The sequence below is a fragment of the Python bivittatus genome, unplaced genomic scaffold, assembly GCF_059951505.1.
Source record: "Python bivittatus isolate LINGU-HERP-01145 unplaced genomic scaffold, Pbiv_v1 ctg000480_np1212, whole genome shotgun sequence".
NCBI classification, from domain to species: Eukaryota; Metazoa; Chordata; class Lepidosauria; order Squamata; family Pythonidae; genus Python; species Python bivittatus.
Genome location: NW_028277075.1, coordinates 74,941,119 through 75,152,215, shown reverse-complemented (window position 1 = coordinate 75,152,215; position 211,097 = coordinate 74,941,119). Strand labels below are relative to the sequence as shown.

The following is a 211,097-nucleotide window of genomic DNA, read 5'->3' as shown; positions in this document are numbered from 1 at the left end:
AAGGATCAGGGACTGAAGAATAGCCTTTTTGGGGGAACCTGTTCTGAACTTCATGAGTTTGAAGAGAAGTTTATCACTGCCCTAGGTATTTTGCCACTTTTAGGGGAATCAGTAGTGTATAATATTCCTCTTTAAGACCACCATTTCGGAAAATAACTACTCAAAAAAGCCGTATGTTGGCAGAACCAATGTACTCTGATAGTTCTTTTCTGTAGAGAAGTTCATAGCCAGAGCCAAAATTCCTATCTTACATGACTTTTCCTGAACTCTGTCCACGAACAGAATGCCTGCTTGTTCACGGTTTCAAAAGAGAGCCCTGGTGACAGACAGACAGAGGTGAGGCAGCAACACAGAAACACTGTTGAGCTCCTAACGACTACACAGCTTGTGACCTTTGACTAACCTGTCAGCTCCTCGTGTGGCAGGATATTGAACCGCATAGGTAGAGAACAGGGCAGGAAAAGACCATTGCTGCTCTCTAAAAAATTAGACTACTCAAACAGAGCTCATTGTAAACAAGAAACCCTCAACCTGCTGAAAAAAACTTAATGGGCAATCTGAAGGGTAAAGTCAAGACAGGACTTGAAAGTCTTTCATTTAGAGCAGTGATCTCAAACTTGCAGCCTGCAGACAGCATGTGGTCCTCCAAATAATTTCTTGCCGCCCTCGGTGACTCTCTCCAAGTGCTGAGGATGCTGGACACAGCTGTGCAAGCTGTGCTACAGGGAACAGTCCAGAAAGAGAAGTGGCTTGGCTGCTGGGACCTCATAACTCACCATCGCTTGATTCAGCAGGTCTCCCAGCACCAATGGGTCCTGGTTGGCCAGGCCACACGATCAGTATCCTGAGGCCTCCTATGCCAAGGAGTATTGCTCTTTGGGAACTTCTCCTCATGCTCTGTGGTGGGTACTGTTTTTGAGGCAGCACTAGGCTGTCTGGGGAAGGTAGGCCTGGAGGCTGCAGATGCCCAAGGGAGGGAAGGAAGGAAGGAAGGAAGGAAGGAAGGAAGGAAGGAAGGAAGGAAGGAAGGAAGGAAGGAAGGAAGGAAGGAAGGGAGCTTCCCCATGGCAAGGAGTGGGAAAGACAGCAAAGCAAGCAAGATTTCTCTCCTACAGAGGGAGGGAGGAAGGAAGGAAGGACAGACACTGCCAAGCAAGGAGAGATAAGAGAAGCAAGAAAAAACCAAAGGAAAGAAATATTTCATTGCAAAGGAAGAAGAAACAAAGTAGGATTTGAGCAGCTCTTATTTGGAGGGTTTCCTAGATTATTGATTATTTTATGATTATGTACCATAATCATAGTGTCAGCTCTTAGCAACTGCATAGCTGGACCTTCGCCAGGACAGTGTGTCCCCAACCTGGCCCTTCAGGTGTTCTAATAGTGTACACATGGCTACTGGTCATCCTCTTCTGTTTCTTTCTACCTTTCCCAGCATTATAGTCTTCTGAAAAGTGCTGGGTCTTTGCAGACTGTTTCCAAAATATGATAATTTCAGCCTGGTCATTTATGCCTCGGTTGAGAATTCTGGATGTTCTATGATCCATTCGTTTGTTTGTTTTGAACGCCTAGGGTATTCTCAGGAGTCTTCTCCAACACCAAAAGCATCAATATTTTTCTATCCTGCTTCTTCAGAATCAGCTTTTGCTGTCATAGGAGTGTCACAAGGAAACCATTGCCTGCATGAATCTGATCTTTGTAGGTAACGACACATCACAGCATCTGAATATAATTTGTTTCCAAGGCCTTCACTGCTACCCTACCAAGTGCTAGTCTATGGCATGTTTCTGACTTCTGGTTTCTTTACTATTGATAATCACTCCAGAAGGCAATTCTGTTGCTGTACCTGTTGTCATTATTTTGGTCTTCTTTATAATTAATTAGTTCGCTGTGCTCCTTGACTTTCATTATTAGACTTCGAAGATCATTTGCATTTTCAGCTATCAGAGTAGTGTCATCAGCATAGCAAAGATTATTGATGGATCATCCTAGATATGATCTTGAAAAAATATTACCTATCAATCCAGTAGTTAAGCCAAATATTGGCGCTCTGATTAATGAAAAACACTGCCAGCTAAGTAGCCCAAGGGGAATGGCACTGTTTCACAGGAAAGTTTTGCAGTTGTTTTTTTTAATCCGCACTCAGTCGTTACCGACTCTGTGGTGACTGCTTTGGACGAGTCCTTGCAGTTATATTTTTTAAATTCAATAAATGTATGTTGAATGGTATATCGTAATTCTCTTCATTTCTGAACGACTAAAGAGATTCCTATCAATGTAGAGAAGGCTTCAGTATTACAGTCCTCAGGCTAATGAGCTAGTCCTCATGTGGCACTCACGATGACAATTTGATTTAGAAATTGCCTCTGCAGTTTGGTGGTTCACTCTGTGGAGGAACAGTACAGAGAACCATCGGCCTTGGAAGAAAACCCACTGTGGGAAGGAGGTGGCTTTTCTAAGCAAAGCAAAGGAAGAACTTGGTCAGGCAAAAGGAGATACCATACCCTGAATCTTGTATAGGGCTGGAGATCCAGAAAAGTCTAACTCTGCTGCCATCTACTGCTAACTGGATTCTTGCAGACCAGATCTGCTAGCCCTATTCTAGGAATCTTCCCCCCGCCAGAAAAAGGGTACGTGATAATTCCCCATCGCTTTGGGATTTGCATGGTCAAACCAGTAGCAACAGCAGCAGTAACGGCAAAAGAAAACAAATGCTTCTGATTCAAGACACATTGTCAGAACCACTGCAAGGCAGCTCCTATGCACTGACCTACGGAACTGAGCAGAAAATAGAGATATTAGACGATTTGTTGCCAATTTTAATTCTTAATCATATATATCTTGATTCAGGATCTCCATATGTTATCTTCGGTCAGCGGAAAAAGCAGCATACACAGGGAGGAGGCTTCCAAAAACTAAACTGGATTAACTGAAGCAACTTCAATTTACATTTAATTAATAAAATACAACATGATGACTCCCTGTATGTTAATTCATTTTCTTTTTTGGTCACATTAAAAATTATAATTCTGTGGCAGCTTTGGGATGGTAGCAAATGAGGGGGACATTCACCTCTGGCATCAAATGAGCTGCAAAGCTACAGATGTTCTGAGAGCTGTTTAAGAAATCATTTTTCCAATAGCTTCAACTATTGGGTGGTTTAAAAAATTTAATACTGTAAATAAAATAAAAATTAAAAATTGCTGCTTCTTCCCTGATGTTAGCTCTAGTTCCCACTTGGGGGAGCTGGTGCTGCAACAATAATTTTTCCTGGTGATAAATTCTAAGAAACCGACAGTTCTGCTTGCTCTTTATATCAATCTAACTTTGATTTTGGATACTTTACTGGCATAATAAGCAAATTTTGACAACTTATATGGAGAGGAAAAATCAATAATCAGAACACGTGGCCCAGAAAGGATAAGTTGTTGGAAGTATATGTCCCAAAGTCTCCATTGTTTCTCCTCAAAATTCTTCTCTCTTTCCCATATATACTCAAAGCCGAAGTGCAGAATTTACATTTCGCAAGTCTTTTTTCAGCCCTCTTCAACCCCAGCAGTGAGTAGTCAGAGAAGTTGTTACAAGATAAGGCCATTTTGTAAAGCATCCTGTCCACTTCTGAATGCCTCCAGACTGTTTTGAAACCAGCCTGTGTTAGTCTCCACTCCTGATGACCTTGGAACATTGAGAAGAGGCAATCTTCTCAGTGTTTCAGCAGACCAATAGGAAGATAAAAAATTATGACTTAGTCAGTGCCACGCCCTCTGAGTTATTTCAGCTCTAGAAATCACAAAAATGCCTTCATCCCTGGGGAAAAGCAAATAAATCACACACACACACACCCCTTTATGATGTGCGTGTGTGTGTGTTTTCATTTGGCAGTTTCCCAAGAAATCTAAGCTGTTGGTATAATGGGAAGCCTGTCTGATCATTAATCTGCCATTCTTTCTGTACATAAATTCCCACTGAATGCTGCAAGGATGATGTACCACCATAGTTCTGCAGACAGCATTTCCCCCCCTAACAGCTGCAATCATGGCTGTGGGTTGCAGTGTAGAGTCTCTACACTGTGTGTGTAGCAGGATAGAGAAATGGCTTGCTTGAGTCCAAAGGCTGTGAGGTGGGGTGAGTCTGGTGCATAATGTTGATTTAAAGAGAGAAAGTCATCTTGGGTAGTTTATAATAGGAAATGTAAAACTGAATAGAAAGGTTGCCCCACCCTCTGGAGCAGCATCCCACAGAGAGACGTGTACAGTAGTCCTTGTTTAGCGACTGCTTCGTAGAGTGACCATTCACAGTTATGACAGTGATGAAAAAGTAACTTTGTGACTGATCCTCACATTTATGACCTTTGTGGATCTGTAAAGCAAAGGAAAGCTGAAGTAAGATCGAAAGCACTGTTGTGGTTTCACTTAGCAACAGCTTTGCTTAACAACAGAGTTACCAATCCCAATTGTGGTCACTCAAGTACCACCTGTAGTGCCCACTAACCTGGGATTCCAGAAAGCCCTTAAGATCTGTCTCTGGTCCCAGGCTTGGAGCTAGTATGTTTGTCATGTTTTTATATTGTTATGGTTGCTTTTTAGTCCAGGCTGTTATGTTTGGTTGTTATGTTTTTAACTGTTTTAACTGTATATTTTGATGTTGTAAGCTGCCCAGAGTCTATTATTATTATTCTAAGTTGCCCAGAGTTGTCATTATTTTTATTATTTAAATAAAAATAGCTGATGATAGGGTTGACTATGAAATCTCGTAAAGAAATCTGAATTCAGGTATCAGAGCAGTAGGGTAAGACAAGAGGTCCAGCTAACAGGAAAACAGCCTGCCTCCAAGTCATAGGTGTCCATTAGAAATCACTATGATATCATGATGTGATTATTGGATTTGCATCAGTCACATCCCACAACTGATTCAAATTGCATAATTGCATCATTTGCATGATGATGTCATGATGCTCATGATATCAGTTCCCACCCATCTGGATACCCATGCTCCAGCTCCATATTGCTCAAGCACTGCAACTTGCTATAGAAAAGTTTAGTAAATTGAGTTCAGCCACAGCTGAGCCATTGTTAGACACAATGGTCTGTGTGGCATTGATGTGAGACTGGTACAAATGCGACATGCAGAAAGACTCAAAGTTTCTCTTGAAGGAAAGCTCGATTGTAGTTGCTTTCATGATAACCTGTTTACTTACAGATAGAGGCTCTTCCTATCTGTTCTGCAGATGTTTTGGACCCCATCATTCCCAACCTATGCTTGTTAGCATCTGGAGGTTAAACCAAAATATCTGGAAGTTCATAAAAGCAAAGAAAATCTGGAATAGAGTACATGAGCTTTTTCAGTTGCTGTAACTCTCATGCCACAAATCTTAACCCATCAGAAGCCAAGTTCAACTTTCACTATTTAAACAACAGCATGTGCAATGGGTTTGACTATCAAGATTTCAGTATGGATACCACAGTTCCCTCAAGCTGCAATTCACAAAGGGTGCCAGTGGTTGAGAAGGGAATATTGGAAATTATGGAGAATTTAGGCCCTCTAACCTGGATCTAATACATGCTAAAGAATGTCCAGCATATCTGGGTGAATTCACAGAGAATTAGTAATATTTTTCAGGACTCAAAGGTTGACCCACCCACCCAGTATCCTACAGACAGTGGGTGAATAAGAGCCGATGCAGTATTCATTTGCTTCTTGATTTCCAATGTTCTAATTGGATTAAAGAGGGCAATCTGTAGCACAGAAAAAAAAGTAGGATGTTGACCTGGAGTTCGGGCATTTCAGCTCCAAGAGTAGCAATTCCCACCTCATTAACTTTCTGTTGTCTGTCCATTCAAAGGGTGCCTTAAGCTAGCTCATCTGTGGTTACCCCTTTATAATTCCCAAAAGCTAATGGTACATTTAAGTCAGGAGAGAAGCAGAGGGCAAAGTGCCACTCTTTGAAGAACTCAGAATAGCAGACCAACCCTGAAATCCAATCCATTTCAAGCTGAGAAGTCTGCCATCAAATGTTGGAAACAGCGTGTGCACGCGCGCACACACACATACATGTTATGCCCTGCCAGCTTCCATTCTCTGGGACATCCCCTGCTGCCACTCAAGTTGTCATTTCAGCTGCTAGATCTCCATGACAACTAAAGACAACCAGGGCAAACATCAAAGAGACAGAAATAGGCCACACTGCTGTTCATTGCCCGAACAGCAACCAGTGGGCTCTTTCCTTCTGAAGAAGAGGAAGGCAAGAGTAGCAGAATATGAAGGTTCTAAACAACATGGCTAGGACTGAAGGGTGAAGAAGCAGGCCTTCCCTCTTGCTCCAACCTCTGAGCAGTCCTACAAGTGATGCTAAGAACAATGCAGGTCTTTCTTATGCCATTTGTCTATGAATGTACAGTGGTGCATGAAGTGCTAAAGATTTGATGAAATCTAAGGGAACAGCTAGAAGATGTCTTTGTCTTCACAGTAAATGTTCACATTCCAAAACCTGTTTTAGTTAAGGCTGAAAGATGCAACTTTGGAGAGATGCTTGTAGATACTTTGCTTAGATTCCTCTTTGCACCTGGGTCCCTCTCTTGAAGACGGGCTTGTTCAAATTATGAAAAGATAGGTTGGGGTAAACAGAAGAGAGGGAACACAATATACTGGACTTTAAAAGCATTTGCATTTGTGATTTAAACTGAACTGCTGATTCCTGTAACAGCTGGAAAAGCCTTTCTCTCCTGGAGAAAGTTCTCTTGGAGAACTCATGAAAAAAACATTCATGTCATAGTCAATATCCCTTTGAAGTCCTCATTTGGTTCCTTCTGCAGAATTGCTGTGCTTCATGGTTCTATGGCTTGAGAAGGGGTGGAATACAATCCTTTGTGCTTCTAGCATTCACACCAAGTCCTTCAAATGCAGCAAAACAGGCAAAACACAGTCAGGCTTTCAAGATCGATGTCTGCCCTTTGAGGTGGGCCAGGTCAGGAAACAGACTCCATAAGTTTGACAGGAACTGTATTTATTGATGCAGGCAACAGAAACACAACTTTGAAAGCCTGGCAGTGTTTTCCCTTCCCTCCCTCTTATATAACCCAATAAACTGGGGTGGAACCAGTCTGAACTTCTTTCTAACCCTTTCTCTTTTTCCCTGGCTTAAAGGATGCTTTTCTTTTTGTAACTGCTTCTGCTGATTTTTTCAAGTTCATCTCTGTGGCTCTCTACAGTCCTTTACTTCTCAACTACTACCTTCCCTAGTAGTGGAAACATCTGTTATGTATCAGAATATAACAAGGGCTTTTCTGCTTCATCCAGAGAGGCATTTACTCCAGCAACCTGACCTGCAGTAATCAACATAAGATACAAGAGGTTATGTTGTATTTTAAATTAAATTAAATTAAGTTAAATTAAATTGAATTGGTGTTGTAGCCACTGCAGGATCTGAAACCTGAGACAACAGATCTTCAACAGGCCCATATCCTCATAACTGCTTAGTAATACATGTCAGGTTTGCACATTAATCCACGACTAGTTTGTGACTAGATGCAGTTTTATTCTGCACAGACCTGGTGTTTACCAGCAACAGTTTGAGTCCAAGGCAGTCTACCACCTGTGTGCAGGGTTGGAGCAACTAGAAGGGATTGTATCACTGTGCGGGCTCCTCTTTATCCTGCAGTGGTCTCCTAAGTGGACATCATTGAAACGTTTGTGTGTGGGGATATTGGAGATTGAACCTGGGACCTTTTCTGTGGAAGGTGCTCTCCTTTTGAGCTTAGACCCTCTTGCCTATGGCCCCACAAAGCTGAAGCTGAGGCTCCCCAAATGTATTAGTTAATCTTCTTTAAGACCAATAGACAATAAGGTTGGACCTTTCTAACTCTTCATGTCTGAGCTTTGGGATTTTCTATTCCGGAACCCTTTTCCTAAATTCATTGTTGGATGAGCTAAAGTGCAACAGTATTTGTTGACTAATGATTTTGAATTGGGGATAAGCAGTGCTTGTAATCAGGAGGGAGGAGGGTAACATCTCCAGATTCAGTGCAAGCTTTAATACCCCGCAGAAGAGCTAAATGGGGAATTATAAATTGTGAGGGATGAGGAGCAGCTACATTAGCCCCAAATGAAAAGGAAAATTCTGGAAAGCATTGGGTAATTGATGGTGGGCATTGTCTGTAAGATCTATATTGTACTGTTTTGTACAATGGCTTCATTTTATGCTTTAAGGGTTTTATTGTTTTTAATTGATTTTGTATACTTACTGTGGATGTTTTAAATCTGCAGTGTGGCTGTTTTATTATGGAAATGTTTTTATTGTTGTGAATCATCAGGAGTCCTTAATAGATTACAATGGTACAAAAAAATGTAATACATAATTAAATAATAAAATGAGCTTCCTTCCTTATCATCCCTCTGTTGGCCTCAGGGTTACCCTATTTGCTGACACCTTTTTTTGAGAGTGGAGACACAGTTCAGCCACTTTTCCATAAGCAGGGGAACAGCTGAACCAAAAATAAATGGTACAGAATGATCTTTGTCCTAAATTATGCAAATGTCTCATAATTTCTGCTTTCAATATTAATAACTATAAATAATGTTTCTTATTTAGTCAGTTACAGATTTATATGCCCCCCCCACTTCAGTGTCTCTGCATAGCTTTCTATATAACCACTGTAATATGTTTATAATTTCTGCAACTAACATTAATTAGATTTAAACACTTTAAAACTCTAAAAAGATTTAAACACTTTAAAACTCTAAAAGTCCTGGATGAAAAAGAACAGGCTTGATCACCTTCCTAAACTGTAATAATGGGGGGGGGGGGCGGTGAGGTGGGATGGGGTGTCTCAACTCCAACAGCTATTTATTCTGTGGAGCCCACTATATTAATAACAGAATTTGCTGTTTGTGTTACATCTATCCATGGTGGCCCCTGCCATGACTGAGAATAAGGAGACAGCACAGAGGGATGGAACAGTCCTGCATGTCATGGGCCTAAGATGTTTAATGCTTTATAGACCAAAATGTGTCCCTTGAATTGGGCTCAGAAAGCAACTAGCCATTTCAGTGTGGAGGCAATATACCATCACCACCCATGCGGCCACATTCCATGCCCACTTCTATTTCCAGCATATCTTCAAAGGCCACCCCATGAAAAGTGCATTGCAGTAAACCAGCCATGAGTTTACCAGTGCATGCTTTGAATGAAATCAGGTCTCTGTCCTCCAGGTAAGCTGATGCTGGTAAAAGCCATCCCATACCCCTGCCACTGTTGCCATGTGGCTATCCAGTATCAGTGCTGGATCCAGGAAGACCCCCAGCCTGTGAAGCTGTTATTTAAGGGGGAGTCAACCTTACCTAGGCGTACCACCTGCACCCTGAAGTCCAAATCAGCCACAGTTCTTCTTGTCCAAATCAGCTTCAACTTGTTCTCTTGTACCCGGTCCTTAACCATACGGAGACATGCGCTTAGTCTTGAAACATCCAGCCCTGACCTCACGGGAAAGAAGTACAGCTGAATATAATTAGTGTTCAGATAACAATGAGCTCTGGACCTGTAAATGATCCTTCCCAGCAACGTTATGTAGATTGTAGGTAGCATGTGAGAGAAGATAGAACCTCGCAGGACCCTGGGGCCTTGTGCGGATGTTTCTCAGTATCACCTTCTGATAATGCCCAAAGAGCAAAGAGACAAGCATGGAATCACCGCAAAACAGCAACTTCTGCTCTCAATCATTTGAGTGCTCCCTAAGGACACTGTGATCAATGGCGTCAAAAGCCACGGAGAGATCCAGAAGTGTCAACTGGGGCGTGCTCCTCTGTATTTCTCTCTCTCTTGGCATAAATCATCATCCATTGGGATGATGAAGGGCTGAACTACACCTCCTGCTTGCCCCGGTGTGAAGATGGGCCACCTACCATTTTGGGAGAGCAGGAATAGATGACATCATCCTCAGCCCACTCCTAGACTATTGGGAAGGTAACCTTCACTTGAGTTTTCTTCAGAAAAGTAGTGTTTTTTTTTTCCTGCCAGCACAATGACAGCTGTCTGGTCTACTGGCTGTTCTCCATTCCTTTCCATGTTATGTCATGTGCCTCCCTACCAATTGGCTGGTATGTGCTCTGGTGGGTATGACCCACCCAGTCCTGGCTTTCTGCCCTCCATGACCATTTCATACAGAGTTGCTGGGTGCCTGCCATGAAAAGCTAGACATTTTTCTCCCAGATTCAGTAGTGGAAGGGTGAAATGCTGACTGTTTCTCTGTGCTTTTCTAAAAGCACAGTGAAATTGGCAAAAGTTCTGTGAAGATTCCCCTTTTAGCCTGATATAAAACTGTTGTTGTTTTTATTGGCCATTGAGAGACATATCCACAGAATGGAAAGCCATTTGTACCTGCTTTCCTGGCATGGATGGAAAGGGAAAGGATGTAGGAGAATCCACCAACTGGGGGACATGTTTTCTGGACAGAACACATGGCCAGTGCTGTGGCTAAAAGTGGAGGAAAATGTTGAAATCCAGAAAGGGATATCTTAAGTTGGCTTCATTTCTCGTCAGTTTAAGCATGGGAGACAAGTGGCTGAAGGCTGCCATGCAGAAAAGCCTCGCAACTGTCTGTGCCAAGTCTCCATCTGAACAGGGTCTAGATAATCAGTTCCTAGAGCTTCTGTGCCAATTCCTTCGCCATCAGCTTGGCTAAATATAGAATATTGGATACTAGCCTATAGTTGCTCAAACTGGCTGGGTCTAAAGATGACTTTTTCAATACTGTAAAGTCCACCACCACCACCTTTAAGATTGCAGGAAACTACCAGTCTCAGAAAAATGTTAATAATGTCACAAATCATTGGCAAGATAAACTTTAGAGCCTCTTTTAAGAGTAGTTGGGCAGGATCTAACAGGTAAATATGGTACAAATTGATATTGGGATTGTTCAAAACACTAGAAAGAAGTGGTTTGCAAAATGCGTTATGGTGAACTAAACATTTCTTTCTGAAGCATTAAAGCAGCAACATCCTTTGAAAGTTTGTGAAGCTCCTTTGAAGGCTGTCCCTGACTGTCTCCACAGGCAAGCCCGGACACTCTTTCCGCCGACACTACCAGAGCAACAAAGCAGCTGGGCATGAATACACTGTGCAGACAGCCAGGGACAATCTTCAAAGCAGCTGCAGCAGCTTTGCAAAGGATGTGGCTGTTTTAATGCTTCAAAGAAAGGTGCTTCGTTCACTTTTCGTTCATTTTGTGAAGCACCTCTTTAGGATGCTTCTAATGTTTATAGGTATATGATTATTTGGAATTTTCTGAGCCTGCAATGTATTTCTTTTGTATTCACTGAAATGAGCTTGCTTATCAAAATAAATCAGATTCATGGTTATTAATGACTTTATCATAATTTGAGAGCTATGTAATAATGTATATGTACATTTATTAACTTGTATCTTGTACTTAAATATGCTATATTATCTGCTGAAAGCATAAGGGCAGGACCAGATACCCATGTTACCTGTCTCTAGTATGTTTTTTTTTTTTACTGGTGACATCAGTCTTTAGTCGGGTACTGCTTCTGATAGACCCATCCAGGGAAATTCCATTCTCGACTATGACTTTCTGCTCAGTGTGATAGCCATGGATCTCTCTCTTAATGGGAGCCATTAAGCTCCATTCTCCACCTGTTGTTTTAAAAGATGATTCTGATCAAAATTAATGGGATACAGGCATGCTGCAAAACATAGCTCTGACCCCCAGTATCATCTTTGCTTTCAAGAATGCCTCTGAGTCCTACATAACTCCTTTAGATATTCTTAGAAAATAAAAATGGCAGATAGCTACAGCCCTCTATTTTGTTTGGAACTGTTCCCATCTGCTCCACATCTCCAAATAAAAAGTAAGCCTGGATAAGGAAACTGAGTAAATTACAGGTAGTCCTCATTTAGTGACTGCCTCATACAGTGACAGTTCACAGTTATGACAGTGATGAAAAAGTAACTTGTGACCAATCCTCACATTTATGACCTTTGCAGGTCTGTAAAGCAAAGGAAAGCTGAAGTAAAATTGTAAGCACAGTTGCATTTTCACTTTGTGACCACTTTGCTTAACAACCAAGTTCCTGTTCCCAATTGTGGTCATTAAACGAGGACTACCTGTGGTATTTTATGACTAGCCATATTCACCAATGCAGCCATATTGTGAGAACACCCATGATAGGTTCTCCAAATTTCAAATGTACCATAGTCACATTTGTAGAGCTTGCCTATATAGCTACCATACATGTAGTCCTCACCTTATGTCCATTCATTCAGTGACCATTCAAAGTTATGGCAGCACTGAAAAAATGGACTTATGACCAGTCCTTGAAGTTCTGGCTGTCACAGTATCCCTGCGGTCACGTGATCACAATCTAGGCACTTGGGTGCCCAGCTCGCAATTACAACATTGTAGTGAGTTGCATCACGTGATCACCATTTGTGACCTTCCCTGCCAGCTTCCCACAAACAAAATCAATGGGGAAGCCAGCAGGGAAGGTTGTAAGTCACCCCAGTAAGTCACTCCCACTGTTTTTTCTCTCAAGGAGCCCACTAAGGAGTATGAGATCCCAGGGATCCCAGAGATCCGTAGTACCCCCCACCTGCCCTCACTCTATAGGCCTCTGCTGGCCCTCCCATGGCCTCCACCAGCCCTCTCATGACTTCAGTGACCTGCCCACCCTCCCTAGTGCCTGCCCACACCACCACCCTGCGGCACCCTCGCACCCCCTCTGTGTTCCTTACCTGGACTCCTGCCTCTTCCTGCTTAAGGACCTGCATATCCTGGGTTACAATGGTAACCACAACTGCTGGGATTGCTGTCACTAAGCATGCAGTCACATGATGTAGTGCTTTACAACCGCATCGCTTAGCGACGGCAATCCCAGTCCCAATTACTGTCGTAACCTGAGGACTACCTGTACTTGATTTCTGACCCTTGACGTGGTAATTAAGGCACCCAAACCAATTGAAAATGAATGGTCTTGGCAATGAGGGATTGGAGGGGAAGTTTATCTGGGTGGGTGGTGGCTCTTGGAGGGAATTCCTAGAGTTTGCCTCTGAATGTCTATTCAATGACTTGCTGATTCCCAGGTATAACAATTCCAATGGGAAATTCTATTTCCGGGGCTCTACCACCCTGGGTTGATTGGCAGCAGCTGCTGCAGCCTCTCCCTACCCCGCCTCTGCCCTGGTGGCTATTTTGAGAATGGGCAAAGGCAGAGAAGCTGCCCCCACTTCCACCAACCACGGCTGTCCCCTATCTGTCACTAGTCCAGAGTCATCCAGAGACCCCTACTGTGATTCTGAACAGGCTAGCTAACTACCCAGAGGGACACTTCAGTAGTGTTTGAAACAAAATAAGGGGGGTCCATCCTGCTTTATGGAAGTGGTGAAATAAGGGACACCTGTTCAGCAGGAAGATAAAAGGTATCTGGCAACTTCAGCAGTTCCATGCGCATACGCGTGCACATACTCGCATACCAGTTTCCAAAACATAGCTATCACCTCACATAGCAACCGACTTCTCTGTGTCCTTGATGTCCAACTTTTATCGCTTCTTCCACAGGCTGTTAAACAGAAATTGCTTCCAGGAATGCCCTCTCCTGCTTCTCCACCCACCCAAAATAATCGTCTGTCTTTGGATTATCCTTCCTTGCTTGCTCACTTCAGCTTTTTCATTGTCTGATGGACCCCTTCCTAACCTAGTGCTGGGAAGATGCTTTGGACAAGAGTCATCATCCCTGGCCATTTGCTGATGGAGTTGTAGGCTCTTCCCAGACTGAATTTGGAAAGAGAAACGTGTGCAAGTTTTGTACAATTTCTTACCCTTCTGCTGCCTACTTGTCTCCCTGCCCAGTCCCTTTCTTCTCCTGAACTTTTTCATCTCTACTTTTTCATCCATCAGAAAGAGGAACATAATCTTTTCTTCCCACCTCAGATGGCAGTGGTGAGCCCCACCTATGTGCCTCTGGATACCAAAGCGCCCCCCCCCCAATGAAGCAGACAACTTCTTCTGGTTCAAATCCATTGTGGTTTCCCTGCTTGTAACAAGTACATTTCTTGATGCAGCAGAAATATTTAGGACTGATTGATACCATGGAATCAAATCTCTTGAAGTAACCAATGAAGTCTGTAAAATGTGCCTTAAATCCCAGAACACAAGGAGTTTAATATATCAGGAAACAACAAATAATCTTACTAAAGCAATACAAGCTATGAAGTCCTGGACAGCCACAGGTCAGAGAATCTGATCCAGGTGGATTCCAGGAAGAGAGAAAATACAGCTGTACTGAAGATGTGAGCAAAGCAGTTTGCAAACTAAAGCAGGACATACTTGAACCAAATACTGTAGCTGCGAAGCGTTTCACAGATTTGCTGGCTTTTCTGCAGCTTCTGGAATTGTGGCAGAGAACACCCAAATGTTGTAGCTTCACTTTCATAGAAGGAGGACAGGTTGCAGGATGCAATGGGCTCTCTGTGATGTGAGCAACCAGAAGCGAATTTGTTTAGCGCTTCACTGAATTCTCTGCCTCTCAGGGCTGTCTTGGGGTAGGAAGGGCGGCATTACTTTGGGCTTCATTCATTTTCTTGGCTGGCAACTTCTTGAATGCCCTCTGTTGTCCTAATGGAATGTGACACTTCTGTGGTGGTTCTGCCAGCACAGCTGGGAGTTCAACTCATCTCTCGCACTGAATACAGGCTCAAGACTGATCAGTCCAGTGTGCACTTTTATTTAATTTTATGTATTTATTGTACTACCCAGCTGCAATCAAATGACTCTTGGCAGCTTACAGGCTGTATAAACAGATTAAAAGATCCACAATGAGGTTAAAACCAGTCATAACAATGCTAATGATAACTACATCAGCCCCCACCTAAGGCAGAAAAATTATAATGAATAAAATAAACAGAAAGCAAGATGGTATCACATGCAGACTCAAGGAAAAGCTCTCCAAAACAACTCAGTTTTTAACATTCTGATTTTGGGGTCAAATCTTACTATTTTATCTCTCTTTCTCTCTATCACCAAAGACCAAAATATCAGATTCAATCTCCTCCAATCAAGCAAGGTAAGACATTCCACATCATCTCAAGTGGCTTGTTAAGAGTGGAGTCATTCAATTGAAACACCACGGATGATGCAAGGGGTCATACAGAAAGGCATGTGAAACAGTCTCAATTGTCCTGTCTGAATGTGGAATCTTATTACCTCTTCCCTCTGCTACTGTCAGCCTGGTGAGGTAATCTGGACAGGAGGCACGACCAGATGGACAAATTCTACTTTATTGTTAGGTTACATTAACAGGATCTTGCAAGTCTAAACGTACATTTCTCCCCCCTTGCCTTTGCAGCCCAAGAAACTAGAGAGGGCCCCTTCTGTGATGGGTGCCCCACTCACATTCCTTTTGCGGGCCAAGCTGCCTCTTGTCCAACTGCTCCCCTGGTTGTGGTTCTTTTCCGTGTCTCCCATGGTCATTCCCACATACTATTACATCCACTTATACATTCTGCATATCTGGGCAGGTTTCAAAATGAGGGAATATAGAGCATAAGGTTTCAAATACCTTTTTCTTGGTGCCAGTTTCTTTCTCATTGCCTGCCTAAGCTTTACCTGCATGCCCTCTCCAGCCTGGCAGCCATCAAGTGATGGTGTGTGTGTGTCTGTGTGTCAAGCAACTATCCCAACTATCCTGGTATTTCACAACACCCAGTGATCAGAGGTAACAAAGCTACACCATTTGCACAGGTAAGCCTGCCCCCGCCCCCAGCAAATGGAAAAAAACCTTACTTTTTAAGCCTTTCAAACATTTTTATTTTAAAGTTGGAATAGGACACTTTCTGCTTGGTTGGGTAATTTGGAGGTTGCTGTGCTACCATATTTTCATCTTATTTTGCCCCAAAGTGAAGCAACTGCAGAGGTTTGATGCTTCCTTATTACAACCTATGGCTCCTTTTTCCCAATTGAATCTCAGATCACCTACAGTGCTCAAATAGCATCATAGTGTATCCAATAGGAACCTAATCAAGAATGAACCCTAATAGTGGATTATCTTAATCTATTTTCACAAAATGTTGGTGTTTTCTGTATCTCTTTGCTGTCGGCCAATCAACATCCAGTTTTCTGCAACCCAGATTCCACAGTCCTAAAGAAAAACAAAGGTAGCCCTTTCTTACCTCTCTTTCATGTTCTCTGTTACTCTCTCACATACTACACACACATAAATGGGCATGCATACACATAGTGGGGGGAAAGAATGACCCAATTATGCAGAGTATTCTCCGGGATACTCAGTTTCAGAAACCATTCTCTTCCAGACACTTTTTTTTCCCTATGGAACTAATTTCCCATCTTACAGCTCTCTAAAAAAGAGATGGAATTTCAATAGGTATTTACTATTCAATACTACAGTACTGTATTTTAAAGCTCACTAGCCCTACTTTAGAGGAATCTAGACACGATCTGATTTGGACACATGTCACAGTTGTTCTGGGAAAGCAGATATAGAAACTCAGATATCTATTTAGTTGGCCTCATGCCACATAATAATCAAGTCACATTTTCCAAGGCATAGTATTTCAGTTTCATTATCCATAATAGTTTCTTCAGAAACATAATGAGTCAGTCGAACAGAATCCATCTCTGGCTAGAAGTGAAACAGACTTTTCCATATCACAGTAAAGGTACATCATGAGCTTTGGGTCATTTGATACTTCAAGCATAAGATCTTCAAATAACATAGGGTGTAAATTCACAAGTCATTCAAACAAAATGGCAAGTTCAGAGGGGCTGTGATCTCATGAAACTAGGTGGTTTGTGGCTAGTCAGAACACATTTCCAATAAAGAGAAAGCTTTCTGGTCAATGACTCTCAGCACTATCATATCATCTTCTGTGATTTGCCCTTTTCTCCTTAAGAGATTGTTTTCTGGTTAGAAAGAAGATGGAAGAAGCAGTAGGTAAACAATAGAGGATTAAAAATGGCAGATATTATCTGGACTATTTATAAAATTCTGTGTTTGAGGCTGGATGATTGCACAAGAAAAATGTTGTCCAGGGACTCTTTATCGCAACCAGGTTAAAATATTATCACCAAAAAAATTATAATAGCATAAAAATTTGCTGCCTCCAGCGGTGAGCCATATCCCGCCACAGGGATGATGCAGAAAAAAGGTGTTGTCCTTATTTATGCTGTAAAGGACAGGAATTGGGGGACTCCAAAGGCTTTGTTTCCTTACCAGCCAGAGGGAAAACATTCACCAGTTGCTCTCCTTAACATGGGATGGGTCTAGGGCAGAAGGTGAGTTTTGACAGGTGGCAAGGCTGGTGAGTTTAGACATTTGTCAAGATTTACTCTGGTTTTGCACAAGTGTTTCGCATGGGTGTGTTCAAAGGGACCTTGACTAGTACTTCTAGAAGAATACTAAATTCATCTTCAAAAGCAGCCCAAACAACAGCTGATGTGCACGTGTCTCTCTTTCTCATTTCACCATGCAGCCCTACCACTGCTGGTCAGCTGCCATTCAGGCTGAGCTGGAGATTGGCTTGGAGACCTGGCAGGTGTTAAGAGAGAGAATAGTTTGAAAGAAACTGGACTCTCCTGGTGCTAAACCAGAATGTCCCTGGAGGAGAGTACCCAGGGACCAGGGGAAAGGGGGCATGTCCACACCACCCTAAAATGGTCAATAGGCGCTGGCCTGTTAGTCACCTGTGTTAGTTACAGAAGGGTTAATGAAGTATTACAGATTGTACCCACTGGAAAAATCGTGTCACGATAAGAGGGAAAACACTACTTTAAAATCAGAGCATCTAAGGGCTTGAAGCTACTCCTTGTATGAGCTGAAGACCAGATGGTGACATCATACAGAAAAGAGGTTTCCAGGGCATGCTTATGCTGATGAAGTGCAAGTGAAAAATGCTCCAGAAGCATCTTGTGGGAATAACATTTAATTTTTTATTAAAACAAATATTGAAAAAAATATTCAAGCTGGTAAATAATAGTGTTGTGCTGCACAGAGAAATGCATTGGCATTTCAGCAAACACAGATCTTGTTCTTAAGGATGTAATTCAGAAGATGGAACATTAATTCACATAGATGAATTTGGATTTCTCCTACTCTGGACATATTTTGGGCTGAAATTAACAGAATTGTCAACATGGTTTTAGAGTGACTGCTTGTTTGCAAAAACATGTATGTTCTTCTATATCTTCTATGACAGGGTTCCTCAACTTCAGCAACTTTAAGATGGATGGACTTCAGCTCCCAGAATTCCCCAGCTAGCCATGCTGGCTGGGGAATTCTGGGAGTTGAAGTCCACCCATCTTAAAGTTGCTGAGGTTGAGGAATCCTGTTCTATGAGATATGACTTCTATGACTATATCTCTAATATTTGGTATATATCAAGGCCCCTTTACGCATGGGAGATGGACAAAATAATATTCATACATCAATGGAGAAATTAATGATTTATTTGGTAATATGTGAGCTTTGTTAACATTTGAATTTGTTTTTACCAACAGAAAAGCAAGGAAGAGGACTTTTAAATACATTGGTAAAATTTTCTGGAGTTTTGTTTATAATATAAATTTCCAGGCCTTCTCCCCTTTCTTTCTTCCCCATTTTTCTTTTTCTTTTTAATTAATGTTATATTATATAGAGGTCATTTGTCTGAAAGAATTGAATATGCGTGTTCATATATCATTAGGCACACTGTTTGAATTTTTAATACTACTGTTTCTTTAAAAATGCTTTTAAAAAATGGCAAAACAGCCTACACAGGATTAATTCTCGTGGAAGCTTGTTCATACATGAGCAGAATCAAGGGTGGGGCAATTTGTGACATTGACTGAAGCTTCTTCCCCAAGCAGTTTAGAAGCAAGTTTTGTGCCGCTTCTTGGTCACCACAAGTTCCTGCAGTTTTCTTGGCAAGATTTCGGACATAGTTTGCCATTGCCTGCTTCTAGGGCTGAGAAAGAGTGACTGGCCCAAGGTCACCCAGCTGGCTTTGTGCCTGCATTGGGCAGGGCACTGGACTACAGCAGCGTGTCTTAAAGTGTGTTCCAGGGCCGCCTGGGGGTCCCCCAAGGCTGCCTCAGGGGCCCACGAAAGCCAACCTATGTTGAAAAATCATACATATTAAAATCTCATCAAACAATTTGAGAAGCAGCAGCAGTGGAGGTGGGTTGGTGAGCCAGCGGCAGATGGCAGATCTTGACATCAGAACCATGGAATGGTGTAGTGGGCTGGTGGTGGAGGCTGGCAGGGCAGCGGATCAGCTGTTTTTGGTGCAGCTGACTGGTGGTGTTTGGCCAACCCCTGAAGGTGCAGCGTCCCAGCGAGGTGGAAGTTGAGTGGACTGTAGCCTATTTTCCATTCTCCATTTTGTGGTCTACTCTGGGAATAGGACAGCAGTTGGCTGAGCTGTCTGTCTGCAGTGAGGTGGCTGTGGCTATGGCCCTGGGAGTAGGAGTCCTGGCTGAATGGAGGACTTGGATGCTCAGGTAAATGGTAGAAGTGGCAGCAGGAGTGAATGGTGGTGCTGTGGGAAAATTGACGTGTGTCCTGTGGCTGCCACCTGTCCAGCCACATGGTCCAACAGCCATCTTAGTAGCTTCTTCTTCCCTCTTTGTGGGACTCAGGTCTTGGATGTGATGAACCAATAGATGGACTGTTTTAATTTGATTGTGGTGGCTGGCGACCTGAAAGGAAGGCCTGGACCATTGAGGATATGGTGGGTTCTGGACTGTTTTGTTGGAGCGGGGCCTGGATGGGACTGGTCTTGCCTTCTGCCCTGGATGGGAGGCAGTGGCAGGAACCAGTCCCAGCCTGCCAGGCCTATGAGATGTGAGATTCCCAGTGGCCCCAGTGAGAACAGGGTGGAGTGGGGGGCTAGGGGAGGATTTGTGTGGGTAAGGGGTGGGAAGTGCTGCTCAGGTTAGCTGTTGAGTGGTTTCAGAAGCACTGGTAGCCTGGGTGGGGTCTAACCCATCCCCTGTTGTTTATTGTTGGGTAGGGTGGGCCCTTTTAGCTTGGGGATGGGGGGAGGTGGGGAGGATGAGGGGGAGGATGTGAGGGTGGCGCAGTTATGGGTGTTTCACATTTGCTGTCAGCCCTTCAAGGTAGTCCAGACAAGAAGCACAAATCATGGATACTAACACTACCTTTATTGTGAGGTTACAGTAACAGAATCTTGTAAGTCTGAAAGCCCTTCTCCCCTCTTCTGCTTTTACTTTCCAGAAAACTAGGGAGGGTCCCTTCTGAGGCGCTTCCATGACCCTTCTGTTTCTGTGGGCTGAGATACCTCTTGCATGCCGGTTGTTTAGACTGCGGCTCTTCCTCCTGTCTCCCAAGGTCACTCCCACATATCATTACATCTGCCCATATTTCGCCACTTTAATATAAATCTTTTAAAATAAACAAATATTCTATGAATGCATCAATTTTAATTTTTATTATGATAAGTATCAATAAATATAACCCACACACATACAAAAAAAACTCTTTTGGGGTCCTCCATAATTTTTAAAAGTGGGAAGTGGTCCTTGGAGAAAAAAATTTTAAGAAACACTGGACCGGAGGATCCTGTCGCTTTCTAGCCCTTCCATTCTATGACTCTTTGGTTCATAAAGCTCCTTTCTGGCTTTTGACCACTTTCTTTCTGAGATAAGAGGCAGCCACTATGATCTAAGGGCCAGGATTTAAAACTTCTGTCATGCTCCCTGACAAGAATGATGCTGCTTCTGGCTTATTTAAGCAGTATGCGTAATTTCAAAGAGATGGAACATCGGCCTGCTGTCTTCAAACTTGACTTCTTTTCAACTCCTGGTTTGCATTCCTTTTAGAGACATGAAAGTACCATTAAAATTTCCCTAAGTTGGAAATGTCTCTGCTGCCTTGTTCTCTCCTCATTATTGTCGAAATGTGAGAGTCTCTGAAGCCAGAGGAGACACTAGAGAACATTTCCCAGTCATTCTTCCCTGCAGAGTTTCCACAAAGAATACTGTCCTCCTGTATTGAGGGGTGACTACCACTTTACCTTCCTGCATGGGCAGAAAAAGAAAACAGGATTGGTGATCATATGCTTTTCGCTTTTCCTCATTGATTTAATGATTGGACCATTCAGAGACATCTGCAGGATTGTCATCAAAATGACAAAGGCAATGTCATGCTGTGAGTTCCATCCCTTTTGTATGTTATATGACAGGGTGGAACCTGCATCATGATGGGACAACTCTGCTTTCATCATTTGCCCCCTCCTTGGACAGCTCTGGATCCATCTATGCTATGTGCTGTTTTGAATTATCTGGCAAGGAGAACAATTTTATGCATATTAAACACTATATTCACTCACTTTGATGCATATTTAAAGGTCAACACAAATGATGGAAAAAGTACAGAAACAACATCTCTAAAATGGAATAGTAGTTGTAGCTAGAGGCTGTGGTGGACCTCAGGTTTCACAGCTCATGCAAAGGACTGTGAAATATGAATCACTAGGCGCATACTAAGAGTGCTATGCTGCAGATGAAATGATACTTGACCCATTTTCCCCAATCTTGTGCCCCCCAGATGTGCTGCAAATACAGATGCTAGAACTCTCATTCAACATGCCAAGAATCTAACGTCCCTCTGTCACCTGTTCTTATCATTAGAAGTTTGTCATGGGGTAATAGAGTAATGCCATTACTCCTAGCTAACCTTGGCTGGTTGTGAAAAAGCTAAGCAGAGTCAGGCTCTGTTTTTACTTGGATGGGAGATCTTCATGGAATCCCAGAGCTGTAGACCACACTGGGAAGCTGAAAAACTTCATGGAAGAAGGCAATGGTGCAGTACTTCCATCCTTTTGCCAAAAACCTTACACGGACATGCTCATGACATCACTAAGGGTCAAGCTTGATTCCAGTGAGTCATTCTTTGCTAATAGAGTGGTAAGCCATTGATATTGACATGGTTCTCCCATCTGTTGGTCCTCCAGGGAGCTTAGAGCAGAGAAGTGTTTATTCTGTAAGTACAAGGAAGAAATAGTTTCAGTGGTCCTTAATGTAATCACTTGCATATTTTGTAGGTGCATCACAATTCTTCCATCGGACATCTCCGAGGTGCAGCTCTTAATCCGCCTAGGTGGCAGCCCTGAGGAGTCTGAGGCCTGAAGTCATGGCCATGGGGTCCCTTAAGATATGCCACTGCTAGCAGCGACTACACTCCTTGCAGCATTTGCTGGCTGTCATCCCATTATACCATCCCCAAGATGGGCACATTAACCTTAATCCTTCTCCACAAATCAGCCCCCATCCTCAGCTGAAGGCAACCTTTCCGCCTGGTGCTGGGACCCGCCGCTGGGAAGGGATTAATTCCTCCTAGCTCTCGTTTCAAGCCTCTCTCTTTGCCACTTCTCACAGTCAACCCTTTCACACCTCTTGACATGTCAGCTTTCCCTAACCCATCAGGGGAACAAAAGTAGAGTTATATAAGGGGGTTTACTTCCATCTCTCTCTCTCAATAACCTTTCTAGCTTCTTGGGATTCTGACACCCCACGAACTTTTGCTTTTCTTAAAGGGAAGCACATTCTATCCTGTGTTTAAAGATACTCATGCCATTTGTGAAGGACAGCAAAAACAGCAAAAATTGTGACTCTCGGTCACTGGCCTATATCTAATTGGGCAAAGATAATGCCTCCTTTTAAATCAGAGCTAAGATAATATCAATAGAATCCAAAAGTTATACCTTACCACACATGCTGGCTGGGGAATTCTGGGAATTGAAGTCCACACATCAAAGTTGCCAAGGCTGAGAAACACTGCATGAAATGAGAATAGGGAAATTCACAGAGAGGGTTGACTATATATTTTTAGACATATTCAGGATTAAATCCCACCACCCCCAGTGCTGTGTAGTGTGATACAAAATCCTTTGCCTTTATATAACATCTCACAACATTTTATATTATTACCCTATTTTGCAGGTAGGGTTTGTTGTGGCTGGGAAAGAAGGGTGCTGAGGCCTTTCCCCACTATTGAGTTCCTGCTCTCAGCTCCTCCTGGAATCAGAGTAAACACTGCTAGCCTCAAATGCACTGTTCCCATTGCCAACCCCTATCCTGCCTCTGTCCCATTCATTGATGAATGGGGTGCTAAACAGGAAAGGCAGCAATGGTGAAGGAAACAATCAGCCGCTTTGCTTATCATGCGCTGTGTGTGGATAATCAGGGAGACCCTTTGGGTAGTGTCAGAACCAGTGCAACAGAGGCAGGAAAGTTCATGCTGGTGTAGTTTTAGAGCAAGCAATCTATCATGGATATCAGAATGGATAACATTGCCTAATAGCAGAATATCAACTATAGAAGGAACAGGCTTAGCTAATGGGCTTCACAGATACTCATTGTATAAGGAAGCCAAAGAAGATAAGAATCTGAAGGGACAGATAAGTGAAAGTCGGTTAAAAAATTGGAATTCCCTAAAAGCAAAGATAAGTCCACCAGTTTCACCACTAGCATCACCATCAAATGCTTTCTGCTTCCAAGATAACCACAGTAAGAAAGATTGTATTACATATGCCAACATGATACATCTGGATACAAGAAACAGATTAACAATAAAAATTGCTTAATGAAAGAAGAAATCTACCATGATTAATATACTGGCAAATAACTGGGAAAATACAAAGCAATCTTAAAGAAGACAGAGGGACCTTGAGGAAGATGACAGAATGTGAAATACTTATACAGAATCAAGTTCATTTTTTAGGATGTATTTACAAATTGGTACTTAAATATGATACAGAGACAGAACAAGTTAAAAAAAACCTGTATGATAAAATAGATGCAAAATTTCAAAGAAGCAATAACAGTGGATCAAAGGGAATACTTACAGAGTGGCATTTTAAGGCTACCTTCACTCATGGGTTGTGAGCAACGAGGACATCACCATGAGACCCAGGGAGAAGATTGGAGTTATTCTAAACTGCAAGGGGGACAGAGTCGGTTAAGGGTAGAACTCCCACATCTGTATTGCAAAAATCCAAATGGCTACTAGATGGCAGCAAAGAGCCATAGACTTCTAATTCCTTTGCTGCCATCCAGTGGACCTCTGGATTTTTACAGTCCAGAATCATATAAAGGAGTTCATAGTAGAACTGGGATTTTAACTGAGAACTTCCTGATTAGAATCTCGGTCTCTGCATGTCTTTGCTTCACTAACTTTTAACACAATACCTTTACAAGCATTTCTTGTACTTCTGAACCAGAAACATAACTGCTACCAAGAAGTAATCTATGATGTAAATTGCATATAGGAAAATAAGAGGAAATAAGGAACCATCAACCCAGCCTTCCTAATAATTCTCTTCAGTACAAACCACTCTGCCCAAGCGAATTCTCTCATCATGATGTTTAGAATTCAACCATAGAATGGGGGATAATATAAATATTAATCAAACAAAGAGTCTTAAAAATATGGCTTAAGAAAACTAAATGATAAAAGAGCAATCTGTTTAAAAGAGACAACTGTTAAAGTCCATACAAGGCAATAAAATTAATTCCAAGAAATCAAGTCAGAATCTCCTTTCATGTACATAAAATCCTTTATTTATAATTAAACAACTCCTTTTTGTTCTTCTTTTCTAGGTTAGACTGGTTTTCATTGCCTGAACATTTAAATGTTGCTAAATCATTGAACATATCCAGAACTTGTTGCTTAGGTATGCATAGTGGCATTCAGCAATATCAGAGGAATCCATGACGGTACAACTTAACCAGCACATAAATCATAGTGGGAACTGCAACTCACAAATTAATTACCACACATCAATACTATTGCCTTGTTTAGTTGCATCTCTTTGCTTTCGTGGCACTGAGTAATGAAAAACACCAAGAGCATGAGTGCTGGTAACTATATAAGGATGCATTTTGTTGTAAGGCAAATAATAAACTTCCATCAACTCTCTCATGTTTAACCAGTGTCCCAGCTCGTATTTCTTCTGAAAGATTCCCTTACTTGTGAAAGCTGTATTATTAAAAACAATGGCTATCTGATCTTTCAGACCTGTGATTTCTTATTAGAGGGACTTGTTTTTGGAGCCTAGAAGAAGAAAATATGGTAAGGGGGAGGTGAGGAATTTTAGCAAGAGGGCACGCAGAGGACAAGGCTTGAAGGAGCTTGTGGAGAAAGAAAACATCATGGATGAAGGGAAGGGTGGGGGTGTTCATGGGAGTAACTTTCCTCCATCTCCATTACTTCCACCTCACATACAATGTTGGGATGAGGCCGTCCTCATTGGGAAATACCTTCCCTTTTACAGTAAGGAAGAAGGCACCGGCTGCCCCAGGGGGATGAGCTTAATCTTAGCTTTTCTTTGGAGGTGCTCTAGTTGATGGAGGAGAGAACCAGAGGAGTCAGGATGTGAGGAGGCAATTAGCAAAGTGTCATCACCTCCTCCATCACAATTGCAGACATCAGGGAGAATGTTAAATATGCTGCAGAGGCTGGGCTGATGCACAGCACTCGCTCCACAGCTCTTCTTTTGAGAAAATGGCAATATGGAAGATTAATCCAGGACTGCATTAGCAAATCGTACAAAATCTTTGCTAACATATTGACTCTTGACAGTGTATATTGTAGTCTTTACCTCTCTTCTAGGTTTTGTTGGGCAGATGAGTGAGGAATACCTCCCAAGTAAGCAACCCGAAAGCTCAAATTACCAGTTTTGGACATGTTTTCTTGAATAGCCATCTTCTTCAGAAAACGGGGAACTGAACAATTCATTGGATATCACAAATACAGAGAAGCAGAGAGAATACTTCCACGTAGTACTGTTTCTGCTCCAGATCCCCCCCAAACATTTCAAGCAGTCTTGATATATATAGAATAGCAATTCTGTAACTGTGGGTTTGGAATCCTATGGAGAGTTGCAAGCATAGTTGCAAAGGATTCTATTTGATCCAGCAATAAAAATAAGATAAAATAAAATAAAATAAAATAAAATAAAATAAAATATGGGAATACTAAGTGTGTGGAAAGACCAATGATCCAAGCTTTCATTGTACCAGCATGAATTTACTTAGTGGAAGATTTGATCTTGATGCTTATGAACTGGGACAGGCAATGTTTGGGAGCGTCAAAGGCTCCTGTCTTTCTGGATGGGCACAGGATATCTGATGATATGGTGACGTTACCAGAAGGAGAGGCTTTTTTTTCCCAGTGATTTTGGGGAAGTTAATTATGTGAATTAACCCTTCAGGCTGAAATTGGCCTGAAAAATAGTGATTTCAACCCATTTTGAAGACCGTGGGAGTAGTTTAAGGATGGAAATGGGAAGAGTTTGTTGTCCCTTCCCCAAAGCCTTCACCCTCATTCTTACCCTTAATTTTGTGGAGCCCAACAAAACAAAATCCATGTTGCCTAAATTCCGCCATTTTCTCCATGAACCTCTGGGGCATGACCTTAGAGTGCTGGCAGGTGGGGTAATCAGGTTGCTGGAGGCCACAGGCAACCTGCAAATTACCCCCTCCTGTTTATGAACACTGTTTATCCCATATGCTCTTATCTACTATCTTCTTCCACTACAACTATCATCACTACAACTTCCACTACATAGAAAACTCCACACTGTGCTGCTGGGACTCCACACTATTGCAGAAGTCAGCCATGTGTCAGGGATAAGGCATCAGCAAATTTCCTGCATTGATACAGAGTGAACAAAGTGTTCCTTTCATATTCTGTATGAATCCTGTATGAGCAAGATGTACAAAATAAGTGCAGCAAGAGTGAATGAAGAATCCGTAAGCCATTCCATGAACTAAAGGGAAGATTCAAGGCCAAGTAAAAGGATGTACTTTTCCTTCCATTTCACAGACAAATTACAGGATTCACTTTCTTAAGGTGTGGTGAGAGCTGCCAGTTTTGCTGGCCTTCAAAAAAGGACTAGGGCCCTTTGTGGAGGACAGGGAGGCTTCAGTTCTGGCCTCAGAAAAGCTCTTGGCTAACCTCTTGGATCCACAGAACCAGAAAAAGCAGTGGGAAGAGGCCCTCTTGCTTCATATCCTGTGAGTGGGCTTAAGTAGGAAATAAGGGCAGAATGATGCTGGGAAGCAGGGAGGGGGAGAAAGCAGGGAGAGGGAGAAAGCAGGGAGAGGGATGGGTGTGTTCAATGTGAAGGGGGATGCATGAATGCCTGAACCTCAACAAGCTGAGCAGCTGTCAGGGCTGAAGCAATGGCATCCTGAGTCGTCCTATGAGTGAGGAGCAGAAAACGTTGCTCCTTCCTCCTGGCTCTGAATAGCCTCTGACAGCTCAGGGCAGCAGAGCTATTTAGGTCTTGTGGCTACTACCTGGGAGAATGCAAGGAGGGGGAGATTCAGGAACTTCTGAATTGGCTATTCGTCGGGCTCCATTCTGGATGCCGGATAAACAGGGTGATACACCTCAGCCTCCAATGATCATGCTGGGCGATGATCAGTGGTTCAGCCTCCCTGTAAAACTGCTCCATCTAAGAATGGCATTACAATGTGTCCAGGAGGCCTGGGGGTGGGGTATCCTTCTCCTGCTTGCTGGAAAAAGCTATTTCAACTGTGGTTCAAGGGTAACAGAAGTGCCTTTTGCAGAAAAGTGCCTCCCACCACACAGGGGGCACACCAAGCCAACCTTAGCTGATCAAAAAAAACCTAAGCAGCATCAGATCTCCTTAGAACTTGGATGGGAGGCCACCAAAACATCTCAGAAGTGTAGGCTAGACTGGTAAATCGGAAGGCAGTGGCAAATCAATTCTACATTTTTGACAAGCAAACTACCCAAAGCTATTCATAAGTCTGTAGCTTATTTTACTCATCATCAAAGAAGTTTACTTACTCTCATTTCAGTTCCACCCCAAAGGCTGCCTAGGAGAATGTACAAGTCCAACATCCAGGATAGGCACTAGTTGTCATCACTCTGAAGTTAGGAAATGGTTGCAGAGGCCCATGTGCTCCATTCTTTAGACTTGAGCTATATGTATATTTGCTGGGATTCAGCTTTTCTGGGGAATCTTTATTCAGTGTCTTTTATAAATACGTCTCGATTTGGCTTCATTCCAGCAAAGGAGAATTTGTTTGCCAGCCCAGTCCTTTAGGGGGGGTCTTCGTGTCTGTGTATGCGTGCGTGGTGTGTATAGAGGTTTGTTTTGGTTGGCTCTAGAGGACTATAAATGCCTCTTAATACATCTCCTGCTCTCTTCTGTCTCCAAAGCATGGGCATTAGGTAATTGTTTTCAGATCAAAAAAGTGTTTCCATTTACCAAGGCTATCTGATTCCTATAGCGATCTCTCTTCCAGCCCCTTTCCACTTTTCAAAGGGAATTTTCTATATCCCCAGTTTGCTCCTTCATATCTCTTGACCATCAACCCTTCTGGAGCTCTGAGCCAATTTCTAGGCCTGAGAAAGGACTAGCTGCTGTTGCCAAGCAGAACCAAAGAGTGACTGAGTCCCGTGATTACTTGCTGGCTGCTACCATTTATCTCCCTCCTCCCTTACTCAACAGAAGAATCTACAGCTGTTCCAAACTGGGAACTGGAGCAGAGAGAGGGGAAGGAGGGGGCAGTCGGATGATGTCAAGACTCAGGGATACAAATAGACAGAGCTCCGACACTCGTCCCGACTCTAACTTCTCACCCGGAGCAGCTGTTGCCTTCCTGCCTGTCCCATCAAGCCGCCACCATGAGCCAGTCCTTCTCCACTCAGAGGGTCTCCTCATACCGCCGTACCTTTGGCGGGGCAGCTGCACCTTCCTTCCCACGAGCTTCCTTTGGCACCAAGGGCTCTTCTTCCAGTTCCGTCTCCTCTCGGGTCTACCAAGTGTCCCGGGGTGCTCCAGTGCCCACCCTTTCTAGCTTCCGAGCCAGCTACTCAGCCCCACTGCGTTCTGCCTATCAAGGTGCCGGTGAGGTCCTTGACTTCTCCCTGGCTGATGCTATGAACCAGGAGTTCCTACAAACCCGTACAAATGAGAAGGTGGAGCTGCAGGAACTCAATGACCGTTTTGCCAATTACATCGAAAAGGTCCGTTTCCTGGAGCAGCAGAATGCCCTCATGGTGGCTGAAGTCAATCGACTCAAGGGCAAGGAGCCCACGCGCATCGCTGAGATGTATGAGGAAGAGCTGAGGGAGCTGAGGCGCCAGGTGGAGCTGCTGACCAACCAGCGATCACGTGTGGATGTGGAGAGGGACAACCTGCTAGATGATCTCCAGAAGCTGAAGCAGAGGTGAGACTGAGGTCCATGACTTACTCCCATATTTTTTTCTCTAAGCTCATTCTTGTCTATTTGCATTTATTGTAAATCTAAGGGTTTTTTTCGTAGCCATGAAGAGGTTCACTTCCCTGACCAGAGATGGAGTAAACAGGAAAGGGTAGCACAAATCACAGCAAGAGGGAGTGCTCTTTCAGCCCTGACTTCCCAAATAGCAATGCAAAAGCTCGCTTACCAAATGTCATATTTGCCAGGCCCTGGATAAACATGCATTGCCCGTGCCACTGAGCAACTTTCACCCTGAAGGTGCACTTCTCTTCAAGCTTCTTGTGCTCTGCCCTGATGTTGCCACCATGACTAACGCTCAGGGGATATTCTCTCTTGCTGGGCCTATGACAAAATGCATTCTTCAAACAAGGCTCAGATTATGCCCAATCACTTCCCTGACACACCATCCTCTATTTATAAAGCTTTCCATCTTTAGAAATTTAAGAAAGCTTTTTTGGTCTAAAATAGTCATCTTAAAGAGGAAGGCTAGTATCTAAAAACCTAGCACTTAAGTCTGATGAGAAAATATTTGTAAGGTTTATTTTGGCACAGGGAAGCATGCTTGTTCAGAAGTCAATGTTCAGTAAGGTCATCAACCCAAGGAATCCCTGCCTTTTTTAAAAATTGGATTAAGAGACTAAATTATATTTGTCAAACATTCTGTTTAGACTTGGACCTCATGGAAAATTAGGCACATGTAATTTTACTTTATGCAGGGAGTCGATAAGTCTTCATTATCAAACACTGGGGTTTGGTTTAAATGGGAATATCTTTAGCTTAATTCCATGCCAGTTATGTCTGTTTTTCCTTTTCAGTTGCATGGGGGCGTGGGGGGGATGGGGTGGGAGGTCTGATACCCTAAACAATTGTTTGCAAGTTCCTATCAGATCACCTCCTGACTTACCTTTTGCTAGGTTGAGGACTACTTATGGTTGTCTCTTTCCATGAGGTCACTCTGGATTTTTTCCCTGCATGATGCAAATTGTCTATTTATGTCCCAACTAAGCCCCTGACTTGTTCAGGGTCTATGTGTCACAAGCATATGATGATGACCTATCTCTATGAGTTTGTCTAAGGGCTAAGTTGAAATAAAGAAAAATGATATTCTGAACTTTAGGGATCAGGTGGGTTCTAAAACTTAAATTAATTAGCTCCAAGTGAGAGCCAGAAACCAAGTCCCTTCTGGGGCTGCACATTAAATATATTAAAATATATTAAATAAATTAGTGGTTTGGTAATAGAATCCCTCTTTTACAGTGCCTTCATAATTTAAAAAACTGTACAGTAAAGAACTGAAGCAGGTGCAGGTGTCAAGATACCATGTTATCCAGCACACCTTCCAACTCTATAAATTTTTGTACCAGAACTTCTCTTCTACTCATGAGAAAAAAATCCAGTTTCGATTTATTAGGAAAAGTAACTCCCCTGGAGGTCATTTGATCCTGGTCTTCTCTGTATTTCAGCCAAGACCCCCTACAGTTTGTACCAGTATAGTTACAGCTACCGTAGCCCTAATGATTATCCTCAGCTTGATTTACATAATAGCTGGGTTCACGAATCATGCTAAGTCATGGTTTGCTTTCTCTGGAGGGCTCAATAGTTGGGTTCACAGGATGTGCCCTGGCACACCTCATACTAGCAATGGAATGGGATTAATGCTATAACAACAGGAGAGAGATGAAAATAATTCAACAGCTTGTGAAAAAACTGAATTCTTCAGTAGGAGGGCTCTATGTATCCTGCTTCTGGAAGGACAAGACCTAGTCCTTCGCTCTGTGGCCAGTCCTCTTTGAGGCTTTCTCTTCTCCTCCAGATTTAGCTCCCTTGTGATTGACAGGGCACAAGTGGACCCTGCCGGAAGAAGGCAACAGTGAGACAGCAAGGTTGAGCATGTTGACAGGAAGTGTGGGTAGATAAGAGAGGAGAAATTCAGACAAAGAAATCTGAGGGGCAAAGTCTTTTAACCAGACATCTCTTGAATCTGTAAGCAAATGTGCACTGAATTTGGGAATCATCATTTTAATCCTTGGTTCTTTATAGTATACACCAACTGTGATCTTTGACTTGAGTGTATAGTGCTTGGAGAGAGTTACCTATGAAGCAAAGGAGAGCTTTGGATTATAGCAAATTGAGGGTCCCAGGCTTATAGTGATGTAGCAAATTGCATCACTTGTCCTTGTGCTCTTTCCCACCAAACCACATAAAAAGAAATGGAAATGGCTACCAAAGAGCCTTTCCTAATTTTGGGTCCTCAAGATCTGTAAAGACCATATCTCCCAACATCCTTGCCAACTACTAGACATCAGGGGGGCATAAGATTGGGTAAAACTGATGCAAGAGTCCCATATAGAAGACTGCCTCTGCAAGCCTTATCACAAGATTACAACAGCTAGAACTAACTGCTGTTGAAATTGTAGGTTCCAGTCTGGTTTAGGATGTGAGAAGCTTGGACAGTTTGGGATTGGAGGTTTGTGGGTGCTGTGTTTATAAACACAAAAATGCAGGAATAGAGATATGGAATACAATAGTTGAGAATATGGAAACCTGTGACCGGAGTTCCAGAACTCCAGGGCCATGATTCACCAGCTTGTCTTGTATCCAAAACCCCTAGCTGATCGTTCCCAGTCTCAAGCCCTACAAAAGCATTAGATTGCAGTTCCTATTTCTCCAGCAACTAATGACTGTTCTGGCTGATTGTGATAAGACTTATAGCCCCAAATTCTGGATGGCCCCTATCTGAGAAAGGCTGACCTAGGTGATGCCATACTAGTCCCATGCCAAAATATCTGGAAGACAGATCCTGTATTTCAGCATCTTGGTAGCATTCCATCTGTCTCCGATCGCCTTATATATCTTTCATATCATACCATCTCCAGAATCCCAGGCTGAGGGTCCTCCCAAGAGTTTTCATGCTGCTTCTTTGCAAGTCTCTGGCTCCTGCTCCAGCTTTTCTCAGTAGAGCAAAGCTCTGCTACCCTAAAAGGGAAAGGGGGAGTAAGCATTATCCATCAGTGAGCTAATGCCTTTGTGCTTAAGGCTTTGACTAAAACAGGCAATGAGAGGACATGTTCCTGCTCCATTCCCAGCCTGGCCACCAGCCAGATCCCACCCCTACCCCCTGGAATGTAAGAGAATTGCCCATTCCTGGTGCATATCTTACTCTAGTGGCTTGGGAGAGTGTCAGAGGTTTAGGGTGAAGCACTGGCCTTGGACTTCTAAGGCATATGAAAGGCAATGCTGTTTACGTAGACCGGTGAGTGATTTACCAGTCTGCCTAATACCTCTTTTTCTGTCCCATTTCACAGGCTGCAAGAAGAGATTCATCTCAAAGAAGAAGCAGAGAACAACTTAGCTGCTTTCAGAGCTGTAAGTCCAGATATTTCCTCCAGTGTGGCTGGGAAAGTGAGCAAAAGGCTTGTGAAAAAGCGACATGAATATCACTTTTCCTTAAATTATGGGTTCTCTCCCTGAAGGGTGCTTGCTTAGCTTTCTTTGGCCACTTCATACCTGACAAAATATACTGTTTCTTTCCCCCACCATTTTAGCATCTTCTCAGATCATTTCCAAAGGGGTAGACAAAACTGGTATTTGGATTTCAAAATATAAACCCTAGACAGCATCTTCAGCTATTGGAATTATTAGGATTGTAGTTCAAGAGAAGATTTCTGGAGAGCATCAAGTTGCCAGCCTTCTGCAGCTACTCTGGAATGGTTGCAGTGCCCCTTACTGTTTTGTACGTAATGTTGTGTGACTTAGGCACATATGATCTTTGAGCATCATGTAGCTGGCCCCTCTATTCTACATGAGATGATGTTTTGAGTCATTCATAATAGGATGCGTATGGCACAGGGAGTGGCTGAAGTGCTCCTACAGGGATATATACAATGGGGCAGCATTTACCCTGAATTTCAAGGAACTTGGAATTGAGGTTCAAGCAACTGCTTTGCCATTGGCATGGCTGCCAGAATCTGGAGGGATGTTAGAAAACGATAGTAGCCCTTTTGTTCAAGGATCATGTGAATTGGTTCTCAGTGGGGTCCTTCCCACTCATTTCCTGGGCTTCCGGAACTTCCCATATTGTTTTCATTGGCCAGATTCCCGGATGATGTTGGTCAAAGATCAGAGGGGGGTAGTTGCAACCTCTCAGCCTTTTCAGAAGCACACAGTTAAATAGCAGTTGAGCTCATTTCCCCATTCAGTGCAATTGTGCTCGTCTCATGAGGACCAACCTCTTGCATCTATTATTCCTGCTGAGGTCATACTCCTCTTTTCTCTGCCATTACAGGATGTTGATGCAGCCACTCTGGCCCGTATTGACTTGGAGAGGCGTATCGAATCATTGCAGGAAGAAATTGCTTTCCTCAAAAAAGTGCATGAAGAAGTAAGCAGCTGTCTTGTACATGTGTCTTAGTACTTCTCAAAATGGTGGCTTCCAGAATGGAAGGAGAGGTAGGGCTGCTGAGGGGGATGGTGGGAATCAAGCCCAGAATTTAGCTATAACAGCAGCTTTAATTAAAAAATGGAAGATGGTATAATGTATCAGAGGTTTCATGTCCCCAGGCCAGCCTTCTCCATCTAGGTCGCACCACACGTTTTGGTACAATGGCAAAAACTAATCAACCACAAGTTTCCTAACATGTTGGGCAAACCCCACCAGCATGTTACGTAAACCAAGCTAGTGTTGTTAGTTTATGGTTCAATGTGTTGTGTGAACTGGTTTACCAATTTAGTAAACCAATGGTTTAATCCATGATGGATTAGTGTGTTATGTGAAAATAGTTTATAACTTCCCGAAAGATCATGCTGGAGAACATCAGGTTGGAGAAAGTTTTGTTACAACAGAAAGCCATTTTTTGCAATGTAGCGGTTCCAGATATTTTTGAGTGCAAGGACTTTTGTGCCTAACCAGTATGGATTAGGAAAGGTGGCTAGTAAGCCTCTCCCTACTGCATTGGCCTGATGGTACACTATCATTGGCTTCTCCAGGAAATTAGAGAATTGCAATCTCAGCTGCAAGAGCAACAAATCCAGGTGGAGATGGACGTGTCGAAGCCAGATCTGACAGCAGCACTGCGTGACATCCGTGCCCAGTATGAGAACATTGCTGCAAAGAACATCTCTGAAGCAGAGGAGTGGTACAAGTCCAAGGTAGGGTGTAACAGCAGCATCACTTGACTAAAAAGCTGGGGGTGATTGGGACTGGTCTTCATTCATGGGATATTGATCCATATGTGTGCTTTCTCTGCTCCTCCTCCCTCTACATACAGGTGTCTGACTTGACTCAGGCGGCAAATAAAAACAATGATGCGCTTCGCCAAGCCAAGCAGGAGATGATGGAATACCGGCATCAAATCCAGTCATTCACCTGTGAGATTGACGCACTCAAGGGCACGGTGAGCTGCTACGCCAGATTAATAATGGAGTCAAATTCAGAATACAGTTCTTTGCACTGAACCATTTTAGGGAGGAAAAATGTTCCTCTTCTCTGTGCTCATTGATGCAAATGCAAGGGGTGTATAGACAAAGCAAACTGCCAAGGGCGGAGGCAGCTGTAGTTCTGCACTGCTGTCAGATGGAGATGCCATTCACAGTCTCTCAGGGAGGCTAACAGAAGATCTGTTTTACCTAGAGAAAGTCCCATGGCCAGCTGAAGACCCTCATGTAGGCTGACTGGTAAAACTTCAGCCTATGGTCTGAATCAACATGAAGCAGTTTCTTATGTCCCTCTGGGTGGACTGGGGGGCTCTTTCTTCCATTCAGCAAAAAAGGGGCTGCAAATCTCCTCCTTTCTCTCTCCTCACTGTTTTCCTCCTTTTGGCTTCCAGAACGACTCTCTGATGAGGCAGATGAGGGAGATGGAGGAGCGCTTTGCTGGTGAGGCTGGCAATTACCAAGACACAATCCAGAGGCTTGAAGAGGAGATCCGGCACTTGAAGGATGAGATGGCCCGGCATCTGCGCGAGTACCAGGACCTGCTCAATGTCAAGATGGCTCTTGATGTTGAGATTGCCACTTACCGCAAGCTGCTGGAGGGTGAAGAGAGCAGGTAAGCACCGTCTATACCTGTGTGCCTTGTAAAGTTCGCTTAATTCCATCACGGCTGATGGATATTTGTTTGGGGTGGTTTTTTTGGGGGGGAGGGAGGGATAATAGCAGGACTTTTTTACAGCTGACTGGGAAGCCCTGGTGTATCACTGCAATACAAAGTTCTACCACAATGCTGGACTGAGTTCAGACATCTCACTAGGCCAAAAAGTGGTTTGCTTGGTTTTGATTTATTGTGAGAATTCAACCATGGTAGTTTAAACCATGGTTTATGGTTTTGCTTGTTGAACCTATACAGTTTATACAAGAAACCCTAGTAAAACAGACATGGCTTATCACAATGTCTCAACTCTGCCTTTGTGCTAACAGCAAAAGAATAACAAAGAAGGAACTGTATCCTTCTGTTGTGACATCTGATGAGATTAATCTTCTCTTAGGAAAGAAACAGACCAGTGAGTCCCTTGGAGTCAAACATTATTTTTTCTTTTGTCTGGGCAGTTTGGCCTAATGGGACCTATGTTTTACAATAATGCTGAGTTTGCATGAAGATGCAATTTTAGAATTACAATAAGACTGGAATCAACACTTCAGGAAGCCAGCCAGAAGAGTACAGTTTGTTCAAATTTAGTTTTTTTTTAAAAAAAAGGACCATAGGGAATAACGATGGTTGTTGGGGGGCTGCTGTAGAACACAGAAAATCTGAAAGCAGAAAAAAAAGACCGGGCTATATTAACCTTCCTTTCCCTTCCCTTCTTTACAGAATTTCACTGCCCATTCAAACATTTTCTGCAATCAACTTCCGAGGTAAGTGACATGGATCTGGCCTACGTGGGTATTGTGTGAAAAAAGCAGGATATGTGTGCATGTAAATCATGTGGTTATCTTGCATGCTAAAAAGGAGCAGGAATGGAAGGAAACCTGTCCCCCAAGTCTCACTTTAGAGTGGTGATTCAAATGAGGATGGAATTACCTGTTTCATGCTTAACATAATCTATTCTGCTTGTTCCCAAACAAAATCTTTTTGGGAAGAAAAGAGGGTTTTAAAGGAGGCCATTTAGAGGCAGGGGAGAAAGAGGTTGCTTTTGAATTAAAAATGGTGCCCTTGCCTATAACTATCCCTCCTGCCTTGGAGTTTCTGAAATGGGCCTACAATGACAAATGGGTCTGAAACCCTACAACTGGAACAAGGAGGGCTAGGTTTAGAACAAAACAGTCAGAGAAAGGAAGGATTGTACATCCCAGCCTTCTTCACTCCAAATCATTCCCCTCTGAAGCTGTTTGTCTCTACAGTTGGTTCTTAGTTTTTGGGGTTTTTTTGTTTTTTGGCACCAGGCATAATATGTAGTTCCTTCCAGAAGTGTATAAGGAAGCTGAATGGGTCCATTCCTCCCCTTAAGTTTCTTTCTAACATGTTTGTTGGGTTGAGACATCACAAATGGATACCATTTAAAAAATGCAGTATGGTGAATGCTGTAAACTAGTGTTGCTCAACCTTGGCAACTTGAAGATGTGTGGACTTGAACTCCCAGAATTCCCTAGCCCCCAGCTGGCTGGGGAATTCTGGGAGTTGAAGTCCACACATCTTCAAGTTGCCAAGGTTGAGAAGCACTGTTGTAAACATATATAGCAGTAACAAAACTAAACAGGATAGCTGCTATCTTTTCAGCGTTGTATCAAAACAAGAACAAACTCTTTCTCATGTCCAAAAAGAGTCTTATAGGGCTAAGGTGTAATGCAATCAAGTATTTCCTAAGCCTAAGTATTATAGCTGCTGTAATTCCAGTTCTGAATCCAAGCTCTGCCTTCATGCTGAAAATGTATCTAGGAGAGCTGAAAAGCAGCTTGGAAAATTGGTTTACTTTGACATAAATGCCCACTACATTATAGACACTGTTCAGTTAGGTTGGCAAGAGCCCATGGGTGGGGGGAGGGGACATGAAGTGAACATGGTACCAATCTCCTCCTAAGTCTTGGTGTGAGCAAATGATGGAGAACAGCGAGTCTGTGTTAGGAGGAAAACATCCATAGCCACAGGGCCTGTGCTCCAAATTCTTTGGATTCTGTTTTCTCCCATGACGCACATGCCAGAGCACACCCATCATCAACTGATGCCTCTTTCTGTCCTACAGAGACCAGCCCAGAGCAGAGGAGCTCTGAGGTCCATACCAAAAAAACAGTGACCATCAAAACCATTGAGACACGTGATGGGGAGGTAAGCTGACAGCCCATGGGCACTAATGAAAATCAGAAGGGGGCAGCAATATTGCTGCCCAATAGAAAAACCCAGGAAAAGTCACTAAAGATGGGCTTGAATTTGTCATTCCTTACCATGAGCAGGGGTAATATTCTAAGTTGGGAACAGCTGACCCTTTTGATGCAAGACTTACTGAGAGTAAGGAATGGGAGACGCATCTGCAGAGGCATAGCGGGCTGAAGTTATTTTCTTCTTCTTTCTTCCGTCCCTGTAAAGCAGAAACAGGGAAGCAGATGGTGGGACCAAGCAAAGGGCCCAACTAGTTGGGAGCAGGCCCAGGAGGGTGAGACATAGACAGGGCATTCCTTAACTGAAATCTTTGTCTCTCTCCAGGTGGTCAGTGAAGCCATGCAGCAACAGCATGAAATGCTGTAGGTCGTGTAACTCCCAGAGTGGCCTTGGCCCATCTCAACCCTCTCCTTCTCATGTGCAAAGATCTGGGGATGCTGGTTCCCACACCCTCTCCTGCACACCCCTTTTGTAACAGCACCACTGGAGAACCTCACCCGCTCAACTGAATGTACAAGAAGCTCTCTGTTCCCCAAAGCCTCTCTCCTTCAGCTCTCTTTCTGCTCTTCCTATCTCAGGAGCAGGCAGGGGGAGGGCAGAAAGAGAGATGCAACTCTGTGTGTGTGCGTGTGTGTGTGTGTGGTGCGTGCATGCATGCGTTAGAGGTGAGGCTTCCTGCCACTGTACAGGGTCTGACCATTGCCTGAGAAGAAAACTCTCATCTGCCTTTACATGTGTCACGCATGCCCTGAGTCACATATATGTGCTCTGATAGTCATGTGTAGCTACAATCCCAACCTGAGTGCGGGTCCCTGCCCCTTCTGGGTCCTTCCACTACAGCAGTCATGAGACCTACCTGCAGGCCATGGACAGACAGAGGAAAGTGGGAGGAGACGTAAGCATAGCCCAGAGAATGAGGCTGAGTCACCCGCCAGCCTTGCCTCGGGGACCAAAGCCAGAGAGTTGCCCCTGCCCCCAGGGAGCAGGACTCCTTGCTTGGGGGTGGGTGGGTGATGCTTGCACCTCTAAGCTGAGTGATTGTCTGTCCCTCTTGCCATGCTACTGAAGCTTTTTGGACAAGGTTTCCCCCTTCCCATCTAAGTTGGGATTTCCTACAAGTGTAGGCCAGAGCATTGGGAGAGTCAGGATCCCTAAAGGAGAAAGTGAGTGAAGCCACTTAGAGTAGAAGACTTGGGCTCAGAAGGGGACAAGCCCCCCACGCCTGCTGTGAAGTGAAGCTCCTAGTTTGGGAGGTGGGGTATAAAGGCCGCCAGGGAGAGGAGCAAGATGCCAGAGGGCAATGCACCCACTAGTACAAGCTTCCCTGCCTTGGGTGTGATCCTTTCCCCACATCCCAGATCTGTCCCACAGGGACTGCTGAAAGGGGCTGTGAAAGACTTGTGGACAAGAGAAGAGAAGAGAAGGAAGTGGCAGGTGATCAGGTGATGGATATATGGAGAGAGAGAGAGAGAGCGAGAGAGAGCGGGCGTGAGCGGGGAACGGTTTGTAATTGTGAGTGAATGGAGAGAGAGGAGATGGAGAGAGACTGAATGCTCCTAGCCCTACACCCCAACACGTATCTGGTCCTGCGAAGAGATAAATAAACTATGCAGCACAAAACTGGTTGTCTATATGTTCTTCCTTTGCTGCCCCTGGCAGAGCAAACCTGATTCACTTTATTCACTCCCACACCGAGGAGGAGGAGATGATTCAGTGTCTGGTCCCAATAGGCTTCTATGTGTTGTGTAGCAGAAGCATTTCTAATGCGTCCCGCTTCTCTTCCATTTCTGTGGTATGTTCTTCATGATCCCATTCTAAGCTCTCCAGGTAGCTCACTGTCCTGTTTGCTATACTGTACATCCACAGCTGCATTTTGGAAACATGCTACCACCACAGTCTCTCATGTATGGAAGGAGCTCCTGTACAGATTCCGCTTGGCACTGGCTTGGAAACCCAACCTCCTGTTGGTGCTACAGAAGCAGGAGAAGGGGCACTTAAAAGTGGTGCTTAAAGAGTCATGAACGTGTTTATCTAACCATTGGTTCTCTTCAGCAGACTTAAATTCTCTTCAGCACCAAAAACATCCCACGTAAACCCACAGGGGTTGCAGCTTTGTTTCCCCATCTCATTTAAGCCTGTGTTAACACAGCCAAAACTAACCAGTGGCCCTAGCCACGCACAATCACACTGAGTATGCCTCAGCCACATTCTCCAGGAAGTGCCTACTACCGCATGAGACTCTGCGATTACTGATAAGTAATAGGCAGGGACCTACGCAAACAGGATCTTTTAACTAAGGGCTCATGCACATGTCCCTCTAACTGTAGCTTGAAGATGGCTTGCTAACCATGGTTTAAGATCCTATGCCCATGGTGCTGCCCTCATCTCATTCCCAGCCCAAACCTGAGGCTGGCCAGTTGATCCTGTGTTGTGGGTTCCGTCTTCTCCTGACACAAGCTTTGCTGCATGCCTGATGTCTGGTGTTTGAACAGTAATACTGAAGAAAATGAGTCAGAAGCTGAGATCTGCCCAGCCCTTATTGGCTGCAGCACTTGCACCCTTCCCCTCCGTTTGCAGGCCACTGCCCTGCATGGCTATTTTGAGCTCTGCTGCTGGACAGACATGATGCCTGACTTCTGCAGGCAGCCATGTGAGTGTACTCATGTAACTGGTCCAGTTAAAATATCACTTGGCCATCTAGTGGTTGTCTGGATTTTTGAAGCACAGTTATGGTAGCTCTGCTCTCTGTGTATTTATTTAATCTGCTATGGGATTAATCAGTCTGGTATAGTGGTTAACGTACCAGTAGAAATTGGGAGTCAGTGAGTTCTGGTCTTTTTTTAGGCACAAAGGGGTGACCTTTGAGCCAGTCACTCTCTCTCAACCCTTGGAAGGAGGCAATGGCAAGCCACTTCTGAAAGCTTGCCAAGAAAACTGCAGAGGCTTGTCTAGGCAGTCACCAGGCGTCAAGACTGACTTGAAGGCACCAAAACAATTTGAAAAATGGGATTAGATGGGTATTTTCCTCAAAGGCATTTTCAGTTTAAGAAGGATTTCATGGATTCCTACAGAACTAGATTAAGAGAAATGCATGTCTTTATATTTTCCCTTAGTTCTCTTTTGCGTTATTCTTTGTTTTTTTTATTTACTGCACCATCTCCTTGGACAAGATGTAATAATATTAGCATTCAGAGAGAGCCTTGAAAGCATTTTGCATATATCGCTTGATTTCACACACACTTTATTTAACCATAATTTACTAAATAAAGCAAAATACACTGGCTTTGCACAATACATTAAGCCATAAACCATGATTTAAAAAACACAATAGCTGGGCTCACACTTCGTGGTATGCCATTGGCAAAACAGATTATGCTTGTTTAACCACAGTTTGCTGAATCAAGGTTGTATCATATGCTAAGCTATAAAGCAGTGTTTACAACTTATAATACAGTAGCTGGGCTTAACGTTAAACCCAAATCAAACCACATTATGGTTTAGCATGATGTATGAATCCAGTATTGTGCCTAGAACCCAAACTAATAAGTTTGCAGTGCAGGGGTTTTAGTATTCATGCACTGACTATGGTTGGAAATTTACCTGTTGTATTTTATTTCACCAACTTCTTGCTTCCTTATCGGTGTGCTGAATGAGCTTTCCACAGCTCCGTTCAGCCACTCGAAAGGCAAAAGTTCTCCTCTCCAGCAGGTGGCAGCATCGTTCAAATCTTTCCATGATCCAGCAGTAAAACATGCAGCGGAGCTCCACTATGTAATTCTTGTTGGTTTGTCTTTTAATGGATAATGTCAAAGTGGTTTTTCTCTGAATAATTTATAAGGCCGTCGGCTCTCCTGATTCCGCTGTCTAGAGTTTGGGGTTGCAGAGCACAAAGCCCAGGACTGGAAATTACTTACTCTATCATTCTGCCAGGGTTAATGCAACTCATCCTTTGTGTGATCTGAGCCTTAGGCTCCCCTGATTTAGCAGAAACGGTCAAGTCTTTAGGCCAGTTCTAGCTGACAACTTTTCTCATACTGTGTTTATCTTTTTCTTCAATTCCACTGTCTTCTGCAATCTTCCATTTTTTCCCAGACCTTGCTTGCTTCTCTTACATACTGTAAGTGTGCTGCTGCTCCGAAGAGCTACAATTAGTGCTTGTGGTTCTCTCCCATTTATTCAGCCATCACAACAACTCTGTAAGGTGGCTTAAGATGAAAGAGGATGACCAGTCCAAGGACATCCAGGGAGCTTCGCAGCCAACTCTGGATTTGCATCCGTCTGTCTCCCCAGTCATAGACAGACCAATGTGTTCTCTTCCTGGGTGGTGGTGGGGGTCTTTCTTATCTTCTTTCCTCCACACAAATATCGAACCAAGACCACCTTTATACACTTTGCTTCAGACCATACCATCCTCCCCCTCTCCTCACCTGGACACATAGACCTCTGCTACCTAGAAGCCCTCCGTCTGGTGTGCTTGGCAGGATCTTCAGTGCGGATAAATGTTCCATTTGTCCAGCAGAAAGCTGGCCCTGCCTAAATAACTCTGGTTATTCAACCTCAGATCATACTTTTGTCTGTTCTAGATCCCCTTTACCTCACCCCATGATCTTGGAGAATATTTGGCACAACTGTGTATGAGAGCCAGTCTGGTATAGTGGTTAAGGACTAGGAACAAGGAGACCCAGGTTATAGTCTGTCCTCAGCCATGGAAGCTCACTGGGTGATTTTGGGCAGTTGCTCTCTCTTTCAGCTCACCCTACTTCATAGGGTTGTTTCAGGGAAAAATAGGAGGAGGGAGCACTATGTACACTGCCTTCAGCTCCTGTTACAAAAAGTGGGGTATAAATCTAGTAAATAAATAAATAAAATTATATGGAGGGAAAGGTGGGCTTTGTTTAGAATTTGGGAAGAGATCATTTCTTCAAATATTTGCACTGAGGCCATGGAAAGGAGCACTTTATCTCCGTCTTGCATTTGAAGTGTCCATAGCATGAATTGTCTAGAAACAAGGAAGGGAGGACCGAGCCTAAGAGGCCCTATGTCCCTCAGTCCTAATTTGGAAAACTGTAACCCCCACCACCACCACCAACTTTTATCTTTGCTAGAGGATCTGATCCACTCCAGTCCTGCACCCAGCTCTTCTCAGCTTGGGTCAAGGAATGTGACATGTCAGAAAACAGCTGCTACTTGGGAGGAAATGAAGGAGCGAGAAACTGAATGTGGGCTGGAGACATTTTCACTGTGGGATTTCCCTTCCTCTAAAAGGGGGGATAATGTGGTGGAATGAGGAGTAGTGGGACCATTAAGAGCCAGTAAAGATGTTAGAAGTCACAGCATGAGGGCCTGGGTGTTGAGTGAACTGGGCGGACTGTGCCCTCTGCAAAGAGTCTGGCTCCCTCCGTGTGTTAGGATGGGCTGGCTGCAACCTGAGACCATCCTAAAAATAACCCCCTGCCTGGCAGCAAAGCAACCTTCTGGGACTTGTCCGGCTGGGTGGGCAGGCACCTGGAGCAGCGTCAGTGCCCCCTGGCAGATGCCCAGCAATTGGGGGGTCTCACACAGAGAGGGTGAACATCAAGGAAGGGAAACAGCTGCCGGGGGGCTGTGCGGGGCCCTATTTGGCTGAGAGATTGCAGAGTCCTAGGTCGGGGGGGTCTTATGCAACATCACTGCAACCAAAGGCCGTGTAAAAGCCGGCGAGGCCGTAAACTATGCAGAAAGCTCAGGGACAGAATACTTTCCTCCAGGGCACAGAAGGAGCTGGGGAGACAAGATGGGCCCCTGGCAGAGCTTCTCCAAGCCCTGCCATTCCTCCTAAGAGAGCCAAAGTCACAGCGGAGCAGGGAGGCCCTGCAGCTCCAGTGTTTCTGCAGGGGCTGAAAGACACGGCTGTTAGCATCGGCCATGACTTCCTGCTGGAGGTGGTCGTGACTGGCAACCCCCAGCCGTGCCTGACCTGGTACAAGGAGAAGCTCCCTCTTGCCTCCCTCCAGAAGAAGGACAAAGAGGAGGAAGAAGAAGACTATGGCAGTCTCCAAATCTGCAACAGCAAGGTGGCTGACGCTGGAGTCTACAGCTGTGCGGCCAAGAACGAGCACGGTGAAGTTGTCAGCACAGCCACCGTGACGATCACCGATATGGAAGGTATGGAGAAAGTGGGACGGGGGTCTGGTGGTGCTGCAGGCCCGTGCCTGAGTCCTACCTGGGCAGCGGCTGCTGCATCAGCAATTAACACTATGCTTCCCAAGGGGGAACAAGCAGCCCTGCTTTTCCGAGGCACTCAGTTCTTCAGCCCTGAGAGCATCTGATTCCTATTTAGCAGGGCTGCAAAGCAGCCTGGTTTACACGCCAGTGCCAGGGTGGAAAAATAATCACCGAATGCCTCTGACCGTGTATCAAATTCATCGCCCTGGTCAGTAGGTAAGTGTGGCTTCTCCCAAGGAATCAGAGAGTTGCAGGTTATTTGGTCCTTAGATGGATGTGTCTGTACTTCTTTCCTTGAGAAATTAACCCCTGGCATAAACCAAGCACAGGGCAGGAACAGGGGCTTCTGCAGATCCTACCCGACTGAAGACTTGTCATTAGCTAAGCATGGGGCCTTGTGACATGGGCAGAATTGTGGTGCTGGGAGGGGAGAGGAAAACCTGAATGCACGCAGTGCCTGGGCTTAATTCAGCTGAAGACTTAGCTTGAGAATCTCTACCCTTAATCTCACCCCTCGCCTTTTATTAGAGAATGAGAATTAAACGTAAACAAGTAAGTGGAGAATAACACCCCCATCTAGCAGAATCACAACTGCTTCTTAGGATTAGGGTAAAAACCTTCAAAGCTAAATGGGACTGGGGAGTCCTCTCCGTTTTGAAATTAGGGATGGCGTGGTGAGGCTGTTAGGGGCCTTAGAAACAGGACGGGGATTACATAGTGTAGGTAATAGCAAAGCACACCTTTTTGTGGCACAGAAAATGGGCCAATATGAGGGGCAGTAGCCAGTCACATTCTTCCCACCTTCCCAAGTTAGGGCAGCAATCGTTAACATCTGAAACCTGAGTCCTTTCAGGAAATTAAACCGCCTCCTGTCCTGCCAGCGCACTGCCACAGAGGCTGGTTCTTACTTTGTCATCTGAATCATCCCCTCTTCCCACATGGATTTCACATGATCTGGTCCTGCCATTGTGCTGAGGGCATGATAGAAACTGCGACTAACTACCCAATGGCCCCTTTCCTACAGACTTGCAAATCTGTTTGTCATTGCATACAAGATGGTGGAGGCTTCAGTTCAGAGGGGCAAATTGTAAGGTGGAAGTTGCTCCTGATTCAGCATGGTCCAGTAAGAGACAGTGGGGACGCTCTATTATTCTGCGTTACAGCTCTGAGAAACTTCTGCCAAAATCTAGGGCTAGATTATGAGACTGACAGGCAGAGGGAGTCCTGTTTCTCCAATCAATAACTAAATAGAAGCAGAAATATTTCTGGGTGTAATTTCTTCTCTCAGTGGCACATAAAACAAGAGAAGACATTTGAGTTGACATTTCCCTCTCCAAAACAGAAGAACCCTTGTAAGTTCAACCAGCCTAATTTTGATCTGTTGGTGAAGCTGCTCCAAGTTTGGCCACCTTGGTGTATTCCATTCCTTCCCAGGGGTAAATCTACAATATGTGTTGTAATGCATTTGGATTTAGCACCCACTCAAGATTGTATTTCTCTGAGCATGGTCCAATGAATCAGAGAATCACATGGCAGCATTTTTTTTTTCTTTCCAAAATGGAACTGACAGTCATTTTGTCAAGCAGGTGAAGGTCATATCCTGTATGGATGCAAAAGGATCTGAGCTGGAAAACCCTGCCAGGTCTAAGGACTGTATTTGCATGATATGCTGAACCACAACCAGCCTAACATGCTAACTATAGATACATATGTTGTGTGAACACAGCCAACAGGTTTCAGAAGGCTATTTCTAACAAGGATATCATGGGCTTGTCTACATGAGAGCCTTACAAGTCTAATCTATGTTTAGTATTTGCAAAGATAACTACTGTACGATCTGAACATTCTCAGATTGTCTCAGGGCCTTAAAACAAGCAAAGTTCAAATCCTCAAATCCTCACTGCTTTATGTTTTATGGAAAGTTTAACATTGCAGGTGGCTTCTCAGACCCAACTTTTATTTCTACATATGCCCAAAACTTGGAGGAGAAGGCAACCATGCAAACATGGCCATCTAATCAGAATCTGAGAAATTCTGGTTCTATGAACATCAGCAACTGATTGGTTGAATACAGCTAATTCATAGAATGACTAAGACAGCCTTTTCGTAATGAAAGGCTGTCATCTTCACCATCACATGTCTAGTGCAATGCCAGCAATCCATAGAAGGCCCAACATACCCAATTGCTTCCCACTAAAGAGGGAAAGACCATGCAAATTATAGGACTATCAGATCTGGGATGCAAAAATTCAGGTCCTCATCAGATGGCAGCAAAGAGACACAGAAAACTCCACTCTTGCCTGCCATCTTGTGGCCCTCTGGATTGTGCAGCCTGGATCTGGGAGGCCTAATGCAACTCCTCTTAGAAAATGAAGAGACTTGTAACTCTTCATCTGTGTCTTGCATTTTTCATACATTATTTTTAATATATGATCCTGTCTCATGAATTCATGGTATGGTAGGCAAACAGGGCAGCTACACTTCCTTTACTGTTCAGTGGGAAACCTGTATTCCCCCCACCCCTAAGGTTTCTGGACAGAGATATCTGCGGAGGTGAGGGATCAAGGAGGCAATGATGAAAGCAGTTGTGCTATAAGCTCTGCCCCATTTGTATACAGGTAGTCCTCATTTAGTGATTGCCTTGTTTAGTGACCATTCACAGTTGCAGCAATGATCAAAAAGTAACTTTGTGATCAGTCCTTACATTTACAATGTTCGCAGGTCTGCAAAGCAAAGGAAAGCTGAAGTAAGATTGTAAGCACAGTTGCAGTTTTACTTAGCTATCGCTTTGCTTTACAACTGAGTTGCTGGTCCCAATTGTGGTCACTAAATGAGGGTACCTGTATGCACTAAGACATCACATGCACATATGAAAGGGGTGGGGGTTGTGTTGCAATAGTCCAACACTACTTTCATCATTTGGACAAAAGGCTCCAATCCTGCGGATGCCTCTGTTCCCAAATTTGTGTTGCTGAAACATGGCTGTGCAACTTTTTATGCTGAAAGACAGAGAATTAGTGAAGGAGGATAAATGGCTGATGAAAAGTCCTGATTTTAGGAAAGACTATTTTTGGTAGTGTTAAGAGTGGATCTTGGGAAAAACTGGACATGGAAGAAAAGGAAAGAAATGAAAAAAAACTACAGTGAAAGTAGAACAACTGCAGGAAGAGAAAATGAACCCTGTATGGAAAAAAATAGTAAAAGATAGATTGTGGAATGAATGAAAAATGGAAGTAAGGAACATGATATGGACGCTGCTTGGAACAGAGTGAAAGAATTATGTTATGAAGTGCCCCAGAAGCATGTGGAGTTATGCTGATAGAAAATATGAAAAAGGATGCTTGGTGGAAAGGTCATGGATTAAAACTCTGGACAGTTTGTCCATTACGTGTGTGGTAGAAGAAGCATGGACCATGTCCTCCATCATTAACACAGACGACTGTGGATTTGGTAAATGTGATGCAGTGCAGAGTTGCTGCATTCTTAGCTCATAAAAATGTCTTCAGTATGACTAAAACCTGCAAAAACCTGGACAATCAGTTAGATGGCATCAAACTGATACACTCTGATTGTTGCCATCTAGTGGTTATCTGGATTTTTGCAGCCCACATCTAGTAGCCCTAATGTTTGGGATGATTTAAATGCTCCAAGTGGTGAAATAGTATAAGAACACTAGTCTTAAGATAGAGTAGCTGCTTGGCAATCTGACAAAAAGGAAGCTAAGAACATGGAATTAACATACTGGGTATATCATAAAGCAAATAATATATCTCACTATTTAAAAAAAACTTTTTAAAATGAACTTTACTGTGGTATGTACTGTATGATACGAATAGTGTGCATGAATGTGTGTTTGTATGATTAGAAATATTTATTTCTGTGAAATCTATTCTGCTACCAATGGAGGCAGAAATAGTGGAATTTGGTATTTTCTGCTGTCTAGTGTGAGAATTGTTCTTGGATTAATTTATGTGAGCGTGATTTTCTTTTGCCACTGACTAATCTACAAATGAAGAGGCAATATTTAAGGTGACAGCACTGCTCCCCATTTGCTTTGGTCCTAGTAGACAAAAAGCTATGGTCACCTCCAGACAGGAATGCAGGCTCAACAAGGGATCTTGATGAACCTTCTCCCCATCCCTCAATGATGCTGTCATTGAAAGCAAGACATTCTGATCTTGTCCTCTGGAAGGGTGTCTTTCTCCCAAACTTGATGGGGATAGAAGAGAGCCCTAGACCTTCTCTGCCTACCATGGGGCTGCACTGGCTCATCTGGGTAAAGGAACCAAACATGCTGCAATACTGGCATGCTGGTATCTGCAGTTTTAAGAGGAATGGAGACAGGCAAGGGCATGACTGGCACAAGTTCATTTTCTTTGACTTCTCTAAAGAGGGAAAAAGGGTAAAGGCACCAACCTGGGGAAAAGAACAATGCTATCAGTTACTGCCTGGCAGCCAAGAACTGATTGACTGGTACTCCTTTGTCCTCAGCTACCCGCAGAAAAAAACCTTTTAGGGCTGATTGGCTGCTGGTTCCCCGCATGCAAACTTGATCCATCCTTGTGGCATCCCAATTGCCAGAAAGGTCTCAAAACAGCTCAGAACAAGACTGAATGGGATACCCAATGGAATTGGAAGGGCTTGGACGCAACAAGGTTCAACAAGGACAGGGAATTTGTAAAGTTAGATGATGGAGCAGCAGGTCCACATCAAAGTTCATTGATAACAAAATCAGCTGGCCTTTATGGTGCAGTGGTACCTGTTGGGCTTTGGCTGTGGTTATGAGAGGCTGCACAATCCTTGCTACATATCCTTACTAAACTAAACATTGAACTGAGGAAGTATGTGCAGTAGTCTGTTCCTGAGATCATTCACATAATGGTCCTATACAGGCATCAACACTGCTATTAGGATAACATACTTAGAGTTTTTCACATTTATCCATTTTATTTTATTTTATTTTATTTTATTTTATTTTATTTTATTTTATTTTATTTTAATTATTTAATTTCTGTAGCAACCCGTCTCAACCAAATGACTCTGGGTGGTGAACAATTCTAAAACAATAAGAACAATTAAAAACAATGTATCTGTTTATGTATGTATGTATGTATGTATATCAGCTGAGAAAATTATTATGATAAGACAGGGCCCTTAACATGTTCGTGGCCCCAGGCCCGAGCACATAGCCAGGTCTTTAAAGCCTTACGATAGGCCAACAGGGTTGGAGCCATCCAAAACTCTGAAGGGAGGATATTCCAAAGGGCAGGGGCTACAGCAGAGAAGGCACATCTCCTGGTCCCTGCCAGCCTACATTCCTTTAGTTATTTTCTACATACCGAATACTAACATGAAGGAAGGGGCAGCAAGATCAACCTGCTGACTCCAGAGAGGATGTCCTGCATTGTGTTAGACATGCTCCATGGACAGGCTTGCTTTGCTGCAGAAACCTGAGTGGGGCTGGGTAAGGTACACATTGCATAGAAGCCTATATGGGGACAGCTTGTAGGCATTTTTTATGTGTGCACATGAGCACTCATATGGGCCATAAGAGTGTCCTCAGTAATGCCTCCCCATTATGCAGTGATGGTCACAAATCTTGGGATGACCTTATCCTGTCATTCATACCTCCACCCGTAATACTGAACAAGTAAGGTATCTAGAAGAGCCCACTATGGCTCTCTGTTCAGAGAACTCCTAATGGCCAAAATTGCATTTGAACCTTAAGCAAAAGCTGAAGAGAAACAAGTGTTTCTAATGTCATGATAGCCCAAACGTAGCTAGCAGTAGCCTCTATAACCAGCAACTACCTTTTTGGCTGGAAAATATCTACGTTCATACAGGGAAGGAAGGCCATTCTGATCACAACTGTCAGTCAACTCTGTAGACCAGGACATGAGAGAAATCTTGCATGTAAAATTCCCAAGTTCCCCCATCAAGGCCTCCATAGAAACAGTGAGGAGATCAGTACATACAGAACATCTGCATCAGTACTTACAATAGATGGTGAGAACAAGGATTTTCAAAGTTAGCTACACAGAAAAAGGAAGCATATACAGGGCAAGAGTAAACAAATTGGTTACAGGGTTATCCCCTATCCACCTTGCATCCTATCCCTCCCACCACACCACCCCAGGTCTCGCTGCTGCTGCTGCTGCTGCTGCTGCTGCTGCTGCTGCTGCTGCTGCTCCTCCTCCTCCTCCTCAGGGGACCTTTGGCTCATTGTTGACTCCTGGCAGCTGCCTAGACTAGTCCTTGCAGTTTTCCTGGCAAGGTTTTTTGGAGGTGGTTTGCCCTTGCCTCCTCCCTAGGGCAGAGAGAGAGTGACTGGCCCAAGGTCACCCAGCTGGCTTTGTGCCTAAGGTGGGGCTACAGCTCACGCTCCCCAGTTTCTAGCCTGGTGCCTTGACTACTATACTAAACTGGCTCTCTTTGCCTCATACAGCAGCCATTTTAGTTCAGAGAGAGAGCTACTTCAGATCACTGGACAGTTCAGATAAAATAATGCTCAGATAAGAACATGAGAACTCATTAAAGAGAGATGGTAAGTAAGGTTCAAAGATAGTAGTCTGTCCTCTATGCCTTGCTCTATTATCCTCATTATAAATATTATAGCTTTGTGGAGCTGTAATGCTAATGATGTATCTACTCCCACCTTGCCTACTGAATCCTACATTCCTAGGTAAAGTAGTGAAGGCTGGAGATTATTAGGTGAAGTTTGCAGAATGAGGAGTGGAGGTGGGACTGCTTTACAAATTGTGTCCGTGCTTGGCAAGGTAGAAGTGAATAGACTAACAGACTCTCCTCCTGCTTTTTGGGTTGTAAAGACTAGCCCTTCTTCCCAGCCTTACTGCTACAGCTTTATGGTTCCTTGGCTGACATTTCTTTTACACTGATTCCAGCACCTTCATTAAAAGCCCCAAAGCCATTAAGACAACTTATAGAAGGCCACTGGGACTCTGGTTTTGTGTGTGTTCTATTTAATACAATACTCTGACTAATAGCTACTGCTTCACACATGGCTTGTTTTATATAGGAGATTGCATCTGTGAAGGAAATTGCTTCTATATAACACCATACGTGGAAACAAAGGCCCAGCTTTCTGTTTTGCAAAGTGTGTAGGCAATAGCCCAAAACCCTATGGCCACTGCAACATAGATTATTCTGAAAAACACGCTCACATATGGCAATGCATACACAGTTTCACTGCAGTGTGCAGTGTTAGCTACGTAGGAAATTACTTCACACAGAAACAGTCTTAAGTGCCTTTTCTGGGGCATTCATAATTTCCACCCTGCCTTGATCTATACAACAGAAGACGCGCTATAGGAATACACACCCTACTCCGCAGGTTTAAATTAGTGGGTGGTCACGCTTAAGGGACTGGGCTTCTCTCACCTTTAGCAAAGGATTACACTACCTATTCTTATTACCAGATACTGACTCCCACAACGTGATGGCCACTAGTTGTCCTCTGGATTTTTGCAGCCCAGATTTCCTAGTCCTATTCTGGAGCATCCATGGTTTGAACCAATTTGTAGGGATCAGAAGGAGGGGGTCATGGAGATGAAGTGCCCTCCTGCCACTCCTCCCATCATTCAAAAAGTTCCTCTCTTCTTCATATTTGGTCTTCCCAGAGTCTATTAAACATCTGCCAGTCAGGAAAATACTTAGACCATCAGCTCCAAACTGTTCTATGGAGCATCAGTGTTCTGCAGGAGCTGAATAAGTGCTCCGTGAAAAAGTTAATTGATTCTCTGGTCGCCTGGCAACTGATAATTTTGGGTGGGTGCCTGAATATAAAAGCCTTTCTCTGTATTAACATGTATCTATTCCAACAATATATGCAAAGCTCCAGGATACTCAGTGGCCAGATAAATTTTGAAAAAGCTACTTTATATGATTTGCATATTTTCTCATAACTTCATATGTAAATGACATTTCTTAAGACCCTTCAACTTTGGGAGAGTGTGAAATGAGGAGGTCTTGTTTTAATTAGTGTGGTTGTGTGTTTTACTTAAAAAATATCCTGGGGTTGGAACAATTTTCCATCTCATGCCAGACTACTTTATTCAGAAAAACGATTCAGTGCAGAAGTAACGTTATTCTCCTGGCTGCAGGCAGAAACCTGGCTTACACTGATATCACAGGGTAATGCTGAAGGTTCATTGATTGTGCAGCGGCACACCATTTATCCAAGTGTAACAATTACTTTCTAAATCAGGAACATTTAGTCTGGCAAGGTAAATTCATTTCCAGCAGAGGATACTCTGATGCCATTTGAATCCAGCAGAGAAAAATAACTAGCTGCTGTTGCACACACCTTTCACTTTGAACCCAGAGAAATAAAAAAACTTAATTTGTGGAAGATACAAGCTTCAGTTAATTCTTAGCTATTAATATTTCCTGGGTATTCCAGGTAAGAGTGAAACCCATAATACTTTATGTGTTAGAAATCTCAGTATTCTTAACAATCTGATCACTACGGTTAGCAATAAACCCTTCTCTCTATAAGAAAATACAAATATCTCCCACATTCATAGGAAACACAGAGCAGAATTAAAAAAAGAAAAAAAGAAAAAATAACTTTATTAGCATTGCATTAAAAAAACATTGTAAATGTATATATTTAACCCTAATCCTAATAATAAAAAACCCACTATGTCTATTTTACAAAACTGCGGCTGTGTTTGCACGACACCCTTAACCAGAATGGTTATAGCCCCAGAATCTAGGTTTATACACCACATTTAACTAGGTTACTGAATTGACCCATGTTCATAGTTTGCACAGTACTTTGAACCCTGAACTAACTTCCCCAGATCATCTGATACCAGATAATGAGGTAAGTTACTTACTTTGGTTCCAGCCAGGTTAGACCAGCTGTGTTGTGTGAACATAGCCACTCCTCTAGAAAAATGATCTCCTCACCTTTCTTTCCCTTGTGAAGTCAAATCTCCTCCTAGGGGACCAGTCAACACACCTCAGTTATTTCTTCTTTGTGTGTATATGTGAACATGCGAGCCAGGCAATTGAGTTTCCGTCACTCTTTCCATTTATTTATATGACTTGTATGCCTGCCAAATCAGAAAGACTTAAGGTGGGTTACACTGAAAACTTAATGAAAGCAAACAGTCAGGATGCAAGAGGTATAAAAATTAAATGGCACTATGGGGAAGTACGTTTAAAAAGTAGTTGCAGCCATTCCTCACCAGTCGTTGCCCAAGAAGATCACCAAACACCTTAGGTTTTCAATGCCTTTATAAAGCAGAGCAAGGATGGGACCTTTGGCAGGATGAAATGCTCCATACCAACTCATTCATTCTCAGATCTTTCTTTTTTGTCCTATGATCTGGATTCCCCATTATACCCCATAGTCCAGTGTTTCTCATACTGACTGGGGAATTCTGGGAGTTGAAATCCAGACATCTTCAAGTTGCCAAGGTTGAGAAACATTGCCATAGCTGCTATGTTCTCCCCCTCCCCCACCAGCATTCCGTATGTTATTCTAATGTAGCACCTTTCTCCCAATGGATCTCTGCTCCTTCATGTTCTCTCTTTCTTCTACTCTTCCTTCCGTGTCTTAGCTCCTACTTTTTCACATTTCCTACATATGAATAGTGGAAACTGGGAATATCATGGTCATTCATTTAAAATATTGATTTACACAAATAATATGGTGCCAAGGGAAGCAACTGGCATGGCAGGCACCTTGGAAGTCCTCTGAGGTAGCCATGGTATTCATGGGTACCACACTGGAAATTCTTGTGCAATGTTTCATTGTGAGCAATTTATTTGATGGGGAAAAAATCAGAATAATTGCCCCATGTTTATAGTGTTATAGGGTATCATCCCAGGATTCATAATTATATACACATAGTCCAGGTTAGGGTGTACACTGGAAATGAAAGTTATCTAAGCTCCAGATGAGCTACAGTTAAGCACACAGAAGGCAACAGCTGTGAAGCTAGGAGTGCCAAAGGAGGAGGAAGAATTGTGACCCTATGAAGGGAAAAAGGGCATTTCCACATGGGACTTTTGCACTACTCCAGAATAATCTCTGAACCTGTGTTGGAAAGTGTGAGACTCAAACTCTCAAGCCTTATATAGCGTTTCTGATCCTAGTAGGCCAGCCTTACAAGCATCATTTAAAATGTGTCACATTGGCCCTAATAACTCGCACCCTCTTCTGTTTCAGCCACCGAACTCATTTATTTCTGGCTTAGCTGCAATGTCTCTGAATTGCACTAAAGACAATTTTCCTGTATGAAACATTGAAGCTCTGCTGAGGTGGTGGTGGGTCCTTTTTCCCTTTGTCAAGAACTGCCTTGCCTTGCCTTGCCTCGCCTCGCCTCTTGGGCTGAATCTAGTCTTGTCCACCCCTCTTTCATAGACTTATGCTGAGATGCTATTATTTCATAGGTCTTTGAAGAGTAACAGAGGAATCAGTTAGACAAGTGCATATCATGTAACATGTAAACTAAAAAAAAACAGATGGGCCAGGGCATTAACTAAAGATGTGTTTTGCCCTTTCTTATTGGTCAGCTGGAGAGAGCACTGGCTGTCTCATTTTCAACATTTCAAAATCAATAGCAGTGCAGATGGCTGTTGGTTGCCTTCAAAAAGCCTTTGAAGGATTGTACAGTGGAAACTAGGGCAGTGTAGAAGTGCCTTGTGACTTTAGCCAACTTAGCGTCCAAGTTATTTATAAGTATCCTCATTCAGACATAATGAATAAGGGCAGGGACTCTGGTCTTCCACAATATATGGATTAGCGAGATGATGCATTTAATTGTATTTAATTTTTTTCTAACATTTTAAAGTAGCTAAGCCATTTCAGTTACTTAGCAATTCTTAAAATAAGTTTACTATAGGTTGGAGAGACAGTGGTTTAATGAATATAGAAAGGTGCCTTATAAACAACCATGAGGATGTGCAAAAACCTACGTTGTAAGAATGTTGTAAGTTCTGGAGGACTTTGGAACATTCTGTTCCTCCTCCAGACCATGCCAATTCAGCTGTCCTGGGGTGGTCCATCAGTTTTTCAGAAATTAACCCTCTGAATCAGAACTGGCATTCCAGATATGGTGCAGTGCTAAAACAGGCTTATTTAATCTGGAACAGTTCAGGTTCAGAGGATTAAGTTCCTCAGATGAAGAGACCAACCCAGAACAGCCAGATTGGTGTGGTCTGGAGGAGGAATGAAATGTTCCAGAATTCACATACCTGAGCAACCAGACTCTTTGTCAGGCCAGCCCATTATGATCTTCTCTGATTAACAGTGAGTCTCCAGGTGAGGCTTAGGGCCTTTCCCAGCACAGGTTTTTTAAATCTTGAGATGACATCAGATTGAAAGTGGGACCTTCCACATGCAACTCAGCTGCATTATCACAGAGAACCAAACCTGACATAACTTAACTGTGTGGTTAGCAACCATACTGCAGTTTATTAAATATAATACTCAGTATGGGGGAGGGGAGATTTTCATTGGGACTACAGGATGTGTGCAGTAGAGATTTAACCCTTCTTTCTCCTCCATGATTATGATGTTATCTAGATGAAAATCTCTCCTATGCAGACTATTAAATTAAAAACAAAATAGTCTGAAGGTTCACAATGTAGATAAGATATTGTCTCATTTGGCCCATAACTATGATTCCTCTCAATAATTAGGTAATCTAAGGAAGTCATTGCCTGGGGTGAAAAGCAAGCCATGGGAGGCCTTCCCTGGTATAGTGCTCCACACCTCTTCATCTTAATTGAGTGGTTAGCAGAATTATTTTGCTAGATCAATATTTTTAAGCTATCTTTCTATCTTTTCTATATGTGTACTCAACCTCTCACTGATCTGTGGCTCCACCAGCAATAGCTGATGTTCTCATTTTGCCTCTCAGCTTTTTCTTTTGCCAGGACTCACCTGACTTTTCTTTTTTCTCTCTTACTTGGTACCCGGCCATTGGATCTACTCATTCAAGTACCATCCTAATGGGCAAACACTGCAGAAACACCTAGTCCCGTGCTCGGTCCTTTCAACCTTCACTCTTCACTGGCTTAGTTTAAGAAGAGGGGCAGGAAGCAGTGGCATGCACGCTCATCCTTAATTCTGCACTCAGGACCACAGTCCTTCCTAATATGCATATCCATGGGAAAAGAGATGATTTTGCTATCCTATACAGCAGAATGGCAACATTTCTGGCAGGATGCAGAGATGCCAAATATAAATTGATCTCCTTAATTCAGTGTTTCTCAACCTTGGCAATTTTACGATGTGTGGACTTCAGCTCCCATAATTCTGGGAGTTGGTCCACACATCTTAAAGTTGCCAAGGCTGAGAAACACTGCCTTACATTCTTGCCATTGTCCTATAAGCTACCTTAATGTGTGCATGTATAGTGGGGCGGGGGGGACACTTCCTCCACCTGCGTTTTTCAGGCTTTAGCAATGAGTGAAAGAGAGAGAGGATTTTTGGAGCATAATACTGGAGTTAGATAATTTTCCTGCCTCCAGTGGCTCCACAATCATAAATGAAGAATATATCACTGGACAGTTGCCAAGTTGTGGACAACTGCCAGCATAATAAATCCTGCAGGTTTTTGCTTGCTGTAAGCAAGGGATAAAACAAACACACAGACATTCACAATATGTAAATATATATGCACGACTGCATATGCAAGGTTTTTTCCCATCAGGATTAAGGACTTTAACTGGGGAGATGGGATCTACTTTTGAGGAATATCTGTCTGCCTTTCCCTGCTCGGATAAAAAACAAAGGCCTCCATTACTACTTTAAAATATATGATTTTAAAATGTGAGATCCCATGGTAAGTATCCCACACCATGGGGACTTCCAAACAACCAGCCTTTCTGTCTCCCAGCCTTCCTGAATTCTGCTTAGAACATACCAGTGATGGATCTGGGCTGTTGTAATTACATTCACATCTATTTAGACATTGGGATACTATGAGTGTGGACACTTTGCAACAGTTGCAGGTCCGTAGAGCTTGTAGAAAATACCAACAAATAAGTGTTTGTGCTTTCTAGCCCAGAGCTGAGTGCAGAGAACTGTCAGCCCATCAGAGCTTGCTTGTGGGCCAGTACCTGAGAGCCTCATCCTGATCCCACAGGTCTGTGGGCCTACTTACAAGCAACTTTTCCTTCATCCAAATAATAGAGGATAAAATGCTAATATTGTCTCACGTTTCTGAGTTTGCAAACCTCCATTGCCTTTAAGATGCCTAATGCTCACGTGCTAGTATCTCCCCTGCCAGCACAGATGGAACTCCAGGAATGGTGAGGTGAGATGAGGTGAAACAAGAACACCTCCCATGACAGAACCAACCCCCCCGCCCCCCTCTTCAAGCCCAAGGCAGTACAGTACGATACCATTTTTGAAGCAGCAGTGGCAATCTTGAAATGGCACTTCCCTCTCTAGCCCAAGGACGTGTCAAAATTATTTGCAGTTGTAACCCACACCCCCCCCAGCAACTTTCATACCATCATAATTCCACAGTCCCACAAAGATAATTTGAAGCCAGCTGTTTGAACATCTGGTCTTTGACTAAGCTAGAAGGGCTGAGAACTGGCATGGGACACCCAAACCCCTGGGGCATTTCCTCGAGTTGACAGGAGAATACAAAAAGTGGCATTCAGTCACCTTCAAACTGCAGCAGTTCCTACCGTGTCAGTAGCAAAAATAATCTCACTCCCATGCAGCACTAAATGGGGGGGGGAATGCTAATACCGTCCTCCCCCCCATGTTTTCAATACATCTATGTCCATTTGCAAATTTTCTGAGTGGTTGCTATGAGGGGAACCTACCCAGCTGCAAATATGCTTTTCCTTCTGTTTCTGTTTAAAAGCCACTGGAAACAGAAAGGAGAACGTGTTGTCATTTTTGCAGCCAGGTGATGCTCATGATACTTCTAAATGCAGATGTTGTTGCAGTAGCGGAAGTGGAGGAATGTTGCCAGAATTGATCTGGGTCTTCTGACACTTTGCAGAGCCTTGCAATTTTTCCCTTCTGCAGCAGGGAATCAGCTGTCTTGATGCCCTTTACATTGTTGTTGAAAGACTGCCAGAAATACATTACAAACTGAAACTCTGTTGGAGGTCTGAGGGTAGGAGAACAGAGTAATGGTTGCATTGATTTCAGGTCAGGGTGGTGGGGTGAGGTTTCTGTTAGTGGGGAAACAAGACTGCCCCCAAAACTTCACATTTTAAAAAAGTGGCAAAAGAAAATACATGGTTTATGTGGCACATAAAGTCAAAACCAAATACTCTAACTATATTATAGTTTTGTGGAAGGTAGTATCCAGGCCAAAGTTGCTTGGCAGTTCCTTTTTCACAAAAATGCACTAGATCCTCAGATCCCACTGTTAGCTGCTCGACTATGCTCTTGATCTGAGATTTTAACAGGAACTTGTTGCTCACTCTGCACCCTACTGGGTAGAGTGATGCTTATCACAATATTGGGAGGAGGTCAGGAAGAATCTTTGACTTCGGAAAGGTTGATGTATTTTAACCTCAAAATCCCTATTACTTGATCTTGATAGAGCATCTTTATTTCTTTTTCTAAAGCACGTTTCTAGAAAACTGCATGGTGTATTAAATACTACAAAATAATAAACCAGTCTGATAATCCAATCTACTCAAATCCATCTCAGGAATTCCCTCTAAACTGATTGGATTTATAATGGCATTCATACAATATGCTTAACCCATTTACTAATTTAACCCTTTTTCTAGGTTCACACAATATGTTGAGCAATGAAATCACCAAATGGCTTAGATTCTAAGACATTAACCAAGCTTCATATTGTGCAAATGCAGTCACTAGGTTTGTAATTGATCTAGCAAAATCTCTTGCTTCCAAATGCATGATATATTTGGAAAATACAGTCCCTATAGAGATTATGCACCTTTATCTGTCAGTCTATCAATAGGTTGTTAGATCCCATCATTGCACCAAAGGGAAACAGTTATGGGATTAATAGATTTCTCTAGATTTGAATTATGAAATCCCTTCAAATTCACTTGGGAAGTGAATTGCATCATCAATCACTTGATAATGTGCCTGGGGACTATCCATAAAATCTTCCCGTGCTTTCTAAATTTCTTTTTAATTATTTGCTTACAGTTTGGAGGTTTTTCTTAGTTCAACAAAGGCAACAACTGGGGTCCTTGAAAAGCTTAAAGCCAAGTTCTTAATCTTCAGTTATACACATCTGTTTATATCTATAGAGAAAGAATAGGAAACCGAGGGCATGAACAACTTCAAATACAGAACTGTGGTGTCCTGCTCACCAATCTATCCATGGCATCAAAGGGCACTTTCCATTGTGCTAGCTCCTGGCCTCCCCCTGGCATGTGGGCAAAATTTTGTGCCAGTGGAAGCTAAGACCTAGCATGAGAAATTGGTAGGTGAGGGTAGCCACAGATCTCGTACTGCACATATCTGAAGCCATGTCCAGTAATGCCCTCTGCTCCTGCTCTTCCCTTATAGACAGGCAAAGACGTATAACTAGTGATTAAGAACTTGGCTTCGAGCTCTGCAAAGGCCTCAACTGCTGCCTTAGCTGAACTAAAGAAAACCTTCCAACTTGTAAGTGAATAATTAAGACTAGAGGCATGGTGAGATTTTTAACTTTTCTCCCGTCAAGATGCCTCATGTAACAGAACTGTGGGTTTCAATAAATGTGTATGTAGTGTGTCACTAACATATGTTTATGCGTGGGTGCCCTGGCATATGTGCTCAGCATTTTTGTACAAGAATGTGAGGAAGTTTTATGTGCATATGTCTGAAAAAAGGAAAAATAGGTATAATTAGGAAGAGAGGAAAGTGTTGATGCTGATTCTCTTACTCACCCATTTTTTGTGGGCGGGTGGGTCAGGTTGTCTATGTATAATACCCTTTGCCCAGAAAATTCTGTCTTCTAATCCTGGAAATATATGGGTTTGTTATGATTGTTTTGTAGTAACGGTAGGTATTGTATGCATGGTTAAATATGTGTTCTTTATTATAATATTACAGGCTAGGTTCCAGGGCTGAGACTTTTTGATCGAAAGATATTTTAATTAGGGAGTTGCTCAATAGGCAACAGATTAAGGCTAGGCTTTCTTTCATCTGCCTCTCTGACCTGCCAACTAAATATTTCACCATGAAGACTGTTTTCCAACTCTTAGATTCACATTGCTTATCTTGGTGCCTCTTGGACTATATCAGTTTTGTTGGTTTAATATGGTGCATCTTGTCTGACTAATCTCTCTCCAAAAAATTCATATCTGTGTACGTGATATCAGAAACCAACATTAGCAAATGTATTAGATTGAGTATCTCTAAGAATCCAAACTCCACCTGTGGAGATTTCTACTAATAACTTACTTGACCAAAGGTGAGTATAGAATATACGTGTATACGTAGCCTTGCCTGGAAAATTCCTAATTCCAGGTGGATTGTGAAAATCCAGAGAGGATGAACCAGTTCCACTGGAGAAAGGTTAACAAGATTTATATTGTTTACTCAAAAGAAAAACAACAATTATTCCTAAATAATTTACTTTTAAAAATGGGAAGCTCATTTTAGGATTGTGAGAATACCATTCTGGAGGCAGATAATTTCTTTCTGACTAATCTTCCATTTGAAGAAGGTTCATTTTAAGTTCATGGCTGTCTTCCTTTTGGATAAACACAGTATGTTATCTGTATCTATAATTTTTAAAAGTCATAAAACCGTGTAGCTGGGAGGGAGCTTGGAGTCCATCCAACCCCTGTGCAGGGCAGGATCAGCTCTGCAGGATGCAACCATAGCATCTCTGATAAATGGCTGTCATGTCTCTGCTTAAATATCTCCAGGTCCCACGTAGAAGCATCTGACCCTTCTCTTCACAGTGCCATCCTCCAGGTACTCCATGTGCTCCTATACTGTGGGCTTTAGAAGCTGAGCCATGTATTGGTTCAGTCATGCTCCAGAGGAAATGTTGCAACATTTCCTGTAGAGCAACAGACAGGTGTTGGCAGGACACCAACATTGTCCCCTTCCCAGCAGGGGATTTCTTCTCTCCTGCCATGTGATAGAGCACCATTTCATCTTGCTGTCATTTTCCCCTATCAGCTGTAGCGTCTTCAAGAAGTATCTAGTCAGGGATTTTTTTTGCCTTGCTGCAAGAAACAAGAAACTGCAGCAATGGAAGGACAAGGAAGGGAGTGGGGTAATAACTAATAGCCTTTTCCTCCTTCTTATGCCCCAGTGAATTAGGGTGGAGCCAGTCTGAGCTTCTTTCTCATGCTTTTTCAGTTTCCCAGGCTTAACTCATGCTTTTGTTTTCATAACTGTTTCTGCATATTTTCTCCAAGGACATCTCTGTGATTCTCTGCACTCCCCTAGTGGGCACCTGCCAACTTAAGGAGAGAGCACTGGCTAACTCAAGCAGGGAAAAATGAGACACCTCACAGTGATACAAAAATGTTGCTGAGGGTTGGGGTGGGAGTGAACCTGATGGCTGAGGTGAAGGGACCTCCATTGTCTTCAGATTTTTCGTGAAGCTCTGGCGAACAGTTTAGCCACGGCCCTTGTCACAGCTTGGAATGAGCATAGGACAGGAGCCTTGGACCGGATCACACCCATGTGGACTCTATGTGGCAGTGTTCCTCAACCACAGCGACTTTAAGATGTGTGGACTTCAACTCCTATGCTGGCTGGGGAATTCTGGGAGTTGAAGTCCACACATCTTAAAGTCGTCGAGGTTGAGGAACACTACTCTATGGCCATGGAACTTGTAGAGTACCATGCTGTACTGAGGAGCTCTGAGAGATGAAGCAACCACTTGGGAGACCATCTGGAAGACCATCCAGAATGTACATAGTGGTACACGCAGTGTTGGGTGCCCCCTTGCTGCTATGTCAGCTGCACTGGCTCCCAGTTTCCTTCTGAGTGAAATTCAAAATGCTGGTTATCATCTTTAAACTCCAGCATGATCCAGGACCAGGTTATTTGCAGAATTGCCTCTGCCTGAGGGTATCTGCCTGCCCCACCAGGTTGGATAGAATGGGCACAGTCTTCCCTTAAATGTTGCCATCTAGTGAGACCTAAGAAGCATGCTTTTTCCATAGCAGCCCCTGCCCTGTGGAATGCCCTTCCCCCTGGGATCCAACAAGGGATGGATCTGTAACCCTAACCCTAACCCTTTTAGCCTTCAGTAAAGAGCTGGCTCTTCCCCAAGTGCTGGGATATGTCAGGTGGGAGCTTGTAGATGGTTCTGTTGGATTCATCCAAGGAAGACGGTTGAGGCACCAGGTTTCTGTTTTTGGTCTTATTATTTTAATTGTTTTTATGGCTTTTAGTGTTGTGAACTGCCCAGCGTTGTGTTCTCAAGATGGAGCCATGCAAATATGTTAAATAAATAAATAAATAAATAAATACATACATACATACATACATACATACATACATACATACATACATAAAATCGGCAAATGTAGCTTGTTCCATTGTCAAACAACTTCTGGAAAGCTCTGTGCAGTGTTCAGTATTATTCCCTGCAACTGCTAGCATGCCATTGCTGTTCTGTCTTTCTGAACAAAAAAAGAATATTAGTTTTTAGACATGATTTGCAGTATTCTATACAACAGCTCTACAAATATTCAAAAATAGCCAGTGTGTCCCATTTTAATTTTATCCAAGCTAAATGCATCCAACCTCTCAGCTTTTTTTCAGAGAAATTGGGTTACAGATTGATTGTGGTTCTAGTTTGCCCATCTCTGAAAATTTAATTTGCAAATCCACTGATTGAGAAAGAATTAAAAGAGTGACATTGTAATACTGTCTTACAGTAGTATGTAAAGTGAGCTATAGCAGATGGAGTGCAAGCTGCTAATCACAGAGATCTGTATTCAAATTTCTGTACAGTCAAAGATGTATCTGAATGACCTTCTTTGGTCTATCTGGCTCATAGGTTCAATAGGAAGATAAAATGGGATAATTCCATGTTTGTCATCCTAGGTATAAACTTTTTTACTACAGTGCAAAAGTGGTTTACATTACAACTTAATAATATATAATAGATTTTTAAAATAAAATAAATGTAAGTCAAAATTGAGTTAATTAAGAAATTAAATATATAGTATTCAAAGCGTCAAAAGAGTTTTGATTTAATTTTTTGTTTGGTTTTGGTCTAATTTTTTGGGCAATGTCTTGCTCAGTTTGAATGGTGGATTTTAAAACTAATTGGAAAGGGCAGGGCCAGAGACCAATAGCCAGAATCACACTTAAAGTGTAAGCCCCAAAGCAGCAAACTTTACAAGAAAAGAAGGGGTGGTCAGAAATACACCAGGAAATGCAGTAGGCAAACTAAGAAGGACACACTAAAGGGCGGAGATGTCTGTACACTAATGCACAAAGTATGAGGAGCAAACAGACAAAACTTGAAATCCTATTCTGGGAGGAAATATGACTGTTGGTATAACTGAAAGCTTGTGGGATGGAACTCAAGACTGAAATACAGTACCAGAAGAATATAATCTGTTCGAAAGAAAAAGGCCCAGCAAAAAAGGAAGTGTGTGTGTCTCATTATACATATGGACATTCATGATTTCATCAACTGGGAATCAAGCTGTGCAGCAAGAGGGAGTACCAGCAGGTTCTTGACATGCCTTGCAGACAACTTCATCATCCAAAAGATGGAGGAGGAATTAGGAGATCAGCTATATTGGACTTAATCCTTACTAGCAGATTGAGGACGTGGAATTTGCAGAGACCTTGAGAGACAGTGACCATGTCAGTCTGGAAATCACCATATTACAGTCAGGGAGAACTGAAGGAAGCCAGAACAGTGTTCTAGAATTCAAGACAACTGACTTCAGTAAGCCAAGGGAAAAAATAGGAAGGATTCCATTTTTATTGGAATTTTTATTGAATTAAAGTCCAAACACAAACAGTATCAAAGAGAAAGAAAAATGGGAGACACCAAATTAAACCAGTGTGGTAGCATAAAGAACTCTCTGATAAGATGGGTAACAAAAAGGGCAACTTTTTAAAAAAGGAAGAGGAGCATAAAACAAAAGCAGAATATCAGAGAATAGCCGAATCTGTAAAGATCAGGTCAGGAAAGTTAAGGCTCAGAATGAGCTGAAGCTTGCAATGAACACCAAAAATAACAACAGTAATAAAAGCCTTCTTAGCATATGTGTAGAACAAGAGGAAAGTCAAGGAAGTATTCATTTGGAGAGGATGGTGAGATGGTGATGGGCAACAAAGAGAAGGCTCAACTGCTTAATTCCTATTTTGTATCTCTATTTGTGTAAGGAAAAAGTGGTCCAATCTGTGGCCACACTGTGGGGATAGAAGAGAATGCAGATCAAAATAGATAAGGAATTGAGGAGGGAACACCTAGCTGTTTTGAATAAATTTAAATCTCTAGGAACATATGGGTTATATCTCGGATACCAAAGGAACTAAGAGATGTGATCTCAGAGCTGTTGACTACAACTTCTGGAGAACACAGAAAGTGCTGGAAGATTGGAGAAGAGCTAATGTTCTTCCAACTTTTGAAAAAGTGAGCCCAAGAAACTACAGATCCATCAGTTTAACATCAGTACTTGGGAAAATCTTAGGAAAGATAGCCAAACAGTCAGTTTGCAAACACTTATAGAGGAACAAAGTGATCACTAGACTCCAGCACAGGTTTGTTAAAAACTGGTCATGCCAAACAAATCTTACTGCTTTTTTTAAACCAAGTAACTAGATTTATAGACCAAGAGAATGCTGTGGACATGCTATACTTAGATTTCAGTAAGGCATTTGGTTGACCATAGTCCTCTGCTTAATAAAGTGGAGCAATGTGGGATGGATGATCCCACAAGTAGATGGATTTCCAGCTGGTTGAACAGCCATATCCAACATGTAGTCCTTAATGATTCTGTGTTGGCAGGGAGGGAGGAATCTAGTGGAGTATCTCAGAGTACTGTCCTGGGCTAGTAGTATAGTGTTGGGATCACTATACTACTGCTGAACACTAGTGTTGTGGTCACAGGAACTGATAGTTCCACTCTACGCTGCACTGGTCAGACTATACCTGGAATCCTATGTCCACTTTTGGTTGCCATAAGGATGCTGAAGAACTGGAAAGAGTGCAGAGAAGAGTAATGAAGATAATGAAGGGCTTGGAGGGTAAATCCTATGAAGGATGATTAAAGAACTGGGTATGTTTAGCCTAAAGTAGAGAAGGCTAAGGGGAGACATGATAACAGTCTTCCAATTTTTGAAAGGACTGTCACAGGGAAGAGAGTGTGGATTTATTCTCCAGAACTCCTGAGGGGAGGACAAGAACCAGTAAGTGGTAGCTTTACAGAGGGAAATCCAAAGTGAAAATAAGGAAGAACTTCCTGATCATGAGTGCTCTTAAGCAGTAGAACAGCCTTCTTCCTGAACTCAGCTCTATCAGTGGAGGTTTTCAAACAAAGGTTAGACAGCCATTCATCTGGGATGCTATGAGGATTCCTGGCCCAGGCAGGGGGTTAGACTAGAAGACCTCTGAGATCTTTCCAACCCCATGATTCTATGATTCATGTACAGGGAGACCAATTTTAGATGAAACAGTGATAAAACTTTACAATTTCCTTCTCCTGCCAATGTGTGTGACTGATTGGGGAACAGGTTCATTAAACCTCCTTTATTCCACCTGGTGGGCCACATAATCCATTTCAATTGCCCTTCTGCAAAGTCTCAGAGCTCTGATGAGAAGACTGTGCCTCAAGGCCACAACATGGAAAAAATACTTTATGTAATGTCTTGACATTTTCAAACTTAACTTATTCACGTCATTGGGAAGCATGGTTCTTCTTCTTCTTAGAAGCATGGACAGGTATGGGGTTTGACTAAAGAGCCTTACCTCCAGTCTAGAATGGTCCTGGGGCATAGGGGGTAAAGTGGAGTCCTTTTGGTGCTGTCCGTGAGGAGGCTCTCCTGCTTGGCCAACCACAGGCAGAAATGGCAACGGGTTGCTCTCTGAATGAGGTGGTGGGAGGTACCAAAGGCAATGCGAGTCCCACTTTCCCTCTGAGGACTCTGTCTGGTACAGCTGTCCAGTCAGTCAGCCTCTCACTTGGATTTGGGTGGTTATTTTTGCTATGGAATGTGCCAGCCCCTTAGATTCTAGTAGGGCCGTCAGGTCTTGTGTTACACATCAGGCGGAGAGCAAGTGTCAGGTCCACAAGGGGAATAAATATAGAGCTTACATTGCAACATTGTACTTGGTCTTCAGGCATCTTGGCTTTTCTCTAAGTGCCCGGTCTGAGAAAAGATCTGCCTGCCCTCTCCTCTACCCTCCTTGCCCTTGACTGTGCTCTTCCCTGACTCTTGCCACCATTTCACTACTTTCAGTCCTAGGAGAAGAAAGGTGTCTGCATCTGTCTACATCTAGAAGGACCTAGCAGGTAGCAACAGTAAGATAGTGGGATGTCGATTATCCTAACCTCTTGTATCAAGTGGCAGAATGACAGAAAAATAAATGGGGATTGAAAGCATTGTCCCTCTTTCGAATAACTCAAATCTGCATTAGTGAGACACGAAAGAGGTCTGTGCTAGATCCAGAGGATGGGGTTTTGCTCTGGAAGCATGGGGGCCAGGGGGCCACATTCAGTGCTTTTTTTGCAAATATGGTTGCACTCAGTCTTGGAACACAGAAAAAGCCACAGATGGTGTCACGGGTTTGTTTAATATCCAAGGGTGGATTACCCAGACGCACCGAGATATTCTCAATGAGACACTGCACACACAGACTTTTCTCTTCCCTTTTTATATTGGGGTTCTTTTACTTATAAAACCAATATTCACAGTACCAAAAGTGTTCTTTTTCTACACAGGTGTCCCACTAATACAGTTTTCACCTAACCTATATTTCTATCTCTCAACTTACTCTTATACTACTCTAACTGTTAAACACTACTGCTATCCCTAGAATATCTATTACTATTCCCAGGTACCAATGCTCCTTTATAAGGACAATTCTCCTGGCCTTTCCACAAACCTTGACTACTGCTCTCTCCCTTGCTTCCTTCTGCCTCTTCTCTACATACCCAGCATACTGATACTACTACTACTACTACTACCACCACCACAACCACCCAGCTGTTCCAAATGCAGGGTTTTTTAAACAATCTGTCCCCCATCTGGATGCTGACATGTTTTAGAAATAATGGGGAAGGTACGCATTTCCAGTTGCCTACACTCTTTTTACAACCCATCCTTCCCCAGATGGATTCTGCATTTGCTTTGCACTTTGCAGGTGCTGCTCAGCAATTATGGGGGAAATGCCAACCCCCTCAATTACCTGAATAATAGAAAGTGTTGGTTCTTTGTCTGCCAGCAGTAGCAAAAGAAGGCCAGGCCTTCCTTTCTGCCTATGAGAAAAGGATTAGGGCTTCTTGTTCTGATGGTCCCAGCTGCCCAGAGGTATATGTGCAATGCTGAAATAAACCTTAGCCTTGGAAATGCATAATCCCTCTGATTCGTCTGGGCTTCTGAGGTTCTTAGAATAACTTCAAAGCACAGAACACCTGCAAAAATGACAGCCTTGATACTTCAGAAGCAAGGCAAAAACCCAACCCTTGGGAAAGGAACGGGATTTTGCAACCAGCGCTTCTGGTCTGTTTCCAAACTCAGGTGCAAAATGGCAGAAATGATATCAGATTAGAAAATTCAGGGTCAGTAAAATAAAAATTATTCCAGATTACTCCCATTGCAATGTGCAAATGTGAAATGTAAACAGAAGCAAGGTGTTGATTTGAAATTGCTTCTTCTTTTCCTCCTCCATCATAACATACATTAATACAGTCAGAAATGATTCTAGGCCAGTGTTTCTCAACCTTGGCGACTTGAAGATGTGTGGACTTCAACTCCTAGAATTCCCCAGGCTGGGGAATTCCGGGAGTTGAAGTTCACATATCTTCAAGTCGCCAAGGTTGAGAAACACTGATCTAGGCTGTCAACAAAAAAATGATGTTGAGCACAGAATTCTCTGTTGTATTTCTTTTTTCCTCCTAAAGCAAGATTCTAACCCTTATAGTTTGATAAACTGAACAGTTCTAAGGACAGCACCAGTGAAATCTCAGAAGTTGGAAGAGATTGCTGTGAATCTGTTAGCTGACTGATACTCGGTTGTGTTAGACCAAGCGACATCTTCCCTCTCTGTCCTAGTGATTGTGAATGCCATCAGCAGAAGCAAGGGCTAGAGGGGCAAGGCTCCTTTAAGAGAAAAACTAGAAAGCTGAAACAGAGTTAAGCAACCTTTTGAGTCAAAAGACTTACTTGGAATGTTAAGAATGCGTCATGGCTGCTTTCACAAATGGGTCCCAAGGTGGGCAGTGGAAAGCCTGCTTATCTAAAATATGGCTGCTATGGTGAATGTGGCCAGACCCAAAGCAGCCATTTAACATTAGGCAGACTGGTTGCTCTTCCTCCACTCTCACGTCTCCAAGATGTCGTGCTTTGTAATCCCAGGCTTTCTTCCCAGACAAGGAAGGGGACTGCTACACAAAGCACTGGACTGCAGCTACCCACATCTTTTTAAGGATGGGCATGGAAACACTCCATAGCATTCTTTGAATTAAGGAGGGTACCATCTTCCCTTACAGCATGTGAGTTTCCTATTTTGTTGGTGGTGAGGATGTTTTATTTAAAAGAATGTGGTTTAAAAAATTATAAACTCCGGTGCAGCAGGGAGCCTGGCAGGTGCCAAGGACGTATCCATGGCACAGATGCCATGTTGCTTCTTCCTGGGCTGGCAGGAACAACCAGAAATACATTAGAGGTAAAAAAAAAATGTGACCAGCAGCTAGGAGAGAAGTTCACGAAGATGGAGGGCTCTTGTACTAAAATGCAGTATATATTTTGTTTTCATGTATTAATGTTTCCAGCATTGCTGTATAAGAAAAAGAACAAAAGTAGTAAATCTTTTTTTTCCAGATAGTACCACTATAGGTGTGTATGTACGTATTTAAATGTTCCTTCTGAGGGTCAGGGGGAACTACTACACACCAAAAAAGCAAAATGTCAGTGAGAACACTAAATCAAAACTTTCTCTTTGATTTGTTACTATTATGCGTATGGAGACTGAGGATATTTTAGTTGGAAGAGTATTCAAACGTGTGAATTCTCCATCTCCAACTGCTCATTCTACAAAAGAAGCCTTTGTCATTTGATTAGGCCAGTGTTGTCCAAAAGCCAGGCTGGGGAATTCTGGGAGTTGAAGTCCACTCATCTTAAAGTGGCCAAGTTTGGACAACACTGGATTAGGCTAAATATACAGACTGGCCATACTATGAGCCTCATGGCAATTGTTTGGGGCAGAAGCTGACTGAGCGTCTCTCCTGCTTGCAACTAACCATGGCCCAGACTTGCCCTGGCAACATTTTTTTTCTGCTTTCATCTCATCCCCAGACCCAGAATAAGACAGCCTTAAGGGTTCTTAGCCGTACTGGTATTCAAATACTATTTTCCTGCTGAAGCTGACAGATCCAACAGCTGCTGCAAGGTCTTGCCACTTGTTAGGCAGCAGGCAAAGTTATGTCAGGAGTAGGTGGGATCACGGCAGGGCTTATCAGCTGGTTCAGGTTGATATGGGTATCTTCCCTCCCTTCTCCTCCTTGGCAGCCTCACAGGGTCTCCTTCTTCTGTTGTCTCCCTCAAGGGCTGTGCTGTGCTGATGGTCTATCGGAGTTGCACAATAGCACTAGATTGTTCAGCTGGCAGTACTGTGATGGCTTAGCCGTGGTCGTTACCAATTTTTCATAAGGGTGAAATAGCAAGACAATAGAATGATGTGTCCAGTCCCATCATTGCCTCTCCAACAGAGGAATATAGAGTTTGGAATGTGTTTCCTGTAAATAAAAGAAAGAAAGAAAGAAAGAAAGAAAGAAAGAAAGAAAGAAAGAAAGAAAGAAAGAAAGAAAGAAAGAAAGAAAGAGGAAAGAAATTCTAATTAAAAGTGCTATGTTGTAAATGAGCTCCCTTCATGATTCCTAATATGTAAGTATGTATGTGTCTTGGGTTATGACAAAATGATGTATAGGATAAGGGACACAGAAAGAGTCTAGTGATGACAGGCAGAGGGCTCATTCTCACATACCTCTAACCGTGGCATAAAGATGCACCAGTGACTGTTCTCAAAGGACATGCTGTCCTGACACCTCATTTCATCCCCAGCTCACCACAAAGGCCATATACATTAGTCTTTAGCTATTCCAGCTTAAAAGTAGGAATGTTTTCCCTCCTCCTGACACATATCTTTCCATGGACACAATCTAAGACACTTCATCAGTAATGGTGGTGATGATACTTTCAGGGACTGGAATCTGACTAGCTTCTGATGGCTACTTTAGGCTGGTGTGGGCACACTGGTCATTTGGCACTGCCCTCAATGAACATTTTGGCTTAGATTGCAGGAGAGATCAGATATCTGGTTTATGTGAAGGCATCTGCTGGTATACTGACTGAACACTTGTCATATGTTATATGGGATCCTTATACGGGTAGTCCTCACTTAGCAGCTGCCTTGGACAGTGACCATTTGCATTTGTGACAGTGATGAAAAAGTACCTTTGCGACCAATGCCCACATTTATGACCTTTATAGCATCTTTTTCTCGGTCACGTGTTTGCCATTACAGTTGGTTAGTATGCGTTGTCCTGTGTAAAATTGTAAGCACAGTTCTAGTCACATGGTTTTCCACGTAGCAACTGCAGTTGCCGGTTCCAATGGTGGTTGCTAAATGAGGACAATGTGTAAACCCAAGTTTACCATCCTTTTGGAAAAAAAAAAAAAGTAGCCTTTCTTTGAAAAACAGGAGTAGCAGCCTCTTGGATATCTGTGTACTTGTGGCTTAGCCAAGCAGAGAAATAGACCAGATAAATCGACAAGAGCTACAGTCTAGGCTGGTGGACCAGTGTCTTTAAGTTCTCCCCCTCCCCAGGTTGAAATCCATTTGTGAACTCTTTCCATGCCAACACCTTGGTCTCCAAAGGGGAATGGAAGAACCAATACACATTTAAATGCAGAAGAACATGCACACCCACACACCCTACCCCCCTTCATAGGATTTGTCAATACTGTGCTCTCTCACTCCTCCCTTTTATCCCCTCTTTTTTAAAGCAGCCTGCATTTTTTCACCACTGAAATTGACTAAGCAGCCCTTCACCCTGGATGATCCTTCACATTTCAACGTGCAACTGTCACCCATGTCAGCCAGTTTTTCAGCTCCTTTCAAACCCAGGTTTAGCACTGTTCTAGAAGAGCTGTGTTCTGGAATAGTGCTGTAACCACACCCATCAGAGCAAGGTGACCAAACCTACTGGTCTGGCCATGCATCAGCACGTGTCTGCTCCTCAGCCCTGCTCGGTCCCAAATTAAGAAAAATGATTGGTGGATGCTTTTCCCAGTGGCTGGGGACATTTGATGGGAGAGCAAAATCCATCAATTGTTTTTCTAAACTTGTTCAAATCAAAACTGTAAGGATATCGCCACTCTTTGTGGTGGTAAAGCTCCCCAAGGAGGGCAGTGCAAAATATCCTTTTCTGCCACCTCAAGGACTGGAAGAAAGCATTTTAATGTGCCTGTGAGCTGGTAGTCAAACTCAACCCATTGCTGCTATAGTGCTGTGGCTGTCAGATTTTTCCCTCCAGCTGATGATGTGCAGAAGAGGAGGACAGCCAAGCCAGACAACTCAACAAATTGCTCTGGTTGTCACATGTTGCATGTGCAAGATCGGAACGGCATCTTTTGGCAATGAGTCAGAATAGACACAGTAACTGCAGGATAGGGATTGGCAACAGGGGCTGCACATTTCATGCCAGTAGGGGTTTCCGCTGACTCAAGGATGGGTAGTTAGCACTTTAACTCAGCAATGGGGAATGGTCTTTAAAGCAGTTAGGCCTCAATTAGTACTCCCACTGGCATAATATAATGCAGGCAGAGCACTTAATTGCACACTTAAAATTAATAACATTGTTCAAAAGATGAAAAGAAAATCAGAACAACGTGGGCATGATTGAAAGTGGTAGGGAGAAGTATATATCTTTGATTACTGTACTTGTGGTGCTTCGTGAAGTAGTCTGAATTACCTCTGATGGTATTGGAGCTGCTGCTTATAACAGTTTAAAGCAGTGTTTCTCCAATTTGGCAACTTTAAGACAAGTAGACTTCAACTCCCATGCTGGCTGGGGAATTCAAGGAGTTGAAGTCTCTATGTCTTAAGTCACCAAGTTTGAGAAACCCTGGTTTAAACCATCAGCAATGATTTTCAGGTGCCAAAGGACAAAATGTTGGTTTTGAAATAACAGAGTAAGGTTTTATGATTTTTGAAACTGTAATTCTACATGTACAGGAATTTCGGTATCTGTGGCACTATGACGATCTTCAATCATATAACAACCACATGAGTTAAGACAGTGTTTGCTGGAAGAAGTACTGAATTGTACTTCCTGTGACAATATAGGTGTTATATATTTGCTGTGACAATATAGATGTTATATATTTACCCCGTGACAATATAGGTGTTATATATTTGCAAATGAGAAAGTGCTGAAGCAACATAATAACAAGAAATATTATAGCATTAAAACTAAGAAGAGCCTTTCTAGATCAGACCAGAGGCCTATTTAATATTCCGTTCCCACAATGACTACAGCGATGCTTCAAGGAAGCCTGCACCCACGGAGCCTAAGGATGATGGGAATTTCCTACTCCTGGGCCCTACCCGTTGGTGTTATTTAGAGACATGCTGCTCAGTGGTGGAATGCTCTCAAAATGGTATCTCCTGCACAGTCCACCTTCCCTTAAGCTCTCAGAAAGGAGAGGGACTGGTGTTACATTATGCCATGCCCCCTGTATGGTGTTTTACGTGACTTCCACACACCCCCTCTTGAAGGGAGGGAAATTTCTTTCTTTTTTACACAGCGCATATCCTGGGTAGCGTCGTCAGTTACACCGACCAGCAGGAGGCACTGTCTGACCAGCTTCGCCCAAGGTCCCAAATTCACTCCCTGGCCGTAGAGGTAGAGTTTGGAAAAACATGCCTCAAATCCCAGCAGAAGATTGCGGAGTGAGTGGCCATCTAGATATTGGTGAAGCCTAATTCCTGTCAGTCCTAGATGGCTTAACTAATAATGGAGGAGGAGGGGGGTTGGCAGCTCTGAAGCAAAGGAGGGAAAAGTGGGGGTGGGGTGGGGAGAAACGGAGAAAAGATAGAAAAGATAGTGGAAAGGATGTGTCTGGGTATGTGAAAGGAAAGGGAAGAAGCAAAAACTGGGTGGCTTTTGTTCTAAGCCCTACTGCCTTGGGGACTAGGGAATTTAGTAGGGTCCCTGGGAATGAAATGATTCCTCATCCTGCATAGAACCTAAGGTTGTCTCCTTGTGTGCGCATGTATCTGAGAGTCATCGCTAAGGCAGCTATGTTGGGGTTAGGATTGCCCAGTTTTGTTTTAGGCTCTCTTTTGGCCTAGCACTCAACACTTTTGATTGTTGCACGGCAGTCCGGAAATACAACAGCAGGCATGGGATAGAGATGGACTGCTAGGGAGAAATTCTGTCTCAGATGCAGCTATTTCAGGAGTCTCTGCCAGAAGAAAAAGCAGTGAACAAGTTCAGCTGGCACACTTGATGCCTTCGTTCTTGTAAAAGCAGCAGGACAACAAGCTGTTTCTAGAGTCATCTGTTGACAAATGCTGATGCCTCGTGGGGTTTTTTCCTTTGTTACTACCACTGGGATGAAGAAACATACCTTTTGTTCACTTGATAGATTCACGTGTGTTACATACAGAGTAAAATGGTTCATACCTACAGCCCAGCATTAATGACACGAAAAAGAGAATAGTTCTTTTATGTGAAGCATCATCCTGTGGATTGTGTGCATGTTTCTTGTGGTTAAGGAATATGGGAAGTCACAACTTGAGGTTTAAGCAGTGTGGTGTTATGGGCACCAATCATGGGCATTCATGGTTAGCGGGCAAAGGACAACATACGTGTGATGACATTTACAAATGCCATGACTTAGATACCTGAGTCATTTGTAACAATGCAAATATAACTGCAATGTTTGCATGATGATGTCATTGTGTGTGTTATCATTTTGGCATGTTACTGCTGGCATCAATGTGCCTGTGAAGCACGTGGCATCCACAAAGCTCCTTGCCCACCTGACTAATATTTTAAACATTGTTTTAATTTTAAATAAATTAAATGAGAAGCCAGCCTGCTGAAAACAGAGTGCCAATCTCCGGCATCAACTTTGCTTCTATGAATACTCTGGGCCCCACCATTTCCAGGATGAGACAGGACTTTACAGGACAGCAGATGCCAGGCAGGGAGTTTCAAAATATGAGCAGAACTAAATTTTTATTTTAACTCCCTGAAGAAATTTGTGATGGCATCTTGCTCCACCCCAGCCTGTGATGGGCCCCAAAGATCATGAAATCCCAATAAGAAGAGGCTGCACTATAAGGAAGCCCACCTTGAAGAAGTCTTGTTATTAGTCTAGTGAACAGGAATCCAGAGGGCCAAAGAGGACAATCAAGTTTGTTTGCCTCTGTAACTGGTGGTTTCCTAGGGCTTCAGAGTCAGTGCCAGATAGATCTTTCTCACAAGAGCTAGATAGAGAAAATAGGCCCCGGTCAGGCTGAGCCTTTTCTCAAGAACATCTAACAAGACAATCAGCCTCACCTTGGCTCTACAGTAAATAGAAAATACAGCCCCAACGTGTCTTGAGGGCATCATAATAGGGAGGGCTGATATTTGAAAATACTAGAAGTTGCTTCTATCTGAGATCCCTTAAAATTGCCGTCAGCTTAGAAAACATCAGCCACTTACTTTGAATACAAGAAAATCATATTCCTAAAGTCCCTAGCTCCTGTTTTGGTTCCCAATAAATAATGGTCCCTATTTGGAAAAGCTTCAGGGTGTTGCTTAAACAATATGATTGACTGATTGATTAAATCGAAATCCTGCCTTTTCTCCAGAGCCTCACGGTGGCATGCATTGCACTTCCTCCTCCAATTCTTGCCCTGTGAGATAAGTCAGGCCAAGAAATGATGACTGGCACAAATCACCCAATGAGCTTTAATGAGTGTGGGTGCACTTGAACCTAGGTCTCCTTGGTCCTAAACGAATACCATAATCACTACACCTTACTGGTTCTCAGCACCTAAAAACCAAACATGCTTTTAAAATGGCATCAGCATTCATGGATCAGTGCCCGCTATTTGAGGTATGAAGTGTTATTCCCAGCTGGCAGATACCTGGCTAGGAGCAGAGAATATGGGGAGAAACTATGAACGGTGGGACTGGTGGCATGAAATGAAAAAGGCTACCTCTCTGAAACTCTGTCCAAAGCTTAAGTTAAGTGACCCTTCACAACACCAATCCTTAATTATTACCATCATCCTAGGCTTGTTACTTCAATTAATATTTCTAGTGGGACAAGGAACTATTATTAAAAGTTGTGAGCTGATTCTGTTGTAATTTCTCAAGTCAGTTCCTTCCCCTGACTGGTACACTTTGTCTCCAGTATGCTCATGTGCAAATGCATTTGCAAACCCAAGGGAAATAAAATAAATAAATAATTGGCTACATCCAGTGTTGGCATGCCAGTGGTTCTTTCCATCTTCTCCTTCTCCAGCCACCGCCTTTCCCACCTGCCCCCAAAATCTTCTCCAGAAAAGAAAAGATGGCTTTGCTGCTTCATTGGAGGAAAGGTTAAGCTTTATTCAGTCATAGCAGAAACACAGTGTACAAATGCTGCTCTGTGGCAGGGTTAATGCTTTGGAATAGCCTCTCCGCAGGGATCAGGTTAGAGCCCTCTCTGATGATGTGAACCCTTCGAGGTCGTCCAGACAGGGAACCAACCTGTCCCGTCTCCCAAGGTTATACTTACAGCCCATTAGAGGTGATCATCCAGAAAATGTTAAAAACAGAGTTATTTTGGAGGGCATTCTCATAAGGTGAGCACTGCGCCATCTTTTTCTCCTTATTTGGTTTATTTGCTATTTGTGTGTAGTTTCCACTGGGGGAGGAGTTGATTTTAATGCTGTTTTTAAGTGTACTGTGGATGTTTAAATCATTATATTGTGTACTCTGTAAGCTGTTGAGGAACATTTGATTGCAGTGGGGCATAAGATAAATACAGGCAGTCCTCGTTTAGTGACCACAATTGGGACTGGCAACTTGGTTGTTAAGCGAAGCGGCTGCTAGGTGAAATCATGATGGCGCGTACTATCTTACTTCAGGTTTCCTTTGCTTTACAGACCTGTGAAGGTCATAAATGCGAGGATTGGTCACAAAGTTACTTTTTCATCACCGTCGTAACCGCAAACAGTTGCTAAATGAGGCACTAAATGAAGACTACCTGTTAAATAAATGAGTTAAAAATCCATAGGAGTTCACTTATCAAAGATTAAACAACCTTTTTTTTGTCTGGCACTAAAAAGACTATAAAGTTGTTTCCTCCACAACTACCTAGTAAATTTTGCAAAATGTGTTATTGTTATTTTATTTATCAGATTTATTTATTTATCGAGTTTATATGCTATTTGGAATATGTTGTGGAATAAATACGACAGTAATAATGCAGACATGCAACAATATAGTACAATAAAAACAAAGCATGATCCATAAAGCATCATGACATTCACTGACCTGGTGCCAATGGCCTCCACAGCAATTCAGTCACTGAAGGCCTTCTGGAAAAGCTGAATTTTACAAACTTCAAGGAGGCACCAAGAGCAGGAGGCACCCTCACCTGGAGAGGCAAGCTGTTCCAGAGCCTCCACCCACCCACACACCCCAGTTCTAAGGTTGAGGATGTTATCCTATCTATATTTGTTAGAAGGAAGTACATTGAAAACAGGACAAATCTTTGAGTAGACATACTGTATATAAAATTGCACTTTTGTTTTATTTTGGTGCCTTCAAGTCAGTGCTGACTCCTGGCGACTGCCTGGACAGGTCCCTGAAGTTTTCTTGGCAAGATTTCAGAAGTGGCTTGGCATTGCCTCCTTCCTAGGGCTGAGGGAGAGTGACTGGGCCAAGGTCACCCAGCTGGCTTTGTGCCTAAAGGAGGACCAGAACTCCTGGTCTCCCAGTTTCTAGCCTAATGCCTTAACCACTAAACAAAACTATAAGTATTTTAATAAACATTCTTATACTTTAGAAACTCTTCTGGTCAGTTTATTTATATATATAATTTCCCAAAGAGTACAAGGAGGATCTCTATGACAGGTGGCATCATTTGCTGATCCAGAGTTAGGATCTAGTTAGTACTTGGTTCACTATTAGAACATCCCAGGACTGTAGGCTAGATGGGGAAGAAATAAAAAAAAATCCAGAAGAAGAAACAGGCAAACCACTTCCACATTGTTTCCACAAGAAAACAACATGTCTCTATAGTCACTTGGAGTTGAGCTTGACGGCAGGGAGTTCTGGTTTGAGAATAACAAATGTCTAATAAGAGTATACCTCTTTTCGTTCATGAATGTTGGGTAGTACAAGAAAGAGGTGATGTTGCTTGAATCTGACGTGTTGCTTGAATGAACATGGAGTATTATGAGGAGAAACGATTAGGGATAGATAAATATTGATTGTCATTATCCTCTTAACACCGATGCTAAAAGTATTGTTTTCAACCAGCAGAGCACTCCACTGATGGCAGTTTTGTCTAACCCACATTCTCTGGGGACCATATAAAAATGTCTTATGGGAGTGCCTCTGAAAGCTTTTCAGCCTGCATAGAAGTATTTTCCTTATCAAGTCAATCTGTTACACTGTTACATAAAGTGATGGGCTGTGAAGTGAATGACTTTGAGAAGTTTTGTAAACAAGACCATAGACAGCTAACACGTGCCTGATTCTTTTTGTCTGTATTTATTTATATGAAAAGCGACTCTATTTCTCTATTTCTCCTATGTAAAATACTTCTAACATCAAAACAATGGTCACTATTACATTCAGCCTGGTATGGTGCTATCAAGACACCATCTTAAAATAGAGCAAAAATAATCAAGATGGCTTCTTGTGGGAGGAGGGGGGAACCAGATCCCAAATCCAATTTATGTAATCTGTAAAAATAATCTCCTTTGGCATTTCCTGATTTTTTTCTTTAGAGATGGCTCACCTATACAGACACACACACACACACACACACACACACACAGGGCATGTATATATTTCCATTTGTTGCAACCTTATTCTGAAGTCTGTGATTGGATACATATTTTGTGATAAACCATAGTTTGTTGGATAAGCCGCAATTGGTTAGGTCCACACATTAAATTAAGAAATGAATGATAGTTTACAGACTAAAATGGCTGGTTTCATGTGTCACTCTAACCTAAAAATAAGCCGTGTTATGAATTTACATGATGTACAAATCCATCTTCTATGACATAGCAGACTCCCAAATAGAATTCATGGTCTGTAGACACCATCAAGGCTCCTGCGAATGGAAAGTCCACTAGGTAGAAGCACCACAATCTATTGCATCCTTCCCAAAGTAGATCAGGCCACTGCTATTATCTCCATCATCTCAGCTAATTCAATGGATGCAAGCTGATTGGGAAATATGGGGATTAGAGTCCAGTAAGTCCAGTAAGGCCGGAGGATACCAGGATGCCAAATTTGGTTTGGCTCGTGTGTTCTCTATAAAAGTATTAAAAGTATTACACCCTCGCAGTGCCTGGAGGCTGTAAGGGTCTGGATGGGGAACCACAAGCTTCAGCTGAACCCTGGTAAGACAGAATGGCTGTGGGTTAATGGCTCTTCTGGATCCGGGACTTCGTCATCTTTGGTGCTGGATGGGGGTAGCACTGCCCCAGACAGACCCAGTGCATAATCTGGGGGTCCTCCTGGACTCACGGCTCCTGCTCAAAGAGCAGGTGGCAGCCGTGGCCAGGAGGGCCTTTGCACAACTTCGGGTTGTGCACCAGTTACACTCTTTCCTGGATCAGGACGCCCTTCGAATGGTCACTCATGCCCTTGTTATCTCCCAGATAGACTACTGCAATGCGCTCTATGTGGGGCTAACCTTGAAGAATATCTGGAAGCTTCAGCTGGTCCAGAATGCAGCCGCGTGAGTTATTTTTGGGGCCTGAAGAAGGACCCGCATAACACCGTTGCTCCACAAGCTGCATTGGGTACTGGTTTGCTTCCGGGTCCAATTCAAGGTGTTGGTTATCATCTTTAAAGCCCTACATGGCATGGGACCAGGTTACCTGAGGGACCGCCTCTTCCTCATGTCTTCAACCCGTCCTACCCAATCACACAGAGAGGGCATGCTCCGGACCCTCTTGGCGAAAGAACTCCGACTAGTGGGGTCCAGAAGGCGGGGATTCTCTGCTGTAGCCCCCGCCCTTTGGAATAACTTGCCCCCAGAGGTGAGATTAGCCCCCTCACTCCTGGCCTTTCGGAGGGATCTGAAGACCTGGCTCTGCCATCCGGCCTGGGGCGGGGAGGGAAGTCATCAAGTGTGGGGTTGGCTAGCCCCTTAGATGCCTGGCGTTGCTGCCCTGAACCATTTGCCTCCTGGACTTTTTCCTTCATCTTTTGTAACTGTGTATATAGGCTTTTAATTGTATACTTATTTATTGTTTTTAATGAGTTGTGAGCCGCCCAGAGTCCCCATTTGGGGGGAGATGGGCGGGGACAAATTTAATAAATAAAATAAAAATAAATAAATTAAAGAGGAAGAGTTGCTGATCATTTAGCCTCAATAATATTCCGTGTAAGCAATTATGTGGCTCTTGGTGCCCTGAGGCACCAATCTTATAAAAGCCAGCCCATAATATTTTGCTGCTCAAGGCAGAGCAGCAAATGGTGTCCTGTGCTCCCTTCGCTGAAAAGTGCATTATAGCAATTTATGCCAGCCACATTATTTTGGCACCTGAGACAGAAACCTCGATTCATTGGCTCTTTCTGTTCTGGACAGTAAAAACATAATCATGTCAAATAATGAACCACTTGCAGATTTTTCCTCTCACTAATTATATGAACCTAATTATTTATATACCTAATTGGGAATGAGACCCATTTAAATCCAAGAGACTTAACTTTTAAGTAAATATGCATGGGGTTGGCTGTGAGAATAGTTACGTATGTAATGAAGACAGCCAAGATTCACAATAGTAGAATGTATAAGAAATACACGTGATAGAAGAGAAAGAAGGCAATAAAACAGATATTTTAGAAGTGTATAACTTTATTCTTACTTTAAATGGTAGCTTAGAAGATAGCTCACATTATATCTGAGATAAGCCAAGTGGCCTAATCCTGGACTGATTTACAATAAAAATGCTTTATGTACTTTGTAAAAGAATAAATTCATTTTATTCTCTATGGGGCTAGTATGAGTTTATCAGAAACTACACTGCTATCCAAAGTTAAGCAAATTTATTTATGCCCTCTATGAACTTATACAGGTTACCCCTCAGTTTCTCTTTTCCACAAAGAAAGGTCCTTTTTCTGTACTTACATAAAATTCTTGACTGACATATTCTTTGCCAGATCTGTTTTACACTTGTCTTTCCCTTCAATTATTTGTCATCAGCATCTCATTTATACTATATTTGGTTATGATAGTGCTGTTTTAATCTGAAGGCAGTAACCATGGCATAAACCTTCTTGAGTGGGTTTTGATATGGGAGCAACCTCGTTAGCTTGTAGTTTTACCTTTGAAGTTAAAAGTTCCTTTGGAGGTAAAAGTTATTTTGGAGATGTTCACCCAACCCAAGATACCTCACAAGAATGTGCAGTGCAAACTGAATTTCTTGGGCAAAAAGAGGCCTGCAGGAACTGTTTTCTTTCCATGGAAGAGAAGGGAAGGCTGATCACCCCAAAGTCTTCTTCACGTGACTTTATTGCTAGGTGGACTTTACTGATCCCGATGCTCTGGGCATGTCTACATTATAAACTTGTGTAGGTTTTATCTATTTAACTATTTGAATTGCCATGGCTTTCCCCAAGGCATCCTGGGAATTATAGTTTAGTGACACATCTCTGGAAGTTGTAGCTACGTAGTTGTCAGCCCTTTGAGGTAGGCCAGATCAAGAAACAGACAGTGCTGGGATTCTGGGAATGCTCTTTATTGTAATAAGATAAAATAACAGATTCTTGAAAGCCTGTTCAGGTTCTAGTTCCTTTTCTTGCCTGCCACTGGTGATAAAATCTCAGGTCCAAAATGTTTTTCCTGACAGCAGATGAATTTGCATGTGCAGGTTCTACAAACTTTTATTAATGAAGAACTCAGTTACATGAATATTGCACAGCTGTACCATGTAGAATGCCTTCAAAGATATTTGTGGGCAGACACTTTTTGGTGAGCAACAACGGAACAAGAGATTCTGTCCAAAACCTCCCGTGCTTCTCCTACAACAGAGTCTCTTTCTCACCCTTTCTATTTCCCCAGGACTGGGCCACTGTCCCCTCTCCCTCCCCTTTCCCAAGGCCTGAGCTCGGTTCCTCCACCCCACTTCCCTTCAGAGAACTCCAGTTCCCTAACAATGGTCAGAGGCTCTGTGAGATGCTCCTGAACAGTTTCCCCCTCCTCTTCCTCCAAAGTAATCAGGGAAAGGCAATACTGTCTCCGGATATGGAGGTGCCATTATTATGGCTCTGGCTGGCTGCTTTCCATACAGCGGTCCTGCCTTCCCAGGTGAGGTTTGGAAGAGGCAGGAGAGCAAGGCACAGGGCAAAGTCAGCAGCAGCGCTGCTGCCCGCTGGATCTCCGGGCGTTTCCTTGCGCAAGTATCACCAGGCCACTTTCTTCCCACTCTCATCCTCCAACCTCGAATGGCTCCGAAGGGGTACCTCGCCGGCTGCGGGAGAGGCAACCATCACCCCTTCTAACCTCGCCACCCCGGCTCCTCCTTCCAAGCCCTCCCTCCAGCCCCTCCTTCTTCTCGGCACCCCACCTCTCCGCCTGCGCTGTCATTGTCTCGGCGGGCGAGGCTCTGGGCTGGCTGGCACCTCCGCGAGCAGGTCCGGGGGAGGCAAAGGGACGAGCCAGGGGCCGCCGCTTGTGCGGAGGATGCGCCTTCTTCCCCGGCCGCCCCCATGCTCCGGGCCCGGTAGCCGCGTGGCCGCATCGCGCTGATCTTGGGGCGGGGGCCGCCCAGGGCGCGAGACTCGGGGGAGATGAAGAAGATCTGGGTGAAGAAACGTCTCCAGGTAACGAATCCCACCCCGGGGAGAGGGAGGGGCGGGTCGCTGGAGGCCAGACCGGGTACCCCCAGAGGTGGCGGGAGGAGGGCAGAGGGAGTGCCCGTCCCGGGGGCAGCCACGGGGCCCGAGCGAGGCGCGCAGCCAAGGTGGAGCCACCCGGGCCGGTTCCCAAGGTGCGATTCTCGCCGCTTTTCCTACAGGGCTTGCCTCTCCGCTGCCGCTCTGATGGGTGGGATTTGCCACAACATGGTGCGTGCGTCCGTGTGTGTATGTTTGTGCCAGGGAAGGGGTTACAGACCCTGCCCATCCGCCAAAAGCGCAGCTGGCTCCGCTGCTAGGCAGGCAGGGTGGGGTTTGGTGGCAACGGAGGGGTAGGCAGGGTCTGGAAAAAGTGGAAGCAAGCCGGAGCACGGAGGGAGGACCCGGCTCTTCACCTCAGATGCCCAAAGCGGAGGAGGCAGGGCAGGCCGTCCCGCTCAAGCCCACAGCCCCGGGGTTACGGAGGATGAGCACCTGCGTCATCGGGTCCCGTGCGTCAGCACCTGGCAGGAGCGCGGCTTCGCGTGGCGTGGACGTCACTCGGGGCCTCCAAGCCGGGCGGGGGGGGGGGGCGCTCCCTGTTGCTCCTGAGATGGGGATCAAGCAGGCAAACCGTCGCCGTCGGGGCATGTCCTCTTCGCTTTCATCTTATTTCACCTCTTGTTACCCCTCCTTTTCCAAACCCCTTGGCTGTTCTACCAGCTTAGGCGCCCCTCCTCTTCAGGGGAGGGCTAAGGAAGCAAGGGTGCCGGGGCTGACCATTTGACTTGGTGACAGCTTATGAGATTCCCAAATCGCCTGATTAGCAACTAGGCAGGCTAAGATGGGTAGATCTTTTACCTGATGTGCCCAGAGTTGGGGGGGGAGGGTTGTGGAGGAGCAGAAGCAGCCTATAGCCAAAGTAGGGTGAGGTACTGCTAATCTCTTCCCTCAAAAACGCTGAGTTTGGAGGCACCCCCAAACCCACATGTAGAAAAGGATACTACTACTAGGTAAAATGTGAGCCTATATTATCTGAGTTCGTTGTCCCTTTCCAATGTGAGCTAAGTAATGAAGGTGATGTGGGTGTTGCTGGTAGATATGTCCAGGGTTCAGAATCCTGGGAAGACTCTCACCAAGCAAGGTCAGTGAATGCCCAACCTGTGTCTGCCTTAAGATAACCTCAAGCACTTCTGCCTTCAGTGATGATGATACCTTTCTTGCCCATCCATCAAGCCTATCCCCCCCCCCCCGCCTTCTCTCATTTTAGTATTGCCTTAGTCGAGCAGGGTCTCTGGAGAAGGAAGGTGGCCACTTTAATTTTTGGGTAGCTGGGGTTATTTCCCATGAAATGGGTTTATTTTGCTTGCCCAGATGCCTCATTTTCCAACGTTCCAGTATTTGAACTGCAAGCAGTATATAATCTTGGAGCCAGGGTCTGCTCCTGCCATGTGCCTGACTCATGGGGATGCCAGCCAGATACCTGTTAATGGCTGTTGATTGCATTTTCATTTCTTGATGGAGGAATTATCCATCGGCAACAGAGCTTGTCTATTCATATATCTTCCTGGCAAGGCACGTGGGCTGCCAGCCAGCAGCAGCCTCAGTGGGGGCAAGCTGGCTTGACCAGAATACAAATCCAGCTGGAGCAGACCAGATATTGCATCTGCGTCCTGGGAGCAGTTTGTTCTTTGGGTTGGAGTTCATGAATTGGAGACTTTCTAATCCAATAAATCAGGCGTCTGGTAGCACTTTTTCTGATGAACAAAGCTTTTGTGAGCTTATGTCTTTTAATAGAATGTGTCGGTTGCAAAAGGTGCTACTGGACTTCTGATTTTTTTGCCACTGTAGACTAACACAGCTCTCCTCCTACAATTTATAACCCAATGAACTCCAGTCCAAAAGAGAAAGAGGAAAAGCAGGCACTATGTGGTGGGTGCAAGGTGTCTGTGTGGATGTTCGTTTCTCTGTGACAGCAGCATCCTATCTCTCACTTCTCACTGACTGATGCTGTCACTTTTCTTTTATTCACTGTTGCTCAGAGTATTTTACTTCAGTATTAGTATCATGGGAAAATCAAGTTAGTGAGCAGATTTGTTGGAAGATGGAACAGCAGGAAAGCTGGGGAGTAGGTGGCTCTGTGCCTGAGCTGTTCTGCGTGTGTGCATATGAATATGTGTTTACAAGCACATACGTGCTGTTCCATCACTATTCTTGAATTACAAAATCTGCCCTTTTCCTGATGGAAAGCACCAATGGTTTGTCCTTTGAGCAGTCCCCGTAGAGTTGCTAGCCAGTGCTGAAATTCTTTTCCACCAGAAGTCTGGCACTCTTGCTTCCTTGTGGAGATCCCTAGAAGAACTTCTTGGCAATTGGAGGGAGGGGTGATTTTTATCAAGGGAAGCCCGATTTTGTGTGCCGAGTGTCTGTGACTGTGCCTAGAAAGATAAAAGGAACAGAGGATAAGAACTTTGGGGGAAAGTAATGCTTCCTGGATTTGGGACGACTGTGCTGAGTGGACTGGAGAGACGAGAGCTTGGAATTCTACCACCTGAGGCAAGCTCTCACTTGCTCAAGACTGACCAGAATGCAGCAAAATGGTAGTTAAAGTAGTCTAGGGAGGGTTTATCCAGGGCCTAGAGTGGGGCTCCACTTGTTATGCTGGAAGGAACGCGGTAGGGAAGTGACGCAGAAGCAGAACCAACTGGCTCTGTTGGGCTTTCTCTGAGGTTGCCCTTATGCTGGGACTTTGGTCTCATTGGGAATGGGCTATTTTTCCCTGTGAGCCTTTCTATGTCATCTCACTTCCAACCTGTCTCTTCAGCTCAATTGGCCCATCCTGGGGTAATGCTATCTTTCTCTTCTTTTTCCTTTGCAGAAAAGTGGTCACTCACGGCGCTTTGGACGCTTCACGCATGGTGCGTTGTATTACTTCTGCCCCTTCCTCACAATGTAGTCCATTTTGGGGTGGACGAGGAAAAAGAAAGTGGCTAGGGGCCAGATGCAAAGGAAGGTGCAGTTTTGCACCTTTAAACGTCTGTGCAGGCACAGTGTATCAAGTCACTTGTACTTACTGCACAACTATTAAAAGTGCAGGGCCACTCTTCTTTTTAATACCTCTCTATCTTAAAGGAAGAGATTAAGTAGGAAAAGGCTCTAGATGGGTTTGAGGGCTGTGAAACATCTTGCCTTAGCAACCTGCATTGGCTATGTTTGCAGAACACAGTGGACCTCAAAGCAGTCAAACACATTTTCACCTCAGATGCTGTCCAGTCTATGGGTAATTACTTTGTAGTTCAGCGTGTGTGTACAAATCCATGGGTTAATTAATTGGGTTAATTCAGTAAGCCCTTGTTAACTATATGTTAGTCTGTGGTATAACAGAGTGGTGTTTCAGGAAGCAAGTGTATCTGGGCTGAATAGGAACATCTATTCAGCTTCAGCAGAACACAAATGTTCCACAGATCACATTTAGGAAAACATTGGTCTAAAGACCACCCCAAATGTAATGAAATAGTGAGCAAGCTTTTGAGTTCTCCAGAACCTGAGTCTTAATAAAGGTATTTCCATACTATAGAAATTGTGTGTGTGGGGGGTCCCTTTTATGGGCCAAAATGATTGCTTTTTCTTTCTATGTAGAGTAACATTAACTTCCGTATTCAACTTCTAGATGAAATTAAGGATGTGGAATCCTGTAGATCTTCAAATGCATTACCATTCCCTAAAATCTGTCTGGAGGGCCAAAGGTTTCCCACCTCTAGGTTAGACAGTTTCAAAGAAGGAGATCTGGTTATTAGTTATAATAACAAAAAATAGAACCCACCTAATGAGCATCAGTGTACTTTAGGTTATCAGATGTTGGGGATCAAATACAGAGGCTGGTTCTCACCTTCATGCTCTGTCCATGAGTTTCATCATAGCATATGGATAGCCAGTGTTGGAAACAAAATACTAGAGGAGGAATCTGGTTTGACCTAGTAAGTTTAGGCTATAATCCTATCCTCATTAGTAAAGAGTCTCACTGAATCAGTGGAACTAAGTTCTGAGTTGGCACATAAAATATTCCATTAGTCAAATAATGTGGAGGCAAGCACCACGTCAAGAGTGGCATTTACTTTGTCCACATGGCACTCTCCTGCTGTGGATCTTGAGAAGAGAAGGGCATAGACTGTGGAAGAGGTAGAAATGGTGTGAGGGAGGGAAGAATATGTGACTCGTATAGGTACATTTGAATAGGCTTTCCAAAGCACTCAGTGAATTCTTAGGGACATGTCTTTCAAACTTGCCCTTCTTTCAGCCCATGTCTTTTGGGCCACTGGCTTCCTTGTTTTGTTTTCCCTGAAATGAGCATAGCTGTTAACATCCTATTTCCCTGTTTCCTTATATGAATATGTGTCTGGGTTTCTATACATTGCATCCGGGCTTCCTCTTGTTATATCTATATACCTTGTTCTTCTAGTAATGTCCCCTGCATATAGAGCATTCCAGGTTTCTTTGAGGGTTACAGGACATATACATTCTATTCCATCATATTTTGGGATATTCTGGGCCTGGGCTGGTTTGGCAATCACACTTCATTGACGTGTGTCTCTCTTTCTTGCTGCCCCTATGGAAGCGAAGTTTTCCGCTCCTGCAGAAAGCAAAGTTACGGTAGGAACCGTGCTGTTATCCTAATTTGTCGTTTCATAGTCTTTTAGCATTTTTTGAATGCATTCTTTGGGGGGAGGGGAAGGTAGAGGAAGATTTGTATGCTGAACAGGCTGTGATAATATACCTGTGGCCATGGAGCCAATCCTTCCGGCATCAGTTTCTCATTACTTTGTTCACTATCTAAGGCTGATGATTCTATCAGCAATAAATGCTGTGTTTGCATGATACTCTTAATTGCAAATGAGGCAACTACGTTTTTATTTACTGTATTATGCAGACCCAGCCCACAAAAATAGTTTATGGTTCCATGTGAATTTCTGGTTGTATAAACCATGGGTAAGCATCATGTGCAAATGCAGCCAGTGAGACCAAAACATGTGGCATACTTTTTATCACCTTTTATCAACAAAAATCAGGTTTTTGGGGGAATGGTTGAGGGAACAACTTGACTTACTTCGTTCTTGCCATTATTTGTTATAGGTACCATAAATGCTCAGTTCTTGATCTGACTGCAGTTTACTTCCATGGCTCTTGTCACTGCTGAGCAATCTGCTGCCACCCAACCGATCAGTTATCATTTAAACTTTTCCATTGTGAGTTCTCATTGCTCAGTTGCACAGTGGAAGGCATTAAGCTGCAATTGCCAGAAAAATGTATTTTTTCACACAACTCACTATGCCTTAAAGGAGTACCAGGACTCTGCATTTTACTCAGCCGTATATGTTCTTCAACTTTTGAGTCCAGCATCTTAATAATTCTTCCAGCTCTTCTCTGGAAATGTGCAGTGGGCTTTTCTTTCGCACCTTGAACTTGGAGAGGAAATGCCTATTAAGACTGCATTGAATCTCCCTCACTGACCTTCTAGACTTTTTGAGTTGGAGAAGGAAGATGAAGTCAACAAGAATGGAGTCATATAATAGGTATATAGTTGGACTTTCCAAAAGCATTTGATAAAGTCCTTTATAAAGGCTTCTGAGCAAATTCAGGATATGAGGACAGAAGTTTTTATGTACTGGCTACTGGCTAAAGAATAGAAAGTAGTGAGTAGGATTAAGTAGATAATTTTCAAAGTGGAAACACGTTCAAAGTGGAGTTCATCTGGAATTAGAGTTGGGATCCATACTTTTGAATTTGTATAGAAACAATCTGGAGTTAGGGGCAAGCTGTGAGGAGGCCAAATTTGCTCTTAATATAAAACTGTTCAGGGTGATGAAATCAAAGGGGGATTCTGACTCTCCAAAAAGATCTAACTGGATTAGTAGCTGTCAAAGTAGCAAATGCAAGTTTACTGTAAGCAAGTACAAAGGGAAGAGTGTTACCTCCACCCACTCCCCCCAAAAACCACTGATCAGGAAAGGGATCTTGGAATCAGGATGGGTAGGTCAATGAAAATGTGCCGCATAACTTCCATAAAAAAAAAAAAAAGCAAATTCCATGCTTGAAATCCTTAAGAAGGGAATGAAAAATTTTATCTTGTTTATGGTGTCATGCCACAGAGAACAGTGGAGGACAGCTATCACCCTCCTGTACTTGTTTGTGAGCTTCCCATATTCATCTGGTGGGCTGCAGCATGTGACACCGCATGCTGGACTAGACTGATTGTTGACTGGATCCACCAGGGCTTATATGTTCTTATGTTCTCTGAAATTGCTGCTTATCTAAAGAACAAGCTACGTGTTCATGTTCCATGTCATTTTCCTCTGGATTTTTTTATACAAATAAAGAAATATCACAATGGACTACAAATGGAGTGGAGGAAAAATGGTTGGAAAGGACTTCATCCATTTCTTGCCCCTTATTTTCCTATTCTCCAAAAATTCACTGCATGGGAAAAGTATATAGCCCATATTTTTCTTCATCCCCTGATATGGAAGAAAGAACTCTGGTGTGGATCTGATCTGAAAAATGACAGGGAAAAATACCTTTTAAATCATCCACTGATCCTCTGATTAAGTTTATTCCAGAAGTGAAATGCTATGCAATTTGTCCCAGGAGTAGCTCTGACCTTGTGAAAAACCTTTAAAAGGTAATGATTTGGATCTGAACAGATGCAAGAAGAAAGGAAATGACTAAGCCTTCTCCTGCTAGAGATTTTCCTCTAAAAACTTCCCTCCTGCTGCTTTTACATGTTTTGCTGTTCCGAATTCTTGTTTAATGTGCATACTGTTTTGGAATTTTGCAGGAGATGGACATCATGCACATTCTTATGTGGATACGTGCTAAGGAGAAAGGGCCATCTGCATTTCTTGCAGTTTAATTTTATAGTTTCACCCCCTAATCCAGTATTTCTCAACCTTGGCAGCTTTAAGCTGTGTGGACTTAAATGGGTGGCTGGGGAATTCTGGGAGTCAAAGTCCACACAGCTTAAAGCGGCCAAGGTTGAGAAACACTGCCCTAGTCAGTCTGAGATGCAAAGATCCTAGGAAAGGGGCAAGTTGTTGAGAGTTGGAGCACGGACTGTAAGACTGCCCTTCATCCTCTAAGTCCATTTCCTTGTCTATAGAGAATGCCAGGTGGTTGTTGTTGAACATGTTTCAAAACGGGGAAATTTAAAATAAAAATGGAAATGCCACAGTGACAATAGCAGAGTCCAACCTCTGGTGGGGTGCATTGATGTGGGCAGCTTCTGCCACTACTGTTCAAAAAGTATTGCACCTATCCTATCTTTCCCTCATTAAGATAGATCACCTGATGAGGAAAAGGACATGGAACATTTGCAAATGGAAAATGATGCTGTTTTCTCCTCCCTGCTAAAAAAAAAAAAAAAAGCCTTTCTGGAAACAATCTTGGACTTTCCAAAACAGATCCTGAATGATGAGGTACTTGACACTATTTCATATGGGCTTTTGTTTCCCAGAACTACTTTCCTTTCTGCTGCTGCTCAATACTTCATTAAAACACTCAGAGAAAATAGAAAAGACACTCAAAATAAATAATATGAACATTAGTTTACAATAATGAAAAACAATTGTATATAAATTGGCCTTTACAATGTGTCTTCTCTACATAAAATCAATAAAGGAGACAATTTAATTCAATTAATGTTGACTGCTAACTCTTAATTGAACATACTCTGTAGGCTTTGACATTTCTGCCAGCTTCCCACTATTCAGCCAGCCATTCTTTTATAAAGGCAGGGGGAAACTTTTTCGCTGCCAACATTTCAGCTGTGACTACCAGATTCCAAAATAGTTTTTGTTGAGCTTGTTGAATTAATATCAGAATATCTGAGCAGCATTAGGATGAGGAATTACGGGATAATTTAACATTAATCCTATAACACCTAAGAAGCAAGTTTGCCACCAAAACATCTTTTATCATTGGCAGTAATGATAAAGTGAAAAAAATATCACTTTGCAATGATCTCCATCTATGTGTCCTTATATCTATCTATGTTTGTCTGTATATCTATCTATCTGTAGGTATTCATGCTTAATTGTGTAATACAGCCTTTTATACATCCCATATACCATACGCTGTCTGAAAATGATGTATTTGATGCATTTTCCCACCTAAACAAGAAATAATTTCTGTCTTTTGTTCCATGCTTGTTTAGATAGATGTGTGTGTGTCTGTGGGTGCATGTGTGTATGTATATCTATATTTATCTAATTTATCTTACAAGTTTTGTATACCACCCCATCACAAGCTGGCTATCTGAAAACTGTAAACACAGAAATCCTAAACTGATTATTTAAAAGTGTCTATATAATCATGTATTCAAAAAGTGTGATGAAATTTAAGAATTCTTATGATTTGCTAACAGGTGCTTGGATCTCTCAAATTAATGTTTGTCATGCATATTCTAGTTATTTGCAGAATTAGAGATTTCTCTTTTCCTCTCATTTTTAAAGTACTAAAAGCTGGACTTTCAATATGATATCAAGGACATCTGAGTCACATGGACTCTCTTTATAGCTGTTTTGTCTAGTTGTAATAAATCAGATTGGACACCCAGGATGAAGACATACACCAACTTCCCCAGCAAGGTCCTCCATTCACCTAGCTCTTTTTCTTGCTTAGACTCGGAGCCGGGAGAAGATGATGCCAGCAGTACACAGGTGACCCAACGCAGCCATCTCCAGGATGAGACAACCTATAGCTCTCCTACAGGTGAGCAGAAGCCAGGCAGGGAGTTGCAAAGTATTATGAACAGAACTAAAATTATACCTGAACTCCCTGAAGAAATTTGTGCTGGTGTCCCAGGCTGCCTGCCACACAGTGCCATAGTAATTCCAGCCTGCAACCTCCCAGTTATTCCCTTACAATTTACATAGCAGTTTTGATGTGATTCCCACCTCAAAATGAAGTGAGACACTGACACCTATTTTCATCAGTTATAATCATACAAAAAATGGTTTCCATCCAGATTTCCATTCCTTGTCTAAAATCTTTTTCTTGAACTCCTGGGAGATGGAACCTTAAATATAAATTGCAGGTTACACAGTGTCTACACAGAGAAACCATACTTATTTGACTTGTCCACCACAGACAAAAAGGATGTGCAAATCATTTTGTCCTGGCCTACTTTTGTCCCTAGTATCCAGGTTTCTTGGATCATGGGCCTCGGTGCAGCCTCTTGCTGATCACTACTGCTGAAGCATGAGAATTACTGCTTCCCTGTGACACTACTAGCTTGGCAGCGGCTTCCCTCAGAGCCAGGGCATATTGATTGACACAGAACTTTAATTTAATAAATAAGGTGATTTTATATCAAGGCATAAGGGTACGGCAAAAATCAAAGGGGAAGATCACACTATAGCCTCTCTGCGTTCCCTGCAGAATACCATCACTTCACATACCTCCCAAACATCCTCTCCAGGATGACAAGGAGAAAAAGAGTGTTAGGAAGATGATTACACATCCTAGAAAGGAATTTGTTTTTAACCAGCCTTCTATTTTGAATTAAGCAAATTGTCAAATCCCACACAGCTGGGCAAGATCAAGGAAGCAAGAACTACACCAATTTCAGGAAAGTATCTTTAATGCTAGTCTGGCATAAATACAGAATGTTGGAAATTGTAAGAGAAATTTCCCATCCTCTTTTTTAATGAATTAATTAAGGCAGTCTCTTTGAATGATTTGAAATGTAAAAAACTTTAGAGAGATTTTTTTCCCCCGTTCTCATAATATGGGGAAATCCAGAGTCATCCACTGGAGATTTTAGGACTGATAGAAGGAAGTAATGTTGATATAGGGAATTTGTAATGATTAAAAAAGGAATTATGTAAATTAATGGAAAATAAAATTATCATGGCCTGCTTGTGGGTTTCTAGAAGGCATTGGATTGTCAACTATTGGAAAAGATTATCTTTAGAAACACACAAGATCTAGATGCTCCAATGTGCTATTATATTCTTAAGGGACAAGGTTACACAGATAGGATTTGGTTTATTATCAAATCAAGGGTTGAGACCGCCAAAGTCAGGTATCAAATTTAGTTGGCAATTCAATGTTTCCCTAGATAGCATATTATTATTTTTGTGTTTTGCTTTTCTTTTTTTTTGTTATTAATTAAAAAGCAATAAAATTGTTTTAAAAATGTTTCCCTAGATATATCCATACGACTGAGTGAATGGGCCCCATTCATTATTCTAAGGAAAGAAACAGTGTTGTCCCCATGGACTTAGTGGTTGAAGCTTGATTTCCTAAAATTGGGAAATCAAGTATCAGGCATCAAACTGTTCTGGATAGAGAGGTGGTATATAATGCACAAGCAAACAATGTAACTAAGCAAATGTTGTGACTTTCATCAACGAGAAGGACCACAGCCAGTGACTGAACATGTTTTTGCATGAAGAAGATCCCCTTTCACTTCCTAACATCTTCATTCAAAAGGATTAGATAGTAAAGGATGGAAGAGAATTTCTATCTGAGACTTTGGAGAGGTACTGCCAGTGGGAGGAGAAATCATGGTCTAGATTAGTGTTTCTCAACCTTGACAACTTTAAGATGTGTGGACTTCCATTTCCAGAATTCCCCAGCCAGCATGCTGGCTGGGGAATTCTGGGAGTTGAAATCCACACATCTTAAAGTTGCCAAGGTTGAGAAACACTGGTCTAGATGGACAGATAGTCTAATGCAGAAATAGTCAGTTCTCTTTCCCCTTATCTCTGTTCTTATCTATACCTGGAAGCACAAAATTCTGCATCCTGAATAAACCTGCAGGGATTCTTTCTGCTGTTATTATTTTGCAGAGTTAATTCTTGTTTTGCTGGTCACGGAGAGACAGTGAGCTCCCTCACTGATGACATTAACAAATAAAAAACCAACAAGGGCTTTGTTCTCAGATTTGGAAACCAGTGTCCATATTTCTATGGGTTATGATCCTAAGCATGGGCTAAGCAACCAGAAATGACTTGTAAAGAACATCTTTTGGCAAGCATAGTTACTGCTGCTTTTTAACACAGTATGATGGGCTACTTGTTCCTTTAAAGCCTTAAATGCCTTTGGATGTACATTCAAAGAGCAAGCTCATACAGACGTTCTTAGTAACAGCTCCATGATAATGGAATTTCCTAAATTAATTAATGGGCAAGTTTAGCCATCTACTTCTTTCCATGATTTCTTATAATAAGAATAGTTGCTTGCCTCTTTTTGGATCAGTCCCCTTGAAATATTTTGAAGACGGTACTGCTGTTTTTTTTCAGTATTCTTTTTACTGAGCCATAATCGGTTACAAGAGAGGTCTGCCATTCTTTTCATCATTTCTGTGCCATTTAAAAAAATAGACACTCAGCAAAATAATCCCCAATGCCTAGTAGTGTGTGATTATATGGGGACTGAGGAATCCTCCCTGCTGGGTTCAATTCTCTACCTAGCCAAAGTAGATAATGTTGGTAAGGCACTTTCAGTAAAGAACCTACTAATGGGTTCACAGCACAACCGGGCCCTCCCAATACCACCTGTTCCCTTTGGTCCCACAACTTTGCCCTTATTTCACCCTCAATCCATGAGGAAGACAGCTTAAGTCATCATTAGCTGCACTGATATAAAAGTGATATTTTCCCTTATTCTGACACCACCCATCAAAATATATGTAAAATCGGTTATGCTTTACACCCCCTCATGTGAAGGGAAAATGCAGAGGTGTTTGGAAGGTCTTGGGCTGTTCTGGGTGGGCCTCCTCCCTGCCGATCTCTAGCCAGCCTCCACTTAGCTATTACCCTCCCGTTCTTAGCACGTCATTATCTGAGATGCTTTCATGCTCTCCTCACCTCTTTGTGACCTCAATGTCTCTCAGGTATTAAAATAATACTTAGTTTAATGCCAGAAGCTTAACTTTGTACTGGCGCTGCATTCTGCTAGAAAATAAGAGGTATTCTCCTGAATGAAGCAACACCTGTAAAATCATGAAATATTACAGGTCCTTCTGGGAAAAAAAAAAAAATAGAAGAAGGCATTTATTTCATAGCTCTTGCAGCTCTACCAATCGGCGCAGCGCGGTACCAGCTCCAGCCCTCGTCCATGGCTATCGGGGCTTCCCACTTCTAGCCCAACACTGCGTTGTCCCTCAAAGGGAAGGCAGTGCCCAGCCCCATCGACCAGGTCTTGATTGTCTTTCTGGCAGGGGAGTCGGACACGCTGGTGGATGCCTCCATGAAGACGACGCCGACCTCGGCGCCGGGTCTGTCCCACACAGATGAGCAGGCCAGCTGGTCAGAGAGCCAGACCACGGTACTGGAGAAGGATCCAGAGGCTGGGCCCCCGGTGAGAGGACCTTACCTACACCCCAGCATTCCAAGGCAAGCACCTGCCGAGGCCCGGCACCTGGGGGTGGAGCCGCTGGTACGGGCGTCACGGGCGGAGCTGATTGGTGTGGCCCCGGGGACCGAGGACAGCCTGTCTCTGGGGAGCGACCCCTACGGCAGTGCCTTCAGCCTGTACCGGGGCCGTGCCCTCTCCCTGCACGTGTAAGTAGCCATGGGGCCGTGGAGTGGGGTGCAGGGGCCATTGTGCTGGGACCATCATTTTCCCTAATCCCCAGTCATGATCCCCAACTATGCACCACTAAATCCCTCCTGAGCCCCTTCATCCTAACCCCAATTCCCCTGTCATAGCACCTTCCTTTCACAGTCCTGACTGCACTCTCAACCTACTGAAGCCTCCTATACTCTGATGTCATTTACTCTGCTACTGCCTCCTCTGTTGCAGCCTCTTTCTTTCCCTCTACAGTCCTGCTATCACTCTTAAAGTTTGTGGTTGTGAGGCAAAAAATTAGAGGTAGGTATTGCCATCCTCCCTGCCTCCGTCCCTCGCAAGCCGGCAAGCTCCCATATCAGTCCAGGAAGCAGTTCCTTCAACCCTGGCTCTGTTCCTTCGCTTTTGTAGTTTAGGTGCTGCATTATTATCATGGAACCTCACATACTAAACTTAAAAGAAGAAAAGAACCAAGAGTGCATTTATTACACATATCTATAGAACAGTGGTGCTATCTTTTGGTTTGAATTCAAGTGTGGTAAACTACCTTAATCTTAAACTGCATGATAATAGTGGAGGGAGCTAGCAAAAACATTGCCATGACTAAGTGAGCCATTTCAATTTACAAATTCTGGACCAGTGTGTGTGTGTCTCTCTCTGCACATGAACAAACACACAATATAAATTTGTATCTTAGGCAATATTAAGTACATAAAAATTGCTTGTATTTCATGCAAAATCTCCCACATTTCAGTGGAATTTATATCTAAATTGGGCTGATCATAAGTTTAGTTTGGATAGGATAATGCAACAAGAGGAAATAAGTGAATTCTGTCTCAAGGGGTTTTTGAACTATAGCTCTGTTGCCACTATCCACCTATTATTAAACATTTTCAAGTGTATAAACCTGGCAATACCTTAGGAAAAGGGAGATAGGATTAGAGAAAGCGACACATTTCATCAGGATTAAAGCTTTGTTTCATCTTCTCCTCCCCATCCCTTAAAAGCTGCAGATCAAGGGCAGCAAATTGGAGTCCAGCAGATATTTTGGACTGCAAATATTATGATATGAGATTATGGGTTATACTGGCTGAGGTTTATGGAAGTCTAAAACATCAGGAGGTCACCAAATAACCTTACCCAGCAAATTACATTGTATGATAAATCAGACCCTGAGTTCCCAACCAAAATCAGGAATGAAATCAGGTAACATCTGTCAGGGAATAAAAATCCACAAATAGGAAAAGAAACAAAAACAGGTATTATTTGTTATGCATTGCCCTTATTTAATATTAAAGATTTGAAATACAGTATTCACGATTCTTGAATTGCACAGAGTTGGCACTGACCCTTTGGATAACATGTATCACTGATCTTTCCCTAGAATGTAGAATGGCAACTCTTGATCATTCAGACTGAGATTTTATTTACTCATTAGGAAAAATTGTATGTCTGCCTGTATTATATAAAATAATCCTAGGTGGCTAACAAACAGATATACAAATAATAAAATACACAAAATTAAAAAACACCCTCGCAACAACCTTCCCTAAAAAGGGAGGCTTGTAGACTAGACAAAAGTTGTCCAATACAGTTGGGTCTAAGGATGTCCTCTTGAGAAGGAGGTGAATCATCACCTTTTTCAAGGTAGGCAGAACACATTCCCCCTCACCCACACACAAAGGCATTAACTTGTATCCAGCCACAGGTCATCTCCCAGGAGGCCTTGACCAGCCAGGTGGATCATGGGTTCAGGACACAGGGGACAGAGCTCAGAACCACAAGGACCCTACCTACTTCCTCAAGACCAACTGGCTGAAACTCTGCCCAGATAACTGAGCAAAGACATACCTCCATCATTCCCATAGGACCCGCCCAGCTTGTGTCCAACTCAAAGCAAATCCAAGTGACTTTATCCAACAGAATAGTCCTAGAACAGTCCTCACAGCAGCCCCACAGGGGTTCTTCTGGTCCCTTCTTATATAGGAGGCACCTGGTCACTTGAAACAGGGCTGCTGGCTGGCTATCTGCAGATGTAATAAGAGAAGTAAGCCCTCTTTGTTGCTCTCATTGCCACAAAATAAGACGTATCTCTTGTGTAGTTTCATCTCCTGGAGTTGCTCTTAAACCAGGGGGCTCTACAGGAGCCATGAACACAGAGTCTGTACAAGTGCAGTCTGATCCAAAGCCCTCATTGCATGCTCATTCCAAGCCATGAGTAAGGCCTCAGCTGAACCATGAACCAGAGCTTTGGGAATAACTCCAAGTTCCCTCTGAAACCTCACTGGGTCCATATGGTGCCTGGAGCTGGCCAGTCAAATAGGCCCTTCCTCCCTGCAGTGGGGGCTGGCCCCAGAAAACCGCAAGGCCAAGAGGGAATGTGTGCCCATGACAAGAGATTGATGATAACATCCCCCAACCCCAGATCACATTGTCATAGCCCAACCAACTCTGTGAACTGGGCCCCCAGTAAGTTGAATCAGGTCCATAATTGCCATGGTGGCCATGAACTCCCAAGCCATCTCTGACTCTGGGCCATAGAAGGCAGGTGGAGATCCCCTAGAACCATACGTCTAGGGAACGCCACTACCAACTTGGCCACAGAATCAAGGAGCTTTGGGCAAGGAATAGGCAGCTATGTCTGGGGCAGCACTCTTAAAGGCCACTGGAGACTTCTGGATGACAACAGCCACACCCTCACCCCTACCATGGAGTCATGGCTGATGCCGCACTTGATACCTGGAAGGAACATCTCCAAGAGAAGGACATCCCCGCCCCCACCCCATATGCCCCAACAGGTTTTGGTAATACACACTGGGTTGGCCCTCTCATCCACAATCAAATCATTTTATAGAATTTGTGAGACTTACCATCCCACCATCCAGCTGATTTTGAGCACATACCCAAGATACTGTAAATAAAAGGTACCATAAATCCATGTTTCCTTCTGGCCAATCACACTTGCAAAGAGATGACACTTTTTGGACTGAGATGGGAAAGGAAGGAGAGAAAACTCTGTAAGAAGAAAAACACGTGCTTGTTTTTCTCATTGCACTGTGGAGAGGTTTGAATTTTGTTGAGCTTCCAGCATGCAGCTACTCTGCATGCTGGAAACAAGTGTTCCTGAAGTAACGGGAGAAAGCCAACCCTGTTCCTCCGAGGGTGACCAGCTGCCTGGGTTCTTGAGAGTTTGCAGCAAATTGCCTGTGCTTTGCAGCTGGCATCAAATGAGCCCCAAAATGTCTCCTGCAGCTCACATGGATTATTCTCCCTGTGTGGTAGGATGCAATATGCAAATCAAGCATAAAGAAGCATTCCCTTGAAAGAGGTAAACTGGGATGTTACAGAACTAGAAGAGATGGCATTTGCTACCGGAGGGATTTTCCTTCCCCAAATTATTGCTATCATGGCAGGCAAGCCTTGTATGTCCATCACAACTCATCCACCTGCTTGGAAAACTCCTCTTGCCCTAAGCTCACAAAGCTTGTGAAAAACAAGAAGAAAAGGGGGAAGAACATGGAAAGGCAACAGTTGTACATAAATAATTCTAAATAAAAAACAAGGAAATACATATCTTTTTTGAGGGGGGTGTTTTCAAGTCAGTGCTGACTCCTGGCAAGTGCCTGGACAGGTCCCTGCAATTTTCTTGGCAAGATTCCAGAAGTGGTTTGCCATTGCCTGCTTCCTAGGGCTGAGAGAGAGGGACTGGCCCAAGGTCACCCAGCTGGCTTGTGCCTAAGGCAGGACCAGAACTCACAGTCTCCTGATTTTTAATCTGATGCCTTAACCACTACACCAAACTGGGTCTCTAAATATCATTTATCAGTAGTTAAATGTTAGACACTGGATTTCAGATGATGGTCAGATACAGTCCTCAGGAAGACAGATTGAGACAGACATTACATATTTATCAGGATCTGAGATCATAAAAGCAACCCTTACTGTTGCTTTGCTGAATAATATATCAACTTCCATTTCTAGTATCAACGTTCATACTAGCAAATCAGAAAATGATGTAATGGCTGGATCCTCACTTTGAACGATGCTACACATATGATTAAAAAGGCCATTTTGACTGGATAACATATTGTGGAAAACTGCTTACATTCTGGATGAATACTGAGATACAAAAGCAAATTTTTGCTTTTTGTTATCATATTTAATATTTGTAGTTTATTCTGTATTTTTTATGTTTTTATTGGTTTTAAATTGTTTGGTTGTGAACCGCCCAGAGTTCCTCCTAGTGGGGGAGTTGGGCGGTGATATAAATTTGATTAATAAATAAATAAATAAATAAATAAATGCAAATTTTGCCTATTCAGGATTTTCAGCACGATGGCACCAATTTATCCAATGCTGTATGGAGCACTATTGAGCTACATAAAAAAATAGGGGTTACTCAAGATTTAATGATTCATGGAGCTAGGGCAGGATGCCCATTATATATTTTGGATTATAGTTCCCAGAAACATCGATCAGGATGCATAATAGTTAGGGATCATGGGAGTTCTAGTCCAAAACATCCAGAAAACACCACATTGCCTACTCCTGGCTTAAATGAAATAAATAGGAAATTCTATAAACTTTGAGAAAGAAGTCTTTGACGGACTTTAGCTAAAAAGACTCTGCTTTTTTTAAAAAAAAATGTCAGTGTGAGGAACAGTGGCTGGCTGTTGGTAGTTAAAAGATGTGACTTGATGATCCTTTTTGCTGTAATCGTGATACTTTAGCTATAGTTAGTGTAGGCTGATTATAGTTAAACACAGATTTATACATAATGCCAGAAAGGTAACAAGTAAGGAAGCAAAATCAAGAGTCCATTAGGATGGAGAAGAAGCTATGCTGAAAGCCAGATTCCTCTCAAGATTCCCTCTAACGTCTGAGCTGTTAGCGTGCGCTGCCCACAGATTTTATTCTTCATTACCCTGTTATAATGAGAAACTCAGTGCCAGCTGTTTTCCTTAAAAATGAAAAATGAGGTTCAGTGGGTTCTGAAAATGACAGTAAATCTCCTGCTGAACTGCAGAGGTAGTGAAAATGTAGCTGGAATCTAACTGTGGGTAGGGGCAGAACTAAGTTAAGAGCTAAGCTAAGAACTAAGCTAAGTCCCTAGAGGAATAAGGGACCCTTAGAGACTCCTTCATTTGCCACCTCTTCCTTCCTAAGGTTGCTTTCCCCACCTTTTCCTCATGCTTATCATCAACACTGCCTGCCTGCTGTTACAAAGTAAAGGAAAGGCTGTGATTACATATGCACATGAACCACTGTCCTTGTGTGTGTCGGTCTGTCTGTCTGTGTGTCTATCTGAATGTGCCTACATTTCTTAGAACAAATTAAGATGGCATTGGAATGAATGTCTGCTTGTATGTATCGTTGAATTAATTGTGTCTGTAGGAAAAACCATGTTTCAGAAGGATGTAGCTGTGTATTCTCCTCCCTTCTGTTGACTTTCTGGCTACGCAAGGGCTTCCTATGTCTCCCCACTTTCCAGCCAGCTCAACCCAGCCTCACCCTCAGTAACTTGATATATCACTGCTGACCTGACTGATTCCCAGATTTTTTTTTCCCACCTTGATTGCTAACTGGATGTATTACATTTAGCAAGTAAGACTGACAGATGGATTCTCCTGTCGTCAAAATTTGCAGCTTTTCCCTGGATTCAATCTTGGAATGATATTGTTCAAAGGGAACAAAAGGTCTGGTTAAGAAGCATAACTTATCTATCTATAATTCAAATTGCAGTATGTTAAATGTGGAACGAACAGACCTTGGAGATTCACATAGCTGGCTAAACCACATGCTACTGAAGAAGCCAAATAAATGTATCCCTTTTTATACATACTTATTAGGGCTGTGCAGTGCTATGTAGTCATTTCTAAAAAGGTGTTTTGGAGTGGATATAGGTACAGATGTAAGATCTGCCTGAAATTCTTTAAAGCTATTGCATCTTTTCCTGGAATCACACAGCAGTCAGGAAAAGACATGGTACTTTTAAAGAGTTGCAGACAGGTGCTAAATTCACTCTTCGTGTGCACCAAGGCAACTTTATAGAACTGAATCTGAAGCACTGCACAGACTTAATGAATATTCAAATGGCTCCAAAGCCACAAGGATGCTGTGGAAATTTTTTTCCCCATAGAACTAAGATTTCAGTTTAGGATAGCAGTATTCAGGTAAGATATACAGTAGTCATAGCTCCTTTTCTGTCTCAATGAAGTGAAGAATTTCCTTGCCCCTTTTCTCTTTTACCTAGGTAATTTAAACTTAGGTATCTTTGCAAGCCCTGATCCTCATGATCACAGTTCATTGCATAAAGTATCTGATCCTTTTTGCTCACTTCCCTTGGTTTTTGTAGGCTCTCCTGCCTTAGCAAACTTTACCATATCTTATTTTCCAACCCCAGCAGCCTCCCCCATGGTGGATATCGGAGGGATGATGTCAACAGCAGCAGCAAAACCAGCACAGATACTCTCCACCCACCTGTACAGAAACCTCCACTTCAGCGCCCAGTGTCCCCCCGAGCAGGGCAATGCCCAGTCCAGCCACCTGGGACCAGCCATGGTACCACACCACCTGTGGTTCCCCGCAGAAAACTCTTGATGCCCAGTGAATTCCAAGACACAGCATCTGAGGAATTTGACGAGAAGTTGAAGCGCCCTAAATCTTCTGGCTACTCTCAGGTTGGCACAGGAGAGTCACGGCCCCAGACACCACTGAATGAGGCTTCCAGCCGTGTGTCCATCCTTCGCCCATCCCCCAAGCTGCCACGGTCAGGCTCCAAGATCGTTGACAAGCTCAAATTTTTTGAAGAGCGGCGGAAAAGTCTGGAGCAGAATGATAATCCTTTTGCAGGCCACACATGGCAACCTTTACGCAAGTCACGTTCTTTTGATCAGGCTGGCTTTGATGATGCCAGTCCCTTCATCTCAGCTGGCTCTCATGAAGACCTTCAAGAGGATACTCGTTCAGAACTTGGAGATGTATTTTCTCGGCGTCGTGTCTTCCATCAGAAGGCAGCCTCTTTGGATGAGCGTGGCCGCTTCTCCAGTCATGTGCATGACCTGGAACACAAGTTCGCTGAGGAACTGGGGCGCATCAAACGCACTGTGTCTCAACAGCAGCTGCGGCGATCCCAAGAACTATTTAAGTCATCCACTGCACCTACCTCCATTGATCCATCTCTCCCCAAGGTCCCACCACCACGGAAATCTAAACCAATGAAAGTTTTCCCAGTTACAGAAAATGCACATGGTGTAAAGCAGCTGGTGCTGTCCAGTGTGGGATTAGTGGGGCCCAGAGATGAGCCCAAGAGAACCCAAAAGGTTCTGTTGAGGACTGCAGCCATGACTGAGGAGATGGGAGAACAGAACAGAGGTCAAAAGGAACCAGAACTGAATGGGCAGGATCTGCGGCAGAAGGTGGAGCAGTGTCCACTCTCCCGTGCTGCTCCAGGGGGGCAGAAAAACCTGCTGCAGACATCACCTTTAGATAGCCAGGATAGCATGGATGGAGGCTCTCTGAATGTAGCAAAAGTCAGCTATGAGCCAAAGGGTCTAAGTGAAGCCTCACATGGCCGGAAACGGGAATCAGGACAGGATGGACATTCTCTGCCCTGGGCCAAGACAGAAAGTGGCCCAGAAAGAAGCAAGGCAGGGATCCAGGGTACAAGCAAAGAATGTGACAGAAAGATTGGGAAAGTGTTAGAAAAAAAGGACAATGCATTGCAATCTCAGGAAGGGAAGAGTGCACGGAGCAGAGGCAAAGGCCGACGGTCCCGGCAAATGTCACCAGAACCAGGTACGGGATAAGAGCAAGTTCTGCGGGCCTATTGGGAAAGAACCTGACAAAGCCATGCAGAAATGCTCTCACTACCACCCACCTTCCCATACAACATAAGGAGGCCCCAGGTTCCTGAATTCACGGCATCCTAACTACCTAGGATGCACTTGCGAAAAGAACTAGTAAATGCTCAGGATGCATTTGCTCTCATCTCATCTCATCTCATCTCTTCCCTCCCTCCTCCTCCTTTCTCTTTCCCATCTGGCCCTCTTTTTTGGATCCTCTATATACATTAGTGTACTTGGACGATACTCCCTTGTTTTTAGCTGCCTCCATGAAGCTTGTCTTGAGTCTAATTTCACTTAAACTGTTTGTTGTAAAAAAAGAGTTTTGCTGGCAAGGCCCTTCATCTTCTTGTATGAGTGAGGGTGAAAAGGTTTGTGTCATGCTAGGCTCCCTTAGTTATTCTCCATTATTGCTAATTGTAATTCAGATTTAGGGAAATGGTAGTTCTCCAGAAATTGCTGAATGCCGCTCCAAATGGTAAGAGGAACAGAGCTCCAAATCCGGACACAACCCATCAGTTATGTGGGGGTCGGAGGGAAAAGCAGGAAAAAACCAGTATCGTATAGAGGTAGCTGCCACGGCGAAGCAATAGCCAAGCATATTGCCTAAGGCAGGCAAATTGTCTGGCTTAAGGAAATGCAGTAATGGTGGTTCGGATCAGTCGTTCTGCATTTCTAGAATGAATCCTTTTCTTTGCCTTGCTCTCCATTTTAGATGCTAGCATACACTGCCGGAAATAATCGCATGCCCCTCCACATCCTTAAAAAATGATGTGTAACTGAACATTAGGAGGTGAGAAGCCAGCTTTGTTGCTTTTGGTGAGCTACTGGTTACATCAGAGTGGGGCTCAGGACTTCTCCCACAAAGCCATGTCTGTGTATACTGCCTGCCAGTAGAGGCAACTGCTCAATCCTGGGTTAATTTTTCACATGCAAATATCAATTCGATATTTTATCTGAATTTGCTATTGATCTGAAGAAAAATAACAAATAGCATTTAAATAATTTCCAGTAGCAGTTTCTAGTCTCTAAATAAGAATGCTTTACCCTAATATACCTTATTTAAAATTTACATTAATTAATTGAGATCTATAGGCAGTAATTGGCCTAAAAGCAAAATACAGTAGATGCTGAAACTACTATGATAATTTGATTAAAAAGCATACTCATTTAATTTGATGTGCTGCACCTGACATCTGTATAACTTTTAATTTAAGAGACCTGGCCATTAATGGAAGATGGAGAAAGGAATATAAAGGTTTGAAAAATGGGGGTTTATACATAGGCATTTGGTACAAACCACATTGACATCATATGCATGATGATACCTTCTCTACTGCGACATCATAACACGTCTGTTCCACCTTGTTCCCCTGCAGACACCCACATCTTTATTTTGCATTTCTGATAGGGGCCTAATGCAGGTGACAACTTCATGAGGGAATATCAGGAACTCCAGAAACAAAGACTATGTGTGGAAAATGCAAGGCATGATGCAACATATGCCACAATTAATTGTAAATTTTTGCACTAGCTATGTGTTACAGGGAATTGTAGTGTCCTGATAACTCGCTTAGGTTTTGTGACAGGAATTTCCATGCACAGACATGGAATCGTGAAGCACCTTCAAGGCTAACTTATTTTATTTTATTATTTTACCATTTTACATTTTATTCTTATTTTATTTTATTTTATTTTATTTTATTTTATTTATTTTTTGTGCCTTCAAGTCAGTATTGACTCCTAGTGATTGCTGGAACAAGCCCCTGCAATTTTCTTGGCAAGATTTCAGAGATGGTTTGCCATTGCCTCCTTCCTAGGACTGAGAGACTGCGACTGGCCCAAAGTCACCCAGTTGGCTTCATGCCTAAGGCAGGACTAGAACTAATGGCCTCCCAGTTTATACCTTCACCATGACACTGAACTGGCTTTCAGAACCAATTTTATTAGGCATAAGCTTTCATGAGCAGCAATCTGCTCATAACAGCTTATGCCTTAATAAAACTGGTTAGCCTTGAAAGTGCAACCAGACTCCACGTGTTGTATAGACTCAAAGCTCTTCCCCCCTACATGCACAAATAGATGTTGGCTAAGATTAACTAGACTTGTTCTTTGGGCCAGTGCCTATGACCTGACCAGTTGCCTAAAATTTCTCCAATATGTTCCTCATAAATTCTTGCCGTAGTCTTGTAAGAATGATAGATTAGCTTTACTATTGCCATTTTGCAGAAATCAAATGCATAGTAATAATCCATATTCCAAGATACTGCTTCATTGGGTTTCCAATTACTGATCGAAATCTAAGAAAATAACTTTTCTAGGCATCCTTAGCAATAAATGCCAACATTATTATTAGATTTATATCCCATCTTTATTTTGTACAAAATAGTCATCCACACATTCGACCACATGTATGCCTAATATCAACATTGAATTGTATCCATTTTATGAAGGGGTTCATCCTTCTTAGTTATTCTTTCGAGGTCTGGGATCATGGCTATTAGTATTAAGGCAATGTAAGCTTTATCCTGCGGGAGAGCTCTGCTAATCCTTGGGTTTCAGAAGGGTAGCATCATATCAAGAACTATGTTTCAAAAAATGGAGACATATTCAAAGAGATTGTGGGCTTTGAGCAAAATAAGGATTCCCTCAGGATATTATTTTGGAAGCAGTCCCTTACCTTCATTATTGTGAAAAGATGCTATGATTTAAACACATCCCTCATCCAGGGGGAGTGCAAAATCTGTCTGCAGACTCCTAGCCCTCCTCCTTGCAGGCCCTCTAGTAACTGCTCTTTCTTCATTATTTTATGCAGAATCTTCTGATGATTCCTACATCTCTGCGGGTGAAGACCCCCTGGAGGCTCCCATCTTTGAAATCCCAATCCATGATGTAGCAGTCATAGCTGGGACTGAGGTGCTGTTCAAATGTATCATCACAGGCAACCCTCCTCCACAAGGTAAATGCATAGGGTACCACACACAGAACAAATTATGAATCTTTGAAAGCTGGAACAATATCTATTCTAGCTCTGTGATTGTCTCTTTGTCCCCAGAGTGGCCTGTTTTCATAGGTCTAAGAAATACTATTTTAATTCAGTCAAGATTTTTATATAAATTATATTGCCTAATTTGCATTGATAAGGATCCTGCTTAGGAACATGGCTCAAGGTGATCTGACCAAGTTCTTTGCTTTTCTGGTTTTATTTTTATTTTACTTATGTTTCTGAGCTATTTCCAAGGTACACCCACCCTTCATCACCAGCTACATATGGAAACTACTAGACTTTGTCTGTTGGGCTCCACTTCTGGAATGCTCTTGGTTTTTCCTCAAAATGCAAAATTACTACAGTTACTATTATTACCATTGTTATTATTTCAAGAGGGTGTAATTCTTACAAAAAAGTAATATGCTGAGAGAAGCACATACCCAAACCTGTGGCAAGGGTTACTTATCTGGCAGCAATAAGTTGCTGTTGTTGATGTCCATTAAAATTAAATTCAGCAGTGTTAAGAACAGATGTTGGGATGAGGAAGATAATCAACTGATGAAAAAAGAATTGATTTTTTTTAAAAAAAACCATGTTTTATGTTCTGTGCACCCCCACTTTCTGTTTTGATCATTCCTAATTTTCCACTTGCCTCATTCAAGTTCAGCTTTCCACATACCTCCACAAAGTCCACATGGGGCCCTCAACAAAAATCATATGCCCTGTGACACCACCTTCACAAGGACATGGAAACTTTCTAGGGAAAAGACAGAAGCTAAACACATTGGCTGTCCCCTGATGAAAGGCAGAGAAGGCAGAACTGTGTTTGGTTTCATAACCAATAGTTCTTAGACAACGAAGAACTTTTGACAAATGTAGAACAATAATCACTGAATTTCACTTACAGTATATGGGGATGGCAAAACATCTCCCCTACTCTGGTCTCTCCTATCCCCAGTGTCTTGGCGAAAAGACGGCATCCCGTTTCGGAGCAGCACAGCTCGTCCCATCAAAGCGGAGGGCGAACGCCACACTCTGCTGGTTAGGAGTGCCCGCGTGGCTGATGCTGGCCTCTATACCGTCTGCGCCACCAACGAGGTGGGCGAGACCTGCTGTAGTGCCATCTTAACCGTGCGACCAGGTAAGGGCAAAGAGTGGGGGGAATGTGGCCAGAGCTGCCAGTCCACCACAGAGGCTGCAGCCGGGCTGGTGCCTTAGGGCCAGAGGAGTTAAAGCAGTGTTTCTCAACCTTGGCAACTGCTGGAAAATTCTGGGAGTTGAAGTCCACACGTCTTAAAGCTGCTAAGGCTGAGAAAGGCTGCTTTAAAGGGTCACATTCCCACATCAGTATGCGAGAAGCAGGGTCGGCTTGCTTCTTAGTGTCCTGGATGGGGGGCGCTGAGGCCAGCGCTTCTGCTCCTGCTGAGTAAGGAGGCATGAGGCTGCCTTTACCCTACAAGGCTCGGTTTAGGCCAGCCTGTCTGACGAACAGCCAGCAGGCTTGGAAGAGGGAAGGAAGAGACGGACGGCTCCAACGGAGCAGAGGTGGTGGGATGGGGAGGGGCGGTGATGGCTGCATCCCGGCGCGCGTCTTTATCGGTCCTGGCCCGCCAGCTCTGCAGGGAGGAGAGTTGCCGTTTCTGGGCACGTGCGAGTAAACTTCGTGAAAGGATGCAAATAGGGCCCTCCGTGGATTGGTCTGAAATGTGAGGGAGGGGGCCGGCGGGGCTGGACTGGTGGTCTGGAGCGGGGACGCCGCCCTCGGCTGTGGAGCGAAGGGAAGGGAAGGGAAGGGAAGGGAAGGGGCTGGGCGCGGGCTGCTCTGGCCGCTCTCTCCCGCCCCGTTCGCCGGATCCGCTTCTCCCCTCGTGGCGGAGATCGCCTATAAAGAGAGCTGGGGGTTCGGTTCGGAGCGGGGAGATAGACAGCGAGCGTAAAGGGGCGATGTCTGCCAGAGTCTGCTTGCTGCGGGGATGGCAGGCGCAGGAGGGACGCTCCGTCTCTTTCCGGTGCTCTTGCCGCAGCGCAACCCTCTGCACGTTTTCACGAAAGTAAGGCCCGCTGGGTTAAATGGCGTTTAACTCCAGGTAAGTTTGCATAGTATTGCAGCCGTAATTAGAGGGAGCTTAATCTGGGGCTGGATTTTATTCATTGAAGGTAGATTTACGAAGTCGCGGGAAGGACCGAAGGAGGGTTTATTTTGTTTTCATTACACTTTTGTGTTCATCTGGTCGAAGGGGAAGAGTGAGGTGTCTGTGGTAGCGATATGCACATCCTATAAGTCAGAAGGAAAAAAGCCCATTTCTTTCTATCACCGTAGTAAGTTCCCAAAGCCTTCAGTAAGAAAGCAGCATATTCTGTCTGGAGCACAACATAGTTAGGCTGGTGAAAGTGGATTTTCTTACAGAATCTGTTACCTTAGCATATTGTTGTTTAAACATAGCTGTCATGTTAAGCCAAAATAGCCCTTCTGTGTGGGCAAGGCATGTTATGTGAACAGAACAATTGTGGTTTCTTTCTAATCTCAAGTTTAGGGCATAATAGTATGCTGTGTGAATTGAATATTTTATCCTGCCGTTGGGGCACATCAAATTGTGAGAGATTCACAGTCAAATCTTTACCTTGTAGTGAAGAGTTGGGGATGAAAGAAATTACGGGACAGGCTTCTCCAAGTCACAAGGGGGTAATCTTTCTCTGAGGAAAATACTCTGCTTTCTGGTCAGGTTTTTTAAAGGGCTGAGAAACCGTAGTCTAGTTCTTGGATCTTGGGCAGAATTAGTATGTTCCTCCTCCTTGTTTCTTTGTCTCTATAAAAGATGATTTTGTTTTAAATAATCCCAGTCTATTTTTATAGGACAGCATTGGGTATTGTTGCCATGGAGTATCAAGATACTCTGCTTCCTCCTGGTCTGATGCCCCTGACTGTATCCACTAAATTGGGCTCCCCTGTCAGGATCTGGATCGGTACCAGCCCCTCTGCCCCACCAGTGGTGTACTAGTTTTTATTGTCCCAACGATTAATGTCACCTTGGCCCTGTTCAGGGACAGCAAGCCAAGAATTCTTGTGCCAGCATGGACAGATAATGTCAACATCTGAGATTGGATTGCCCTATTCTTGGCTGATATCTCTTTCTCTGCTGATATGGTTTGGCCATAATCCCCCCTCCAGCCATGAATAATGGGAACCCCTGAAAGCGTTGGCTGTATTATCTTTTGAAATATTTTACAAGAAGGTGTTGACGATGCTTAACATGTTGTTTCTTGCATAGTGAAGGCCTTATGGCAAGTAGGTTTTATAATTCAGAGGATCAGCTTTTTTACATTTGTTCTAAACATCTGCTGCTTTATGGTGAGTTGTAATTTGATCAAATTGGATTTTATTGACTAAGATTAATTCATATGTGTATCTCTGAAAGGATGACATTTTCACATGATGCGTTAGTCACATCAGATTTACATTAGAAGTTGTGTCTCATTTTATACTCATGCATAAGGACTGACACCGACAAGGAAGGAACTATGGCCAGATAAAAGACTGTTGTGGAAATGCTAAGGGGATATTGACCTTCAGGGTTGAGAAAAGAACAGCTAAAATGCAATGCAAAAAGGCAGGAAAAAAAAAGGCCTAGGATTTAAACCCTGACTCTGACCTCTCACTCGTTCTTCACACACATACACACACACATATTTGATTCCTGTACCCCACAGTAGGCTGATATGCTGCCCATATCTGATTTCTTTTGTACTTACAATAAAAAGCTACTTATTGAGCTGTGCCATGTCTTTGAAGCTTTTGCAGTTAGCTACTTAGTGTGGGTCAAATCTCTGCTGGTGTGAAGTCTAAAGTGATGCGTGAAAATTGGCAACTCTAGTATTGTACACTTTCCTGAACAGATTGTTTGGGGGAACTTAGGATATTGGTCACTCTCCCAATACTTTTTAGTCCTCACAGCAGCCATCCAAAGGTCTGACTGAGGAAACTTCACGTGTTGAAGAGAGACTTCCTGGTTGGTAACTAACACTTTGACCTGTCAGTATTCAGATGAGAGTCTGAATTCATTCACAGAAAAATGGATTGATAAAAATGAAGCCACGTGGATGAAATCCACATAAGGACTTCATCACTTCAGACAAAGGTCTTATTAGGAAATGTTACAGTAAAGAATCACTTGAGAATCCAAATGGAGGAAATGGCATGTTTAAATGTACTATCGTATTCTAGCAAAAAACCCGCTACCTGGTTGTGGAAAGCTGGTATATTTAGGAGGAGGGTTTTAGCTTTAGCTTTCTCTCTGAAATACAATTTTTCTACATATGTGGAGAGATTATTTTCCAATGGGGTAGCATTCCAACATATGAGCATCTCAACCATGAAATGTCCAGGCCTTGGGAGGATTGCATATCATATATAATGTTCCTGATTTTGTTGTTCTGCTTCACATCAGCCACTAGGCTTCTTTTGGTAGAAATGGAAATAATCTATTAGAGATAATGTTATTCGTGGTAGTACAATGGCCTGTGGGGATGTTCTTGAAGGTGGGCATTTTTCCCACGACATACCTAATTGCAGACTAAAACTCAGTGGAATAGTTCAAAGGAAAGAAAGGGAAGGATTGCTAAGTGGCTTGGACAGAGGTAAAAAATTGGCATCTAACATCCAGGAGTTGTAGGATGTAACATCCAACAAAGTAAAACAGCAACAAAGCCAGTCTAGATGGCTGGTGTGGGTCTTCCGGGCTGTGTGGCCGTGGTCTTGAAGTTTTGTTTCCTAACGTTCCTAAAGCCAATTCCTAAAGCCAATCTAGCCTATGCTCTTCAGGCCAGTGTTTATGTTAAGAGCAATTGTTATATTACACCGTGGCTGCTTTCCTGACTTTCTCTCCATTACAACTCTGGTAATAGTCAGATGGGGAAATTCACATGGGGAGTGTTGACAATATAGTAATATCCCACATAGTAAAATAGGGAACTATTGAGGACACATAATTTTCTCTTCATATAATAAGGAATCTCACAATGTATGAGATCCAAGCAGATCCTGCCTGAATCTTCTTATGGTTGAAGAAAAATACATTTTTTGAAGGACCTGTTCCTATGAATGACTATGGGCTTTCCCTACGTGCACCTAATCATGGCACAAACGTTCCTGGCAACATATTTTTCTCTCTCATGCCCCCTTGATGCTGCCTTGAAATCCAGAGTTCATGAATGAGACAACCTTAAGTTGTCCTTAGCTGTACTGGTGCTAAATAATATTACCCCCTTATTCCAGCACTGTCTTGCAGTAGGCTGAAAGAATGCAAAATCCGTAAGGCGTGGAGGGAAGTCAGGTGACTGCAGTGACTTGAAACAAAAGCAGTAGTGTCAAGATACAAATCAGCAATGGGGACAGCAAATTTCCTCCTGGTATAATTTTCTGCCAAAGCGGAGAGCATTTTAACTCAGTAGTGGGGAAAGGTGCTGTTGTCATTGTGAAAGGTTGTGCTTGCGGAAGAAGTTTGCCCTTTCTGGTTAATTGTTAAAGATGTTATAAGCAAGTATCCTTGATATGATGAACTCGTGTTGCCATGTGGAAACATTATTCCTCTAGTTACTTCAAAAGACCCCACGCAGGCGAATAGTCCCTCATTTGCTTTGTCAGTCTTCATGCTGTTTTAGTAAAGCAAGGCAGACAGAAACCTTAATTCTTAGAACTGTAGCACGGTGGGGGGATGGTGCTGTGGGATGTCATTTAAGAAGTCAGCTTTTGCTTGTTGCATGTGGCTGACTCAGTTGCCTGCTGGTAGGTTGGCTCTGTTTTGGCACAGTTTTCCCCTTAACGCCATCTTTGCTGGCCTCTGCCCAATCCGTACCGTTACATCCTTCTGATTGTCTAGCTCCCCCAGAGATCCACAGCCGATTGGTGCCCCGCCATGAACTCAGCAGCCCTGTCACCTCAGATGAAGAGTACTTGAGTCCTTTGGAAGAGTTCCCTGAGTCGGTCACCCCTCAGCACCACCCTGTTATGAGAGTGCAACCCCGCTCTGAGGTTGGCCCCACCTCAGCACACGCAGACATTAGCTTCAAGGCTGCACCATGTTTTGAGGTGAGTAAGCAGTGAGGTTAGAGGATGGCATGAGAGTAAAACAGAAGCTGACAGCTTTGGCCTACCTGGGTGATAATCATCCAAGGATGTAAGCAATACTCCTCTGGATTGTGAGCGGGGTAGAATCTGAGCCTATTTATTGCATGTGGCAAGAAACAAGCTCTAGCCTGTTCTATTCCACTAGAAGGAAGGGAGAAAGGAAACTTGATCCTGGGTGCTCTCTTTTGCAGATAGCTCTAAGTGACCAGGCGGTACTGGAAGGGCAAGATGTGGTCCTGCGCATTCGGGTGCAAGGAGAGCCCAAACCCATTGTGCACTGGTAAGTGGGCCATGTGTTTCAGTATGAATTTAAAAGTGTTGCTGTCCTGTCATCCAGACACTATTTTTAATGGCTAAGAGGACAGGGATGGGAGTTGCTCCAATCTTGCAAAATAGCAAGTGCCTTTAGGCATTTAGCCAAGGAAGCTTTTATACCTTTTTTTCCCCTTCCCATCCTGCCCATTAGTGTTTCACAATTGATTAACAGCTATATAATGTGTCAGTTGACATGATATTTTAAAAGATTTTAGAACGACATTATTGGTTTTCCATTTCCAGAAGGCACTAACTCACAATGGGAAAGGTTAATTTATATCTCTGTGGTGGAAAGGCAAAAGGGAAATAGATTTGGAGTGTCTTTAGAACAGGGATGAGCCTGAGAAAGACTTGGTGTGATCTTGGAGTTCCTGTTGCTACTAAAATTCAACAATGGTGCTGAAATGCCACAAAAAGGACATTTTTAGCATTCAGATTTGTTGTATTTCCACTGCCAGCAAGAGCAGAAATGCAGATATCTGATCTGTATTCTTCCCTCTTGACCCTATAAAAGAAGCCAAAATGATCAAATTTCTGCTTTTACTTATAATGGAAGCATAATGAGGTCCTTCTCCTTTGCTCTGTCTTTGTGAGAGGTGGTGGGTGGGTAGAAAGGGTGTGAATGTCTTGTGCTCCTGGAAATATGTGAAACTGGACTGGTACCTGGTGGGGCACGAATGGTAGCCTATCCCTATTTTTAAAAACATCGGTCTCAGATCTGAGACAGAATAATTAGGCTAGAATAAAAGAGGGGGAAAAATGAGTCTCTAGTCTTCTGGCTTGGACTGCCCTGAATGAATTATAAGAAAAAAAATGTAGCAGAACAGCGGCTGGTAGAGGATAATGGCAGAACCAGAATGCCCAATATTTTTCTGGGGTATGCAGTGGTGGAGAAGCCATAGTGAGAATTACCTCTTGAAGCTGGGTGAAATGTTAAGCGCTGCAGGCTTTCAGACTTTCTGTTCTGAACTCTAGGTTGAAGAACAGGCATCCAGTAAAGTATGGGCGACGCATTTCTGCTGTGGAGGAAGAGGATGGATCATTTTGCCTCCATATCCGCATGGTGGAATGCACAGATGCTGGCTATTATGCCTGCAAGGCCATAAATGAATATGGCACCAAACAGTGTGAGGCCAAGCTTGATATACAAGGTATCTTTGGGAGCTCCACAGCATGAGAATTAATGCTTTGCCAGTCATGTGATGATCGAATAGATCCTGCCTGCATGTCTGCTTTTTCCTTCCACTCATCAGCCATCCTGCTCCCCCATGTGAACATGCTTCCAGTTTGCCCATAATCTTGGCATTATCTCTCTAACCACCAGTAGCTGCTCCATGGCCGTTGACTAAAGCCACATTTAGGGGCAAGGGTGAGGAACACGTGAAAGCAAGGAAACACCCAGGAGTACAAACTTAATTGCATTTATAAAACAGTTTTGAATATTCAGGGCATTTTATAGAATAGGTTTGGGTAATCTTCACAACAGCCTTGAAGATTGTTCAGGGTCATCTCCATATTGCACTTAAAGGCCTAAGAGGTAGTAGCCTGTTTTTTTCATAAGAGTTTGTGCTTGTCACCAAAAAGAAGATTTGAAGCAAGAATTGCTTTATTCGTAGGTCAATTTCTATACTGTATTACACATATAATGTGACTTTTTTATTGTGCCTTCAAGACAGTTTTTGATTCTTGGTGATTGCCGGACAAGCCCCTGCAGTTTTCTTGGCAAGATTTCACAAGTGGTTTGCCCTTGCCTGCTTCCTAGGGCTGAGAGGGAGTAACTGGTCCCAAGTCACCCAGCCGGCTTCATGCCTATGGCGGGAGTAGAACTCACCGGCTCCTGGTTTCTAGCCTGGTCCCTTAACCACTAGGCCAGTCTGGCTTTCTATGTAATGTAACTTCATCGCTGTAATTGACACTTTTTGGTAGTGCCTTCTATGTCAGCCACAGGAGCAACCAGTGAGCTCCATTTGCAACAAGAAATGGCATGCATAATAGTCTCCCTGACCCCATAGTCCCACCATATCTTCCCACACCTTAGCAGGGTTTTTTTTTCCCGTTCAGCTTATTCATTGTTATTTAAGACATGGGTGCCAGGTGTACATCCTCCTTCCATTTAACACCCATCAGGAATTAGGTGCTTACATGTGTTTCCATGCCCCTCATAAAGCATCACCTTCATCGGGCAAGGGAGCCATGAGCTTCTTTCCATGTGGGCTTTGCTTTACAAAACCTGTCAGCCCCAAATTGGGTGCAGTGGGGGATGTATAGCTGCCACTGGTCTGGCTCTTCTCATAGCTTCTGGTAAAAGAAGGTTGGCTTCAGGTCACCCAGTCCCATATTTGGTTTAGGCCTGAGCCATAGCAGTGTAAAGAGGAAGAAGCTGGATCTGCACTTTTCCAGCAATTGAGCAAATTCGATGTTTGCACGATCTCCATTTTGGAGTCATTAACCAAGTAAAAATGCAGGGTAGAAATATAAAGAAATTGTAACCGTTCCTACATGAAATTATAAGCTGTCCTTTGAGGATGTCCCTGGTCTATTTTAACCTGTTTTCTTGCTGTCTCCTTTTTCTGGGTAACAAGTTGGTCCATAGTTCTGACTGATCCATTGCATCAGTCTTGGGAAAACAGAAACAAGCCCCCTTACAAATACTTGAACAAAAGTGCTTACTGGATGCATTATTTGGATCTGTGAAAAGTTCCTAGATGGCATGTTTTCCAAGCTAGCAAAAGGGGAATCTGGCGTTCTGCCCAGCTTCAGTTTGGGGTTGATTTTTATGAACAAGATGATACTATGAGATAGGCGTGAGAGTTTATATGTGTAACTGTGTTATGTTGATGCATTTGCTTTTGTCAGGCAGTATCTACATATGTATTTGTGCTGTGGTGAACATCTTTTGCTTAGGCCAGGCATGTATGAATTTGTCTATGCTTTGCTTTTATGTCCATCATGCTACACTAACCCTTCGCTTGCTGACTGTGTTTTTGTCTGTACAGGGAGAGTGAGCTAAGGTACTCCTGGCCCCTGGGCCACTCTAGCCAGACAACCTGGGCAGTTGCCTCTACTCCCAGCACGACTGAACAAACCAGGCTGGCAAGGCTTGGCTTCTGGATGGCCAGCGCTGAGACTCACCTTGGACGCAGAGCCTGGTTGCAGCTAGGGGAATGGGACACAGCGGGTGGGAAAGTAGTCTGGGGCTCCCTTTAGCTGTTTGAGCAGTTCTGAGCTTCCTGTAGCTACATGAGCTGAATTAATCTATGGCATCTCCTTAGTGCTTGGGCAGGAAGCTTGTATCCAGTTGGGTCTCCGTATGTTCTGTGCTAGGCACAGAATCTCAGAAGTGGACACCCTGCCCGTGTACCAGGCATTCCCCATCTAGGTGCTGATGGTGTGCAGTGCCCATTCTGGCCTCCACTGCTGTCTGGCCTGCACTGTGGCCAGTGTGCGGTGCTCTCTGTTTCCTCTATGTGTCCTTGTCTCCTCGCCTTGGTTTGCCCATTCCTCTTCCTGGGGGTTTAGAGCAGAATGCTAGCTTGTCCTCTCCCTGCTGGCCTCTGAAGAGGCTTCTGCTCATCCATGGAGGCCACACACTGAGGTAGCTTTGAAAGGAACAGGCCACATCTCGACCTTGTTATGCCTCAAATCCAAGACTTCTTGGGCAGAAGGCCACATAGTTTAAGAAAGCAGCATTCTTATCCACACGCGACCTCTGGACAGCAGAAAGTGACCAGGAAGGGAACCTTTGCCCGGAACTGTGTAGGATGGAGAGGGGTTTTGGAAATAATGGGAGGCCACCAGACTTTGATCTCTAGGCATCTTCAGTGAAGGCCAAGGATGCCGTCTCTTACCACCATTGTGCTCCCACTCTGGGAGGATCTCACGGGCTGGGCTATAGAGAATCCTCTTTTTGTAGATGAAATAAAGTCTGTTTGTTTGGTAAAAGTACTGTGTGGTTTGTTCTTAGCACAGATCCTTGTCTCTCTTCTCCCCATGTCCCCTTCTCATCCCATATCATGCTCTTGTGTTCTCCATACCCCATCATGGTTTCCCATTCAGACTGAGTTTGCTTTGGATGACGGCTGCTTTGTCTCCACTCATGTCCTGTTGCAGTGGTTAATGAGTTGCCAGCCAGCCTGAGAGAAAGCCATTCTAACTGAATGGTGCATTTGCATTTGAAGTGTGGGATAGAAATATTGATCTAACTAAATAACTCTGCCGCTTTTCCATAGCTGTACAGTCTGTTTATTTGTAGAAAAGAAAAGTCTTGTTTATAGCATTTAACTGAAATATTGAAAACAGAGTACACAGATAAAATGTTGCTCTGCTTTGCTCTAAACCTGCCAGTTTTGAAATTTGCAAGTTGGCTGTTTCCTATTGACTTAGGAAAGGCTTCACTGGAAAACTGACAAACATTTTCCTTTTGTGAGGTAGACTTAGTTATTGAACCAGGATGCAGGATTCCAATATGATAGTCAGATTTTTCCATTCGATCATGGAATGGAATGGTAGCTTTGGATATTTAAGATCTAGGAAGAAAAGGGTGAATATGCTTCCTGTTTCTTTGCATTTTGAATATCTAAGGTCACCTATTGCGGGGGGATGTCAGCTGTTTTCCCAGCTCTTGCTAAAGGTAGCCAGTCTATAAACATAACTTGTAGGATCATAGATTTCTGTCTCCATTGTGTTTGTTGAAGAACAGGCATTCAGCATTCCTGGAAATGGGACAGGTGAGGGGTCTGCAGCAGATGCAGGAAAGTAATTGTGAAATCCAAGTTTGCATGTAACCTCCTTATGAGAGCACTGTGTAATATTTGCCAGAACCCAAGCCTTTACTCTTACAACATCACAAGTCAATAAGGTGGTGGCAACTTGGCAATTTTATTTAACCATAAAATATCCATTACATGCTTTCCGCACCTTATCCTTTGCATCCTCTCCCGTTTTTGTTCCATTGCTCAGAGACGCATCTCTTTCTCTCTTTTTCCGTTTCCTCTTCCCGTTCCCTCCTTCTCCCCAGTGCACCCTGAGACACAGTCCCTGGCAGTGCTGACCCCGCTGCAGGACGTGGTGGTGGGGGCTGGGGATGCAGCGATCTTCGAGTGCCTGGTATCTGGCCCACCGGATGTGGATGTGGACTGGCTGTGGCGGGGGCGCCTTCTGCAGCCTGCCCTGCTCCAGTGCAAGATGCATTTCGATGGGCGCAAGTCCAAGCTGCTGCTTACCTCTGTGCATGAAGACGATAGTGGTATCTACACATGCAAGTTAAGCACAGCTAAAGGTAAGGATGCTAGAAATGCTGCACAAGCAGAGGCCACGAAGACAGGAGAAAGAATCTGGGTTCGCACACTGAACTAAGCCAACCTTTATCTTGATCATGATTTGTTAAACAAGCCATAGTTGACTGGGGTCACACGATATGTGTAACTCGGCTTTCTGTGCCACTTCAGTGTATAGTGTTAGTCACAAATCATAGTTTGCAAATCACAGCGGTTGTATTCACATAACATACTAAGCAAAACTCCAGGATGGCTACAACTGATGTATTAATCCAGTCACTGTGACAAGCCATAGAACACTTGGAGATAGGGGTGCTGACTTCTCATCTAGTCCACTAAACCTGTCTTTTCCATCTGTCTGATGAACCAATATTTTTTATTTTATTTTTAAAAAGTTTTACTGCTGATTCTCCACTTCAAGTTCCCATTAATGGCATAAGAGCAAGCTAGGCTGTTTGTTTTCTCTTCCCTTTCTGTCAGTGTGCAAGCTTATTTGCAATAGATTTATTGCATCATGAAAAATACGCTGCTTTCCTAAGGCTTATGCTTAAGAAACTGAAACTGAACACACACTTGTACACAAATCTCTGAAAGTTAGCAATAAAGAAACATCCCACCTTATGTGACACTTCTCTAGAATGTAACCAGTGTTTCCTATGAGCAGGCTAGTGCAGCCAGCTGTTGATGGATAATAATGACCATTAAAACTATAGGACTCTGAATTACTCCTACTGGTCAGAAAAGCCAGTGTGAATAAATGTTTAGGTTTGTACAGGCTGCCAAGATGAATCATGGCTTTCTGAATACATCCCAATAGCTTTATACAACTCTTCACTAACAGTATTATGGCTTAGTAAGGTACGTGAACCCAGTTAATGGGGTAGACGTCTGTTTTCTAAGCATGTAAAATTGGTGCTAAATCTCACAAATGGCAAAGCTTCCAAAAGGCATTTTTCATGTGGGTGTAGCTAATTTAGAAGAGAGCCAGGTTGGTCTGGTGGTTAAGGCACCAGGCGAGAAACCAGGAGATGGTGAGTTCTAGTACCACTTTAGGCATGAAAGCCGTCTGGGTGACGGTCAGTCACTCTCTCTCAGCCCATGATGTCAGGCTCGGGCAACAAGCCGGTAGGTCAGTTCCTGTCGCAACCAATGGATTAACATTTGGTTGATCTGAAAAGCGGACCCTGCCCCTGTGGGAAAAATGCTAGGAAGAAAAAAAAGCTAATTTAGAAATACATAATGGCTGTACTGTGGTCTGTTGTTCTCCATACAAGTAAGGCAGAAATGGAAGAAGCTAAAAAACTAGAAGGTATCAGACCTGGAGTCAGGATATTGGTTTTGCCCTGTTTTCCATAATGTAACGAATGCAACATTAGAAGACTTCAGCAGTCAAAATGGTTCTGAGTCTGGTTTCCAACAACTAATGCAGCCACTGAGCATTTGTTCAGGAGGTCTTCATGCCTCAAACCAGCCCTGAAGCAACCCTTCAGTTTGTCAGAACAACTGAGACTTTTTGATGATGGTGGGTGATGGTGGGAGGGAGGAGTTCACTTAGGCGATTATACCAGTCCTGGAGAAACAACGCTTGGCCCCTGCAGAAGAAGGAAGATCTGCTGGCAGTCGGAAACTCAGTATAACTGGCAACAGCCTGCTCTAATTTCCTGAGATGTACTCCAGCCCCCTGAGCAGCTTGGAATCAATTTATGCCCAATTTGTGCTTATAACTAATAATATTCAATGATACAGCCTTCACTGGTGTTGCTTGAGAGCAGTTTCCTCCTATCTATTTGTGGGAGTCAGCCTTCGTTTTCTGAGGTGGCAACAGTGACGGTTTAAAACACACACCCACGTATACCCACGTCACCTTTGGAATGCCAGTCATTACCCTGGGTCTGTGCAAGCGATGGAGAGGAGAAGCAGCTTGCGAGAGTGGGCAAAGGGAGAAGCTCCATCAGCAGATCATGGGAAAGACGCAGGGTGGGTTGGTAGAGAACCAAATCCTCTCCGGTCGTGCTGGGCTACAATTCCATCATTCTTACACTACAACGTTAGTGTAGTTAAACCGTGCTGTGATTTAATGGATGTAGACAAGGCTATGTTGTGAAAGGTTGTACTGCAAAGGTGGGGAATTGGAGCTGGGAACATAGTTTAGCAACACCTGGAAGACCACACGTTCCCCATCTCTGCGATACTGTTTATTTCAGTTTATTATGTCTTCAGCTGTGCCACATCTAACCTGCTCTTATTCTAGAACTAGAAGGTGGTTTAGGGCAGTGCATCTCATTCCAGTATCTCTTAATACTATACACCATTTTACTCGATCATGAAAAGGGTAAACTGAGAAGAGAGAAAAGCAAAACGGTTTGCACAGCCAAAAATATATTTAATTCATTCTTTGATGTTTAGATGGATATTTCTGAGGTTAAATTCTTGGGCACATATTTATATAGGCAATCATTGGCTTTTGTAATTCACTGGCTTACACTAATGTTACACTAACTTGTGATTTCTGGAGCATGTCTGTAGTTTTCTTAGTGTGGAAGTAGCTTGCTGTCTTCTTCTTCCAGGATGTTTCACCAGCTTCCCATTCTAGTCCACAACCCTGGGATTTCCTAGTGGTCTCCCATCCAAAGACTACCCAGGTGTAATATTGCCTAGTTTTTGTTTGTTTGTTTAATCTCCAAGGCCAACCAGGTGCTGCCACATTAGCAGAGTCTAGAGTTTGTACTGACTGCATTATGGTCTCCCAACACATCCATGGCCAAGTCTAGGTAAAAATCCACACACAAACATCTACCAACTTCCTCCCCTCTTCATCTAGGAAATTATATATCTGTCCTTCCTGGCAGTAAACCAGTTGGTGGGCAAAAAGTAGACAGAATGTCATGATTAGAAGTCCTGTGTAATAGAGTTCAAAATGTATTTTTCTGGCAACTTTTTATTTCATTGAGAAAATTTGGAATGAAAAAGCACTATTTAGAACTGATCTTGCACTCTTGCTTATTTCTGTTTTTTTAAACTAATATTATTCCACTTTTTAAAACTAAAACCATCATAAGACAACTTACAATCATGTATACTAAAAACCGCTTACGTGTGCATACACACAGAACATGTAAGGTCTTGAACTGGAGCTTTTTCAGTGGTGACCTCCATTTTCATGGACAACGCCTGCCCCCCCGGAATGTATATTTTAAATTATTTAAATAAATAAGCTTGTTTTGGTAGTGTTGGCTGTAATGTTCCTAGAGGGAGATAATTTACATTTTATTTACATTTGACTCCAAGACTGAGGGAGAGAATATTGTAAAGCAGAAGGCTGGAAGGGATCTGGCAAACCTGATGCCTATCTATCCAAAGGGATGGTTGGATCCTGTTAACTGTAGAAATGGGACTAGAGTTGCTCTGAATTGGGAGAAATGCCACTTAGTTAGTTCTGATCTGGCCTCAATAACAACCTGCTATGCAGACATTTATCAGGTAATTCATTCCATGTGTCAGGAAATGTGTAACTTAAGGTACAAGAGCGGGCTCCTAGCCAAATGCCAATCTCTGGAATTCCATTTCCAAGAAGAATTAGGGATTACGAAGCAGGAACAACATTTAAGAAGGATGCAGAAATGTAGCAAGAGCAGTTTCATTTCATTTCCAGTTTCTGAAAAACCTCACCTTTCTGGGGTGTTTTCTCCTCCCAATATCCTTCCATACTTACACATATCTCTCAAGACCAGGAACAGAAGAAGCCAATTGCACAGTCAGCTGCTTTCCTTGCCCCACAGTCTTGCTAGGCCCCAAAGCTTTTAAAGACCAGGAAAAGGCAGATCCCCTGGGTTTCTGAGCCGACAGCTGACTATCCACTGTGCCTTGCAGATGAGCTGACCTGCAGTGCCAAGCTAACAGTATGGCCCTCGCGCCAGCCCCTCTTCACTCGCAAACTGGAATCTGTGGCTGTGGTGGAGGGACGGACAGCACGGTTGGACTGCAAGATCAGTGGGGACCCCCCACCAACCATCGTTTGGACCCACTTTGGTAATTCTCCCCACCTTGCAGTTCAGAGACTTTGGATTACAGGATGTTCTAAGATCAGCCAGCATGGCTACGGAGGGAGGGCCAATATCTATGGGACTGTTGTCCATTTATTTGGGCCAGGCTTGGTAGTGCAGAGGCAGGAGGCTGCAGGATCTAAATCTTATCATTCTCTTTCAAAAGGCTGTGGGAACAGCTGTGGGAGAGCCAGACTTGCAATAAGCTGCCGCAACTGAAATCAGTACCTGGACTCCTAGTAATCAAATGTATCTGTTAAAAACCAGTAGAAAAAAGTTGCCCTGACTTCCGTAAGCAGACATCACTGAGCTTGAATCCCACCAGAATCTACTGAGGGCAAGAGTCCCCCACCCCACCTACATCCACACCTTGCAGCCTTCCCTCCGCTGTGAACATGGCTTCTCGCAGTGGTCTTTCTGCAAAGCCATTTCCCAGCAGAGCCTGGCCTCCGTTCTGGGTGGTGGGACACATGTTAATTTACCCGTTGCTAATGAGAACATTCTCGCACACTGACTGTGACAGCAGCTGCAGGAAAAATATGGTTGCTGCCATGCCATAAAGTTCAATATATCTCTCTATCCCTCAAGGACGTGGAAAGGGAGCAAGAGGGTTCTGCTGGCCGTATTCTGGCAGTGGTCTTTATTGTGGCCCAAGACCTAGGGAGCGGCATCATATTATCTCCCTTGTGGGCCTTGATTGCTAGGTTTTAATTTTCATATAGACTGGAACCCATCTGTGTCTTCTCCTCCCTTCCGGGTCAGACTCTGACTGTGATGTGTCTGATGCAGGCCAACCTGTGCAAGAGGGGGAAACCACGCGTTTACAGCAGGACGGGGGGCTCCACTCTCTGGTCATCCTGCATGTGAGCTCCGAGGATGAGGGTCAGTATGGGGTGAGTGCCAGCAACAAGCACGGCCGAGCTGAGTCCACCGCAGAGCTGTACGTGGAGGAGCCACGGCCGGCAGCTAGCTCTCAGATGTGAGTGGAAGGGAGAGGAGGAGGAGGAGGAGGAGGAGGAGGAGGAGGAGGAAGGGCTGAGAGGGGATTGGTTATGGAAACATCCAATGAAGATGTACTGTAGGAAAGTCCTAGAGAATTGTGTGCATTTGAATATGCTGTATAGCCATGACATTACCAGAAGATGCATCCTTAGTTATGGCAATGCACTTATGGCCTCCTCATTCACCTGATCTCCATGCGTGGGGCTCTGACTCTCTTTGGTTATTTTAAATTCTCTTAACTAAAAGATGAATGTGCTTTTGTTTTTGTTTCTATTTTGACCCAGTGGCATCTTTTTCCCATCTCTGCTTTTACATTAGCCAATGAACTGCTGGAAGGTTCACGCATTAAAATAGGCTGCTGTATTGACACGTATAAAACGAACGATGGTCTTTTTCCTCACCTCTTGCCCTTGAGAGAATTAATAGCAGCCCTGTTTGGAAACAGAATGCTTGAATCTGGGAATCACTTTGTATTCATGAGAACCTGCTGTTCTGATTTGCACAGTCTCGTGTGCATTTCTGGAAGACGGGCTCCATCATGGCCTGGCTGCTCGCCTTAAAATATGTAGCTTTTAAATGCACACATACAGCCAGAGACAGACCGACAGAGGTTGTGGAAACAGGCTTTGTTTGTGGGTTTTACCAGCCTTCTCAGAGGATTCCATTCCCATTTTCCAGTTCCAGATTTTATAGATGCACGTATGCTTCAGAGCACAGATCTTCTGATGCATCAGCAAACTATAATTAGCTTGCTTGAGACCAGGGACATTAGCAAGACAAAATAGAGACATTTTCTATTAAGGCCAATTGAACCGATTAGACGTAATATAAAAAGGACCCTGAAGAGTGAATCAGTTATTGTCGAAAATGTCCTTGCCACTGCCTAAAAACAGAGGTTTTCTGGGGATCCTAGATAATGGAAAGTATTATTCAGACAACCAAGAAGTTGATTTGATTGTACAATCCCCTTATCCTGTATTAAAAATGAATGTTTTTGATTCACAACTGTTCCCATTTCCAATGTGGACAACAATCTGAAATCATTTTGGTGTCATAGGATCTATGTAATATATTACCTGAGACTGCCCTATGGCTAATTGAAAACAGCTTCTCTAGCTATATATTAGCTAATGCTCCAGGACAATGTGGAGATGCTGACCAGTGTTTCTTATCTCAGAATACTATAATTTCCTTTTTTTGTTTGTTTGTTTGAAGAATTGCTTGAGAGGAACATCAGCACTGACTTTACCTGGTTGATTTTTTTTTCTTTTAATTTAATATCTTTGTTTTTTGTAACAAAACAATATTTAATCATATAAAAACGAATAAAAAATTAAAGTTACAAACTAAGAAGGGAAAAAATCTGTCTTATAATTTATACTTATCAATAGTCACTGGTTGACCAATGAATTCACTACTATAATATAAACAAAAAAGATATTATTGTAAGATATCACAAAATTTCTGCCATAATAACACATATTTCTACATCCTTTGAGTGGTAGAAAATTTTGCCTTTTCCAAAACAGACAGATCACACATTTCCGACCACCATTCCTGGATATCTGGAACAATATCATTTTTCCAATTTTTTAATATAATTATTTTTGCCACACACCCGCATGCTCAATACAACCACAATTCCTGATAAGCAGTCAAATTCCAAAGCTGTGGTATATAATTCAACTTTACATTAATGTTTTTAACATTAAACATTTTCCTATAAATCTGCTAATATACATTAATGCACAATCCCAAACCTGGTTGATTTTGATTGTCATTCTGGATATCTTTGTACATAAGCTGCCAAACAAGTCAGTTCCACATAGTTCCATTCCCACGCAGTCAAACAGGATAAGATTTATTTGTTTATAAATCATATTTATAAAGCCACCCAATTCACAGTGACGTTGGGCAGCATGCAGGTTAAAAACGTGCAATATAACCAAACAAATAAAAGAAGGGGATAACGAGGGAACCAACTTATCGGACAGAAAACAGAATAACACTCAGGGGACACATCCTCCATCTAGCCCAGAGGTTGGGAGAGAAGCCAGGCCTTTATACTCCATTTAAAAGACAGGATTGATCCAGCATATTTTCCCTGCGATAATATCATAACCCACACTTACTTGCCTCATACTCAGTCCCTTTGGGATTGCTGGAGTTTCCATTAACCATGAAAAGTCTTTCAATTTCTTTTCTCTTCATACTTTTTCTCCTTGGGGAACGTTTGCAACAGTTTCCCCTGCGCTTTTTCTTCTTCTTTTGCAATGACGTATTTTAGAAATACATATTTGTACTTCCCATGTTTGTTCCTCTGAGGCACAGTTGCGGCTTGCCCATAGGAGGTGGCTTTCTCTTTGCTCAAAGGAGAAAGGGAACACCACACCTGTACCTGAAGCCACAGAGTTGGAAATGACCATAAGGATCATCTTGTCCAACCCTCTGCAGTGTGCAAGAAAACCATTCAAACCATACATGAGAGGTGGCTGTCCAGCCTCTTCTTAAAAGCCTCCAGCAATGGAGAACCACTTCCTCCATAGGCAGATTGTACCACTGCTGTACAGATCTTACCATCAGAAAGTTTTTCTTTATATTTAAGTGACAGATAAATAAGATATATATGCAGGGCATCCCAATAGCTGAATTGAGGGATCTCCCTTTTCCCTTTGTCTTGCAGATCCAAGCTAGAGAAGATGCCATCGATCCCTGAAGAGCCAGAACAAGGGGAGAGTGAAGTTGAACGCTTCACCATGCCTGACTTCTTGCGACCACTGCATGATTTGGATGTGGTGGAGGCCAAAGAAGCTGTGCTAAAGTGTCAAGTGGCTGGCCTACCCTATCCAACCATTACCTGGTTCCACAACGGGCGGCGCATTGAGAGCTCTGAGGACCGTCGGATGACACAGTGTATGCTCCATCCCGCAGGTTTCTTGCACACATGGAAATTCCCACATGAAATAGGGTCAGTTCTAAGTTTTGGGAAGGCCCTTGGGCAAACAACCTCCCAAGGGCCCTGCCACCTATGGCAACAACAGCCATCAGATTTTCTGGATACTCCTGGCCCTCAGCTCTACTGCCTGCTTGCTTCCTTGCCAGTTGGTTGGGTGTGAATGAGCAGACAGTAGCAGCTGCTTCTTCACCACCATTTTTCTTGCTTACTCCTGGCTGAGTGAACAGCTATATCCACTTGCCAATTCATACGCTGCCTTTTTTTTAACCTTAAATTTCTAACCTCTTTTTAGGGTCTCATTGGCTCTATCCAATCATGACTTTCTCAGCCCTCCCCTTCCTCTTGAGCCGTTCACTCTTCATTCATAAATACGTCTGCTCCTCATTCATTCTGTCTCACCAAGTACAGTCCTCACTTGTATTCCATACTCATTCTGCACCCATTCTTGACTTTATCTCCTTTTATCACACATACACTTCTCCAGTACCCCATTCCCACTGCAGTCAATTTACTTCTATGTTTCTCTAGGATACCCTACTTCCACTTCCTTATACAAAGTGGGCAGAAGCATGCTTTTAGAAATTTAGTAAATATTCTATCAAGTTACACAAATTAATCTACTTGCTTAATATATTGCCATTTATGTATAATTTGCAATTGTTTATTTCAGTTTCCTATCCATCTAGTTTCTTTGTTTTTGATATATTAATTTTCAGATCCATATTCTTTGACGCGTCATATAATCTATTTAACATTCACTGCAAATCATTTGAGTTCTCAGCCAACCACATGTTCTCATCTGCATAGAAACATGCACACATATTCATGTCCTGAAAGGCATCTCTAATGTCACCCTAAGCATTTTTAAACAATCATCCATAAATCCGTTAAATAACCAAAGGGTATCAAACATCCATGTTTTACCCCCTGCTCATTATTGAACTATTCACTAAATATTACCTTCGTCCCCGTGTATGCTTTATTTCCATTTACCACATACAGGAACCAACCCTCAACTCCATATTTACACAGGCCATAATTCAAGCCTACATGCCTTATAGTCTTTCTCCAAATTAACGAATGTAGAATGAACTTTCTTTTACACATTCATCCATTTCTCAATGACCTGCTGAACAACAAAAATCGAATCTGCACATTTCTTGCCTGGCATAAAACCACACTCCACTTCCTAGATTTGCACACCTTTCCAAACACAAACATCTTCCTAAGCATACTTCATAAATGAATACTCCTGTAATTTTTGCATATGTTCTTGCTTCTTTTCCCTTTGTATAAGGCAGGGTCCTCAAACTGTGAGTTCTATCCCTTTCAAGGATTGCAAGCACATTTGAGGAAGGTGACACTCGATCCCATTCTGCCTGGACATGGGCAGCCTTTGACAAAATGCTGGTACTGGACCAGGCTGTATGCAGCATCCAGGAGCTGGAGTTCTCCTTCAGTGACTTTTGTACTCATAGCAATGGCTTCTGTGACAGTCTCAACACACTTCTGAGTACCTGCCAAGGCCACCTTCTGAATTAGAAGGCAGTAAAGAGGTGGTGACAGTCATTATCTTGTCATCAGTTCCTTAATTCAAATATATGTTCCTGATCTCATGTGGTTCCTTCGTAAACCCAGGAAAAGACATGGCTCCTTTAAAGAGCATCCAGTAAGTACAGTGAGGGAGCCCATGCTGGATCCAAAACGCTCTTGTCCACTTCGAATCTGAATATTGCACACCTCTAATTATCAGTGTTCACTGGAGTTTAACAAACAACTATCACCAACCTACAAATCCCTATTTTCTTATGCATCCCTGATAAATTAGGTGATATATCAGTTCATATTTCTGATATAATTTAGCTCATTCATTCATAATTAAATCTATGCCTTAACTTCCCTGTGTATATCCATCAGCTCCATTTTACAAGATTAGACCATCTTCCTTCATATCTATTACATCCTTCCTCTTTCTCTAATTTCACAGATACAACACATATCTATTTTTTTTCTTTTAGTTAGTTAGTTAGTTAATTAATTAATTCTTTACCAATTAGTCCTCTTGCTTTCCAAGCCAGTCACAATCTTGCATATGCCATGGCTATTACCATAACAGAAATTTACTGCCTTACCAAGATGCCACTCATCTTGGCTTTTTGATAATATAGAAAAGGTGTACTCTAGATTGTCAACCTTAGTTGCACCTCAGTCATGTGCAGCATTCCCTGCTAACGGGAAGGACATTTCTGGTCAGTTTTACACATTTTGTCTCGTGACCCCCAAGCAAAAGCCATACTGTACCCAGTAGAAAATAAGAGCGGATGGGAGGGGGGTGGAGGACTGATGAATGCTATTCTCTGCGTTCTCTGATTGGTCAGTTGGAGGAAGTATTGACTGGCTAATGGTGTTCTGAAAATGTCAAGATTTGGCCACAATGAAAATGACCACAGGTAAGCTTTAAACTACTTTTGAGGAATGAGGAATGGAAGTGGTGGTGATGTGGAAGTGTCCTTAATTTTTCTTTTTGCTCCCTTCCATGGCATTCAAAATTCATTGCCTGAGCTTGTTGCTGCTACAACTTGCTTCAGGATTGGATGAGGGATGGCTGGGAGAGTAACTTAACACACTGCTCTGTATCACCTGATTCTATGTCTCACCTTCCAAATTTATGAAGAAGCATGCCCTTAAAATAGTGCTGGAGATATTCCATTTTCCCCAGCTTGCCTGTATATACTTCATCAGTTATCCTATTTCCTTAGCAAACATATCAGTCTCTCTGTGTCTGTGTGTTGACCGCCTACTCCTAAAAATATTGGTGCTCCACTCCTACAAATATTGTAACCTCATTCTCTGTTTGTTTGTTTTTTCCCCTGCCCTCCACCTCTCCATCTTTCTTTCCTTTTGCAGATAAGGACATACACCGTTTGGTCTTCAGCTCTGTCAGTCATTCCCATGCTGGAGTCTATAAAAGCGTTATTGCCAATAAAGTGGGCAAAGCCACCTGCTATGCACATCTCTATGTCACAGGTAAGGATAGAAGGTGGGGCGGGGGAGGGGTTCCTAGTCATTATCGACAAGATTCTGCTTATGCATTCCAGGTGTGCTGGGCTACATCTGCCATCACATATGGTTATATCAGCTAGAAATTATGGGAGTTCTATACAGTACCTGTGGAGTTCAAAAGACTTGTGAAGACAGCCTTAGCTATAAATCTCAATTGTGTTAGATATCTGCAGCATTTCATTTACTTTTTTGTGTGCGGGGGGAGTGTATGTGTCTTCATTCAGGAGCAAATCCCCTTATCTTTAATGGAATTTACCTCAGGTAAATATGAATGGAATTGAGACTAGGATTCCACACATGGGAACTAGAACTACAGGCCCTTGATCCCAAGAATGATGGTGATTATTTGGAGCTATTCCATATGTTACCCATGGCTGGCTGGGGAATTCTGGGAGCTGAAGTCCACACATCTTAAAGTGGCCAAGCTTGAGAAACACTGTGTTACACCATAGGCTCTGGCTTTGATACTAAGCATAGGCTGGAAGAGGGATTTTGCCAACAATCTTAATTCTTGGATTAATGTGATTAATATGATTCAAAATGTTTATGTATATGCTTTTTTTTCTTCAAAGTTAGGTGTCTGTTTAATATTGAAAGGGTGCAGGATGGGTAAAAATAGGGCCTAGTTCAATGTTAGTTGACCAGAGACTAGGGTTACCAGATATCTGGAAAAGCAAAGGAGGACAAGGACAATCGGAAAGGAGGAAATAGGGGGGAAAGGAGGACACACTAACTGTTTAACTTTCTTGGCATGAATGAAAAAATTAGTGAAAAACTGCAAAAAAAAAAGAAAAGAAAAGTACTTAGGCCTACATGCATATGAAATTACTTTCCAGCATCAGAAATACTGGTTCTTCAATTGCAGGAATGTGCTAGAGCCAGTTAGGAGGCAAAAGCCTTCAGCGTGTAACTAATTAAGGTCTTGTTAATTTCAGGCAGCAGTGCAACCCAGCCAGAGGGTACTAATCAACTAATTAAGGTCACAGAGCTGAGGTTGTTAATTTACACTTAGCACTTATTAGGGAAGCTCTGTGGGTGGAGAAAAGCTGCTCAAGAAGAGATAGCTTATTAAGATGTTCAAAAAGTTGGACCATATTTGATTTTAAAGCTATGCTGGATGGAGGACATGTGGACAAAAAGGAGGACAGGTCCTCCTTTTGCTGGAGGTCTGGTAATCCTACCAGAGACTATCTTCCTATGGAGTGTAAGATTCTGGCTAGCTCTCTATTCCTTGATTCATATGTGTGGAAAATCACCTAATATCCTTGAGCCTAGTAAATAGTTGAGAAAAGTAGCTTAAATAACAATAAAACAACAAATCTCAGAATTCTTTGATATAGCTGATGAAGAGGGGAAGATCAAAGGAATCCTGATTAGAAAGCAAAGCACACTATCTCTTCCCCTTTCCTTATGTTTGTCTTTTACAGATGTGGTACCCACACCTCCTGACGGTCCACCCACCATAGCAGCTGTCACTGGCCGAGCTGTCACACTGAAATGGAATGCGCCGAAGTGGCTGGATTCAGCTATCGGTAGGCAGGGTGTCAGGTTCAGCCCAAGAACAACCGCAAGACAGTCCAGAACAGTTCAGCTCCTTTGTTAGCTTACACCTAATAGACAGAATCTCGCCAGACTCAATCTATACCACAACAACAGCAACTATAACCATGAGGCCCTAGGGAGGGGCCAGTTTCATTCTCTTGGCTTTCCCACACTCCGGCTGGGGACTGAGGAGGTGCTTCCCCTGGAATGTCTCCCGGCAACCTTGAAGCTCCATTCTAGAACCTTCCCTGCTCATGCCTTCCATCGCATCAGGCCAGGAAGGCAACAGGGATGCAAGGAGCACTTGGGAAATTTTTACTCCCAGACTCCACTGCTCTAGAGTATGGGATCTTCAAAGGCAGGCCATTCCACATGCTGAGGAAATAGGCAGTTGTTCCTGGCACTTGTGTGCACAATCTGCTGCTCTCTTTATGACTAAAGCCCCCACTAATTGACAGCTGCCATTGACATGTGTTTTGCAGCCCACTCAATCTGGGGACTGCTGATAGGGAAAGGGCATTACTCAGCAGCATAAATTAATTGGCAAATATGTTCATATCAGCATTGAGTGGTTTTTGCTCTCCAAAATCATGCCTTCTGCAAGGGTAAGATCTTGCTAATATTCTAGACTTTGCTAGACTTGAAGGTTTCAAGAAGCATATGGGCAAGGGTGATCCGATAGATCCTGTGCATTTGGACTCACAAAAAGCTTTTGATAAGGTTCATTGCCAAAGGCTCCTTATCAGACTCAGCAGGTGTCTGAGGGATCCTGCCAGGATACTTGGTAACTATATTGTTTGCTTAGAAATGTTTTGGAATCAGAAGTGAGTAGTAGCAAAGCAGCCAGGTTTGCTGATGATACAAAAACATTCAGCGTAATAAAATCAAAACAGGATTGCAACAGTGTCAGAAAGATCTCTCTAAACTTGAGAAATGCCCATCAAAATAACAAGTGCAGTCCAATGTAAAGAAGTGCCAAGTAATACATGTTGGTAAAAAAGAAAAGAAAAATCAAACTTCCCAGATATATTAATAGGATGTGAATTGTCTCTGACTGATCAGGAAAAGGGTTCTAGGAGTAGAAAATGTCAGCCTTGTGCATGGCTGCTTTAAGAAAAAGACAAACACCCTGCTTAGAATGATTAAGAAGAGGAATGCAAATAAAACAGCCAAGAGAGTGTTGTTCTACATTAATGTATAGCAGCACTGCCATGGATGAAGTTCCTGTCACCTTACTTAGCTGGAAAAGTACAAAAAAAGGGCACACAGAATGATTAATGGCTACAGCCTAGATACTCCCCCCCACCACCACCAACACCAACACCGACTGGGCCCAACCACAGAGAAAGGAGGAGAACCACTGCAGACCAGTGCCCTCTGCTCCCAGCCCCCTAAGCTGATCCAAAAAGATACTATGAGAGTTGGTACCAAAAGCCATTGAGAGATCCAGCAGGGCAAGGATGATGCACCATCCCTTCCCCAGTCCCCCAAAAGTCATTCACAAGCACAGTCAACACTATCTCAGTACTATAACCTGACCTGAACCTGGCTGAAAAGGATCCAGAAAATCCTTTTCTTCCTCTTTGGAGCTGCGTGCCTACTGCCCTCTCAACAACCTTCTTTAAAAAGGGAAGGTTGGAAACTGGATGAAAGTTGCCCGATACAGCTGGGTTCAAGGAAGGCCTCTTGAGAAGCGGGGGAACTGTTGCCTCCTTCAAGGCAGAGAGAACCACCCCCTCCTCCAATGAGGCATTAACTACTACTTGCATCCAACCACATGCTGCCTCTCAGGAGGCCTTGACCAGCCAGGAGGGCAGGGGTCCAGAACACAGGTGGCCAAGCTTACTGTCAAAAAGACCCTGCCTGCTTTCTCAGGATCAACCAGCTGGAACTCTGCCCAGATAACCAAGCACAGATGTGCCTCAGTTGCTTCCATAATACCTGCCCAGCTGGAGTCCATCTCAGATGCCCAAGGGAGACAACATGACAGACATATAAAAAAACCATGAACAGCATGAAAAATGTGGATAGATTTTTGCCCCTCTTTCACAATAATGGAAGTGAGAGTCACCTATTAAAACTGAATGGCAGGGAGATTAAGGACCAATAAGTCTTATTATACACAATGCATAGCTGAACTGTGGAATTCACTGCTATCAGATATGATGGTGGCCACCGAATTTAGATGGTTTTAAAAGGGAACTGGACAGATTTTTTGAGGATTGGACTGTCAGGGCTTTCTTAGTTTTGCTGCTCTAGACAGGCGGTTGGATTAATCCAGGAGGGCTTTTCTTACGTTGTTATGAATTTTGTGGCCTGTATTACATAATACAAATTAAGTACATCTGCAATATTTATATATTTCATACAATTTATGGTGCAGTTAACACTGTTCTGCATTTTTATTCAGGTTCTGCTAGTTATAGGAATGGGCAAGGCTGGCTAATAAACCTAATTACCAGAAATCTTGTTTAGCTATCCTAATATTTCAGTAGGTGTTCACATATTTCTAAACATACCTTTATAGCCTGTATAACTACTATAAATTTATTGGTTTACCAAAAGCTGGGGTTCATAATGATCTAAGGGGTACTCATTAGGTGAAGGGAGAAGCGTTATAGCAGTGTTTCCCAACCTCAGCAACTTTAAGATGTGTGAACTCCCAGAATTCCCTTGCCAGCCATGCTGGCTGGGGAATTCTGGGAATTGAAGTCCACACATCTTAAAGTGGCCAGAGTTGGGAAACACTGCTTTATAAAGAATAAGCATTGTGCAGTTTCTCTCATGTGCTGCCGTATTGGAGACTGTTGCAGGTTCCCACTCCTGAAATGATAATCTATGCTATGTGTTCCTGTGGGCAATAGAGAAGTCTAAACCAGAATGTTCTCGCTTAGGGCCACAGCCTCACTGGCATCTTCCTTCCTCTGTTCTTAGACCCTGCTTCTGTGACCTATATTCTCCAGCAGCAGATCCTGGGGTCCAGCCACTGGACCGTTGTTGCTACAGGCTTACATCAAACCAGCCACACCATTCTGGCTCTAAAGAAAAGCATTTACTATATGTTCCGTGTACTCACAGCAACGGCTAAGACTAACAGCAAGCCTTCTCCCCCCACAGAACCAGTGCAGCTCCTTGATCATGGTAAGATGGCACCAAAGAAGAAAAGGGGAAGGGAATGGCTATTTTTCATTACAAAGTAAAATCCTACTACAGGTACATCACCTGCTCCCTAGAAGCAAAGACAGTTGAGTTAATGAAAAACAAGTACCCTCAACCACCTCTTATCTTACCTCCTTCCTCCCCCCCCCCCACTTTTCTCAAATCCCCACCCTTTCCCCAACAGTGCAGCCTTAAAAAGAGAGAGCCGGGTTGGTCTAGTGGTGAAGGCTCCAGGCTAGAAAGCAGGAGACGGTGAGTTCTAGTCCCGCCTTAGACATGAAAGACGGATGGGTGACTGGGCAAGTCACTCTCTCTCAGCCCAACTCACCTTACAGGCTGGTTGTTGTGGGGAAAATAGGAGGAGGAAAGAGTATTAGGTATGTTGCTGCTTTGAGTTATTTTTAAAAATATTTAAAGGTGAGGTAAAAAATCTAAAAAAAAAAAAGTCTACACGGATGCAGGAATCAGCGGAAGTTCACAAAGGAAACTAAAAGGAATAATCCAATGACATATGGTCCATACCTAAGTAGCAGGAGAGCCCAAGATCAAAAATGGAGCCATTTGGCAAAGGGAATTGTTCCTTTTCTGCCCTAGAGTGAGTCTGTGGAAGGGGGCCAAAATGTGGAGGAAGAGGAAGAGGAAGGAAAAGGGGAAGAGGTGGTCAATGGAATTGGGAGGAAGAAGGGGTATCCTCTCCGCTGTTGCCAGAATTACGATTGAGGGTAAATGAAGTATTGATGGCTAGGACAGGAATTTGAACCCAGGAATCACAGCTTCTTGGCTGACACTCTAATGATTATTCAATCTCTTTAGAATCAGGAGGAGCAAATAGTCAAAGGCATTTATAACAACTGCAGAAAATATATGTTTCTACTTCTTTGAGTTTTTTTCCTTAGACTATGGTTGTAATTAGACTAAAAAATTTTGATCAAGTTCCAATTCAAAAGTCTGCTGGATGTCACAGTTTGTTCAGGATTCATTTAAAAGACTGTGAATGCTTTCACCTTCAGGGAAACTTGCTCATTGTTTCTTTATTGAAATATAAAGCTGATAACATTACTCAATTTTTTTGAGAACTCTTGTCACTCTGAGAATCTTGGTTTTATAGGAAAAATTATTAGTGACTGGAGGCTCTAAATCTATAGCCACCGTAAGCAATGAAACAATTTATGTTTGGCTTGCCTCACTATGGCCCAATAGTCAGTCTGAAGATAGAAAGCTTTCTTTTCTAGCCAGGAAGGTGAACGTTAATTATTTCTATTTGTGGAATTTATTCCTATGGGTAGCTGAATTTTAAATTATCAAGAGGAGCGATGAGTATTACAAGCAGGGGCTTCTTAGCAGTAGCCCATTATTTCTGAAACTCTGTCACAAATATGGAAAATATTGCTTTTAAATGGACCTTTAAAAAAACATCTTTTCCTAAAACCAGATATTTTAGCATTTTCCAAGTGGTACTCTTCAAATGTGTTGGACCACATCTTCCAGAATACCTAGCCAGTGCAGCCCCAACACGTCTGGAATGTGTCATGTTGAGAAAAGCCATGAAAAACAACATAGGCACATTCTTCATACAGCACAAGTTTTATATAAGAACTGTAAGAGGTCTCCCCAGCCGAGCACTTGGTTGGGATGCTATCTTAGAATACCTGTGGTACAATCTGAGCTAAGAGAGATGATTCAGGCCCAGTAGCTAAGAAGAAGCAAATATTGGAAGTGGTCTCCAGGATGAACTTATATATTCTGAGTTCCTGGTTAATATGGCTCAAGGAAATCTAGCCCAGCTAGCTGAGACATCTGAAATCTCTCCCTGCAGTGATAGTCTAAATTTCTTGGATCTAATGTGATGGGCTGTGCTGTGGCTCTAATGTGATTGGTTGTGCTTCTAGGTCTGTATATGGCAGAGGCCCCCATAATCCTGGACAAGCCAGATGTGGTGTATGCAGTAGAGGGACAGTCGGCTTCTATCACTATAACTCTCAACCATGTGGAGGTTGCTGTCACCTGGAGGAGGTAGGCCAGCCACCAAGTGTATTTTTAAGTCTACTTCACACTTGCCCTGATGAGGTGTGCAGGAGGCTCATAAGCTGCTAAAGTTGGCAGAACAGCTATTATGCGTCTTTGCAGAAAGCAGGAAAAGATCCAGAGAAAGATGGCGCAATAGAAAGGGTGCTTTTCAGGATCTTAAAATGTAGAAGAGTCATGAACTGTGTTCTTACTGCTGAAGCACTTGGCTTTGATACATATGAAGGTTCAAACCTCTTCCACATTGCTGTTTGCCTCCTTACTATAATAACCAATTTGGGGCTGCTGTGAAATGCTTAGCAACTGTCCCCCCTTCCCCTTCATGCAGTAGCCAGCACTTTATCCAGCCAGTCAGAAGGGGAGTGCCCAAAAGAGGAGCCAGCTGCATCCCACACCTGTTTTCACACTTTACCTCCTTTTGTTAGTTTTTTATGGGAAGGAAGGAATAAAAGCCTACCTCTGTCACTCCTCCTCTGTTTGGCACAGAAATAGGGTGGAAGTCAAGGTACCGTGGCTCCCTGGCTTCTGGACAGAGAAGAGAATCCCAGGGGCAGGAGACAGGATAAGACAAGACTTTTCTGCCAGTTGGAAGCTATTCCATCGCACAGCTCCAGGGGAGTGCTGTGAAGCTATTGTGCAGTGTTTCTCCATGAGCATGGACCAAGTTAGTTGTGGAATTAATTAGATTGGCTTTCCAAGTGGCTGGAAGCCCTGCATGTTGTGGAACATATGAAAGGAGCCTTACAGACAGGGTCCCAGGTCAAGTTATGGTACCTGTTGACAAGCCGTATTGTTGTGGAAGAGGTTCATCAGTAGGATGCATATTGGTGGATCCCAGCTCTCTGTCAAAAACTCTTCTTCCTTATTCTTCCCAGGAGTGGCATGGTGCTCAAGGATGGTGACCCCAACTGGGAGATGAGCATGCCTGATGATGATCAGCACACCTTGAGATTCCTCCGGGTGGGAAGGGGGGATGTGGGGGAAATAACCTGCGAGGTGAGCAACCAGCATGGATATGACCATGGCTTCATCAGCATGGAGCTGGCAGGTATGGGAGATCACCCCACGTCACTCCCTCTGAAGACTGCCCCATATCCTTTTTTATCAAGTTATTAGGAAATGGCTGCTTTTCAAAATACTCTATAAAACAGGAGAAGGGTTGTGGCTTGCACATGCTATAAGCTCACATCACCAGTACAGAGTAGCCAGCTATGAAATGTTCCTGATCCTGTTAATTAGCAAATCCCTGAGCTTTCACACATTGCTGTATTTAGCAAAGCTGGGAATGAGGGCAGGACAAGACTCCCCATAGAATGGAGTGAGAACTTCTCTGACAAACTTTGTTGGAACATATTTTTTTGCTTGATCACAGAGTTGAGTGCATTTCTCCCCGCTCCAACAGAGTATATGTTTCTGTCCCCAGAGGCACCCCGTTTTGAATCAATCATGGAAGACATTGAAGTTGGAATAGGTGAGACACCACAGTTTGCAGTGGTGGTAGAGGGCAAGCCCCTTCCAGATATTATGTGGTACAAGGTGAGTATGTGTCCAGTCTTGAGGAGACTGCTGAGGTTAAGAATACCTGCAGAATGTTCTCAGATTTCAAGAGCTTCTTGTTGGCGCTTCTCAATGTTAACTAGAAGGGGCTGTCTCCTTCCCAGATGAGCTTATATCCATTAATCTTAGTTCATTCCAGATTTTCTTGGATTGGCATAGTTTTGATGTTAACAGCCAGGCTGAGCTATTTCCTTACCTATCAAAATGCCAGTGCAGAGGAAGTGTTATTTGGTTGGTTTCTAATGCCCCTCTCCCCTGAAATGTGAATAATGAAACATTAACAAAAAGATCCTGGTCTTCCAAAGGAAGAAGCAATGGAGCAAAAGATAAAAAAGCCTGTAGACAGTGGGATTTAAGGAACCTACTTCCTGCATCTTCCTAAGGAACAGCAGATATGTGAGAGCAAACCAAAACAACATAAGAGTTTGGTCTTCTAGATTTTTTTTTGCAAATCCTTTGTCTCCCTAATCTCTGTCTCTTAGAATGAGGTGCTCCTGACTGAAAGCAACCACCTGAGCTTTGTATATGAGGAAAGTGAATGCTCTTTAGTTGTGCTGAACACAACAGAGCAGGACAGTGGAGTCTACACGTGTACTGCACGCAACCTGGCTGGAGAAGTATCTTGCAAGGCTGAGCTTGTTGTTCGTGCAGGTATGTGATATCATACTAGCAGGTATGAGCTTCCAGACATGAGCTTGTAGGAGGCCCTGGGGACCAAGAATAGGCAAACAGCTTTGTTTCCTAGTTGCTCCTGGACCATTGTAGATATCAGGCAAGACTAGAATTTTTGCTGCTTTAATCAGACCCAGTGTCTTTGAGGTCAGTTACTGAAGCTAGATGCTCAGGACTGGAATTTGGTAGGCAAAAGTTCCAATTATTTTGATTAAGGACAGAAGATTAGGTTTCTGTAGAAACATCTATACATCCTAGTTTTACCTGCAGAATGACCGATGGCAGCTCTCTTACATATCAGACAGAATTCATTCCAGCCTGACCAGGACACCGAATGGTGGCCTTTTCTCACTGAAATTTAAGCAAATGATAAGATTCATAGTTCTAAAGCCAAGTCCCTGATAATTAACAAATTCCCTGTTGAGGAGTCATGTCATCCCTATCCCATTCATAACTTCTCACCAGTGTGTGGTTTTAGGGGGCTAGGATTCAACTGAATGTAGCTGTAATAGTAGGGGTTAAAGATGTCCAAGAGAAGCAAAAAGGAGTTGGAGGGAAAAGTCCTGGGCTTGTGTAGTAAACGTTCTCTTTTTCTTCTCTCTTCTTCTCTATTACTTTGATGTCTTATTGCTCTCCAGCTGTACCAGATTCTGATGCTGCACGAGCAGAAGAAGAATCACACATAACCCGCCGTCTGGCTGACTATTACGATGTCCATGAGGAGATCAGCAGGTGAGAGAAAGAGGGAAAGAAGAGGAAAAGATAAGATAGGTAGCATCTGTGACTACTTGGGTTGGGACTTTTTTTAATGGATGGGGACAGGGACAGGTTTAGTCTAAGGCTGAGTAGGCACTGACCTAGGACTCCAAAGCTTAGGGGCTGCCAACACCACCCCTCCTTCCAAATCATTCTAAAAATGCAAATCTTTGCATCATTGAGAGGCAGTGCTATCAGTCACTGTGGCTTGGAGTGCCCTATACCCTCGAGCCAGCACTGGATAGTGATAGCATGAGGTCCATCTCCATCTCTGTTTACACATAGTGTAGATGTTTTGCTTAGCAACTGTGGCATTTAGTGACCGAGTTGCCAGTCACAATTGTCGCTAAGTGAGGACTACCTGTAGAATTTTCCCTCTTCTTGCTACACCATCCAAAGCCAGCCTTAAAGTGTGTAAAATCTGCTAGACTTTGACATTCTTTACTTTGGAGGTGAATCAAGTGTTTGGCAATGACTTAGAACAGAGCCAAGAGTGGCAGGATAGAAATCAGCAATGGGGACAGCCAGTTTGGTGTAGTGGTTAAAGCAGCAAACTAGAAACCAGGAGACCATGAGTTCTAGTCCTGCCTTAGGCATAAAGCCAGCTGGGTGACCTTGGGCCAGTCACTCTCTCTTAGCCCTTAGAACAAGGCAAGAGCAAACCCTTTCTGAAAATGCGTTGCCAAGAAAATTACACGGACTTGTCCCAGCAGTTGCCAGGAATCGTGACTGACTCAAAGGCAAAAAAAAAAAAAAGGAATGGAAAACTTCATGCCTGTATAGTTTTCTGCTGAATGAAGGATAGCTAGAGAGCATCTCAGCTTCTATAACAAATTCTGCCAATGCTTCATAGCTCAGCCACTGTGCAAGTAGAGCTGATCTCTGCAGCTACTAACGTGCTTTGTAATATTAATAAATGTGATACTTTGGAAAGAAAAATGTTTATGTGAAATCTTTCAGCTCAGAAGTTTCTTAGTAAGGGATGGGTAACCTGATTTTGTTCTTTTCTAGGTAATGCTCCTCATTTCTGTATCATATTTCCATCCAAACTGAACATAACATTTTGCTAAGCTTCCCCATCTTTTCACTTCATCTTCTACTTCACTGGCATGGAGTCAGAGCAGAGTGACACAGCTTAGCAAAACAAGCACCACCTAAGGAATATAGTTGGCTGATGTTTCATGATGACCTGTTTTCTAGGGGAGCCTTCTCATATGTGCGGCGAGTGACCCAGAAGACCACTGGCTTGGCTTTTGCTGCAAAGTTCATCCCATGCCGGGCCAAAGCCAAAAAATCAGCCCGTCGTGAGCTTGGCATTTTAGCTCAGTTGGACCATGAGCGTATTGTTTATTTCCATGATGCCTTTGAGAAGAGGAATGCCCTCATCATCGTTATGGAGCTGTATCCTCTTTCATTTGTAGGATCTGTCTAGGCAGTGCAGTGATCTGTCTAGCCTGTTTTTGTGTCATTTGTGCAGAGGTATGTGGAGAACGTCTGGATGCTGTTTTCCAGGTCCTGATATTTCTAGGAATCTATAATTTAGGATACTGCTAAGGGAAAGTCACTGCATGGGGTCTCTTCTGTAGGAAGCCACTGACTTTTTTGATCTACTGTTTCCTTTAATGGACGCTTTAGCTGCACTGGAGAGGAACTGCTTGAACGCATAGCAAGGAAGTCGTCTGTGAGCGAATCTGAAGTAAGTGCCAGCTCAGATCATCAGTACAGACTCTCAGAAGCATTTCTACCTGTACGCTGTCCTGAGATTTATTAATTAAAAAACAAGTTACCCCAATCTTTAGCCAATAAATCATCCAAAGTAGTGTACATTACATTGAAAATACACATTGTGCCAAATCACAATACAAACAATGCAGATAATGTTCTTATATTAGAATATATTCAGGATTATAGATCTAATCAGCAAGGGCAAATTAAAAAGATGTTTTATCTTGTGCAAAAAAGAGAGAGAGGGAGAAAGAAAGCACTAGGTGTATCATTCTAGTGCATGTAGCTCAGAGAAGATCCAATTTCTGAACACCACCTGCTCTCCTTTCAGTGCCAGAAAGACCCGGACAAGAGCCCAAGAAGGATCTTAGTATTTGGTGTCACTTTAAGTATCCAGAGCTGTTTAGGTCTTAGGTTTTGTTTGGGAATGCATCAGGAGCCCTTGGAGTTGTTTTAAAACTGGCAGGGGTGTGTGTGGGTGTGTGGGTGTGGGTGTGTGCCTTCGAGTCAGTCTTGACTCCTGGCAACTGCCTGGATACATCCCTGCAATTTTCTTGGCAACAACATTTTCGGAAGTGGTTTGCCATTGCCTCCTTCCTAGGGCTGAGGGAGAAGTGGCTGGCCTAAAGCCACCCAGTCTCTTGGTTTCTAGCCCAGTGCCTTTAACCACTATGCCAAACTGGCCCTTAAAAACTGGTAGTACATATTGCAATAGTTCAAGAAGATGTTACTAGAGCCTAAGTAACTGCAGTAGGCTATCTCTGCACACCAAAGGCTCGACCTGGTACCCTCATCTACTCTCGCTCAAGGTTATGAATGTGATAAGAGGAACTGCAGTGCCATCTGGAAAGGGCAGAATGCCATCGCCCATGCTGAAGGAAGCTCCCACCACCATAACCTCTGCCTTGTCATGCCTGAGGTTCGGGTTACTTGTTATTTGCTGCTCTGTTACTAATCCCCGACAGCAGTTCAACTTTCTGGGTTGATTACATCATATGAATGGGAATTTAGGGATGCAGGTATTTAGTATTACTGAAGACACCTCACTTTGCATTTGGGCCAGAACAGCAATCTACTGACACTAGTTTTGGAACGGCCTCTCCGGACAGAACCAGAACCAGAATACAGTGTTCCTGCTCCAGTTGTGAGCAGCTTGTCCAGAAGGGTAATAGTGCTGAAAGCTGACGAGAAGTTCCCCAAAAATAAAAGCAACACCTAATTCTTCTTCTTCTTCTTCTTCTTCTTCTTCTTCTTCTTCTTCTTCTTCTTCTTCTTCTTCTTCTTCTTCTTCTTCTTCTTCTTCTTCTTCTTCTTCTTCTTCTTCTTCTTCTTCTTCTTCTTCTTCTTCTTCTTCTTCTTCTTCTTCTTCTTCTTCTTCTTCTTCTTCTTCTTCTTCTTCTTCTTCTTCTTCTTCTTCTTCCCAGAGAAAGGCTTTCTGCTAGGCAACCAAAGCAAATTCAGCACCAGTCTCACCAAGGAATATTGGATGAGTGAGGGATAGGGAGACACCTGTTTGCTTGACAGTGAACATGGAGTTATGCTTGATGGTATGGACCCCTCTAATGCCATGATTTCCCCCCCTTATTCTCCTTGCAGGTACGCTGCTACATGAGACAGATCCTGGAGGGAATCAGCTACCTCCACCATAATGGCATCTTGCATCTTGACATTAAGGTGAGTCTGTTCCAGCACACTTGGAACCTCGCTTGGGTTCTCTGAACATTTAGCCTACATTGGCATGAAACCATAACGGTCTTGCTAGCTAATATGCTCACTGTGGGCTATGTGCAGCACTATGTAAGAATTCAGTGAGTGCAGTTCTTCCCTGTGCAGAGGCAATGGAAACTACCAGCTAAATCTTATTTTGGGTTGGCTAGCATCCTTGAGGCTGGCCACACATAGAGAAACCTGTACATCAGACTGGACATGCCATAATGCTCCATGATGCCAGCTACAACCTAACAGCAGTGCATAGCAAGTACACAAATAATCCAGCTGCTCAGAAATATCTGGAAAGGCTTATTGCTTCCCTAAGCTTTTCCTTTGGGATTGCTTCTCTTACTCTTTGCTGTTCAGTGAAAGGGAGAAGTAGGCTGGATTTACTCTCAGTTGGGGACACATCACTTTTCCACCAGATCTGTCTGCAATAGGTTAATGCAGTGTCTCTCAACCTCAGCAACTTTAAGAAGTGTGGACTTCAACTCCCAGAATTCCCCGGCCAAGTCCACACATCTTAAAGTTGATAAGGTTGAGAAACACTGGACTAATGAATGGTCTGTAAGGAAGTTCTGATCAGCATAGGAAATAAAAGCCAGCTGGAGTCTTAACTTGTCCTTTGAAAACAAAGATTCCAATGCTAATGATGGGACTTTGCCCTTGTACAAATAATTGCACATAAATCAGAATGATGGCTTTCTGTTACTTCTCTGTTCTTATTTCAAGGGCTGTATTGCCTCAGGTATGGTGTGGTGGTGGTGGGGTGTTGGGGAAGTGAGTAGGGCACAAGCAAAGCCCAACTGGGTGGTTTACATTTTTCCTCCATTTTCTGACATTCTTTTCCTTTGGAGCTTCTTCATCTCCTCTTAGTGGGTTACTGGGAAAGGACAGAAGCTCTTGCTGCTAGAGGTATGAGCTGATTCCTTGCAGAGGCTTCTTCAATTAAACAAAGAGAACTACAATTTCCACACCCCTGGCCTATCATTTAACAGGGCTGAGCACACTGCTTGCTGGGAGTTGTAGTTTGAGAGGAAAAAGAAACAGGACTTGAATGGCTGGGAAAATTCCAAGACCTAATCAAGTGAGCTACTATTGTACAAGCTTTTGCTTTTGAAATAAACCTTATTGAAGTTTTGCCTCATGTATATCAAACAGAACAAGGCGGGCCTTCAGGAACAGGGACACTCCAGTCCTCTTATCATTTCAAGAGGGCAGCCACTTTTACAAGCTCCTGCCTCGCATTACCTCGCTAAAGGCTGCAGGGAAGAGCTCAGTGGGTGCGCGGGAGGAATTATGTGCTCTCCTTTGCCAGTCTGGCTGCTATCTGATGTATGGTAGCACTGAAATGGAGTCACAAGGTTACTCACCCATGCCGCATTTTTTTCTTCCTGTAAATGTTTGTAAGAGGACAGGATAACATAGAAATGGCACTTGGTATGGTAGGCACTGATTTACAAAATTTACTGCAAAATTTCAGGGAGTTCTGGAAAATCAGAATTCATGCAGGTTGAAAACAGGCCTTAGAGAAAGGAGTGAGCCAACATTTCAGGCTCGTGGACACATCTGGAATTTTGGGAGCAGGTTGGAGAATCGCTCACAAAATGGCTGACATATGAATACGGCCAGGCATAAAACAAGTGCTTCTTGGAAGTAAAACTAGGCCTTTTTTTCCTGCTACCTCATTACCGTTTTCCAGGTTTTCTTGCCTCTGGAATTCACAGCCTTGGACATTTTCTTCCCCATTATCTGATTTTTGTGATATTACAGGGGGAAATGGTAGTGTGGATTTGGAAAGGTTACTTGGCCCTGAGGCAAGGAAAACAAATTGTTCAAAAGCATTTCTGTCAAATTCCAGGAGCTCCGATTGTTTAGCATGTTGGGGAGCAAATGAAAAGTGCCTTGACAAGGGAAATTCTGAGGTTTTCTAGAGAAAGAACGTTTGGTATTAAACGGCTTTTAAGGAAGATATGGAAGGAACAAAAATGATAATTTCTGTTACTTTCTCCAATTTTGAGCAGTAATTAATTTACTGCTGAGTAAATTTACTACTGAGTAATTTACTACTACTGAGAGATTAATCAAGTGGCGAGGAGATAAAAAGGAAGTAGAGTTTTTCTTTTTCTTGTAAATACCTGACACTGTCTGGACTCCCATCTAAGAAATGCACTTTTATCAGAGTCCATGGGCTGAACAATGCAATGATGGCTGCAGGGAATTCTCTGGAGAAGAAAGTAACTGTGATAACCTCTGGCCAGCTAACAGGAATCTAGTTTTGCCTGGAATGCTATTTTAAAATTTTAAATTATTTCCATTTTGTTTTTCCCCATAGCCTGAAAACCTATTGCTGGCTGAACCAGGCAGTGATCAGGTGAGAATCTGTGACTTTGGCAATGCCCAGGAACTGACTCCAGATGAGCCACAGTACTGCAAGTATGGCACCCCTGAATTTGTTGGTCCTGAGATCGTCAGCCAGAGTCCCGTGTCCGTGGTCACCGATGTCTGGTAAACTGGGGCAACTATATACTGTGATGTTTATCTATGTGTGCATCCCTGAATATAGATGTGGAGAAGAGACTTAAAGAGCATCATCCAGAGGTTATAGGATATTGGAAAACAACCATAGCTAAGAAATGGTTCCAGGGCTATGACTGCTTAGGGCAATGTTCTTGCACTTCTGCTGGAGATTGCTAGCTTGCAAGAAGAAGAGCTGGGGTGGGGTGGGGTGGAGGAGGTAGGAGAAAATGCCAAGGTGGCTCAGTGCCACAGTTTATACAGCATCCATAATTTCTCCTCCAAGGGGGCATAAATCAAGTTTTTATGTCAGAACTGAAACCACCCTGGGGATGTGAGGCCAGACTGTGGAATGAGATCATGCTACCCAACTTTCTTCACCATGCTGGAGTGTTCTTGCTTGAATTAGCAGTTGGTGCTTTTTCTTAAGAACCCTTAATAAATCCCTGAACTCGTAGATCCTGAGTGTATATTGATCAGCTTTTTTGATTCACCAGGTATAGATGCCATCACTAGATGGTCTATCAAAGCAATGAAATTCTCTCTCTCATCTCTCTTTACAGGCCAGTGGGAGTCATGACATATCTATGGTAAGCCCCAGGTTTGGGAAGTTAATCTAGGACTCATCAGACCCTTTCCACCTCCCGTACAATAGTGAATAAGTGGCACAATGAGCAATATTGGGATTTTCCTTGTTAATCTTACTCTATTCAGGGCCAACATCCATTTCTCTTTGGATTGTTCCCATGCTGCACATTATGGCCTGAGGAGCTTTGAAAAGCTTCTCCAATACACTGGCCCATTTCTAGAATTGTTTTCTGTATATGCTGAGCAGATAAGGAAGACCCAGACTTTGTCCCAAGAATACCTTCTGAGTGCCTGCTGAGGATTTGCTGACTGTTCCCTCTCCTAGTCTCACAGGGATCTCCCCGTTTGTGGGTGAAAATGACAAGACCACACTCATGAACATCCGCAACTACAATGTGGCTTTTGAGGAGAGCATGTTCACAGGACTGACCAGGGAGGCCAAAGGCTTTGTTATCAAGGTGCTAGTTAATGATCGCCTGTAAGTAATAGTTCCTGCAGGGGACGTGCTGGCATATGTGTGCACGTGTGTCTGTGTGTGTAGAGGTTATAAGTTGTATCACTTCCCCATATTGATAGCCAGGGGTTGAAAGCCATCTTCTTCCTCCTACTTTTGGAAAGGAAGTAAAAGCCACAGTGCCACAGGTGAAAAAACCCTAACCCTCTGAGTAGGGAGAAAACAAAATCCAGTCATCCATGCAAACAATTTGGAGTTAAAATCCAAAAAAAAAACCCAAGTCTGATCCCCTGATACTTTCACTGCAACTTCCTTGGTCACCCATTAACAAAAAATTATATATCAGTACTTAATGTACTGTATTTACATATTTATTTATTTATTGCCATTTGATCTTGTCTCTTAATAAAAAACTAGGAACAAAACTCAAGGTGTTTCAACAAGATTTATCACAATTGTCCCAAACTCAGTTACTTCCAGCTGCCTTAAAAAGGCAGACCTTCTCATAAAGTCAGTTGGTTAGAGCCTCAGGAAGGAATGGATGAGTATATGAACTTTGTTTTCTTTCAGTTTTTTATTTTTATTTTTTGCAAATGATTGAAATCAGTTCATCAATTTTGATCTTTTAAAAGACATTTTGCTAAACTGAATGAAGTTTGATTAATATTTCGCCGAATTATGTGCATTTTGGCAGGCAATCTTGCCTCAGATGCATAATTCTTGTAAATGCTTTACAGACTTTTCCCTAATACTTTGGCAAACAGTGTTGCATAGAACCATGCATATTTCAAATAATAAGTAAATTTAGGGTTATATATGTGAAATTAAATAAAGTCACATTCCAGTGAGAACTAAAGCAATTTCTCTCCCATCCCTAGACAGTTGTACAATGAGAAATTCTCCTTTTGGTAAAACAAAGAAGATATTTGGCTAGGGATGATCCAACTGGGAAGAAAATAATCTTATTTGCTGAAGTGGATCCGTCTCTAACTATGCCATTCCCCTGTGCTAATGAATGCCACTTCTGCACATTAATTCCTTCTTACTTTTTCCAAATAGGAGGCCTCATGCAGAACAGACCCTGGAGCATCCCTGGTTCAAGGTGAGTCTGATTACAGTAATAATGCCTCTGAGGAAAGAACCCGGGAGCCCATTCTGGCTTTTGAGGAGTCTCTCTCTCTCTCTCTCTCTCTCTCTCTCAGGAGGGTAGGGATTCTCCCATAAATACTGAAAACAAAAACCACTGGGTCCAATTGCTTCCCTCTTTACCACCCAATTTCTCTTTCAGACACTGGCCAAGGGCAAGAGTATCAGCACAGATCATCTCAAGCTGTTTATATCTCGTAGGAAGTGGCAGGTAAAGAAAAAATATCTCCTGGCAGCTGTCAATGTGGTGGCAGTTCTTTGGTTGATTGATCAGAGCTTACCATTTTTCTCAGCCAAAAATAACAGGGAAGGTGTGATTGAGACGGGGAGGCTCTACTAAGCGTAATTCCAACAGCTCAGGGGTGCTCTTCAAGAAGAAAATGAGTTCCATTTCTAATGTCTGTGCTGTTTTTTTAGAAAAATTCATACAGTGAAATGGAAAAACTGAGAAATCCTGGTAAATTGTGATACTTTGTAATATTTGTGTTTATTTACAAATATATAATTTATGAATGCATAGCAGAGGCAAAAAACCACTTGTTTCTCCTCCCTCCAACACAATTTCTCACTCATACCCTAACTGATACTGTAGGAGTAAGTCCCACTAAATGTAGCAAAACAAACTTCTGAATTATGTTTTATTTATCACTAAAATATGTAGTGACAGCATTCGGAGTGATGTACGCTAAAAGTAGCTAAATTTCATATAAAATATTGTAAAACAATAAATTGAAACAGTCAGTGGATAACCACTAACTAGCAAAGTTCAAAATACAGAATTGTATTGTTAGCTGGTCAACGACCTTTAGTTGCAAATCTAACTTCACATAACTAAAAGAGCCAAGATAGATCATCTACTTTTTACTGTCTATTCTATATCACACTTCTCATATGTTTTTCATGGACATCTTTAGAGAATGTTAATGCAGAAAAGGTACAAGGGTGGTTCTACATGTCTTTGAATACATGTTTGCTTTTTCCAAGGGTGACATGGAAAAAAAGAGTGCCACCAAAATTGTGTTGTTATAAGAATGGGCAGCTTGTTCCATTTAAATGGATTCTGAAAAGTTCTTTTATCCTAGCAAATATTTTAACTGCTTAGCCCAGTGATGCCGAACCTAAGACACACGTGTCAAAGGTGACACGCCACAATGTTTTGGGTGACACACCAGCATTCACCAACACCCAACAACAACTACTCTCCCTGCTTGAGTTACCAAAGAAACTGAGTTTGTTTTACTCATATTTCATTTTTGTAATTATTTGATGTTTCTTTATATAATTTATTATAATTATATAATAGCACCACACATGATTGGACTGTATTTTTTTTTTAATAAATGAATATGTAAAGAATTGTTTCTCTTTTGTTTGGGGAGGGAGGGTGACATGCCAGCAGAATCAAGTTAGGCATTTTCCGAATTTTTGACACGCCAAGCCCGAAAGGTTCACCATCACTGGCTTAGCCTGTACAAAACAGGATGGGGGATACTATTACTGGACAGGCACAGCAACCAGACCTATGAGGTGAAAGAGATGGGAGATTTCTGTGTCTTTGTCTGAGTTCCAGCATATTTCTTCTCTTTGTCTTTCATATACTTTTTCTACACAGCGCTCCCAGATTAGCTACAAGTGTAACATGGTGCCAAGACCCATCCCTGAGCTTCTAGAGGACACGTCCACCCACTTATCTATTGCTGTGCCACGTCTCCTAAAGGAAACATCAGTACTGTCCTCTTCTTCTGATTCTGATGATCCTGAAGAACTGCCCTACATTCCCATGCCCCACCAGCCTGAATTTTCTGGTTCCCGCATGTCGCTCACTGAGATTCCAACAGAGGAGGAACCTGTGGGTCCAGATGGGGCTCTGCTGGAGGAGGAGGGTACATCCATGGACTGGCAGGATGAAGAGCAGAGAGGTACCATGGCTCCCAAGGGAAAAGCAGATGTGGAGTCATCTGCGAGGAAGCATAAGAGCACGTTGCCCCAGAAACGTTCTACAGAGGCTGAAGCGCCGGGCTCTTCTGATGAGGAGACTAGTGAAGTGCAGAAAAGGCCAGAGAAAAGGAGGGCACTGAAGAAAGGCTCCAGCCTGGATTCTCCAGACAAGTCCCCATGGAAGGGGGAGCTGCGCCGAGGCAGTTCTGCAGATAGTGCCCTTTTGCTCAACCTTCCCTCAGATGAAGCTGAGTCCCCCTCCCGTCAAAGCTTGACCAAGGCAGCCTCCATGGAGCTGCCCCATCGCAGCCCCAGCCCCGGCATGTTGTATCGTAGGAAAGGTGGCCTGCCTGAGGAAGAATATGCCCAGCGCCTGGAGCTCATGCGCCAGCGCTTACTGCGCGGCAGCCCTGTGGACGGCAAACTGAGTGGCTTGAGGGGGCCCCTGTTGGAAACCCTTGGCCTTGAGAAGAAGATCCTACGACCTCCCCGGTTAGAAAAACAGCTGTCCCCAGGGCATAAGATGGTGCGTGCAGCCTCAAGTGAGACAGCTCCACAGCACTTGCCTCCAGAGGGGCGCCTCCTCCAAAAAAGTAGCTCCTTCAGCCAGGGTGATGGGGAGCCCGTCACCCTGCACCGGCGCTCTGGGGCACCATTGGAGATCCCCTTGGCACAGGCAGAGACCCAGAGACTAAAAGAGACCCCATCCCTTTCAGCACTGAATGAGTCCCGGCCTCACACACCACATGAAACTCCCTCCAAACCACCTGGCCTTGAGATGGAGGTAGGAACAAAGTCCCTCACTAGGTCTAGCCTGAGGAGACCTGTCCCCAGACAATCTGAGGAGAAGCCATCAGCCAGATTTGCCAAACCTGATACTCCAATGGCTGGAAAGGCCATGGCCTTCAAACGGGAATCAATACCACCCACGCAAATCTCACCCACACCTGGCAGCTCTGCACCCAAACGTTCTGCCTATGCTGAGGTCATGCAGTCCTTGGTTGGTGAATCTTCCCAAGGCCCTTGCAGGGAGAGCACCAAACTTTCCATTGCTGCTCCTGAAGGCGTGCCTCCGCTCTCCTCCACAGAGATGCCACCCTCTGCTGTGGTCTCTGGCAAAGGGATAGCTCAGACGCCGACCAGAGAACTTCCCTCCTCAGCCGAGCGCATTGCGGACATTGACTCTGAAGAAGTCTTTGAAGCCAAATTCAAGAGAGGCAGGGAAGGCTCCTTCAGCAGAGGCCGCAAGCTGCTTTCCAAATCCGAGGAGCGGCACCTAGCCAGGCCCCTGGTGCAGGAAGAGGGCATTTATCGGCCAGGGCCAGCGGGTGCGCCACTAGAACTTTCCAAGTCTATGGCCCCCAAGCGCCTGGGAGCTCGCTCTCGTTCAGTGCAGGACCTGCATGAAGTGGAGAAGGAAGGAGGCTTCATTCGCAGGATGTCGATGCGCCTGCGCCGCACACCCCCTGCCGAAAGAAGGAAGGTCAAGGAGGAGGACACAGGGGGAACGGGCCAGGGGCGCAGGCTTTCTTGGGGCCTGGTTTCCAAGGACAAAAAGGACACAGAAAGCCAGAAATCCGAGCCTGGCTCTGGTGAATCCCCTGTCATGGCTGTACGCCGGAAGATCGGCAGTACCGTGGGCCGCCTCTCCACACACCTACGCAGCCACTCACAGCAACAGACTGATGATGACCATCCCGTTGCTGCTGGTGACCGTGTCAGGCAGCCTGAGAAGAGAGCCCCCTTCCTCTCTCAGCTACGCCGTGCAACTTCTGAGGGTGAAAACCTGCGACAGGTGGGCATCCCGCAGAACCAGCTGGCAGCCCAGTCTGCTAAGGTCCCCTCCACAGAATCTTTCCAGTCTGAGTCGTCCACAGGCAACGGTGAGCTACGAGTCATAATCTGGGATGGGAAAGGAAAGAGGAAGGGCTGCAAACTGAACTTATGGCCAGGCAGGTCCATGGCTAAGATACCTTTGCTGCTCCACTCTACGTTTTGTAAGATGCATTTGATAAGATTCACATCCTACACCGTATTCAAATATTCTCTATTCCTAAAGAACTATTAGTGAGGAGCAAATGTAAGCAACATGTTAATTTTGCATATAGGCACTTTTTGTGACCACATTCAAACATTTCCCAGCCATATATACCCTTGCAGACTGAAATGATATAGTCTAGCAGCCAACATTGTGCCTTAGTGCACAAAACCCTAAACCTGACTGCTGAATTAACCATTTTCTGGGTTCAAACAATACATTGAACCACAAATTCACCATGGTTGGTGGCGGTTCACAAAAACTAGCCATGGTTAACACTAATACACCCAGCACTTTGTGCAAATGCAGTCTGATAGGCCTTTACCTGACCTGCATAGGTGTTTTGTTTTATTTCATTTGGTCACCTGGAGTTTAATAGACCACCATGTGCCCTTTATGTGTTTTGCATTCTATCCCATAAGCTCCAATCAGCATGAAAGATAGTCAACGATTATCCTAGTCCCAAAAGTTTGGGAGGGCACAATCCAGGATGAGAAAAGAATGGGAAAATGCCCCTGAGGACTTTTGCCCTTTGGGAATGATGGCCACAGTATACAATTAAAGAGAAGCTCACTTGGCCTGCAGAAGAGACTCCGACACCCAAAGGAGGATTATGAGTAGCACCTCCTTGTCGTGTGATTTTAGGGAAGCCACATCTCTCTGAGCTAAAGGGCGAGAGTGAAGAACTGGGTATATAAAAAATGAAAGTGTGGCTATGGTGGGGTAGAGTATGTGTAGCAAGTGTGAACAAGCCTTGGTTTTGCACACTTATCACAAGGAAAGCCAGGTCTGTGACAAACAGACTTGCCCCCCTCCAAAAAAAGTTAATTCTGTTGTGCTGGTCAAGAATGAGCCAGCCTACGTTTGTTGCCTCTACAGTTTCCAGTGATGGCCACCGACGCAGCTCTCGCTGGGAACGCTGGAGTTTGTCCCGTGCCAAGAAGGACAAGGTGGCCTCTCAGCCCAATCTTCCAGCCAGCCTGAGAGGGGAGGGTGTTGTTATTGTCAGTCAACCTTACATGCTCAGTGAATCGGGTATGTTTATGTCCTTTGGTGTCGGGGGAGGGGGGAAGCACTTCTGAGTTGCTTGCTCTTATTTTGTTGTGTTAGGAAGTTTTAGCAGCTGCGGGAGGCCCCACAACAATGAAGGCTCCAGTTTGAGGTTTTTTTCACCTCTTTCCTCATCTGAAACTGTACAGCAAGGGTGGGCTTTTTTTTTTTGCAGCTGAGGTCTGTACTTTTTAAAAACATAATTTTCAGCAACCAATCACTAGGGGAGAGGCAGGGTAGTGATGCTATGATGTCACATGTTGGTGGAGCCATTTTTGTTTTCCTTTTCTTCTGCCCAGTTTTAAGGACTTACAATTTTTTATTTTCTTTCTTTCTTTCTTTCTTTCTTTCTTTCTTTCTTTCTTTCTTTCTTTCTTTCTTTCTTTCTTTCTTTCTTTCTTTCTTTCTTTCTGCTATTTTAGGTGCACTATGTTTGCCCCAGCACACTTTGCCACTTTAGTTTTTCCTATCAGAAATTGGCAGGAAGCTTCATTGCAATTTTGTATAATTTGCCACTTAATTTTAGGGCTGCAGTTCAGAAAAGGGTGTCAAAAAACAAAGTTCAGGTTTATAGATTGCCTACCCTCACTCTAGGGAATCATTCCTAGCCTGGTAATAAGAATTAAATGCCTGCCAAGTCCTTTAGTACCAACCAGGTGGTATTTCACAGCCTTTTCCAATGAATACCTTTTATCTGTTTTCCTACCAGATTTCCCTCCTGTTTTCCACATAAAATTAAAGGACCAGGTATTGCTGGAGGGAGAGGCAGTGCAACTTTGCTGCCTCCCTGCTGCCAGCCCTGCCCCTTGTATTCTGTGGATGAAAGGTAGGTTCTGCACCATTAGGAGAACATGCATCCTGCATGTGGGCTATGATAGACGAAGGAGCTGTCCAGCTCCCAAGATCAAGAAAGGGGGAATCTGATAAATTCCGAGTTGTCTTGTAAGGACTATCTCATCCTTCTCCAAATGTGTGGGAGTACAACTCCCATCACCCTCTGCAAGCTCTGCTACTGCCTATGGTGCCTGTAGGTGTTAGCAGTGCTTGCTGAGCATAATAAAATTCAACCTTGAAGCTTTATCACTGAACTGAAATTTGTCAGAAAGGGGACACTGCGGCACAAGTAGATGAAATGGCTCAACTGTTAGAACTTTATGGCACAAGTCTTAAATCTTTGGCCTGAACTGCAATGCCAATGGCTGCAGAGAGTTGGAATCTGGAATTAAATTGCATTAAGGACAAGTCCTTTGTTGGGTTAGACCAAATGTGTCAAGTCCAACTTTCTGGGTGTGTTTACACAACATGACTAGCTCATCCTCTATTACCCCTGGATAAATTATTTTCTCTGTGATGTGACACGTGATTAGTGGAACATAAATAGCCTTTGTTATATGGAGAGCAGTCATCTTGACCAATGTCCTTGTCTCTTTAATGCTACTTGTAATCTTCCTGCCTGCCTGCCTGTCTGCAGTGTTGATGGCAATTTCACCTCCCCCCTCACACATCCCTCTGTATGGGTGTGTGCACCTGTATGTGGGTACACATGTGTGTGTATGTATGATTAGAAACAAAAGCAACTAAAGAGATACCGTAAAAAAAAAAAAGAAAAACTCCATTCTGTAGTGCTGCAAGGCTTCTAACTCTATGTGGTGGACAGGAGAATTAACCCAATCAATCAGTCTTCTGAGTTCACATGATACAAATTAGCTAGTTTAAGAAAAGTTACCTGGGATTGCTTTAGGTTATTTGAGGATTGATCCTGACCTAGAAATGACTCTGTTAAGCATGTCCTGTAAGCCTGCCTCTGTAGTCACTCAGTGATAGGCCAGATCCACCTGGGAAACTCAGAACCAGATGATGAAGGGTGTGGGGAGGGACATGTTCCAGCTTTGGATCAAGCTTGTATGTTTGAATACATTGTTATCAGATGTGGGGAGCAACAGCAATGTAGCATAAATTTGAGAGGCTGATGATGGGCAATCTGTATCACTGATGTCCCTGGTGCAGTTGAGTAGACTATTTTCCTGTCTTCCACAGATAAACGTGCCCTGGTTTCAGAGGGAGTTCTTAATATTGTGGCATGTAAGGATGGCCGTCAACTACTTACCATCTCCAAAGTCTCCAAGAAGGACGCAGGCCTGTATGAATGCAATGCTACAAATGCCTTGGGCACTGCCACTAGTTCCTGCACCATTGCTGTGGCACGTAAGAATAAACAAAGGTTTTCTAAAGTTTCCCCCCTCGCTGAATCAACATTGATATCTCTGTCACATACATAGTTGCTATGTCATGTTGCTCAATTCATTCTCCTTTTTCAACCCACTTGGAACAGGTCTTCCTGGGAGACCAGGCACTCCAGAAATTCCACAAAAGTACAGGAACACAGTCCTGGTGCTGTGGAGGCCAGCAGACAGTCAGGCGCCCTGCACATACACGCTGGAGCGCAAGATAGATGGTATGCACCTACTGGACGTGGCAAAGTGTGTCAGCTGCAGAGATTCTGAAGGGCAGCTGTTCTCCTCAGCTCTTTGTGGACTACCTGAAGCATTCTTATGTTTTTATCTGAAGAATTCTGTTTCTTTCTAATGAGTCTGTCACTAATCACTTGCCCCCTCCTTTCTGCTTTGATTTTTCTCCTCATTTCCAAACAGCTGATGGTACAACACAAAGAAGAGAGGATGTGTTTCCTAGGCTCCCTTCCCTAGCAACTTGCATTCAGTATAACTCATCTGTTGTAGGGAACAGCAACTCTTTGATGGCTGGAAGTCGCACCATTTTGGGGGCGAGGGGCCACAGTGATAAGAGCAGTGACACAAAATGGTCGGGGTTGTGCCACATTTATTGGAGGGAGAATTAACCCAATCAATCAGTCATCTGAGTTCACATGATACAAATTAGCTAGTTTAAGAAAAGTTACCTGGGATTGCTTAGGTTATTTGAGGATTGATCCTGACCTAGAAATTACTCTGTTAAGCATGTCCTGTAAGCCTGGAAATGACTCTGTTAAGCATGTCCTATAAGGAGGGGTGGATTTTATGCATTTGGGCGATGTACTTCTTTGCATTTTAAATCAAATTGTTAGTGAACTGCCTGTTGCATTGCAACTTAGGTGTTTTCTACTTCAGAATGGGAGAAAACCATGCTGTCCATTTTTAGCAACCATGCTTCTGAAATTTGGTGACAGTCAGAGAGAACTCAAGGGGGTTGTCAGTCATCGCCCCTGATTCAATGGACCAAGTCCAAGTCTGAGGACAATGGGCAAAAGACAAAATGCATCTGCCTGGAAGGCTGGACGTTTCTGAGACTGGACACATTTTCCTGCTTGGCACAAGCTCTTCACTTCCATTTCCAGTGAGCCTGTGGAGGAAGCAAGAGTTGACCACCAATACCTGGCTCATATTCCCATTAGATCTGCAAAGCAAATTATATGAGGTTGAAAATAACTGAGACACTTAAGGTGGTACAAAACATGACAGCCAAGGTCACTCTGCTTTTTTAAAGATGTAACTCCTTTTTCTCTCCCCCAGGAGAACATGATTGGAAAACCATTAGCTCAGGCATTGCTGACTGCTACTTCAACGCAACAGATCTTCCTGTTGGAAGCACCATCAAGTTCCGCGTTGCCTGTGCCAACAAGGCTGGACAAGGCCCGTATAGCAACCCTTCAGGGAAAGTACTCATTGAGAGTGCAGGTGAGAAGGAGGAAAGCCTCGTGTTAGATTATGTTAGGTTACATTAGATCTTCAGCTAAATATAGTTTTCAGAGCAATTTACAAGTATGCATAATAAAACAGTCCTTACCCTCAGATTTACAGTAAAAAAGATAACGCTTGTCGAAAAGGACTGAGAGGGAGGAGGAAAAAAACATGATCATGGCTGACTCCGTTATTAGGATGGATGGGAATTTACCTGTTCTATATTTGATTGTGCTCATGTTAAAAGTCACGATTTGCATTGCTTCTCTCTTTCTGAACTGACACTTTCTCTTCTCTTCTATCGTTAACACGATACCTTTGCTTTCCATTCATTAGCTTAAGCTTAAGCTTAACCTGCATCCTTTTCTCCCCGCTTCAGAGTGATACAGGTCTTGAGAAATCCTTCTGGGGGCAATTCAGAAAGCAGGAGGCAAAGGGGCTGCCAGTGGGGGTTGTTTGGTGGTTTCTCATCAAGCTTGTTTCTTATAACAGCCAACCCCCCTTCCATCTTGTGTGGCTAGTGTTTGCCATATAGTTCCACATTCTGTATTATGTCTTCAGCTGGCCATATGTCCACCCCACGGTATCAAAATGCAGCGGCCTTTAACAGGGAGAATATTTCTTCCTTCACCTGGTTCTATCATAATTGGCATTCCTACTTTGGAGAGGAATCCAACTCAGGATTCTCCCTGGCTTTTGGGAGGAAAGGGAGCCTAGAAACTTTCACCTTTGTATGTTTCTTCCCATTCAGAACTCACAGCTGCCCATTCAGGCCTCTCTGCCAAGAAGAATAGAACAGCTCCAGAGAAAATGGCTTCAACCAGATCCACTCAGACTCTTCCTGATCAGACTCCCCAGCCAATGATGAAAAGTCCAGGTCCTCTATTGACCTCTGAACCAGTGTTAGGACAGGCTCCTGCTGTGCCACAAGTGATTCAAGCCAGTGAGGAGACTTCTGTGGCTTCAGAGAAAGAAAAGCTCCCAATAACAGCCCTCCTTCGATCTTCCCAGGACTCCACCTCTTTGGAAGGTCCATCCATGACAAAGACTCCTGTCCCAGAATCAACATTAAAGCCTTCCAGGACAGCATCTTCCCTCAGCACCCACAGTGTCTCAACTACCACCAAGGTTTTGCTTGCCCCAGCATCATCTCCTGACTCTTCTGCCTCCAAGTTCTCCCCGATCTTGCCTGCACTTCCAACTTCCACAGTGGACTCACCAGGAACCATCTCCCCTAAAACTGTCCCATATGTTGCCACCTCTTTTGTCTCCATCCCATCAAGGGCACCTTCCACCACAGATGACGCCCCCAGTCCCTCAGTCTCCCCCACCACAGAAGAAACGCCTTCCTACACACACTTTCTAAGGCGGACCATTACCCCCAGTAAGGATACTAGTAGTGGTGCCCGGGGCAGTCTCACTTCAAAGGATGAATCCTCATTGCGCCAAGGAGTTCCTCAAAAACCTTACACCTTCTTGGATGAGAAAGCGAGGTAAGGAAACATTCATATCAAATACAAAGCTGCCTTACACTGAATTGTACCTTGGGCCATATAGCCCAGTATTCTATCTTGCAAGTGGGTTCTCCAGCAGGTTCATAAGATGACATTTTTCCTTTCTCCTGGAGCTTCTTGGCCAGAGATCCCAGAGAATGAACCTGAGATCTGGTCATGGAAACCATGACTGAACTATGATTTCTGCAGTATGATGTTTTAGATGGTATGCAGCCTCAGGCCTTTGTGAATAGTAACAGAGATTTTTATATCATTGCCACAATGGAGCTGATTGAGCCTTGTAGCCCCTGTACTCAGGTTGGATACACTGTGAACTGAGCTCCAGAGAACTTTCCCCTCCATCTTTATTTCATGGAATCATAGGGTTGGGAAGGACAATTTGGTTCATCATGTTCAGTCCCTTAGCAAATGCAGGAATCCAGATTAAAATATTTGACGGATGTCTATCTAGCTTCTTCTTGAATAAATCTAGCAAAGGACAACTCAACACCTAAGTGGGTAACTGGGTCCACTGTTGGACTGCTTTACCCAGTTTTTCTTAATATTCAGTGGGAATCTGCTGTTTCATAATGTACTATGATTTCATGTCCTGCACTTTGGGAAGGCAGAACAAGTCTTAGTCTTCTTCTTCTGACATCCTTTCAGGTACTTGAAAAGCATTCTCACATACCTATTCAGGCTTTTCAAGGCCAAATATACCCATTTTCCTCTGTGGAGGATTTATAGGACTGCAACTCCCAGGCTCTCAAGGAGCTTGTGAGTAACCATGTGAAATCTGTTCCTAATCCCTCAAGGTCTGTAGGCATTGTTGATCCTCATCTGTAGTTCTGTATTCAAAAGATGAATTTGCAAGGAGCTCATATGATATGGTGCATAATCACATTTTCTTTGACTAAGCATCTTTCGTTAGTAGCCCTTCAACCTTGTCCTTGAGCAGTAGTGCTCAAAACAGCTTCAGATGTTTTTTGTGGGAGAGACCAAAAAAGCAACTTGCATTTCCTGTTTTCTGTTTTATATAACCATTTATAACATCCAGAATAATTATTTTTATCTCCACCTCTGTAATGGGCTGTGTGGTCTTACACATTCATCTGTTAGGACATCAAAAAAAGTATGGATAATAGGATGCATGATTCACCCTTCTTGTTTTTTTAGCAAGTTGTAATATCAATTACAAGTGAATCTGTTCAAGTACTGATTCACCACATTTTAAAGGGAATGCCCCAGATTCTTGATTGATTGATTTTGCATTTGGAGGTTGTCTTAGCTTTCACTAAACAGCATCCAGCCATGCACTAAATGTACGTTACGCGTGTCTGTGCAGGGGCCGTTTTGGAGTGATCCGGGAATGTAAGGAGAATGCCACTGGCAAGCGTTTTATGGCCAAAATTGTACCCTATGAGGCAGAAGGCAAGCAAAGTGTCCTGCAGGAATATGAGATCCTTAAGGGCCTGCACCATGAGCGCATCATGACCCTCCATGAAGCCTACATCACTCCCCGCTATCTGGTGCTGATAGCGGAATATTGCACCGGGAAGGAGATCCTCTACCACTTTGTTGACAGGTTTGCTGGGGCAAATGTTGAGGGTAAGACTTTGAGTTGTTAGAGAAGCTTTGTGTCCAAGAGAGGCAAGCAGGGATCTACAGCAGTGTTTCTCAACCTTGACAACTTTAAGATGAGAATGACTGATCTAGAGGATTTGGACAGCAAGCAGAGAATTCCATAAAGAAAAACCAGGCCAGGATTAAAGAGCTTTGAAAGAATATGGTCACAACATGTTGGTTATTGCAGCAAAGTCTTTGCAGCCTGAATCAGATTTCATTGGCAGGGAAATTTATAGTGGAGATGACCTGGACCAGATTTATTCAAAGCAGGGCAATTAAATAAGATGTTTATACCTCTCAGCCACTAAATTGCAGGGCAAAAGGGAAATCCCTGCTTGGTCCAAATTTGTAATCATATATGACATAAACTGATTAAACTGATGTTCAAGCAGAATTCTAACAGGATCATAATTTGAAAAATGGGGAAGCTTCCCACCTCAGGAAGGCAGGAAGGAGCATCAGATTTGCTTTAAAATAGTTGTATATGTTGACCAATTATAATATGATGACTATGATTGAACAACATTACGGCAAGGTTCCCCAACTAAAGACCCTCCAGAAGTGTTAGGGTTGCAGACTGGGAATTCTAGGAGCTGTAGTCCCAACATACTTGAAGGGTATGAAATGGATGAAGGCTGGAAGAAAATCTCCATTGTGTTTATTTAGGGCTAGTTATTTTCAAGGAGGCAGTATAGTATAATTATACCAAGACAGACAGCTGGAACTGATTTTTGGATTCCCCTCCATCCCCTTAATTTCATTTCTATGCCTACAGGTTCCGCTACTCAGAGGATGATGTGGTGGCGTATATAACACAGATGCTTCAAGGTCTAGAATATCTTCATGGACGGCATATCATTCACCTTGACCTGAAGCCTGAGAACATCATTGTTTCCCCCACAAACTTAATAAAAATTATTGATTTTGGTAGTGCCCAGACTTACAATCCAGTGGTGCTGCGACAGCTAGGGCGCCGTGTTGGCACTCTAGAATACATGGGTGAGTATATGCATGTATTATATATATGACACATATATCATGCAAGAGGATCAGGGAAGCAAATTGCTTGTGGACGAGGTGTGATGTGAAATAAACCTTTGAGATACATACTGTAGGTAATGGATTGGAGTTGCAGACAATCAAATTGCTAAGGAGACTGAGAGCTGAACAGGAAGGAAGGAAAGAACTACAAAACTTAGCTATAGGGTATTTGGTGAGACCCCCAACCCTAACCTTGTCCCATCATGCACAGGGCAGAGATGAAAATCCTGTTCTTCTGCATGGCTGACACTGGGAAATGGGGGCAGGACTTTATTCGGGCTGTCAATCAAATACCCTCCTGCTATAGTTTTAGGTATCTTCCTAAAGCCAGAAATCTCAAGGCATGGAAAAGTCCACAACTCATATAAACATCTTAAGTTGCTCATAATAAATAATTGAGAACCAGTGTGGTGCAATGGTTAAGTGCTGGACTAGGAGTGGGGAGATCCAGGTTCTAGTCATGGAGGCTCACTGAATGACTTTAGGCAGTTGCTCTCTCTCACCCCAATCTACCTCACAGGGCTGCTGTTGTGAAGAAAAACAGGAGGAGGGAACACTGGAGCTCCTGTACAAAAGGCAGGATATAAATTTAATAAGTAAATAATCAATGGGATGATACTCCTTTGAAGGTTGATTGAATATCTGTGCAAACTGCCCTTAGTGATGACTTTTTATTAGGTTATAGTCCGTATTCCTTTTTACTCTGTCACCGACTGGATTGACCAAATATTTTTGCTCTGAACTCTCTTCCTCTCTCTCACCCTATAAAGATGGACTGGCTTTAAGATTTCTGATCCATGAGGCTCATATCTTCCTTCTTGTTGCATAAAGGCTATTAATACGGCAATAGTAAGCTTCCTTGTCTTGCAAAGATTTAGCCCATCTCTGTATTCGCAGCTCCAAACGTAAAGCTGTTTATGTGTTATACACAGCTTTGTTTGCCACTTGAGGTGCACTAAGGAAGCAATGAAATGTGACCCAATTAAGCAGATGAGTTTATTCGGTATATTAAGTGAAAGCCCTTCTGGGAACAATATGGAATCTGGCATTGGATGTCATCTACAGAGAAGAAAGAAGTGGTTCTTTCTTTTCTTTGCAGCTCCAGAAATGGTGAAGGGGGATCCTATTGGCTCAGCAGCTGACATCTGGGGCATAGGAGTGCTCACGTATATCATGTAAGTATGGATGAGGTGGATGATGGTAGGAAATTGAGTGCATCAAGTAGAATTAAAGGTCTTTCTCTGATTAATTCCCTGCATTAAGAGTACACCAAACTGGAGCCTATAGTCCTATTTCCTTGATATTCTCCTGCCTTGTGCAATAACATGCTCTGTAAAGCTTTGAAGGCACCACCTCCCTCTATAAACCTCTAATAACCGTGGTCACACAGAGATACCACATTTTGGAATGTCAGCACCACAGACAAGCAGATCATTTATGTTGTCCATTCCTTCCGTTGTCCATTGTTCCCATCAGGCTCAGTGGCCGCTCACCATTCTTTGAAGCAGATACCTTGGAGGTAGAGAGCAGGATCCTTGCAGGGCGTTATGATGCCTTCAAGCTCTATCCTAACGTCTCCCAGAGTGCAGCTCTCTTCATCCGCAAGGTCCTCTCTGCCCATCCATGGTGAGTGAATTGCAGGGAAAGAAAAATGACAAAAGCTGAGAGCAGCATAGATTTGGTCAGCATAACTGAGCAGCATCTGAAGCTTATCTTGATTGAGAACTCCTAAAAGCATCATCACAGTGTAAGTGTGAATGCTGTAAAGGTACTAGAAGCTATAGGATAATCACAGGGCTTTGCTTGGAGGGTTGTGATCTTAAAAGAGGGAGCAAACATTTATTTATTTGTTTACTTAGGGTAATTTACTTACTTAAACTATGTATATGGCTACCCATCTTGCTACTGTGGCCCTAGGCAGCTGACAATGAATTAAGACTACAAAGCCAGTAAAGAACCCAATGTAATTTTAAAAAAAGAAGCTACAGCAACAACTAAGCTACCATGTGCCAGAGGTCCAAATAAATCTTCCATCTTACAAATCAATAGCAAACAGACAAGCAGCAGACAAACCAACCAACAGGGTTCCCAGCCCAAATGCCTAAGGGAAAACCAGGTCTTTATCATCTTACAGAAGGCCAATGGGGTCAGGGCCTCTGAATCATGGAGGGGATGCTGTTCCACACGGCAGAAGTTGGAACAGTCACTAAAGGTGATTGATAATATAATTCTGCATATTCTTTCCTGCAAATAAAACCCATCATGTGTACATTTCACCAGTGCTTTTCTGGAATGGGAGTGATATGGCATTAGGGGAGCCAGATGTTGGAACTGCATTAGTCCTGCCTTATTTCTGCTGCTAATTCTGGATGCATCATGTTTGGGTTCAATAACAGAGCCCATAATTTATACAAACAAGGTCTCAAGTACAGTCTGAGGTATCTGCAGGTAGAGGGCTGAGAAAAGTTCTGGTTTGAAACCCTGACTTGCTGCAGCAGCACATCACTGTAAATAACACAGAGCTAGATGAAGACCTAACAGTCTGAATTAGTGTAAGACAGCATCCTGTGTATTCTCCATTCCCCTCGACTTTCAGTCGGGGCTTTTATCTCCATCTTGAGCATAACAAAGGCTCTGGAAAGCTTTTCCTAATAATCTATCTCTTGTAGGAGCCGTCCAACTCTCAAGGACTGCTTTGCCAATCCCTGGCTCCAGGATGCCTATCTCATGAAGTTGCGGCGTCAGACCCTCACTTTCACCACGAGTCGCCTGAAAGAGTTCTTGGTGGAGCACCAGCGTCGGCGCAATGAAGTGGCTACCAAGCACAAGGTCTTATTGCGCTCCTACCATGGCGCCAGCAGCCACGTGCCCTAGCCGCCTGCCCTGCCGGAGGAGCCACAAAACATTCCAGCAGGGGGCGTAATGGGCCAAGTACCTGTCCTCCCAGCCAGGGTGGGACTGGTTGATATACCTCATGGATGAGAGTCATCAGCACTGGCTGCTGATCTTCCCTTCTCCCACAATCCTCATAGCAGGGCAAGCTGATTTAGAGGGAATGAAACAGTGCCTGGTGACAGAAAACTTCAAGACTTGCTACTGTGGGGTTGGGTTCAGAAAGGGGTGATGTGCTCTGGGAATTCTGAAAGGGGCAAAAGCTCTGCCCGTCACAAAAATCTTTGAAATCTTTGAAGAGGCAAAAGCAATCCTCATCGCAAGAACTGTTCCTTGGAAAATTCAGATGGCTCCTTCTGCACTGTGCCTAACGGATGACCTCTGTTCCCTGGTGTATAGCCCTGAGGAGCACGGGATTGTTATGTTTTACAAATTAACCTGAACCGAGAAAGAAAAAGATGGATCAGCCCTGCTAGATTAGGTTTGTGTGAAGGCACAACAGGAGGGCGGAACTTTGCCCACCACCTGTGTTATCAACACGCAGTGCATTCATGGAATGGTTTGTCATCATCATCATGGGTGTTTCTGTTTCCCAAGGCAGGAGTTGGGGGCGGGGGCATACATTAAGTCTGCATCTGTTAGAGACACTTTAATTTGTGTTTCTGCACTGAGCAGGGCTGGATTCAAGGGCTTCAGTGGCCTCTTCCAACTTTATGGTCTTAGGATTTTACAGCAACCCAATGCAAGTTGGCTGGGGAATTCTGGGAGTTGAAGTCCACACATCTTAAAGTTGCCAAGGTTGTGAAACACTGATGTAAGACACCCATTAGCAGATCTTTCATCTTCAGACTTTCACAGTCTCACTATATATATTCTTTCCTGATCTCTCCTTGCATTTTGCACATGCTTTTCTGAAAGTATAGTCCTTTCTTTTCCTCCAAAAGTCGTGCAGAAGACAGACCCTTTGGCTCCCTACCCATGAATTAAGTACATACCTTCTACACAACTCCCCCTTCCTCAAAATATTTACATTTATACATGATTCTCTCCTTAGTGCTCTTTTGCCAAAATCTGTCCTGGGACTTGCAGAACACACTGTCAAACCAGCAGAGAGCTTCCACGTTTATGCAGCTTTTCCTTTTGCAGTTGGCTTTCTCAGGATGTATAAAACTGTGGGTCAGTTTTATTGTTGAGGAAGGAAATGGAGTGGCCTCTATGCTCATCTTAGCTTTTTCCTTGTTAGCCTTGCTGTGGTGATGGTGGCTGACTGTATCTGTACTGTGGCAGAAACTCACTAATGAAGCCACTTCCATAGTCAGGAGAATGTTTCTCCCTGTCCCCCTCCCATGAGAATGAGGATATAGGCCCTTCCTTCTCTGCCCTGCCTGGCCTGTATGGTATCCATAGCAATCAACCTTTCATGTCCTGCTGAAATGGATGGAAGCCATTCTGAACTTCAGAATCTACAAGTTCTCCTATCTCCAGAATCTCTGGCACACTGGGGATAGAGAGGAGTTACAAACCTAGATTTGGTAGGATAGTGGAAATAGGATGTTGACTGTTGAGCAGAAGAGAAAGTCGAACCCAGGCCCAGCATTTACTGCATGAATGCAACTATCCTGTCTTGCCTTGGTTGTGTAAATCTATGCCTCTGGTCCCCCAGGGTCATTTCTCACCCTGTCCAATGGGTTTTAAATGTGGAGATGATGCACATTTTCCCTCTTGCACAGGAAAAGCAAAACAACAGGGCTCTTCCAGATGGATGGTTTATCACAAATCAATCACTGTTCTTCTCCTGCAACTATAAATGGAACCACACTTAACTTTCCACATTATTATGGATATTGCAGTCTTCCTGTAAACTCATCTCACTATTTTCTACGTATATCCAAGGCTATGGCCTAAATGCTGTAGATGGGAAAGAGAAAAATTATATTCACCTGAGCAATCATGGGGGTATCCTAGTAACCTTTTTAAAAATTAAAAAAATAAATCATTTATTTAGTGCTAAGTGCTTCTTACTTACCATACATGTCAAAAAAAGTTTGGAAAGGTTTTTTTTTCTTTTTGAAATTAGCATTATAGTGATATAATCTAATACATTCATTTAAATAGTATTTTGACATTTTTAAAATATATAGTTGGAAAAGCATTTTAGCACTAATTAAAAATGTTTTTTTTAAGGTTTACAAATGGATGCTTATCACACAGTTTATATTAATGGTATTCTAAGATGTAATGGGTTCAGCTTTCCCAACACCTCATCACCCAAACCAAAACTAGGCCTCCTAAAAAAGATAAAAAAGACATCTATACATTTTGAGATTGTGCTAGTCTTTTTCCTCAAAATAAATAAAGGCAGAAACAATAGTGGGAAAACATGAAAAGATTACAAACATTTGAATCTCCCCCCCTAAAGTGTGAGCGAAAAAGGGGGTTCTGCAATAAACGCCTTGTGTGGAAGCAGTTCAACAGTCAAAATAAAGGCAGAGAATAATTTCAATGGCTTGATGTGATTCCTGGAAAAATTGGGAGCTTATGAAAGAAAGGTATTTTGCATTTTCTCATAGTAAAAAAGATCGAGCTGGTTAATCTAGGTGTTCTATCAAAGAGAAGGATGAATGCCGTCAGGAGACTCCTCTTGGGATGTGTTTGAACTTATCTAAAAATATGAGTGGAGTTGCTGTGAAACTATTTTAGTTCTGATGTACATTGTTTCCCTTTTGGGTTCAAACTTAGAAAAAAAAAACTGCATCATGTTTTCTCAGAATGCTTCACCGAGGGTCTACATAGTATTGAATTAATTTTAAACCATGACTTACGGGGGGAAGGAAGCAAAACTAATTTTCATGTCTCCAGTGTGGAAGTGGGGAGGCTGTGGGATGAACAGGATGAACGCTTCCAAAAAAAAAAAAAAAAAAGTGGAGACAGAACTTGGATGATCAATAGTAATGCTGGACCTACGAAGAGAACCAAAATTGGTGTCTTCAGTCTGCTGTGAAAAGCTTCAACTGATCTTTGAAAATCTTGTTCAACATTAAACAGAAGATGGTGTGGTGGTGGTTGTGTGTGTGTGTGTGTGTGTGCGCGCGTGTGTGCACGCATGCATGTGTGTGTGGTGGTGTGTGTGTGTGGGGGAGGCAGTTTATCATTCTTCATTTGTTCTCTACCCATTCATTAAGGTTAAATTACCACTGAACATGGTATTACACTCTTTCTATTGGTCTCCTGGTTTTCAAATTCTCCACTGTCCTCCCACACCAATAATCCCCATTTCATGGTCTGTTGAACATGCTTGTTCCTCACTGCATTGTTTTTGTCCTCATTCCCTCTCCTTTCCCTGAACTTCTGAATATCCACCATATGCAAAAGGATCTCACATAAGAGGAGGTGGTTGTACAATTGCAAGGTGTGGCCTGATCCACATACCATTATTCTTCCATGATTCTGACCATGGCTCCCTATGCACACTCACACTAATACCACAGACTAAAACTTTTCAAAAGTTCTGATTTAAATTAAACTGGGTTGAAGGTACGCAATGATCCTTGCCTTTGAGCTAAGGCATAAGTAAAGGGTTCTTTAGCCCTACCTCTCCAGAACAAAAAGAGAACAAAACAGTTGGCAATTCTTTTGTTACTCATTTCAGTAATTCACTAATTTTGTACCAGCTTCTTCCCATGGGAGGAAATGTAATGACCTTATCCTGGCTGGCTGATATGGAAGAAAGGCTTTTGAAATTAAGCTCTGTGCTGGGGCTAAACAGGCAAATAAGGAATAGATTTAGGCCATGAGCTATTATTCTCTCTACCTTATGTAACTTGATCTGGCAAAGTATTGCCTTACTGAATCCTTCATTTGTCAGATCAGCATAAAACTGGTAAAAAAAAAAAATCAGATTAATATTAGCTGTAATCCAAGTCAAATTTAGATGTACAGTAATCCATGAATTGATTTTAAACGGTACTGTAGTGAAACAAATAGTCTTTGCATAGACTCTGGATGAATGAATCAGTTACGCTGCTCTGCTAGCACAAAGTCCAGAATCATCTTCCTAGTACATTTCATTTTCTAGTCTTCATCTGGCAGGGGTTCCTATTATTCCTTAAGATGCCACTAGAAATCCAGGGGAAACCTGTGAAGGCTGAAAAGGTAGGACTAATTAGATAAGTATTGTGGTGTCATAAGAACAGTCTCTCCTAGACAAGAATGTTTTTTCTGAGTGGACCTCGGCCTGTCATTCCACATATATGGGCTCTTCCTGATGGCACTCAAGCTGGTTCCTTGTTCTTCCAGATATGCCAAGGGAAAGAGAAAAGATATTTCATGAGTTAGCATTCACACAGTTTTTCTTCTACGGGTAGATCTCGGAAAGTCTAAGAGATTTCACACTTAGCATGTGGAAGTTCTCAAGGTTAATCTCTACTCTAGATAGACCTGGGCCTTAAATTCCAATCTAAAACCCTGGAAAAGTTCTACTACTTAGTGTAGATAATGAGCCTATTGCCTTTGCTTATTTACAGTATCAGCAGAAGAGTCTGGTGTTCCCAGTTTTAGCCATGTCCCCTTAATACTGACCTGTCTCACTCCCGGCCCATGACTTCCTTAACACTATCCTATTTTCTGTATCACAAAACAACCAGACATCAGCAAAGCACAGACGAGAGTAAAGAAGTCAGGACAATGTATTAGTATGCTAACAGCTCTTTTTATCACTACGTTAAGAATTGCTAATCAGAAAAGTTCCATACTAACTAGATGATTCAAAACTCTGACTCAGTATAAGCCAGCTTCCTACATTCTGGTGATCATGTTATTTGGGCATTAACAGCTGAACTACTTGTTATCTGGCTCCAACCTGTATGTAACTCTCCTACTTCGATGAGTAAATCAGAGGTAGTCTTCCAAGTCCTAGAAGCTGTATCCACAAGGACAGATGGAATGTGGCTCAGATGCCATTCTGGAAATTTGGTACACTCAACACTTCTCAAACACCTTCAAGACGTTTGAACTATTGTACATTCTTTAAATTTACTTTTAAACCAACTAACATACTGGGAAGTATCAGACAAGCTATACTGAAACTGCAAACTAGAGAAAAAGTCCTCTTAAGTCAAATTATTTATCTTTTTATTTAAAAAATCATAATTAATCCACTGCCGCATAGCTCATACAGTAGTTATTTTAGAAGAGCAGCTGCATTCATCTGTTGTAGCAAGTGCAGCAAGGGCTGGGCATGTACAATAAGCTTACGTGAATCAGTTGACCAAGTGGTTGAGATTGTACACAACATGCTCAGCTTGGTTAGTCTTCAGTTTTTTCTTTTGTTTTTTGTGCTTTTGTATGTTGGGTGAACTTGGCTTGTATGATTATGCTGTGGTTCAACATACTGTACAACCCCCACCCCCCAATGGGTTAATTCAGTAATCACATTAAGCATGTTGCAGAGGGTTGTAGCACTGTGAAAGCCAACACATTTATTATGACATTGGCTTGCTTGGATTAGAGTCCCCTTCTGTGCTGGACCAACAATGGAGTGTTCTCTTAATTTGGCAGGTCAGGCGATGGTGATGAGATGGGGGAGGGCTGGAAATGTGTAGATAAGTCAGTAGAGCTCAGGGACATCTCATCCTAAAGTATCCTGGAATGAATGAATGAATGAATGAATGAATGAATGAATGAATGAATGAATGAATATACACACACTAACCATAATAGTGTTTTATCAATAAAGTTAAAGTTTTAGAATTTACTTATCTTTCAAAAGGCACCTTTAGTCTCTTTTTTTTAGGTACTTCACTGGATGGCAAAATAGATGCTGATTTGCAAATATGATGGCTGTATGCCACACAACATGATTTTTATGCTGGTTTTTAAAAATAGTGGCTGCATTTGCACAGAAGGCTAAGCTTGCTTAGGCTTACCCTTGGTTAGGCTTACCCCTGATGTGTAGATTCAGCCCTTTTGATTTGTCTAATCAAAATAAGGAAGTAGTGTGAACACACCCATGTAATTCATTCAGAACTATTTATTTCATTTATTTTCAATTTTAAGGGAGAACATAATTGGGCAATGGTGTATGAATCTGTGTTTGCTTATGTATTCATGTTATGTATGTCTATATAATATAGATGCATATGTGTATACACATACACATACAAACACATATATATGAAGGTACCGTCCTAACTGGGCAAAGATATATGAGAATATTCCGACTTGTCTGCTAAGGCCTTCATCCATTAGCAGCATGTATTTGGCCGCTACTAAAGCAGAGTATTTATTTTATTTATTCATGAACCATTGATTTGCCTCTCCATTTTCTTTTGTCCCCCTGTGGTGAAGATGGGGAGCTACTTGCATGGGGACCTACACCCTGGAACAATGTAGGTACTGATGCCATAACAAAGTAAAACAAGAATAGGAGTATTTTAGCAGAAGAGTAGCACCGATTCAAGTTACAGTCAATTTCCCCACACCCTTTCCCTGCCTCCTGGCTGTTCTCCCCCCCCCCCCCATGGAGATCCAGCACAGCAAAGCCTCGTTACTCTTTTAAACTGAGCAGGAAGCCATCTTAGTAGCCAACTTGGATAGATTTGGAAAAAGCTAAGCACAGTCAGACTGGCTAGTACTTGGATGGCAGACAATCAGGGTATCCCAGATGGTGGGCTATAGAGGGAAGCTGAAAAACCACCCAGAAGAAGACACTTCCATGCCACTGCCCCAAAACTACATAAGTGTATCCTTGCAGTCACTAGGAGCTGAAATCAATCGGAGCCCATCTCCTTCTCCATCCCAGTAGCACTAGGAATGAGGTCACAACAGAGGGCAGCAGCATCCAGATGACCTTGTCTGGTCCAGACAGCCAAGCAAGGAGACCACTAAGAAATCCTCAGACAGAGGTTGGAAGGCTGGGAAAACTTCCAGGAAGTAGGCAATGGCAAACCACTTTGGTTTTATTGCCAAGAAAATAATATGGCTGTGCCCACATAGCTATTTGGAGTAGGATGAGATCTGAGAGAAAAGTCATCTTTTTAGCCAAGTGAATTAGCTGCCACAAAGTCAACCAAGTTTCTACTGGCAATTTAAGAAGAGACTTATTGAAGCCCTGGAGGACAGACCCTCCTTGAGCACACATGCTCTCCTATGTCACTCCACACCATCACTATTTCTGCTCCACAGTCCTTGAAACGAAGTCTTTTATCCACCAACTTTGAAAAAGGTGACATTGATGCTGCCCCAGGTGAATTTCTATGAGGAAGAAGAGGCCAGGAGGCAGAGGGAGGCAAGAGGGAGACGAGATTGCCCCAAAGTTCTACTGAACTGCAGGGCTTCAAGGAAAAACAATACAGGAGTTTTGCCAGAATTGCAGACCCCAGCAGCGTCTGAGCCAGCACTAAAACAACTCCACTCTTGGGAACTACCAGGGTCATGAGAGTGGTCTAGAACTGCTTCTGAATTGGTGCAAAGACTCTGTATGGAAACACCCTCCATGTAAGAGCCGAGTATTACATGACTGGGAGAGTTGCAATCATACAGCTATTACCACTGGCTGAGGCTGACTTGTCCAGTGAAGTGGTTCAGTGTGATGGACAGAATGCAAGGTCTGCGTCCATTTTTGTGTGAAAGGCACATTTCAATAGTTTTTCCTGACCAAATATGTACCTTGGAGTAGAACTCTTGACTCTTACGAGCTGTCTGGCTAGCTCTTGATCTGCATACCTGGTGCCCTCTCCTGTCCAGTGTTTTCTGGTCCTCCTACAGCAGCATGTATTGGTAGCAAGTCGGACCTGGGGTGTGTGTGTGTGTGTCCAGTCTGCCACTCCCCTTCTCTGTCTCTCAGCAGAGGGCAGGAATGGCGCAGCTGCTCCAGTCCCTCTGGGCTGGTCAATCTGATTACACAGCACTGGGCTGCAATCAGCGCGGCCCCAATTCTCACAGGTACCTGGCAGCAGGCTATATAAGGGAGTGCCAGGATTCCCCTCTGAGCGGGGGGCACACTTGCCCCCCCCCCAGCCAAAGAAGGAGATGCCTGAGCAGGAATGCAGTTGGAGGCATGAACAGACTTGAGATCTCCCCTCCAGAGATATAAATTTGAGTGGGATGAGGGTCGTGTGGCCTTTTCCATCCCAGCAGAGCTGCGCTGGTACTATTCACGGTAAGAGACTTCAACTTGTCTTGTGGAAAGAAAATAGATCTTTAGGACTACTGCCCCAACTTAACGCCCCTCCCCCAAACAATATCCTACTTGAAGATCTTCCTCTGTGATTGGGAGGCCAGGATGGGTCTCTGTCTTGTCCATCTGCCTTGATGTGTTTTCTTCCTTGCTTCAAAGGGAGCCTTTGCCCTCATGATGTCCAGGAGATGGATGGGACCCTTAGCAGCTTTGTCTCATGCAAACCTATACTGAGCTGGCAAAAAGAATGCCAAGGGAAAGCTCTCTAGCCTGTCACGCCCTTCCAGTTTGGCCAGATTGATGATTTTGGAAGATTCTGGATCTGTGAGAATAGCACCTGCTGAAACCTCTTGGCTGTGCATGGGGGACACATACTTGGAAATGTCCTCCCGAGATAGTCAGAAGGAGTCTTATGTAAAGCAGTGGTGATGGAAGCAAGGAGAGCACCATTGGCAGTGGGAATTTTCTCTCCCATGTTAACCTGTAATTCCTCCTCCTCCTCCTCCTCCTCCTCCCCTCCCCTTTGTACTGCAGATGTCAAAAGCTGCGCCCAAGAAGTCAGCAGCCCCTCCCCCACCAGGGTGCTCCCTGGACATTAATGATCCGCAGGTGCAGAATGCTGCCATCCGCATCCAGGCCTCTTACCGTGGGCACAGGTGAGCAGGACAGCTAGTGGAAGGGTGACTCATCTGCACTGGCTGTGAGAAAAGGGGTCCTTGAAAGACTGTCTGGGAGGATTTTGATTGTGCGCGCTCTCTCTCCCTCTTATTTAAAAAAAAATACAGTAACTCTAAGATGCATTTTTAGGCCTGGATGGTGCTACATAAGTATTTTAGAAATGAAGAAACAACTCCAGGGCAAGCTTGGTGCTGCTTCTTAACATCCTACAAAGTTTGGGACTGTTTGCCTCCACCTTAGCCTGCCTGTATGTTAGCTTGTAACTTGGAGTTCCTCCTCTAGCACTCTACCACCTGGGGTGGGCTAGGTGGCATCAAAAAAGGGAGTCTTCTCAATGGAGCCATTCCAGAAGTGAACATCCTAGCCCATTGCTTGTGGCCCATTGCTTGCGACCCATTGCTTACTTTGTAGCCTTTTCAGATTGTGGAGAAAGACATTTATATCTGTGGGCCCTTTGCAGTCCTTCAGGAAATTGGGTTCATGCTACTTTTATATGCTGTTATTAGTTTTTATCATTTACAATGATACTACTGTCTTTGTATGAATTCTACTTTGTGGTCTCAAAAAGTCACTTGGAAGCAAAACCAACAAATACAAGACACCTAGAAGGGGCATTTAAAAGAAAGATTGATAGCCTGGTGGGTCTCTGGATGTTTTGGTCTGCAATTCCCATCAGCTATAGCTAGCATGGCCAATATTCATGGCAATGGTAGCTGTCTGGAGGTCATCAGGTATCCTGGTGTAAAGCATGGGCCAATTCTAAAACTGGGAAAGTGTCTTTGTATGTTACAAAGATAGCCTGGAAGTAGTTGGAAAATTGTGAGATGTGGTTGGATGTTGAAGGAGTGCAAAAGAGGTGGTGATCATGAAGTAGATGGGGAAGGGTTACTAGAGAAGTAGTAAGGAAAGCAACAATTAAGACTTTTCAGAGAACAAGAGTTATCGTGACTGACATCCATGATTTCTGCCATGAGCAGAGGGTTGGACTAGATTATTTCCAAGACCCTTTCCAACCCTTCTATTCAATTATTTTATGACTGGTGTTAGAGATGTGACAAGAAGGACATACTCTGGTTGGAATCCAATTCAGTTTATTCTCCTGAATCTGGGATCCAGCTGCACAAAGATCCTAATTTTTTCATGTTATACGGAGATCACACAGAGAGAAGATTACATTCACCTTGCTACACTTGGACAGTTTTTCCTGTGCTTCAGCATTTAGACCGGATACTTTATTTATAATGCAGCACCTTGGTGAAGCCCTAGAATCCAGTTCTTTTCATCACACACCCAGCCCTTTTGCACAATCCAGTGTTTTAGTTACTCACAAACAAGCACCCAACATAACTGTTGGACACTGTCATTGGCTTAGAATTATACATACAAAGTAAACAAACTGGGCCATTCCATTTCAAGAGTAAGCTCCAGCACCAGCAAAATTGAAGCTAATCTACTTCATTTATAATGTTTCCACCCATAATTTTATTAGCGTTAGTTCTCTGGAGCAGGGAAGAACAGGGATCTAAAAAGAGGAATTATAATTAGTCAGATTTTGCCCACTTACACCTAAAGCATTCACTGTCATAATATTGTTACTCAGTTAACCGCAGCATAATAATTCTAATTTCTAAGTGCAGAGAGACAAGTTTCTTTATTTATAAATCAAATTTATATGCCACCCATCTCACTATATAAGTGACTCTAGGTGGCTCACAGATAAAAGCTATAAAAACAGTAAAAAACTACAAAAAACAAAGTTAAAAGACAGAGAGAGCATCCTCAAGTCACCAGCCACCCCCAGTGCTGTTGATGTCTAAGTGCTCATTCCACACCCTCCAAGCATTTCAGTATTAAAAAACTGTTCACATAATTTGTTTTGCCCAGGAACTGTTATCATTGGCCTTTTTTCAGATCCCTCTTCATGACAATTGGCTATTGCCTTGTTCATGAGAATAAGAAATGACAACAGAGTTTGGCAGCAGGTTACCCTTCAGATCTGTTGAGACTACAACCCCCAGAATTCCTAGCCTACAGAGCTGATGATCTGCTACTTGGCAATTCTGAGAGCTGCAATCTTAACTCATTCAGAGATCACCAGATTGGGAAAGGTGGAGCTATCAGATTGTGAGCAGAGTTCTGCATGTCTGCTGTTCCCCTTCCTTCTCTCCACTCTCAGGTCTCGCAAGGAATTGAAAGAGAAAGGCCCTCCACGGGTACTACAGAACCTCAAAGATGTTATGCTGATAGAAGGGAGTGCGGCCAAGTTGGAATGTCGCATCAGTGCCTTCCCTGACCCCTTTATCCGCTGGTCCAAAGATGGTGTGGAACTCAAGGATGGGCCCAAGTATCGCTACATCTTTGAGGATCCTGACATCGTGGCACTGGTGGTGCGTGATGCAGCCCTTCCTGACCTGGGCAAATACACCATCTCCGTGAAGAATCCCTTTGGAGAGTGCTTTGACTCAGCTCGACTCCTCGTAGAAGGTAATGTGGCCCCGTTCCCACATTCCCTGCTAAACATAGAACCATACATCCCCTGGGCAATGAAGACATTCTAGTGAGTTTCTTCTCTAAGAGCGGGTTTCAGTTTGGCACACTTCATTGGGGAAGGTTGCTCTGTCTGCTCTGCTGCTTCAGGTTGTAGCCCCGCCCATTTTCTATTCATAGGTCTTGTCTGTTTTGTGCAAAAACCCAACCCCCTTCTAACCCTGTGCCTGCCTCTGCCAAGGCAGAGCCTGCCTGCCTGCCTCCCTTCCCTCTTATAAAGTTAGGCGGTTTCTCTAGCTAGTCACGATCCTGTGGAGATACAGGACAGGCAGTGGTTGGATTCTCTGTTGAATTCTCAAAATAGTTATAGTCATCAAGGGAGGAGGCTGATTTTTGAGATTGGTATCTCAGTGAGATCTTGATTTACATGACTTACCATTCTTCTGCTCGAGTCAGAAGGGGACTTCATAAGCAACACGCATCACAAGTTTGGGTGCATTTATTTACACAAGCTGATTCTTGCAAAGCATGTAGATCCTCTAATGTTCTACTTCCCCAACTCTATGCATTAACTGAAGAAACTGCCAAGTAGTCACACCTTGCGCTCTACATGAGTAAAAGTTGTCCAGATGCTGCACAAGAAGAGAAGGCAACTGCCCCCAATGTTTCTGCCTCTGTACTGTTGCACTGAACCTGAAGCCTTGGGAGCTCCTTGGTGGATACATCAACAATTCAATGGGAGTCTTTATTACTCAGGAAAAGAATATGACCAAGGAAAGGGAGTGATAATCTCAAGAAAGTATCCTAAATTTTAAACTCCAGATACTAGGGTGCCCTAACTATATATCCCAAGAACAGTTTCTCCATAATCATACATGTATCTATTGCAATGGATGGATGAATGGAGGGATCGATGGAGAGGAGCAATAGGGCTAGGCAAAGAGACTGCAGAATCCATCTTTCTAAGATGCCAAACAACTCACAATGGCTGCAGACCAATTCAGGTCTGCAAAGTGGCCCAAGGTAAACCAGTCTGCCCTAAAGCATCCTAGAAAAAAATGGAAATAGGATTTACTAATTTACTTGCCCTCCACTGCAGTCTTCAAGAATACTTAGTGGGAAAAGCAGCAACCCCAGAGCAGAATTCCTGTCCTGCCGTATCTTTAGTAAAGGTTACTCTTTTTCTGATCTCTTTCTTTTTTCAAACCTTTTCTTCTGCTTCTTTATATTTTATTCTTTGCTGAAACTTAATAAAGTTTTTCTTGAAAAAAAAAGGTAAAAGTTAGTCATGCTCTAAAGAGGAACCCTTTTGCCCCAGGACAAGCTTAGCAGACTTGCTTCCCACAACCCCAATAACCTCAGAACTACTTTCAGATAGGCCCCCAAAATATTGTCATCCGTTACTTATCAGCCAATGTATTATTTCTTCCTTTTTTCCCTTTAACAATTTATCAGGAAAGGCTTGAAATAGAGGCACAATTCAACAAATGGTGTATTTTATAGCAGTTCCACTCTCATAGGATTTAGATGGAGTGATAGGAAAACTCATAAATCCATACTATATTGAATACTTGGATTATTTTACACTTTTGGAATGCTAATTAAATACTATTTTTAAAAAAGAGTACATAGACAGCGCATGGATAACCACCCACCCATGCCTGTGCCTATAGCCACTATTGTGTTCAAGGGAGATAGCTGGAATTAGCTGGAAGTATGTTGAGATCTTTTCTGATTGACCCACTGGGTAGTGGTTACGGCGGCTCTCTTGGCAAGTTAATCCCTAACAGGAGCAACTTCCATGGATGCTAAGTTGCTGTGCCTCAGCAGTAACACCACTACAGGAAAGGCAGTGCCATCATGTTGAAGAAGACCCGCATCTGGACATACAGCCAAGGATTAAATTCCCATGTCCCAGGACAGGTTCTTCCCAGGCAGAAGAGGTCTGGGGAAAGAGCCCTGCCCTGATCCCACCTGTCTTCTCTCTTGCAGTGCCTGCCAAGATACAGAAAGGCCCGGACAACTTAAAGGCCAAGAAAGGCAGCACAGTCAATTTGACAGCTCACATCAGTGGGGAGCCAGCCCCTGACGTCGGCTGGGCCAAGGATGGGGAGGATATTGAAGAGGATGATCGGTGAGTGAAGCCCACCCTGGGTATTAAGCAAGGATGGGTAGTCTCAGAATAGCCATAGAGTTAGGGCAAAGATATCATGAGAACCCCTGATGTTCCTTCCTCGATCACACAGGCCCCCACAGGTAATTTTCAAGCACAGAGAAAAAGCATGGAAGATGCCGTAGCTTGAATGTTTGTATTATAGTATAATACAATCCGATAATATAATTATTATTCCTGCTCCTTCTCCAGTACTTTCACTGGTGATTGTCAGGGTAAGAAGAGCTTATTCCTCTTTGAAAAGGATCCCTCACCTTGACAGGGCATGAAGTAGAAGGCAACCTAGTCTACCTAACTGGTGCTTCCCTAGGAGCCAGCAGCCTCATATGCTGCTGATAGAGAGAAGTCAGAAAGAAACTTCTACCCATTGTGGGGCTTAAGATGGGTCCCCAAGTTCTGATTCCCTTTCCTTCCTCTGCAGAATGTATTATAACATTGGCAGTGACTCAACAACTCTCACCATCAAGAAGGTGACACCAGCTGATGCTGGGAAGTATGAGGTCTTCGTGGAGAACAGCCTGGGCATGGACCAGTCCTTTGCACGCCTTGATGTGAACTGAGCTCCTGTCTTCCCGCAGTCTGATCCGCCCCCAAAGAAACTCTCCATCCCACGTTCCAGAATACTGTATTGCCTAACCAGGAACCTGGCTTGACAAAGGGAATGCAAATTAAAGGGAATGGTATTATCCAGCTTTCACAGCTGGGGAATGCAAATTAAAAACAAATGGGAGCAAGAGGGTTATTTTGTTCCCCTGCAATACCCCAGAGCCCAGCTACTTCTCTTACTGCTGCTTTGGCTCTCTTACTCACATAGTACAGCTTCAATGAGGGTACAACTTTTCCCCAACTTGCTGGCAAGAACAACTCCCCCATACTCTGCTCCAGGGCTCAACCCATTTCTTGGGCAGGCAGGGCTATCAGCTTACCAGTACCTTTGCCATAAATGCATCACAAGTCGTGGTCTCTGAAAAGCCATCTAGGTGGGGGCATCAGAGGGGCAGCACAGACATTACTCGCCAGTGGTCTTTCCCCAGTGCTGACAAGATAGTCAGCCATCCCAGAAGCCTCCAGATTCTTCTGGACCCATTTTTTTGCTCGATAAACTAAATAAAACGAAATGATTCTATATGGTCTTGTGAGGTTTTTAAAAAAAAATTATTATTAAACATTTACTCATGATCTTTGTCTCAGCCCATGCCTGATGGAACTGAAATTCATCCTTAGCTGTTCCAGTGCTGATGTAGCATTTTTCCTCTTTTCCTGACATAATTTTTGCCATGATCCAAACTGGCATGCTTCCTTGACCTTGGGATTGCAGATCCAGATAGCTAATAGCCTAACGGCTGGGGCTGGTATCCTATGTTGCACTGAGCTATGAAACGGTTTGATTTTGGCTTTATGTAATGTGTCAACCCACTGTGGTTTGAAAAACAGGGTTTTGTGACTTAGCATGTTGTAGGAACCAGACAATTAGGATTAATAGACTTATGCATCATGCATCATGGTTGACCTTATTCTGCAGCTGAGATTTCAACCTGTTTTGTGAATAAGCAACCCGAGCACTCATCAGAACACCTTGCAGTTCCTTCCGGTCCATATTCTGTGTTATGCAGTCTTTCCCAACCTGGTGCACTCTGCATATATGTGCTGGGGATGATGGGAGTTGCAGCCCTAGCATATCTAGAGGGCAAGAGCTGTGCATTACAGCATGTTCCTGAAGGCCAAAACCATTTGGAACTTCTCAATGAAGTTCTGGAGGCCAAGATTCTACCCTCTTTTTCTTGGCAAGGTTGCCTCCTGCCGGTGCTCAGAAACACTGCAGGATCCCTTTTTCAGTCCACTGCTCTGGAGATATAAATAGTTCTTCCTGACCATATTGGGGATTGTTTCAATCTTCCAACTTCTCCTCGTCATCCTGTCCATGTGACAGGCACAGAAGAGGGGAAGCGGAGTGGACAATCTCCATTCCTTCCACACTGTGTGGTGGGTGCTCCTTGACATAGCTTGTCTTCAGGAAGCACATACTTCCAGATGGACAGCTTCTTAATACCGCTAATTCAAAGACACAGCAAAGCCACTCCATCTTTCCCTACTTACAGTTTTTCCAGGGACAGAATCAAGAAGAAAATATCCTTACCAGTGGTGAACCTAATAATCTCTGGCCTCCCCCTGCCCTCAAAAATTTCTATTTTTGCAGAGTGGTAATTGCATAATAAAAGCCTCATCTGAAAACACCCAGCATCTCCCTCACATTCACAAAGCTTTACTGGACTCTTGGCGGAATGGGATTTAGTGTTCATGACACACTTCTAGATTGTGCCACTATCCAATGGATGATCTGTTACAGATCATGCCCCGCCAAGTCTTGAAGAGAAATCAGTCCTAAAGGCTTGATTTTTAAAGGTGTTTTAAAGATGACTTCAGCCCCAGCACCTAGGATTTATTTCTGGCATTTCAAGATGGGCAAAATGGCACATTTGTTCCTTGTCCTCTTGCAAGCTTTTTCTTCATTATTTTTGACATCACATGATCTGTCTTGCAGGACAGCCTAGATACATTCTAACATCTGTTCAAACCTATTCTTCTTTGGATGCGAAAACTTACAAACAGTTCATGAGATACTGTAGTAGGAAGCCTACTGAAACCCCAGTGTTCTACCACCACTCCAATCCTTTAAAGAATGGGAAAAACTGGGGATGAAGTGGGGTACCCCAAGAAAACAGAGTGCTGAAAATGTCCTTGGAATGCTGGTGGGCTGGTTGGGTGTGTGTGAAATGGAACAAGGGTCTGGCACGAAACACCCTAGAAAAAGGACACAGCTGGCTCCCACTCCGGACACTTTGTTGCAGACCGCTTTCCCCAAATCCCACACATGGTGGAGGTCAGCTCTCTGCAGCGCTAAACATGGCAAGGGAAAGCCATTTGCACATGCGATTCTCTTTCTGACTTCTGAAGGCTGAAAAGTCAAGCCAGGGGAATTTATTCTTCATTCTGCTCCCCAGCCAGGCATTAGAAATCAGCACGATCAGGAATCACGCCTCAACCTGACAGTACCACCTTTGCTCCATGCCAACCGATAAGTCCTCTAGAACGGGAATCGACAGCAGGTAGCACCACCTACCCTATCCGGGCTGAGCCCAAAATGTTCAGCAGGGTCATTCCTGACAAATACTTGGATGGGAGATCACCGGGAAGCCCCAAATTTACAGGCTAGATTAGAAATCGAACACAGGCAAAACCTAACCACTTCCATGTTCTTGTTGCTTCAGTCTCCGGGAGTCGAGGCCGAGGGAAACTACCTTTAAAGCCGAAAAAGAGGGAGAGCGGGAACGGAGCCAGTGCCCGCACTGCATTTTAGGCAAGCCGGAGTCGTGGCAGGTGCTTAGGGCTGAGTCCGCCGCGGTCCCGGAACTTCGCGGGGAGGTGGATGCAAAGGCGGGAGGCGGCGGCAGCGAGCAGGAAAAGACGCGGATGCTGTCAACTGCCCTTGCATTGCAGCTGGAGGATCCCGCCTCCGCCGTCCCGCGCCTCGGGCTTTAAGGCTGCCGATCTGCCTGGAGCCTGAGCTCGGATCCACGGGGAGGTGGAACCGGTGACGTGGCATTCTCACGTGCTCGGAAGCAGAAGGCCGCGTTGGAGCCGGGAGGAGGTTCCTCTGCGGGGTCTTTCGTGTTCTCGGGACAGCGCGGAGGGGCCCATCTGACGTAGTCTTCCCTGCCGTCCGTACACCAAGCGCGCGATGCTGAAAGCCGTGATCCTAATCGGGGGCCCTCAGAAAGGTGAGCTGATGCCCCTCGACAGCTCCCGGAAGCTGGTGCCCTTTCGGGCTGGAGGCGGCAGGGCAGCCGGGTGGGCTGTTCTTCGCTGAAATAAAAGCGAGTCCACGATGTGCCGATTTAGTGTGTTTCTTTAGCCGACAGCTTTTACATGTAAGAGTGTTCTTAACCCTTAGCTGGCCCCTGCCTCCCTGCCCCTCCCGCCCCTTGATTTTCCTCCTGCCCAGAGCAGCCGGGCCTCTTCTTCGGAAGGATCGCCCTTCAGACGGCCGTAGTGTCTCTCTGGAACAGTGTTTCTCAACCCTGGCCGCTTGAAGATGTGTGGACTTCAACTCCCAGAATTCCCCAGCCAGCCTTGCTGGCTGGGGAATTCTGGGAGTTGAAGTCCACACATCTTCAAGCGGCCAAGGTTGAGAAACACTGCCCTGGACCCTTCTCTGTGCCAGGCTAAAGATTCCCAGCTCCTTCAACCCTTCCTCACGGTCGTGGCTGGATAGGCTCCCGTTGGCTAACGGGCTCCTAAAACGTGGTACAACCTGTCAAGCGTAGAACACAGCAGAACTTTGATTCCCACAGTCCTGTTCATGCTTCTGTGAGGGCCGCCTAAAAGGTGCATTTTTCTTAGCAACGATGCCTTGCCCCCTTGTAACACGTTGTAATCCAGGAAGCCATCCTGCTTCCTGTTCTGCTCATCTTATGCTTGGGTCTTCGATTTCCAAGGGCAGTGCATCTGTGTTGCGTTTAAATGTGTTGGCTTGGGCCCATGGTTCCAGACACTAGGATTTTGTAGCTGAGATTTTGCTTCTGATATACCTCTCCCGCTCCTAGTCTTTTGCCACTTTAATATGCGCTGTTTTTACATCCTCAACCATAACTTTATTAAAAAGTCTGAACGCCCGGGCAGGGTGTGCGTGTGCAGTAGATACCTGGCTTTGCACTTCAGATAACACAGGGGCAGAGTGGAACTGGCATGACTTTGCCAGTTTGTTAATGGGCTTTGCCAGCAACTGGAGAGTTGCTGCCCATCATGTGGGTGTGAACGGAGGTCATGGACCCATGCTGCTGAGCCTGGAAAGGGCAGCAGCTTTCAGCAGAGCCCAAGGTCACAGTAGGCAGTATAAATTCAGGAAGCAAGTAATTTTAGAATCTGGGCTGCAGAGCAGGGGGGTTAAGGCCTGTTTTCATCAATGGATACTGCAGAAGCACTTCCCTCAACTCAGAGGTTTTTTCACACACACCCCAATCCCCCCAGTGGGCACTGGAAAAGACTGACTGACCAGGCCGGTTCAAAATGGTGGGGGCAAAAAGCAGGTAGGAAGGAAAATCAAACAGTGATGACAAAATGGAGGAAAAGAAGGAAGTCTCAGGGGACTGCTAGGATGTCTCTCTGCAATTCATCCTTGATTATTGAAACTACTTTTTTTAAAAAAAATGTAAAAATAGATTTAAAATGAAACATTGGAAATAAAAATGGAAAGCAAGAGGAAGGAAAAATAGTAGGGGGAGGTGGCAGCCGGGGCCGTGTGATAGAAGCCTTGCCCCTTTGTTACGTCCACTGTATTTATGTCACATGTAAAAACAAGGTGGGGCTTCCACTGTACAGCTGTACTTTTTTCTCACCCCCACAGACACCCCTACACATGTATATATTCCCATGAACAGAAGAAGTTCTGGTTGCATTTGCTTACAGCTTCATTTTTCCCACTACACAAGCCTTTATCTGAGCCAGTGTTTCTCAGCCTTGATAACTTTAAGACCTGTGGACTTCAGCTCCCAGAATTCCCCAGCCAGCCATGCTGGCTGGGGAATTCTGGGAGCTGAAGTCCACAGGTCTTAAAGTTGCCAAGGTTAAGAAACACTGATTGGAGCTAACTCTGGCTGCCTGCTGTTTGGGAATTTAGCACGATGTGCCTTACTTTCTGTTCTCTGCTCCTAGCAGAACATTACCAGAAACAGGAGGGGCAAATTCTGAGGACAGTTGGCTCCTGATTCAGGAATTGTCTTCTTCTTTCAGGGACCCGCTTCCGACCCTTGTCCTTTGAAGTGCCCAAGCCCTTGTTCCCCGTGGCAGGGGTTCCCATGGTGCAGCATCACATTGAGGCATGCACTAAGGTAAGGGGGCTATTCAGATTAAGTTTGGAAAGGGGAGGCAGCACATTTCAGTTTGTCACCTTACCTTAATTGTAGTCAGATAATGAAGCAAGCAAGAAAGTGAAGTCCGCTCAGCCTGATGCTTTTCCTGCCATTTCTAACAGGTGCCCAACATGAAGGAGATTCTCCTGATTGGCTTCTATCAACCTAATGAGGCACTCAGCCACTTCCTGGTCTCTGCCCAGCAAGAATTCAAGATCCCTATTAGGTGGGTGACCAGTGGATATCGTGAAGGAAAAGGTAGGAGGGGATCCAGCCCTGGGATCTGTCGCTCAGGGACTGGTTCTGCATAGCCTGGCCTTTTAAAAAAATGCCCAGTTGCGTTGGCCAACACAGCAACATCATTAGCATCTTGCACAATTTTTTGCAAACATCTAAGCTCTAATTCAACTTTTCCTCTCTTAGGACCTTCCAGATATACTAGGCCAAATCTCCTGTCACTCCCAGGAGCTGAATTCTGTTTTACCGGTTAATTCCACTTTTTCACATTCCTCTGAATGTATCCATGTGTAATTATCCCTAGGGACTGAGGACGATGCCTCATGTTCGATGAAATAGTTGTAGTCCTTGAAAGTTCATCCTATAATGAAATGTAATCAGTCTATAAGCTTCCCCTATTTGGAAGCAGGGGGCTCCAACAGGCATCTGATGGTGAATATCTAATTTCTGTAGGTATCTGCAGGAATATGCAGCGCTTGGCACAGGTGGGGGTATCTACCACTTCCGTGACCAGATCCTTTCAGGTAACCCTGCAGCCTTCTTCGTGCTCAATGCTGATGTCTGCTCCGAATTCCCCCTCGATGAGATGCTTGCCTTCCATCGTCAGCGTGGCAGTTCCGACAGCTTCCTCATGCTGGGCACCACGGTAGGAGACAGTCCCACCTTCCCAAGCTGAGTCAGTCATGAGGAGGTGGTTGGAAGACAGAGAAGTCCTAGGGCATCAGGCAGAGCCTAGGACCTTCTTTAGATCTCCTTTTGAAGCCTCCTGGCAGCTTCAGCGTGTCTGTCCCCTCAATGCGTCCATGCCAATCTCGTTTTCTGCAGGCCAATAGGAAGCAGTCTCTGAACTATGGCTGCATCGTGGCAAATGCCAGCACACACGAGGTATGAAGGCATGAAGGCAGGCGGGAGGGGGGCCTGGGAAGAAGGCAGGCCCCACTAGGGAACAGGCCCTTCTGTGAGTCCTGCCTTCTGCATCCCAGATCCCAGGTTTCCCCTCAGGAATCTTCTTCAGCACCGTGTGCCCCATGGCAAGGCTCTTGTCACTCCCACCTATGTCCCCTTTTCTTCTCTAGGTCTTACACTATGTGGAGAAGCCCAGCACTTTTGTGAGCGAGCTCATCAACTGTGGTATCTACTTATTTACCCCGGCCATCTTCCATCACATTGGGGAAGTCTTCCATCGTAACCAGCGGGAGCTGCTCTTGTGAGTGTCTTTCCCGGCAGTGTTTTTGTGCCCTTCATGCTCTGGGCAGTGGCAGGTCACTCATCTACCATCTCTCTCTCTTTTCTCCATCTCCATCTCCTCCTCCTGTCATCCTTTGCCCTCATGCAGGGGTTCATGCCTTGGGTAAGTGTCCTTCTCTCCCTTCATCCTGCATGTGCCTTTTTCAAGAGTCACTGGTGCTCTTCTGCTCTGTAGAGTTTAGGCACTTAGATGGAGATCTAGCTTTTCAGTTTCCCAGTTGCTGGAGGAAGCCGTGCTGCTCCCCTATTCACGCTCCCTGTAACTTGAGAGCTTTCTTTTTCTGGTTGGGGTTGTGCCCTCTTTCTAGACAGCAGTATGCTGCCCTCAACTTGTCTTCGTCTCATTCCCACAGAGAGGAGAACACAAACGGTTGGCAGCGGGCTGAAGCCATCAGGTTGGAGCAAGACATCTTCACAGCCCTTGCCGGGCAGGGACGCCTCTTTGCCTACAAAACAGAAGGGTTCTGGAGCCAAATCAAATCTGCTGGGTAAGAGAAAGGGATGCGGCTCTGTCTGACACCCAGTGGCTCCAGGACCAAGCTTAGCCAGGCAGCGGTTGCAGACTCCCACTCAGTGACCCATGGGATGGACAGGCAGCGGTTGCAGGATGTGCCCTGAAAAATATATGTTGCAATGGCAAGAGGAACTGTTAACCTTGTTGGAAGCAGCAAAGAGGCAAGTCAGAGCAGATGGGAGACTGTGAGCCTTGCTGCTCATTTCCTCTCCTTGCCTTTGGTTTCACAGGCTGCAGCCCCTGTAAATCTCTGTCCGGCTTCTTCTTCCTGTTTCTCCAAGTCATGTCTAAAAAAGGAAGCGCATCCAAATGTATTAAGATGCACATCACTATAACCAAAGTTGTGGTTGTTTTGTAGTTTAGCACCCATCAGGCTTAGACCTATGGCTTTTGTCAGATAGATGGCAGCATAAAAGAAAGAGAATTTGAATATTTTGGTTTAAATGTGGGTACTGTGCAAGGTAGAATGTCATCTTCTACTAATTGTGTGTGTTTCTCCTGATGAGAGAGCCGTTTGATTTCTTGTTTTGTCTCCAAGAGGTTGGCGATATGGGATAAGTGCTGTGCTTGAGGGTTGGGGCCAAACATAATACCCCCATGTTCTCTTTGCCAGCTCTGCCATCTATGCCAATCGTCTCTACCTGAGCTGCTACAGCCAGTGTCACCCGGAGAGACTTGCCCAGAATCAACCTGGTGGGCCCAGCATCCGAGGTATCTGCCCTTCCTCCCCACACTGTGAGGCAGAAACACCAGTCCATTCTGTTGGCAGGAATGAGGCACACTCTTTGCGTCCCTACGGGTAACGTGTCTCCTCACCCAGCTCCAGCAGTCCTATAGATGTCTTACTGGAGAGATCTTAATAGCAGATCAGTTCCTAGGCTGTCATATCTGTCCTCGGGATCCAAAATGGCAGCAAGGGGTTCCAAAATGTATGGTGTATCTCCTTCAGCCCCCAGGGGTCAGACAGAGGTTTATTTATTCATAATATGTTGTTGTTTGGATTATTTTTGATGAGAAGTTTTTGAAAGCATTTTTGCCCAGGTTGGGAATTGTTTTGTTTTCCCTATACGCTTGGCTCCAGAAACTCCAGAATTCTGGAGAGAACCCTCCTTCCTTCGTCACAAGTTTCGGCACCGAGGTAGTAATTTTAGCAGCTGACCCCTGTGTGGGGAAAGGCATTCATGTTGAGTTGAATGTGTCTGGGGATCATGAGATACTCAGCACTAGAGCTGGAAGCCCATATGGTAAAGAAGTGGACCTCCTCTAGCAAAGTCTTCAGAAGAATGGAAATGACTCATGGAGGACAGAGGAGAGCTGAAGTAATTGTTGCTTCTTTTCCATACAGGGAATGTCTATATTCATCCAACAGCCTCTGTGGATGCCACTGCTGTGGTAAGTCTGCAGGCTGGTCAGTGTCTGCCCCTTCCCACAGCAGAATGGGGAAAGCCTTTTGATCCCAGGGCTGCAGTATCTTGGTGGGCTTCATGCCAATAATGAGCAAGGCCAGAGCCAGGGGTATAGGATAGGCCTGCCATCTCCCTTGTGCACAGTTATTACACGTGTGTGTTTGCATGCTCATAAACAGTTCCCCCCCCAAGCTTAATTGCAGTACAAAGGGGAGGATGCTTTGCGGGGATTTTGGGGGGGGCTGTAATGGGCCGTGAGAATGACCTTGGGAGACAGGAGGAGGAGGAGGAGGAGCCTAGAGAAGTTCAGGCAAACGATATCTCAGCCCACAGAAGGAATGGGGGCAGAGGAAGTGCCTCAGAAGGACCCTCCCTAGTTCTCTGGAAAGTAAAGGAGAGGGAGGGGAGAAGGGCTTCAGACTTGCAAGATGCTATTATTGTAGCCCTACAATAAAAGTAGTATTAGTACTTGTGATTTTGGGTTCCTGTCTGGACTATCTCAAAGGGCTGACAGGGAGGAAGAGATGGTCTTTCCCTTACCCTCCCTTTTGCCCCTCCCAATAATAGGTAGGATTTTAAAAATTCCTGATTTTTAAAATAGAGGGCACTGATAGAGGGTTTAAAGGGGAAAAAGAGCCTCAGCTGACACTTGTAGAGGTTTCTTAAGAAGAATCCCCCTCACCACCCCTTGCTGTATTATGTGGGGTGGGGCTGGATTTTAGAGCCTGTTCCATTTGGCCCATGTCTTTGCTCCAGAGGGCGAAGGAGAACAGGGGGCTAAAGAGGGGCACTTGCCTGCCAGTTCACTGACACAGGTCCCCCTCCCCTGGCTTTTCCCTGCAGCTGGGTCCCAATGTCTCCATCGGGAAAGGGGTAACCATTGGTGCAGGAGTGCGAGTGCGAGAATCCATCATTCTGCATGGAGCGTCTCTCCAGGTAGGTGTTTTCTGAAGTTCCAGGGGGCCGTAATCTAGTATTAGCATGACTTGCATTTTTAGTATCATAAATATGCATTCGTTTTATATCTTTGTTGCTGGGGATCTCATAAACTTCCTGCAATTCAAATAACGGCATTTCATCCGTGGAAAATTAAGTCTGTACTCCTCAGTCTAATTCTTGTTTAATCTATAGCCATGTCTTTGTTAATTATAGAATGCTTGTCCCATTGATACTTAAAAACAATTTTATTAGTGTGTTTTCTCATCTTAGAAGCTGAGCCTTCTTCTATGGGCTCTTCAGATACTGGATCACTTATGAAACAGATAATACAAAAGAAAGACATCTCTATTATTAAACAAGGCTCTTGTCTTCTCTGCAGCAATGCAATTTCATTTCCCCACTTTTCATTTCCTCTGCACGTGTCCTGTTTAAGAAATGGGGGAAAGATATTCCATCATCTTCCACTTCTTATAGGACAGGGGTTGAGTGAAATGGTGCTACAAGTGCTAGCGCATTCTCCTTTGAGCCCTGCCTTGATGCTTCCAACTGAAGGCGTTGAGGGTGGCCACCACCCCAACAAAAATGCCTCCTGAGCACAGCAGTATGGAAGAGAGATTGCACCAGATGCTTGATCAAAAGCAAAAAGCCCCATCACAGCTTTGCCCAGACTATTACATGCCAGTTAGTACAGGTAGTCCTCATTTAATGTCCATTTGTTCAGTGACTGTTCAAAGTTATGATGGCACTGAACGAGGGGTACTTACAACTGGTCCTCGTAGTTGCTGCCGTTGCAGCATTCCCACGGTCACATGATTGTGATCCAGGTGTTTGGCAACTGGCTCGCAATTATGATGTCGCAGCATCCCACAGTCACATGATTGCAATTTGCAATCTTCATTGCTGGCTTCTGACAAGCAAAGTCAATGGGGAAGCGGGCAGGACGCCACAAATGGTGACTGACCGTGGGATGAGATCGTGCAGGATTTGCTTAATGACAGCAACTGGTTCTGCCGGAACTGCTGTCATAGGTCAGTGCGGTCACGTGATGTCACGTCTTACGACTACATCACTTAGTGATGGAGTTCCTGGTCCCAATTAATATTGGTAACCAAGGACTACCTGTGTTGGATGCAACTTTTGTCATTCCCAGCCATAGGCAATGTCTGCTGGAATTGGTAAAATTCAACCACAGTTGGTCAGGTCTATATATAGAATCAATACAGTGTAGAATTGAAAGTATGGCCTGGGATCATTGAGGCCCTGATTCAAGTCTCATTCAGCTGTGGAACCTGCTGGGTGACTTTAGTCAGCTCCTATTTCTTGGCTCAACCTAGGGTTGTTGCTCTAGAATAAAATGAAGAGAGACTCACAACCTACAGTGCCCTGAAAATTCAGAGAAAAGATGGGATATTAATACAGTAATCACAGTGATATTCCCTTGCCTTGTATTACATGGGGATGCTACATTGGGGTTAGTACTGTCTCTAACAGGCTTTCCTAACCGGTCAACATATACAGCATTTGCTTTTCATCTTTTTCTTGTGGCCAGCAGGTGGTGCTACTATGCTGTAAATGTTCATTGAGAGTACTGAATGAACAAAGAGAGTTTTGTTGGTCCTCTTCAAAGCTAACCAATGTATTATGGCCCAGGTCCTGTGGGCTACAGCCCTCGGCATCAGATGCATGATCTTAGGGAGTGGACTGAAGCCCTTAAAATGTCTGCTTCTGACACTTTTTGAGGCTGGAATCTCTTTCGCATGGGGGCGGGCATTGATGAAGGCTGAATTGCTTCCCAGCTGCATGATGATTGCAGATGTGTGAATGAACCGGGTCTTCCTCCTCCTCCTTCCCCTGTGGCTTCTGTCCATTTTGCCTCTGTTTCCTTTTAAACGAATTGTTGGAGAGTTGACCCCTGTGCTGTTCCTTAAATAACCAAGGCTTGCTGTTCTGGTTGCCTTTATATGGTCTTGGGTTGTGGATGAAGTCTGAAACTTGATGAAATCATCCCTGGTCCCTCCAGATTATATTAAAAAAGAATTTTAAAATGTCTCAAATGTTGGTAAGGTAGCAAATTCTAATATTCTTTCTTCTACAAGATCACTGAAATCTCATGTGATGTAGCCCTTCCTGGGAGGCTTCAACCATTTGCAGTCCTTTAAAAAAGGAAAGAAATTGGGGGTGGCTGTGGTGCTCCTGTCTTGCCGGAACGCTGAAGCTTTGGCAGCCTTGGGCCCTGTGGGTCTGACTCCCCATGGAATGCCCCACTCTCTTTTCCATAGGACCATACCTGTGTGCTCAACAGCATTGTAGGCTGGGACAGCACAATTGGACGCTGGGCTCGTGTAGAGGGTACCCCCAGTGACCCCAATCCAAATGATCCCTATGCAAAGATTGACAGCGAGACACTCTTTCGAGATGGCCGCCTCACTCCATCTATCACTATTCTGGGTAAGCGTTGTATCCAGTTTTCCCCTTCCCCAATAAACAATTGGGACCTTCCTTGGGACATTCTAAGTAGGAGTCCCTTGTGGGATTACACCTCCTCCTTACCCTGTTTTCTGAGCTGATCTCTTTTTTGATTCACCCCCGACCCCACCCCAAACAGGCTGCAATGTGACCATTCCTGCTGAAGTAGTCATCCTGAACTCAATTGTGCTTCCCCACAAGGAACTCAGCCGCAGCTTCAAGAATCAGATCATTCTTTAATGGGCCGTGAACTCACCTCTGTTGACTTCCAGATAGAAAGTTCAAGAACCTCATAATAATGTAGCTTGTGACTTCGTCAGACTTATTTTGAAGCCTCATTCAATCCTTGTCCTGGTAGGCCAAGATCTATGGCTTTGGTATCGGCTGCAATATCCTTCTGGGACTTTTCAGGGAATGGGAATATGAGCCTCTTTCTTAGGCTGGAAGGAGTTGAAATGGCCTCCTCTTCCCTAACTTGACTGCCAGAGAACCTCCCCGAGGAAGAAGCCTGCCAGAACCTTGGGGTTACCTCACTAAAGGCCATTGAGAGGGAAAAGTGTGTAGCTTTCTCTCAGTCCTAAGAGGACTTGAGACATCTCTGCAGGCTTCTGTGGCTTTCAGATCCAGTTGAATCCCATCAACCCCAAGAGCTCCATTCCTGATGCCACCAATGAAACAGAGCGGGGCAACTGCAACTTCAGATCAAGTACTGCAGCTCACGTGGCCAAAAGACCTGTAATTTCCCCTTCCCCTCCATGTAGTGCCCCTTTTTCCCCCTGGCACTGCCTTTTACACTTGTACACTAAGGAATTTACCAGACAATGGCCCCATACCTGCCTCTGGTCCTTTATAATGAGGAGGAACTGATTTGTTTCCATGTTCTAGTATGATGCAAGCCAAGTTGAAACTTTGAAATGAATGAGAAAATGTTGGTAAGAAATCACCAATAATAAACATGTATTGTGGAAAGTGTTTGGATATGTTAGCTCCCTCCCAGTGAATGGAATAGTTTCCAATAAGGCCTGGAACAGGAGCTGCTGCCATACAGAGGCTTTTGGGAAAGGAAGCAGATAGGGACTTCCACGCAGGAAGTTTCCAAATTGCAGTTAGATTCATTTGGTGCCCAACTCTCTCATTCAATTCTCTGGAGAAAGCAGTCCTTACCCATCAGTTTACCTTTCCATAAAAGACCTGAGATTGCAAGGGCAATGCACTAGCTGTCTTCTTTTTTTAATTATTTGATTTTTTTTTTTTTTTTACTATTTGAAAAATATAGTGGCCTGGGTTCGGAGCAATTTATCTCTTCCCTCGCCACCCTGCATCACCCATTTTCTGGGCAGGGGAATGGAAACAAACGTGCCTAGAAAAGCCCTGTTTTTGCAAGGATTCTCTATGCTCTCATCTCTGTGCTAGCAGTGAGAAGAGAAGATGAATGAATGGTCACCCTGAGTTAACCCTCACCATGTTCCATGTCATGGTTGATGGGGGAGGCTAGTTTAACCCTGTACCCTCCAGGGCTCTTCTGTGTTAAATCTAACCCGATACTGACTGGCTTTTTGGGTCCCTGTGATAAGCTAATCAAAGCCTACCAACCATCCCAAATGTTCTAGGGTGGCATTTTTCAAAGTGATATTTTGTCGCAAAGTCTTGCTTCTACAGAATCCTGGGTCCCAAATGGCTGAAATCAATACACGTCTTTTGAACAGGTTTGTGCTGATCCATCTCTGCTGGTTTTTCTTTGAGTCCCATTAGGGAGTTCCTGGACATGTTCATCGGATACCCATTTATCAAGAGAGGATTTATCTTTCTCCTGCTACTGGAAGCGTGATCTTTTTGCAGCTAGTTAATGGCAAAGGCAATCTGATAATGGTAAATTAGCAACTTCAGCTAATTGCTTCCTGTAACCTTCCATCCCCCCCCCCCCAATCTGTAGTATAGCGCTAACTATCTTGGTGGCCAGCAATACCTATCTGATCTCATTTGGGTTCTGAAGCTAAGCAAGGTCTAGTCTGGTTAATACTTGGATGGGAAGGTGCCTGGGAAGCCTAGACTGGGAAATCAGAAGCCATCCCATAAGGAATGCAATTTCTGTACTGCTGTCCAGAATCCATAATGGAGTTGAGCTCAATTTGAAGGAGATTCCAGTTTGTTTTCTGTTTGCCCCTAAGACCTCAGAGCTTAAGTAATGGCTAGAAACAGAATAGAGAGATTTGTGAATGAGCCTAGCAATCCTCGGAAAGGGGGTTTGATGCCTGCAGCATTAGTCATGTGTTGCAAATGTGTTTCTCCTGATGATGTGTTGTTTTGTAAGCCAGTCATTAGAAGGGGAGATGGTGGTGAAGGATGTTTTTTTTCAGGAGCTGCAGCAGAGTTGTAAATATAAATAATGCCATCTGATTCTGCTCATGTTGTTTAATTCTGTTTAAGAAAGAAATTCTACTACATTTACATGATAATAATTCAACTCAGTTGGACTCACCTCTAAATAGATTGTGTCATGTGAGTAGCAATTTCTCCGAACTTTAAGAAAAAAGGAGCTTCATAGATGGTTTTGTACTGGCTGGAAGAATTGGGGAAGGAATGATGCAAAGACCTGTAGCTTGTAATTCGTTGAGGTTTTTTTTTTTCTTTTAACTTTCTATAAAGAGGTCACAACATGCTTGCCTGGAAACTGTGCTGAAACTAGTAAGGCTTCTGAATATGTTTGCTTTTTTGCTGTCCTGGCTTACTTCTGAGTAGACCCACACAGAGGACATGCACGTGCAAATGATGCTCTTGATTATTTCAGGATACATTCATACACACAACACCCACACACTTAGCTGCTTTACGTTTGGCCTCATCAAAATGGAATGTGGCCCTCAAAACATTTCTCAGAACCAGTTTCTAAAAGATTCCTTGGCACTAATAACCATCATGAACATAATATACAATCCCCATTTTATCCGCATTTATTCTGATCATCAGAATCAGAATTGTTCACAGGTCACCCAGTATAATCATTACATATATAAGAAAGAGCAGCCTAAATACCTGAATTAGCTAGCATGGCCCAGTGGTGAAGGTGTTGGACAGGCATCAGGGAGAGCTGGCTTCAAGTTCCACCCACAGCCATGGAAATCATTGGGTGAGTTTGGGTCAGTAACACACTCTCTCAGCCCAACCTACCTTGCAGGGTAGTTGTTATGGAGGGTAATTGTTGGTGACAGAAAAGGAAGGGGGGGGGCTTTGTAGGTCTGCTTGAGCTCCTGAACATTTAACAAATGATAAAATTATGGGTATGTTGCTTTAGGCCCTGAATTTGAGACAACCATATCCTCATTTATTTCTGAGAGTGGCATGACCCATTTACACCTGTTGTCCAGACAGAGCCTTTGGGTCCTTGGTTGTGGAGTTTGGCCTCGGACCCTCCCCAAATCCATCTGGCCCCTTTTCTGCCACCTAAAGAATGCCCACCCCTGCCTTAGTGGACAGCTGGTCTGCTTTAATCCTTTGTTCGCTGCTTCTGCCTTGCTAATGGAATTGTGAATTTTATCTTCCCTAAAATGCAGGCTTCTGTAAAATGGAATGGGGACTGTCTCTGTGCTGGACTGTGAGACTGGGTGGGGGGAGATTATAAAGTACTTAACACACCGCTAAGGCTTAGAGCGGGCAGGAATTAAAAAAAGAAAATGCCAGGGATTGGGCTGGGGTGGGCAAGCATTTCCCTGCTCTGAGCTCTGACCACGTGGCAGATGGTTTGCTGTGCCCCCCAGGCTCCCTGGGTGCTCCTGATAATCAGGCCAAGCCTATATGGGCAGGCCAAACCTGGGGGTGGGGGGGGAATGGTGATTGTTTTTATAAACTGATACCAACTGACTCCAGGTGCAAAATCTAGCAAGTGAGGAAAGTGCAGAATTGAAGTAAGGCAAAATCTTGGCTCAGGACCTGGCTGAAAGCTTGAGAGAACGTCAGTAAATACACGGGGCAAAGATGTGTATAATTAGTCTTTTCATAAAACAGGCTGTATCGTCCCTCATCAAAGGCCCCTGTATCAGGTTAAGTCGTTCTGGCATAAGCGGAGACATCCTTTTGAGGATAAGCAAGTGGCTGAATTATAGGAAATAGAAGGGAGGCATAAATGGTCAATTTGCGCAGCGGAAAGAGATAAACCGTAGGGAGCCTCAGAGATCTATAATGGGACCTGTGCTTTTTTAACACATTCATTAATGACTTGGAAAAGGGATTGAACAGGGATGTAGCAAAATTTGCAGATGATAAATTATTCAACATAGTTAAATCTAAAGCAGATTGTAAGGAGTTCCATGGGGATCTTATAACAGTGGGAGAGTGCATAATGAAATGCAGAGTTGATAAATTCTGCACAGTACATGGGGGCGGGTGGGGGAAGGAGGGAACAAGTTCAGCTACTGTGTTTAGAATTGGCCACGTCCCTTAATAAACAGGAAAGCAGCGCTCAGGTCCCAGGCATATTTACGGAGAGTTAAGTCCATGGCTCATTCCAGAGTCCATCAAGATGGGGCAATTTGCCAGCATCCTGAAAAAAAAAAAAGCATAGGGATTTCCAAAGAAGCTGGGCAAAATAAAATGGACGAATAATGTTATTCAAATAAAACCAGCAGCCTTGTCTTTGGTTTTTGTGAAACAAAACCTAGAAAGAGGGTAGATGACTAAGGGAATGCAAGTTGCCAACTGTAGTTTCCTCCACCCGCTTCTTTCCACTGTGAAGGAGAAGGGGGCAGCTTCTGAAATGGGCACAAGTCTCTCTCACACCCACACCCACAATACAGTTGTATGCAAACATTTAGACACCCCTCATCAATTTGTATTTCAATGACTCCCTAAGTTAACAGTAGCTGACACAACTTCTCCACTGTACAAAATTAACCTCAATATCCTTTTGTAAATGTGAATGTCTACTTGACTTTGTGTGCATTTAACATTAAAAAAAAAAAACAGTGAATACAGCAGGTACAGAAGTTGGGATCTGTCAGTCACCACTTTGTAACATTTCCTTTGGCAGAAACAATAGCTTCCAGATGATTCGTGTTTCCAGATGAGAGTCATTCTAGCCTTGCTTTTGGGTTTTTTCAACTCTTCCTTGCAGAACTTGTCTAGCTCAGAAATATTCTTGGGTCCCCTTGCATGCTCTTATCTTTCTTTCTTGTACTACATGGTTGATTTGAAGGTATGTTTCAGATACTTGTCCTGCTGAAATATCCAACCTTTTTGCAGCTTCAATTTCTTCACTATGGGACATTAGATTGAAGACTAAGAAAAATCTCTGCCAGAATTGCCCCCAAACTGGTCATATCAGCAAAAATGGAACTCATAAATCACAGGAACAAACTGCTGAAAAGCTAACAGTTGAGTAGTCCACAGGTTCATAGTACAGGTAGTCCCCAGTTTAAAAACGAGTTCCATTCCCAGGGTCTGTCCTTAAGTCAAATTTGTATGCAAGCCAGAACAGTATTATTGTATAATACTGTATAAGTAGTATTGTGTAATTAAATTATTGTGTATTTAACTTGGATGTTGTTACAATAGGCTCCGTTCTTAACTATGGTCCTCTGTAACCTGGGCATTCTTAACCCAGGGACTCTCTGTACAACACTGCTTCTACCACAGTGATCTTCATGGGAGAGTTTTCAGAAGGAACCCTTTTCTCCAATCTCATCACACCAGTCATTGTCTAAAGTATGCAGAAGAAAACCTTAGTAAGCCTGAAACATTTTGAAACAACACTTTGGAATGATGAAACAAAAATTGAATTCTTTAGCTACAACTACACAAAGGTCTGGGTATTTGCCCTCCCCATTTCATACTGAACAATTTTTAAAAACTCAGTTCTTGAGGGACAAATGTTGCTGATTTGAGATAGGATAAGTTTGTAGGAGAATTGTAGGAATCTAGGATAGGATCAGGGGCAGCAATGCATGATTTTGATAGGGGATTCTGCATTGAATAGGGGATTATGCCAAGCAGGCAAACAGATTTCTTTCTCCTTTCCTCAGATTCCCACTTGCGTGTAACGCAGAATCATTCGTGTGTGTGTAAATATAGCTCAAGAAAATCACATTAGGTTGCAAGAAACCATCAGTCCAGTTCTGAGTCAGTGTCTGTCTCCTGACATTGTCTCTGTACTGGGGACCAAATGGCATAACATGACTTATTGCTACATAATTGAACTGCCTTGTTATGGCCAAGAGCTGTAGGAAAAAGCTAGCAAAGATGGGAAACTTTTCCAGCACTGTCTGTCTGCTAGGAAAAGCTGCACTCTTGGCTTTCAGCACTTCTTGAAGCTTCTAAAGGCATTGGAACTCATATATAAGAAGGAACAAATTTATCTTTCTCAACAAAAACAGTGCAGGAGAGAACTGTTTGACTCAACTTAGTCTGTGGGTGAATCTCACACCACTGCCACAATATGGAAGGTTTTAATTCTGGCCTTATAGTTCTCTCTTCTGAAATGGGAGGAAGGAAGGGAGGCAGGCAGGATGGCTGGCTGGCTGAGCACTTTTTCCTGAACTACAACAAAGAAGTATAGTGAAAGAAGTAAATTTGCATGAGGTTCACCAGGTTTCTATAGTTTCTTTTAACAGATGATGTTTGGGCAAGGAATCTTGAAACTAGAGATCTGAATATGTTCCCACCCTTTACCTGCAGAAAAACAAACAAAAAACAAGACTATTATGCCAGGTTAAGCAACACATTACTGAAAAACAGAGTAGGGAATTCTGAAAAAATTAAATACAGAAAGGAAGATCAACAGGTGGGAGGGGAGGAGAGGGGAGGGAAAGGTGCTTGGGAGAGCATTAAACCTGAATGGGCAAACGTGCTTTCCTCCAACAAGGTGGTTGACATGCCTTCTGGGATTCCTGCCAGGCAATTCATTCCCCAGAAGAGATACAAGAAGCAATGTTCCCATTTAGGAGCGAAAGGTTCATAAGCAGCTTCGGGTTGCAGTGCTTCACAACAAACCTCTGTCTTGAAGCAAAGCAGCCCTTCAAAGTTTTGCATCCCATTCACATCTATCCATACACACTTATAGGATCATGAGGAGAAATACAAGTATTTTTAAAATCCCCATTCAACATTTCCCTATTGTACTGACGAAGGTAATTCACTAAGAAAAAGATCATTAATGCAATTAATAAATATGACCAGTTTTGAACAAAATTATCCTTACATGTAGGATTTTTCAAAGCTCTTTCTTGTGATGTCAGTTTTTCAGCTGAAGCCATTTCCAACTCTATTAAATACCGCCAAAGCAATGAAAGACAGATCTTAGGGTTTTTTGTCTTGGTGGTGCGGCCTTATGCTGCTCCAGACACTGTTCCATCTAGTTCAGTATTCTGTCCATCCAAGGTCTCCAACCTGGTGCTTGTCAGGCCAGGGTGAGATTCCAGCCCTGCTTCTCTTTCCTTTGTGAATGAATGAAGGGTTTACCATCATCCACTTGAACTGGGGGACTAGCATCTTTTGCTGCCAAAAATGGTTGAGGGAGCAGCCAAGACTATCGTGTCCATCCTTGGCGTGGGGTACAGGTGTCTTCTCTTCCAGCTCTTTTTTGCCCAAGCAATGTTTAAAAAATTGTTGGTGGCATGATTAGGCCAGCACCCACCCCTCTCAATTTATCTTCGCAGTATTTACCTGGAAGACACCTCCCACAAAGGAAGAGTAGATAGAAGATTGATCTTTTGATCTATCAAACTTTCCCTCCTTCGTGGGCAAGGGCCAACTCCCCCACCTTACCAAGATAAAGTTACCATCTTTAGCTGAAGCCAGTCTCTGAGTTATTCTCTGTGTATATATTCCTGCCAGAATATACTGTAAAAAAGGGGAGAAAAGAATGACTCTTGATTAAAATAAATTGCCTACAAAGTAAAATACCCCATTTACATAATTAATTGATTCCCATCTGCATATGCTAACCAAACTCTCTGGCTTACAAACCACTTGAAGAAGGAGAAGGAGAAGAAAAAACAACAACCAGGCAGAGATGTAGGGAGGGAAATGAAAGCTGCGCTGAAAAGTGAAGGAAAGAGAAAGGAGGGAACAAAACTGGATGAAGAGAAGGAGAAGGGGACTGGAAAATGGAAAGGGAAGGAAAGGGGAGGGGGAAGGTCTGTTTAAGTGATACAAAAAGGGTTTAATTCATCTGAGAAGCAGCTCCTGCCCCCCCATCGCCCGCCCCATGTCTAATTTTCAGGCTAATCTATGCTTTTCAGCAGCGACTTACAATACCTGCCCGTTCCTTTGTCTTCAACAATTTCTTTTGTTCTTATCTGAAGAATTCCATTCCATTCTATTAAATTCACCTCGATTAACAGGCAAATGCTTTCCTATCTAGTTCATTTTGCTTCTTTTCTATCTTTGCTTTTATGTTCCAGATGAGTTCTAAACTGGGTTTGGGCTGGCAATGTTACATTTTGCCAGCAGAGGGCAGTATCACCATACTAAGATTTTTAGTTGCCAATTTGCTAAACATTAGATTTTCTGTTGAGTATTGAATTTTACTTACACAATGGCATAACACAACCAGCCTGCTTCTCTTGTGTGTGTGCTCTCTCTCTCTCTCCCTCCTTCCCTCCCTCCCTCCCTCACACACACACACAAACCCCACATACTATTTTGCTCCTCCTTGGTCCCTGGTTTATATAACAATTTGCTGGGTCATATTACTAGTACTCTTAGAATGTATTATTTAAGAGTGAGGGATGGAAGCAGACATTTTCCTCAGACACACCCTCTAATTCCCATACAGATTAGTTATTCCTTAACACACTTTAACTAGCCTGTTGTATATTCAAGATGATAAGGAGTGCTAAAGGGGTGTATTTCTCCAATTGGACTCTCTGCAAGTGATTGTGAGTTCAAAACTACACAATGGTAGTAGCCATCTGGTATTAATTACTATGGAGGAAAAGGGGATGACCTGATGTACCCTGATGCTCAACACTTTTGATGTCACAATTTGAGGCTGGGGGTTGGGTGGGGAATGGGTAGTTCAGGCTGACAATGAGAATGCTTTGGCTCCTAAATGCCTCATATTCCCATTCCAACCTTTAACCACACACATACACACAAAGGCCCAGACAATTAGCCCTCCTGGCCATGGCACTGTGTCCTTAGAATGCTTCCTGTAGTCCTCCAGCTGTTGGGAACAGTGAGGTGCCGCCCTTGACCAGCCCCCAATTTCCCATCTCTTGTGAGAGTTTGGGACCATGTTCATGAAGTTGGCCTCTCCCTCTCTCTCCCTCTCTCTCCCTCTCTCTGTATCAACTCTATCCATCCTCTAAGCAACTGCAGGGAAAGACCTTGAGCTCCAGCTTGGCCTGGAAAAGCAGCGTGTGGCATGAAGGACACTTGCTGAGGGAAGCTAGGCCAACCCCAGGATCTCCCAGCAGAGGGCAGGCCTGCTGGTGAGAGGTTCCATCATGGAAGGCAACGAGACAAATGCCCTTGCTTGGTGTCTGGAGGAGATGTTGTCCTTGGAGCTGAGTGTTGTGTTGGCTGCCGCACAGAAACGGTGCGTGCTGCCCCAAGTGAGGCTGGCATCTCTGGGACAGGCAACCCTCTGCATGTTAAGTGGTTGCATGAAGGGACACTAGGACAGGATGGGTATATATTGGGAGTGGTGAGGTATGGCCCTTCCATCTCTTCCAAGTTTCATTCAGATTCTTCAGATTTCCCTTGCTGTGCTCTGCCAAAATGTTTCTCACTTCAGTCCCCCTTACTTGAAAGATGAATGGGGGGGGGGGGAGGTGGATAGTGGGTAGAAACATTGCATGCCTTGGCCACAGTGCAAGGTATCTTCTGTGTGGCTTAAAGAAGACCTGTCTCATCATCTGCTCTACAGTTTCAGCCATGAGGGAATCTGTCCCATTGTGAAACAGGTAATAAATCATGGGGGGTCCTTTCCTCTTCCAACAAAGAGCAGTTCCATACTGCCCATCCAACATGTACACAATGCCCCACTTTTGAGCCCCCCATTTGACCCCTCTCTCACTTGTGGATCCCTTGCCTGCCCTTGGGGTGTATCCCTCTCTGTTGGCCTCAATTCCCCCATTTGGGAAAATGCTTTCCCTCACAAGTCTTAAGAATGCTATGACTCACTCCAAATTAAGATTTTAAAAGAATGGCTCCTGGGAGAATTTTGGATGAGATTCCCCTCAAATTGTTCACCATCCATGACATCTTCTGTCAGCTTACTTTTGTTCCAGGAGAACTCTGAACTCTTTCTTAACACTTAGAATCGAATTGATGACATCTTTGTTCCTTTTGTCAAAAGTCACCTCTTTTTTTAGCTGGTGCTCCGTGTTGCTGTCTTTCAGAGCTGTTCCACGTGGGGCGTGTTTCCCTGTGGGTTTTCAGGAGCATTCATATGAAACAACAGCAGCAGCAGCAGCATCAGGAAGCATGGTCCTCCTGAAATAGGGCTTTTTCATGGCTGTGCAATTGGCAACAGCTCTTAAAAATGGGGAGCCAGCTTGTCCCTGAGCACAGCAAATTGTTCCTTTTCAAATCTACCTCATAGGATTATTGTGAAGATAAACATTCACAACCATGAGCTCCTCAGAGAAAAAAGAGGATGTGGATGCAGTAATCACAAAACACTTTGCAGGCAGGTAAATGTATGTAAGGACCCATAAGTGCTTTTCATCCTTCTTCCTGTATAATTTGTGACTATATAGCATGTAAAGCAGACCTGGGTTCAGGGCAGGGGGAAATAAGGCATCTCTCCTAGCCCATGGGATTCAAGGAACATAAGCAACCATGCTGATGTTTTCCAGAAAGGAAGGGGTTCCCAAAGCCTTTTGTCTCAAATAAAAACCATAGGCATAAAGCCAGTATTCTGGAAATCATGATCCAGGAGTTGTGGAAGGCTTGCAGGAGCAGAGTTAGGTCATGCTTCCTGCAGACCCAAGGAAACCCAGGATCAGCTTCTTTTCCCCTCCTCCCCCTGTAGACAGGGTGTTTCGCACACACCCCAAACTGCAGAAGGTTGAATGCGAGTAGGAGTTTGGAGCGACTTTAATTACTGCTGGATCAATAGGCTCTGCTCAGCAAAGCAGAATCCAATAGCCTACCCCTGGGGGCTGCCTGGGCCACCACTAACTGGAACAGAAGGCATGGGGGAAGCCGTGGGGCCCCTGTTCCCCCTAGCCCAGGCTGAGAACCCTGCCAGAGGACTGCATCTTTCAGGAAAGGAAAAGCCTCTTCAGTTCAGCCATTCCTCCTTGCTTGCTGCACCCATGAATAAAGGTGGAATTCTGGAAGGTAGAGTAGCACAGTCCACTTCACTGTGGACCCCATCTTTTTCTCATTGCAGCAAGCACCCCCTGCCCCTCGAAGAGCCCCCGCTGCCTCTACTTAGCACTAGACCCTGGCCTTCCATACAGGGCCAACTTCGGCTGACTTTAGCCAGATCGGTGGTGGGGCCAAGATATAAACCTGAAGGAGGAGAAGCCAGAGGCTCACAGGTCTCCCACCCAGAAGGTTATCTGGAGGTTAATGGCAACAACAGATCAAACCAGGCTCTTGGCTATTTCTGTGATGGGAGGGTGGAATGGAGGTATTTGTGGCAGGAAAAATGGCAGTGTCAGAAAGGGGGTGAGTGGGGGAATCTACTGTCTATCAAGCAAAGCAGCAGCAGCAAGGAGTGAAGAAGAGAGATGTGAAAATGAGGGGTGCCATGATGGAAGAACCAGTTCACCGTCCATGGAAATTAGTCCTGCCTGCTATTTCACTGAATGGAGGAAGTCACCCATTTGTGTTTATGCACAATGCTCCTATGGGGCCATACTCTTGAGAAGTTAGGTCAATCATTTCACTTCACTTTTGAAAATGGGGCCCCTTAGATTTCTGCCCCCAATGCCTAAATTTATAACACTACTGATCTGGTAAGATTTCACACATGCTGGGTTAGTTGTCTGCTCAAGCGCTGGGTTAGTCGTCTGGGATAGGGTGTTCACACAACACACAACACCTCCAGCAGCATCAGCCGCAAAGCACAACGACCCCCAGTGGCATGCACGTGGTGATGTCATCATGCAAATGCCACCATTATGGGCCTGCATCTCCACATCTGATCTGATGGCATTTGCATCATGAATGTTTTGTCATTTGCCCACCCCACAGATGCCCATGTGCTCCCCTCCTTGCGATCCAGTTAAACATGTGAGAAAAAGGCTAATGTGCAAGCCCATTTTCACTAAGCAGTAGGTGTGGGCACATGTGCATGACTTAATCCATGTGGCTACATTGTGTATGTGCATGTGTTTACATAGCTTGGAGTGTAGTGAATGCTGTGTCTCCCAGCTGCTTTCTTTTATCGATATACATTGCACCAGCAAACTCCCACCTAAAGCTGCCTAGGCTGGGGAATGTTAATGAGGCACCAGCCACTGCGTTTATCTCCCCAGGAATAATTGGGGCGCTCACGCTTGCTCACAAATAGAGTTCCCAAGCCCAATTCAGCACTGCCGCCACCGCAGGCCGATAAAAGTGCAATTCCTGGCTGGCGCTTGGCACAGAATGCAGATGAGTTAACCCTTCGGGACCTGGCCGTGAGCAGCTGGGAATCCCTGCCCAGAACAGCTCAGCTAAATGAGTGGGTCTCACAGTGGAGCGGTGGGTCCCAGCTCTCTGGCCTCCGCAGAACGCCCTTCCTGGGGAAGCCAGAGCCAGAGAGGGCAGCCTTTTGATCTGGCTTCCCAGGAGGCAGCACATTGCTCCTGATGCTGATGGAAGTGGCCTGCAGTGGGTCTTCGCAAGCAATAGTTACCAGAGATGATCACCAGGACGTCCCCTGATCGATGGGCCTGCGCTGACCCTGATGCTGGCAGAGGCCGGTTGCCATGACAGCAGGCAGGGGGCATCAGTCTCTGCCTGGACAAGCCGTGCTCCCTGAGTGATTTTGTGCACTGCAAGCCCCAGTTGGGGCCCAAGTCAAGGGCTTCATATGCAGGGCTGGAAAGGGTGCTGAAGTTTTGACTGGTTCACTGGAAGTGGCAGACACCCTTGCCCCACTCCAGGGAATGAGAGGTGGAAACTGAGTCACCCTTCCCAAATTGCACAGAGGTCATGACCTCACCGACACCACGAAGCAGGATTGCCCTGGTGGTGGTGGGGGGTGCGCTTTGCATTTCAGAGGTGGCGGGGGGGGGGGCAGAGAAAAAAGGGAGAGGCCGCGGCCAAGCCGAGTTCCTCCTCCGGCGGCCACCCCAGGAGAGCGGCGCATCCTTCGGGGGATCGCTTGAGACGGAGGGAGGCTCCCCAAAGTTATCAGCGCCCAGCAGCGCGCCAGCCAGCCCATCTCATCCGACGCCAGATTGCCTGCGCCAGGCTCCGGGCTCCGCAGCGCTCGCTATCTGACGAGCTCTCGTTTCAGGCGCCCCCGTCTGAGCTGCCTGCCTTCCCGGCTGCCGAGAGGACGCCGCCCGCGGCTGTTGCCAGGGCTGGCCAAACAGCTGGAAAGGAAAAGCGGGAAGGGTCGAGAAGGACTTAGCGCAAGTAGAACCACGCTGGAAACAAGGAAGGGACGACGACGCCTCCCCTTCCAAGCCGGCTGAAGCGGCGGCGGCGGCTGTCGTGCGGTGGAGACTCCTGGCAGCGAGGCTGAGCCGCGGGCGACGGGGAGAGCGCGCGCCTGCGGCAAGGGGCGCGCGGGGCAAAGGAAAGTGCCCCCAAGGAGCCCTGCCCCCCCCCCCCAGGCCAGCACCGTGGCTTTTGTCGCAACGTATTCAGTGTTTGATACTTCCAGATGTGCAGGTCATACTGGATTAAAGACAGAGAAGGAAAGAGATACGAAGGAGAAGCCATCCTTGTCTACAGCTCCCCTAAATGCCACTCTGGAAAGGGAATGCTTGTTGTAGGTTAATAATTTTAAAAACAAGCCCTGTTTTCTCTTTTTTTAATCTTGCTTTGCATAGAAAATATAAATACAGTAGGTAGAATTCTGTAAACTTCTAAACCAACAGCTAGCACAGACACCCACCAAGATTTCAGATAAACATCAAATTATACTCCATCCCCCTGCCCCCATAAATACACAAAGTTGTATTTTTTTACCCAAGGTATGCCATGTTGGACACAAGCCACTACCTGAGGTAAGAAGCTACATTACCTTACATTATAAGCTGACCTAGGGTGATTTTGAAAAGATAAACAGACTTCAACCCAGTTAGGACCTGAAAGGGAGACCACTAGGAAATCTGAGGGCTGTAGTCTAGACAGAAACTGGGAAAATACTTAGAAGAAATGGCAAGCTGCTTACATCTTGTGGTGAAGAACATTACATGGATATGTTCACGAAGTCCCCACTAATGATGTCCAACTCCAAAGAAGTTTATTTCTGCTTTTATTCCAAAAGAGTATAGAGCTACACATTTCCCCTCCTATTTCATACTCAAAACAATTCAGTGGAATACATTAGGCTGGACTTGATTCCAGGCCTATAAGGCTCTTCATCTGTGTTTTCATCAAAATTCTTTATGGCGGAAGGTCTTCATAAGGAAGAAAGTGTTCTGAGATATTGTACATTGTACACGAAGCATATTATGGCTATATATGTTCCCGCTGCTCCTGAAATTAGAAGAGAGCAGACCATCTTACCGTGCCACTTTTTTTGTGTATCGTACTTTCTGAAGCAGTCAAGCTATGAGGGGCAATGAGGCCACAAAGTCACAAGGCTGGCATTTCCAAGTGATTGAGTTGTGGGGTGTCTTTATTTTTCAGATTTACCCTTCCCAGAAACAGTAGGACATTTCACTTCAGTTCATTGAGGATGGAGAACCTCAGGGGCTTTGGAGATCATGGAAACAGCCCACAGCCTCTGGGTTGCCCACTCCTGAGTTAGAGGAATGCAGAATCATTACAAAGGAGGAACTGAAATGGACATTGATTAAATCAAGTGAAGAATGGATAAAACGCCTTTCAGATTTTGATATATTGTATTATTTGTTTTTGTGTATAGCACACCATCCAGAAGCAGGGAACAGAGTTAAATTCTGCACTACTTGCTTTCCTTCTCACCCCTGAACAAGCAGAGTTATTGATTCCCATCATCCCCCATATAATCATGAAATATAAGGGAACAGCCAGATGGCTGAGTTAGAGTGCAATTCACCAGTCCTTGAACTAATTTGCTGCCCCAAATTGCGAGTCCTATATTGCCTCAGGAATAAGGGCAGCAACTGATGCTATCTTACTGCTTAAATGTGGAACGAGTTAAAGAAAGCGATTGGTGGATTCCTCAGCTGCACTTCTTCTCGCACCAAGGGTGGCTTCCTGTGGAAGAACAACCCCAACATGGAGCGGGTCAAGACTGGCAAGGGTAGGTGGGCACTTGGAATGGCTCGTTCTGCTACCGGTCAAGTTGCTGAGCTAACAGCTGGCAATGCACAGGACCTGCCAGTCAGGCTATTTTTGAACATAGGCTTAGCACTGTTCTGAAAAAGCACTGAAGCTGTGTCCAGACATAGCCCATTTCACAGGTTGCAAGTGCAGAGGAGGGGCACAGGGCAGGGTGGGAGGAATCAATCAATGCCAAACAAGCCTTGTCCTCAACTGCAAGGGAATGGCAGTGGCCCAGATCTGTCCCCATGGCCGGCAGCACTCAGAAGCAGCCTTTGGAGGGCCATGGAACCAGGATAGGGTAAGAAAAAGGATGTTCCCGCCAAAAAAATAAAAACAGGTTAAAAAATGTCCAAAGAGCACTAAACATGTATTTACAAAGTAGGTCTTGGGCTTTTTCAAAAGATGGTGCCGACTGTTCCATTCTTCAGCCTTCCTCCCTCCAGGTCCTGTTCCATTAAGAGCCAAAGGCCTCAGCAAAAGCTGGGACAAGCCAGAGAAGGGCGAAGGCAGAAATAAGTATCTGCCTTTTTCTCTCGGCACCAACAGACACTTTCAGTGCAATCCTATGGACGCTTACTCAGAAGCAAGCCATCTGCTGTTTCATGGCACAATATATGAGCAGTGGGTATGGGATTATAACCTCTCTCACATTTTCTGATTTAGCTTCTCTGAAATGGCACCTCCAGCTCTCTGGTTCACCTGAGATAATGATAAATTGTTGATTGATCTTGATAGAGCTCTGATGTGGATGTGGATTGCTTGATGAACTAATAATGTGATTTGCAGGGGCCTCAATCAAGTTTCTTTTTAACAGATCTTATAGCTGGTTTTGATTTCTGTCCACCACCCAGAGTTCCTTGGGTAGATAGGGGGCTATATGAATTTTTTAAACAAGCAAACAAATCCACCAAAGGGTAGTTTCTTTTAAAGCAGCATTGCAGTGGCACTGATGGAGCTGCTGATCTTGCAATTATTGTCCGGAAGGTATTTTGTACCCTCGTAATCACAGTGGTCCATAGCAGTTATGGCTGTGGCTGTTCATTTATTTGTCCAACTTTATGGTAAAGTGTGATGGAGCCAAGGTCAGGAAATATGTTTTGAAGCAACCTTGGATGAATAAAACATTCCTAAAGTAAACTAGTCATTAGCTGACAACTGAGCAGATCTAGAGGCTTATCCTCTGGCCTTTTTCTTCCTCCTCCTCCTCCCCCCCCCCCACCATCTCTTCAGTAGCAGAGTGTGAAGAGGGCAGAGGGCCCAAATTCCCAAACATCAAACATAGCTCAACCCTCCTAGAGTGTAGAGAACGTTTTCCAAGAGCCTGTGAGAAGCAGGCTGCCCCCAGAACTGGGGGCTGGGAAATATTCCCTGCCTCCATATGACACCCATCTGTGGAGCTGATTCCTTTGGGGCTCCCTCCCCCGACTCCAATGGCTCTGTCTCTGCATTAGGAACCGCACTGGGAAATGTCAGCACTTGACCTTTGCAGCTTCTGGATTAGCCTTTCTAAACAGCGGGAATGCGTTTTAGCAGGGAACAATTACCGCTGCTATCGACTGATCCCAGTGGAGTTAATGGAGTGGCAGCCAGAGGCGGAGGGAGGGGTGAGGAGAGAATGAGAAGAGGGAGCTCCCTGGTTGTTGCAACACCACGTTTCCTCCCTCTGAGGACTAGACTAAGACCCCTTTCACAGGCATCAGCCTTGATGTGGGAGGTGCTTCCCCATGGTGAAGAACCAGAAGTGTAAAGTTGTGAAGGGGAAAGTGCTCAGGTATGACATAGCTTCCAAAACTTTTGGAAACTCACCCCCTCACATCTCCTCTCAGTCTCAACAGTTTGGCCTTCCCTTGGTTTCCTACTTACAGTACTGTCAAGAAGGGGACAATAAGACATTTGGATGTAGAAAGTATATTGCAGTGTTTCTCAACCCTGGCCACTAGAAGATGTGTGGACTTCACCTCCCAGAATTCCCCAGCCGGCTATTCTGGGAGTTGAAGTCCACACATCTTCAAGTGGCCAAGGTTGAGAAACACTGGTATATTGAATCAGTATTGATGATTCCACTGGCTTTCTATATCAGGATGAGTGGGAATGAGGAATATGAGAGCAATTTCAATCCCTTGGTCTTCAGAGACTTGCCGTCTGAAATACAGGTCTCGCCAAGACTGAAGGAATGGAAAACACACCACAGCAGCGACTGAAACAAAAAGAGACATGGAATCTGACCATGCCATTGATATCACTCTCTGCATTTATTACACTTTTCCATTATTTATCCAGTTATTGGACACTTGAGAAGGAGGAGGGAAGATCCACTTCTGATTTGTTATGTACACTTCCCATTGTGGCATCGTAAGAAAACAGATGGAAAAAACATATAGGAGTATCCAAGTTTGGGTGTGCAGACAGACATAAGTGTTGGGCAGAAGTGACTATTATAAATCTCATTTACTTTGTCCATTGTGGCCTGTAGAGATGAAGCAAGAGGGTAGATCCCTCTTATTTTATTGCTGTCCAGGAAACAGGTTGTTTCAATTTCACAGGGGCCGGCAATTGGCCAGAGAAAGCGGTCATATATCACGTTAGAGAAAGAGATTTCGTCAACATCCTCAGTATTGTGGTAGGGGAGTGAAGGCCTTAGCCAACTGTTTAATGATTAAATAACAAGACACCTCGAATGCCCTCTGCATAAAAAGATCGGATGAAAGTGAAATTAAATAAATAACTAAAAATAAAATAAATAAAAGTGGGAAGATAAATCCTTAGAACAGTGGTAGGCAAATTGGTACTCACCAGATGTATTAAGCAACTGTTGCAATATGTAGCCACTGATGATGCTCATTAGAGATGATTGGAATTCCATTCTAAGTTGCCTCCCCCGTCCTAAAGGATTGTGCTTTGATTAGGGGGGTGCGCAGACTGGGTGGAAAGATGAGATGGAAAGAAAAAGTGATCCAGAGGTACGTGGCCACAGATCAGAAAGACTGTTATCCCACATGTCTTGGGCATGTCTTCTTGACTGGATGCAGGTAGAATATCCCCATTGTGCAGCTTATATTTTTTATCACAGGCAAAGTCAGGATATTACCAACTTCCTATCTTGGTAAGTTATTAGGTAAAGACTTGAAAGTCTTTGTGCATCTGAATATGTTTTCCTGGGTGGTGTGTATGGGGATTTTGGGAACAAGGTCTGAGTGCAACATAGTTCTCCCTTTTTCTATACTATTTGTTAGATGTTCCCTGATGAATAGTGTACTATTACTCAATATCTTCCTTTTGGAAGAGGCTGTGTTTGAGTTCATGCATCTTGTAAGTCTGCTTAGCCATAGTTTATTAAACAAACTACAACTGGTTAGGTTCATACAACATGCTAAGCCAAGCCAAACCAATCCCATTACTACAATATGTGATACTGCCTTTCGGTCTCCTTCTGAGGAAAGCTGTCAGTTATTGTTGTGCGTTACCCAATTCTTCACCAGCAGTTTGGCTGTCCGTGGAGTAACCCATTTACTCTCCTGCTTTCCCTGTTCTCACAGCCTTTCAAGCAGCTGTAACAGGCTCCCATTTGCTGTTCTGACAGCATCAGGACTCTGGGCTACAAGAATCTTCTCTCTGGCTTTGAACAGCCATACCGGTCTCCTGGGAAATTAAGAGATCCTGCCCCAAATAGAGCCAGAACCTGAACTGCACAAGCAGTATTAAGAAAAGGGCCACTTCTTTGAAACTAAATATTGGTCACTTTAATAATACTCTACATTAGATATTGTTCTCTTGTAACAATATTTTAATCAGACCTCTGTATAGTGCTTTTTGGGGGGGCAAGTGTGTGCCTTGGAGTCAGTGTTGTCTCCTGGCAACTGCCTGGAATAGTCCCTGCAGTTTTCTTGGCAAGATTTCAGAAGTGGTTTGCCATTGCCTCATTCCTAGGTCTGAAAGGGAGTGACTGGCCCAAGGTCACTCAGATGGCTTCTTACCTAAGGCAGGACTAGAACTCACCAACTCCCGGTTTCTAGCCTGATGTCTTACTACGACACCAAACTAAATCCCTTTCCCTCTCCCTCTCTCTCCCTCTCTCATATGATGCACAATATAGGATTTAGATTACACTATCTGTGTTCTCTTAGCTCAGGTATCAATCTCAGACTGGGAAAGTAGAGAAGAGCTCCCTCTTTCTCACTTCCTCTCTCAGCTCTATGATTTCAAGGCTGAAGTCCCTTGCTCTTGGTGTCTTGAAAAGGGGAGTAGGAAAGTTGGTGAGCATAACAAAGACAGTGTTATGGTTTGGGGGGCATTTGGGGAGGCCTTTATGGAAATCAGTGTGCCTGCAAGCAGCATGCCAGAGTCCCCAGAATTAAATATTCTTTTCTGTAAAAGATTTGTGGCAAAATAAAGCACACCACATTGACTCTTAGCAGCTGTTCTTGGCACAGTTTTTCCTCCATGCTGTTGAAATGTAGTGTCATGCGTTCAGAACATCTATGAAAGATTCCTTTAATCTGATATTGCTTTGGGATATGCACATATGTGAATTTGTTTGCATGTATGAATTAGAACTTGCATAAACAACACCAGCATCCCGTTTTTATCCATACAATAGATAAGCTGAGAAAGAGCAGCTGGTTGCAGAGTCACCGGCTTAGCTTTATGTCTGAGACAGTACTCAAACCTGGCTTTTCCAATTATTTATTCTAATGCTGTTAATATCAACATTGCACTAGCACCTGAACATTAATTTTGTTCCTTTGTCAGCTCTTTTGCAAAATCCCGCTTTCAATCCTTCCAATTGCTGGAGCAATGAAGGCCAGTTCCTTGTTCCAAAGGTGTGGGCAGTAGAATAAATTTATAAAAGGAATTGCACAGGACAAAATGGCTGGCTTCTTCCTTCTGAATGGTTATCAGACACTTAAGAGGTAGAAGAACTATTTAAGTTAGGGGCTGTGAAAGTGGCTGATATGAGGACATGGGGATATTTTTTATGAGGATGGTTTTCTGGCTTACCCAGCATTTTAGAAGACTGCTGTGTGCAGCGCTGCCGACCCCAGCGGTGATTGATTTGGAGGAGGACTTTGGGACAAAGGCCCATGGTTTCACTCAGCAGAATGAACAGCAGGGACCCAAAATGTAACAGGTCTGGCTGACTGCATTGCAAATTAGGTGAAGTAATACAAATTATCATCTCAGGAGGGGGAACCTGCATAAGACCATGGAGTATAAAATGCCCTAACTGCACCACTGCAGTCAGGCCAAGATCTGGAGGTTGCTTGTAGATGTAAGAGCCCGAGACGAGAGTGGCAAGGAAGCATTAAGGAATAGCAAAAGCTGGTCCTCACCTACCCCAAGATCACTTGTGTAGTAGAATGAGCTGTGGATGCTTGTACCAGCCAAATAGAAGGGATCTGCACCTTGACTGTAGAATCGTAAACACTGACACAATCTTAAAATGAGCCACTGATATGTTCTTAGATTTATGTTCCTGGAGAAAGCTCTAATGGTGGGAAAGGTGGAAGGAAAGAGAAGAGGATGACTGGCAGCAAGATGGATGGTCTCAATAACGACAGCAGTGAATGCCCCATTGAGAGACCAAAAAAGTCAGGTTGAGGACAGATCGTCTTGGACAAAGTCTATACGGTCACTAAGAGTCGACACTGACTTGATGGGACATAATCAATCAGTTAATGAATAAAAAATTGATGACTATGATGGCAAAAGGAGTGAAGTAGATATTTATTTATTTATTTATTTATTTATTATTAAATTTATATGCCACCTGATTCCTAGTAACTCTGGGTGGTTTACAAAATGTTAAAAAAAAAAATTAAAACACGAAAAGAACATAAAACAAACGAAGAAACCAAAAGAGCAGGTTCCTGCCCCAAGGAGCTTAAAATCTAAAAACGAGAAGAGAATTGGGGGGCTGGGGAGGGAAAGGGAAAGCACGGATGAAGATAATATGGACAAATAGAACAACATCACCATGCACAAAAAACGTGATTGGAGTTTGGAAGGAGGATTAAAAGGATAAGGTCGGCAACTAGGACAAAGAGAGGGAAGAAAAGATTGAATTTAGAACAACAGAACAATGAGGGATGGGGACAAGGATGAGAGGAACAAGAAAAAAATGGTGTGATACTTGTTCATTTTGCATATGTTTTGTCTGCTTCAGATTGAAAAGTATTCTACTCTGGAGCTAAGCAAAAGTGTCTATGTACGATGCTAACAGCCAGCCTAGGCCATCCAGATGTTGCTGAACATCCGCTCCCCAGTTAGCATGGTCATCTGGAGGCCTCAATATTGTTTAGACAGAGCTCCTCTGTCTAAATCAGTGTTTCTCAACCTTGGCAACTTCAAGATGGGTGGACTTCAACTCCCAGAATTCCCCAGCCAGCCTTGCTGGCTGGGGAATTCTGGGAGTTGAAGTCCACCCATCTTGAAGTTGCCAAGGTTGAGAAACACTGGTCTAAATCAACAAACCAAGTGAGGTTGCAAAGAAGGAGAAACTCCTCACCTCGAGAAGTTCCCAGGGCAGTTGCGATGGAGGGGCTCTTATCATCACCCGGGGTCTTAAGTCTATGGCCAGTTTCGTTTCACTGTAAATCTTCTTGCCGAAGAGGGTGTAATAACTCCATTTCTTTCCAGGAAACTAGGTGCCAGATGAGCCCAAGAAATGTTGTAATAAGGAAAGCGCTCAATAAAACCAGGCCAGGTGAACTCACATAGGTAACAGATGGACTAATTAGAGAAAGAGTCCTTTGTAGTTTAAGCAGCCAGTCAGCTGAAATAAAGGTAAAATGAAAGGAAAAGGACAGCCAACTGCATTTCCCAAAGCACAGCCACTGCACGCTGCCCAGGAGCCCAAGTACTTCTTGAGCAATGTGTGGCCAGCCATAAGCACAAGAGAGTGGGAGAATCCCAGTGGAGGAAAAACATTTGTCTCCAATGAACACGGATTTGTGTGAAAAATCTCCCTCCAGGTTGACAAGAGCAAAAACTCTGCATTCCATTACTGTGCTTGCAAGGTCAGAGAATTCCTGAATTTGAACATCAAGCCATTTACAATGAAGCCACCTATGAATCAAACAGCAGAGATGAAAAGGAAAGATAGGGGTGGGTTTCTGAGGAAAGTAATAAAAATACGCTTTTCTAGCTAATCCCGGTACTATGTGATCACTACAGCATAGCACTCTTTCCAGATTTCAGAAACCAGGAGGCTGCAGCCCTAAAGGATTCCAGTTCTGAACTGCAAAGCTCTCAATGACCACTAGATGGCAGCAAACTCTTGGACTTTTCTGTAGGGTTTTGTTTTTGCTGCCATCTAATGGCCATCTTGATTTTTGCCACCCTTTTCTGGTAGCCCTAAATGGACTGTTTTACCAGACGTTTAACAGGATAAACAGCAAAGCTAAGCAAAAGAAGGCCAACAATATATGATTAGTTAAAAGATGACATGGATATAAGCTATTTTTGGCACACATATCTGTGTTTTGTAACCTGCAATAACCGTTCCCATTACACAAAGGAAAGGGAAAGTCTCCCTTGAGTCAAGTTGTCCATACACATTTCTTACAATAATATGAAAGGGGTTTGCCACTGCCTTTCCCATAATGTTTTTTTAGTTGCCTGGGATGTCCTGGTGATCTCCCATCCAAGTAATAAACAGATCTGGCCCTCAACCTGCTTAGCTTTTCAAGGCTACCCAAGATCAGCTAGATACT

At 43.8% G+C, this 211,097-nt stretch overlaps 4 protein-coding genes and 1 long non-coding RNA gene across 9 annotated transcripts; 4 read left to right on the top strand and 1 right to left on the bottom strand.

The window, feature by feature from the left end:
- Positions 1–20,148: 20,148 nt before the first annotated feature.
- Positions 20,149–32,206, bottom strand: LOC148215048 (uncharacterized). Its single transcript, XR_015797161.1, has 3 exons — positions 32,128–32,206; positions 22,728–22,795; positions 20,149–21,999 (listed from the first exon to the last, which is right to left on the bottom strand). It is a non-coding gene; the product is annotated as an uncharacterized LOC148215048 (long non-coding RNA).
- DES (desmin) lies at positions 28,610–39,188 on the top strand. The gene is made up of 9 exons (XM_007419792.4): positions 28,610–29,227; positions 32,566–32,626; positions 33,546–33,641; positions 34,247–34,408; positions 34,528–34,653; positions 35,086–35,306; positions 36,066–36,109; positions 37,435–37,517; positions 37,893–39,188. Exons 1-9 carry the CDS (start codon positions 28,683–28,685, stop codon positions 37,932–37,934), a joined length of 1,380 nt encoding a protein of 459 aa, XP_007419854.1. The 5' UTR covers positions 28,610–28,682; the 3' UTR covers positions 37,935–39,188.
- A 3,966-nt stretch (positions 39,189–43,154) lies between these two features.
- SPEG (striated muscle enriched protein kinase) lies at positions 43,155–164,292 on the top strand. 4 transcript variants are annotated; one of them, XM_025167226.2, is made up of 41 exons: positions 43,183–43,712; positions 90,657–90,746; positions 94,204–94,546; positions 100,957–102,350; positions 105,213–105,356; positions 106,345–106,527; positions 111,263–111,471; positions 111,702–111,790; positions 112,801–112,976; positions 116,843–117,103; positions 120,972–121,130; positions 121,934–122,123; positions 124,830–125,059; positions 128,010–128,129; positions 129,593–129,697; positions 132,642–132,848; positions 134,756–134,879; positions 135,767–135,939; positions 136,315–136,427; positions 136,931–137,099; positions 137,759–137,852; positions 139,077–139,277; positions 139,512–139,572; positions 141,198–141,275; positions 143,647–143,819; positions 144,392–144,418; positions 144,742–144,894; positions 145,930–145,972; positions 146,159–146,227; positions 147,629–149,837; positions 150,872–151,027; positions 151,752–151,868; positions 153,080–153,247; positions 153,375–153,497; positions 154,570–154,734; positions 155,489–156,230; positions 157,576–157,815; positions 158,632–158,855; positions 159,997–160,072; positions 160,374–160,523; positions 161,567–164,292. In XM_025167226.2, exons 1-41 carry the CDS (start codon positions 43,280–43,282, stop codon positions 161,769–161,771), a joined length of 10,386 nt encoding a protein of 3,461 aa, XP_025022994.2. In that variant the 5' UTR covers positions 43,183–43,279; the 3' UTR covers positions 161,772–164,292. The 4 variants fall into 4 exon arrangements, with proteins under 4 accessions (XP_088002469.1, XP_025022994.2, XP_088002468.1 ...); XM_088146342.1 differs by having other exon boundaries at positions 43,186–43,712; positions 94,204–94,378; XM_088146344.1 differs by lacking the exons at positions 43,183–43,712; positions 90,657–90,746; positions 94,204–94,546; ... (1 more) ...; positions 105,213–105,356; positions 106,345–106,527 and adding an exon at positions 107,314–107,473.
- Positions 164,293–169,814: 5,522 nt separating this feature from the next.
- SPEGNB (SPEG neighbor) lies at positions 169,815–178,366 on the top strand. Of its 2 annotated transcripts, XM_025163778.2 has the most exons (5): positions 169,815–169,947; positions 170,500–170,621; positions 172,820–173,127; positions 175,123–175,264; positions 175,725–178,366. In XM_025163778.2, the coding sequence occupies exons 2-5, from the start codon at positions 170,500–170,502 to the stop codon at positions 175,861–175,863; spliced, it is 711 nt and encodes a 236-aa protein (XP_025019546.1). In that variant the 5' UTR covers positions 169,815–169,947; the 3' UTR covers positions 175,864–178,366. The 2 variants fall into 2 exon arrangements, with proteins under 2 accessions (XP_025019546.1, XP_088002467.1); XM_088146341.1 differs by lacking the exons at positions 169,815–169,947; positions 170,500–170,621 and having other exon boundaries at positions 171,765–173,127.
- A 221-nt stretch (positions 178,367–178,587) lies between these two features.
- Positions 178,588–189,824, top strand: GMPPA (GDP-mannose pyrophosphorylase A). The gene is made up of 12 exons (XM_007419791.4): positions 178,588–179,082; positions 181,094–181,191; positions 181,335–181,438; positions 181,903–182,095; positions 182,275–182,334; positions 182,526–182,656; positions 183,051–183,185; positions 183,825–183,922; positions 184,557–184,603; positions 185,461–185,553; positions 187,836–188,004; positions 188,162–189,824. Exons 1-12 carry the CDS (start codon positions 179,043–179,045, stop codon positions 188,260–188,262), a joined length of 1,269 nt encoding a protein of 422 aa, XP_007419853.1. The 5' UTR covers positions 178,588–179,042; the 3' UTR covers positions 188,263–189,824.
- Positions 189,825–211,097: the final 21,273 nt, after the last annotated feature.

Coding starts and splice junctions, on each gene's coding strand:
- DES (XM_007419792.4), top strand. CDS start 28,683: ATGAGCCAGTCCTTCTCCACTCAGAGGGTCTCCTCATACCGCCGTACC. Junction 35,307..36,065: donor CTGGAGGGTGAAGAGAGCAG/GTAAGCACCGTC, acceptor CCTTCTTTACAG/AATTTCACTGCCCATTCAAA. Junction 36,110..37,434: donor TTCTGCAATCAACTTCCGAG/GTAAGTGACATG, acceptor TCTGTCCTACAG/AGACCAGCCCAGAGCAGAGG.
- SPEG (XM_025167226.2), top strand. CDS start 43,280: ATGCAGAAAGCTCAGGGACAGAATACTTTCCTCCAGGGCACAGAAGGA. Junction 139,278..139,511: donor CTCATCATCGTTATGGAGCT/GTATCCTCTTTC, acceptor TGGACGCTTTAG/CTGCACTGGAGAGGAACTGC. Junction 145,973..146,158: donor TGGAGCATCCCTGGTTCAAG/GTGAGTCTGATT, acceptor TTTCTCTTTCAG/ACACTGGCCAAGGGCAAGAG.
- SPEGNB (XM_088146341.1), top strand. CDS start 172,683: ATGATCTGCTACTTGGCAATTCTGAGAGCTGCAATCTTAACTCATTCA. Junction 173,128..175,122: donor AGCTCGACTCCTCGTAGAAG/GTAATGTGGCCC, acceptor TCTCTCTTGCAG/TGCCTGCCAAGATACAGAAA. Junction 175,265..175,724: donor GATATTGAAGAGGATGATCG/GTGAGTGAAGCC, acceptor CTTCCTCTGCAG/AATGTATTATAACATTGGCA.
- GMPPA (XM_007419791.4), top strand. CDS start 179,043: ATGCTGAAAGCCGTGATCCTAATCGGGGGCCCTCAGAAAG. Junction 181,439..181,902: donor GAATTCAAGATCCCTATTAG/GTGGGTGACCAG, acceptor TAATTTCTGTAG/GTATCTGCAGGAATATGCAG. Junction 188,005..188,161: donor TCCATCTATCACTATTCTGG/GTAAGCGTTGTA, acceptor CACCCCAAACAG/GCTGCAATGTGACCATTCCT.